The sequence below is a fragment of the Meriones unguiculatus genome (assembly GCF_030254825.1).
Source record: "Meriones unguiculatus strain TT.TT164.6M chromosome X unlocalized genomic scaffold, Bangor_MerUng_6.1 ChrX_unordered_Scaffold_30, whole genome shotgun sequence".
Classification (NCBI taxonomy): Eukaryota; Metazoa; Chordata; class Mammalia; order Rodentia; family Muridae; genus Meriones; species Meriones unguiculatus.
Genome location: NW_026843706.1, coordinates 14,670,524 through 14,958,881, shown reverse-complemented (window position 1 = coordinate 14,958,881; position 288,358 = coordinate 14,670,524). Strand labels below are relative to the sequence as shown.

Here is a 288,358-nt window from a genome sequence, read left to right as displayed (position 1 = left end):
TGGGAGAGTTAATTCTGGGCACAGTGCTCTTTTATCCCCTAAATATTTTAATATATAGTTAAACAAAGACATCCTCTTGCAAAACAAAACAAAACAAGACAGGGGCAAAAATCCCAGGATTTAGTTTACTTGTTTGTGGTTGGATTCTTTTTGCTTTCTCTTTGTTAATTCTTTGAGGGATATGTGTGAAATAATAATACACTACAAGAAGTGAGAAGTATTGCAGCAGGGAACCCTCAGAAACAAACAGTGCCTCTACCCTTTTTACCCCATTGTACTCATCTCCTCTAAGGAAACAACATAATAGTTTTTCTGTGCTCCCCCTTAAACACAAATAAAGATTTGTGCGTTTTTGTAGACTAGTTTTTTTTTTCTTTCATAAAGCATGGCACCTTATAGACATTTTCAGACTTTGCTTTTGCAGTTGAAAACTGTCGTAGCAACCATTCTGTGTCAGTGCATGGAAGTCTTCATCGATCTCTTATGACAGCTGCAGTGTTACTGTGCTAGGTGTGTACCACATATTATTCAAAGCCCCTCCTGGCTCTGAGTTTCTTAGGTTGTTTCCAATAGTTTGTATTTACACCCCTTCAAGAAGCAAGCTGGAATATATGCATTTTCATACTGTTGAAACTGTATCTCCAGAGTCAATTCCTAAAGGTATAATAATAACACAGTACACGTCTATCAAATGTAAAAACAAATGAAGTTTTGATATGTTATCCAATTCCCCTCCAGCAATGCATGAGAATGTCTCCAAAAACCTCATCAACAAAGCATTTGCAATACTTTTTAATTTTTCTAAATCTGATAGGTAGAAGTGATATCTCAGTGTAGTTTAATTAGCATTTTTCTAATTATGAGTAACTTGGAGCATCTTTTCATACGTTCAAGAGCCTTTTTGATATTTTCTGTATGTGCATTATCTGTTAAAGTCTTTTTTTCTTTTTCTATTGATTTTTTTGTTTATATCCTCAATTTTAAGACTTGGGACGATAATTGGGTTTTTATCTGTGATATTTATTACAAGTAATTTTATAAATTTGTTTGTTCTTCTGGATACTTGTTTTCTATGGTATACCAAAGGTTTTTGTTTTCTTGCTTGCCTGCTGTTTTGAGACAAGGTATCGTGATTCTCTTGCCTTCATTTACCCAGTGCTAGAATTCAAGGCATGCACAAGGCTCAGCTGTAAAAGGACTTTTCTGTATTTAGGTATCAGTTTTTTCTGTTATCACCCTTGGACACTGAGTCGCATAAAGCCTTTCCTCACACCCAGGTTAGAGAACTCACAAATTTCTTCCAAATAATAAAATAGGCCAACTTTCATGGTTGATTTATTTTGAGGATTAATATTTTCAAGGTTTATTCATGTTGTATAATTTGTTAGTACTTTACTCTTTTTTAACTTTTATTTTTGTGCATATTTTGGTGCAGATGTATGGTTCACATGTGTACAGCTGTATGTGCATATGAATATGGAAGTTGTTCCTTAGGAGTTTTTTGCCTTTTGAAACAGGGACTCTCACTGCGACCTGGGAGATATGCCAGGGATCTACCTATATTTACCTCCCCAGTGCACTGTGACCATTGTTTTATGTGGTGTTTGAACTGCAAATACATTACCCTTTAGTCCTTTATTTTCCCCAAATATGGATGAAACTCAGTTTGTCTTTTCACTCATCAATTGACAGATATTAGAGTTGTCACATCTTAGCTATTGTGAATAAAACTGTTATGAGCATTCATACACAATCATTCATGCAGATATATAGTTTCATGTCCTTTGGGTATATTCTTAGACGAGGAATGTCAGAATTACACGATAACTTTTTAACACACTGAGGAAATGCCAAACTGTAATCCAAAGTAGTTGTACCATTTTACAATCTTGCCAACAATGCATTCCAATTTTTCCACATCTTTGTCAACACCCACAGTACTTGAGTGAATATAAAGTGTCATTTAACTGTAATTTTGATTTGCATGTTTGTTCACTGATAATGTTGAACATCTTTTATATGTTTATTATACATTTGCATATTTTCTTTGGAGAAGTATTTGTTCAGACTTTGCCCATTTTAAAATTGAGTTATTTGTCTTGTGTTCTTTAATAAATATAAAGGCTCTTGATATATTCAGAGTATTGGAGGCTTACAGTATTACAGTTTTCCATTCTGTGGGTCATTTTTTCACTTCATTATATTGTTAGTAATAAAAGACTTTTTTTCTGCATTTGCGTGTGTGTGTTTGTGTGTGTGTGCACCTGCACATGTGCATATGAGCATGCATGCCACAGCATTTGAGGAGAGTAGAGGACAACTTTCAAAAGTCAGTCCTTTTCTTCCATCCAATGTGTTCTAGGAATAAAACTAGAGGATCAGGCTTGGTAGCAAGTGCCCTTATCTTGTGGGATGAGGAACATAAAAGCTTTATTTAATTTTGATAAAACCTAATTTATTTTGTTTTCCTGTTTTCACTTATACTATTGATATTTTACCTGTGACATAACTAACTAATTGTGAAATTCACAAAAGATTTCATCTTCTGTTTCTTATGGTTTTAGTTTTTACACATAGTTCTATTTTCCATTTCTGATTTAGTTTCATTAAAAATATTGAATTAACAAGCAAAACTGTATATAATTATGTTGTATAATATGATGATTACATATAAATATATAGATTTCATAATGATTACTACAGTCAAATTGACACATCCATTAGCACCTGTGGTTACTGTGTATGTGTGTTGATCATATTTAACAACTGTTCTGTAAGTGTTAAGGCCACTTAGAATTTGTTCTTTTAGCAAGCATTTATTTTTTAATGTTTAAAATTTATGTGCATGGGCATTTTACCTATATGTATGTTCGTGTACCATGTGTGTGCTTGTTGCCCTCAGAGGCCAGAAGAGGATCATGGATATCCTGAGATTAGAATTTCAGAAGGATGTGGATACTAATCAAGCCCAGGTTCCCTAGAAGAGCAGCCAGTGGTATTAACTGATGAGCCATCTCTCTACCCTTAATATATTATTATTTTTAGATAGAATCTCATTATATAAGCCTAGATGGCCTTTTGAGTGCTGGGCATAAAGGCATGTGCCACTACTGGTCTCTTATCAGATCTTTTTTTTTTTTTCAATGCAGTTTATTCAGGAACATTGAACAATCCTCGGACCCCAGGGAAAGCCAGCCCACAGCTTAAATAGCCTCTGGGTAGCCAACCCAGGCGTGCCACGGGGGCAATGCAGATAGGTCCACATACATGGAAGCAAGCCAGATCCTCGGCCTTAGCCAAATATGGAGTTGTTCGTGACAGAGAGCACTCACCATCGGGAAGGTGGAAGGCGGAAACCAGCTCCATCTTTAAGGCATAGCATTCCGCAGCTCTCTACAGTTCCCCCTTTTTGTTTTAGACGCGTCAGGCAAGAGTAGAGGTCTGATCTCTGATATTAGAAATAAATTGGGACTTTGTACAGATGTTCATTTAGGTGTCATCCACCCAAAGAGCATCAGACCCGTCCTATACCTTTTTCTCAGAGGCGGGACCTGGGGCATCAACCCACATGCAATCAGACATGCTCTTCTCTGGGTCCAAAGCGGCTGACCCTGAGTGCAGTGCTTAGCCTCGCATCCTGAGCGTATCATTTTAGCTTTTTATGGTATCCAACCATGCTTGGGGAGAATGTCCTGCTTCAATGGCTGTAAAGGCCTGAATGATCATGGCTGCATCACACTGTTGTGAGACTCTAATCTTGCATATATACCACAGGCAAACCAAGGAGACCAACACCAGAAGGCCTGCTAATACTCCCATGCCCGCCCATTCCTTCAGATGATTCATGGCTGCAGCAATCCATGTTGATAATCCTGTGGCTAGTCCTGCGTCCACTCCGGTAGAATTTACTGTGACAATGGCCACTCTCAGCTGCTCCATCGTAGTATCGAATTCTCCAGTCCAATTACCTAAAATATAGCTCGACAATTGTTTAGACAGATTTGCAGCACAGGAAAAATTCTCACGTTGTATGCTAGTGACACAAAGTCCAGCATACTTTCATTGACAGCCAGGTTGAGCAATTTGCCATAGGGTATCAATTTGCTCCTGCAAGAGGTCAATCCTCTGATTGAACACCATCAAGCTTCCTTTTAGTTGAGCATTAATTCCTTTATGTACAACTAAGGCATGAGCTACATTGGCTAAATGATTATTCAGGGTCTGAGCAGTCTGCCCAGTATGACTCATGGCTAATGCCCTGGTGGTAGCTCCAACAGCCGTCAATGAGATGGTAGTAACAATGGTGGCTGTAGTTCCAAGATCCCTTTTCTGTCTGAAGAGAGTCATAGCGTGAGGGACATCAAGGGCACAGGCACCCAGTGAGGCATGCGAGTAACCAGGGCATACCTAAATTTACTAGCATTCCAGCATTGGGCAAAAAAGCAAGTATCATTACCACAATTACTTGGCTCTATCTGGCTAATAATGAATAAAAATGGGGGATATAGACAAACAGGTGTGGGCTTATAGGAAATATTATGAGAAGCCTTAACCCCCTCGTTGGAACATCCTGCATCAGTTCTAGAACTAGCAGTGGTGGTGTCCGAGGTCTGAGTAGGTTCAGGAGACCATTGCCCCCAGGGGCGAGACGTGCTCCATGCCAATTGACTAACTCCATGTTTTCCTCCAATTTTGAAAGTCATTTAAGGTTCTTAAATTATTTTTTTCCCTTTTTTCTTAAATTTTTCATCAATTACACTTTATTAAGAGAACAATATAGTGATGTTAACTATAGTCATTGAGATGTATGTTAGCTATCCAGAACTGACATAGCTTATAGCTGATAGTTGGTGCACTTTGAATATACTCACTTTTTATAGCTCTTAGCAACCATTCTAATCTTTGCTTCACATGTTCAAGTTCTATGGGGGGCACTACAATCAAATATAGTCAAACCTATATTTCTTTCAGATAGGGGTATAGGAGTTTTACTTTTAATTTTTGAGGAACATTCATATTTTTCCTGTAATGGCTATACCAGTTTACATTATTACTAATAGTTATGAGGAATTCTTTTCTCCATATTTACTCCAATATTAAAAAAAAAAAAAAACATGTACCAGGTAAAGTGATACCTCGTTGTGATTTTGACTTGCATTCCTCTGATGTTCTTGAACCGCATTATATACCCCTGTTGGTCATATATGTGTCTTTGGGAAAATGTATAATAGGGTCTGTTGCCTATTTTGTACACAGTGAAACAAAAAGACAAACACAATTTGTTTTCATGTGGCTATCTAGTTGTCCCACTGTTTGTCAAAATACTATTATTTATGCATTGTGTTGTCTTGGTGTACCTTGTTAAAAATCAACTGACCTGGGTGAGGACAGAGCTCATTATGAAGTGCTTACCTACAATGCATAAGACCTTACATTCAATCCCCAGTACCAAAAGGGTAAAATCAATTGACTATAAATATAAAGTTTATTTCTTGACTCTCAAATTATTCAGTTATGCATTAGTCTCTATGCCAGTATCATATAATATTGAGTTTAGTGTCCCTGTGTTTGGTGTTGGGATAGACATGCTATTTTTGTGAGTTCGTTTTTGATATCATAGAAGATATTTTGGCAGTTTTTTTTTTAATTTTCCATACAATACATTATCTGCAGATGAGGAGAGATGTATTTCATTCTTTCTGATCTGTGTGCCTTATACTCCATTAACTTGCCTTATAATACACCAGCTAGAACTGCAGGTGGTTTATTGGACAGTAGTTATGACAGCAGACATCTTGCCTTGTTACTGTTCTTAGAGTGAAATCAGCCAGTCTTTTATCATAAGATATAATGTTTATAGGGATTTATAGACACTCATTACGAAGTCCTTTTTCATTCATACTGGTGTCAGAATTTTCAAAATGAATGGTGATGGAATTTGTCAAGTGATTTTTCTGTTCCCAATGACACAATCATATGAGTTTTCTTTTTTAATCTGCCTATATTGTAGATAATGTGAATTAATTTCCAAATGGTGAGCCTGCCTTCTAATCTGTGATAAATTATTATAGGCAATGATGTATTATTATTTTATGTATTCCTGAATTTGATTTGTTAATATTTGTTAATTTTTTAAAATTAAGGACATGAAAGATACTGATTTATAATTTTATTTTTTATAGTATGTTCATCTACTTTTGGTATCAGAGTTGTTAAATGAGTTAGAAGATATTCCCATCATTTCTCTTTTTTAAAATGTATGGGTACTTGAGTATGTGTGCTGTGTGCAAGGAGGAGCCCACAGTGGTCAGAGGAGGAAAACATATCCCGTAGAATTGGAGTTAGAGACAATTGTGAGCCTGCATGTAGGTGCTGGGAATTAAACCCAGGGCTTTGACAAGAACAGTAAGCACTATTAAACCCTGTTCCAACTCTTTAGCCCCTCCTGTCATTTCTTTATGCTAGTGATTGTGTAAAAGTGGTACTGATTTTCCTTTAAAATTTTGGTACAATTTTTAGGTGAAATTCTCTAGGTCTGGAGATTTTTTTTTTTTTAGCTATAATTTTATTTACTTAAGATTCAGATTATAAATTAAATTGTCTTATTTATAGTTAGTTAGTCATTTCTATTTATTTATTTCTATTTATATATTTATTTGTGTATATGTGCATATGTATATGTGGAAGAGTGCAGTCATATGCATGCCACAGTGCAAGTGTGGAGGTCAGAGGAGTCTTTCCAAGTCAGCTCTCCCTTTCCTCCTTGTTAAGACAAGGTCTCTTCTGTTGTGCAGGGTTCTCCAGACTAGCTGGCCTGTGAGCTTCTGTCTTCATCTCCCTGAACCATAGGGGTACAATGTACACAGCTGCATCTGGCTTTTTAGGTGGGTTTTGAGATTTGAAATCAAGTTAATCAGGTTTCCGTAGCAAGTGCTTTTATCCACAGATCCATCTCCCTGGTCCTAGTTAATTCTTTAAGGACTACTATATTAATGAAATGTTTCCAGCTGTAGTTTCCCTTTTCTTCTGTTTTGAGTTCTCATGTCATGATAACACCTAGTTTCATAAAAATTGATTGTGAAATGTCTTCTCCTATTCTGTTTTCCAGAAGAAAATTATTTTTTATTGTAGAATTCTCCAATTAAACCATTTAGGTCTGAAGACTTGGGGAGGAGTTTCTCAGGTATGATTCACATTTCTTTAAAAATTATAAAAATATGAAAATGATCTCTTTTGGTAATTTGTTGCATGAAAGGAAATAGTTCATTTCATCTGTTTTTTTTTTCAAATTTATATATTTAGAGTTTTGAATAAGATTCCCTATCTTTTAGTCTTTCTGATATTGGTTATTCACTCTTACTAGAAGTCAGTTTTATTATTCTTTCTAGAAAATTAGCATTTAAAAATTTGAGAATTTTATACGTGCATATAATGTGTTTAGATCAAATCTACCTTATTTCCTCCCTGACCTTCCACCACTTTCCCTTTGAAACTTCATATCTTCTTTTTAAAAATTCACTAAGTTCACTTGGTGCTTCCTGTGTGAACATGGTTGTAGGAGTATCACTTGGAACATCAGTAGCCTTTCAGAGGCTACATCCCAGAGTAAAACTGACTGTCCTTACACAGCAGCCATCAGTTGCCAACAGCCCCTCACCTAGAGATGGTATGACATTACCTTTCCTATACTAGGATTTTTGACTAGCTTTCTTTGGCACTGGGAGAGGGGAGGGAGAAAGGAGGGGAGGGAGAGGGAAGGGAAGAGAAGGGAGAGGGGAGGGAAAGGGAGAGAAGAGGAGAGGAGAGGAGAGCAGGGGACAGAGGAGGGAAGGGGAGAGGAAGGGAGAGGAGGGGAGAGGAGGGGAGAGGAGAGAAGGGAAGAAATATCCCATTTACAATTGAGAATTTCATAGTCTCTTATTCTTTGCATTTTGACCAACTGTGGGTGTCTGTTAATCATCATATGCTCCAGCTGCTACTACTACTACCATCACCACAAAAAGCTTCCCTGATGGATGCTGAGAGATACATTAATCTATGGGCATAAAGATAAGCACCGAGGGGATAATTTATAGCTGTGTCCATCTAGCTGAATAATAATAGTAGCTTTTCCCCTAGGGTCTATGACCTGGCTAGTTAAGAGTTACAGGTAAGGATTCCATCTTATGCAACAAGCCTTAAATCCAATCAGAAAAGTGGTTGGTCACTCCCATGGCATTTGTGCCATTGTTGCACCAGTGGGCATCTCTTACCAGTCCAGTCTTTCTTCTAGACCATAGGGTTCACAACTGTGTAAGACTATTGATTATACATAATACCCTACAGCACTCTGAAAGCTAGCCAGTCTGGATGAAATTTCCAGTAAGGATGAAGCTCTTTTTTTTTTTTTTTTTATCTGTCTCTTCTTCTGTTGTTTCATTTTGGAAGGGTGGAAGAGAGGTGGATGAATAATGTTGATATTCTTGGGTCTGCTTTACAAATACTAGCATTTCCGGTGTGTGGCACCATACCCACTTTTATGTGGTGCTGAAGATGAAACCTAGAGCTTCATGCTTGGCAGCCTACCAACTGAACTACATTTCCATTTCCAGTTCAATTGATTTTTATTTGATCTTTATGTTGCTTTATCTTCTGTAGCTTTGGATTTATTTTGCACTTTTTATGTTATTGCAGGATAAGCTTAAAATGGTTTGTCTTAAGTATTAGTTTGAAAGCATTTCTCTTGTTTAATATATGCATTAGTACTAAACATGTGCCCTTCAACACAGTTTTAAGTATATGCCACATAGTTTTATAAGTTATGTGATCATTTTTAATTCACTTTAGTTCAATACACTTAGAGGTTTATTGTTTAGCAGCTTTATTCATAATAGCCAGAATCTGGAAACAACCCAGATGTCCTTCAATTGAGGAATGGATACAGAAATTGTGGTACATTTAGACAATGGAATACTACTCAGCAATTAAAAACAAGGAAATCATGAAATTTGCAGGCAAATGGTGGGAACTAGGAAAGATCATCCTGAGTGAGGTATCCCAGAAGCAGAAAGACACACATGGTATATATTCACTTATAACTTGATATTAGACATGTAATATAGGATAATCCTACTAAAATCTGTACACCCAAAGAAGCTGAGCAAGAAGGAAGATCCTTACTCAGAAAGGCAAACAGGATAGACATCGGAAGAAGGAGAAAAGAGGGAACAGGACAGAAGCCTACTACAGCCTCTCAAAGACTCTACCCAACAGGTTATTAAAGTAGATGCTGAGACTCATAGCCAAACTTTGGGCAGAGTGCAGGGAATCTTACAAAATAAGGGAGAGAGGCTACATCCAGAGGCTACATCCCAGACCTGGAAGGATCTGGAGAATCCACAAGGAGAGCAACTGAACCAAAAAATCTGGGCCTAAGGGTATTTTCTGAGACTGATACTCCAACCAAGGACCATTCGTGGAGATAACCTAGAACCCCGCACAGAGGTAGCCCATGGCAGCTCAGTCTCCAAATGGGCTTCCTAGTAAGGAGAACAGGGACTGTCTCTGACATGAACTCATGGGCCGGCTCTTTAATCACCTCCCCCTGAGGGGAGCCAGCCTTACCAGGCCACAGGGGAAGACAATGCAGCCAGTCCTGTTGAGACTTGATAGACTAGGGTCAGATGGAAGGGGAAGAGGACCTACCCTATCAGTGGACTGGGGGAGGGACAGACATAGGAGAAGAAGAGGGAGGGAGGGTGGGCTTGAGAGAGATAGAGGGAAGGAGGGACAGCTGGGATACAAAGTGAATAAACTGTAATTAATAAAAAATAAATAAATTTTTAAAACATAAAAATAAATTAATTAAAAAGTAACTTAAATTTTTGTTGTTGTTGTTATGGATTTTCAGTTTGAGTCCATTGTGATTTGTGTGATTTCATTCCTAAAATGTTGTTGATGTGTTTCAGGGATCCAGATATGTTCTATCTTAATGCATGTTCTGTAGACGCGTGAAACAAATGAATAATCTTTTAGTGTGTAGATTGTCCTGTAAGTAACATGTAGATGGTTTTAGCTGATCAAGTATTGCTGATGACCTCATATTTAATTCTGCCTGCTAATTTTTATCTTTTGCTGAAAGTATGGTACTAAAATTTTACCTACGATTGTGGGTTTACTCTTTTTGGCTCATTCTGCTTTTGCTTCATGTTACTCTGAAGTGACTGGGAGCAGCACAACTGTAATCACAGCAGTCATAAAGTTGAGTCAGGAGAATTGTAGGTTTGAGGCTAACCAGGAGTAGATGGTGTGTATTAGTCCCATAGCAAGATTTTTGTCTCAAAAAAAAAAGAACTAAATAAAAACAAAGACTTCCTGTTATTTCAGGTGTACATACTTACCAATAATGTATCTTCCTAGTGAGTTGCCTATTTTATCATTACATACTTAAATAATTATATAATGTCCATCTCTAACATTTTTCCTTGCTCTGGTCTTTTACTGATATTAACAAAGATGCTACTGCTTTTAAAATTAGTATTTGCATGGTACAATTGCCTTTCTTTGTCTTTTAGTTTACTTATGCCTTGTATTTAGAGTATCTTGTTATGCAACATGGCTCTTTTTAAATCATTTGTTAATTTCAGCCTTTTAATTAATGTGTTTCAACCACATAAACACAAAATAACTGTTTATAAGTCCAAACTTTAAAAGAACTAATATATTATTGTTTGTTTATTCTTTATTTTCTATAGTCTCTCTTCCACCCACTTCATTCTCTCTCATTACATTCTCATGATTCACTTAAACATATGTTAGGATTCCATTTGGGTTCATATTCCATTTTTATTAGACTGTATAGTTTTCCCAGTGACTATTACAATGTACATACTGAATTTAACATAGCCTACCATTGATATTTTATGAGTTTAGTAAAATATAGAAGTTTCACTTGCTTTTAAGTCATGTTACCTTCCTTGACTGTTATTGTCTTAACTATTTCCCATATGCACACTAAGCATCAGAAGAAATGGTGTCAGAGGTTTTGCCTCATTCACTGGGTATGATTTATAAAACTCGTGAGAAAGAATAGTTCATTATATTATCACTATTTTTACCTGAATTTCTTCTCTCCTTTGTGAAGTTTCTGGCATTCTTCTGTTATCATTTCCTCTCTGTGTAGAGAACTTCCTTTAAGCATTATTTAGTGATGGAATCATTAGTAACAGTATCTCTCAGTTTTCCTTCATCTGAGAATATCTTGATTTCCCCTTCATTACTTAAGGATATTTTTGCCAGATACATAATTTGAGGTTGACAGTTCTTTTCTTTTAGCACTTGAAAAATGTTGAGATACTTCCTCCTGGCCTCTGTGGTTCCCAAAGAAAAGTACCTCGTCATTTGAATTGGTATGCCTTTGTAAGTAATGTGTTACTTTGTTCAGATGTTCTCAATAGTTTTTTTTCCCCCCTTGGTGTGTGTGGCCTTTTAGTTGCTGGAAGTTTAATTTTAAGCTCTCTTATTTTGGATCTATTCTGTTTGAAATTTTCTTTTATGTTTGAATCTGTATGTTTATTGTTTTGTAAAATTTTTGAATTTTTACTATTATTCTTTAGACTTACAATCTTGCTTTCACCTTTCTCGACTTTGGATGATACAAATACTGGATCTGTTGTGACTGCTCTTGAAGTCCCTGAGCCCTTACTTCTTTCTCCTCTTCATATATTTCCTTTCTCTACTGCTTCTTTTATTAGTCCCTCCCCCTCCCCCCACTTAGGTGACTTTCAGACAGTTGCTCAGTGGGTGGATTCTATGAATATTTATTAGTTTTGTCTTCTTTCATCTCAACTTTGTTGGCCCATTAAGTGGGTTATTTTACCTTTATAATTCTATTTTCATGTCTGTAATTTTCATTTTTTTAATAATTTCAGATTCTTTGCCGTGTTTTTTCTATTTTGTTAGTTTCAAATGTCTTAGTAATTTTTTGTTTAACATGTTAATGATGGTAGTTTTCAAATTCTATTAAATAATTCTAGTACATGAATCATTTTGATATTAAGGCCTACTGATCATTGTTACTCATTCATAGTGGGATGGTTTCTTTCCTGACAGATAATCTTGTAAGAGGATGTAAAACTTCAAAGAAAACACAACCACTTTTTTTTTCAAAAGTGAATAGCTATATCATTTTGCATTCTCACATAATGATGGAGGAGAATTCCTGTTATCCGATATCTTTTCCAGCATTGGATATCTATCATCAGTGTTACAGAAACATGGGAAATCATGGCTGCCTTGCTTTCTCAAGTCCATGGCCCTACATTGTTTCCCAGTTGATTTCTGCTGGGTTATTATTGTTAATTTTCTGTTTATTTCAGGTTTTTATTGTTAATTTTCTATTTATTTCAGGTTTAGTATGCCCCGGTTTTTTTGTTTGTTTGTTTTCTGATTTCCTAAAGGGAAGACATAGAATATCTATTTCATGAATTTTTTTATGTCTACCATATCTTTCTTTGTATTGTCTTCAACCTGCCTTTACTTGGTATTTTATGTCTAGTTTCTGTATCCTTTTAATTTCTTGTTTTTCTTTCAAGTTTTTACTATTGGAAGACTTCATGAATGCATGTAATGTATTTTGATCAAATCTACTCACTATCCCTTCCTTTCCAATGCTCCTTCTACTCTCTTTACATTTCTCTGTCTTCTTCATGTGTTCTTTTTGCAAATCCATTGAATCTACTTAGGGCTACCTATATGTGCTTAGGTCTAGGACCTTCTATTTGAGGATAAGTAGCCTGTAATGAAATTGATAAATCATTTTAGTCATTTGTAAGTGCAATGTGTCCAAGTTTTCTTTTTATCTGTAATAAAAAGGACCTGGGAGAAATGTGGCCATTCTATCTTTGTCTTTTGGCTATTCTTACATGTCTCCACGAGAAATTTAACATGGCATCAAACAGTTCAAGAAATAGATAAAAGTAGGCAGTCATGACAGAATAGGAAGGAAATAAGAAAATGGAAGAGGTCATAAAGACATTTGAAAGGATGAATATGATCAAGGTATGTTGAATGCATGTATGACAATCACCCAATCGAACCCATTATCTTTTATAAAAATTCGTTAATAAAACCTTGTTGAAATTTTTAATTATAACTTGATAATACTTTTAAGTTTTGTTAGAGAGAACTAATATACCTGTGTTGGCAATTCTTATTTTTCACTTGTTCATATCTAGTTCTAAATTTGCCAGGAGAGTTAAACTTTTTCTCATAGAAAACTTCTGTATATTACTTGTCATATTAATTCTTAATGCTAATTTTTACCTGTTGCTTTTGTAAATGGGGTTTTCTTGCTTATTGTATATGTTCTATCCATTGTGTTTGGACACTTAAACTAAACAAGGCATTCTCAAATGTAGATTTCCAGCTTATCGTTTGACAATTGAGGTCAAATTTGAGATCCATTCCACTTGCTCACCTACACAGCTTAGATGATGTATCACATTAACCTCAACATGTGTGTGTGTGTGTGTGTCGGGGGGCTTAGTTTTTTTTCTGGCAACCCCAACCCTTGTTCTACTCAACACTCACCAGCTACTACAGAATTATTTCTGACTTGTTTCTCTGCTTTCTGTTCAGCCACTAATTAGCCACTTCATCCTAACAGCTCTCCAGTATTTAAAAGCTGATGACTACTTTCTCCATTCAGTGGCCTCATTAAGGAGTTTCCAGAGACAGAAAGCTTCATCTTAAGAGACAGCCCATTTTATCTCTAGCCATCTTGAAGTTATCAAGTAAGCCAACTCTGCCTTTCTAAGGTCCCATAATTATTTCCTTCACTGTGATCTGTTTCTCTAGCCTACTGTTTTTTTTCGCTCTATTTTTATGGACTTCTGATGGGATTCTCAAATGTCATGCCCCTGTCAGTGGCTCTGTCAGGTTCCAACACACAAAGATAGAAGACCATATCTCCCTAACATCCAGAGCATTTTCTAATGATGGGTTCACTCTTATCTTTACCACCTCATCTCCTCCTACTCTAAGAAAATGAAATAGGAGGAGGGCAGAGGAAGAAAGGAGGGGGATGAAGTTTGAGAATACAGTAGCTTTCTAAATTTCCATAAGAACATTCCTTATGGAAAGTTCTTCTCTGCTACCTCAGTGGAGAAAAAAAGGGGACAAGAAACACTGACTATTTTTTGAGTAGACACTCAGTAATAATAATTACACATGTGTATTTTCAGTGAGGCCCTAATAATGGATGTTCCTGAGCACTTAGCACAGTTAAAGAGCAGTGATACACATATGCTACCATGGGAACTTCTAGACTAATGGAGGGGACAGCCTAATAAATAAATATATGAGCAATTGTTATAAATGTTAAATGAACTATGTAAAAATTAATTTCTCCTCCATGTAGTGCTAAATGGCATTTTTGCTTTCTAAGGTTCCTGGTTGTAGCCTTTCAGTACAATTATTTCTAAAAACAATAATCCCCATTAGATAGTTCATTTTGAGCCATCTTTGCATCTCTAATTCTGCCTTCTCTTATCAGAATCTCACTCACTCATTAGGGTTCCATTCCTTTGTAATTTTTGGAAAGCTTCCTTTGATCTTCATAGTACTGGCAACTGATTGTTGAACTATTTTTTTTTAAGGTTTTGCTCTGTATCAGAAAGTGCTAAGCAAAACATGAATTACTGGTAAGGTATGCCATCTACATATAGGAGCTCACAGTTGATTCTGGCTTAATCAACAAAGTCTAGCACCACTTGATATTTGTTGTGGACCCTCCTTGCTTAAAAACCTACACACCAGTGGCCAAGCCTAAATAATTTTTTCCGAGGTTGGATAGATAAATGATAGAAAGTTTCCAAATCATGTAATAGCAGCTTTAAGAAAAGGCAACGATACTCATAGCTCAGATGAAACCTGGCAATGAGGTAATGGTCCCGCAAGAAATGAGGGTACCACCATTGAGCAACTAGACCTTTGCTTGGGCTCTGAAGTAGTCAGTTTGGAAGCAGCAAGAGTGTAGAAGGGGCACCAACAGAAGGGCATGGCAGTAAGAACATGGCACATTTAGAGGACTCTGAAGGTAACATTTTGGAACTTTCCCTCAAGACAGTCAAATGATAGCAATGTTTTGGCAAAGGTGTTTTTAGAGTGCAGGACAAATTAGAAACTGTAAAATTGAGGCAAGGAAGGTCTTCTGAAAGGAGGCTATGTGAGAAATCCAGGAGAACATGGGTAAATAAGAGCCAGGACAGTGGACAGTGGATGTAGGCAAATGTGAGAGATGTTTGAGAGGCATGAGAGGCACAGTCAACATATGGCTGTTACTTCAAAGATGGCCTTGATTGATGTTTCACTAGGACAGCAGTGAAACTAGGAGCTAAATTCACAGTGATTTAAAAAAATCTGTGACTTTAATGCTGTTACCCACAGCTGAGGAAGATGTTTAACTCAGAGGCTCAAATGCTGTTATATATTTGTTGTATTTTCTAAAAGATATAGGGCAATCCTAATACACCTGTGAATGATAATTTAGTGGGAACTATACATATGTAATTCTAGTAGAATGAGGTCAATAGTATGAACTCTAATCCAATGTAGACACTGAGACACAGGGAAGAAGACCATGTGGATACAGAAGCACAGATTAACGTTATCCATTTAGCAAGGAACAGCCATGGAACCATGGGTGCCTTAGAGCCTCTAGAAGAAACCAGACTGTTTATGGCTAAAATAGCACCACAGTTACATTAGACATTTATCTGTTAACAAACACCTGCGCTAATTTTATCACTTGGCCACTGAAACATGGATGTCAAGGTGTCTGTGTTATACTTCTTCGGGTATTACACCCAGAAGTAGTGTAGTTTGACCATTTCTAGTTATTTTTTTTTTAATATTTAAGATACTTTTATACCGATTTCTATAATGACTTCATCCCATCAACAACTCTTTGTTTTCTTGATGTTAACCATTGTTATTACAATAAGAGAGTCTCAGTGTCATTCTTATCCTTGCCTTTCCCTGATGGTTAGGATGTGAAACATTGTTGCAAGTGTTTACTGGTTGTTTGTACTTTATCTTTTGAGAATTGTCTATTTATTTTCTTAGCCCACTTAGTGACCTTTATTTTATTTTATTTTATTTTATTTTATTTTATTTTATTTTATTTTATTTTATTTTATTTTATTTTATTTCTTTGGGTTTTAAGCTCTTTATACATTCTACATATTAATCACCTATTAAATTTATAGCTAGTAGAGATTCCCCCATTCTTTAAGCTGTATTTTTATTTTTATTAGAATTTATTGACTTTATTTTGCAGCTGTATCACTCTCCCTCATCCCCTCTCAATCCCGCCATCCCTCCCAATTCTCCTCCCATGACCCTTCCCTAGTCAACTAATAGGGGAGGTCCTTCTCTTAAATCTGACCTTAGCCTATAGGTCTCATCAGGACTGGCTGCATTGTCTTGCTCTATGGCATGGTAAGGCTGCTCCCTCCTGGGGTGATCAAAGAGCCAGCCACTGAGTTCATGTCAGAGACAGGCTCTGTTCCCCATATTAGGGAGCCCATTTGGAGACTGAGCTGCCATGGGCTACATCTGTGCAGGGGTTCTAGGTTATCTCTACGAATGGTCCTTGGTTGGACTATCAGTCTCAGAAAAGACCCCTGGGCCCAGATTTTTTTTGGTTCTCTCATTTTCCTTGGGTAGCTCCAGACTCCTCTAGGTCTTTCTATCTCCCCCTACTTTCATAAGATTCCTTGCATTCTGCTCAAAGATTGGTTATCAATCTCAGCATCTGCTTTAATACCTTGCTGCATAGAGTCTTTCAGAGGTCCTCTGTAGTAGGATCGTGTCCTGTACCTTCTTCAAATGTCTATGCCATTTGCTCTTCTGAATGAGGATCGAACAACTTACCCAGGGTAGTCAGATTTCAGTATAATTATCCTATATTATATGTCAAATATCCATTTATAAGTGAATATATACCATGTGTGTCTTTCTGCTTCTGGGATGCCTCACTCAGGATGATCTTTCCTAGTTCCCACCATTTGCCTGCAAATTTCATGATTTCCTTGTTTTTAATTGCTGAGTAGTATTCCATTGTCTAAATGTACCACAATTTCTGTATCCATTCGTCTGTTGAAGGACATCTGTTGTTTCCAGATCCTGGGTATTATGAATAAAGCTGCTAAGAACATGGTTGAGCAAATGTCCTTGTTGTTTACTTGAACACCTTTTGAATATATGCCTAGGAGTGCTATAGTTGGATCTTGAGATAGCACTATTCCTAATTGTCTGAGAAAGTACAGGAATGATTTACAAAGTGGATGAACAAGTTTACATTCTTACCAGCAATGGAGGAGGGTTCCTCTTTCTCCACATCTTCTCCAGTCTATGTTGTCACTTGAGTTTTTGATCTTAGCCATTCCATAGGTGTAAGATGGAATCTCAGAGTCATTTTGATTTGCATTTCCCCTCTGACTAAGGATGTGAAGCATTTCTTTAAGTGTTTCTCTGCCATTCGATATTTCTCTATTGATAATTATTTGTTAAGCTCTGTACCCAATTTTTAAATTGGATTACCTGATTTGTTGCTGTATAACTTCTTGTGTTCTTTATATATTCTGGATATTAACCCTCTGTCAGATATAAGGTTGGTGAAGATCCTTTCCCAATCTGTAGGCTGTTGTTTTGTTCTGACAATAGTGTCCTTTGCTTTACAGAAGCTTTTCATTTTCATGAGGCCCCATTTATTGTTTGCCCCATTTATTTTTGCCTATGCTGTTGGTGTTCTTTTCAGGATTTTTTCTCCTGTACCAATGAGTTCAAGGCTCTTCCCCACTACTTCTTCTAACAAGATTAATGTGTCTGGTTTTCTGTTGAAGTCTTTGATCCACTTGGACTTTAGTATTGTGCAGAGTGATAAGTATGGATCTATTTGCAGTTTGTTACACTTAGATATCTCGTTCGATCAGCACCATTTGTTGAAGATGCTTTTTTGCTTCTTTGTCAAAAATCAGGTGTCCATAAGTATATGGGTTTATTCCTGGATCTCTTATTCAATTCCATTGATCCACCATTCTGTTTCTAAGCCAGTACCATGCAGTTTTTATTACTGTTGCTCTATAGTACAGCTTGATATCAGGGATACCTCCAGAATTTCTTTTATTGTAGAGAATTGTTATACTGATTCTGGGTTTCTTGTTTTTCCATATAAAGTAGAGAATTTTTCTTTCAAGTCTATAAAGAATTGTGTTGGTAATTTGATGGGAAATTACATTGAATCTGTAGATTGCTTTTGGTAAGATGGCCATTTTACTATATTAATCTTGCCAAGCCATGATCACGAGTGATTTTTTCATTTTCTGATAGCTTCTTCCATTTCTTTCTTTAGCAACTTGAAATTTCTTTCATACAAGTCTTTGACTTTGCTTGGTTAGAGTTACACTTTATGTCCTTTATGGCTATTGTGAAGGGTGTTGTTTTCCTAATTTCTTTGTCAGCCCATTTTTATTTGGTATACATTATGGCTATTGATTGTTTGTTGTTGTTGTTGTTGTTTTAGTTAATTTTATATCAGCCCCTTTGCTGAAGGCATTTATCAGCTCTAAGATTTCCCTGGTAAAATTTTTGGGGTCACTCAGGTATACTATCATATATCTGCAAATAGTGATAGTTTGACTTCTTCCTTTCCAAACTGAACCCCCTTGATCTCCTTTATTTGTCTTATTGCTCAAGCAAGGTCCTCAGGAACTACATAGAAGAGATATGGAGAGACTGGGCAGCCTTGCCTTGTTCCTGATTTCAGTGGGATTGATTTAAGTTTCTCTCTGTTTAGTTTGATGTTGGCTATAGGCTTGTTGTATATTGCATTTACCATGTTTAGGTAAGTGCCTTGCATGCCTGATCTCTCCAAGACTTAATATATTGGATTTTATCAAATGCTTTTTCAGTATCTAAAGAGATTATCATGTGGTTATTGTTTCAGTTTGTTAATATGGTGGATCACATTGATAGGTTTCCATATATTGAACCACCCTTGCATACCTGGGATGAAGCCTACTTAGTCATGGTAGATGATATCTTTGATGTATTCTTGGGATTTGGTTTGCAAGTATTTTATTGAGTATTTTTGCATCTATGTTCATAAGGGAATTTGGCCTGACATTGTCTTTCTTTTTTGGGTCTTTGTGATATTAGATATCAAGATGACTGTGGCTTCATAGAATGAAGTTGGTAATGTTCTCTCTGTTTCTTTTTTGTGTAATAGGTTAAAGGATATTGGTATTATCTCTTTTTTGAGGGTCTGGTAGAAGTTCTGTGCTGAAGCCATCTGGCCCTGGGCTTTTTTTTTTTTTATGGGAGACTTTAGATGACAGCTTCTATTTCCTTATGGGAAATAGGATTATTTAATTGATTTACCTGGTCTTGATTCAGCTTTTGTAAGTGTTATCTATCAAGAAAATTGTTCATTTCATTTAGATTTTCAAATTTTGTGGTGTATAAGCTTTTTAAGTAAGAATTAATGATTGTTTGGATTTCCTTAGTGCTTGTTGTTATGTCTCCCTTTTCATTTATGATTTTGTTAATTTGGATAGTGTCTCTCTGCCTTTCAGTTGGTTTAGCTAGGGGTTTATCTTGTTGATTTACTCAAAGAACCAGCTCTTGGTTTCATTGATTCCTTGAATAGTTTTACTTGTTTCTAATTTATAGAATTCAGCCCTGAGTTTGATTATTTCCAGCCATCTACTTCTCTTGGGTGTGTCTGCTTCCTCTTTTCGTAGGGCTTTCAGGTGAGCTGTTAAGTTACTTGTATGAGATGTTTCAAATTTCTTCTTGAAGTCATTTAGTGCTATGAACTTTCTTCTTAGCACTGCTTTCATTGTGTCCCATAAGTTTAGGTATGTTGTGCCTTCATTTTCATTTGAATTCTAGGAAGTCTTTAATTTTTTTTCTTTATTTCTTCCCTGATCCAGCTGTCATTGAGTACTGTGTTGTTCAGTTTCCATGTGTGTGTAGGCTTTTTGCTATTTCTGTTGTTGCTGAGGTTAAGCTCTAGTCCATGGTATTCAGACAGGAATATTTCAATCTTCTTGTATCTGTTGAGGCTTGCTTTGTGACCCACTATATGGTCTATTTTAGAGAAGGTTCCATGAGGTGCTGAGAAGAAGGTAAATCCTTTTGTGTTTGGGTGAAAGGCTCTGTAGATGTCTGTTAGGTCCATTTGTTTCGTGACTTCTGTTATAGTCATTGTTTCACTGTTTAATTCCTGTTTCGTTGGCCTGTCCTTTGTTGAGAGTGGGGTGTTGAAGTCTCCCACTATTAATGTGTGGGGATCTATGTATGGTTTCATTTTTATTAATGTTTCTTTTACAAGTGTAGGTGCCCTTTTATTTGGGACATAGATGTTCAGAATTGTGATGTCTTATTGGTGGAATTTTTCTTTATTGAGTATGAAGTGATCTTCCCCTTTTGTTTTGATTAATATTGGTTGAAAGTCTATTTTATTAGACATTAGAATGGCTACTCCTGCTTGCTTCTTGGGTCCATTTGCTTGAAAAACCGTTTTCCAGCCCTTTACTCTCAGGTAATGTCTATCTTTGTGACTTAGATGTGTTTCTTTTATGCAGCAGATTATTGGGTTTTGTTTATGCATCCATTCTGTTAGTCTGTGTTTTTTTATTGGAGAGTTGAGTCCACTGATATGGAGAGAGATTAATGATTAATGGCTGTTACATCCTTTGATTTTGCTGTTGGTTGTGGTTTGTGTGAAATTATTTTTTTTCCCTGTGCTTTCCTGAATGTAGTTAGCTTTCTTGGGTTTGGTTTTTTTTTTTTTTTCTAGTATCTTCTGTAACACTGAATTTGTGGGTAGGTATTGTTTAAATTTGTTTTTGTTGTTGAATATTTTGTTTAATCCATCAATGATGACTGAGGGTTTTGCTGGGTATAGTAGCCTGGGCTGACATCTGTGTTTTCCTCCGATCTGCATGACATCTGTCCAGGCCCTTCTGGCTTTCAAAGTCCCTTTTGAGAAGTCAGGTATGATTCTGATGGCTTTGCCATTATATGTTACTTGGCCTTTTTTCCTTGCAGCTTTTAGTATTTTTTTTTTCTTTCTTCTATATACTTACTGATTATTATGTGGCAGGAGTATTTTCTTTTCTGGTCTAATTTATTAGGTGTTCTGTAGGCCTCTTATATGCTTAAAGGCTTCTAATGTAGATAGGTGAAATTTTATTCTATGATTTTGTTGAAAATATTTTCTGGGCTTTGGAGACAGGAATCTTCTTTTTCCTTTATTTCTATTATTCTTAGGTTTTGTCTTGGATTTCTTGGATGATTTGTGTCAGGAATTTTTAATATTTAACATTTTCTTTGATGGATACATCAATTTCTTCCATTGTATCTTCCACACCTGAGATTCTTTCTTCCATCTCTCGTAGTCTGTTGGTTTTGCTTACCCTGTAGTTCTTGTTTTCTTCCCTAAGTCTTTCCTTTCCATGACTTCCTCCATTTGTGTTTTCTTTAATTTTTCCAATTCTATCTTCAGATCTTGAACTGTTTTGTTGATTTCCTTCACCTGTCTGACTGTTTTCCTGTTTGTCCTTCGATTCCTTCACCTGTTTGTTTGAACATTCCTCTGTTTCTTTTATTTCTTTCAGTTACTTAATCATTTTCTCTCTGAAGGCCACAAACTGTTTGGCTGCATCTTCCTATATATCTTTACGGATGACCATAATCTGTTTGACTTTATATTCCTCTTTTTCTTTATGCATGGTGGTAATCTCCTTGACTTTGTTTTCTTCTATTTCTTTACGCATTTTATTTGTTTCCTCCATTTTCCTCTTTATAAGCATAGATTTCAGGTCATTTTCTTAAATTTTACTTATGTTAGGGTGTCCAGAGTTACTTGCCCCTGGATAGCTGGGTTCTGGAGATGCCATATTGCTTTGGCTCTTGTTGGTTGTGCTTTTATGCTGGCCTCTACACATCTGCTTATCTCAGGTGTTGTCTGTTAGTTTCTGGTACCTCCTGGAATTCCGGGGTGGGGAGAATCTCCTGGTAGGAAGATGGTTGTTTCTGAAGGAGGCCTCCTCAGCTTTTTGGGTATGGTCACTGAATTGCCAGTGCTTCTCAGGAATTACCACAGCTTGCTTCAGGTCTATGGACCTGTGTGGTAACTGTGGTCATTGGTCATCAGGAAAGCTCTCCTCCTACCATGAGAAGTCCTGGAAACAGCTGCCCTGCCACTGGGTTTCTTGCTCTGAATTTAGTGAGCTGCTGCTACTATTACACTGTGTTTGCTGGGCACAGCCCTTTTAAAGAACCAGGGAGCCCCGCTGTTTGGTCAGTTTGGCTAGGGAGCCAGGTTGCACCTTGGAGCAGTGTCTGGGGCTGATCCCATGGATCTCAGGCTTCTGGAGGTCTGAAGTTGGAGTTCTGTGCCTCAGTACCCAACTGGTAATCAGTGGCAAATGAGAGCAGCACTCATTGTTGTGGCAGGAGGCTAGAGCCTGGAAGCTGCGAGAACCCAGAAACATTTCTGCAGTCAGGTGTTCTGAGGTGAGACCTGATGTTTCCCCCACTGTGGGGTTTCCTCCCAACAGGGAGACCCAGTCTGTGGTGTTTTGGGGTCCACAGTTCAGTCTGGGATGGTGAGTAGAGCATGCAGGCACAGGTGAGTGGCTGTGCACTGGTGACTTGGTGCCTGGAGGAATTCAAGAACTTTTCCTGGGAACTTTTTTTAGGTGGAGCAGGGGGTTCAGCTGAGTGCCCTGAGATCATATTTGATGGTTCCTTCATCATGGGGTTTCCTCCCAACAGGAAAACTCACTCTCTGGGGCCCTGGGGCCCACTGCTCTGTCTGGGATGGTGAGTTGGGTGCACGGGTGCACAGTGGGACTCTGGGCTAGTAACTGAGTGCCTGCCACAGTTGTGTGGCTCTGGGCTGGCGACCAAGTCCCTGCTGAGACTGGCAGACTCTTCTGGGGTTTAGTTGGGTGACCTGAGAGTGTACCCAATTGCTTCCCACACCATGGGGTTTCCTTTCACCTGGGAAACACAACTGCTGGTGTTTTAGGGCCGAGAGTTCAGTCTGTTGGTCTCTGTGCTGTCACTGCCATCACTGCTCATCAAACACAGTGTTCTCTTGGCGCCTCCATCTTCGATTCCCTCCTTTAAGCTCTATTTTAACTGGACTGTTTATTTTATAGCTTCTGTGAGTTATAATTAAAGTACAGTAATTTACAAATATTTAAAGTAAAATTTGGTTTGATTTGACACTTATACATGATCACTGTTGGCAAGAAATGGAATATATCCCTTAGCCACAAAACTACAAAAGTTTTCTTGTGGTTTCCTGTAATTTCTCATTCTGGCCCATATCCATTTCCAGGCAACCACTGATCTGTAGTTTTTTTATTTTCTAAAATTCTATGTATGCAACTGTAAAACAGAGTTGCTGTGTCAGGCTTTCTTCATTTGTTGTAATGACAGAGACCTGTGCATGTTGTTGAGTGCATATCAGCTACCAAATCCTTTCTATTGCTGAGTGGTATTCTGTTACATAGATTCTACCACAGTTTTCTTATTCATTCATCCTTTGATGGGTATTTGAATTGTCTTTAGTTTCCTCACAATTATAAAATGCAATTACCATCAACATAGGTGATACACACATTCTCTTTAAACATTTTTAGATAAACACTGACTAATAAAATGTTTGTACCATAAGGTATATGCTTAACTTGTTGAGAAATTCCCAAATTGCTTTTCAAAATAAGTGTGTATTATATCCCAAAACTGGTGTGTGGTTTTTATTTTTATTTTTAACAACCCATGGCTTACTTGGAATTGGCTGAGATTCATGGATTTTCACATATATTCTACAGCAAAGTAGACACTGGAGTGGATCCAGAAATAACTTAGGACCTGGTTCTTGGACCTATCTTCTTAAATATGATTTAAGGAGAGGAATAGCTAGGTATAGGAAATAAGATGACTTGGGAATAAGGGAACCTCAGGCACAGTCAGATTGGTATTCTTCAGGGAGGCATGAGAGCTGTGAGTATTTGAAAGAACGGAGAGGCAGCCAAGCACCTAGAAACCTTACTATCAATTGGAAGATTGGAAGACCCTGGGAAATGAATACGCAATTATGTGTGCCAGTGTCTAGACTCCGGAGTTCAACTACAGACTCATGTTATTGCCCAAATCTGGAAAGCCATTGAAATGGAAGAGGAGATCCTTGTCTTTGACCCAGAATAAGTCAGGAGAGTGAAGTTGTGGGGATACCTATTTTTACCCTTAGAGCATTTTCTGCATTCTACAGTTCTTCTTGCCTTTCTTATCATCCCTTAAAAGGATGAGTTGTGGAAAAGCAAATAGGCACACTACTTTGTCAGAGATTTCTTCACCTCACAGAAGAAGCCCTAGGCTAAGAATTATGCTGAGGCTCTCAAGGCTTGGTTGGGAAGGTGCCTAGGGAATGACAGCATGCAGAACCCTGAAGAATATAATACTTGTAGCCAGAAGATATCTTTTTTTCTAGTGCCTGCTCTGCCAGATGTGTCAGTGGCTTCCCCTCCTGGACTTTAATTACCTTCCAAATTCAGAAGGAGACTAAAACTAGTTGGCATCTGAGGTACCTCCAAGGGTCAGAACCTGAGCCCAGATTCAGGACATCATCCTTGCCTTTGTGTTGCAAAAAGATTTCTGGGAAGACATCAGACTTTCCATATCCACATTCCAGAACTTATACCAACAGCATTTAATGGAAATTTTCCTGCTTTGGTAAAGAAAATGCTAAGGAAGAACACTATGAACATGAGACCCACTTCAGCAAACACCCTTGTATACCTATTCTCAGCCTCTCTGTTCCTAAATACCCATTGCTACTGATGTCTATGACTGTACTTGAATGTAGGCTGAGATGGGAAGGAAGAAAAAGGTGTTGGATATTTAGCAAGCCTACACTTTCTTGCCAAGTATGTGTGCTAGGAGCCTTGAGAATCCTGCACAGAGGAGCAGGACTAATGGCTGGCCTTTGTGAATAAGGACACCCTCTTCATTGTCAATGTCCTGCAGCTTCCAGTATCCCTACACACTGCAGTACTTGGTGAGTAGACTTTATTTTTATTGTCACCATATTACAGAAGAGGACACTTAGGCACAGAGAGAGCAAGGGTCTTGCTCTCTACTATAAAGTCACAGAATGGCAAAAGTGGTAGGGGAAAAGAGAATTCTTTCCCAGAAAGAAAAAAAAATCCAAAGTTATAGTTAGGACAGGAAGACACACTACTCTAGGATACATGACACTGAGGAGCCTCCAGTCTGAGGGAAGAATCTTAGTTTCATTTCCCTAGGCTCTAAAAATCAGGTGTTCATGAGCTCACAACTTCTTCATATTCATGCCAGGAAAAGATGGGATGGGTCCCATGGTCCTTGGAAGATCTACTGTTCCAGTATTTTTCCATCAAGATAGTAGTATATTTGTTCTAGAGTTTCTCTGTAGCCAACATTCACCAGGTTTGGGTCCTTTCATCTTGGCCTCAAATGAAGGCCTGGAGTTTCACCAAGGTAGACACAGAGAGAAGAGAACAGCCATTCTGGTATGATTCAGCCCCAACAAACCAGAAGACTGCCCAATTTTCTACTAAGCTGCCCTACAAGAGTGGTTGAGGTCTGACTCAGCATCTCCCCTACCCCTCCCTTACTTTCTCCTTCTACTTCATTTCCATCACTGAAAGCTCCCTCTCAGCCATTTCCCAGGAAGGACTGACTCATGGATCCCAAACTGTTTCACTGGAGGGAAACGTTGGAGTGTTCAGCAGTGATTATAAACCATAGGCATGTCCTCTCTCCAAAAGCGCCCAGGCATCCTAAATAAACAAGTATGCCAACCTTCTGAAAACCAGACGTAGAGCTCTCAGGAGATCCCCTATAATTGGATATAAAAAGGTTCATTATACCTGGAGAGAAAGCAGGGAAGCTGTTGATTCTAAGATCTCTGTGGCATTGGAAATGGCTGTTCCTCAACACTTCCAAAAGAGAAGAGGACCAGTAGTGAGTTGTTCAAAAATTATTGTTGACAGTATTCTTACCCTGTATATCCATGGATGCCATTGGGTTTCTTGTGAAACTTAGAGATCTCTTCTCAGGAAAACACATTTTTAAATACATAAAATGAAATGAGATAATAAAGAATACCAAGTAGATTAAAAGACCTATTGATATATTAACAAAACAAATCTGCAAGATTTAACTTGTGTGCTTCTTAGCACATTAAATATGATCTAGCAGTAGGCCTAATAATTACTGTAATTTCAAGGTAATGATATTTAGAGACTCCTGCTATGACTGTAATGCAAAATAGAAACATCTGCGATTTCTCTTGGTGACAAACTCACAGGTTCCATAAATATTTCTGTAGTTCATTGCCAACATTCATAATTGATGAAATGCTATACTTCAGTTAGAGGTTAGTGAAAATAAAAATGTAATTTTTGCCATTGAAATGAATGAGGTCCTTGAATTCTATCCATGGAATGAAAGATAATAGTGCTTGCTAAGACAGTATTTAAACCCATTTGATTAACTGATGTTTTCCCACCCAGATTCCTCATCTAAGTCAAACCATTGCCTCTAAGAGTTATTTTGATGCTGTGCTTTCTTCTCACCACCAAAGCTCAACAATGCAGTTGTTAGGTTCTGGTGCTATCACTTATGAGCTACATCATTACGGGTAACCAGCAGCCTCTTTCAACATTAGTTTTTCCTCTATAAAATCATGATAACAATACCTAACTCCCAGATTTAATAAAGTCAAACTTGTAAATATTTTAAAAGGTTAGTGGTGATACTGTGACTCAATAAAGAGTTTGTAAATCCAAGAGCAACATGTGTGTGTTGACTGTTATAGCTGCCTTATTCTTTGGTGATTTATCTCTTCACTTCCTCTGTGATCTTGGAGTGGAAGCCATAGGAAGCACACATACTGGAGAGAAACAATGATGCATTTCAACTGGCAGTTACTGAATCCTGAATCCACTTCTACATATTCAGGGTGTTGCAATCTGTTTGACATCTTCTTAGTAGCTAGTAATCGATCACAGTAAGAATATTTACAAAACAGCAATCATTAAGTGCTGCAATAACACTTTCACTCATCTTTTCCTCTCCTGACAAAGTCCCTTGTTAAACATTTACCAAAACATCACTAGGAGAGGATGGCTTGGGCCAGGACTGTGCTGCTTTTATCAAAACATTGGTGAGGCAAAGTATACTGTATAGGGAAGATGTGAAAATGAGATGGTTTTCAGAGAAAAATAAGTGTTTTTTGCAGTCAAAGTTCATTCTATTTGCTCTCTATTGGTTTTTCCATCTACAAAGATTCAGAATATGAAAGAACAGGTTTTCTTGATTAATGCTCTCTGTTCTTGATAATTACCTCCATTTCACCAGTTCTACAAAAGGATCTGTTTTCAGATAAGGAAAAAAAAATCTCTGCTCTCTTATCTGAAGATTGAGGTATATTTTACTCAGGATCCACTATTTCTATGTAACTTACTGCCATGTCAGCTTTTATCTGTGAGATTCTAGTGCATTCTTTCAGGAGAATACTGCAAAGGCACAGAGTGGGGAAGAGAGTTTATGATTATGTAGCCTGACTAGCATTGCTTGAATCTGAATGTTGGCTTAGATGGTGTTTTCAGAACTCATAAGTGGATGTGTATGTTTGCAAATGGAAGCACTAAGTAGCTAGAATTGAAAGACCAGTGTGAGGGAGTAAGTTCTGGGGTGGTGGTTTGCTCAGTCACTGGCATTAGATTGCATGAGCTATTTTCAGATGCATCTAGGCTATCTTGCCAGTCTCCAGTCACTTGGATCTGCTGCTTTCCACTTTCAACTGTTTTTTTCTTTCTTCATCATTTATAAGCATATGTAGTTGCAAGCAAGACAGCTTGTAAGGAACTGTAATCTAGCACAGGATGCCTAATGTATTGTCTTGGACAAGACTGGACAACTTATTGTGTGGGACTATTTTAGGGGTTGCTCTAACACAGGATGTATGCCACTATACTTCTTGTGGCCTTCAGATGCTCCATGGGGATTTTGAGTCACTGCTGAGCTACTGATATAATGTTCTCCCTGCCCATGATCCCATTCTCTTGAATGGTGTTGCTTTTCATGCAGTGTGGGATGCTGCAGAGCATCTTAGCCTTCCCTTGCCAGGGCAGCTAGCCTTTTTAATATGCCATTCACTTGGACTCAGATTCTGGCTGGCTGCACAGCAGCAGGTAGACATAGACTGGCCTCTGTCAAAAATATCTTGATTTGAGAGAAGTGAGGACTCACTCTTCTAAGCCTAACAATTGTTAGCACACCAGGCTGATCAGAGTGGATCTCACATTGCAGAGCTTGAACCTATTCCATACTTCATGCCTAAAAAAGACTTTGAAGAGACACATGGGCCTAAGGTTATACTGAAACATTATTGTCATGATTATCTAAAAACAATACAGAAAGAGGCATGGGACAATTGCCACCATCAAGCAATCTGCTATGTGGTAAAATTCACATCCAGCTACTTAGCTTGTCCAAGATCACCATTTTTTTATTTTCTTAAAAAAAAAAAAGAAAGAAAAAACTCTTCTCCTTGTTGCCTCCTCTTTCTTTCTTCCTCTCTCTCTCTTTCTGTGTGTCTCTGTGTCTCTCCCTGACTCTCACTGTATCTCTCTTTGTCTATGTATCTCTCTGTCTCTATCTCTGTCTCTCTCTTTTTCTCTGACCTCCTTTTGTAATCTTTGATGACCTGGAGCTCATTGCGTACAACAGGCTGGCTTCAAACTCATAGAGATCTGCTTAACTCTGCCCCCAAGTTCTGAGATTAAAGGCATGTGCCATTACACCTGGCACCCTTTCATACAATAAAGCTTGTCTAGTTCAATTCAAATATAATTGATAGCCAAGGTGCCTGTGGCACTCAAATATAAGCCAAATAGTATCCATATGCATGTATTGATGCCTATGGCAATTTTGGACTGCTCCTTTCAATATGTACCTATTTTCCAAGATTGTGAGCTTCATATTTAGGAAAAAAGCTAATGAGCATTTATTAAGTAAGCCATAAAAATGGCTCTTACAATTGACATAGAAATGGTGTGTGCATATTGTTGTCAGAAATAGAGACTCACCTTGAACTTGATACTAGTAAGAATAAGCCTTGGACTGGATGTGTTCATTTACATCATAAATATTCTGGGCCATGGGCCACAGAGAGCATTAAGTATGGTCCTGCTTTATATTGTTTGCTATCTAGAGAAGATGTTGCAGTTAAGAGGAGGACAAAAGCCAGTTCAAGCCATGCTCACCTCTGTATTAAGGGACCAGCAAGGCACTGGAAAGCCAGCTTTTGGACTTCGAGGATAGATATTAACTCATTGGTATATCTAATGACACTTAAGGCCTCTTCTCTCTTGAGCCCAATTGCATTTGCATGGGATCCTGGTACTTCTTCCAAAACAGTCAACCACAAGAAGAAATTTCTGATACACTCATTCATTTGTCAGTGTACGTATAAGAAGTGTGCATCCATCATGAGATATGGGGAGAGAACAGACAAGGAAAAATCTCATGTCACTTTGTATACCATGACACAAGACATTCCACTCACCTAGAAGCTGTGGTCATATAGCCTGATTTCCCTAGTAGGATGGAGGCCTACAAAGAGATGGCCCCAGAGTCTTACCATGCGTCAGCAACTATGCAAAGCACATTCGGAAATAATTCTTTCATGCTTTTTTTTTTCACCACAGCTTGATGGAGCAGAGACTCTTGATAGCATCTGCATTTCACAGATATGAAAACATATAAAGTGTGATTGAATAACTCTTTTCAAGTATTCACATCTAATAGTAGCTTAGATAGCATCAAAATTCAGAAACTTGGTGCTAGAGACCATGCCAGAATGGCATAGTTCAAAGTTATTCCTGTAGGATCAGATTCCAAGTTCAAGGAATGTCCAACAGGCAGAACAAATTGCTCCCTACCAAGCATGAGTACCTTTACCCTAGACAATGATTCTTAACCTCTAGGGTTATATCCCGTTTGTGAGTCACATCAGATATTTACATTATGATTCATAACATTAGAAAAATTACAGTTATGAAGTAACAACAAAAATAATTTTATGGTTGGGGTCACCACAGCATGAGGAACTGTATTAAAGGGTCACAGCATTAGGGATATTTAAAACCACTGCCTTAGAAGAAAATCAAAAGTAGCTACGTGTGCCATCTAGGGCTTCCCAGACTTCTTTAGTCTTTGGGATATGATTTGACTGTTATTTGATACACACACATACACACACACACACACACACAACAAGTCTCTGAGGAGCCAACCTTTTCTCCTTCCAGCATCATGAGCACAGAGAATTCCCAACCTGCCTCTGTCTCCTGAGCCTGGACAGTAGGCTTGCAGAATGATGAAACTTTTGTCTTTCTTTCTTTCTTTCTTTCTTTCTTTCTTTCTTTCTTTCTTTCTTTCTTTCTTTCTTTCTTTCTTTCTTCCTTCCTTCCTTCCTTCCTTCCTTCCTTTCTTTCTTTCTTTCTCTCTCTCTTTCTTTTTCTTTTTTCTTTCTTTTTTTTCCTAGGAACTCTTTTTTTTTCTTTATTAATTGCACTTTATTCACTTTGTATCCCCCCTGTGGTTCTCTCCCTCCTCCTGTCCCAATCCCTCCCTTCCTCCACCCTCTGCATGCATGCCCCTCCCCAAGTCCACTGATAGGGGAGGACTTCTTTTCCTTCCTTCTGATCCTAATCAATTAGGTCTCATCAGGAGTGGCTGCATTGTCTTCTTCTGTGGCCTGGTAATGCTGCTTCCCCCTCAGGGGGAGGTAATTAAAGAGCAGGCCAATCAGTTCATGTCAGAGACAGTCCCTGTTCCTATTACAATGGAACCCACTTGGATACTGAACTGCCATGGGTTACATCTATGCAGGGGTCTTGGGTTATCTCCATGCATAGTCCTTGGTTGGAGTATCAGTCTCAGGAAAGACCCCTGTGCTCAGATTTTTTGATTCTGTTGCTATCCTTGTGGAGTTCCTGTCCTCTCCAGATCTTACTCTTTCCTACTTCTTTCCTAAAATTCCCTGCACTCTGCCCAAAGGCTGCCCATAAGTCTCAGCATCTACATTGATACTCTGCAGGGCAGAGCTTTTCAGAGGTCCTCTGTGTCAGGCTCCTGACTTGTTCCCTCTTTTCTCCTTCTTCTGATGTCCAGCCTCTTTGCCTTTCTGGATAGGAATTGAGCATTTTAGCAAGAGTCCTCTCTCTTGATTAGTTTCTTTAGGTGTACAGATTTTAGTAGGTTTATCCTATATTATATGTCTATATGAGTGAGTATATACCGTGTGCATCTTTCTGCTTCTGGGATAGCTCACTCAGGATGATCTTTTCCAGATCCCACCATTTACCTGCAAATTGCATGATTTCCTTGTTTTTTTTTTTTTTTTTTATTGCTGAGTAATATTCCATTGTGTAGATATACCACAATTTGTGCATCCATTCCTCCACTGAGGAGCATCTGGGCTGTTTCCAGCTTCTGGCTATTACAAATAAGGCTGCTACAAACATAGTTGAGCAAATGTCCTTATTGTGTACTTGAGAATCTTTTGGATATATGCCTAGGAGTGGTATAGCTGGATCTTGAGGAAGCGCTATTCCTAGTTGTCTGAGAAGGCTGGAGAGATGGCTCAACAGTTAAGAGGGCTGGCTCTTCTTCCAAAGGACCCAGGTTTGATTCCTGGTATCTACTTTGCTGCTCACAACTGTCTTCAACCCCAGTTCTAAGGCTCTAACACCCTTAGACAGACACACATTGCAAGCAGAACACCAATGCACATAATTTTGTCTTTCATGCTGAGGTTTTGCATCATTGCCTGTGTGTGCTTTGGGCAACTTTAACCTCTGTAAGGCCAATTATGTCTTTGTCATGCACAAGGTCTCTTTTGGGATTTGGCCTCCAATTTATGTAGAGTGACTTTAACAGAACTATTGATACGCAGAAAAGATGTTAGAAGGGGGTCACTTAGAGACAGTCTGTTAATACATCTAGAGTGCTGCCATCACAGACCGTACTTCAAGATTGCCCTATAGGCAGGTACCTTTGCTTCCAAAGGCATTTCTTTGACCTGTATTTTCCCCTCCTTTCTGTGTCCCAGCTAGCTAATCCTTAAACACTGAAAGTTCCAAGATCAGAAACTGACAGGAAAACTAGGCATTCTGATAGTAATTGGAACAACATTATGTAACTGACTTGTTGGCATTGCAAATCATTACTTTCCACCAAATGTGGGGATAAAATTTAGTAACTTAAAGTATATGATCTAGATCCATATTAAAAATCACGGACTTTCAAGTGTCTCATGAAATACTCTGAAGCTAAAATGGTATTATTGTGGTTGTCCCTATTTTGGTAGAAGGTATAAGCAAACCCTCATTAGAAAAAATGAGTTCACATGTCAGCAAATTGACATCAATGGGATACTTTGCTGTACTCCTAGCTACAAATAATACTGTAGAGGCTTTGCAATTTATGACAAAACGTCAGAACAGAGTATAAGGATAAATCATTTATTTTATTTTTTTGAGTCTGTGGTGTACATACACATTCATGTGTTTTGTTCATCTATGTATCAAGTGTATGTATGTACCTAGGGGCCAGAAGTTGATGGTGGGTGTCTTCTATTTCCATCTTCATTTTTGAGTCAGTCTCTTATCTTGGAACGCACAAATTCAGCTAGACTGACTGGCCAGTATGTTCCAGAATGCTCTTTTGTGAGACATGACCTCACTGTGTAACTTTGGCTGTTCTGGAACTCACTGAGTAGACCAAGCTGTCTTTAAACTCACAGAAATGCACCTCTGACCCACAAGTGCTAGAATTACAAGCATGTGCCACTACATCTGACCCCATAATACTCTTGTGTCTGCCTCTCCAACTCTGGGATTACAAGCAGATGCCACCATGACTGCCTGGCGTTCACAAGGGCTGAGAATACAAACTTGGGTCATGCTTATATGGCGGGATCTTTACCTTCTGCCATCTTCCAAGTCTCAGAAGAAACAATTTAATATCCCTCCACGATCCCATTATTTACTGCAGAGTTACATGTGACACTCTCTCCAATAATCATCTTAGGAACATTCCCATTCCCGGTGTCCCCTTACCTGTTTAATGACTTCTTTCTTACATCCCTCAAGACAGACCTGCCTTCTTGCTTAGCTCCTGTCAGCCACACACCGTTAGTGTTTTCTGGCCATTTCTTTCACTGAATACTGTGTTGGCATATCAAGCTCAACCCAGAGAACTCCACGTGACCTGATGAACTTAGATGGCAACTTTGTGCCATCATTTGATTTCACAGCCATCTTTTTATTCTCTTGCCTTCACCTTATACTTAATCTCAAATACCCCATGTGTCTGTTTATTATGCTAAGGAGAATACTGTAAGTTTTATTCCAATCACAGTACTCCCTCAGTCACACAAGATATCAAAAAGGTGACTTTGAAGGGCTAGAATTATTCACATACCTGTTCCTACATTTCTAATTACTGCTGAGGATCCCATCAGCTCTTTTAACTACTCAAAGATTGTGAGAAATAATCCAGTATGCTGTTTTGATCACTGATGATTCAGTTGGCTCAATTGCCTTGCTTTACACAGTATTTCCTGAATTCCTCCTTTCTGTGGTGAGAGCATTGTACAGTTAGTGCCTTGGAATGATCTTCTACTTACAAGTGACAGAAGGCTGGGATGGATAATACCATTGTGAGAAGGCTACCTGGATACTGACAGAGAGTCACAATGAATGACAGGCCAGCACATTAAGAGAAAGAGAATATTTCCTAACAAGATCCTGGATGTTTAGCACAGAGCATCAAGAAATCATATAGAACTATAAAAAGGATTCATCTAGATCACCAGATGGGCAAGTACTTGTAAATTTCTAGGTGGGGGATTCCTTGAAGAGGATATCTTATGTAGCTATAGTTTGCTTGATGTGGGTTACAGGAAAAATTTTAGATCCTAAAATGTATACTTAAAGGAATGGTGAGTGAGGTCTTAGAAAGGGTATCTAGTCAACAGTGGATTTGATAATGCTAGGGGTCAGAGACTCTGGCTGTGGTTGAATAGCATCCTTCCTTCAGATAAAGCACACAGGCAGGAAGGTAGATCAGAGAAAATCAGGTAAGAGTTTTTGGATCCCAGCAAAGCACTTGGCAGCTTCTGTTGTGAAATTCTCATTTACAGATCAGTTATGTAATTGTGTAACCAATTAAAGGATTCAGTCCAGAGGTCATGGATAATGAATTAATATCCTCTCTCAGAGAAAGAAGTCTAGAGGTGAGTCCTAGGGATCTCTTGTGACCTGTTTCTCTTTTTCTCAATGATCCAAATGAAGATTTAGAAAGCAGTCTTACTAGACTTGTCCCTGACCTAGAGCCAGAAGGCAAGCAACTCCTTGTAGCATGAAAATGAAATCAAAAGCGAACTTGATGGGCTTGGAATTGTCATAGGGAATGTAACAGGAATAAATGGCAAGTCTTATATCTGGGTCCTGGACCAATCTGCCTGAGTGTAATAGGAATAAAGGAAGCTTAGGAATAAAGGGCTCCGAGGTGGCAGTCCTAATGATTTAGTAGTGAGCTGGCACTAGCAGCACCAATGCCACCAATTCAAGCTGTGATGCCAACTGTTGCCTATCAGCCATTCAAATGCAACTACTACTTTTGCAATAGTTAAAATATGGTGCTTAGTTTTAATGTCAGTCATATGCCAAGGTAGATAGATGCCAGAGATACTTAGGAGAGTTTATCTCAATCCTGAGCAGTTCTACCCCTAGGGCTTTTTTAATGAAAGTGTAAGCAGTATGCCACTGCCTACTGAATAGCAAGCCTTGTATTTATTTATTTCTGATTCATCTGAGTACATTGACAAATGCTCCGAGAGCTGGAAAACTTCTTAATGGAAAGCAGAGGTCTCATTTGCCTTCCTAGGTGTGTGGGATAACCCCTATAACTTCCATTGTCCAAGAGTTACTCAGTAGACATACTCTCAAAAAGCAATTTCTTTTCTATATATAAAATTTTATCTGTTCTTTGAGTATTTCATGCATGCACACACGATATTTGGTCATATTCTCCCCAACTCCTTCCCCTAACTCCTCCCAGATTCACCCACACTGTATATCTGCTTCTCCACCCACTTCCCCTACCCATTCCCAACGTCATCCTCTCTTTTTTTCTGTAACTGTCCCAAGTCAAATTTTTGCTGCCCACATACTGATGGATGTAGAGTCCTCCACTAGAGCATGGTTAATGTAACAGTGGTCACACCCTTAAAAAAAACAGAGTCTCCTTCCCAAGAAGCCATCTACTACCCATAGCTCTTTAGGTGAGGAACTTTTGAGACATTTCCCACCTCATGATGGAATTAAAAAGAAGCTTCTTCAATTAATACAAATTTTATTACATAAACCATTAGGAGCTTCGGAAGCATTTTACAATGTAAGCCTTACTGAAACAAGGACTTCGAATTGTACCAAGATGTTTTCTTCTCCACATATTTTTTGGACAACTAAACTCATTCTTTCTCACTATAACAAGAAGAGCAAAGATAAGTACTGTAATCAATAAGATTAAATGAGATGATCGGATGAATGAACTGTATGGTCTCGGCACAGAAATTAATTTTGGGTTCTTCTGAATTCGTAATAAACTATGCACATAGTTGAAGAATGGCAATGGATGGCATTCCACTAGATATTCTGTGACTCGTGTGTTTGAAACATCATAATAACATGCCTTATAAGCTCTAGCTACTTGAACCTTTAAACCCCAGAAATTTGTTTTGACTCCAAAATGGAATTAAATATTTATCCTCAAGAAAATTAAACGAAGAAAGATTATTAAAGTTATAGAAATGGTAGTGGTTTGAGTTTAGAAGAAATACATCCAAGAAAGTAAATACAATATGCAACATTCCTGGGCCTGACTGTGAACACACAGGACACATACTGGCTTTGACTGGTGAGTTGCCCAGAACCTTACCTGCCAGAGTGCTCCTCATGCTTCTGAGCCTAGTTCTGCACATGCAGCTTGTGGATGAATGAATTGTGGATAAATTCAGCTAATGAATTTCTCTGGAAGCTCACTGGCCTGCCCTCTCCACACCCCCTGACCTGGCTCTGAATATCCTTGCACTGGATATAATGAGCTTGTCTCATGAGCTGTGAGTTTAAAGGCAGGAGCAGAGAGTTCAACAAAATTAAAGAGGACAGGAATAAATGCCCAAGTGCTGTCCAAGAAAACACAAACAAATGGCTGAATGAAATGATTACGACAATTCAGGATATGAATACTGAGTTCAGTAAAAAGAGAATATTGAAGAGCACTCAAACAGAGAGACAGGAGAGATCCCTGATGAATACATATACAAAATTTTCAATAAATAAAATATTTACAAGCTGGATTCAGGCATATATCAAGAAAATCAGCTGTCATGGCTTTATTCTGAGAGCAGGGATGGCTCAACATGTATGAGTCAATAAGTGTAATGAGTCATATAAGAGAACATAAAGACAAAAATTATACAACCATCTCAATATATGCAAAAAAGGCTTTCATAAAATTGCCTTCATAATAAAAGTCATAGATAGAGTAGGACTGGAGCAACAAAATAATAGCTATATATAACAAACCTACAGCCAACATTATCTTAAATTGAGAAGATTTAAAGAAATTCCATTAAAATCAAGAACAATACAGAGCTATCCACCCTATACACTATTTTTTAATATATTGTTCAAAGCTTGGTTCAACAATAAGAAGAGAAAAGGAAATTAAGATGCTGGAGAGATGGATCAGTAGTTACAAGCCTTTTTTGCTCTTACAAAGGACCTGGGTTCAGACCATGGAACCCACATAGTGGCTCATAATCATTTTTATCTTCAGTTACAGGGGATCCAACACTCTCTTCTGAATTTTACAGCCACCAGGTAAACATACAATGCCCATACATATATGCAGTAAAATACTCATACACAGAAACAAATATTTTAAAATGTAAATAAGACTTTAAAAGAGGTGGTAACTGTAGTGATAAAAATAGGAAAAGAAGTTAAATTATCCCTGTTTGCAGATGGAATAATATTATACATAAGAGAACCCAAAAATTCTATCAGAAAACTTCTAGAAATGTTCAATACTTTCAGCAATCTTATAGGATACAAAATCAATTTACAAAAATGACTAGTAGGCTTTCTAAATACGAATAACAAACACACTAAGAATGATATCATGGAAACACTCCCATTTACAGTTGCCTCAAGAAATCTGGCAATAAACCTAAGTACTGGACACTTTAATCTCTAAAGAATGAGACTGAGGAAGACTCTAGAAAGTCAAAAGACTCCCCATGCTCTAGAATTAATATTATGAAGATGACAATTCTACCAAAGCAATTTGTGTATTCAGTGAAATCAAAACTAAAAATTCCCACAATATACATAACAAATTCACAAAAATCTTGAAATTCAAATAGAACCATAACATACCATAGATATCCAAAGCAATCCTGAGCAGTAATGGAGGAATTATCATATAAAATTTCAAGCTATATCAATCAAACCAGGAAGGTACTGCTAACAAAAACAGACATACAAACCAAGCGAACAAAATAGAAAAAGCTAAACACTCTTCTTGTATTTGACAAAGAGGCAAAAAACACACACTGGAGAAAAGATAGCATCTTCAAATGGTTCATGGACAACTGGATGTCCACATGTAGAAGGATGAGCTTTAATACCTATCTTAAAGACCTCAGTTTTAAATCTGAAACTGTTAGAAGAAAATACAGGTAGTACTCCACAAGATAGTGATGTTTGAAAGAGCTTTCCAAATAGGAATAATTAAAGCCAACAATTTGTAAATAGGACCCTGTAAAAACCAAAAGCTCTGGAGAGCAAAGAAATTAATTGAGTGAAGGGGAATCCTACATAGTGATTACATATCCTTATATACACAGAGTAGTATAGCTCTACTCTCCAATCAAGAAAGCTTCTTTTTACAGGAGATGAAGAGAAAGCTTCTTTTTACAGGAGATGGAGACCTTGTAGAAATTCTAACATGTCAAAATGCAGAGAACAGCTGACTGTGGTGTACTCAACCACAGATAATGAATCTACAACACAGCACCTACGCCTAAGCATTAGAGAACATTGCAGAAAAGAGGACAGAAAGACTAAGAGCCAAAAGACCTAGATGCTTGATATAAGATAGTGTCTTCTGGTGCTCATTTTGGCAGCACATATACTAAAATTGGAACAATGCAGAAAAGATTAGCACGGCTCTTATGCAAACATGACATGCAAATTTGTGAAGATAGTGTCTTCTGTATATGACAGGGAAGCTGTATCCATGAAATCTCAACTATAGTGTTGCCTAAACTCGACTTGCACAATTACAATGCCAGTTGATATGGCAGTATAGATGTAGAGAATCTCACAAGGTGCCACTTCTAGATGAAGAGCTATAGCCCCTGAGAGAGGAATACTTTGTCTTCTTCAGGGACAAGAAACCTGATAAATTATCCACTCACAAGTGGTCATCTCTCAACAAATACATATGAACTATATGATCTCACCAGGATATCCATGCATATATATGTAACAATAATTAAATCAGAAGTCATAAATTGTGGCTGTCCTAGATGGTGGCAACCAGCACACACTGTATCTGAGAGGCACAGGATCTGAAATGCTGAAATTGGTGAGCAGAGGGGCAGCTGAAGCCAGAACATCTATATTGAAGCTTCCTGGACAAGAGGGGACAACCCATGAGGGGACAGTTTGGATCCAGGTCACCCGTGGACTTCTCTGGGGACTGAGAGTGGCAAATATTCAATGCATTTCCCCTTGCCCAAGGAAGCACAGGTCTCCCAGTTGTGCAGAGGTGGTCAGCAGCGGCCCTTGCCCCCAAAACGGGCCTCCCTGCTCTGCTGAGGTGGCAGTGGTTGCCCAAAGAATGAGCTTTCACTCTTGGTGACTGAAACAGTGCAGGTGGGCCTCCGAGAACTGCTGCTGCAGCAGGGCATCAGCTAGTCCAAGCAGGCGCCTCCTTGCTCTGTGACTGAGACTGCAGAGGCAGCTACCCCAAATACAGGTCTCCCTGCTCAGTGACCAAACAGTGGACACCACTGAGCTGACATATTTCCTACACTCTCAATTGCCCCTTTGGGCCCAAATCTGAGAGTAGAGAACAGAGGGAACCACTGTGCTTTCCAATTAGGCCTGAAAGCGAGTGAGTGCACCTTTAAGTGAGTGCGTGCAAAATCACAGATACAGGGTCTCTCTAGTTAGCAGCCAGACATCAGATCCCTCCAACCACACCCTCACTGTGGGCAACATAAGAAAAAGGGGGACATAACAACAGACATTGAGGAAATGCAAATAATAGTTAGGTCTAACTACAGAAACCTATATGCTCCAAAATTTGAAAATCTAAATGAAATGGACAAATTTCTTGATAGATTCTACTTACCAAAATCAAATCAAGATCAGGTAAATAGATTAAATAGTCCTATATCCCCCAAGGAAATATAAGCAATCATCAAAGGCCTCCCTTCCAATAAAGGCCAGGGCCAGAAGGTTTCAGTGCAGAATTCTACCAGACATTCAAAAAAGAACTAACTCCAATTCTCTTCAAACTATTCCACAAAATAGAAACAGAAGGAACATTACCAAACTCATTATATGAAGCCGCAGTCACCTTGATACCTAAACCACACAAAGATGCAACAAAAAAGAGAACTACAGACTCATCTCTCTTACGAAAATTGACACAAAAATAATCAATAAAATACTTGCAAACCAAATCCAAGAACACATCAAAGATATCATCCACCATGACCAAGTAGACTACATGGGTAGTTCAATGTACAGAAATCCATCAACGTAATCCACCATAGAAACAGAGTAAAGGCGAGAAAAATCACAAGATCATCTCCCAAGATGCCAAAAAAGCATTTGACAGAATCCAACACCCATTCATGTTTAAAGTCTTGGAGAGATCAGGGATACAAGGCACATATCTGAACATAGTAAAGACAGTATTTAGCAAGGCTATAGCCTACATCAAACTAAATGGAGAGAAACATAAATCAATCCCACTGAAGTCAGAGACCAGACAAGGCTGCCCACTCTCTCTATATCTCTTCAACATAGTACTTGAAGTCCTAGCTAGCTAGAGCAATAAGACAACTAAAGGAGACAAATGGGATACAAATCAGTGAGTAAGAAGTCAAAGTATCACTATTTGCAGATGATATGGTAGTACACATGAGTGACCCCAAAATATCAAGCAGAGAACTCCTTCAGCTGATAAACACCACCAGCAAAGTGGATAGATACAAAATTAACTTAAGAAAATCTGAAACCCTCCTGTATACCAAAGACAAAAGGGCCGAGAAAGAAATTAGGGAAACGACATCCTTCACAATAGCCAAAAATAACATAAAGTACCTTGGTGTGACACTAACCAAGCAAATGAAAGAAATACCTGTTTGAAAAAACCTTCAAGTCTCTGAAGAAAGAAATTGAAGATATCAGAAGATGGAAAGATCTCCCGTGCTCATGGATCGGTAAGATTAACATAGTGAAAATAGCCATCCTACCAAAAGCAGTCTACAGAGTCAATGCAATTCCCATACAAATGCCAATACAATTCATTAAAGAACTTGAAAGAAAAATTCTCAACTTCATATGGAAAAAAAAAAAAAAACAACTCAGAATTGCCAAAACTATTCTGTACAACAACGGGTTTTCTAGAGGTATCTGCATCCCTGATCTCAAGCTGTCCTACAGAGCAATAGTAATAAAAATGCATGGTACTGGCATAGAAACAGAATGGTGGATCAGCTAAATCAAATAGAAGGCCCAGAAATAAACCCACATACCTATGGACACTTGATTTTTGACAAAGAAGCAAAAACCATACAATGGAAAAAAGACAGCATCTTCAACAAATGGTGCTGGTCTATCTGGATGTCTACATGTTGAAAAATGCAAATAGATCCATACTTATCACCCTGTGTAAAAATAAAGTCCAAGTGGATCAAAGACCTCAACAGAAAACCAGACACACTAAATCGGTTAGAACAAAAAATGGGGAAGAGCCTAGAACTCATTGGCACTGGAGACAACTTCCTGAACAGAACACCAACAGCACAGGCTCAGCAAAGTTCAGCAAACAATAAATGGGGCCTCATGAAAATGAAAACCTTCTGTAAGGCAAAGGACACTATCGTCAGACCAAAACAACAGCCTACAGATTGAGAAAAGATCTTCACCAACCCTATATCTGACAAAGGGCTAATATCCAGAATATATAAAGAACTCAAGAAGTTAAACAGTAACAAATCAAGTAATCCAATTTAAAAATGGCATATAGAGCTTAACAAATGATTCTCAACAGAGGAATATCGAATGGCAGAGAAACACTTAAAGAAATGCTTCACATCCTTAGTCATCAGGATGTGATGCAAATCAAAACAATTCTGAGCTTCTGTCTTACACCCATCAGAATGGCTAAGGTCAAAAATTCAAGTGAAAAATCCATGCTGGAAAGGATGTGGAGAAAGAGGAACCCTCCTCCATTTCTGGTGGGAATGTAAACTTGTACAACCACTTTGGAAATCAATCTGGCACTTTCTCAGACAATTAGAAGTAGCACTTTCTTGAGATCCAGCAATATCACTCCTAGGCATATATACAAAAGAAGCTGGGAACAACCCAGATGTCCCTCAACAGAAGAATGGATACAGAAATTGTAGTACATTTACACAAAGGAATACTTCTCAGCAATCAAAAACAAGGAAATCATGAAATTTGCAGGCAAATGGTGGGAACTAGAAAAGATTATCCTGAGTCAGGCATCCCAGAAGCTGAAAGACAAACATGGTATATACTCACTTATATGTGTGTTTTAGACATATAATAAAGGATAATCATAATAAAAGCTGTATTCCTGAAGAAGCTTAGCAAGAAGGAGGACCCTGTGTAAAATGATCAATCCTCACTCAGAAAGGCCAATGGGAAGGACATCAGAAGAGGGAGAAAACAGGGAACATAATAGGAGCCTACCACAGAAGGCATCTAAAAGTCTCTACCCAGAAGGGTATCAAAGCAGATTCTGAGACTCATAACCAAACTTTGGGCTGAGTGCAGGGAATCTTAATGAAAGATGGTGGAAATAGAAAGACCTGGAGGAGACAGGAGCTCCACAAGTAGAGCAACAGAACCAAGAAATCTGGGCACAGGGGTATTTTCTGAGACTGATACTCCAAACAAGGACCATGCATGGAGATAATCTACAACCCCTGCTCAGATGTAGCCAATGGCAGCTCTGTCTCCAAGTGGGTTCCCTAGTAATGGGAACAAGGACTGTCTCTGACATGAACTCTGTGTCTGGCGCTTTGATCACCTCCTCTGAGGGAGGAACAGCCTTGCCAGGCCACAGAAGAAAACAATGCAGATAGTCTTGATGAGCCCTCATAGGGTACGGTCAGATGGAAGGGGAGGAGGACCTCCTCTATCAGTGGATTTGGAGATGGGCATGGGAGGAGATGAGGGATGGAGGGAGGCATTGGGAGAGAATAAAGGAGGAGCCTACAGCTGGGATACAAAGTCAATAAACTGTAATTAATTAAAATAAACAAAATAAAATTTAAGAAAATCAGAACTAAATTGCTAGATCCTAGAGCCTGAACTGTACAGATAACAATGTCAGGTTGCAATTTCAAAAAGATTAACATTGAGGGGAAGAGATGCTAAGCTGCTAAAGGCACTTGCTTCCTAGCCCATTGACCTCAGTTCAAGCCTCAAACCCACATGAAGGAAGGAGAGACCCAACTCCTCCAAGTTATCCTGTAATCTCTACACCCATGCCATGGTATGTTTGTGTACACATGCACACAGATAGATAGGTAGATAGGTAGATTCAAAAAAGATAGAAAGGTTGGACACAACTGACAGACCTTTCTAGCATTTCAGGTGTCTCTTCAGAATAGCAAAGCAGACTGAAGATGACTGAGCTTTATGCAAGAAGCCTGAAACAGGACTCTGTTCACTTTCCCCAAGTTTCCTCTTTCTTATGAGCTAGCACACTGACAAACACTGGAGCCAACAGCATGTTTTCCTTCTGACTCAGAAAAGAATGGCTTGATAAAAACAAGATGTTTTATTCGCTCCTGTATTAGCCCTTGGCTTACCGGATGGAGTTGTTTGGGCCCATAGGTCAAGTGAGTTGCATCTACAATCTGCTTAGGACTTGGCAGCTTTTACTTTGCATGAGCTAGATGGCAGTGGTGGAACTTCATGCTTAATAAATCTGTGAACTTGACATAGACCAGGCAATAGAAGTGGAGCAAAATCAGGCTTGTTGTCAACCAGGGTAGTCTACTGAAAGCATTCCTATCAGCTTTCCCTCCCAGCCCTTTCAGGAGCTAAAAGCTGGCTATATGCAAAGCACTGGTCTTGCCTGTTAATCATGCTGTGCAGCCTATAAAACTGCCTTTATCTTCAATGCCTCCTTGTGTTTGCTTTGTTGACTGTCTTCTTGAAGGGAAATAGCTAGGAACCATTTCCAAAATGTATAATAGCATTTCTCTACTTTTGTTCTAAACTGGAGCCAATGTTGTCAACTTGCAATGAAGAAATAATCTTGAGAATTACATTGTTTCCTCAGATTCTATGGATAGCACCCTTAACTGTTTTCTTTCATTTGGGAAATAATATGTAAAAATCCTTGTAAGGATTCATTTCCAAGAATGGAGAGAGTTGATTTCATCGTGACAGCCACTGCAGCACATTTTCTCCCATCAGGCTGGTTTTTAGGGCTAGTATTATGGATTTCCTCTTTATTGAAAATCCATCTAATGGAAGACTTGCTTACTTGGAACTCTTCAGATCTTTTCTTGACTAATAGTTGAGATTTTTTAAATTGTTGCTTAGGTTCTTATAATACATGGTCAGTTTGGGCTGTTTGTTTAGCACCCTTCCACCTTCATCTGTTTTCTTAAGTATCTTCTTTGTTAGACCTAACATTATAATTGAAGAGTAGATACAGAAGAACTATAGAGACACCTCTTTTCAATGTCCAGTGACAATGAACTTCTCTTCCAGCTATGTCCTACTTTCTTTTGGGCTCTGAGAGTGATGAATCATTGGTGATCAATATCCTAATAGGTGCACGGTTCTGCTACTCTGGATTTGCTGTTAGAGGTGATGAGGGGTTGTCACTAGTGTTTGTTTTCATGTGAAGAGAGGGTCCTTAAATTTCCTCATAAACTCTACTGGGAATATGGAATTAGTCTAGGTTTCTATCAGTACACTCTGAAAAGAATTGTGTGCACTTGGTCTGGGAATGACCACAGAGGAAAGATGACCTCTGTAGATGACCACCGAAGAAAGCCAATCACTGATGTAGAAATAGTGCCAGCTGGAAAACATGGTAGGGTCCTCCAGGCTAACCTCATTAGTATACCAAGAGAAAATGAAACTTAAAGAGGTGAACACTTGGCAGGGAGATGTTGCAATCTCTATGAAGCTAACAGGCACTGGACAGCCTGAGAGGTTTTCTTGCAGATTTTTATGTTCAGGGCTTTTCAGGATGAGGAGCCAGGAGTACTGCACCTAGTGTCTGTTTTCAATTAAAACCCAACAACATTGGGTCCTGAGTTGGGATACAGTGAATCTGACTTTTAGAGTCAACACTTATTGCCCATGTGGTTCCAAACAAGTTTTTGTGTTGGTTCCCAATCTGTACAAAAAGAAGTGTTGTGAATTATAGTGTCTGCTTTTTACTTCTGATATTAAGACTTTGAGCTTCTGAGTTTCACTGTAACATTGGGGAGGACAGTGCAAGATAGAGTTTATTCAGTTCAGCTGTGGAAAAGGACTGCCTTCACCTTTTCCTCCCATGAACACAGAACCTCTCTGCCCAAGTAGAGCTTTCAAACTTAAAGGAGGTCAATACTCTTATACATACCTTGTGAAGGGACAGAGCAGAGAGAATCAGCCCCATTTTGCAGGTGAGAAATTCAAGATACCCCCAAAATTCAAGTGACTTGAAGATGAGTGGACCCTAGACCTTTGTCTCCAAGGCCCATGCTCAGTCTACTATCAAGCTTATGTGCTTGTCTCTGCCTATTGTTCTGGCTGGCATCTGGACTCCAGTGTAATGTGTCTATGAAATTTTCAACAGTCAGAGGTGATTGCCTGCTGAAATCTCTACAAAAGCAGGCAATTTCCAAACACTTTCCTTCTTTCTTGTTCAACATTTCTAGTTAATCCTATATGAAAAGTCTAGAAGACATGGTGTTAGAAAATCATTTCTAGGAGAAAAAGAAAAAGACCTTTGGGACCATAGCTGATTGGTAAATATTGGCAAAAAGAATGAATCAGTAGCCAGATACTGTCCCTGTTTCCTTTTTTGATCAGCTGAGAAACTACCTAAGGGCCAACTGAACATCAAGTCCACTTTCATGAGCAGTTAGAAGGATCAGATATTCACCATCACTGAGAGGACTGACCCCAAGCCTGAAGGAGGACTCTTTCCCCAGGTCCTATAGAGAATTCACAGAGATGTCTATGTACATCTACTTGTCTGTGTGTATAATCCAGTTGATTAATGGCTCAGGATATGGAAAAGACCAAAATGGTTTCCCAATACTTTCCAATACAACTAGGACTTGGGTAACCAGCTATGGAAAAGCTTAGATGAACTAAGTGAGTAGACATTTATTGCAATGGGAAAAAGCTCAGACATTGCCAGGCCCTTCAGTTTGTATTACCAGATCTAATCCAAGATCTAATGCATATCAAAACTGTATGGTAGAAAGAGTGTAATGGGAGTCATGTCCAAGGATGCCTTTCATTTTTATAGAAGTGAGTTTTGAAAAATCTCCACTTTGCATTTCCTTGAAGGCTGGAATGTGACAAGGTCAGCATTGTCATCACTGCTTGAATGCTCTCTATTCTTACTCTTCTGAAATTCTAGAAATCTTTTCTCTACTTGCCATGATGAGTGGTCACCATGTTTTGTTTAGTTTTTGAGTCAAGTAAGTTTTCCCAACATGGCCAGCTGGAGAAGCAGCTTGCTGGCAATGAACTTGGAGGTTTGTACAATTTCTGGCTCTTTGAAGCATAATTCTGCACTCTGAGCCCAAAGGGTGGGGCCATGGTGTAATTGTATTTGCCAGGAAGCAAATTTGCTACTGGGCGGCAATTCACACCCTAGGAGTGTGCATTTTTAACTTGGATGGCATGAAGAAATCCTGAAAGACAATGTGGAGACATTGGAGATCCCTGTGAAATAACAGCAGCGTGGCCTAAATCAACAGTGATAGGTGCTTGCTAACATCCTGCTTCAGCTTTGCAAGTGACTCGATGATCACCTAGCCACTGAGTAAGGGTTTCCAGCACTAGTGTCTCAGTAGCTGAAAACCTAAGCAAATACATGGCAGTGTCCAGTTTCAAAAGGAGTCATTCTTGCTTAACATGGAGGCTAAAAACATCTATTTCCTCTAAAAAACTTAGAAGATGTTACTTAATCCTTTCTTTACAAAGGGCAGCTTTCTACAATCCTGAATTGGAGTAAGGAGTGATAACAATTTGAACTTGATAAAAGCAACTTTGTTAGAACGCAATTCACACACCAATGAATTTATGCATTGAAGGTATGTGATTCTGTTTTAGTGTGTTCGCAGAGATGAGCAATTATCCCCACAATTAATTCCAGAATAGTTTCATCATCTTCAGAAGAAACTCAGTACTTGTAAGAAATCTATCCACATTTTTCCAGATTCCCAGCCATAAGCAACCCATAGGATTATGGATTTGCCTGTTCTGGACATTTCATACAAATAAAATTGTAGAGAGCTAGAGAGGTGACTCATCAGTCACTAGCACTTGCTGTTCTAGCAGATCTTTCAGAGCACCGATATATACTTGGAATCATCTGTAACTCTGATTCTATGGTATATGACACCCTTTTCTGGCTTGGTGGGCATCAGACATGCATATGGTGCACATACTTGGTGGTAAAACACAGATAGAAAAACTAAATAAATAAATACATATTTAAAAATAACAAATGGAAGCCAGGTAGTGGTGGTACCTGCTTTTAATCCCAGCACTCAGGAGGCAGAGGCAGGTAGATCTCTGTGAGTTGGAAGCCAGCCTGGTATACAGAGTTAGCTACACAAAGAAACCCTATCTTGAAACCCGGCCCCCCAAATAAAACAAGCAAACAAACCAAACAAATTGTCGTCCCTGAAAACATACACATATAAGTAACATTATATAGACTGGTCAGGTTGTATTATATTTGAAGTGTGTGCATTTGCACATGTGTGCATGCGGGCATGTGTGAGTGAGTGAGTGTGTGTGTGTGTGTGTGTGTGTGTGTGTGTGTGTGTAAAACAACAATTAATATAAAAAGAGGACATGGATTTGAAAGAGAACAAGGAGGAATATATGAGAGGATTTGGAGGGAGGAAAGGTAAGGAGAAATTTTGTAATTATATAGCAAACTCAAAATTTAAACAAACAAATAAATAGAATAGAATAGAGAATGAAAACAAACAAATAGAATTACACATCATAGGGTTCCTTCCTTCGCACAATGCTTCTGAGGTATATCTGTGCAGTGCTTGGCAATCCTGACTTGTCTAATACCAAGTAGTATTCTCTTAGGTAGATACTTGACATTTTTTCTATCCACACACATGATAGTGGGTATTTGGAGCTATTTCACATAGTACCTCTAGAAATGTGTGGGTTCCAGTCTTTGTAGCATTGAGTGGAGTTTCTGTATTGTATGGCTACTCTGCACTAACTACTTCTCATAACAGCTATACTCCTTCACATACCCAGCAGCAGCGTGTGGAGTTTCCAATTTCTTGGTATTAGCTTTAGATCATTGGGGTTCCCCCCCGTTTTGTTGAGACAAAGTTTCATGAATCCTAGGCTGACCTCAAGCTAGCTATGTAGCCAGAGATGACCTTAAGCTTCAGATCATCTTACCACCACCTCCCAAATCCTAGGATTATAGGCATGTGCCACCAAATCTTTTTTATGTAGTGCTGAAGATCAAATCCCACCTAGGACTTTCTGCACAGTGGGCAGGTAGGTACTCTACTAACTAAGCCTCATGCCCAGGTTCACTTGTGTGTATGTTTTTTTTTAATTAAACTTTTCAAAGTAAAAAAGTGACATTTTCAAATATTAATATGTTTATTAGCACAAAACTATAATTATATACCTTGCAGCTCTTGCATAGAGTCAAAACAGCCTCAAGTGTGCAGAACATGTTTAATAAGAGTATACATTGCTAAGATCACTTGTGCTCCAGTACACAATCACTGAAGCTCTTGACCAAGTTAACTAAATTCCTGAGGAAGTTTCAGGGAAGATTGTCATCTAAGCTTGAGTGCACCCTGCAGATCCATCCATTAATAGTTCCTGAGACCCTATTGTAGGCATGAACACTCTAGGGCAGCAGTTCTCAACTTGTGGGTCACAACCCCTCTAGGGTTCAAATGAGCCTTTCATAGGGGTGACCTAAGACAATCAGAAAACACAAATGTTTATATTATGATCCACAACAGTAGAAAATTACAGTTATGAAGTTGCAATGAAAATAATGTTATGGTAGGGAAAACATTGGAACATGAGGAACTGTATCTAAAGGGTTGCAGCATTATGAAGGTTGAGAACCACTGTTTTAAGGATACTGACATATCAAAGACTTCACTCCTGCCTGAATGAGGACCAGGATATCAGACAAATAACTTCCTACTTAGACAAGGGGCTCACAGAGGGAGCCCCTAAATAGCAAGCTCTTTCTGTGCACATCTGACCTCTTCCTGTTCCTCCCTTAGTTCTCTGGGCTAAGATATCCTCTTTGATCTGTACCACAGATTGTTAGTGGAGATAGTGATGAATAATGGTTAACCAATGTCCTGTGGGTCAGGATGGCCTGAGGCTTGTGGCAATAGAAAGGTGGTCTGTTTCTTGGGAGGCATTTTCTTCTGATTCTTAGCTCTTTACTCCTTTCTACCATCCATTTTGCAAGTCTGGAGAAGAGTAATCTCAGCCTTCCAGTCTACCCACAGCCAGCCAGCTATATAGCTCTTCCAGCTCTTTCTTCTCAGCCCTGGCCCAGCTAGTACCCAAGCACAACAATTGTGGTGGTGAAGGTGTAGGCTGCCGTTCAAGACACAAATTCAAGCCTTTGTTCATGAAGCTCCAGTAACTGTCCCCACCCAAACTTGTGCCCTTTGTGTTGGATTTGGAGAACAAAAAAGGGCAGAGCATGACATCAAGAGTAATCAGTCTTTTAAAAGAAGGCCAGCCTTTTGAGATTTTGTCTGGTTTTGATTTTGGTATTGTTTTTACATTTTTTTTCTTTAGAGTTGAATGAGTGGGTAGCTTGCATTATGTCCTTAGGTCTTGTGTTGCTAAATATGAAATGACCAAGTCTCTACCCCCATAGACTGAAAATGCTGAGCCTGTGTTGCTCAGTCTTAATGGCTGCATCTACATTAATGCAGTCTCAATTGTCCTTCTTCATTTGCACAAACTGTCTATTATATGTACCATTTTGACCCTAGTATTTGATCAATATACCAGTTAGAGCCTCAGGTTTGGTTCCTAGAAGACATAAGGAAATGCTGAAGTAGAGACAGTTGTTGTTTTAAATATAAAGGGATATACAAACATCTATAAATTGCTGAAGTAGAGACAGTTGTTGTTTTAAATATAAAGGGATATACAAACATCTATAAATTGCTTGAAGCAAGAATGCCATGGAAGAAATGTCTCAGAGGCAATATGATGAATCAATGTGTCCTGGATCTGGAGGCTGAACTCTTTTTAAGTAACATTCACGTTCTTATTTGGAAATTATTAGATTCACTGTAAAGTGCAAACACATGAGATAGAAGCCCCCCTTACCCCTCACACAGTGTCCCTCAAAGTTACATGTTCCATACCAGCTATACAATGTCAAAATCAAGAAAATGATACCATACAAATACATATGTTCTAAAACCTTATGTTACACACTTTCATTCTCATGTCTCTAGATAAACATCTAGGAGTAAGGTTGCTGGTATTTTCATGCTTTTATCCATAAGAAGCTTTCCAACTTACAGAGCAACTACACCATTTTAAATGCTCACCAGCCATGGATGAGCAGAGTTCTGCTGTACTCTTTTCAGCATGTGGCATTGTCAGTAAATGTTTTCTTTTCTTACATTTTTTAAAATCTTATTTAACTTTATTTTATGTGCATTAGTGTGAAGGTGTCAGCTCCCTTGGAATGGGTGTTACAGACAGTTGTGAGCTGCCATGTGGGTGCTGGGAATTGAACCTGGGTCCTTTGGAAGAGCAGACAGTGCTCTCAACCACTGAGCCATCTCTCCAGCCCCAACTAAATGTTTTCTAAAGGCAGAAATCTCATGTTCATGCAATGTTATCTAGAGCATTCTTAATGTTGTTTGTATCATATAATTTTTATTCTTTACCTGTTACTGTAGTAGAGAACACTGATGGATTGATGAGAAAAATGGAACAATTTTCCTAAGCCGAAATGACCAAATTTCCCTATATTAAAAACTCTGTCATTTTTACTTTTGAAAAAAGAAATCATAATTGTTAAAACCCCTGAAGTGAAAGTTTGAATGGACTGAAATGTGCCTTAGTGGTAGAGCACATAGGAGGTCCTGGCCTCAATTACCCCCCCACACACACACACAGTATGGTAAAAGGAAGGCTCTAGCTTCAGAGAGTGTCAGATGATAACTGATTTTTTCACTGTGATACGGAATTCAGTTTGTGAGCATTTATTGGGACTGTTTTCATCCATGTCTGTCAGGAAGATCAGCTGGTAATTTTCTTCTCTCTGCAGTATTGAAAGAAGACTTATTATCAACTCTATATGAGCATGACCTCATTCATGGAACACTTGCCAGGTTGTTGTATTATCCTGACACCAAAACCACAGACTGTCCAGATAAAAAAAATCACAGGGCAACGTGTTCAGAAAAATTCTAAACAATAGTTTAGCCACTTATAGCTTGCTCTAGGCATATAATGCTGGCTCAGTACTCATGTGTTTAATGTTGTTTTCTCATCTACAGAGTGTAGTAATAATTCCTTTTTCATTCAGTGAAACTTTTAGTTTTCAGGTTAAACAACTTTACTAATTTTCTCAAATCTATCTCTTTCATTAGGCTTTTCTCTTGTTTTTGTTTTCAGCATAATTTTTAATTTTTTACTATTTCCTTTTGCTTGCTTTTGAATTTCTATTTTTTTTCAAAGTGCTTTGAGAGCTGAAGTCATTCCCTCATTCCCAATGTAAGCATTAAGTGCTGTGAATCACTCATGGAACAACATTACTCATATTTCATGAGTTTTGATAAACTATGGTTTCATTTTCATTCATTTCAACATATTTCATTTCTTTCCTTCAAAATTCTGACACAATTTTGAAGCTAGTGCTTTTGTTTCTATATGTTTTGAAATTGTTTATCTTTTTTCCTAATACTGTTTTCTAAGTTGGTTCTATTATAGTCATAAAAACATCATCTATTATTTCAATTCTTGTAAATTTTATAGATCATTTTAGTTCCTTTGAATATCTTATATTTTTTCAGCTCTGCTATTTGTAAGATGTCTTTGTAGTGTATTGAACCTTTTACCATTATATAATGTTACCCATCCCCAATAATTTTCTTTGCTCTAAAGTCTACCTTATTTAATATTACTGAAATAGTCTTTATCTCATTTAAATTGGTGTTTGCATAATTTATTTCCTTTTATAATAGTTTCTTTCTTTTTTGTTGTTGTTTGTTTGTTTGTTTTTGGTTTGTTGAGACAGGTTTCTTTTGGTAACAGTTCTAGCTGCCCTGGACTCACTTTGTAGACCAGGCTGGCCTCCAGCTCACAGAATCTACCTGCCTCTGCCTTCCTGAGTGCTGGGATTACAGGTGTGTGCCATCAAGCCTTGAAGGGTTTTTTTTTTCTTTTATTTAAAGTTTCATGTATATATACAATACATATGATGATATCCGTTCTCCAGTTCCCTCTTCCAACTCCCAAACTTTGTTTTCTCCCAATATGTCTCCATCCAAATGTCATATCTTCTTCTTAACCTTCTCAATTTATTAATGCTGCCAAAGTAGGCATAAGTGTGGTGTCATCCACTTGAGCATAGATAGTATGTCAATGGCCACTTCCTCTAAAAACAGTAATCCTTCCTCCTGTAACAACTATCTACTGCCAATAGCTCCCCAGTATGACATCATTTTGGAGATCACCTGCCCCATCTATGTCATAATCTGGCCTGGGTTGATCTTGTACAAGTCTTCTGCAGGTTACAATTGCTGCTATGAGTTTAAGAGTTTAATAGTCATGTCCTGTCCAGAAGACAGATTTCTATCACCTTTCTCTATCCCCTTCCATGATATTTACTGAGCCTGGGATGAGGGGATTGATATAGATGTACTATGACATAACAAAAATTAAATAAATTAAATTTAAATAAATTAAACTAAAATTAAATAAATACTTTGAAGATTTATAAACAGTAATGATATTGAAGTAGTAAGAAAAAGTTTCTGAACTAAAAAAAAAAAAAGATCCATAGCAAAATTCTACCAGAATTTTAAGGAACTACTCAAATTATCCCATAAAATAGAGAAAAAGAAAGGCTTTCTTTTTTAAAAATAAAAAAAAAAACACCTTTATCTTGATGATACCCAAACCAGATGAAGTCAACACACATAAAAACAAAACAAACAAACAAAAAAACAAATAAAATTACAGACTGATCTTCCTGTTAGACAAAAATGCTAAAATTCCCAATAAAATACTGGCAAACTGAATTCAACATCACATAAATAAGATCACTCATCATGATTAACTTGGATCTGTTTCATCAGTTTAAGGATGGCTCATCATACAATATCCATTAGTGTAAATTAATCACATAAATGAACAAAAGACAGAAACCACATGGTCATCTCAATAGAACAGAAAAATTCTTTGAAAAAAAACAAACTGTGTAATGAGGAGTCATGGAAAGGCTAGAGATTGAGGAAGCATTCTGGAATACAATAAAAGCTATACACAACAAGCCTATAGCTGACATCATGCTCAATGAAGAAAAACTGCTAAAGAGTTCCCACTAAGATCAGGAATAAGGGAAGGGTGTCCACATTCCTACCCTCAATTAATATAATGCTTGAAATCTTGGCTACACTATGACAAGAGAAGAAAATAAAAGGGCTAAAAATTGGAAAAAAAATCAAGGTATCCCTATTTTCAGATCATGATTTTACATATAAAAGACACTAAAGACTCCAAAAATACTCTTAGAAATAATTAATTTGAGCAAAGTGACAAGATATAAAATTGACACACAAAAATAAGCAACCTACCTACATACCAATAACACATAGATTGGAAAAGAAAGGAAAACAATCCCATTCACAACAGCTATCCAAAATAATTTGGAAACAAACCTGAATTTTAAAAAAAATTAAAGGCCTTTATAATAGAAATGTTAAGACATTGAAGATACATTGAAGATGGAAAGGTATCCCATGCTCACAGGTTGGAAGGATTAATATTATGAAAAGACCATCTTTTCAAGAGCAATCTATGAGCTCAGTGCAATCATCTCAAATAGAAATTCTAATACCATTATTCACAGGCAGAAACAGTCCAAAATTTTATGTGGAGGCACAAAAGACCCAGGACAGCCAAAGCAAACCTCAACAATAACAACAAATTGCTGTGGAAGTTATGAACATACCTGATTTCAAATTATTCTACAGAACTGTGGTAATGAAAACAGCATGTTTACAGCACATAGATCAATGAAATAGAGTTGAGGACCTAGATATAAGTCCACAAAACTGCAGCTACCTGATTTATTTTACCAGACATATACATGGGATAAAAAGCATTTTCAAAAAATGATCTGAGAAAACTTAATCTCCACACGCATGTTTTCTATCACTTCACTTTCAATCTCCTCAAATTATTATATTTTAGCAACTTTCTTTAAATACTACATTAATTTATGTTTTTATCCGATTTGCTAATCTCTTAGGTCATTGTTTAATATACTTGTTGATATTAGTGTTGATTCCTACCCACTTATGTAGTTTGAAAATTCCACGAATTCTGTTTCAACTTTTCTTTTCCCTTACTTTTTATGGATTATTTCAGTGATGCTTACAAAAATATTTGATTCAAGTATAGTATTTTATACTTCATCTTTTTGTGGTGATTGCTCCCAGTACTACTGTGTGTGTGTGTGTGTGTGTGTGTGTGTGTGTGTGTAGGCACGCGTGACTTAAAATGTACAACTAGTTTCAACTTTTTACTGCCTTTAATGACATAGAAAAACTTTTCATTTCTTTCTACCATTTTTTACTTCTGTTTATAATGTAATTGTGTTAAATATTTCTTCTACACACATTTAGAACTATATTAGATAATATTATAATTGGTAATTCAACCATCAACTAATTTAGGAAAATTTAATCATGAAGGAAATCTATTTATTTAACCATATTGCTTTTCTCTTTCCATTATTCTTTCTTCTTTGCTAATACTAGCATTTCTTCTTCAACTGTTCTCTGTTGGGAAAACTTCCTTTAATTTTTATCTCAGTAAAGGTGTGTTGTTGATTAATCTCCTTGGTTTTCCTTCATTTAAGAATGCCATGATTCCTTTTCAACATCTGAAACATTTTCACTCAGATTTTTGTGCTTAAGTTCTCAGTGCATTATTTTCTTGTGACTTCTGTCTGTAGCTTCTGAGCAAATTATTTGCCATTTGCAATTGTTTGAATAGGTTTGGCCTGCATGAATTCATGTGTTTAAATGCTTGGCGATAGGGAGTGGCACATTAGGAATTGTGCCCTTACTGGAGGATGTGTGGCCTTGTTAGAGAAAGTGTGTCATTGTGGAAGTGGGACTTGGAGGTCTTAAATGCTCTGGTTGAACTCCCAGCTACTTCTCTAGTACCATGTCTGCTTGCATCCCACCATGCTTCCTGCCATGACAATAATTGACTAAACCTCTGAAACCATAAGCCAGCCCAAATTAAAAGTTGTCCTTTATAAGCCTTGTCTTGGTCATGGTGTCTCTTCACAAAAATAAAATTTTAACTAAGAAAGCACCCTTGAAATTAGTTATCTTCTATAGGTGGAGTGTCATTTTTCTGTCACTCTTACCCAGTCTTTGTCTTTACATTGCAGTAAGTTGGGGCTGTAAAGAGTATAAGAAATCAACTGTTCTTTCTATTCTCTCTTTGGTCCCACTCACTAAAGTTATTTTAGTTACTGTGGTTTCCTGGTTCTAGTATTTCACTTTCCTGAGATTGACTCTGGGTTTTTGTTTGTTTGTATTTTTGTTTGTTTTTTTGTTTAAAGCCTCATTATATCTCTTGGGGGAATCATGTAAATGATTGCAATTTAAAAATTCTAGTCAGGTAATTGCAACATCAGTATCATCTTGGTGACATATCTATTAATATTTTTTCATTTAGTTTTAGATCTTTTGGTCTTGGTACAAGACCTTTTTAAAATTGGGATATTTTTAATATTTTGAAACTAGCTCTTACTTAAATATTTAATTTTGGTTGGCCTGTGAGGAAAGAGGGATAATGTCTTTTTTATACCCAGTAATATAGAAGTCCAAGTTCCTTAGATAGTTTCTTTGATGTAAAGGAGGTTGGAGTCATTGATTCCTACTAGGCAATCTTGAGACATCCAAGACCTCACTAAGCATGTACTGCTATCACTCCAGTAGTACTGGAAGAAGTATCTCATTACTTCCAAGTATAAGTACAGTGGTCTCCCTGCTTGGTCTTTGCTGGTGGAATGAGATGAGACCACAGTGGGTTTTTTTGTTGTTGTTGGTTGTTTTTTGTTTTGTTTTGTTTTGTTTTTTGGGTTTTTTTTTGTTTTTGTTTTTGTTTTTTGTTTTTTGTTTTTTTTCTGTTGGTTAGCTGGATTAAAATGGTTTGTCTTAAGGTTTTCTGTCTCAAAAGTACCTTTCCTGTCCAGTAGATAGAAAAAAACCAAACCTTTGTTGGAGCACTTTTATTTGTGCCCATTGGCATTTGAGGTTGCTGGTTTCTTCTAAATCTATCATAATATTTGAGGCAAAAGAAATTTCAGATAACTCATCAGTGTTACTCATCAGATCCTAAGGTCCCTGGACAATTTATAATCTCTCTACCTTACAGAATCCTCTAATGTTTGTTTTATATAACATGACAAAAATTTTGTTTTCACTCAGTGGGAAAATAAGGGAAAGTGCTTTCTGGCTTTCCTAACATCAAGATTTCCATTCCTAAATACTCCATAGGCAAGGACAGTTACAATGAGAAAAGCTAACCCCATCTTTGAATACCTTAACATAGTTCTTATTTCATGTGTAGCTTGTGGAAAAACAGAAAACACCTTTCCCTGGGTTTACATGCCTGTTCATCCAGCATGGAGGGTGTGCTGGTGTGTAGCGCACTCAGTGTCCTATCAACCAAGGCAGCATCCCTTTTATTCTTTCTTGTGTCAGTCATGATTGGAACTATTGGTCTGCTCAGTTGGCTGCATACTGTTATGGCCAGAGATAGCAGATGCTTTGAAGACTGATTATAGAGGTAAAGAGGCTCTTAAGCCACCACTTTGATTCTATAACCATGGTTTTCACTGTAGGGAACTATAGCTCAGGAAATCGGAGAGCTCTCCCTGAGTCCTACACAAAAGCAAATCTAGACTCACTTTGACCATCTGTATGTCCCATTCTATTTTAGATTCATCAGGTTCCTCCACCCTCTCCTCTAGTCCAGTTTGTTTGTTTCATGGACATGGATGGCCATTTTATCCTGGACAGCTGGCTCATGGAAGCAGTCCTCCTCCCTGGGTGGGGGGGGGCTGACTATGAGGGTGGTATATATATGGTGGGAAGAGACACAGGAAGATGAATTAGGCAGGTCCCACACAAACCTGCCCTCAGAATTGAAAGCTTGTCAATCATGGGGTCAATGGTCTCATCTTCATATCTGAAAGACAGTGTACTTTTTGTCTCCTTAAGCCCTGTGTCTAGGTCGTTCGGAAAACGCCTTGGAGAGTCAAGAATAAAATTGCAGGTCAAACAATGGATGACTGGAAAAGTCGGCTTGTAATCGAGAGCATGCTTCCCCATTTCAACATGGTGGGAAATCGTCAGGAGCCCAGAAAGCTCCAGGAATCGGTAAGAAAATGGGCAATTGGGAATGGGGGGAGGCGAGTGTTGAATGCTTATAATCTTACATTTGAATATGAGATGTGCTGTTGAAATTCTTTGTGCAAGTATGGTTTTGTGGGGCCAACTGAAAAATATAAGGGATTTGAATAAAGAAGATTAGCTGCCCCTGCCCCTGTGGGTTCCTGGGGGGGGGGGGAAGAAATAAGAAATTGGGCATAGAAAGGGATTTTTACTTAACTCTCTGGCCCTGGTAATTTTTCTGAAAGTCATAACACATCTGTGCTTTCCTTTCTAGTAATTCAGCCATCATCCCAGTGTCTGAAACTCAGTTTTAGGGATCCCAGTGTTAGCTCTAAGGGTAAGCATGGTGGTAAGGAGTATGAGAGCCTCTGCTTGCTTAAGTCTGCTAGTCAGTGCCTGCAACATCATCAGTCTACCAAGATTAGGTTAACAGGAGCTGCAGCAAATACAATGGCTCTTATCTCTGGGTATTAGCCCACAGAGGCGTGGTTTGCTTAATCTCTGAAAGTAGTAGAGCAGAGGGGAAATGGTTCCTATAGAGCCATGGATCTGTTTCCTTCCTGCTTATGGAACTGGGGGCCTTGAGCTCTGAGGTAATGTCATTTCACATAACTGGGAGACTTATCTACCCCAGTTCTCAGGGTTCATTTTTAAGAATTTTTTTATATGTACAGGTGTGAGTGATTGAATCATGTTTCTCTCTCTTTTTTTCTTTGTTGTCAATAATGTGTTGAGGATATGCTATTAAGTCAAAAGCATAGCTTTTAAAAAGCTTTTTTTTTTTTAAAAAAAAATTACTTTGGTGATTGTAGTACCACAGCATTGACAGAAATGGGCAGTAAGTCGAGACGGACAGAGACAGATCAATTGGTTGGCCAGTATGACCTGTTTTCCGAATTTCCAACAACCAGTTGAGGCATTTCCAGAAGAGAATCTGCATTCTAACAATCCTTAATATTTCAGACTTCTTTTTGATAGTTAACGTCTGAGTCTGTAAAGGAAAGCATCTACTCTGTCTCCAGAGTCCACAATCAGTTTAGGCTTGAATTTAAATCCTTCCCCCGACTCACTGGGGCCAAATCCTGGGCATAAGTGTGGGTGGGCTACAGGCACATGAGGGAGGCTTCTCTGTTTTTTACTCATTGTCCAGACACCCTCCTAAAAATAAAGTATGTATCCTAAGTAATATTCGGTTTCCATCTGTGTGGGCAATTGTGCATGTCATCTAGGGATCACTGTCCTTAGAGTGGGTCCTTGGAGCAGCTCTGACTGTAAAGCAACCATCATTGCTCATGCCATTTTCTCGCTTGGGTTTTCATGGCAAATGACCTCTAGTATCCTTTATAAGCCTTGTAAAAAATGCACATTCATTGCTTTAGAGTCATACCTTGCACTTCATCAAAATTAGCTCTTCCTCCTCCTCCATGGCACAGCTCATTCTCTGCCCTTGGCGTAGAGTGACCTGGCTATTTTTGAAATGCCAAGCTGACCTAGAAGACCAATGATTTGCCCCAGTTGAAGGGGTCCAAAATATACCCGAGTTTCTGAAAGCAGCTTCCTCAGATGAGCCTTCTCCACAGCTGAAACTGCATCTGTCTTCTTGGAAGGCACATATGGTCTCCAAAAGAGGTAGCATCAAGAGAGAACTCTCTTCCATGTCTGATAAGCAATGCTCTTCCTGTCTGTAAGCATCCAGAGCAGCTCTTGGTGTGATGTTAGAGCAGCTGGGTTCTAGTGGCCAATCAATCCCTGTAGCCTCAGGAAGGTACCTAGTGCTAGACTTTGCTGCAGATACTAAGGATCTAAACAGCAGGGTATTAGAGGCGTAAGAGTCAGACATTGATATTGATATATTAATAGCAACATATCCTGGGTGTTCAACAGAACCCTGCTGTCAAAGGAAGTTACTGCAGGGATTCCAACGATTATGGCAGAAAGCTGTCCTTAGCAATAATTGAGCTTACATTTCCAGGGTGTGGCTTAGCTGGATTCAGATGTTCCCCTTGTTGGCTCTCTTTCTGACGCTTAAATGACATCAAGGGTTAATATTGCTCCCTGGTTCCAAGAAATACAGAGTCTGGAAGCTACTGTTTGGGTGCCACCTGAGAGCTTGAACACAGAAATCTTCTCTGGGAAGTACTTTTATCTAGTTTCTATTTTTGTTAGGTTGAAAACCAAGCTAACAGAATTACCCACATCACATTAAAATCATGAAATAAAATTCTATCAGCCTGAGAGGAGAGATTTATCTCTGGAGAATCAGGATCTCATTTGTAGTCCAAGCTGGCCTGAAATGTGTGGTCCTGTTGCCTTAATCTCCTGAGTGTCAGAATTACAGGCATTTACAACTAACTTTTCAATTGCTCTGGAATTTTCATGTAAACAATTGAGAACTCCTTTGAAGAAAGATTTGAATTTAAATTGATGAATATGTTTAGCCTAAGACCAGGGTTCTACTCTTATACCGGGTGCTAAGTAGTTACCCTGTTCATCCACTGCCATCTAGAAAACTAAATCCAGATGAACCAAGGGCAAGAGCAACCAGCTTGATTTCACAGTTGACTTGGTGTTAGCACTTCACTAAGTATTTGGGGAGCACTGTCCCCAGATTCCCCAAGAAGTCATTACCACAAGGAAACTGAGGCTCAGAAAGCTTAAGCACCTTGACCAAAGTCCTTATAGACCTAATAACAGGCAAATCTCAGAGCCCATTGTCCTGCATCATTCTCTGCTGCCTGTTAGACCTAAAGCTTATTTCAAAACACACAATGTTGAGTGCACAGTACAAAGTAAATTGTAAAAAAATGTAGTGATTCAAGTTCCTTTTCAGCATCATTGTTTATCTAGTACCATGATTATTTAATGACTGCTGTGGCACAGGAAAAATTGTGGGGTTTTTTTTTTCGACAATATTTCACCATCTCTCCAAGGTTAGTGTATGGAGTCAGTATATCCAACATCATGTCCTTTACTTTGAAGTTAAGACTGAACTCCTTTTACAGATCCAGCAGGCTGACTGGAAAGCTCAAAAGCATTGAGTACTCCAGAGCCTTCATGAGGCAAGAGTTCACTGTTCAAGTCATGTCATCTCTGCCTCTTTCTACATCTATTCCATTTCTATAATAATTTCTGTGCAAAATGGAGAAGTTGGCCTGGAGATATACCTCAATGGGCACAGTGCTAGACAAGGATCCAGTTTCAGTCCCATTACTGGCAAAAGAAATAGCATTAACTCTTCTAAGAATAATAAAAATGGGGAAGTTAAAGTCACTAAATGGGCAGTTTGGGGAAGAAGGGAGCATGTATCATCTGTTCATCATCTGTGTTCAGCGCCTCAATGGTATTAAATAACTCTATAGGTTACAATGAGTTGGCATGCCAGTACAGATTATAAGCTTGCCAACTACTCTTTGGCTTAAAGGGGGTATTCTTATCACTTTCTTTATGGACAAAATAATAAGGTCTGAGGAACCTAGTACCTTGTAGAGAATAGCTAGTGAGAGGGTGGGGAGCTATATCAATAGTTCTCATTGAATAGTCCTAAGGGTAGTGTGTTCTGCCCCTACAGAATGATCCAAACCAACCCCAATCTGTCTCCTCACCTCTAATTAAAAGTGGGAAACTGAGTTCTGGAAAGATAGAAGATACTACAACCTCATAAAGAGTATGTGGATATCTGAATCACTCAACTAATACTGCCCCCACTTCCATGTGACCAGTTTCTTTTAAAATGCCCAATAGGAGGCACTATTTTTACCTCCTCTGTGGAATGTAATCAAGGTCAAGATCTGTACCCATCAACTTATTCTTTTCTTTTCAGAAAGAGTACTAAACTCAAGAAGAAGTCTCAGAGCCTCAATGCTGTAGCTAACAGTATCAACCGGAACAAGTTCCCTTCATCTTGCATTTTGAGAACTTGGATATGATTTATAAGGGCCTATCTATGTTTGGCTCCAACCACAATCATAGGGCCCCTTTTATGTGTAAAAGGCTAGATTCTGCGATCCAGGACTTTAGTATTCCTTCATAGGAAGCAAATCTATTCTATGTGGAAGTTTGAGACCAGCAGGAAGGAACCTGGTGTTCCACCCACTTTACTGCTGCCTATGCCTAGATTAGAGACTCCAATATCCACAGGGTCCTCTGCCATCATACTCAGCCCTGTGCTCTCAGAACAGAACATTGGACAAAACAGAATCCCAGATGTCTTTTGTGCTTTCATCCAATGGCATAAATAGGCAAAAAGTGGATAGCATCTTTACTTCACTGTGGTGGTTCCATTTAGGCCTTCACAGTTTTCTGTCCAGCTTGTCAGAAAACCAGGCTACTTTAGAGCTCCATGGGGAAGTAGGGAATTAGAAATTGAAGTGACTCTGAGATCTCAAGGTTCAAAAGTTGGTGTCTTTGCCAGTAGTCGCTACTTCATATAGCTTGTAGGCCTGCTACAGGTGCAAGTGTGGCCCTAAGAGAGAGGATCCTTTGTGTGTGGGCTGCACTGATGAAACTCATGTTGATGCCTGAGAACAGCCTCCACCACTTATTGGGTTCTTAACTTGAGCTTAGGGACCTCAGTTTCCACAATGGTCAATCGGCCTTAAGAAGTGCTCTCTGCCTACATCAGATCTCTGAGTAAGACAGAGTTGTGGACTTGTCCTAAAGTACACAGGCTATGACTGGTCTTGACACCTCTTTAGCAACCAGAGCTTGGAATTGAATCAAAATTATTATTATTTTTCTATCAGAAAGGCAAGGGACAATATGTCCTTGGAGCTCAGTTTGGAATACAGAGGACCCCTAAGGGTGGCTATGGTTTCATTGGCAGCCCCGTTGCACAGAGGAGAGCTGGATTTATAGTGCAACTCTGAGCATTCTGGGTCAAGGCCTGCAGTGTGTATGTGCCTTGCTATTTTGGGGATCCTCCCCATGGAGCACGCAGCTGTTCGCTCTCTTTGCCTGCCCCCCTTCTCCTTCTTCTGCAGCAAGGGCCTTTTCCTGCTAGTGACACCCAACCAGGGAGGGAAGCCAAGCACAGGCTTTGCCTGCCAGGCTTGGCATCTAAGTCCTGGCTGGGTAGCCCAGCTGAGCAAATCAGTGACCTGCAAATCAGCTTGCTAGAAAGGGAAGATGTTCTGTAGGGAGCTCCATTTGGCAGCTGGCTTCCACAGGCATGTGGAATCTTGCTGCCTAAGTCTGAACTGATGCAAGCATACAATGGCTTTCTCTGAATTCCTACCTAGCCCCTCCCTGCAGATTCCATGATATTAGCTGCAAGGTAACAGGTGTCTGGAAATAGAACCACTCCAGGCATGAGAGGCAAAACTGTTGCCTTTCTCCAGAGCATGAGTGAATGGAGAGCCCACCAATGCTCAGACAGAACCAGATTTCTAGGGAATGTGCAGCCCTAGAGGCCATACCTTGGAGATGTGGGCCTATGGCACTTCAAAATGCAGGCAGGCCTGTGCAGATGTAGCCTCTTGCTTTCACTAAACACCCTCAGCCAAAGAACTTGACACCTGTCTTTTTAAGTAAAGATGTGGGTCAGAAGCTACCCTTGAGATACTGTGTTCACATTTCAGAGGGTACCTAGAGCACATGCTTCTCGCGTCTGGGCTACAGAGATTGATTTCTATAGTGAATATAGAAGATTGTACTACACTTTGTAGCCTGCCTGCCTGCCTGCCTGCCTGTCTGCTACTGCTTTCTCTCATCTCTCCCTTCCTTCTCACAGATGGCCATTCCAAAGATTTCAGTGTTAGAAAGGTGGGTATTAACCACAGGTCAGGAAACTTCACCACAGACATATAAGCCCAAGGCCCAGGCTTAGCAGCTCTGTCACTACTTGCCATCCTTTTAACCCTTTGTCCTTCAGTATAGGCTTGCCTTTGTCTGTCTCCTCCTAGTGCCACAGGCTTCATGGCCTCCCAACTCCTCAGGAAGAATTGTTTTCCCATGCCTTGCCTTCCCAAGGCTATTTTCTCCCTTCCTGCCCAGTGCCTCTAGACTTGCAACTGTTGATAAGCACCGTGTACGTTTCAGGTGCTCACTAACACTACTGGGCCAATTACTGCTCATACCTGTTTCTGAGTCATTCACAGAGGCCAGGGGCTTTAGGAGTATAGAGATGATGGGGAAACAATTCTAGCCTTCAGAATCATGTTGTAAGGGTGAAAAAAAATGCATAGCCAACAAAACAGCCTCCAGGTTGGTCAGAGCCACTGGGACAAGGTGACAGTGAAGCCTTGAAGGCCAGAGAGAGATGCTCTGTACAGAATACAAATTGTCCAACTGTGTACAGAGGCTGAGAGAGCAAGGCCCAAGGGAATCCAGGAGGGGATGCTGTTCCATCTTTTCATTGGAATCACAGAGTACTTGCCAAGAGTTATGCAATAAGTGTCATTAGTGCTAGTGAAGCACAGCATTTGGGACTGCTATATAATTTGCAAAGTTCATAAATGGTCACTCAACTCTCATTATGATTGATATAATAAAGCTTTTCTGCTCCCAAAAGGTTGCAGGCACATTGCCTCATGAATGAGAGGCCTACACCATATGGTGTCCTGTGTATAAGGAAGGGGCTCTGGAAATATGGCATTTCCCTGGGGAAAGAGTTCATGCTGTAGGTCAAAGCTTGGTAACCTGTGCACTGGGACTACATGTAGCCCACAGGCTGTCTTGGTAAATAAATTCCTGTTGGCCCCCAGCGGTGCCTAGCCTTGAGAATATGGTTTACCACAAAGTTGCAGTCACAAGGACAACATGGCTTCAAAACTTTCAGCTAGTCACTATATGGGCCTTTCAAGAAGTTTGCAACATATGACTCATGCCTCTGAGCACGTGGTTTATTTTTCTAGAGATCATCATTTTCCCTAATAGTAAGCACTACCTTCAATACCCATTTGAGGTAAAATCAGAGTGCCTCATGCCTGGCCATATGTTCACTCCCTCCCTTTGTCCTAGTTGATCCTAGACCCATGCTCTGGGTCCCATTTTTGCTTTTCCTTCCCATGACATTCATTTCCCCTCCCAGGAGCATTCAGAGAGAGAACTTTCACAAACATTGAGCTGATCTTTCCTCTCCTTCACCTTTCCCCACAATGGCTTCCCACTGCAAACAAAAAGAGCCCAAGCCCCTTCCCGTGGCCTGTGAGGCCCCTTGAGAGAGAGCTCATGGACATTTCCCAGCTCACTGTGTACCAGGTCCACTAGCTGCCTGCTAGTCCCTGAAAAAGGCCAAGATATTTTCCCCCAGGGCCTTCTAGCCTAATGCCCTCCTGCCTGGAGTACTGTGCCCTACAACTGTAACCTGTTTCCTGTATTTGACTTCACTTTAATGAGGAAGTAACCCTCCCCAGCACTCTGTCAAACCACCATATTTCCAATCTTCTGGAGACTTCTCTTGTTCTTATTGCTCATGTGGCTTGAGATCTACCCACTGAAATCCAGCTCCCTCACTCTGGTTCCTTTCTGAAAAACTTGTACTCACTCTGATGGGAGTGTCTGTTCTGGACCCCCAGTCATCCTGCCCTATGCTATTGGAAGCCTTTATCTCTATAGTGGAGAGGGAATCCAGTGCCCTTTCTTTAGCTGCCTCTTTTTCTGGAATAAGCTCCAGGTACTGACGTTCTCTATTGCTAGGATTGCCCATAAGACCCTCAGAAAAACTAAACATGTTCTTCCCTTTCCTCCTCCCTCAAGTCAAGCCTTTAAAATGGAGAGTAATTAACTTGGGCTATGTAAAATAGCTACAGGAAGTAGTTCCCAGACCACCTGCATTCAACCTTTGCTTCTTGAATACATGGCTTCACACAGCAAAGCGTATTACTCCAGCCTCTTGTTAATGACCATGTGGCATGTAAAGAACTTATGTTGCTCTGCCCTTACTTCTGCCCTTACAGCTGACATAAAATTATCTTATTGGCACTATACTGACAAACACAAATCTCCTGTGTTTCTTCCAGTAACTTAGCTCATTTTTTCCCAAAGAGTCAATGTTTAGATTTCTGTTTATAAGACATTCAGGAGCCAGGCATGGTGGCTTAGGCCTGTTAGCACTCAGGTAGGAGGCTGAAGCAAGAGGATCACCAAGAGTTCAAGTGTGAGCCTGGGTTACATAGTGAGTTTCAGGCCATCTAAAGCTATAAAGTGAGAACCAATGTAAACTCTTTCTCATCTCTGTCTCTGTCTTTCTCTCTCTCTCTCTCTCTCTCTCTCTCTCTCTCTCACACACACACACACACACACACACATACACACACCTCTCTGCGCCAGTCAGTGGGCACTCTTTAGCGTGGTACAAGACAGAAAGCGCTTACAAGATCACCATCCTGGGAGCGGTCACTGTCTGCAACACCACCCTCATCAACAGCATTCCTATCATCACCTGCCCCTGACTGCCTCATACCTGCCTCTGCCACCATCAGCTCTACCATCAGCTTCACAGACACCTCTGCTCCAATTAACAGCATTTGTCCTGCTGGAATTGACCCCACCATAACCACTGGACATTTATCCATCATCCTTGCCTTCCTCTTCTACCACATCCAATACTGATGCCATCATGATCATTGTCACCACCTCTATCAATTCTATCACTTCCATCATCTCCACTGAATCATTATCACCCTACTATTCTCTCTCTCTCCCTTTCTCTTGCCTCCTTTTCTGTTCTCTCTGATAGCACACACACACATAAACACACACACACACACACACACACACACACACACATACACACACACATACTTGTGGGGCTATGGGTCACCTTCCATTATATAACCACAGACATTCCCCACATAGTAAAATAAATACATGTTCTAAACTTATTATTTTCATATAACTTATTCTTGTTTATTGTGTCCTTTGGGGTTATGGAACAATAAGTTTGTGGTCAAAACTGAATTAGAATTCATAACAAGACTGCGTAATATCCTCAAATGCAGTCTTAAAAAATACTTTTAAATAAAGTAGCTTTCATTTCATAAAAGGGTACACTGAGGATTTTCTTTCAATGGCAAATTCCTGCTGCATTTTATTATGATTTGGTTTACAAAAGTTAGCCTTGCACACAGCTGTTCAGAAGCATAGCTAACAACTAAAGGAAGATTTCCCTTGAATGGCAAATGTTGCTGAGTAATCCATGTTAACAGCTATTTTAGGACCACCAAGAATGTGTTTGAATTTTTAAGATTGGAAAGAGAGATAATATTTATTCAGTATCTACACCAGCAAGGCACTCTGGTAATTTTATATTTATAAGTTTACAGAATCCTTAAATGTTTGTGTGGTAGACCTACTCTCCCATTTTGCAGGTAGGAAAACACACCGAAGTTTCTGGGCCTCTCTCCAGATCTCTTAGCACGATGCATTGTTGAATTCTAACTAAATGTAATATCTAGAAGTCTTTTTCACAAGGCCATCTATTTTCCTGTAAAGCTTTAATATTTAAAGAATATCTGACAGTTTAGACAGATGCACAGTAAAGCCCCCAAGGCCTCTAAAGCCAGAAAGTGATTGGGCCCAGGAACATCAGCAAATCCGTATGAGCCAAACTCCCTTTGAGTACAACCTGAAGAAGGAACTTCCTTCTCTGAGGCCATCACTATCTACTTTACCCTGTGATGTGTGATTTAGAAAACCCTGGAAGGATAGCAGTCCCTACAAGAAAGTCAAAACACTGTGACCGACACTGAGCCGCAGGTATTTAGTCTCTTGGTGTATAAAGCTGAAATGACCTGCCATTCCCTCAGCGACCCAGAATAAACTGAGCTTAGCTGAGGAAAACTGGCTTACTTCACAGGTGTTCACACATTCACCATCATGGATGACTGGGCTCTTGACTGGACTATACCCCAGAGCCTTGAATGTCACTCACTAACTGCATGACTTTATTAAGTCACTTGGCTGCTCTGAGACTCTTTTTTTTTTTTTTTTTCTGAGACTCTTTTACCCATGTGCAAAAAGTAATATCCTAAGCACAGACCTGCTTAGATGCTAAAATTGTTTTTGGAAGCCATGGACCTTGAACAGAGATTGAGATCTTCACAAAGGCCTGTCATTGTTAACATCAAGATTTGGTTATACTAAGCTAGAGAAGCCCAGCACCTTAAGGATCTGTATAGATCTTTTCTGTTGCTTTAGTGTTCATTTGTAAGTAACATAGATTCCTCAATATTCCAAAAGGTTTTGGTGCCTTGAACCACCAAAGGCAGGATCTGCCTATTCTTGGTCCATCCTACCTCCTGTTTCTCTTCCTCCTCTCCTCTCTGTCTCTGTGATATTAGTCTTTTTGTTTTGCTTTCTGTGTTTTCTGAGACACAGTCTCACTATCTTCTGACCTTGAACTTCTTATGTAGCCCAAGCTAGCGTATAATTTGTGAGACTCATGTTTCTGCTAAGATTACATTAAGTGTACTACCACATCAGGCTCAGATACACCAATTGCTTCTTGTGGCTGGGTTTACTCAGAAAACGTGCAAGAGATGTTTCTCAGGAGGTTAAGTAGAGGAGGAGTACATGGATCTGGGCCATAGTGCTTGACAAATGGAGATGTGGATGATGAGGCACAACCAACTTCTCTAGGACAAGGTCTTCAGAGGGGAAAATATGGTCCAGGGCTAGGATGAGAATGTCACATACATCCAAAGCAAATCACAGTAACACGTGAATTCTTTCATACCTTGCCATAAGAGTCTACGATTTTGCCAAACGTTTCCCAAATTACAGTTTTAGGTCAGAAAGGATACTGGGTCTTGAGAAAGCAGAGCCAGTATTCTGGTTTCTGAGTTTCCTTGGCCTTCTGCCTTTACTAGAAGTTATCACAGAATGCAGGGATCTCTGGATGCCTTTGCTTGGCCTCAAGATGGGAAATACAATGCCTGTATTTGCCTCTGATCCTTGCAGAAGCCACAGACAGTGCTAGAGACAGGGAGCTAGAGCAGATAGGTGTTTCTCTAAAGAAGATACAGAAGTCAGCCAATATAGTTCAGTGGGGCAGTGCTTCCATAGCATGTACGAAGACTATCACAATAAAAAGGCAGAGAGGTTTCTCTTGCTCAGTCTGGAAGCTGATACAGCCCTCCTTACAGTCCTTCCAAATAGCTGCAATGGTAGATGTTTCTAAGAGGACCTAGATTGTAAAACAATACTTTTGGGGTATTCAGAAAGCTAAGCACAGGATTGTCCTATGATAGAGCCATTCCATTTCCCCCAAACCAAAAGTGCACTTAAAATAAAATGTGTACTTAAGTGTTCACAGCAACATTGTTCAAAATCAGCAGGAGGATGAACAAGAGTAGTGTGAAATGCTGTCTTCTCAATATGACATGGCTGTGACACTCATAAGCTTACAGCAGCTGAGGTTTCTGTACAATATTAAGCCAGCCAACTCCAGTTTAGACAGGAAATGAAGTTAGGAGGAAGACTAATTTTAGGGGATATGTGGGAAGTTGGAGGTTGAAGTGAGAGGGTAGATATGATCATATTTCGTTGCATACATATATGGAATTCTCAAAGATAAGGAAAGATTAAAACTTCCCAAAAGACAGAAATGACCCAAATATTTACCATTCAGTGAATAAATAGAAACTAATGTACTGTATCCTTGCAATTCCATATTACTCACCCCTGAACAAATGAAGAATCAATGTATGTCATAACATGATGGACCTAGAAAACATGTTCAGACACAGAAGCCATACATAAAGGCTTTGTTTTGTGTACTTCCATTTCTATGAAACACTGATAATAACTAAGCCTAGAGAGACAGAAAGATGAGTGGTTGCCGCTCAAGTTAGATGAATCCTGAAGGAAGAGCCCCTGCTGTTGCGATCATCCTTTGAGGCCTGAGAGAGATAGAACTCAAGGAATTTTAATTCACAAACAATATAATTTAATACCCACAAGAGGGTCCAGCACATAGAGGCCTGCCCAATCATAACTTAAGAAGAGGGGTGCCTCCATGTTCACCCAGTCACAGCCCAAGTCTTGGAGCTACCCTGCATGGTCCATTGTTTCTCCATAGCTACCCTAACTTAAGACAACCTGGCACTTGATGTTTTGATAGTGGCTGTCAGGTTGATAATGGATCTGTACTGCTTCAGCCTGGCTCTGACAGGTGTCAAAGTGTTTGAAATGCACTAGGAAACTCCCTAAAACCCTACTCAGACTACAAAGTGTCAGTCCAGGGGATTCCTCACCTAATCTCATTCCCAGTCTTACTAGCAGTATTAATAAAGTGTCCATCATTTCCTTAGAGACTATGTATCAGGACACCACACCAATAAGGTGGTACTCTTGAAAAGAAATCTGGTAGACTAGGAGAAAGGGAAAGGGAGACATCTCATACCACCCATCCTACATACACCCATCAGCCAAGTGGGAAGCCTCAGAAGAGGCTTTGTGATATAAAGGTAGGGACAGTTTGCTTGACTAGTCTATGAGTGATGTTCCAGGGGAAGGTGTGGAAAGATGGAGGCAGAGTCTGTCACAGCTCAAGGCAGCACAGAGACATTTAAGCACAATGATGGAATTTGACAACTTACCAGCCTAAGTCTTCTGGCTTGAAATATGTCTAAGAACGTCTTCCACAGATTAAGTGCCTTCTGTCATTTGTCAGTACTGCCCAGGTACATGTTAACTTCATCTTTTGATGCCTCTTTGAAGTACCAAAGCAAAAGGGACATCTTGGTTTCTTGGCTATGCAACCTGACTGCACCACAGTCGCATACTCACCTTATGCAATGGTTGAACAGTCAAAAGGATCCACACAATTCATAACATTCAGCTGAGTCCTGTGATGAAGCACTGTAGAATGGAGGGCACCACAGCAACTAGAGGGGGCTTTTTTGGAAAACACATGTGGAATCACTGTATATAAGCATCTCCCTGCTGCATTGGCCTAGACCGTGTCTGAAGACCACCTGCCTAATTATCTGACCCTAATATTTAAAAAGGAAAATGTCCTGTCCATAAGGTTGGAAGTAGGATCCTATGTTTGCATCTAGTGCTGAGCATGCAGTCTCTGTTGAAGCAGGGAAAGGCAAGGGCAGTAATGAATACCTACCTTTATGTCAAGATTTTTGCTCTAGACCTCCTAGCAACAGATTGTGGTCCTTTCTTAGCACTCAAGGTCACTTGCCTATCCTAACCACCCATGATTCTCTAAAGCTGCTTGTCTTGCAAGCCTGAAAGAGCTGGCAATCTTGTTTGAAAACTTCAGCTTCAGTTTATGGGAACTTTTTTTTTTCAAAACCAACATGCAAATGATACATGCATAGAAATAAATAGTATAAGTGTGGATTTTTACCTGTACCTCTGAATTTATCTAAGTCTTTAATTTCTCCCTTCCTGTAAGCCCTGTCTGGTATGCACAGATGTGCACCTAGATATACACAAAACAATGGATTGCCATACTTCAACTTACCCAATGTTCAGTGAAAGCAGAAGCTATGAAACTGAAGCAGGGCCTTCCCCAGGAAATACAGCTGCTTTTACTTGTCCTTGATGTCTTTGATGGGTTTGCTCACAGTTCAGCCAAGGCATTCTGACTGTTGAAAGCTTTTTACTACTGAGTCCCAAACACAGAGCTGTATAGCCTCCTAACAAAGAGTGGTCTCACTGAAAAGCAAAAGCTCAGAAGAGCCTATGGCTGCCCCTTTTACTAAAATGGCAGCCAAGTTGGGGAACACCCAGGAGACATTCCTGAAGGCTGCCAAAGGGAAACTGCTTCCTCATTAGATATCAACTGTTCACTGCTATGAGCATCAGCAACTACCTGACTGTGAACTTAACATAACAAATCAGATCCAAGCAGTACAAAAGGCCCCTTGATGCCCCAAGGATGTAGCCTGTGATCTGTTTTGTTAATGAATACCCAGACAGAAGTGAGTAGGGATCACTTGTATGGATGCGCTTGATGGGTGCAAACAGATTCTTACTTACGTTACCATTGGAGACCAGGCATAATTAATGCCTACCTTCACAAACTCTTGCAGCCTTATCCCCAATAGTTTCATGCCAGACCAACATATAAAAGCTCTAGGAGCCCTGCCAATGAATTTCAGATTCTCACCTGGCCATAATTCCAGCCTTAAAGTTCCATCTCCTCTCCCATCAACCTCATCCCACCACCATCTGCCTTCCTGCTTGCTTGTATGTATGTGTACACACACACACACACACACACACACACACACACACCACAAATATTTCATTATTGTTAAAACTATTGTGTATTTTATGCCATCATGAAATATCATGTAGGACCCAGCTATTGCTAACCTGGGTTCCCTACAAGAACACAGTTATGTGGATCTATACTATATGAATACCTGTTAATTCATGTCAGACATTTTAAATTTTAGATTATCGGATTTCTTTGGATTCTTTGACAGAACACAAAAAAGACCAAAAAGCAATTTGGAACTTGAGGGACTTGTTTGTGGGTCGCCCCATAAGTGACTAAAGGAGCTGCCAAGTTCACTATGTGCCACAACACTTGGGTTGATCTGTCTATTGGTTCATTCAGCTGCTATTTACTATTTATTTACTTTATTTGCTGTGGGCCAAACACTCAGTGAACTGCTCCCTGAATAGCTTGAGAACCCTTGGGCTTCAGAACATCAACCAGACTCCTGGATATGAAACTGGGCATGGAAAACTGGCTAGGTTTCTTCTTCTACCCAACCATTCCTGCCCAACTTGTAGTATCCAGTCCTCAAATGAATTTGACAAATGAGTCTACTTCCCTTATTTGCATCATGAGCATCTCAGAAAAGTCAAGGATGTGTGCAAGTCCTCTTACTCAAAGGGTAGGTCCTTCTATGAAGATGCTGCAGTACTCTACTGTTAGGATGGATTAAGGTAGACAGAGGGGCAACCAGGTTCTCAGTGGAGGCACCCTTCAACTGGCCTTGACACAGTGTGATAAGCAATACAAGGCAAGCCCTGCCTGCTTCCTGAGGCATAGCCATTGTTATTGGAAGATATTGAATTTCCAGGGCCTTTCCACATCTGCATTGGGAATGTCACAACCCTTGAGGCCCTACATGCATCATATAGTCTGCCTATTTCAGTCAAGAGAGCAGCAACAGGGCCTAAGAATTCTTTCTCATCACTTCTCACATAGTAAAATTGTCCTTGCCATGTACACTACATCTACCTCCTGGACCAATACCATGCAGCCTCTGTTCACCACCTGGGCACTACCCTGGATTAAATTTACATAATTCATTTTTTTATGAGAGGATATGACAATTTGAATAGTTCTAAGTGGTTCTCATATGCAGGAAAGCCTGAGGCACACAACTCTGGGGGGTTTACTTTGATGTTCATTTGGCCATGAAAACCATGACCTTAGCCTGCTGGCAGACTAGGGGCTGCCAGAATCGGCATCCTATCAGTATTCTCATTTGAATACCTCCACCTCCTCCCCCTTTACCTACTGATAGATAACTCTTGGTTATTAACTCTTGGTTATTGACTGAATCTTGGATAAGAATATGAAACAGGAAAACAAAGTGTAGCTTTGCTCCTAAAGACTGCATTTATATACACTTGGCAGCTCTCCCCAGGGTGCTGATCCAACAGTGCGACTTCTTCCTGTTGTTTGATATCTTCCTAACCCAAGGATACATCTGCACAGAGGAATTCCTTACTTAAATAACTTTATACTTGGGCTTTTCATTTATTGCAAATTTTCCTCACTAAAAACAAACAATACAAAAATTCAGAGACTAGAAAAGGAATCACCAGTCATTCCTCAGAGGTGATCGCTCTAAAAAATTAAGTATTTGTTCATCTTAGTTATTTTTGTATGTACATAAGCAGTACTTATGTATGCATGTGGAGAAACAGTGTGGATGTAAACTAAAGGGAATAATGACTACAGTGACTATTCTAAGCGTGAACTTTGCCCTAAACATGTATCTCAGTCAGCACCTTTGCATTTCCATTTCTTCAGCACTGTTGGTTTGTATTTCATCAATATACCCTGATTCATTTAAGCAAGACAGCGAAACAACCTGGAAGGTCAATATTTATTTCATGGTTTATCTTCTTGAAAACTGGGCTATCTGTAGCTAGGTAAAAATTGAAATTGTTCAGCTAGTTCTAGTTGGCACTTGAGTGCCTGCCTTGGCAGGAAGTTCATTTAGTGACTTCAGCATAGTCCCTGAACTCTCCTTTAAGTGCATAAAGAATACCCTTTGTGTGACTTTCAGTCTTGTTTAGTATACAGACAGCATATTGCTTTATTTGAAATGTAACAGGACTGTTTAAATGAGACAGAGCAACAAAGAAACAAAAACCATGCTTCCAAAAATAGACTATATTTTTTTTATGATTTTTGACAAGTACAAGTCTAAACTGAGAGGCCTGTTTTATCTGTGAGCTTCCTAGCATTAACTTTAATGTCAAACCTTTCATTAAATTTGTATTCATTCATATTCTCTCTCTCTCTCTCTCTCTCTCTCTCTCTCTCTCTCTCTTCTTTTTCTCATAAATGCAGGGGACAAGTAAGAGAAGACAGGAAGGAGACAGTTTCCACTTTGCAGGCATGGCTGATGGGGGCTACCCTAATAAAATCAAGAGACCTTGCCTTGAAGATGTCACTCTCTCTACAGGCCAAGGTGCCCACCCTCCTTCTCTCTCTACAGAGCTCCAAATGTCCATGTTAACCATGAATCCCAGCTCTGCAGATCTGGGGGTGGCTGGACAGTCATTACTCCTTGAGAATACTCTTCTGGACAATAATGCTGTAAATAGCAGTGTGATGGCCTCACCATTCGGGGTGTCGTCAACTGCAGACACAGGGCTGAAAGGACATGCTGTTCCTTACTACGAGAAAAACAGCAGTATGCCAGCCCTAGACCAAGAGCTTCAAGATCTACTGGATGAATTAACCAAAATTCAAGAGCCATCTTCAAGTGATCTTGACCTTGAGAAGATTCTTGGGAGCAAGCCCGAAGAGCCTCTGGTTTTACAGCACCCCCAGGCTCCCCTTGGGCCCCCTGCCAAGCTTCCAGTTCAGATGCCACATATGGAAAGCCTTGGACCTAGCAAGGAGTTTGCATCTAGCTGCAGTCAAGTCACTGGCACGTCACTACCAGTCCTGCCCTCCTCCACAGGGATCAACTATTCCATTCCTTCCACCAGTAAGCAGATAGTCTCATCCAGTTCTTCAACGGTACAGGCTCAGGTCAAAAACCAGGTCCAGAACATGCTCCCTGTCACTCTGCCTCCATTATCTGTGCCTCAGTGGCATCATGCCCATCAGCTGAAAGCTCTTGCAGCCAGCAAGCAGGGATCAGCTACAAAACAACAAGGTTCCAGCCGCAGCTGGTCCAGTCTGCCTCATCCAGGTGTCTCTCCACCTTACCTCCCAGTGCCCTCACCTCATCCTCCACCACCATTCAGCCCACAGAACTTCACAGCATCCTGCATGTCATCCAATAGCTTGTCTGGCAGTGCTGTGCAAAACTCGCCCAATGCCTTACTCTCTAGCATGGCTCCCAGCAGCAATGCTGCCCTTAGGCCCACCTTGCCCTATGCTCCAGCGAAGCTCCCAGGTCTGCCTCTCAATCAGCAGCCACAATTCAGCCCCCAGAGCTCCATTCTTGCCAATCTGGTATCCTCTACTGTCAAAAGCCCTCAAGGACACCTGATATCTGCTCTGCCAACCAGCACCCCAGGGCCATCCCCACCCTACCGCCCTGAGAATCTCTCAAGTCCCGGCTTGCCGCAGCAGTCCTTCACTCCACAATACTCTCTGATCAGGAGCCTCACTCCCACCAGCAATCTGCTAAGCCAGCAGCAACATCAGCAACAACAGCAGGCAAATTCCATCTTTAAGCCTATGACCTGCAGCCAGCAACCGAAAACCCTGAGTATGATTATGCAGCAGGGCCTAACAAGTTCCAGTCCAGAAGCACCTGAGCCCTTTACCTTCAGCAACACCAAGCCCTTGTCACACTTTGTTTCTGAGCCAAACCCCCAGAAGATGGCCTCCATGTCTGCCCCCTCCAGGCAGCCATCTCTGTTCCACTACCTGCCTCAGGCAACACCAGCACATGCTCCTTCTGCCACTGCCTCCTCCACTGCCACTGCCACTTTGCAGCTCCAGCATCAGCAGCATCAGCAGCATCAGCAGCATCAGCAGCAGCAGCAGCATCAGCAGCAGCAGCAGCAGCAGCAGCAACAGCAGCAGCAGCAGCAGCAGCAACAACAACAACAACAACAACCTGACCAGTCTTCATTCCTTCTGCAGCAGATAATGCAGCAGCCCCAGCGCTTTCAGCGCATGGTGGCCTCTGATTCCATGCCTGCTCTGCCTGGACAGGTAAGGCCACCTCCTGTCTGGTGGTGCTTCATTGGGAAGTAATTATGTGATATGTTTTATAAACCTGGCTTTGGCCAGAAAATCCAGGCTATTAGCCTCACCAAGGCCACTTGACCCTGGAAAACCTTATGTAAGTCAGCTAGTTGCACATACAGTGTTCATGAGGCCAAAATTAAAGTTCGAGAGAGGGATTGATCAGCTCATCTCCTGAGAGGAAAGCTTCACCCATAATCTGTGCCCAAGGGAAGGAGTCAGACTTCTACAGATGTATGTACTATTTCCCTTGGACTGAGCCAGCCACACACCTAGATACAAATGCTTCCAAGGATGTAAGGAAATCACTTTGAAGCATTTGGTTCTTGTCCCTGCTGGTATTATACTGAGCCTTCTAGAAATGCCCCAGCAACTTCCTGCTGAGCACTCTCAGTATGTTTTTAATCACCATGCTAGATAGTGAGGCAGGTCTTAAAAGGAAAAAAAAAAAAAAAAAGACAGACACCTCTAAAGTAGTTACTGTCATCATCACCATTTTACAAAAGAAGAAACGGAGGCTCAGAAAGTTGGCATGTCTTGCCCAGAGACACACAGTTAGCAAGCCCAGAGCAGGAGATTAAAGCCAGAAAGTCTTACTCCAAAATCTTTCTCTTCTTGAAACTACTTTTGTCTCACATTCCCTCAACACCTACAGTCTTTTGAATCATTAAACACAATTGGTTTTCCTTAGTGGTGTCTATCATAGTTTCCACTTTTCTTTGCTCTGATCCTTACCTGTATTAATTATCTATCACTATGTAACAAATTACATCCAAGTATCAACTCTAAGCCACATGCATATTATTGGCTCACAGGTTCTGTGGGTCAGGAATCGTGGATTAACTGGTTCTTCTGAACGGAGTCTCTCAGAAAGTCACTATCATCTTCAAGTTCCATGGAGAAGGAGCTTCTTCCATGCTCACTAATGGCATTATTCATAGGAAGAGGCTCTTTGTAGGGGCCCCATACACTGTTTATTAGCCAGAGGCTTCACCATCAAGAATCAAGCAACATGGCAGCTGGATTCATTCAAGTGGGTGAGAGACATGCCAGCTAGGGGCAAGGGTGGAGGCAGGGATTGGGAAGAGTCCCAGAAAGCTTTAAGATAGAGTTTGTTATCATCCAGATGTCAGCCATAGGGAATTTCAGGAAAGTGTGGCTACCAGGAAGCAGGGCTCAAAGTCTTCCTGTAGAATACTGTAGTCATGGTGCTTCTTTCCATTCACTGGTCTTTCATATGAGCTGATACGGTTGACCCTTAACAATTGTCCCAGTAAACTGTCCTTTACTCTAAGAAGTGCCTTGCTAGAATGGTGTCCTGATGTTTCCCACTTGTTCAGATGTTCCCAGAGAGCCATATCCTGACTCCACATACTTCTTCAGACACAGAACCTGTGAAGCTCTGCCTTCTACTTCAGTCCATAAGTGGAAGTACTTAGAGTTCTTGGCCTTTGTCCCTGCTGGTTCCCATACCTGACTTTCTCCTCCATTTCTCTCCTAACTTCTGCAACTTTTTCAAGCTCACCTTGTCCTTTCAGGAAGCATTGTCCTGAGTAACCTGGTGCTTCCACTTTCTGCTAGGCCACTCTGTTCTGAAGAGAAGTCAAAGAGCAGATGTTCGTACAGTGTTTGGGCAGAGAAGCACATTTCAGGAAGTGGCCTTCTCTTCAAAGGTGTACATGACAGCTTCCTAGAAATAGACTCTTCACTCAAATCTTGTGGAACCTAACAAAGTACAGTGCCTGATGCCATAGAATTGGCTATCTGATGGGTGCATGCAGCAGAGAGAACTCCTGAATGGGTGGCTGGTGGCTAGGGTGAATGGCATGAAGCCAGACCCAACAGGCAGGACAGGGAAACCACTTGGGGGCTTGAGCCCTTGTCTGAGGCTCAGGAGCACTGTGGTTTGATGTCATTATAGGGCTGTTGCCATCGCTGTGCGTGGACTACTGCGGCTCTCTGGCTGGAGCACCAGCATCAGCAGTGGAACTCTCTCACTAGCACTCATGGACATGTGCCACCATCTAACCTTGTGAGCCACTTTGATTTTTTTCTTATCTTCAATGGGATGTGTTTGTAGTCTAACTGTGTTGCCACAGTGCCAGTCTTAGGGGGTAAATGCTTAATGATTGAGGTCATGAAGATTACTAAGGTGATATTGAAGAAAATGTTTAGGAGAAAGACTTAGCAACCATACCCTCCAAAGATTAGTAGTTCAGAAAAGGCTCCAAAGTCCCCTCACAGAGAGGCTAGCCTCCCCATTGGTACAGCAGCATTCCACTTTGAGTTGTCTTCCCAGCTACATATAGTCCCATAGGCAGGGCATGGTATTTTTCACTCACCTGTCTCTTCTCTTAATCCTCAGAGGTAGGGGATTTTATCATTTCTGGTTAGTATTAGAAAGAGGACAGAGAAATCACCAGCGTGGCCCACAGTCACACAGCAAATCAGACAGCCAAGCATCTGGCTCCAAAGCCTGTGCTCACATACCCAGGAATAAGACACTGCCTCCATAATGTTCTGCTCCTACCTCCCCTTCTTTCCCATTTCCTGGGGAAATAATAGTTGATTGAGGATTAAATGAGATACAACAACTAAAGCTCTTAGAATAAAACCAAGCAAAAATGGATTTCTGTCACTAAGTATTGGACATGTGCCCTCAAATCTATCCTCTGAGGTTTTAAGACATGCTTCTCCAAAGCAAGAGATAGTCAGAATAGAATGGGGACAGCTCTCTCTCCAGCCCTGTCTCTACCATGATGGTGCCAGGAGTTATGTGCCTTGTGTACCTTGTGGATTTTTTTTATTCTGAGGCTCAGTGGAAATGGCAAAGAGTCATGTTTACCTTGTAAGTACCCCATTTCAACTTCTTGAGAATATGTATGCTCCTGCTCCAGCCCTCCTCAGTACTCTGTTCACACAACATTCTTCCAGCCATTCTGAATCAACAGCTCCCCCTTTCTCAGCTTCTCTCCCACAAACTGTAAGGCCTTGAAACAACTTGGTCAGTCTACCTGAAGAGACAAGAAAGAAAGAGGCTAGTGTTTGAAGCAAAATTTGATATCCTTGTGGAAGAAAAGATGGAAACCTCAAAGGTGGGAAGCGCATGATTCTCACCTTAGCAGCAGGGAAACAAACTGCACAGCCAGGCTGAATCTGTAGAAGCAATGATCACCTGATGACATGGCATTCATTAGCCTGTGGCCTTCCCCCTGTATGGTTGTGGTTATTGTGGGAATACTGGAGATGTATGTGAATCTGGAACTCACTTTTTTTTAAGGAATATTTTCTTTTAATGTCAGATGAAAATCAAACAGGTAAGGAAGTAGAAATGCACACTCTAGCTGTTTATAGGGCTCATTGTGTTTCTTAACTTGGGAGATTTCCCTTTACCAGCAGAATAAATAAATTTATATAGACTACCTGTTCCATCTAAGCTACAAGGCAAATGTCATCTCTCCTCAGGAAATCAATTCAGTATGGCAATGCAGTGAGGGCACTGGGTGCACACAAAGTTGAGGTTTCAATCTAAAGAAGTTGTTGATGTGAGCCAGGGCCAGAAGCAAAGTTTTCTAAACCCTCTGAGCCTCAGGCAAAACTACAGAAAGGAGCAGCCCCTATGCCAAAGAGAGCTGAGGAAGAAAAGAGAGACTCTAATAGTGAACACTCGGGACATGAGAAGTGCAATATGGTAGAAATACCAAATATGTCATAACCCTCTCCAGTGGAGAAATGTGAAAATTTGAGTACAGGTAAAAATTTGTTCCCAAATAAAAACTGGACCCAAATTCACAATAGGAAGTTATCCTTTAGAGCTACTTTGACTTCAAATTACAATAAAAGGCAAGGACATGAAATTCTTACTTCTTAGGTGAGGGATTCCCCTGAAAAAAAAAAAAAAAAACACCTTAATTTTCCCATCTTGCCCTTACCCTTACCATATATTAATTCTACAAAATAATAGATGTCATTGTGACATGTTCATACCTGGACATAACATATTTTGATCATATTCACCTACCTCCATGATCTTCACTTAGTTCACCTCCAATACCACTGATGCCTTCCTTTTTCTTAATAATTCTTATACTTTCATGACTGCTTTAAGCTCCTGCATCTGAGAAAAAAAAAAAACAAAAACAAAAACAAAAACGTTGTAATGGTTGTATTTTGGAGTCTTTCACATACCCCTTAACACTGGGGATTACATCACCAGTTACAACTGTTTTCGGGCAAATGGACTTAGTTCATTCTTTCTCACAACTGAAAAATATTCCACTGTTCTTAACACCCTTTTGTTTATCCATTCATATGTTGTTGATCACCTAAGCTAATTCCATATCTTGGTTATTGTGAATAGTGTCATGATAAAAACAAGCATACAGGTATGTCTGTTGCATATTGACTTTAATACTTCAGGGTATAAGCCAGAAATAATATGGCAAAATTACATAGAAATTTTAGGTTTTACTAATGTTTCTGTGGTACTGGGGATTGGACCGAGGGACTCACACGTGTTAAGCAAGTGCTTCACCAGCCTGGAAAGACCTGCTTTTAATTTATAGAGGAACAATTATAATTCTCTAGTGGCTATACTAATTTGCAATCCTACATACAAAATATAACAGTATATCTGTCCCCCGTCTTCACTAACACTTATTTTTTTGTTTATTTGTTTGTTTTCCTGATGACTACAATTCTGACTGAATACAATTCTCAGCGTAGTTTTGATTTGCATTTCCCTGATGGCTAAGCAGACGAAACATCTTTGCATGTATTCATTGGCTATTTGTATCTCATTTGAAAATTGTTCAAATTTGCCTATTATTGATTAGATTATTTCCTCTTTTGTTTAGTTTTTTCACGTATTTTCATATTTTGGTTGTTATTCCTATGTCAGAAAAATAGTTGGCACAGATTTTCTTTCATTCTTCAGTCTGTGTTGTGTAGAAGTTCTTTAATTCAGTGAGACCCAAATTGTCAAGCAGGGCTTGGACTTAGTGCAATTTTACCATCAGCCACTGGAGAAGGGAATTCACATTTACTCACAAAGAAGAAAACAAGTATGTTTAGGAGATGGAAGTGAAGCTATGAAAGTATGTGGCTAATAAGAGGCAGCCTCTAGCCACAGTACCTTCTGCACCTGGGCTCTGCTGCCCCATGCAGATCTATGTGGCTAGTACTGTGATTTCATGAGGAGTAAGGATATGGATGGCAGCCAGTTGGAGTAAGAACAGAAAATCCTGGAATCTGATCCTTGAGGCAGGCTGCGAGGCACAGGGGGAAGAGGACAGCTGCAGTGAAATACACCGAGAAGCACATGATATTTTGACAAATTTTGAGCACAGAGAAAGGGAACTACAGTTCACATAGGAAAAGACTGGATTAATTCCTTGCTAGGATAGCTCTGTTTTATATATTCAACAAGAAATCACATATCCCCTTAGCTTAAGAAGCAGTTGGGTCCCTAGCAACTATGAAGGGACATCGGTATTCTCTGCCCTTCCTGAGACACTGGGGCACAGCATGTGCAAGGGCAGGTTATCGACCCCCCTCCCACCAATAAGCCAGTATCTAAAGGGTAATGCACAGAGCAAGGACTTTGCCTTTGGGTTTCTCATAAGAGCCAAAGGGTTGGACTCAAGGCCAAGTTCATTTCCACACATGGATAGCTGAAGTACTGGAAGCCATGTAAATACTGAATGACAAATGTAACTCTGGGATTACTTCAGTGGAGAAGAGGAAAGGCTAAGGATGTGATGACAACAGCTTGCTGGGGCCACCTGTCACTTGAAAACCATGTCTTCAACCTGGCAAATTGCTCTGAAAGTGTGTACACAAAGGGAAAAGTAAAGGCCAGACCCATCTACCCTCTCCTCCAGGCTGGTCCAGAACCCATATGGATTAAGTACAACACACCCCTCAACTCTCTTTGCCCATCTTTCTCCTTTACCACCTCACATTTCCAGGGCCTTTAAACAGAATATCTGTGGTGCCCAAGATTCCTTTGGGTTTGGACTTCATGTTTAGTAGTGAGCTCTAGATACTGCCTCTCAACACCATGGATTAAATTATTTGCATTCAAACTATGACCTCCCATTGAAAGCAAAAATGATCAATGAGGTTCAAAGAATTCCTTCTGCAATGAAAGCTACATTCACCCATTTTATAATACAGTCAGGAGAGAACTGATACTTTTCCTGTTCTCAGAATCACTCATTAATATTTTTACAGTGAACTTTAACTTACTGAAAGACATCCCCCCCATCAAATCAGATGCACCACTGGTGGACTTTCAAGTTCTCTCACTTGCTTTGCCACCTTTTTTTCTCACTCAGTGGGGAAGGCAGCACTGCCTGACATGTAGACAGGCAAGTTTCCTCACGTTTGTCTTTTACTAATTCTGGTGAGGAGTAACATAGATTTTTGTTTCATAGGATAGTTCTGGTAAAATGCAAGAGCAAAGGGGCAAGCATTGGGCTGCGTAGTGTAAATCAACTGACAACTAAGGAAGGGCCTACATTTTCCAGATGAAGGAGATGGGGAAGGGGGACACACGTGAGATTTCAAAGAGCCACTGATAAGAGCGCAGGCATGACCTGCATGCATCTTCTCTACCAGACATGAACATGTTTCCCTGCACAAGCATTCTTATTTTGTATCTAAGATGGGCGGCAACTGTAAGAGGAGACATGTTAGGTACATTGTAACATACATTTCAAGAGATTGGTCACTGACACATCAGTGTTGAGCAGCTGGGTTTTAAACACTCTGGATTGACAGGAAATGAAACAACAATGCTCAAAACTTAACACTAAGGTTACCAGGAAATCAATGGGTTTTGTTTGTTTGTTTGTTTGTTTGTTTGTTTTTGGTTTTTTGTTTTCTTTGTTTTAGTTTCCTTTTGAATTTCTTAGTAATGATAATGATGCTCCACTTAAAGGTTCCCCCATTTACATATATCAATATCATATATCACAGGAGTATAGAAACCTTGCCTGAGTCTGCTGTACCTTTAGACGATGTCCCTTAGAGCTTGGCAGAGCCCTTAACTTCGATCTACTTTTAAAAAGCTCTGTGTACTCTGACTTGACTGCTTTTGAGCCTGAAAGTAGCAGCAGAATAGACTAAAGTGAGTCCAGAGTACTTGCAGGCTCTAAATTCTCACGTTAAACCAATGATGGATCAAAAGTATTTGAAGGCTGGCTTTCTGACATCCCCCCCACACACACACACCAAGGGAGGAGCAGCCTTGCTAAGCCATAGAGAAGGACATTGCAGCCAGTCCTGAAGAGACCTGATAAGCTAGGCTCAGATGGAAGGGGAGGAGGACCTCCACTATCAGTGGACTTAGAGAGGGGCAGGAAGGAGATGAGGGAAGGAGGGTGGGGTTGGGAGAGAATGAGGAAGGGGGCTACAGATGGGATACAAAGCTAATAAACTGTAACTAATATTAAAAAATAAAAATTTAATTTAAAAAAGAATTTGGAAAAAAAATCCATGCTATGAACACATACATTTTTCGTGCTATTACTTCCTAAAATATCATAATTATTTGCATTGTATTACATATTGTAAGCAATCTAGACATGATTTCAAGTATAAGAGGATGCACATAGGACCTATAGAAATTTAAAATAACAGTTGAGATAGTTGATGCTATGCTACATATGGTTGTGTCGCACAAAACCATGTTTCTGTCCACACAGACTAGATGCACAAGCATGTTTCTCCAAGATTATAATGAAGCTAAGAAGTTCCTATCATCTGGTGATGTCATAGTCATTGAGTCAGAAGGCTGTGGTAATCAAACCAACCTTACTGCCAGTCCAATAAAAGAACACTTGCAAAATATACTTAATGATTCATGTTTATAGTGAGAATAAGTGGCTATGTTACTAGTGCTTTGCATTTCCTATACTTTTGTGTTTGGGTGTACTTATAAAAAGGAAGTTTACTGTAAAACAGTTGCCAAGTTATGCTGGCAATTGCTCATCTATTTTGTTTACTGAGTCTCCTGATTGCATCACGATGCCACAGTAGAGTGATGGACCTGTATGTATCATGTAGATTTGTAAAAGTATACTCATTGGTGTTCTCACAATGATGAAATCACCTGACACATTTCCGTGTCCCTATCATTAAGTGACACATAGCTGTGTCTCAAAACAACAAAACTGAAATGGAAACACTGCAGTTTTAAAACACTTGTTAATCCTCCGTTAATCAAAATCAACCTTTTCCAATGTTATTACTGTGAATTGTTAAAAGAGCATCAAGCTGTCTGCTCATTTTCCTGCTTATGAGCAGAAGTGAGTGTATGTCTACTTATCACTTAGTACAAGTCATATCTTACCGAATACATGTAAATTAATCACACAAGACTGAATTACTGTACATATCCAATCCATAGAAATAAATTTCCCAGTAAATTAAACAGTATGACTACCATTCTCTGGGGATTTTAAAGAAATGACAACACTGGAGGTGCAAAGAAATGACTTAAATTGGAATAGACATTATTGCTGTTTTTGAAGAGGATGAGAAGCCCTACCTGCTTTATCTTTTCTCTGGGTGTCCACAAGTCTGGAAACACCAGAAAGGCTGACAGTTTTCTGGATAATACAGGAGCCAATAGAGGATGCTAGCGACTTGCCATCTAGGATTGACTTTCTATGTGCAAGTTCAAGGCCTTGAAATAGAGTACTGGCTAAGGTTACGGATCTCAACTACAATGAAAACAGGTCCTTATGCCTTGCCACTGGCACATAAAATAAAAAAAACAGGAGCCTCTGATAAATGTTCAAATGACTCATAGAAAGTTGATACACCTGGTTTTGTGCACACAGGACCTTAAGTTTCTACCCTTTGTAGTTTGGTGATGTCCAAATTTTAAGTTATTTGTGTCTTTTCTATGGCCCCATTTAATACTACCCCTCTCAGCCACAGGAAAATATCTTACTTAGCTTTGAATGTGAGAAAAAAAATGTGGCTTTTTAAATAAGTGTAAGAATGTGGGGTATAAAGAATAAACCAGTGACTGAGTTGCATCTGTTAACCTTCACAGAATGTTAAGTTCTTAAGAATATTTGGATCGTTGGTTTGGATAATTGTTGATAGAAGCTCTCAGCCTTCTTGACTTTAGGAGGTTGATGAACTTGGCTGTTTTCATGTTGGGTGGAGGAAATATCTTTGCTAAGTCGTGAGAGGACACTGCCTGCCTACAATGCATCTTTGTGATCTAGTTGTGTTTCTTGTAATTCTACAGCATTTGTGTAATGTCTGAATATGTGTATCTCTCTCTTCAACTTCCAACAAACACAGTGTCATGTTTCCGGTGGTACTTCGCATGGGGTGTTCTGTTGTTGCTGCTATCACTGTTGTTAATGAAGTTTGTAAGGACAAAACAAGACTTTGGCTGCCATTTCACATACCACAGTGACAGTCACACATGATAAGAGAAACCCAGAAGACAGCTAGCTTAGGAATTCAAGCCACTTATTTTATTGTTTGCTTTTTAACAAAGATTTATTCTTACCACTCAAAGGTGACACTAACCCTTCTGGTACAAACTAGCCAGCTGCAGTCTTAGAAGCTGTGAGTGGCCTCCACTCACTCAGGGTATGGATAACTGATGTTTGTTTCTGACTAGCACAAGAACATGATTTAAAGACTATTTGGCATATGTCAAATAGTTCTTTCTTCTTAGGCCTAAAATGCAAATTAGTAAGAACACTTAGCTATGCTGAGCATGGGGACATGTATAATCCTAGCACTGAGGCTGAGGCAGGAGAATCACAAATTCAAGGTCAGTTTAGGTTACATACACCCTCTACCACACACACCAAAAAACAATACTGGCTTGGTTGTATTTGAATAAGCCTTGTGTTAGTCAGCTTTCTGTCACTTTGACAAAATGCCTGAGATAATAACTTTGTAATAAGGAAGGATTTATTCTGACTCACAGTCCTTGGTCCATAGTCTGCTGGACCCCTTGCTTTAGGGCCTGTGCTAAGGCAGAACACCATGGTGGGGATCACATATTTAATCAAACCTTCTCAGTTCATCATGGATGGGAAGCAAAGAAACACAAAAGAGGAGGGGTCCCATGTTTCCAGATAAGGGTCAAGGACACACTCCCAATGATCTAGAGCCTTTCCCTAGGCTCTACTTCCTAACAATTACTTACCTCTGCCATTGCACCACATGCTGGTGATCAGGTTGCTGTCACAAGGGCCCTTGAGAGGCATTCAACATTCAAACAATAGCAAGCTCATACAATAGCATTAAAAATAATAAGATGTTTATTTTTACTACTTGTTGAGTATAGATTCCACATTTTTTGTAGAAAGTTCATCTTTGAGTTTTTGTTTTCATTTATTTTGGTCATTTGACAGCTACATTGCTAGTTGCTTATATTTGCTTTATTTAATTTTTTAAATTTGGAAACATCCTTTTAGGGCAATTCTATTACAAGAAGTTACCTTTCCTTGTCTCCATCCTCATTAAGGGGTCTGAATTCTTTTATTTCTCAATTAATTGCTATATTTAGAACAATATGGATCAAAGAAGTAAGACAGGTTGAAAGGGCAGTCTCTGCCAATGGCTTTAACCATAGCAATTCTCTTTGAATTTGTGGCACTCCATACGAATCTCTTCTGCCTGGCTCTTTCCTCGGCTGCTTGTGGGCAGTGTGATGCTCTCCCCAGCTCAGGAATCATGCCACACTAGAAATGATCAGATTATAACCAAGGATTCAACTGTTAATAAAACAATGTTAATACATTTTAAGTGGTGGCATGGCCTCACGAATTTACAAGTCTCCACAAAGATCCTACTCCAAGCCCTAACTTGGCTTGTGACTTGTTAAACATAGCTAGGGTGATATTTACTATAGAGCTTAGGTTCCTCCTCCATGAACAATGTAACACAAATTACAATATCTTGAAGTCAATAAGATAATTGAGATTCTAGTTTCATATGTTCTCCCTGAGACTTCACAAGCTTTCAGAGATTTGAAGACAACTGAGATCTTTCAACAGAGTTTCCTCCATGAATTCTTTGCCACTCTCCTGGCTGCTTGTCTCTGAACTAAGTGCAGGGCACTAAGGGAAGATCCTCTGAGTGGGTATGGATCCACTGGAACAAACAAAATATACCAGATGTATTTTGGCACAGCAGAGAAGTAGAGATTCCTCCCATTCTTTTCTAGCCACATACTAGGGTAGCATCCACAACCTTCATCTGCTCTGATTATTGTCCTTGTCAATTGCAGCCCATAACACCTTCCCACAGACAGAGATAGAGACAGAGACAGAGAGAGAGAAGCATTTCTCTGTAACTGTTTGTTATTTGTATCTATTTTCTACTCTCCAAGCAGGTAAAATGTTTCATCCAATATTGGACAAAGGAATGAACCTTTGTGATTGCTCTAGAGTCATCAAAAGACTACTCAGGAATATCTTTCATAGGGTTTGGTCAGTTATCCCTGAAATAAAATCTTGACTTTCTAGTATGTTATTGGGCTTTTGAAAGGATTTTCAAATTCAGGGACTTGGTTCCAATAATTGCTCTTAGGAGATAACACTGCCTATTTTCTATAGATAAATTCCAGTTTGGATCAATTATTTTCTTCACAAAACCCCACAGAGTATATATTGGAGTTTGCATCAAAATTGAATATGATCTATAGTCTTAATGTTCTGCTACACTGTTGTTTTTCAAATGTGTATCATATTCTACTGATGCAAATTTAAGACCTTGAGTACTGAATTAGTGATCTCAATGAAGAGCTGGAGATGGCTATGTTTGCTGGAGTGTGCTGGCCATTGCAGCTGTGTTCCACTTCTCTCTTAAAGAGAGAAGAGAAAAGAGAGTGAAGCTCTCTTATTAAGAGAGCTGGCCTACAGATAAAGAAACAAAACTGAAGACTGAGCAAGGTTGCCGAGTCCTTGAGCTTCATCATCAGAAATATGGTGTTCTTGTATACAGTCATACTACCCTGAATGTGCCCTTTCTCATCTGATCTCAGAAGCTAAGCAGAGTTGGTACTTGGATGAGACACATCATAAACTCAGAAATCTGAGGAGCCAGGCTGGGTGGTCTATCAGAATACAATCAACTGCTGGTATCAATCAACCCAGTTTATGGTGATTTAAACAACAAAAATTATAGCTAGCTCTCCCTTGTAGGCATACTGTAGCTGTCAGCAATTCCAGAGGCTGCCAGCTTCTTCCTGCCTTCCATTAAAAGGACTGCTTCTAGTTTCTGTGTCAGAAGAGCAAGAAATTCCTGGGCATGTTGATTAGAAAGGATAATATGCATGCTATAATGCTTTCTGTTAGCAAAACTGAATGTCCCATCTCTAAAATCTCGGGTGGGATCAGATTCCTCCCAAACATTTAGAGGGCACGAAGCTAGTGGATGAGGCCATGTGGATGAGAATGAGTTGAGGTTTCTAGAAAAGGAAGGAGGACACATTGACATTGACAAGGCCATCAACACCCCACATTCCTGCAGTCAGCCTTGGTGGCCCTCCTCATGCATTTACTCCCTCTTGTGATGCTCTCACTTTCCCAACTGCTCAACCCTATGAAACTCCAATTTACCCTTTGGACTCAGTCTCCCCAGTGATGTGCCACCCTCAGAACTGGTTTTCTGTGTGTTTCCTTGTGTTCTAAAGACCCTTAATTTCCAAGTTTATCTGAGTAGAGAAGGAATAAGAATTTGGACAAAAAAAAGGAAAATTATCTGATTTGAAAGGTGAAACTGAAAAGCAACAATAATTGGCCATTGAAACATAACTCCCCATGACAGCGCATGATCTACTGAACAGGATCAAGTATCTCTTGTTTCTCTGAGGTTCAATCTCCTTTTGGGTTGTACTCTAGAGAATTTGTTAATAGTGACTTGGTCCCACATCTAGAATTTCTGATTCCAAAGGACAATGCGGGACCAAGGAATTTATTTGCAGTGTTTTTCCAAGGAATCCTGCTGCCTCTCCTCCAAGGCTCCCACTTTGAAAGCCTATAGGGCCACATATCCAATTTTGATATGTAGAACTCAAGAATTTTGATTAAAAAAAATAAACCTTGTCTTATAACTAGAACATACCAAATTATACCATGTGGTAGAAACATCTTGAAGAACTCCTTAGGGCTCCTATATAAGTACAAATTATACGTACCAACCATACTTTTCAGATCTCTCCCCAGCCTTCCTTCCCAAGCCTTGGATGACTAGCATTTGATTCTCATTTCTAAGAGATCATCCGTTTGAGATACCATGTACAAGTAAGACTGTGGAATATTTGTCATTCTGGGCCTGTCTTCTTTCAGTTAACATATTCTCTGGTTCCATCCACATTGCTTTCATTCTTTTTCTGGCTGAAGAAATTCCATGCAGCTGTGTACCGTATTTTCTTTACCCATTCATATGATGATGGACACTATTGTGAGTGATGCTACAATAACATAGGAGTGCAGATGTCTCTTCTACACAGCTAAGTTCATTTCCTTTGGCTATACATATAGTGAGAAGATAGATGAATGATTCAGTAACTCTACTCTTAATTTTTTCAGAAAAGTCTACATTGTTTTACATTGTCTGTACAAATTAACAACCTTCCCTCACAGCAATGTGCAAGAATTCCAGTTTTTCTACATTCTTGTAGCACTTGTTCTCTTTAGCCTTTTTGATAGCAGTCATTCTGACTGTGGTAAAGTGGTATTTCATTAAGGTTTGGATACAGAATGACTAGTAATATTGAACCATAATACCTGCTGGTCATTCATATTTCATCCTTTGAGACTGGCCTATTTAGATAAATGTTCTATTTGTTTGTTTGGGTTTTTTAATCAAATTTTTTGTTGTTTTGTTTTGTCTCTGTTGAGTTTTTCAAGTTCAATGCCATATCAGATGTAATGTTTTCACATATGCATACTGTTTGATCACGTGCTGTGCTGAATCTGTTTTAAAACTATATGTCTAGCTTTGCCTTTTAACTCCTATACCAAAAAAATCTTTGTCCATTCTAATTTTCTGAATGCCCCTTATGTTTATTCTAATAGTTCCATAATTTCAGGTCTTACATGGGAAAAGCCCTTTATATTTGTTGAGCTGTCCTCTAACTCACTGTGTAGCTAAAAATGACCTTGAAATTCTGCTCCTCCTCCTCCTTTACCTCCCCAGTGCAAAGATTACAAATTTATGACCCCATGCCCAGTTTCTGCATTGCCAGGGATGTAATCCAGGGCTTTCTGAGTGTTAAGCAAGCAATCTACCAATTGAGCTATGTCCCTAGGCCCCACTAAAGACTTTAATACATTTTGAATTAGATTTTTGCAACTCTGGAAACTTGGGGATTTGCCTGCATTTTTTGTAGGTAGATACCCAGTTTTCCCAACACCATTTATTGGAAAGACTGCTTTTTTCCCTGAAGTATATTCTTACCACTTTTCTTGAAAATCACAGATAGATAGATAGATAGATAGATAGATAGATGATAGATAGATAGATAGATGATAGATAGATAGATAGATAGATAGATAGATAGATAGATAGATAAAGGGTTTTAATGATAGTTTCTATTATGTTCTGTTGGTTTATGTGTTTATTGTTATGACAATAACATGCTGCTTTAATTACTGTGACTTTTTAGCTTGTTAACCTCTCCTGCTTTCTTATTTTTGATCAAAATAGCTCTAGCTATTTGTTGGTTTTAGTGTCTCCATACAAACTTTAGAATTATTTTTGCTATTTCTATCAAGAATACCACCTGCACTTTGATAATATCACTTTGTGATATTGACACTTCCAATCTATGAACAAAAGATGTCATTTAATTTGTCTTCTTCAGTTTCTCTCATCGATGTTTAAAATATTTCATGATAGAGGTCTTTCACCTCTTTAGTTAAATTTGTGCATAGGTACCCTTCTTAAATCTACTGAAAACCATATTTGTTTCTTGATTGCTATTTCACACAATTCACCATTAGTATATAACAATGTGGCATTTTTCTATGTTGTTTTTATACTCTTCAATTTTGGTGAATTTATTTAGCATATAAATAGCTTTGGGGGTTTCTATATGTAAGATCACAACATATGAAAACAGTGACATTTGACCTTTTTTTCCAATTTGGATGTGTCCTAAGTAGGATTATTTTGAATAAAATGGTAAGTGTTGCCAGGTATGGTTGTGCATGACTGGAATCTCAGCATTCAAGCAGCAGAAAATTGAGAATGTAATGTCAATTTGTGCTACATAACATGACCCTGACTAACAATAACAATAATAGCAACAAACCACCAAAAGAATAAATGGTGAAAGTAGGCATCCTTACCTTATTGTACAGACCTTAGAAAGAATGTTTTCATGTAAGTTAATGCTAGCTTATCAAGAAAGGCTTTGTGATATTGAGTATGTTTCTTTTCGGGCCAATTTGATCAGTGTTTTTATCATGAAGTAATGTTGGATTCTATCATATGCCTTATTTACATTCATATGGTATTTATACTTTCTCTGTTGCTGTGGTTTACCATGTTTGTTACTTTGCTTATACTGAACTATACTATTAGAAGTTTCATATGATTATGGTCGATAGTCTTCTGAATACACTGTTGAACTCATGTGCTGATGCTTTGTTGAGGATTTTTACATCTGTGTTTATGAAAGGTAATTGGCTTGTAGGTATTTTTTTGTTTGGGGTATTTATCTGGTTTTGGAATTGTGGCATTGATAGCCTCATGTGATGTGTTTAGAAAAATTCCTTCTTCCTCTGTTTTTTGAAATAGCTTAAGAAAACTGGTATTAATTCAACCATGAAATCCTTAGCATTCCTTTGATGGGGCACATTTATATTACTTTTTCAATCTCTCCACTTGCTATTGGTCTGTTCAGATTTTCTATTTTTTCATGATTTTGCATTGGTAAGATATATATGTCTACTAGGAATTTGTCTGTTTTCTAATTTACCAAATTTCTTGCCATATAGTTATTCATAATAATGCCTATTCTGTATTTCTGTGGTGTTTATTGTAACATCTTGTATTTCATTTCTGATTTGATCTGTGTCTCTTAACATACCTAGCAGTCTGTTTTGTCTTCTTTTAAATTATTATTGTTGTCATTGTTATTATTGTGTGTCCATGATGTGAGGAAGTACATGCTACAACACATATATAAGTTAGGTAACACCTTTGTGGAGTGGGTTTTTTCCTTCCATCTTTACTTGTGTTCCAGGGATTGAACTCAGATCACTAGGCTTTCATAGCAATCTCCTTTACCAACTGAGTCATCTCACTGTCTCTCTTTTATCTTTTCAGAGAGCCATTTCTTTGTTTCATTTAGATTTGTTTCATTTAGATTGCATTTTTTTAGTCTCCATTTCTTTGGGGGTTTGTTTTGTTTTGTTTTTAGTTGGTTAGATTTTCATTCTCAGAGTTTTCATTCTTTTTTTCTAAATTTAGGTTCAGTGAATTTTAGCTTTTCTAATTCCTTGGAATGCAGTATTGGAGATCCTTCTCTTTTTGATGTGGGTGTTGATTGTTATAAATTTCCCTCTCGGTAATGCTTTTATTGTATCCTATAGGTTGGATCTTTATTTTTACATGCTTTAAGAAACTTTAAATTTTCTTTTTCAGGGATTAAGAGCACTGTTTTCCCTTCCAGAAAACCTGAATTCCACTTCTAGCACGCACATGGTAGCTCAAAACCATCTGTAACTCCAGTCCCAGGGTATCTTAGGATCTCCTCTAACTCTGTGGGCATTTCATATATGTGGTGCATGGATATACACTCATATATATACTCATTCATATATATATATGATGTATATACATGCGTGTATAACAATAATAATAAGTGGAAAAGTTTTTATTTCTTTTTAGAATCATAGGGTATTCAAAAATAAGTTATTTAATTTCCACATGGTTACAGACTCTAATGTTTCTTTTTTCTTTATTTCTGACATTTTTGCATTGTGATTATAAAAAAATGTATCCAGTATAATTTCAGTTCTTTTAAAATTTGAGTCTTTCTTGTTTTAATGAATGTTGTATTATCTATACTGTTCAATGCTTTATTATTAAATCTATCTTACATAATAGTCTTCACAGAGAAAAATGTGTATTCTGTAGCTATCAGAATGGCATGTTTTACAGATATATATCTGTTAGGTCCATTTGGTCTCAGCTGAAATTTAACTCCGCTATCTATTTCTTGATTCTCCATTTGGATGATCCACCCACTGCTGAAAGCAAAGTACTTAATGTCTCCAATTACTATTGTATTGACGTCTCTCTCTTCCTCCAGGTATATTCAAATTTGAATTACACATTTGTATATTCAGATATTCATGGCATGTGTCCAACAGCTTTCTCTACCAAAATACTGGAGACAACCCAAATGAGGAGAGATTTCAGTCCATAGTGGCTTGGCCCCAATGTTTTGTGCCTAGAATGAACCTGAACATCACAGTGAGAGTGAATGGTGGAACAAATCATCTCATGTTCCTTTGGCTAGAAAACTAAATCTAGACAAATTGAGGCCAAGGCCTTCAAACACCTTCAAGGACAACTCTCTCTCTCTCTCTCTCTCTCTCTCTCTCTCTCTCAATAACCTAGGTTCCTTTAATTATTCCCTACCTCCTAAAGATTCTATTAACATGATGGTCCGGAGACAGCCTTCAACTAATGAGTTTGGGTGCTAATGAGATATTAAAATCCAAACCCCTTAGACACTACCAAATACTTTTCCTTTGTCTCTTTTTACTGTTTTGTATTTTAAATCTATTTCTTTTTGACATAAGAATGGCTACTTTTGTGGAATCCATTTTATGTGAAAATTTTTTATATCATCCCTTCATTTTTAGGATAAGTGTTTTCTTAAAGATAAATTAGTTTATTTTTACCAATATATGATTAGGTCTTTTCCTTTTTATGTGCCTAGTCACTCTAAGTGTTTTAATTTGATAATTTTATTCATTTACATTCAATGTAATTATTGGTATGTAAGATCTTACTATCACTGTAATTTATAGTTATTTTATAATCATATTGTAGCCTAGTTTCCCCATCTCTCGCAGTCTTCCTTTGTGGCTAAGCAAATTATTCCAGTCATGTGTTGGATCTCTCGCTTATAATATTTGAGTTTCTTATTATACATATTTGCCTTGTGGCTACCATGAGGCATATAAAAATCATTTATTTTGTAAATGTTAGCAACTTAGTGTGGTTGTAAAGATGACAACACAATCCAGAGTAAGAGAAAATATTCGAATAAGAACACTCTCTATGTACACTTGCTTTCTCCACATGCTTCAAATCTTTGATACTCCACTTTAAGACTTTGTGTATTGTTCATTTTTAGTATATTAATGTATTTACATTTTTCATTTTTGCTTTATTTATTTATTTATCCTAAGGCTATGAATAATTTATGCACTAATATTACAGAATTAGATAATTATCAATTTCTGTAATTATTTTTCCTTGTGAGTTGGATTCCTTCCCGTGTTGAGTTTTCACCCATTAGTAGCTTTTGCTTTAGTGTTTGCTTGTGTAAAAGGTCTCAGAAAGATCTGCTCTCAGCTTCTGCTTGGAAATGTGTTAATCCCTCCTCTAGAACAGAAAGCTCTACTAGGTATAATATGCTCAGCTAACAGATTTTCTTCCCTTTAGAATTATAAAAATTCCTTCACCATTTGAGACTTTGGTTATAAGATAACAGTAGACAAAGTTGAGGTAAATTTGACAGGAGCTATTTGGCGTTCCTCTACCTGTAATACTTGAATACTTTATATAAGCTGTTTACTCCTTTGCCAATCTCGGGTGATTCTTGAACACCCAAATATTTGCTCTTTTCTTACAGTCCCAAAGTTTTCACAAGATTTCTTCATTCCTTTTCATTATTATATTCTCCAACTGCCTATTTTCAAGTCTTGAAAGATGACTCGACTTTCTACCTTGAAGCTGACTAGTGTTTTCTTAAGTGTTTTTTTTTTATTTTGCTGAGTGTATTTTTCAGCTCAAGAATTAATTTTAATTTTAATTGATCTCATCCTTTGTTAAGTTTCCTTATTAGATTATTACCATCTTTTATTTAATCTCATTGAGTTTCCTTTATACAGCTATTGTAAATGCTCTATCTGAAGCTCTATCCTGTACCAATTACTATCTGATTAGATCTGTACCTTATTTCCAATACTAAATTAAGTTATGCTTTATGCTTGTTTATTGCACATAGCATCACCTTGGCATTGGCACTGATGGATTAGTTATTTATAACAGCTTTGGTTGTTCCTATCTTAAAAGAAATTCTAAGCAGGCTACTTATTTTCTCAAAGCCTGAAGTTATTTCAACTGCTTCAAAACTGGATAACATCCAGGCCCAGATTTGCTGAAAGTCTGCCGTTGGTGTATTGTCAACTTTTTCTTAGTACTATATAGCAATCCACATACTGATTTGTCTCAAGGACATTACTGGTGTTTCTTAAGAAGGAACAGATGAGTGAACTAGAGAGCTGATGCTACTGGTAAAAGTGCTTGTTATCAAACACGACAACCTGAGTTCAGTTACCAGGTCCTGAATGATGAAAGGAGAGAACTGATTCTCACAGGTTTTCCTATGATCTCTGCACATGTGCTGTGGCATGAGCACACCTCCATACACACATATGCATGTACACAAAAGTTATTTGAAAATGTAATATAAAAGAGTGATGAAAGAAAAGGAAAGTACAATGAAAAAAATAGTCTGTCTCGGGAAATTTCTCTCTGGAACCAACATACACCCAAATATGTCTCATGTAGTTATTGGTCTATTACTATACACTAGGATTCTGCCTGGTTCCAGGAAGTCTTGTGGATGGCCCAGGATTTGGGCTATTTATTACATCATGTTGTGTCATACCCCAACTCCACAACATGCTAAGATCATCATAACTCCAAGGAAGAACCAAAAACCACACTTCTGTGATCCATCTATTATTGAGGTAGACACATGTTCCCAGGTGGCTGCTACTCACTATAGTCAATGCTATCTGGAATAGATATCTGGCAGGCTGAGGCCATGCATCTTCTCCTAGCACTGGAGCTATTCCAAAGTCTCTGTCCACAGGCCTTTAGGATCTGCACACTATTAAGTTTCATCAGCCTAACAAAATTTGATGATCAAGTTTAATTCCTAATACCCTGATCTACCTCTAATGAATCAGATGTTGGGCCTTTCTCTGCTGCCTAAGGGTAAGATGGTATTGTGAAAGTAGGGTCCATTGTTCACTTAGGCTAATGGCAACTAGGTTACATCTGAGGCTCACAGTAAAGACCTATGTCATCTTCTGTGGAGGTGATCAGTTCCATACCTCAGATGGAATTATGGTAAACCACAGATCTGCCCCTACTGGGGATACATATCTGTGCCTAGTGCCATGGGTTCAAAAGACCATCTGGAAATGCTGACTTGGAGATAAATATGCTGGCCAAGGTTGGGGAATGGCTGTTATTCAGTATTTTTTGCTGCACACTCTATTGGCTGTCACCAAAGGATTAACTTGGTTGTAGTAGTCCTCAGGTCAATAAATGGTAACTTTACTATAAGCATGCAGGAGTGTCCTCCAGCTTCTCTAGGGAGGACCTAAGAAAACAAATAGCACTATGGAAAGTAGAGGTTGAATGGCAGAGATCAAAGGTTGTGGGGAGGAAAGTGAGACACCAACACTACAAAGGCAATTGGTAAGAATACAACCCTGAGCATAAAGATGGTGGTACAGTGGTTCTCCTAATCCAAGCATACATGATGAACTCCAAAGTGTCAAGTGTGTAAGTTACTAACTCCCAGTGAGAAACAGAGTGACATTGAAAGATCTCAGTGCTGGAGACTGTCTGCTCCTCTCACTCATGGCCTTTGCTTACTCATAGATCCTGCTTTCACTAAGATATCCATAGAACATTCATATCCTAGGTCCGCCTTCTCTGTTTACACTCCTGGCTTTCAAAACAGGGAAAGTGCTTGCTGTTGGAACAAATGAATTATGATAAAATACATTGTTGTGGTCTAGAATGAGTCTAGTCTGCTCTGATACAGGGAAGGGACTTTTCCTGCTATGAGTACCAGTGTCCTCACTGCATTAGTCAGTTTTCTACTGCAGTAACAAATACCTGAACTAATGAAACAAGAAAGACAGACCATTATCACTATTGTGAAGATTCTAGTTCATGGCTATGTGACCCCATTGCTTTGGGCTGAAGCACAGCACAGCATGTCAGGAGATAGGAGAGGGGCCTTTGCACTCGCACCTCATAGCCAGTTGTAAAAAGGAGAGAAAAGAAACAGATATTCCACAGGTCCCTAAAATCTCCCATAACATCCACCTCTGAAAGATCTACCACATTCCAACAGTAGCCAAGATAAAAACTAAGCTTTAGTAAAAAGAACTGAGATTGAGAGCTGGAAGCAACCATTGTTGCTCAGAAGAAGGTGTTCTAGAATTCTAAACCTAATTTAGAACCCAGGTAGCAACAAGTGCTCACTGGGATCTTGCTGACTCTCCCAATCTGGCTTCATCTTGCTTGACTATCTGGAGCAAACAGTATGACTCCTCCTTTGTCTACAGAGAACGATGCCTGAATGGATGAACTAGTACTGTCGTTCACATTAGAAAAGGAAATAGGAGAGGTCTGAAGGAAGAGGCAGAGGCAAAGTCTTCACTGGAAGTAGGGAAAAAAAAGAAGGATTACAGGCAGCAATGACAGAGGAGTCACAGAAAACTAGCCACTTTAGGTGCCTGTGGACATTCCATCAGTTGATTGGTATTGCAGACCAGAACTTAGAGAGCCAGCACCAGGCACATTGCAAAAGTCATGGTCATAGTGTGCAGACTTCAGGTGCACAACTCCGAGTTTCATGCCCCCATCCCACGCCTGCCGCACCTGGAGTAGCTCCAGAAAGACAAATGATTTACAGCAGAAAATAACAAAGTAACTTTGGAAACTCTAAATGATGTGGCTTTCCCTAAACTTGGGTTGTCCCTTTGAAATAGCACTTTACTACTGCCAGGACCCTTGATTTACTGTCAAGGGAATCTGTTGTAGAATGTGTACAGTAGATGTGAATGAAACTGTAAAATAACCACCAACAACTAGGGGAAGAAATAAAACATCGAAAATATCCTAGAAGCTTCCTAAGCACACTCTTTTCTGAGAGAACACACCTAATGTTGGGTCCCCAGAGACAACTCCAGAAGCAACTCTACACTCTGAGGAGTTAGGACCAAACTGTGTTGTCCATCCACATAACCAGCTTCGGTCTAGACTTCCATATATGCTCCTCACACAGGCTTATTCAGTTTGATATTAGGACTCTGTGGGCTTTTTAAATGTGCTTCTGTTGCTTTTTGATTTCAAGAGTGATCTGTTCTTTTGGAACTGAACTTTGAAAATGTGGAAAAGTATTTTTAAAAGCCCACAAACCTCAAGGGATGATAAAATATGTAAATATGAATATATAATAACCCAAAGATAACTCCTACTAGCATACTGGAATAGAGAATTTTGTTTTTTCTTTACAGAAATATATTTCTCATTAGTATAGTGCTATTAACCTGCATATATAACTTTTCCTCCCTTATTGTGAAACCTGGCCTGGCTATGGAAAGGTGTGGAAGATCTATATGCACTAAGTTAAGAAAGAAGTGAAAAGTAGAAAACCTGTATTCATGGATCTACTGGAGACACAAATGGTGACCCTAGTATGTCCCTCCTGATCACAGTCCACCCACCACAAGGGAATCCTCATTCTGTAGCTCAGACTAGTCTCAGACTCATGGCAACCCTCCTTACTCAGACTCCCAAGTGCTAAGAATCACAAACATGTGCCACCATGCTCAGCTAAAAAAAGTCGCAGGACACTTCTAGCTGGGTTCCTCCAGAGGAACGATATCTGGGTGGCTTTCCCAGTACTCCTTTGTCTGCAGCTTCCCTTTAAGGGAAATTAAGAGCTAAGTTCCCACCTCCATGCTGGGATGTGGAGCAACACTGTGGACAGAGTGCTAGGCTTGTAGAAGACATGAGACCAGCAAAGGATCAAGCCCCATCTCTGCCAGGATTGTGGAGAGACACACACCTGGGAAGGCAGAGGCCTGCTCATTACTTCAACACCCTTCAGCTCACACAGTTTCTGTTTGCCGCCTCCCCATCCCACTCAACACCCAGAACCAGAGTGTCTGATTCTCCTGTTCCAGAGCATGCTGAAGATTCCACCACATAGACCAAGTAGCTCTGTTATTTTTCCTTCTGCTGACTTGTGGTTCACCTTCTCTGAAGAGTAGTCAGTCTGCTTTGCTCTGTCTGAGTGGTTTTTCTTTGAGGGGTTTATTTGGTGGTAATGCTGATATTGTTTACAAATGTAGTCTGGCTATGTACCCAAATCGCCCTGGGACCCTCGGTCTAGCAGTCTTCTCACCTCTCTTTTTCTTCTGTACTAGTTATAGTACCTACCTGTCCAGGTCTGCATTTTATATCTTCACTAATTATGGTACTGTTGTCTCCTCTTTTCTCCTTCCTTTTCTGGTGGGAATTTGGTTTTAAAAACAAAATCAAACATAGAAGCTTGCCGTAGTTTCATGGATCTCTGGGAGGGAATGAATTTAGATGCATGCATTAGATTCACTGTTTAAATCCGGAAGTCCCCAAAGGAAATCCTGCCTCTCCCTTCCTTAGTTCTCTGAACTTGACTGTCAATTGGATGGCTCCCCTGGAAGCCCAGGGCTTAGAAGCCATGCTCACTCTGTCCAGCAGGGAGACATGAGGGAGCATGAAATTGGAAAAAGACCTTATTTCATATTGAAGCACAATGATTAGAAGCCTAGATTTAAAAAAAAAAAAAATCAGGCCTTGGCTCAGCCTCCACCTTTCCTCCTTGCTTTCCACAAGTTTTTGAGCAAGCTGCAATCAGGAGAGAAAGAGTTGGCATTCAATTTTGACTCTGGCTGACTGGAAGACTCCTGTGTACTATGTGCATGTTTTCTGCCTCTTATTTAATGGGGAACAGAAACTGCACCACATAGCCTAAAACTGTGATCCAAAGAAAGATATTTGATCTGCCAGAGGTTTCTAGATGTAAGAGCAATCTATTGTTACATGTGAGATACACTTAGAGGATGGTATCCCTTCCTCTGCTTCATGGGGATTTGTGTTTTGATGGGGAGTTGTAGCGTTTTTTAAAGCACCTTCCCCTATCTTGCTGCACCTGACAAATTAAGTAGTTCCAGGCCACTCATGATTGTACTACTGAAATAGGGCAGTCCACAGCATTGAGCCATTTGCTATAGTTGGTTCCATGTACCATCTGCAGGCCTTTCTGCCTGATGAACTACTAAGAGCACTGTAAGCAAATGCTAATGTTTGATGGAGGTCCACTTCTTTGTGTTTTTTTTCTCTTTGTTGTCTGAGAATTTTATACATGTACATTTGAGCACATCTATCCCCATTTCATGACCTCTAATTTCCACCTGCCCCTCAATTATTTTTTTCTTCACAATTTATTCATTATATATCCTGATTGAAGCCCCCTTCCTCAACTCCCCTCAGTCCCACCCTCTTTCCCTTTTCCCTTCATCCCTTTCCACTGAAAGGGGGAGTTCTCCACTATTGTTATCTGCCCATAGTTTAAGTCTCATCAGGACTGCTTGGATCCTCTTCCTCCGTGACCTGGCAAGGCTGCATCATCAGGTGCGAGTGATTAGAGAGCAGTCAACTGAGTTAATGATAGAGGCAGCCCCTGATCCCCTCCCTCAGAGATTCACATGGAGACTGAGCTGCCAATTAACCACATCTGAGCAGGTGGTCTAGGTCCTCTCCATGCGTGGTCTTCCATTGATGCATCAGTCTCTACAGGACCCCCTGGGCTCCGATGTTTTAATTTTGTTGGTTTCCCCTCCATTTCCCTCTAATCCCACCCCTTTCTTCCTTCAAAAGACTCCCTGTGCTCTGCCCAAAGTCTGGCTGTGAGTCTCAGCATCTGCTTCTATCTCCTGTTGGGTGAATCCTTTCAGGGGACCCTATATTGTAGACTCCCATCCTGTTTGCCATTCTGAATATTTAAGTATCCTCCCTAGGGTCCTCCTTAGTGTTTAGCTTTTTTAGGTCTGTAGATGGCTGTCCTATATTATATGGCTAATATCTGCTTATTAGTGAATCACATACTCTTTTTTTTTTTAAACCCAAAAAGTCCACTTGGTATTGCCTCCATGTGTATGCATAGGACTTACATAGGTCTTGTGTATGTACTCACAGCTACTATGAGTTCATTTGTGTGACTCTCCTTTTATGTTTTGAATATTTTGTTTTACTATAGTCATCCTCTGCCTTTACTTTTATAATCTTCCACCTAGAGGTTTAGGGGAAGGAGTTTGATATAGACTTTCCATATAAGTCTCTGTACTCAGAGTCTCTTATTCTCTCTGTTAACCAGTTGTATGTCTCTGGGTTAATCGCCATACATTGCAAGAAGAAGCTTCTCTGATGGGACTTAAGAAATGTACTAATCTATGCAAATAAAAATAAATTAGGGGACTATTTATTCCCAGTTATCACACTAATTAATTTAAGTTCTCCCCCAGGGTCTACAACCTAGCTAACCATGGGGTTTTTGATCAATTATTAACAGCACTAGGATAGTTTAACCTTAAAAGTCCTTAAATCCAATCAGCAAGTATTTGTGCTACACTATAACATTTGTGCCACTATTGGACAAGTTAGTGTGTCTTGCCAGACCACCTGCTATGGGAGCTCACAGCATATACAGCTGAGTGAGATGGCTGATTCCTTTTCTCCTCTAGTAGCATGCATAGCACTTTCCAGCTTATGTATGCTACTCAGTAAGGATGAAGCTTCCAGGTCAGTTCCAGCTTGATTTTTCCAGGTTCTATAACTCAGGTATATAGTGTCTTACAATGGGGTTTTACCATCCACTTCTGATGAGTAACAAAGAGTAATGGGGATTGCCAGTAATGATTGGAAGTCCTTAGGATCTCACGGACCAAAAACTCAAAAAGAAGCAACCCATTCCTGGCATCAAGCCTATGTTATCCATAAGCATCATTTGCCCATGTTTTAGGTAACTCCATTTAAATATATATATATATACATATATATATATGTATATATATACATATGTATGTATGTATGTGTGTATACACTTTACTAATCTTCTATAGCAGTGGGTTTTCATATGATTTATTCAAAGGTCTTTCATGTTAGTTGTCCCTCCCATATCCTCCCTCTACCTTGCCTTCCCATACCCCATCTCACTCAAATGTTTTTGCTCTATTATTTCTTGTTTCTACTTTGCATCACCTGTGTTCTATTCATTGAAAAGCTCTCCTATGACCCCTTACTAGTTTCATAATATCTATAGGTAAATAGAAGTCCATTCCTTAAGTAATTTCATCATTAAACTGTTTTCAGACATTAAGTTACAGAGGATTACTAAGAAACTAAAACAAACAAACAAACAAACAAATCAACAAAAAAACCAAACAAACCTTTCATTCTCTGTGAATAAGCCCAGTGTGTGGCTTTTACAGTCTTATCAAGGAGGAAGGCAAGTTTCAGAACCTGAAAAATATGTGTATATCAGGATTTTTCAAACTCTAATGTTTAAAAACATATTTGTAGTCTTACCTATAATCCAAGCATTATGGAGGTAGAGTCTGGAAGATCAGGAAATCAAGGTCCTCCTCAACTACATAGTGAGTTCAGTAAGTTTGAGGATAGTCTAGAACCCATAAGAACTTGTTTCTATAAAACTTCTATATAATAGTATTCAGAGTTATCAAGGAGCTAAGCAAGTAGGCATGAAGAATTGTGAACTCTTCAAAATCATAGTTCTCCTGTCTCGTCCTGATGAACTTGCTCCAAAGACAAATAGAACTTGATGAGCTCACTGAGCTTGCTAGCTGGGGCAAATATCAGAAGAGCAAAATATGCTTGACCTTGAAAGGGGATTGCTGGCCTATAAATCTTAGATAGATGTGTGTTAATTTTAAAATATTGAAAGCAGCTAGTCCTTTTCTTATTGCCATATTTAAATATGTAGAACTTATTCTTAAAATGGCTGGAACCTCCCCTGGAACCATGCCTGTACTCTTACATGCTACATGTGGATTTGGGAATGAAGCAAACCCATGTCCACATCTTGCTTTGGTACTAAATAGCTGTGTGACTTTGGGCAACTTAGTTAATCTCTCTGGGCCTCCATATCCTTACCTGAAAAGTAAAGGCTGTAATAGCCCCTACCTCATAGACAGCTATTTGTAAGGACAGAGTGAGATCAAATGTTTAAAGCCATTGAGTTAGTTAGTTCCAGGAGCTTAGTAAATGTTCAGTAAATTCACTAGTGTAGTTTTATTGTTATTTCAAATCATATAGTATAGACCATACATCTTTAATAGATCATCTATTGGAAATAGTTCTCCAACATAAGTGCCCACTAAGTGTTTCTTGTAGTGAATTGAATGCATCCAAATGTTTAGCTTTGATTTAGGTAGTGAACATTCCCCTTTCCCCTGGCCTTCTGGGGTGGACAAATTAGACCATTTATAGTTCAAAGATGAAAACAAGAGATCCTGCTTAATACAGAAAAACAGAATGGCTCCCCATCATGTAGCTTGCCCCATCCTCTGAGACATGACAGCTGCTAACTTGTGTGCTTGTCAGTGTGTCAAGGCTCTACTAGCCACCTAGTTGAGTTTTGAAGCCTTTGCTAATGTGGGCATCAAGAAAAGGTTATTTTAATTGCCTTATCTGAAGAAACTGGAGTATGCATTTCACACTTCCAGAATAGGTGAAATCCTTGTTTTGTAAAAAAAAAAAAAAAAAAAGGCAAGGAAGCTCAACCCACTCTAGAACCAGAACTTTAAGGCCCTGCTGGGGTCTGGTACAGTGAGGACTGTAGTTCAGGGAATGGTTGAGAGGAGGCACATGCTTAACTGGTTTTGCACTCACCTCAGCATGTCTACACACTAGTGCCTACAAACTATGGTTAAACTCTGTGTTCTATTGTGAGTGTGGGTTGGGGGTGGGAGGAATCCCAATGTGCCAAGGTCATTGTCAGTGAACCACCTATCTGATTTAGCTTTATTTCTGCTTCTAACAAGACAGTCATTGCTTAAGGAGGGACATCACTCATATGGAATCCTTTTATGGGAATTAAGTATTCCCCCAAACGAACCAAAATACATTAAAAATTTGTTGGTATTCTAGGGAGGAGGACACGTTACATAGTAAGTGAATTTTCTGTGGAGAGAGACTATATATTCTAACTGATCCTCAAAGGAGTCTATGATCCATAGTAAGCTAAAAGCACAAAGATGTTTAGTTTTGCTTCTCCCAGACCAGTTGATGTGTATAACCACAACAGTCAAAGAACCCAATTAGTTTGTCAGGGCAGTGACAAAATCAGTCAGAAGCCTTTTGTGGCTAAACAGCTGATGGATTGTTCAATCGGTTGTTGTAGACTCATGTAGACAAAGCCTGCAAGCTTGGGGAAGCCAGGTCTCCCCGGGTCAGCCTCGGGCGACAGCCCCCATCCCGCCATGCCCGAGGAAGTGAGTCCTTCCTGCCTGGCAGCTCCTTTGCTCATGAGCTGGCCCGAGTCACCTCCTCGTGCAACACCACAGAGGCAGCCCCTTGGGGCAGCTGGGATCCGAAGGCCTGGAGGCAGGTGCCTGCTCCACTACTGCCTAGCTGCGATGCTGCAGGTAAGTCACTTTCCCCTGTGCCTCGCTTTCCTCATATGTCAGCTGGGGCACAACCCCCTGCTCAGCCTGCCTGCCTGCCTCACAGGGATTGGGAGGAACTCAGGAGGTGACAGCTCTGAAAAGTAGGCCCTTTGCAACCCACAGGGATCTGTGCAACTATGAGGGATTTCTACTACCTTCTAGATTACTTTCTTCTTAGCATTCTTTGGCAAAGTGACGAAATCAAGCAAGCAGAGTAGTCCAAGCACCTTAGCCTTACCTCTAAAAAGTTGGAGTTTGCCAGGGCAATCTCTCCCATTGACACCTATCTTCTAGTACCTCATTTGTTTATTTTCCTGCCTGCTTGCCTGACTCTGTGTCCAGACTGTCAGGGTACACCTCCAAATCTCCTACCCCATGTCTGTCTGTCTGATACCTAGGGAGAATTCAGAAAATTCACGGACTCCATATCCTGACCATATTCTCCTATGGGTTCCACACACCATACCATTCTTTGGCCTCACTCAGGACTCCTTCTCCATAAGTGGACAGCTGGGTCACCCTGTTAAAGGGAAGGCAGTCGGGGGAACATGTTTCAGTGTTTATGCCAAGCTTACCAAAGCTATCTGAGTTTAGCTTAACCTCTCTCAATTCTAGAGTCTAAAAGAAATAACTTGGCATGCCTCAGAGTCCCATTAGTGGCCATGAAAGCAAGGTGATAGATACAAGCCTTGGCAGAAGATTTCATTTGAACCATAGAGTTATTGTTCTGAGGCATGAAATATCAATGCCCACAGGATGTCTGCCCTATCTGTAGAAGATGGTCATCAAGCTGAAAGAACCTCCAGATATTCTGGCCTTTAATGGAAATTCTGTTTTAGTATTCACAGCTTTGTTTTCTTTATCCTGTGTGCCCTGGCCTGGAAGAACAAGCCGTGCTTTCCAGTCAAGGGCTATTGATTTCTCTCTCCCTCAGCGTCCCAGCACTGCTTAGCTGCCCCCTCTTCAGTTGAAACCAGAAGAATCTTGTCCAGCCCAAAGCTCCCAGGGATACTGGATGACTCCTCAGGAGACTCCATCCACTATGAATATTGTTTTCACCTGGCCCTGCCCAGTTCTTCCTTGGCCTCAGATGCCACATGAGAAGATTTCTGTTAGCTTGCATAGCAAATTCCTACTACCAATATTACTAATTCTCTGTGCCTGAGGCCAGTGCCATTCCTGCTGGGGTGAAGGCTCAGTGATATCTCTACTTTGAGAGCTAGGTTTACATTCCCTCTCAGTCTCTAGTAACTGCAGCCAGTGGGTCAGGGTGAGCCAGAGGTTTTAGGCACTGCAGAGACAGAAGAAATACAGGTCTCTTCTGTCTAGGGATCATCCCTAGCATTTAAATCAAACACTGCAGGTATCAGCCAGCGCTGAAAACCACCAAGACCAGGTAAGAGGGCCTTCATAGACTTTGGTCAAGGGCAAAGATACCCTTAAGGTACAGATGAGCCACACAAAGCTCTGTCATTTACTTGTGATAACGTTTCTTTTGTGAAGCCCTCAAGGATGCTTTAGAATGCTCTAAGGGTAGCTCCAGCACCGTAAGTGAAGCTGGCATCCATTTATGCAGAGGGACAAGGAATGACCTCAAAGGCCAACACAACCCTGGGTCTTTCCAATAAAGAAATGGTATAGCATATCTGGTAATAGTATGACATGAAGGCGCTGCTCATGCTTGTTGACTGGGTGTCCCGTCACCTTGCAATAGTGCCTTTAAAAGACAACCTAACTCCAATGATTGGCCTGTGTCTTGCCAATAGATAGATATATTCAGTAACAATCTCATGATGAGGGTAGGCTGGCCCTGAGCACAGCAAACATAAATATTTGTAAGCTGACTGCTAAAGGGAATGGTTGAGTTACCCTGTAAGCCTTATCTTCCCATGTAGTCCTCAAGCAGATAGGATTAGGGAACCTCAGGATCATGAGCAGGGGGTAGTTACTTTTCAAGTCTGGCTTCCAATGCCTACAAAAGTAAATGCTATTCCTTGTGGGGTAATAAACAAGCTATGCCAGAGTTCATTAACCTTTGGGACAAATAGCTGAATGCCTTCTCTACCTTAGTAGGCTGGCTTCAGTAGGGAACACACAAATGGCAGAGCCTGTTGCAAGAGCAGGTGGGAAGTGCCTTGTAGGGAAAAAAGCAATGACCTTCTCTCTTTCTCCCTTTCCTTTCCTGTTTCCCCATGCTCCTTTTTATCCCCTCATCTCTCTCCCTCATCTCCCTCTTCCCCCTCTTCTCCCTCCTTCTCTCTCTTCTTTTTCTCTCTTTCCTTCCCCCATTCATCACAGTTTCTTTCCCTTTCCTCCACTCTCTTCATCCCTCTTGACCCTGTTCCCCATTTTTCCCTCCTTCTCTTCCTCTTCCTTTCCTCCCTTCTCCAGTACTCTATTTCCCTAGAAGATCACAGGGTGGGTAACTTTTGTCCAAATGAAGCAAAAACCCAAGGACCTTTTGTGGGACATTTGCCCAGTTCTTGCTGGCTCCAATGACCCTACCTTCATGTTGGAGAATCCTTTTGTACATCTGTTGAGCTGGCCACACCTGGGGCCCACAAGTAACACTCAGATGCTGGCTAGAGCTGATGTATCCATATCTCACTTCTGGCAGGCCCTGTGCTAAGAGCTGTATTAATAGGCAGTGGCAGCATTGGAGAAACCAAGGCCTTTTACCTCTCTCTTAATTGGCACATAAGTCAAGGCACTATCATCCCAGAATCTCCAACTGGTGCTTTCCAGCTTCTTGGGTATCAGTATGAAGCTTCCAGAAAGGCAGGACCTGTTGGTAAATGTGATTTAAGTGGAGCTGGAAAAGGGTGTGACAGAGGAAGAACTGGGGTCTTAGTTACCTGAGACTATCTGCTAGCCCCAGCCCTAGGATTCCTAGCTTAGCCACTGGGAAAGAAATAGTCTTGGGCTCCCATATGGCCTGCTGGTCAGTGTCTTACAACAAGATCTGTATGACAATTACAGCTCTGGAAATTTGACTCATTTAATGACCCTTCCATATGTGCTTAGGAAAAGCCACCAGAACTGCCTGGGCTATCCTTCACAAGAGGAGCTGCAAGTGTGTACTGTAACCAAGCAGCAATTCTCAGCCACCATTTCCTCCTGGTCTCTGAAACCATTTGTCATTTCCTGTTTTCTCCATTTTCCTATGGTTCTAATTGTCAGTGTCAAACGGCAACAACTATTTTCTTGGGGCTTATCTTTGTAGCACATTGATTCAGAACAAAGGATGGGAGCCTCGTCTGCAAAACAAAGGAAGCAGCCTCCTCTGGAGGCCTGGATAGAATGCAGGCGCCTTCAGCCAGGGACAGCAGGACTTTGGTGGGAGAAGTGGGCTTCAGGGCAAACAGCCAGCCCATGGAGGACACTCAGACTCAGGGGTCCTACAGAGCTGGCTGTCAGCAACTGGGCAAGCACAGAGGCCCTGTTAAGCCTTAGCTAGATATCCACCAGCCATTTTGGAGGTTCTAGAATGTATGCTTCCCTGGACAAAGACTTCCCATCACCCAATTTATCCTTGTGAACCTGGCCCAAGTCTACAGTGCTCTCTCTTATCTGGTAGACCAGGTGGGCTAGGATGGCATCCTTTGACTGCTGCCTCAAGTCAGCCTTTCTTTCCATCCCTCTTCCCCTGTGCATTTTTGTTCCCTACTCTGATTTCTGCTGGGTCACACTCTTGTGCCTCTACCCACAAACAACAACATTGTGACTTGAAAAGTAATGACATAAACAGGATGGAATCCAGGTGAGCTGGGACATCAGTGGCCATGCAGGCAGAAGTGAGTAGTGCACTACATCCACAGTTAAAAGGCATTGCACTTGCTAGCCAAGTTGTTGTGGAGAGTCATTTAATCTCTTGAACCTCACATGTCAGTTCAGTAATCTGGGGACTGTAGATCTTTCCTGGTATCCTTAGGAGGAAAAACAGAAGTGAAAGAGCCATCTTTAGAAATGGTCACCCGCCCAGAGAATCTGTAGCCAGATTCAGATAGACTGGCCTGGGCTGGGCCACTCCTCTGGGTTATGACCTCAAGACAGGAAACAGTGGGTGTGAAGTGCTCAGGATGGTAAAACTGATGCACCCCAACCAACTCCCTCTAGACCCAGTGCTTTAATAGGAAGAGGACAGCTCTGTTGGTCAGCTGAGATGGAGCCTCCCTCCCTGCAGTACTGGAGGAGGCAAGAGCTCCACAGGAAGCTGCCTAAGGGCAGAGTAGGAAAGCAAAGCCCAGGCTGGGTAAATCGCTTATGCCATAGTCTTGCCGGTGCCATGTGTTTGTCCTCTCTGCCTTGGCAGGGACTAAGGCCAGGAGCTACTGCCAGGCTTGTGAGCTGGGCACATTCCCAAGCACTGCACACCAGCCCTTCTCATTGCAGAAAAGGGCTTCTAGGAGAATTTTTTGCTGGAGAAACTGTCCATACACAGGCATCCCATACCCTAAGAGCCAATCTTCTGGCATCTCGGGTCACCAGGCCAGCAGGTGACCTAATGGTGTGTGCTTCCTGGCACCTGCCTCTGATGGTTGGCATACTGGCAACAGATTATTTGAGAAGGCAGAGAGAGGTGGAGGTGGTAGCAGGTGGTAAGAGAAGGTGAGTCTTGACCTGTGGCAAGTCAGACCTTCATTCCAGCCACAGTCAGGCCCTGCCAACATGATAGGCTCAGAGAAAGCTGCAGCCACTATGCCTGGTCTCCAGGTTTTATTAGTAGCCTGTTTGCACTTTTCCCCTTGATCCCATGGGCTGATTCCAAACTGAGTGTGTGACCTGAGGCCCAAGTAGGGCTCCTCCCCTTGAACACCCATCGTACTTTGAGATGAATATAGGAAGTTCCACCCCTACTCCATCCTGCATCAGGCCAGAAGGAAGGCAAGTGCCAGTGAGGGTCTGGGTGCTCTGTGTGTGTCTATCTGACCACATGGCCATCCAGGAACATCTGAATAGAACTTCAGTACTTACTCCATAACAGTCCTACAAAAAGTGTGCAGTCACCAACAAATAGCCCAGAATGTGCTCTGCTCTAGCCCTAGCACCCCCAGCTCACCAACCATCCCTTGACTGGGTAATTTGAAGTGTTTATCCCTATTCTCCATTGCTTACAATCTTCTGGATATAGCTACTTTATCACAAGCTCTCAGAGTGACGTGTCCAGATACCTGTTAGAACTGTGAGTATGGTTTGACCAAATTAGAATAGTAAAAGACTGTCTCCTCCTTCCTTCTACATACTCTGCTTCTAATAATGTAGCCTAATGTTATATTTGCTCTCTTGGCAACCATCTCTCACTGCTGACCCATCCTGAGCAGACAAAACTCCAGAATATCTAACCGTTTCTTTCTATACTCTTGCTATTACACTCCGTCTATTCTGCCTCATTCTATGCTGTTGCAGTTGGTCTCCTTAAGCCAGATGCAGACTCTTTTCTGTCTACTTGTGGGATATTACTTGGGAGGGTGGGGCATGCATGTGAGTATGTGTTGATGTGTCCTCTCATGCTTTTGCTGCACTAAAGCTGAGTCCCAGATCCCTACACAGTAATCCAAGGCCAGTATTTCTTGGTATCTGCAATCTAATATGGCCCTTTTCGTCTTCTGTTTAGCAAGAGAAGCAGAGATCAGGTCCTACGGCAATGACCCCTAAACAGAGGAGTGCGTATATTACCGAGCAGATGACTCAATTTCAAGGTAAGCAGAAAAGATCAGTGTGCCCAAAGGAGCCAGGGATGTGGAGTACGGTTCATTTTTGTATACAGTTTCTGCATGTGGTGTTAGAGGGACAGGGCAAGGTCTGAAAATCACATCAGTTGTCCCCAGGATGGGCTTCTAACACTGAGAGCATTCATTTATCTCAGAGCACATTCTATCTCAGTGAGAGGCCTGGTCATAATCGTTCCAGTACCACTTTAATTGAAGAGATTGAGTAGGCTGAGTCTAGTTCCTTAAAGCCCCTGTTCTGTCATTGTTGCTCATTGTTATCTGGAGACAGGGTCTCACTCTGTAGCCCAGGCTGCTCTTAAACTCCAGTTGTCATTGTGCCTCAGTCTCCCAAAAGTACATCACCATCACCCCACTTTTATTGAGTAACAGGCCCCCTTGCCCTGCCCTGTCCCTCTCCTCCAACATACCTGTTCCAATTTATTTCTAATGGGTTTCATGACCATTATCTCTGGAAGGTATGGGAATGAAAATGGAGTTGTAGATACTCTATCACAGTTACTTATTGTATTTGTGTGAGGGGTGCCTCCACAGATAACTAAGGATTCCTAGCCTGTATCACAGCTATCAAATACGGTTGATATTTATTGGCAGTGGTCAGAAAAAACAAGCTCCTACTTCATGAAACTTACAGATGCACCAAGGCAACCTGAGATAAACAATCCTCTAAACCAGTGCAATGATATGTAAGCCTTGGGCCCCAGAGATGCAGGGCTCAGCCACATCTTTATTTCAGCCCCATGTTAACTCCACATCGTTGTTCTTCATTCTTTTGCAAAATACCATGCTCTTTTTGACCTAGTAGCATTCCTCTCTGTGCCCCACTGGCCAGGCACAGAGGTAATGGGCAAGCCTGAGTCAGCAGAAATGGGACTCAGAGGACTATCCTTAGGAGGTTTAGATTATAGCCTAGATGAAACACTTAATCCATGCTATGGAAAGATCCTAGGCATAGTCACAAGTGAAGGGAGGATAAAATCTAATTATAGTGCCAAGCATAAGTTAAAGAAGAGGTCACATAGGCCAGGAATGACACTCCCTACTTGACCTCAAGCAAAGTGCACCACTACCACCTGCCTCAGTCCCCAATCCACAGAACTCTCAGTAAATATGGGTCCTGAGGGCTATCACAATAATAAAGAGAAATGCATCTCCATCCTAAAGTGCTAAGGTTCTCACCTTTCATGATCCTGTTTCTCCACCACACTCATCCCAGGTCTCCAGGTCTGAAGCTTCCAAGTTTTGTGTCTTTAGAAACAACCTCCTCTGTAGTTCAGATCAGAAATATATGAGCCACTGGTCTGAATGCTGATACTGCCTAGGCTGTGGGACTTTGGAGTGAACAGAATACTGCCCTCACTCCTGTGTATCATATTTATCAGGTAGAAAAACTGAAGGAAATTGTGTCCTCTGTTGTCTAAGAGGTTGAGCTTTCTTCCTCAGGCCCTCCCCTACCTCACCCTTTGCTCCACAAAATAGGAACCATCTGTTGAAAAATGGATAGTAGTCACATCCTACCCTCATAGAACCTTCAATACACATGAAGAGGCAAACAAATCAGTTGGCATTTCAAGTACAAAGATTGCTCTTTGTAGAGCAATGGTTTGCAACCTGTGAACTGTGACCCCTTTTGGGGGGGGGGTGTTGGCCTAGCTTTTCACATGGGATTGCATATCATATATCCTGTGTATCAGGTATTTACATTATGATTCTTAAAAGTATTAATGTAATATACAGGAGTGGGGACAGCAAAATTACAGTTATGAAGTAGCAATGAAAATAATTTCATGGGTCGGGGTCAATACAACATGAGGAGCTGTATTAAAGGGCCAACAGCATTTGGAAGGTTAAGAACCATTGTTGTAGAGGATGCTCTGAGCATAAAGACCTTCATTCCAGGCTACAGGCAAAGGAAGGAGGTGAATTGGGAGGGACTCAGAGAGACAGTCAAGGGTAGAAGTGAAGAAAACATTGTGCCTATAGCTTCTGCCCAGTGACCGTAGCCCAAACTGAGGATAACTTTGGAACTAATTTCTATGTTTCTTTCTATGCAGCAGAACAAGAACAAGTCATCTCCAAGTGTAGGCCTAAGATGAGACCCTCATCCAACCAGCATCTGATGCCACCCAACACTGAGCTCCTTCAGGACAAGCTGATTCTAAGAATATTACCACCCACAAGTCACATGGGTGTTTTCTCATCAACTCTGAAGAAGGAGCAAGTCAACACTGGCCTTCCATTTCCCATCTCCCCAGGCTCGGGTCAGGATCCCCTAAATAGTCTTGGCTCTGTCTGTGCCAAAGCCAAGGCCATGCCCTTAGAAGTGCCCCTGCCCAAGCTCTGTATTAGCCCCCTAGACAACCAACCCTTGACTCCCCACCAACTCAGCCTCTCCAGTGTGCCAATGATGTCTTCAGTGTTCAGTAATGCAGTCTGGACAGTAGGAGCTGCAGCTCTAGCCACACCTGTTTCAAAGGAATCACCCCTCAACCAAGTAGATAATAGCATGCTGCAGCATTTTGATAGCAACTTCATCATCTTTGCCAAGGTACCTGTGAATATACCCCCAACAGCGCTAGCATTTTCATCTCAACAGGCTGTGGTCCAGGCCTGTCAGATGGCCCCAGGAGCCAGGTCTGGCCGGAAGGTGCGTGCCTCCCTGGCCAGCCCCAGATTGAGCCTATTGGGCAATCAAAGCCTTGTGCAGAGCCCAGCACAGGGACCTGTGCCTGTGTCAAGCACCAAGTCCCTACAACAGAGCATGGCCAGCTGCTCTCCCATGAGTCCTATTCAGGGACTAGAGCCACCAAGCTATGCAGCTGCTACTGCTGCCACTAGCCAGTCCCCAGGTACATTGTTCAGAATAGACATACCCCCTGAGCCACAGGACAATGTCTTGCCTCAGGCCTGGTCCCCAACAGATGGTGTGATTTCACCATCATCTGCAGGCAGTGAGGTGGATTTCACAGAAGAGTTTCTGGATGAAGACCGGGTGTCCAACTTGTGGCTGATATATGACATTTTGGAACAGCATGCTGCTGCCCAAAATGCCACAACCCAGAATGCTGACCAAGTCACCCAGGGTGCTGAGGAGTTATAAATCAAAGCAGGGTGTTCTAGAAAGACCCATGCTGTCACTCAAAGGAGTGACCTGAATCTGCAGCCAACTTGAAACTGGCCCCAGTCCCCCACACTAGGCTCCTAGTTAAAATCTGAACCCTGACAGTACTGCTTATCCCTCTATCTACCTGACCAATAAAAAGCTGGTGATTTTTCAAGCTACTTGTACATATTTGAAAATTTTGTAAATGGTTTTCCTAATCATAAATGACAGAAGTATTTATACTTGGTTTTGTGGCTTTGTAAATAAAGTGGCGGCTTTGGTTTCAATAGAGTTGTGTTTATTATCCATTGTTCCAAATACGCAGACTGTGTTGTTCGCTCCAGTGATACCTTGCTAAAACAGGTGGCTGAGCCACTGAGATTTTCATGCCATGAGAGATGTGAATGTGACCAAGCAGTGTTGTGCAAACTGACAAATGCCAAATGGAAAGCCACTTGGTCATTAATTTCCACTCCATTACAAACTGTACTACCCAGTGTGACTCTTAATCTCTTGCAAGCCTTTAAGTCCCAGCTAGTTCTTTTCTAATGAGCATTTACAGCAAAAGTCATGGTATGGTTAAGTATCCCACAGAGACACCCATGAAAGGCCAAGAGTGTCCTTTAGGTTTGGTTAAGAATGGTGCAGAGATAGCCTGTGAGCTGAGCACTGTATGAGCTGGCCACCTCAAGGAACTAGAGCGTTCCCTTCCCTTTGTCACCTATGGTGACCTTCAGACACAGAGAAAGCCCCAGCATTAGACAGCTTTGGTGCACCATCACAGAGTGATGCTTTAAAGTTTGCTTTAAATCATGTGACACTCATTTTGATGTAAATCTCTGTGGTTTGGGGGAAAGTCTGTAAACATTAAGAGTTGATTTAGGGTTTGTCTTTAATGGTTTCTATTTGCGATTCTTGTCATGTATATTTAAATGTTTGTTAGAGAAAATCCACATTCACTGTCCTGTAAACTTTTCTCAGTGTCCAGATTTTGTGTAATCACATTTTAATTGCCACCTTGTATTTTGATTCTATATTTGAAACCTGGCATCTGTTTTGGGCCAGTGTTTTTGTTGTTGTTTTTCTTTTTTCCTGTTTGTTTTCCTTTGTTCTGTAATAAACAGCCAGGAGAAAAGTGTCTCTGTGTTTTCATTCCAGTACTTAAAATCCAAAGTTAGCTATAACTTTGGTGCTCCCAGAGGCTTCTTCTATTCTGTGTATCACAAAAATGCTGCAGCAGGGTCAAAATGTGTGTGTGTGTGTGTGTGTGTGTGTGTGTGTATGTGTGTGTGTGTCTGTCTCACTACAAAATCCAGGGGTTCCCTGCCACCATCCTTCTACCCTTGTGGGAGCACATATTTTTCTCCCTGGTCAGATCCTGCTGAAGCCTTACAATATGAGTTAAATGTGCCTCCAAACAGAACTGAGTTCCTTGCTTCATTCACTTGAGATGAGGAGGTGACCTTAGGCAATGAGAGAGATACTGCAGACAACAAACCACAGAGGGCCAATTTCAATTCTTCTTACTGAAAGGGCACCCAAAAATAGACATTGAGTAGAGCTGGCCCTACGATAGTAATATGTCTGACCCCACTGCTCAAGAAGTGGACTTTCACCTCATAGGCAGTCTTAAGACCCCAGCAGTATATACAAACAGCTGTGCACACTTGCAGTGAGCCAAAAGGTCTAAAGTCATTTCCCCTAGTTTGGTTCAGCTTGTACCACACCAAACCGTTCATTTGGAAACATGGAGTCAGAAGAGTTCAGCAAGGGTGCAAAGAGAAGTCAGCATTGCCTCCCCTTTGGATCCAGGACACTAATGGAAAGCGGCCTGACTGAGATCTGCGTTACTAACTGCAGAAGGAACTTGGGCCCCTGAGTTCCCAGTACAACCCTTTTAAAACCTGCTTTCCACAGCAGTGTAATATATGCCTGCCTTTTCCTTCCCCTACTCCTGGACCAGCATCTCCATAGACTTTGCCCAGGTCTATCAGTTCCAGTTTAAACTGGACAGCTGCAAAAGCAACAGACTCCTGTGTGACTTACCCTTGGACCCTCTTCATTGTGGCAAGGGCTGTCTAAAGAACTTCACCTGATTTTTTATTTGTTTGTTTCCTCTAAAGAGGACCGGAATAAGACCTTTGTTTCTTCCACCAGGTTGACAAGGCCTAGTCAGCAGGTAGCAGGAGTTCATAAATGAAACCATATCTTCCTAAAGGTGGTGGGGAGCCAATAAGAGCATTAATCACAAGAGCAGGTACACACAGACACACAGCCCAGCTTAATCAACAGCTGGAACCCAATGTAAATACCCTTAGAAGATGCCCATGCCCAAAACTCAATGCAGTGATTAAGAGCCAAAGTTCCCAGGGATAGAGTAGCCTCCTCATTCAGTAACTGGGTAGAGAACTTTCCAAGAAATAATACTTATCCAAACTCCCTGGCTTTGTTGGCCTCTGGCCTCTGTTAATGCCTGCTGAGCATTCCTTTTAGTTTCAATTAGTCATTATACCCACTCCCTATAAGGATTGTTCTTCTATGTGAAGTTCTCCATTGTCACAGGCATACATGCTCAAAGCCCAGATGGTACTAATTGAGATTTCCAGGGCATTTTTGCTTTATTTAAAAGATTTTTTGAGACTGTCTTACGTGTCTACTGTGTTTACAACACATCCACCTCTCTCTTTGCACTCCTCTAACTCCTCACAATTCCCCTCCCATTTCCTCTCAAATTCATAATCTCTCCTTTAAACTGTATTGTTACATATGTATGCATACATATACAACCTATTAAAGCCACTTGGTTTTTCTCATATATACATGTGTTGGGCCAGGAGCATATGGATTGTCATAAAATATGTCATAGAAATAGAGAAAACTTCTTTATTAAGAAAAAACAAAAAGGTACTCCTGAGAATGGAATTAAGCTAAAGAACTAAGACAGGATATGAGGCCCAAAAGCCCTAATCACTAGGAGTCAGGGTCCTTTAAAATCATTTACATGACGTCTATGTTCTCCCACAATTGTACATTCAATCCCTTACACATAGCCGTGTGGTCAGAAATGCTTCCAGCCCTCCTCTATCATTGACGTTTTTTTTCATTTATTAATCTTGATACCTATTTCTCCTCATGCCCAACTGTCCTGCCACATTATCCATACATTCAGAAGGCCCCAGCTGTCCATCAGACAAGCCATAGCTAGAGCTCTTGGGGCCACTTGCCCACCACTCTCTCTCAGTGTCCCATGGGAAGCACAAGTTGTGTGCCTGAAAGCTCATGGGTGCTCTGCTGGTTGTTATGAAACACAATCCAGTAACAATTGTACATGGTTATTATATGGTACTGTGAGATAGTCCTCAGAACCTGCCAGTCTGAAAGCTAGATTATATGCCCTGTAAACGCTCCCTTCATCCTCTCCCAAGATGCCTCCTTAGCCTGCCCAAGAGCCTCACAGGTCATAGTTGTCTGTCTTTCAGCTCTTCCAGTCCACTAAGATCCAAACTAAAAGTGCTGCTTGACACAGTATGCAGGTCCCATCTCACATCTTCAGAGGGCTAAACTTCCCAAGTCAACTACCCTGGCAAACTCAAGGCTCAGTCAGGCTAGGCTACAAACCAGAGTGGCTCCCTGATCACTTTCTGCCACCTGACCCTCCTGGCCTCATCACACTTTTCCTGTATCACGGACTGCTGCTTCTGAGTGACAAGCCGCTGCTTCTTAGAAATGTGTACCCCTACAGTGCTGCTATCACTGCTCCCTTTCACCTAGCCCACCAGCCTCTCCTCTGTAGGTTCCTCCCAAGGCCACCTGTATAGCACCAATTCTTGTTCTTTACTTCTCTTTCCATGGAGTGCCAGCACTGATGTCCCCTTTCTTCTCACCCCCAACCCAGAACCTCCTGCTCATTTCCTCCTCTCAAGTCTTCTTGTCAAAACAACTTTCTTGTACCTATAAAGCCCAGGCAAGCTGCTTACTCCCCAGTATCAGGAGAGTAGTAGAAGGAGAGTGCCTCCTTCAGCAAAGCTATGATGTCCCCTGGATCCTTGGATCTTTGGATCCTAGGCAAGGGCAATGGACAACTCCTTCTCTAAGTTCCCCAAGGAAATGTTGTCCCTTCCACTGCTTATTCTCAATTTACAAGGATACCTTCATCCTATTCCTATCTTCTGGGAGCACAGCCAGTATCACAGTACCCCAGTAGCTGCTCAGTATCTGAGCATCTCAGCTGAAAAGAGCACAGTGCATCTGCTCACTTCCCTGACTGAATTGACTGGCTCCCCCATTGGTCACTGATATGTTCATGGTTGTGATGAAATAGCTGAGAAAAGCAATTTAAGAAAGGGTTTATGTTGGCTCATGGTTTAAAAGGAGACATGGCCATTTTTAGGGGAAGATGCGTTGATGACAGCATGAGACAGTTGACAACATTTGAAATACATTGTGCATATGTATGAAAATGTCATAATGAAACCCATTAGTATGTATAAATATCATATACTAATAAACCCTTTAAATTTTAATATTTTGTGAATTTTCTACATGAGCACTGTATTTTTCTCATTTCTACACATGTCTGTACCCCTCTCATGCCCTCTCAAATTCTTGACCTCTTCATCTATTATTGTATATATATATATATATTTATATATATACAAGCATAAATGTGCACATCATCTTCTGAGTCCAGTATGTTGCTCATATGTGCATGTGTTTAAGACTGACCACTTGAGACTCTCTCAGGACAATCCTTGTCCCTGGAGAAAACTGATCCACCCTCCCTCAGCAGCCTTTGACTATAGTGCTTAATCTAAGGGTGTTTTGTAAAATTCCTCCCATCCCCTTGGTATATCAATTGTTGTAGTTATTATGTAGGTCTTATTTCAACAACCACGTGGTTGACATTTCATGGATGCAGCATCCCTGTCATGTCTAGAAGACATGATCTAACATATAGCATCTTGATTCTCTGGCACTTACATTTTCTTTCTACTCTTCCATGTTGTCTTCTGACTCTATGGTTTAGGGGTTGCATTGTACTGTACCAACTGAGAATGATTACTTTATGGTCACTAAATCTATGCTTTTTCACCAACTGTGGTTCTCTGTAATAGACTCTGTCTGCTTCAAAGAGAAGTGTTTTGTTTTGTTGTTTTTTTAATGACATAAAAGAACTGTACAAATCCTGGGATATAGTATTAAGAATTCAGTTAGTTGGAAGTTCTATTGGTTTAGGAAAGTATCAGTAGTAGGTTCTCCTCTAGAAGCCATGACCTCTCCAGTCAGAGGAAGTTGGCTAGATTTACAGTACCGGGAATGAATTCCCTCATATTGAATGATTCTTCTTCTAACCTCTTCAGACACTGCACACATGTGGAGCCTATACATGCAGTAAGATAAAAAAAAAAAACTACATAAAATAAAAATAAATATTTAAAAAAAATAGAGAGAGAAATGCCCACATTCAGGGTAGATATTTTTACAATTGTCGAACCTCTCTGGATACACAGTCAGGGACAGATGCAGAGGTTTGTCTCCTAAGTCATGCTCACTCTTCCATGATGTCCTCTGAATCTAAAGTTATCCTAAATTCTACCAACTTGACAATTAAGACCAAGACTTGCATGAAAAGCCTTGAAGGCTGCTGGATTCCTCCCATCAATGTAATCTTGCCTAGTCTAGAATACCCACATCATCCCCACCACCTCAGAATCACACCCTTACACCCCTCCCTTGATTGGAAGTTCTTCCTTGAGAGGACTGGAGGACAGAATATATGAAGTGGTTTACAGCTTCTGAAGAACATGCCCAAAGACCTTCTACCATATCTAAGGAGTAGGTGCTTCTCCCACTAACACTTGCTACTGTCTCCCTCCAGGCACTGAGCCCAAACACATGGTACCTATGAGAAATCCAAAGGAAAGTATGTGAGCCACCACTCTCCCCCTCTCCTTTTTCAACAGGCTCAGAACACTTGCGAGGGAAATGTGTCTGGGGACCATAGCCTGTGTACAATTTCTTATCTGTCATTTGTACTCCAGCCATGAAAATCATGGGATTGGAACACAGGTACAAAAGCATGTTGTTTTGTTGTTGTTTTGTTTGTTTTCCTGGGGTAGGGTCATTCTGATTCAACCAACAAAAATAGTATACCTGCATCAGGCATTATAAAATAGACAGAGATTGAGTCAGTTTGAGGCAGGATCCATCAGTATTATACTAGATAACCAGAACGAGTAGGACACAAGCACACACACACACACACACACACACACACACACACAACGGAATGAGAGTAAAAGTCCTGACTGATCAAACCCAGCATCATGGGACTGGCTATCAGAAAGAGCAGGCCAATACCTCAGGCAGGAATTGCTGATGTTACAGCCTCTGGAAAAGTGGGGTTTTTTTTGTTGTTTTTTTTTTTTTCACAAAAATTATCTGTTTGTTCTAAACTTCTTTCAGTTTACTAGCTGGGACATACCCATGGTTTATAGGATAATCACCTTTGCTTAAATCACCTAATTGCACGTGTTAATCACAACTGCAAAGTATCTTCATTGAAACATATCAGTGTATTTAAGTGAAAAACTGGCTACTAGAAGTTAGCCATCCTGACATGAAACTACCCACAAAAAGATCATTGACACAAATGCATTAACAATAGAAGAATAATCAGTTTTGTTGAGATCAATGAAAAAAATGAGTGAGGGAGAGAGAATGGGAGGAGGAATGAGGGAGAAAGAGAGTCAAAGAAAGAGATGGAGAGACAGAGACAGAGAGACAGAGAGAACATGAATGAGGAATAAGAGTCACACTTTTGTTGGACTGGTTGGAAGTCAGGACCAGTCTCCTTCAGATAAGTTTATTTGAGGGAAAGACTTCAGCTAAGTTGTTTTGGTTTTGAGACAGGGTCTGATGCAGCCCAGGGTTGTCTCAAATTCTATGTAGTGAAGGATGGCCTGGGGCTCATGCCCCACCTCCCAAGTACTAAAATCACAGGCATGAACCACAATGCCAGAGTTTGAGCTGACAGTCCAACACAAACCATGCATTGAGGTATGGCCAGCATATTTTAGGCATAAGAAACAGCAAATTTCAGAAGAAACTGAAAGATCACTGGACAGGAGACCAGTGGGCATCAGGAGAAGAGACAAGAGATGAGTGGAGATGTGAGAAGGCTTAGCTCACCCAGTGCCCCATTCAAGCTGCCTAGAGTCATTCCTGTGGCCACATGGAGAATGGAGTTCAGAGTGATGGGCAAAGACCACTAAGAAAGGCCTCTATCTGTCCAATTCTCCCTGCAGGTTTTTGTAGGCATCTCTAAACCAGGAGTTCAAGATCCTCATAGTTATAGGTTCTCCTCCCAAGTTATGTCATCCTTTTAGTCAGTGCAGGAGGATCAGGAGTTCAAAGCTAGCCTTGAGGCCATCCTCAAGACAAGACCCTGTTTGGCTAGTATTTATTAACTGACATAACGTAGAGTTGTCTGGCAAAGGGGATCCTCATTTGAGAAATTGCTCAGATCAGATTGACCTATGGCCATGTCTGAGAGGAACTGTATGGTTGATGATTGACGGAAGGACCCAGCCCACGGTGGAAGATATGTCTGGGCCTGTATAAGAAAGCTAGCTGAGCACTGGCCAGCAAATGATCCAATGATTAGCATACCTCTATGGTTTCTCCTTAAGTTCCTGCCCCGCCTTCCCTCCATGACAGATTGTGACCTGAAAGTGGGAACTGAATAAACCCTTTTCTTCCCTAAATTGCCTTTGCTCATGCTTTATTGTAGCAACAGGAAAGTGAAATAAAACAAACTATGTCTCAAAAACAGGAAACAAAACTAAAACCAAAAAGACAATGACCCTGGTATAGGAAAAGGAGTCAGGTGAGTAGAAAGCAGTAGACTTGGGGATGAGAAAGATGACACAACAACTGAGTAAGAAAGCTGGGCAAACTGGCTTGTCATCTAAAAACAAGGCAGATCCTCTCCCTCTTTCTGGCATCAGGTAAATTCAGGGGCTTTCAAGGCAGAAATGGAAAAATAACATAGAAAGCACTGTAATAAAACTAGAGTAGAGGGTTTTATAATATCAGGATTGATCAAACTTCATTAATTGTGATATAAATCCAGAATCTGCCATGGGAATATTGCCCACATAAAATTTTAACAACTTGAAAAAAGAAAAGATATACCCTAAAATCAAAAGGTAAATGACAAAATTAGAAAAATGCAACATATGACATAGAATGGTTAGTTTTCTTAAAATTCAAAATAAAATAGTAGGCTGTTGACCAAAAATGGGTACAAAACTTCCATGGGCATTTAATCTTTTTAATTTTAATTTTAATTTTTTATATTAATTGCAGTTTATTCACTTTGTATCTCAGCTGTAACCCCCTCCCTCATTCTCTCCCAATCCCATCCTTCCTCCCTCATCTCCTCCCATGCCCCTCTCCAAATCCACTGATAGGGGAGGTCCTCCCCTTCCATCTGATGCTAGCCTATCAGGTCTCATCAGGACTGGCTGCATTGTCTTCCTCTGTGGCCTGGTAAGGCTGTTCCCCACTCAGAAGGCGGTAATCAAAGAGCCAGCCACTGAGTTCATGTCAGAAACAGTCCTGTTCCCCTTACTTGGATACTGAGTTGCCATGGGCTACATCTGTGCAGGGGTTCTAGGTTTATCTCCATGAATGGTCTTTGGTTGGACTATCAGTCTCAGAAAAGACCCCTGTGCCCAGATTTCTTGGTTTTGTTGCTCTCCTTGTGGAGCTCCTGTCCCCTCAAGGTCTTTCAATCTCCCCCTTCTTTCATAAGATTCCCTGCACTCTGTCCAAAGCTTGGTTATTAGCCTCAGCATCTGTTTTGGTGCCTTGTTGGGTAGAGTCTTTCAGAGATCCTCTGTGGTAGGCTCCTGTCCTGTTACCTGTTTTCTCCCTCTTCCGATATACATTCCCTTTGCCTTTCTGAGTGAGGATTGATCGTTTTAACCAGGGTCCTTCTTCTTGCTTAGCTTCTTTAGTTGAACAGATATGTTTATCCTATATTACATTTCTAATATCCACTTATAAGTGAGTATATACCATGTGTGTCTTTCTGCCTCTGGGATACCTCATTCAGGATGATCTTTTCTAGATCCCACCATTTGCCTGCAAATTTCATGATTTTCTTGTTTTTAATTGCTGAGTAGTATTCCATTGTGTAAATGTACCACAATTTCTGTATCCATTCCTTAGTTGAGGGCATCTGGGTTGTTTCCAGGATCTGGCTATGAAGAATAAAGCTGCTACGAACATGTTTGAGCAAATGTTCTTTTTGTTTTGTTTTGTTTTGTTTTTTTCAATGCAACTTATTCAGGAACCTTGAACAATCATCTGACCCTGGGGAAAGCCAGCCCACAGCTTAAATAGCCTCTGGGTAGCCAACCCCAGAGTGCCACATAGGTAATGCAGATAGGTCCACATACATGGAAGCAAGCCAGATCCTCGGCCTTAGCCAAATGTGGAGTTGTTCGTGACAGAGAGCACTCACCATCGGGAAGGTGGAAGGCGGAAACCAGCTCCACCTTTAAGGCGCGGCATTACGCAGCTCTCTACAGTTCCCCCTTTTTGTTTTAGACGCATCAGGCAAGAGTAGAGGTCTGATCTCTGATAGTAGAAATAAATTGGGACTTTGTACTGATGTTCATTTAGGTGTCATCCACCCAAAGAGCATCAGACCCGTCCTATACCTTTTTCTCAGAGGCGGGACCTGGGGCATCAACCCACATGCAATCAGACAGGCTCTTCTCTGGGTTGAAAGCGGCTGACCCTGAGTGCAGTGCTTAGCCTCGCATCCTGAGCGTAACATTTTAGCTCCCATGCTTGGGGAGACTGTCCTGCTTCAATGGCTGTAAAGGCCTGAATGGTCATGGCTGCATTACTGAGCAAATGTTCTTATCGTGTACTTGAGCATATTTAAGTTATAGGCCTAGGAGTGGTATAGCTGGATCTTGAAGTAGCACTATTTCTAATTGTCTGAGAAAGTGCCAGATTGATTTCCAAAGTGGTTGTACAAGTTTTACATACCCACCAGGAATGGAACAAGGTTCCCCTTTCTCCACATCCTTTCCAGAATGTTTTGGTCTTAGCCATTCTGATGCATGTAAGGTGAAATCTCAGGATTGTTTTGATTTGCATTTCCCTGATGACTAAGGACATTGAGCATTTCTTTTTTTTTTTAATTTTTTATATTTTTACTAATTACAGTTTATTCACATTGTATCCCAGGTGAACTCCCTCCCTCATTCCCTCCTAATTTCACCCTCCCTCCCTCTTCTTCTCCTATGCCCCTCCCCCTGTCCAATGATAGTGGAGGTCCTTCTCCCCTTCCTTTTGACCCTAGTCTATCAGGTCTCATCAGGACTGGCTTCTTTGTCTTCCTCTGTGGACTGGTAAGGCTACTTCTCCTCTTCTGGGGGAGGTGATCAAAGAGCTAGCCATTGAGATCATGTTAGAGATGTTCCCAGTTCCTATTGGACACTGAGCTGCCATGGGCTATTTCTGTGCAGGGGTCCTAAGTTTTCTCCATTTATAGTCCTTGTTTGGAGTATCTGTTTCAGAAAAGACCCATGTGCTCAGATTTTTTGGTTCTGTTGCTCTCCTTAGGGAGCATTGATCATTTCTTTAAGTGTTTCTCTGCCATTCGATATTCCTCTATTGAGAATTCTCCATTTAGCTCTGTACCCCATTTTTTATTTTTTCAAAAAAGAGCCCCAATCATAAACATATAGAGATAGAGAGATTGAGAGAGAGAGAGAGAGAGAGATTAGATATAGGTATAGATGTATGGAGATAGAGTAGATAGATATAGATATGTAAAGATAGATAGATAGATAGATAGATAGATAGATAGATAGATAGAGAGATATGCATATATATGTCAATAAAAAACCATATAAGTAAATTCTGGCCTATTAGTACAATGCAGTGCTACTCATTGATAAAATGATATTCCTTAGCAATGGAAAAATATGAGGAACTGATGCTGAGACAGATTACAGCATCTTCAAATGCAGTATACTTTGGAAGAAGTCACACACAAAAGTAGATCAATTGTATAATTCCATTTAAATAAAGTGCTAGAACAGGTCAATGTAATATATGAAGCAAAATTCTAGAAAAGAATCTTCTGCGCAGGAATGTGGGTTGGATGGAATGAGATTACCCTGTGTTACACAGTGAAGTTCAGGTTAATATAAAGCTACAGAGTGCGATCCAATTTAATAAAAAGTTTGTTAGTGATTCTGAAAAAAAAATCTGGCATGATAGAAAGTGCTGTATTTTTATAAGGATATGAGTTAAACAGGTGCATACATTTTCTCAGAGTGGCTTATGCACAACCAGGACATCTCATTGTTAGTTTCACCTATAATAGAAGTATCTTAAAAACTTTAGCTAACATTCTGCTTGAATGCTTAGAAGTAAAGTATGTGGCTATCTGCCACGTTGAAGCACATTAAATACACATAGACTTGTGGATAGATGAAAAAAAATGGTAGAGACATAGAAGTGTGATAAATAGAATCATGTCTTTATGTAGCATGGGAAAGTTGAGTCTTTGGGAAAGTTGTACATTGGCTCTTAATGTTTAGACTGGCAAAAATGTGTCCACTGGTGTAATGGTGGCATGGATGTTAAAAGACTAACCAGTTGTTTTTTTTTTTTTTTTTTTTTTTTTTTGTCTGTTTGTATATTTTTATCTGCTCCACAAAAGGAAGTCACATCTGCTACTGTTACCAGATGTGGGTCCCAAACCCATGTCTGTCTAGGTCATAGGCCCTAGAAAGAACCTAGTATTACCATTCTGCTAAATGTGCATAGTATTAAACTGACCTCTGCATTTTTAACTTTATACTCATAGATTAGTACATCTCTCCTCAGAGAAGATTTCTTTTGAGGTAGATGGTGATTAATACAGAACTTCTCAACTGGCCACATGTAGAGAAGATGAGACATCTATATCATAACCCTTCCTCCCAAAGTTCAGGGATTATTGTGGAAAAGAGAGTGAAAAGATTGTAAGAGACAGAATTATTGGACATTTGTAGCAAAAATAAAAATGTATTTCCTGAACATGGCAGGGCAGTCATACACATAAACTCACAGCAGCTGTGACTGCGTGTATGTGATCTGGAGAAGATCAAGTCAACTAAAAACCCAGCATGTATGGGAGGGGTTTATGAAGTCCTGCCTCTGGCGGAGAAGCTGTCGCCAACTTATAGCTGCTAAGAAGGCAGAGTCAGTTTTCTTCAGAGATGTAGCCCCCTAAAGGCTACCCATGCTCCAGTAAATGGTCCTCCACCCATGCATTTACTAGCATCACTGCGTGAGCTTGATGGAATTAAAATAAAGAACAAGCTCATAAAGTTGGGCAGGCTAAAATTGACGAGGATAATGAGGAATATACATGTATGAAATTCTCAACAAAAATACTTTCTAAATATTTGAGAAATTTCAACGAAATATAACATGGGAATTTTCAAAACAGCATTCAAGGAGTGTCTAACCCATGGTCCACAGGTGACATTGGTCCAAAATACCTATGAATATGGCCAAACAAAAAAACATAAACTTACTTAAAACAATATGATATTACGGAGAAGGAGGGCTTGGTTCTACAATTCACAAGTATGAACTTTGTAAGTGACAACATAGGATTAAAAATGACAAATTGAACATGCATGGTCCCAAATTTGTGGACCAAGTACCAGAACTCTGATCTTATCCCCCCTTCTCTGCTTAAGCAGGGCAAAGACACGCAGCTTTCAAGGAGCCACATTAGAACTTCGCAGGGGAGTTTCTATTGTGGATTGGGCATCACAACCACCTGTGGAGCTTTGGAAAAATATTCTTGCCCTGGGGTTAATTTCAGACACTTAGGGAGTTTACAATAAGACCCAAAAACTCTACATGTTAAGTTCCAAGACTGAGAACTGGTCTGGCAATTGATATGATAGAAGTCTATTATAGAGAAAACTAGTATGGGTATTCAAAACCATGCATATAAATTGTTGAGTTCAGCACTGTAAGATTTCACCCTAAATCAGAAAACTCAAATATATAAAATAGGACTTGCTAATACCACTCAGCAGAGCAGTACATAGCTGTTCACAAAAGTTCAGGATTTACGATTTGACTGAAGCTACCCAAATAGGATATATGTATCAGCCCCTTCAAGGCTCAAGAAACACTTTGTAAGCAGGAACAAAACGAAGGCAAAAGCCAGAAAATGGGGAGCCATGTTCTGAAACACTGTGTTCTGGACATGGCATGGCCACTGCACCCATGAAGTTACAATAGCAATGTCTGTCAGCACAAGATAGTATATGATTGGGCCCATCAACATTCCATCACAAATGGTGAGAGGCACATGAAGCCCTGTCTCTAGTTGAGGACTTATTGGCAGTAAATGACTGCTGAGGGAAAGAGCATCATTTTTTTTCAGTACTGTAGCTGCAACAAAGTTGCCTTTACTCCAGTAAAAACGCTCCACAGCCAGACATAATTAAATGCACTAAGTTGATTAGAAAAAGGACATGAAAGTATGGAGTGGACCTGTTGGGAAGAAAGGGTCCAGAGGGATTGAGAGAAGGATAACAGCGGGTATTTGGGGTGAATATAATCAAAATACATTATTTACATGTATAAAATTATTTAAAATTATAAAAAAAAATCAAGAAGCAGTGTGTTGAGGCCATTACTTCTAGTTTGTGGCTGAGGAAGGGCATCCCACTTCTACTGCTGTACTTAATGCAGTGAGGAGAGCTCTCCCCTCGGTGGATTTTGTTTATCCCCTAGTTACCCAACCTATCTTAGGAAAGAAATTGAGCTGGGCCTTTGGATTTGGACAGTTTTTCCAAATCCAAAACTATGTAAGGCTTTGACTCAAAGATCCTGTGCCTAGCTACAGCTTCTTTTGCCAGGGCCACTTCCACAGGCACCACCTTCATAGATGCAACCTCCATTGGTACAGGCTAGCCCTGCCAGTGGATTTTTTTTCCACTTCTTTTTTGTACTTCTTAAGGGGATTTTTCTCATTATCTTTCCAAGGCTTTGTCCATGTATAACTGCAGGTGTAGATTGCTCCCATTGTGTTATCTAGGAGTCTGGCAACCAAAGCCAACTCATCTCCAGTTTGTAGAAAACTGAAATCCTCTGATCATGAAAGATGTGAGCTGCATGAAAGCATGCCTTCCTAGAAAAGCAGCATGTCATTTTTGTGCTCTGAGCAGCATTGTTTTGCAGTTGATAAATCAGGTCCTAACACTGAATAATCCAGCCCAGAGTTAGCAACATGAATGTGTGGCCCCTTTAAGACATCCTCCAAATCTCTGGTTGCCCTGCATGCTATCTGTCCAGAGCCTTTCCTCCTGCTTAGCTGTGGCTGCAAAACTCCACTGGGGAAAAAGTGAGCAGACTTGGCCAAATGACTGCAGTGGCCTCTAAGAAGCAGTGCGAGGACACAGTAAGCACGAATTCAGGCCACAATCAAAAGACCCAGCAACCCTAGAGCCTCATGGGACCTGGAGACAGACTGTAAGCCAAGGGGCAACATAGAACAGTCATTAAGCACTAGATCTCTGGCGCCAAAGCCCCTGGGCTCAACCCATGGCTCCACTACTTGTTAGCTATAAGACCTTGTACAGGTCAGTAAACCATTTAGTCTGTCAATGCCTCAGTGTCCCTATCTGCCAAATTGAAAAAAATATGAAAATATCATTTAATAGAGCTATTGTGAAAAGTAAAAAAAAAAATCTTAAATACATTCTTGAAAATTGAAGATTACTAGACAGGACACTGGAGAAATGGCTCAGCAGTGAAGAGTACTTGTTGCTCTTTCAGGGAACCAGTGTTCACCTTTCATTAATTATATGCAGTGGTTCACAACCTCCTAGTAATACAGCTCTGATGCTGTCTTCTGGCATCCATGGGCACCCGAACACATGAACACATTTGGGAGAGAGAGACACACACAGAAACACACAAAGAGACAAAGAGACAGAGACGAGAGAGACACAGAGAGAAACAGAGACAGACAGAAACAGAGACGAGAAAGAGACAGAGAGAGACACAGAGAGATTGATAAATAAATCTTTAAAAGAGCTGCAGATACATTTCAGTTGGTAGAATGCTTGCAAGGCACAAGTTCTGTGTTCTAGCCTAAGCACTGCATAGATGGGGTGTACTGACTATTGTGTGTGACTTTTCCTGGGGAGACTAGTTACAAAGACTACTTATGCCAGAAAGGGAACCAATAATAGACCAATGTAACAATTCTACCACTGTTCAGCTTGGTAAACCAATGAGTTTCTTGGGTTGCTTATAGGACCATAGATTACTAGATAGTAGCTGAATTTTGACAAAGGCCACGCTAGCTTCATCTAGTCAGCTCTCAAAAACTATAACTCTAGATCAGTGATTCTTAATTTTCCCAATGCTTAGGCCCTTTAATACAGTTCCTCATGTTGTGGTGACCCTAACCATAAAATTATTTTCATTACTTTTTCATAATTGTAATTTTGCTACTGTTCTAAATTACAATGCAAATATTTGTGTTTTCCAATGGTCTTAGGCAACCCCTGTAAAAGGGTCATTTAACCCCCAAATGGCCTGCTACTTACAGGTTCAGAACAGTTGCTCTAGCATTCTCTTTATGACTTACAGGCACTTTGTTAAGTTGTAAAGTCTCCTTTTTTAGTCATTAATTACAGCATCTAGAGCCTTCTAGAGAGGTCTTGTGAACCATATCAGTTTGGGTTCCCCAGGACTTGTCAGATTGTTACTTCCATGAGTCTTCTTGAGCCTCTTTCCTCCCTTTAGGATAAATGACTTCTTTAGGAGAAAAATGCCACACAACAGTGACACCTGCCTATAGTCTCTGTACTGGAAAAGTGGCAGTAGGACATTTGAGGTAGGTCAGTGATCCTCCCTGTTCTGTTCTGTAAGCTTCATTACTACCCCAGGAGTTGGGCAGACAGAAAATTTCCCCTGAAGAGAGTATTTGTCAATTCAGAGTCTAAGCTCATGACTTCTCACTTCTGGACATCTGGCAGTGACTAACCTGCAAAGATCCAAAGCATCAGACTGGAACCTTGATCTACAGGGGACATTGAGTCAAGGATAAGGTCCATAAAGGAGAGGCTACTGTGGGTTAAGGAAGGCATCACTGGTCATGTGGCTTAAATTATTTATGTATCCTTGCTGGAAAGGAAAACCAGTTTCCTATACAAAGATAAGATCATGGACCGCTTTTAACCTTGAGGGAACACAAGGAAGGTGGGGCACTAAGTCAATTCTGGGTCACATTGTCTTTCTCAGATACTAGTTAGATCCTTTACAATTTGAGATTATATTTGGAGGAAACAGCAAAAACAAGAATTGACTACCCATCTTACCTTAAGCATCTGGTCATTTGAAAGCTGTCTCCTTAAGTCACCAGCCTACTAATACAAGACTCACCTAGGGCCAAGCAACACTGACAGCATGGCCTTTGCTTTGTCCTAATCCTTTACTCAGTATTGGTCTTCTATGCATAGCATTACTGGTGTTTTCCAAAAGTCTATGCCCATCATGCCTTAGGACAAAGTCCTATGTCTCACTCTATGTATGTATCTTTCCAAAGGGATCTTACTGCTGTCATCAGTTGCATCTTCCTTTTGCATTGAGATGATTCATATTTTGGAAGGCATGTTGTCTTCCCTTGAACAAAATATCTCAGTAAAAATTTATTAATGTGCTTTTCTCATTTACATTTCCTTGTCAGTGATATTTTGTCCACAGTATTCCCAAGGTGTTATTCACCAAAAGGATCCTCAGACAACTTGAATATTAAGATAACCAAAAATAACCCAAAATAATATTTTTTGTATCTGTGACAATAACTTTGAAAGCTATGGCTTAGCTATTCACTGAGATAAGACTAGTCTTTGGTTACTATGATGGTCAGTTTTATGTGTCACCTGGAACAGGCTCATACCACTAGTAATTCCATCAAATACTAGCCCAGGTGTTGTGAATGTGTTTTGTTGCTATGGGTAGGATCTGCAATCTGTTCATTTTAAGTAAAAGAGATTGCTGATCCTCAAGAATGTGTGCCTCAGCCATCAGTTGAGGAGACCTAAGAACAGGGCTGAAAATACAAATGCAGCTCAGTGGTTGAATGTCTTCCTGGAATTCACAGGGCCCTGGTTTGATCTACAGCACCGAGGGAAAAAAAAATCGTAAGAACAAGGACCAAAAATTTTCCCTGAGGAAGAAGAAATTCTATCTAAACACAGAAATGTTAATTGCTGTCTAAGTTCCCTGCCTGCCACCTGCTTTGTAATAATGAACTTGATAAGGCAGTCCTCACAATGACATTGCCATCCATATTATAAATATATGGTACATCTGTTGGTATAATGTTCTTTTGAAATATATACACCTTACCCTTGTTCATTCAAATGCTGATTTCTCCCCCCCCACACACACACTCTGGTTTCAATCCAGATATTGCATTGTGATACTTATTCTAAGCATCACCTATCTCAACTTTGTGTAAACATCCAAAATAAAACAACCAACCACAATGTTGAGCATAGAGAGGAAGGAGTAGGCGGGAGATGGGAGGAGCCAGAGGACAGGAAAAGAGTGGGAGGCAAAAGGGTCGGGGCAGAGCTAGGAGAGCAGAGCTGGAGGACATATCTTGGTACAGACTTGGAGAGATGGACTGGACAAAAAGGAATTATAATGGGTGAATCAAAATGTTAGGAAACTATGAGCGCTTGGAGGTTTAGGATTGAGTAACTATTGCCCAGAATTGTGTTCTAAGTTAATTAAATAAATCCCAGTCTCTGTGTGGTGATTTAGGTATACAGCTGTTTAGAATTAACAGCAAGCTTAATCAGAAGATATATCAATAGTAAATATTAATCTTCACTTACATCATATATCTAATATGCAAACATATACATATGTTAGTATATGTTCATGTGTATCTTCACATGTGTGTGCATGTATGTTGAACTCTCAGCAGCTGTGATTGCCTGCATGAGGCCTGCACAAGATTCATCAATATTCCATAATGGAAAAGGGAGGGGCTCATAAGATCATGTCTCTCCCTGAGGATCTGTAGGCAGTTAATGGTTGTGAGAGATAGTGTAGACACTGAACATGCTTCCATGCTCTGTTAAATAATGCTTCACCCATAATCTTCAAAGTAACCCTAGTGACATTCACTGGGCCAACAAAAAGGAGGAGTATGAAGATAGAAAGGAGACTATGTGAAAAGAGGAAAGGGGGAGGGAGTCCAAGATGGTAGCAAACGTGTGCACCATATCTAATGGACACAGGATGTGAAACTCCGAAACTGGTGAGTGGAGGGGCAGCTGAAGCCAGAACATCGAAATTGGGGCTTCCAGGGCAAGAGTGGACAACCCATGAGCTGAGACAGTTTGGATCCAGGTCACCAGTGGCCGTCTCCAGGGACTGAGTGGTGAGTATTCAACTGCCCTTCAATTTCTCTTGCCTCTAACATGGGCCTCTCTGCTCCACGGAGGCTGCATTGATTGCCCCAAGCAGTAGCCTCCATGCTCAGTGACTGAGACAGCAAAAGCAGCAGCAGTAAGGGCCTCCCAGGTCAGAGGCTGCACCAGGCAGTTGAACGGGCCTCCAGGTCAGCAGCTATGGCAATTCCAAGCAGGAGCCTCTTTGCTCAGTGACTGAGAGAGCAGAGACAGCTGTCCTAAGTATGAGTCTCCCTGCTTGGCAGGAAAACTGATAGATCTCCTACACTCTCATTTGCCCCTACAGGCCCAAATCTGAAAGTAGAGAACAGGGGGAAACTCAGTGCTTTCCTATTAGGCTTGCAAGCTAGTGAGGGTGCATTCAAGTGAGTGCATGCAGAGCCCCAGATCCAGGGTCCCTCCACACTAGCAACCGAACATCTGATCCCTCCCACCCACACCCCCACTGTGGGCAACACAGAGACCCTTCTGCCAGTGTTCTCAACATTGAAGGCCTCTTTCTGTAGATCTCCCAGTGGAGTCCAGGCAAACAATTCCTAGAGCCCAGACAGATCTAAATACCAGGAAGACAGTAAGACAGGACTGTAGGCCACTAAGGTATTCAGTGCACCTGCACATGCAGGTGGAAGGATCTCCAATGCTCATGGATCAGTAGTACTAACATAGTGATAATGGCCATCTTGCCAAAAGCAATCTACAGATGCAATGCAATTCCTATCAAAATACCAACACAATGATTTACAGACCTTGAAAAAGCAATTCTCAATTCCATACAGAAAACCAAAAACAAACAAACAAAAAAAAAAACCCAGCATTTCTAAAACAACCCTGTACAACACAGATTGTCTGGTATCAACAGATTCCTGATATCAAGCTGTACTACAGAGAAATAGTAATAAAAATTGCATGGTACTGGCATAGAAGGAGAATGATGGAATTGAACAGAAGACCCAGAAATAACCCCACAAACCTATGGGTACTTCATTTTTAACAAAGAAGCCAAAACCATACAATGGAAAAAAGACAGCATCTTCAACAAATGGTTCTAGTCTAACTGGATGTCTACATGTAGAAAAAGGCATATAGACCCATATTTATCAGCCTGCACAAAACTAAAGACCACGTGGATAAAAGACCTCAACATAAAACCAGATACACTAAATTTGTTAGAACAAAAAGTGGGAATGAGCCTTGAAAATTCATTGGCACAGGAGACAACTTCCTGAACAGAACACCAACATCACAGGTTCAATAAATGGGAACTCATGAAACTGAAAAGCTTCTGTAAAGCAAATAACACTGTCATCAGAAAAAAATGACAGACAACAGATTGGGAAAGGATCTTCATCAACCTTATCTGTCAGAGGGCTAATATCCAGAATATATACAGAACTCAAGAAATTAAAAAGCAACAAATCAAGTAATCCAATTAAAAATGTGGTACAGAGCTATTCCTGAATAGAGGAATATTGAAAGGCAAAGAAACACTTAAATGTTCAACATCCTTAGTCATCAGGGAAATGGAAATAAAAATGACCCTGAGATTTCAGAGTCATTTCAGAATAGCCAAGATCAAAAACTCAAGCAAAAATACATGCTGGAGAGGTTGTGGAGAAAGGAGAATCCTCCTTCATTGCTGGTGGGAATGTAAACTTGTACAACCACTTTGAAAATCAATCTGGCACTTTCTCAGACAATTAGGAATAGTGATTCCCCAAGATCCAGCTATACCACTCCTAGGCATATATCCAAAAGATGTTGAAGTACACAACAAGGACATTTGCTCAACCATGTTCATAGCAGCTTTATTCACAATAGCCAGAAGCTGGAAACAACCCAGATGTCCCTCAAAAGAAGAATGGATACAGAAATCATGGTACATTTACACAATGGAATACTTTTTGGCAATTAAAAACAAGGAAATAATGAAAATTTCAGGCAAATAGTGGGCACTAGAAAAGATCATCCTGAGTAAGGTATCCCAGAAGCAGAAAGGCACACATGGTATATACTCACTTATAAGTGGATATTAGAAATATAATATAGGATAAACATACTAAAATCTGTACAACTCAACAAGCTAAGCAAGAAGGAGGACCCTGAGTAAGATGATCAATCCTTACTCAGAAAGGCAAAGGAGATGGACAACAGAAGAGGGAGAAGACAGGCAATAGGACAGGAGCCTACCACAGAGGGCCTCTGAAAGACTTTACCCAGCAAGGTATCAAAACAGATGCTGAAACTCATAGACAAACTTTGGGCAGAGTGCAGAGAATCTTATGAAAGAAGGGGGAGATAGAAAGACCTGGAGGGGACAGGAACCCACAAGGAGAGCAACAGAACCAAAAAATCTGAGGAAAGGGTCTTTTCTAAGACTGATAGTCCAACCAAGGACCTTTCGTGGAGATAAACCTAGAACCCCTGCAGCTGAGTCTCCAAGTGAGCTCCCTAGTAATGGGAACAGCGGGCTGTCTCTGACATGAACTCAGTGTCTGGCCCTTTGTTCACCTCCTTCTGAGGGAGGAGGAGCCTTACTAGGCCAAAAAGGAAGGCAATGCAGCCAGTCCTGATGAGACCTCATAGGCTAGGTCAGAAAGAAACAGAGAAGAATCTCCCCTATCAGTGTACTTGGGGAGGGGCATGGGAGGAAATGAGGGTGTGGGGATAAGATTGGAAGGGGATGGGGGAGGTGCCATATCTGGGCTACAAAGTGAACAAACTGTAATCAATGAAAAGTAAAATTAAAAAAATTCAAAAGAGGAAAGGGATCATTGGGAGTGGGAGAAGTACAAAAGAAGGTAATATGGGATTGATATGATCAAAAAGTGTAATGATTAAATCCAGTATTATGTATAATAATATATGCTTTAAAACTTTCAAAATGCAAATGTGGGACTGTAAAAGGACTGTTGAAATCATTCTCCCCTTCTGTGGTTCTCTACCCCAACTCACAGCAGGTGGAAGTCCCTGAAGGGAGTTCACTATTTGTGTCAGGATGGATGAGGCAAGTGGATGGGGAAGAGACTTTGCCAAATTGTCTACTAAACATGCCTTGGTGCTGAAATATGGATGTTATCTGCCTCTCTGTATCCTCAGGTAAAGGAGTTGTACAACTAGCCCCAGAACTTCCATGGCAAAGGCACCTTCAACATCAGCCAGCCACAGTACAATTACAGCAGTATTGGTGTATTGGAGTCCTTGGTGTGAAGCTACCTAATCAGCCAGGAGAGGGCAGACAGAAGATCCTTCTGTAACTTATGCTTCTGCTTGAGATCCCCAAAAGTCAGCTTTCATTTAGTGGGCTGCACAGTAAATCATGACAAAGTAGAGAGGCTGCTTACCAAGTTTCAGTGGACCCCTGGGACAACATACCCCAACTAGACATCACACATGAGCAAATAAAAAAGACCAGTGCCAGGAATAGACTGTTTCTTTTGAATTTTTTCCTAGTGGGGTCCCATAAGAACCCCTAAATGTTACAGGTATCGTAATTGTTTTTGGTTGCCCTCCAGAACTTGACAGTGAGCCCCTAATGTTGAATTCTCTACTTATTTGCCCTAATTCTAGCTGACAGTTCTGAGATTACAATGTGAGAAATTGTCCCTCAACAGAATTGTAGCACAACCATGATGGAAAGCTGCAACTTCAAAAGCACCAGAGATTCCAGGCAGCTTCTAGAATGGCTTCTCCATGAACAAATGGATTCTTTCTTTGCTTCACATTTGTATCAATCAGAATTCTGTGATCCTTCTGGAACCTGCAAGGCTGTGAAAATATGGCATATATATTCCCCAAGTCCATCAGTCTTTTGGTGGATTGGACATTGATATACTTCTCTTTTGAGTTCACCACTATATTTGGAACCATTACCTGAAAGATGGTGTCAGTTTGTGTTCACACTAAAAGTGTCTTTTCCCCCTGAAGTTTCCCTTAATACCAGTCAAGGCATATACTTTGGTCCCTTTGTTGCACAGGGCCCTAGGCTGACTGTTTTAAATAGATGCCTGGTAAACTGCAACTTCAAAAGCTGTGTGCCTTGTCTTCCTCTGTAGACTGGTAAGGCTGCTTCCCCCCCAAGGGGACGTGATCAAAGAGCAGGTCCATCAGTTTATGTATCCTAATGAGGCCTGATAGGCTAGGGTCTGATGGAAGGGGAGGAAGACCTCCCCTATCAGTGGACTGGGGGAGGGACATAGGAGAAGAGGGAGGGTGGGATTAGGAGGGATTGGGGGGCTACAGGTGGGATACAAAGTGAATAAACTGTAATTAATAAAAAAGAGTATTTAAAAAAAGAGTAGTTGCCTAACACACACACACACACTCACAAAAAAAAAAAAGCTGTGTGCCTCTGCCCACATCCAGCCTCTCTGAGAAAGCAAAAGGAGAATCCCACAGAGCCTGACAAAAGGAGCAAGATACTGGTCTATGAGCATAGCAGAATGTCATTAGGAGTAATTTTATTTCTATGTTCTTTTAGTAGAACAGTAGTATTTGTTTTCCCCCTATGTCTATGGTTTTGGGCCACCTGGACAGTGTCAAGTCTGGGTTCCTTCTCATAGAGTAGACTGTAGATAAAAAGGTTTATGGCTGTGTTGATGTTTACTTTTCTTCTATGGTAGCGTGCAGAGTATGTTCCGTGGACACTAGTTAGTAGGGGTGAAGGCTCTAGGTAGGCACCAGTTTCTTTGTGTTGTGTAGGTGTTGTCTCTTCAGTAATAGGGACTTACCATCAGTTTGTAATAGTCTTGGCAATAGCCTTGGTTGTTTGCAGGGTGCCATGGGACCCCTTTGGCCAACAACTCATTTAGATGTAACCTATTCCTAAGGCAGGAGATTTTATTTGGTGGCAAAAGATGTCTAGTGGGGCTTTGTCTACCACTTTATTTGGTGATTCCAATTTAAATTCTACAGTATGAGGTTTTCATCCAATCTCTCAAATGACCATTTCTTTTAGCTGTCACTCTCCATATTCCCTCCTTTACCCACTACTTCCCCGCCCCACTCACCATTTGATCCTCCTGTTCCAGTCCCCCTACCCCACCTACTGATAACTATTCTATTTTCTCTTCCTAGGGGGATCCTTCCATCTTGTCCTAGTTAGGGAGGGTTTCTATTGTTATGATAAATCACCATGATTAAAGCAACTTGTGAAGGAAAGGGTTTATTTGGTTTCATCATAGTTTATCACTGAAGAAATTCAAGATAGGAGCTCAAACAGGGAAGGAACCTGGAATCAGGAGCTGATGCAGAAGCCATGTAGGAATGTTGCTTACTGGCTTAGTTCCCATGGATTTCTCAGCCTCCAACAAAACGCTGGGCCTTCCCCCTTCAATCACTAATCAAGAAAATGCCTTACAGGCTTGCCTACAGCCCAATATTATGAAGGCATTTTGTCAACAGAGGCCCTGTCCTTTCCAATGACTTTAGCCTATGTCAAGTTGACATAAAACTAGCTAGCCAGCATACCTGCCCACCTAGTGGTCCCTTACTCTATACCTAACCTCTGTGATAATACAGATTGTAGCCTATCAAGGACTTATATACATATAAGTGACTACACATCATATTTGTTGTTTTGTGTCTGGGTTACCTCATTGAAGATTATGTTTTTCCAGCTGTATCCATTTTACCTACAAATTTCATTGTTTCTTTGTTTTTTAAACTGCCGAGTAATAATCCATTGTATAAATAAATGTACTACATTTTCTTTATCAATTCGTCCATTGACTAACACCTCTGCTGTTTCCAATTTTGGGCTGTTATGACCAGAGCAGCAAGTAGCAGGATGTGGAGTCCTTTAGGTATATTCCCAAGGGTGGTATAGCTGGATCGTGAGGTAGATCTATTCTTTAAGTGTTTCTTCTTGGCCATTTGAGTTTCCTCTTTTGAGAACTCACTGTTTAGAATTGTACCATATTTTTAATTGGGTTATATTTTTCTTGATATCTAATTTCTTGATTTCTTTTTTGGTTGGTGAAAATCTTTTCCCATTCTGTAGGCTACTGTTTTGCTTAAATGATAGTGTTTCAGTTTCATGAGGTCCCATTTATTAATTGTTGATCTTAGTGCCTCCAGCACTGATGTTCTGTTCTGAAAGGCTTTTCCTGTGCTAATGAGTTCAAGGCAATTCTCTGCTTTCTCTTCTATCATATTCAGTGTATCTGGCCTGTTGAGGTCTTTGATCAATTTGGAGTTGAGTTTTGTCAGTGTTATAAATAACAATCTATTTGGATTCTTCTATATGCAGTCATCCAGTTTGACCAGTACCCTGGGTTGAATATGCTGTCTTGGCTTCTTTTAAAAAAAGATCAGGTGTCCATAGCTGTGTAGATTTATATCTGATTCTTTAGTTTAATTACATTGGTCAACATATATGTTTTTATGCCAATTACATGTTGTTCTCATTACTATAGCTCTGTAGTACAATATAAGTTCAGGAATGGTGATACCTTTGAGAGTTCTTTTATTTTTCATGATTTTTTAAATTATCCTGTGTGTGTGTATGTGTGTGTGTGTGTGTGTTCCCATATGAAGCTAAAAATTGACCTATCAAGATCTTTGAAGAATTGTGTTGGAATTTTGATGGGAATTGTATTGAATCTGTAGATTGCTTTTGGTAGGGTGGCCATTTTCACTATACTTATCCTATCATTCTGATCCATGGGAGCATGGTTCAGAACCATCTGAGCATGGGAATTTTTTCCATCTTCTGATATCTTCTCTGATTTCTTTAATGCCTTAAAATTTTTATTATACAAGTCTTTCACTTGCTTGGTTGGTGTTCCCCCAAGAGATTTTATATGGGAGAGTGCCCTAGTCAGGGTTTTTATTGCTGCAACAAAACACCATGACAAAAAAGTAAGCTGGGAATGAAAGGGTTTATTCCACTTACACTTTCACATCACTATTCATCACTAAGGGAAGCCAGGACAGGAACTCACACAGGGAAGGAATGTGGAGGCAGGAGTTGATACAGAGGCCCTGGAAGTGTGCTTCTTATTGCCTTGCTTGCCATGGCTTTCACAACCTGCTTGCACAGCTCAGGACCACCAGCCCAGGGATGGAACCACCCAAAATGAGCTGGGTCCTCCCCTGTCAGTCACTGATTTTAAAAATGTCTCCATCTTGTGGTGGTTTTAAATAGGTATGACCCCCATAGATTCATGTGTTTAAATGCTTGGCCCGTTGGGGAATGCCACAATTAGGAGCTGTGAGCTTGTTGGTAGAAGTGTGTCACTGTTGGGGCAGGCTTTGAGGTCTCCTATGCTCAAACTCTGCGCGGTATAGAATTCCAGTCTCCTCCTGCCTGCCTTTGGATCAAGATCTAGAACTCTCTGTTCCTCCAGCACCATGTCTGCCTGCACACTGCCATTTCCTTGAAGGGATCCCAGACACCAAGCTGGAAGGTTTGAGTGCCAGTGCTGTTGGTCTCCTAGCAGAAAAGGATGAAGCACAGGGTCCTGAGTAAGAATAAAGCATGATCCGTGTCACAAGATCTCCAGTCCAGCCAGGGGTGCAGGAAAAGATCTTTTTTCTCTGCAATAAGTGTTACTGCTCTTTCAGGTGGCCTGTTTAGCACCAGGCCAGGTGGCATCAGGTTGCTCAGGGAGTGAGGGTGGCTGCTTCAGGAACTCAGGCTTGACCTTACTGAGATGAATTGGGCTGCTGCTTTGTGTGTGTGTGTGTGGGGGGGGATGCGTCCAGCAATGAATTCTTTGGGGAAAAGGGGGCCCTTCTTTCCTCCAATGTTACAGCTCTGAATAAATAGCCAGTCTCAGGCATCCTTTGGTGAAGTAGGGATTTATAAACCTACTGGGGAGGGGTTTTGAGGATGAATGTATTTCATTGGTTAGGACTTAGGATGCTGGTAATGCTCTATTTGGATGGGGAAAGATAAGATGTAACAAGCTTATGTGACTGACAACCTGTAGCCACCTGTGGGTTCAGTCACATGCTCCTGAGGCAGACACAGAAATAGGAGAGGGCTTTGTGCCACACTTCTCATTCTCAAGATGAGATTTTAAATCTCCAATTTGAGAGTTCTGGGGTTTGAGCATACTCCATCTCAGGCAGTTCCGAGCCAGTTCCTTTGGAGGCAAGGTTAACAATGATAATGGACTGAACCTCAGAAACTATAAGCCAGCCCCAATTAAATGTTTGCCTTTATACAAGTTGCCTTGGTCATGGTGTCTCTTCACAGAAATGAAACTCTAGCTAAGATACATGCGGATCTTATGGAGGTTGTCAATTGTGGGTTCTTCTTTTCAGATAACTCTAGCTTGTGTCAAGTTGACATAAGAGTAGTCATCACAAGAGGATATTGTGAAATGTGTTGTTTTTCTGATTTCATTTTCAGTTCGTTTGTCTATGAGCAAGAGTATATATCATGTTGTGAGGGTAAATATGTGACTTAAGTGTTTCTTTTATGATTTTGGGTGCTCTTGTGTTTGGCGCACAAATGTTTAGAATTGTACTATCCTTTTGGTGGATTTTTCATTTGATGAGTATGAAGTGTCTTTCTCTATGTCTTCTGATTAGTTTTGGTTTGCCAGATATTGCAGTGGCTACCCCATCTTGCTTCATAAGTTTATTTGTTTAGAATATTTCTTTTTTTTTCAACTTTTTGTCCTTTTAACCTGAGGTGATATTTATTGTTGATAGAAAGGTATGTTTCTTGTATACAGTAGAAAGATGGATGCTGTTTCCAGATCTATTCTGTTACTCTTTTTTTTATTGAAGTATTGAGACCACTGATGCTCAAAGTTATCATCAATGAACAGTGTTTGTTGATTCCTGTTATTTTGTTGTTATGGTGCGCATTATTTTTCCTCTCTTTTTACTTGATGGGCTAGGATAATTTAATCCTTGTGTTTTCTTGGGTGTGATTAACCTCCTGCAACATAAATTTTCCTTCTAGCACCTTCTATAGAGATGTATTTTGAGTTATATAGTGCTTAATTTTAGTTGTATCGTTGAATTATTTTTTTTTTCTTTTTCTGTCTATTGTGATTGAAAGCTTTGCTGAGTTTGGTAGTCTGTACTGGCATCTGTGGTCTCTTAATTCAGTCTTTTTGGACATTCATGCATCCAAGTAATCCAGAATGTTCTTTTGAGATCAGTGACCCCATAACATTTGCAAACACAGTTTCTTTAAATAAGGTCACACTCACAGGTTCTGAGTAAGTGTATTTTGGGGGAACACGGCCAACATTCAACCAATGACTAAATCCAAATTTCTCTCTCCACTTCTATTCCTATTTCTGCAGAAATCATTGCTTCTCTAGAAAGACCCAAGTGACTTACAAAACTCCACAGGCCCAAGCCTAGCTTCTTCTACTTATCTGCCTAGCTGTTACTGGTGGTTGTTTTGTTTGTTTGTTTGTTTTCCATCTGCATGCCAGGGTCATTTGCACCCAGGACTTTCAAGCATGATGTTTCCTCTACCTAGGATGCTCTTCTATGTCCTCATACCACTGAATTCTTCCTGACATTCATATTTGTTTGACTTAGGTATCTCAAGGGCTTTTTTTAACCAGTTCACCTACTTATTTTCTACCAAATAAATCACACTCATTTTCCATTTGGAAGTTTTATTTATTCTCAGGTAATTGTTCCTTTCCATGCCAGCATATAAAATCCATAAGAGATACATATAATGACACATACCTGTAATCTATGCACTCAGGATTCTGAAGCAGGAATCCTGTGCTGTAACTTCTGTGCTGTGACTTCTGTGCTGTCTTATGCTGTGGTATGACCTACATGCAAACCTTGGCTACAAAATGAGGCCCTGCCTCAATTAATTAATTATAATTTTAAAAAACTCACTGAAGGTAAAGGTTTGTGCTTTTCTTTCTCCATCAATGTTTCCCTACTATGTAAAGATGGTTCCTGGCATATATTACATGCACAGCAATAAACTGAAAGGTGAACAATGAACCAGTGTAAAGATTGGGAATGACTTTAGTCTTTGAGTAAGCACAGATGATATTTCAAGGGTTTGAGGGATTATTTGAAAGACATGGAAATATTTGTAGTGGAGATACCTCTGCAAGCTAATAGCCTCTTCTTCACCTTTCTCAGCAGTTTTCAAGGGGCACAATATTCAGCCTTGTGTGATTATAGCTGTCAGGATCAGGGGAGGCAATTTTCTCAGGATATCTCACAATGCACAATGCATTGTGCCACAATGGCATCTTTCTGAAAGAGGCAGTCCATACTTCTGCTCTAGACATGGCTCAAAAGAGGAGTAATGCCATAATAAAATACAAACATCCCAATTAACAAATGGACAAAGGACTCGATTAGACATTGCTCCAAGGTAGATATGCAAATGTGCTAAGCACTCAAAAATATTCAACACATTACAAAAATGCAAATCAAAACCACAATGAGATACCATCTCACAAACATTTAGAGTAGTAGTTATTGTGAAAGAGAAAGATAAGAGAAAATAGTAAGTGTTGACAAGGATGCAGAAAAAAAATCACAACCCTTGTACTTCCTTGACAGAAATGGAAAATGGTTCATCCACTATAGAAAAAAAAACTTTTAGCAGTTCCTCAATTAAATTAATGTAGAACAACTATACGATCCAGCAGTTTCTCTCTTAGTCATATACACAAAAGAACTGCAAATAGTATCTAAACAAATCTTACACACAAATATTAACACTATTATTATTTACAAAAGAGAAAAGGAGGAAACATCCCAAATATTGATCAACATATGAATGGATAAATACGTAAATTTGTCATATCCATGCATTGAAATATTATCCATCCATAGAGTGGAATGAGGTAGTGATACAAGTATGAATGTGGGTGAATCTTGAAAAAGGTAGACATGAAAGTCCACCCATCATATGATTCCACTTAGATAAAATATCCACAAGAGACAAAGCAATAAAGATTTAAAGCATATTTAGAGTTACCAGTGTTGTGGAGTAGAGGATATAGAATAATGAAAGCTAATGGCTTTGAAATCTTCTTTGGGGAGAGATGAAAGTGGCCTGTACTGAGACAGTAGTGATGGTCATATTAGTGCTGATAATGTCCTAAATGTCACTGAATTGGATACCTTTTAATAGTTAAAATGGTAGACTATGATTATATGTATTTTATCAGGATACTAAAACAAAAATAAGAGGAATATAAAGAATACCTGAGAAAAGGCCCAATCCTGTATTCCCAGGGTCATACAAAGCATTTGAGGCCCAGAACAGACAAGGGCTTCTGCTATGCTCATCAAGATTCTGGTTGACAGGGAGACACAGGCAGGCTTGGGAAATACACAATGATCTACAGTGCACTCACAGTGGGAAAAGGATAGCTGGCCCTCTGTTCCTGGTAGAAATAAAACATCATCTGCAATGGAGAGTCACATTCTTACCCCTGCCACAGGCCACATTCTTTTCTTTCTCTATCACTTTGTTCCAACTACTGCCAACCACCTCTGACAGCTGTGTTACTGAAGATGTACTTGAAGAAGCAGTAGCAAGGGTCTCTCTCATTCCAGAGGGGTCCATTATCTGGGTGAAGTGTTCTCCTATCAAAATAGTCCACAAAGGCTCTTTAACAACCACCCCCAACTCCTGCAGCAGTAACTAGTAAAACTATACTGGCTATATCCCCTGCTTTATGAATTCGGGCAACTTTCATTCCCTCCCTGTGCATTAGAGATTTGTTTAAATCCTCCTTTCCTTCTAGTGGAAACACTTTGCTCAGGTGAGTGCTTCTGTTCCATGGTCTTGGAGCCAAACCTCCTGGGTTCAAGTCTCACTGCTGCTGCCTTATAACTGAAACATCTCCCAGCCACTTATTTCTTCCCACCCTCCATCTAAAGATTGCTAAACTGACTTAATAAGATCAGCTTTACACCTGCACTCGCATGCACATACCCATATAGAGACATGAAATAATTAAAAATATAAAAACAAATCACTTTTAAACTTTTGAGACTGTTTTTTTTAAATATTTTTGATGCTTTGAGAATTTCAAACAATGCATTTTGATTTCACTCACCCAAACTCCTCCTATATTCACCCCACTTCCCAACCTCCATTAACCTCATGTCTTCTTTTGTTTGTTTGCTTTTTACAGTTCATCATCAGCTCCAGTTTGTGCTTACCATATATTCCTGGGTGTAGGACCATCCCCTGGAGAATGTTCAACCTACCAGGGGCCATATCCTTAAAGAAAACTAACTCTTCCTCCCCAAGAAGCTACCAACTGTAAATAGCCCCATCATCCCTGGCCTGTAGCTCTTACAACCTTTCTATCCCTCTTCTATGATAGTCTCTGAGCCTTAGGGAAATGGTGTGACACCACTGACACTTATTCTCTGCATTTTTATCAAATTTATGGATGGATATATATATATATATATATATATATATATATATATATATATATACCTTCAAAAGGTCAATTCCAGAGAGTAGCTTCAAGGATCAAGTGAGATTTCCCACCATAGGGAAAGCAGACAGACCATGCCTGGAACACGGTTAATTCTCAGTGAATGCCATCCATTAGCATCTTATCATGACATGCTTCTGATTGTTCTGGGGTTCACTTAATACCACCAAGATCATTACAAACACTGACAAAACTTCCACCACCTGTGAAGCTGCCATGTCATCACAAATCCTCAAAAGAATGTGACCAACATGAATTTCATTCTTTGCCATGGCAAGATCTAGGGACTAGCACAAGGAGGATGTGGCTGGAACTGTTTTCTTGGCATCTGAACACTTGGCTGGATTCTGTGTTCCTGAGAAGGCTATTTCTTGATACAAAATTGACTATTCTAATCAAGGCACTTCAGTGCTCAAACTGTTAAATATAAATAGGTTAGTGCAGTGTGAATGTGAGGCTGAAAAGAATTAAATGGGAGCATGCTTTCCTAAGAGGAGTCTAAAATAAGTATATAGTTAACATGCAGAAATGGCAATAATAGAAACTCTGGGCTATGACTGACATGATTGTTCCAAATGAGGCTCCACGTGGTCCCCAAAGCAATCCTCCTTCAAGACACAATCTGGAGGCTGCTAACAAATCCATACACCAAGCCAGAATGAAATCTCTCTCAGTTTAGGAAATGCTGCAAGTGGGTGGGGCAGTGAAATGTGGCAAACATGCCAGTGGGAATGGAAACTGGGTATCACTGAAGGCACTCTGGGTTTCTTCAGAAAAGATCATAGGGAGCCTCTGTATGGCAACTCTTAAGTTTCCTACTAGAAGAAAGACTATAGCTAAAGTTAGAACTCTTAGCTCAACACTACTTTGGACTTGACCAAGAAAGAATATGAGAAGGGAGTTTACAGGAAATGGGATATGAGGCCAGTGAAACAGTAGTAAGTAATCCTGAGCAAAGGTGTCCTGGGTGGGTGGCACCATAGGCAATTGTTCAAGGCTTCATTCCCCATGGTATTGTGGGGAAGCAAAGTGAGAGTCTGCATGCACCTTGCTGTGTTCAACTAGCCAGAACTAGTGGCAAAATTTGAAGAGCACCAGTATGTTTTAATAAAGTGTAACTTTCGGCATCCCATAAACTTTAATCAACTTTCTGTCCATTTCTGTTATTGGTTGAATTGTGTCTCCCTAAACATACATGGTGGTGTTCAACTCCCTCCCTTAAATATCTCAGAACATGAATTTATTTGGAAACGGGGTCTTGCAGATAAAATCAGTTAAGTTGGGATAAAGTTGTAGTGGAACAAGGTGGATGCTAAATGTAATATGACTGGCATCTTTCTAAAAAGTAAGGGACACATGGACAATGCTATGTATAGATTACAGTTATACTAACAAAACCGGAAAACTCAAAACACTACCAAAAAGCAAGGGCAGAGGCATGGAACAGATTCTCCTGCCCAGCCCTTTGAGTGAACCTACCCTGCCAACATCTTTATTTCAGAACCCTGTCTTCTAGAACCAGGAGCCAGTACATGTCTGTGGTTAAGCCATCAGGTTGTGGTACTTGGTTGCAGCAGCCAGAGCAGAGTAACATCACCAGTTTCCAGAGTTAGGCTAACACTAATTCTGAGGAACGGGCTATCCCTTACTGTCAGCCAAAGGCGTAAGGTCATGAAGCAGGGAGGCTCGGAAGGCTGACACAGAAGCTGAGATAGCTCTGCAGGAAGGAGACCGTCCTTCTCCAAAAGCAGACACACAGTGTCCACATAACAGTTCTCCCAGGGCAGGGCCTCTCCTCTGCTGCCTTTTTTTGATAAAAACCCAGAGGCTCCTGAACTCCTGTTGTAGTTAACAGGAAGCTGGAGGGAAATTGTGTCTGGCTGGGTACATGCAGTACAGGAGCTGGCCTGCTTTTCCTTTGTAGGGCAGGGGTATAAGGGAGATTAGAGAATATCTATGATCAAAAAACCAACTTCTTCAGCAGGGTCTTCTTGTCCCTGTCATTGTGAAGAGTGAGATGCGAGATGCAGACTTTGAGGGCTTCTTTTTGTCTTCTTTTGTTTGTTTTGTTGCTTGGTACTGGGATTGTACCCAGAACCTTATCCACAATAGGCACGTACCCTATATCACTGATATACATCTCCAGGCCAATGTTGCCCTTTGAATCTTAATACTCTAGCTTAAAACCCCATTTGAAATGTTTATTCTTATATACAATATATCCATGTTTGTTTGAACATAATAAAATAATTTTCATGTTACTTAGCCTTTCCCAAAAATTTAGAGTAAAATTGTCCCTCCAGGAAGACAAGTCAAAAGCTGTAAGGATCCCAGCTTACAGAGGCCTGGTCCCCTACCAGAATGACATTTAACACTAACACATGCTCTCCACCTCCCCTGCTCCAGTGCCTGGAGCATACTGCTCCCAAGGCTGAAGCCACTCTTTACCTCATGCCAACACCCACCTCAGAGCTGACACTGCTTCTTCCAGCTGGGCCCCACGCCAATACTGGCAGGCCCTGTATGAGCTTCCTGCCCATGAGAGGGCTCAAGGCCTTATAAACCTCTGCTAGGAAGCAGCCTAGCCTGCTCCATTCCCCCAATGTCTGGCAATGAGCCCTGTCTCTTACCACTTGGGACACCAAGGCTGTACCTGTGGGACTAGAAACACTGAAAATTTTGGCATGACTTCGCTGTGCTGACCTTGATATTCTATTTTTTTTGTCATTGTTGCATTTGTGTGCATACAGAGGCCACAGGACACACAACGTATTCATTAAAGACATGGTCTCTAGGGCCAGTGAAATGGCTCAACAAGTAAAAGGCACTCACTTTGCAAGCCCAACAACTAGAGTGAAATTCCCAAATCCCATGGTGAAAGGAGAGAACTAACTCATGTAACTTATCTTCTGGCCTCGACACATGCACCATATCATATGTGATCTGTACTTACACACACAACAATAATAGAAAGGTTATCCTTAAAAATGAGTGAGGTAGCCAGGCACTACCAGCGAGGTAGTGTGTGCCTTTAATCCCAGTATTTGGGTGGCAGAGGCAGGCAGATATCTGAGTTCAAGGCCTGGGATACAAAGTGAATTCCAGGACAGCCAGGGCTACAAAGAGAGAGGGGAGGGGAAAGAGAGGAATGCATACATGGATGGATGGATTCATAGATGGATAGATGGATGTGGAATTGGAGCAATAAAGGGCAGGTTGACAAAGAGTCAGGGAAAACTGCAGGAAGAGCAGGCTTACATTCTGAAGGAATCCTTAAGAAGTAGGAGCAACCCACTGAACAATGGTCAGGTGTCAAGCAAAGACCAAGAGCTTCCTGTGCATGGGCCACTCGTGCCCAAGCCTCTTATACATAGCTCACCAGAATCCTTTGAATGGAGGACTCTCACTCATCACCCCACGTATGCTATAGATGAGACAAGTGGGGCTTATGAGAGTCAAAGTAACTTGCTCAGGGCCCAGGCTACTAAGTAAGAAAGTTGCAATTCAAGTACAGGCTGCCAAGTTCACTGAACAGGGTATGGGAATGTGAAAAGGTAAGGCTCCAGTCCCCAAATCCCAGACAGAGCAGTTCTTTTATAACTCATCTATCTATGGGACTTCAGCTAAGTCTTCCCTTAAAAGACGGGTCACTGCTTTGGTACTGCAATACAAACACCCTGCCTCAGGCTTCAGCTAAGATCCTGCCTCTGTTGGTACAATCCCTTAAGCTGGACCTCACTGCCTGTACCCCCAACTAAGGCCCCTCTGGGCATTGAGAAAATTCCTATGTTGCTATGTTTGAAAGGGCCTGGTACTGAGAAAGAGTTCTTGGAGCAAGCACTAATTAGCATGACCCTTGAGTATTATTAATAATCAGATTGAGAGCACCAGTGTGTGCCAAATCTAGAAGGTGAGACAAGGACAGGCAGGCACAGAACGGTGAAGGAGGGAGGGAAGATGGCTCAGGACTACTGTGGGCCCAGATGGGCTGGCCTCCAGCTGCTAATCAGAGCTGCCCACTAGGACAAAGGTTCTGGGACTTTGGGCTGCTTTGGTGTTCACACAGGCACACCTTACTTGCACTAGGCCTTTATAGGCAGGAAACTCTATCCTTCTGTATCACAAGAACCACTCCTACAACTTTTACCACTATCTCCCAAACTGCCCCAATTCTTTCTTCACCCATTCATCCTTCTATCCATCCATCTACCGACATAACCACCCATTTATTTGCATAACAAACATCTGCTGGGCACCTACTCTATATAGGTACTACACTGTAGAACAGAGGCAATGGTTGAGGTCTTTGCCCTCATAGGACAGTTATGATTATTCAGTATCAGAAGAGCTAGGCTAGGCAAATGTCCACCAAGTACCACAAGAAAACAGTTGAATTTTATGGATGTCAGTAAGAAGAAGTTAAAAATCTTGGGAGTTTTCTAATACATGGATCTGCCATATGTTTGATTGTCTTATTATAATGAGTTTATAATTTTCCTTATTAAGTTTACATTTTAACTACTACCAATGGCTTTTCCTGCTACCATCCTTTTGCCCTATTTTCAATTGATACTACTTAAGTCAATTGTACCCATTCATTCCCTTATTCTCCACACCATTCAAAAAATACTGAGTAGCAGCTCTTCTGATCCAGTCACTGAGGCCTCAAAAGACTCAAGGCAGCCCTGGACATCCCAGAACTGACAGTAACAAAACCTCACTGACTATATATTAACAACTGTGCTGTGGCAGAGGAAGCATTGGGGCTGGAGAAGCCCTGGTAAGGAACTACCTGACTTGGCCTGTTGGTTAGAATAGGGACTGGATTTGTGACACACAGGTCCTAATAAAACACAGGAACCTAGGTTTAAGCTAATCAACATGCAGCATTTTCTCTGTCAATAATCCAGGGATGAGCAAGTGAACAAAATGGTTTCATTGAGATCTTTTCTGGCTCTCTCATCTAGTTTAATTAAATGACAAATAATATAGTCACAATGGCTATCTGCAGCCACATTAGTGACACAGAGAGCACCAAGATTCAGATGAACACTGTGAGTGGCAGTAATGCAATAGTTAGGTCTACCATATCTTTTAACTTCCTGTTATTAGTCCATAACTTCTCCCACTAAATTTAATTTTTAAGTAAACATAAGATCTGGGTGGGCTTCCCACATACTTGTGATTTCAGTACTTAAGAAACTAAGGCAGAAAGGTCTCTGCCAAGTTTGAAGGTAGACTGCACTACCTACTCTTTTTACAAAAGGTTGGTGTGGCTACATAAGGGCATTGCAAGCTGACATGATTTACAAAGTTAAAAAAAAAAATGGGGAGGACAGAGAGATTGCTCTTCGGGTATTTGTTGCCAAGCATGATGACCTGAATTCAATTCTTAAAACCCATGTAGTAGAAGGAAAACCAATTGTATATGTACACAATGGTACATACATGCAGGCACACACACATTTTTTAAAAGCTCAAAAAGACTGTTAATATTGGCTCATCATCAATGTGATAGGTTCTGAGTACAGTTCTAAGATGCTGCAAGACCAGGAGCCCTCCTCTAGCCTACCATCAGCAGCATAGAACAAACCAAGAGCAAACCTTCTCTGGCTTTGGGATGTTGACTTGATGTCCCAAGGTCTGGAATCCTGAGCACCTTGTACTTTGTCCCAGAAACCTGTGCTTCCCTGTTCTTTGGATTCCAGGGCCTGGCTTAGCAAGGCCAGTCCATGTTTTCCCAACCAGGCCTTTATTGGAATATTGCCAGGCTCATTTCATGAGGGAGTTAAGGCAACAATGCTGAAGCCAGTGGGAGGAACCAGAGATTCACAAATGCTCTATAAGGAGTGCTCAGATGCTTGCATTTGTTCCAGAAAGCCAATGTAAGACCTAGGAAATCTTTAAGTAGAAGCAGACATGTTTTTATCTGTTCAAGAGAAAGCCTTCTATAACATTTAGAGGTATGAGTGAGAGCTCTGGAAATTATGAATTAGGCTCTACATACTCCTGAAACAACTTTTGGAAACATGACACCCATGTTATTGTGAGCAGCAGCAGCAGCCCAGCTTTGTGAGACTTTAGATTCAAGGCTATCCTGATGATTCTGCCAGCACCTGGTAGGTACATAATGAAGGTGGTCCTGAATAGTTCATAACAAAGGTGGTCCTGGATAGCCTAAGAAAGCAAACCCAGCAAGTAAGCAAGCTGTGTTGATCAAACTGGTATGCTGTGTTCCAATGTGAAGCCCTGAGATCTTCGCTGGGATGAGGGTCGCCCTCTAAAGCCTAGGGTTTTTTTTACAAGTCTTTAGCAGTTTACAGAAGCCTTAGAGAATAGCCAGATGGATCATGAAGGCATAGCTCGTCCAAATATCACCTGTTAGACCAGACCAAGCTTGTGAACAACTCTCCACAGTGCAGACCTAAAGCACAGAGTCCTTTCTGAAGTGACAGAACCCATCTTCCAAAAGACCTGTCAATGGATGCTTTTTACAGCCAGAGTAAGCGGCAACCACACCACACTTTGGCTCAGCATTTCCCCAGAGGTCTCTCAGGGGGCATCCAGATGTGAAAGAACATAGGAATGCCTCATTATATAATTTCTGGAGACTGGCTCAGGATGGATGCAAACAATGGTACCAATGGTACTTATTTTGGTAACTCATCTCAAAGGGGAAAATGCTAATGGAAGGTACTAGAATAGGACACTGGGGTCTGATGTGATCTGAGTGGACACTTGTGTCAAAGTCCAATAATTCCTGACACCAACCTATCTGTGATTTCCTGCCTTTGCCTGAAATTGACCCCTAATGGGAGCTTTCAATCCTGAAGCCTAAATGGATATTAGGTAAAGAGGACTTTCCTTTAAAAGAGAGGTAAATTTACATGGCCTAAAATTAACCATTCAAAGTACATAATTTGTTGGTATTTACTACAAATACAGCACTATGCAACAAACAGTTCTACTTGGTTCTAAAACAGCGCCATCACCCAAAAGGATACCCTGCACCCACCTAGCTGTTACCTAATGCTTCACCCTCCAGACCTTGGCAACCACTAATCCGTTTTCTATATCTATAGATTTCCCTTTATGGATATTTCTTACAAGTGGAGTTATAACGTTACTTTTTATCTTGATTTTTTTTTTGTATCTAGATTTTGTTAAATAAGATACTGTTCTGGGTCCCATCCACTGTCCTACTTTGCTTTTCTATTTCTGTGGGGAAAAAAAAAAACTGACCAAAACCAACCCATGAAGAAAGGGTTTATTTCACTTGTACTTCCACATCATGGTCCATGACTGATAAAAGCCAATACAGGAATTCAAACAAGGAAGATGTGAAGGAATGGAACCAGAGGCCACGAAGAAACAATGCTCACTACCTTGATCTCCATGGCTTGCTTATTTGCTCAGTTTGCTTTCTTATGCTATCTGGGAACACCTGCCCAGGTGTTAAAATGCAGTGGGCTCTCCCACACCAATCATTAATCAGGAAAATGCCCCCCAAAGACCTTCCCACAGGCCAATCTGACAGAGGCATTTTCTCCATTGGGGTTCCCTCTTCCCAGGTGACTATAGCTTGTGTCACATTAAAAAACAAACAAAAACCAAAACAAACCAACACATTTATATTTTTGCAGCAAGTCTTTTTATTGCTGAATAATATTCTGTTGTGTAGAAAGGCATATTTTCTCCATTCATCTGTTTATTAGTCATTTGTGTTGTTTCTATTTCTTGGTTGTAAATAACACTTCTATGGACACTGATATTTTGAACTGAATGTGTGCTTCAATTCTTTGGGGTTTAAATTCTTAGGGGTGGAATTTCTGGGCCATATGGTATTTCTAACTTTTGAGAAAACATTAAAGAGTTGTTGAGAGCTGTCCTTGCAAAATCTGTAAGATGTCTGCTAATGCTTGTGACTGAGGTCAAGGATCAGAGACCCAGGATCTACAGCCTTTAAGCCACTCAATGACCTATCCTAGAAGAACCATAGAAGAAAAGATAGAGGCCTGAGTACCACATGTTCCCAACAAGATTTCCTTTCCCCAGCAGGCAGTGGATGCATTTTGTCACCTCTGAAGCTGTGAGAAATGGATACTAATTGATAGAAACTATGTCTGAAGAGATTCAGCTTCCAGAGTCTGGTCTCCAAATTCAAAGGGGCAATGGGTGTGTGTTTGTGTACCTGGGTGAAGCACTCCCAGGTGAAGGCTCCTATAGAGAGAATCAAACATGGAAAGGCAATGCTTTTAAAGGTGCTAGAAGCCTGAATCACACTGAGACCAAGTGCCCTTATCATGGGTAGATCCTCTGCCTAGGTTTCTTGAAAAAGGCATGCTATGCTGAGCCTGAGACCGCATGGCTGTGTCCTACCATTTGGATGATCCTGATAACCTTTTATCCTTTGAGTCTAGTCTGTGTCTTAGGGCCACTGAGCCAAGACATATAATACATAGCCACTATGAACCGTCACTGTGGCAAGCTGTAGGCTAGGAGCTAAGGATTCATTCAGTGAGAGTATGTTTACTCAGGCTTCAGCTTTGTCAGCATGTGAGGAGGAGCTGCACACTGAAGATAGAACTCAGAGACCTCTAATTTCATGAGCCATCAGAAACATTTAAATTGAAGCCACCATTGAAGAAGGAGGCCCCTTTCCCCAAAAGGAATGACACTCTGTGGCACCACAGTCCAGCTACTTGACTGTGTGCCATCAGTATGGCATATAATATTGAAAGGTGCACAGTGACTGGGATAATTGTGAATTTCTGATAAGGGAAAAGTGTAGAGCCACCATAAAGAACATTTTGGTGGTTGTTCAATAAGATGAAGAATGAGTCATCTGTTGATGTGGTCATTATTTCCTAGGTATATGCCTAAAGCAATTGAAAAATTATGTTCCCACCAGAACTATTGTACCCCTGCTTGAATGTAGCCCATGGCAGCTCAGTATCCAAGTAGGTTTCCTAGCAAGGGGAACAGGGAGTGTCTCTGACATTAACTCAATGGCTGGCTCTTTGACCGCCATCCCCCCCAAGGGAGCAGTAGCCTTGCTAGGCCACAGAGAAGGACAATGCAGCCAGTCCTGAAGAGAACTGATAAGCTAGGGTCAGATGGAAGGGGAAGAGAACCTCCCCTATCAGTGGACTTAGAGAGGGGCAGGGAGGAGATAAGGGAGGGAGAGTGGGATTGGGAGGGAATGAGAGAGGGGGATACAGCTGGAGTACAAGGTAAATAAACTGTAACTAATATAAAAAGTAAAACTTTAATTTAAAAAAAAAAGAAATAAGAACATCACCCTGATGGAAACAATGGTGGGAGTGGATGGAAGAGGCACATACCTGGGAAGAGTTTGTGAAGGGAATGTGAATACAATTAAACATTTACAAAAACCTCAAAGAAATGAGTTTAATTAAAAGGGAGAAAAACTTTAAAAAGAAAAGAAAAGAAAAATTATGTTCGCACCAGAACTATTGCACTGTTCATATCAGTAGCACTAGGCATGAGGTTAAAAAATCCAAATTTCCAACAACTGGTGAATGGACAAAAATGCAGTCTCTCTATATAATAGAATAATATTCAACTAGAAAAGGAAATGAAGCATTGATATATAATCCCAACCTGATTGGCCCTTGAAGACATTATAATAAGCAGAAAAGATCAGACAGAAGACAGCCTATTACATGAATTCATTTATGTGTAATTTCCATAGAAACAGGGGGCAACTTATAGGGTACCAGAAACTGGAGTAGGAAGGAATATGGAGTGCCTTCTTAATGGGTGCACAGTCTCATTTTTTGAAAAGAAAAATGTCTTGGAACTAGATCAAAGTGATAGCTGCACAGATTTGTAAAAGTACCAAATGCCAACACATTATACATTTTAAACAGTTGATTTTGTATTTTGTGAATTTCACTTTAATGAAAAGCAAATGCATCGTTTGAGGGGTCAATTTTAACTCGAGGAGGTCAACAAAGACCTTTACAAGAGAGTGGCATTGAAGCTGAGGCTTGCAAGTAATGAGTGAGGGATGGGAAGAGACAGGAGAAGAGCACTGTGGCTTGATAGGATGCAACAGACTGGGATGCATTTTTTCCAGTCATGTAGGGGAGACAGATGTACTGAAAACAGCAAAATGTCCATTCTAAGAAGGATAGGGAACCCATAAGCAGGTGCTGAACTTTCTCTGAGCCCCAAAGGCAGGGCAGGATCATGTAATCTCTAAACTGGGCCCTGAAGAGTGGGCCAGAATTATCCAAGAAAAGAAAGGGAAGGGAGAAGCCATGAGTGCATAACTCCCAGGGACCATCTTTTCAGTCCTCCCCATTGAATGCATAAGGTAACTGAGGCCCAGAGCAGGAGCAGAGTAACTCTTCTGTCACAAGACTCACAGAAGAGATGCTCAGGTGGGAGAAGTTGTCTGGGCACTGGACTTTGAGAGTGGAGTTTGAAGAGAAGCTTCACTTCTCAATCCTTTTCTCGGAGCTTCAGTTTTCCTATCTTTGAAATGAGAATAGTAACATGGTTTATCACAGTCACCGTGCAAATTAGACGCTGTGTGATGTGGCAATCTCCCATAGGAGTACTGAACTGTGTGTTAGCTATCTCAGTGCTTCCTTCCTTGATGTGCAGCCCAAGCAACATAACTAAGTGAGCTTTTTTTTTTTTTTTCCGGGAACATACAAGTTCTCCAGCAAAACGGTACCTTCTGCAGATGGCCATTATATATCTCACCCAAATAGGATGCAGGAGAGTGGGCACCAAGTACTCACAGGGCAACTGAAGAAAATCAAAGCATATTCAGGTTCAATATTAATGAAGCAAGGCAGAGAGCTGAAACCCAACTCAGTTTTCTTTTGAGTGACATAGAATTCTTGTTTGTCATGCAAAGAAAGCAATAACTAATGCCGTTGTTCTGACGATTCAAAATAGTTTTTGGTGGCATCAGTTTCTCCCACTCTACACCCAAGGTTTATTTCCTTTCAGTCCCCAGCAGCTGGACAAGCTCCAGCCAAGCTTCTCAGAGAAAAGGCAGGAGATAGGTTACATTTGGATTTTTCTTAGATAAACAATGGGTAATCTTATAGTGTGTGTATGGTCCAAAGATTTCATGGAGCATACTTATATTTAAAAACTATTTGCTGTTTAGCAGACACTCAAATTGAACTGGGTATCTTGTATTTGTATTTTCTAACACTAAAAACCAGCCAATGCAGGGATAGTTAGACCAATGCCTGGTCCCACATGTGTGTTACTAGGCAAATCACCAGGGAGAAGGCAAAGCCTGTTTGAGTTCAGCTCTTCTCAGATTGCTAGAAACAGCCATCTTGTGGACAGTGCTTAAACAAGGAGACAGCCAGGCACACAGGATATTCTCAGTGCCGGGCGGGGAAGGCAGCTTGAAAGAATGGAAATACAATTTCCATGTGAGTTCCACATCAGTTCTGAAAGCAATTGGTCTTGGTGGTGGGTACTTCCCAAACCACTGCCCAGATTATTAGCCCCGCATCTATCCCTCAGAACCATCTGAAGCCTTGGAGCTCAGTCCTGCCTAGTTTATGGAATACTCCTAACCAATCATAGCCCACAACAGCAGCTCATTTAACAGGGTTTCCCAGTGTCCACTATGCTTCCCACTGTGCACCATGACAACTGTTGCCATGCCTTCTCTTCCAAAATGGACTCTAGAAGTGTAAGTCAAACAAACTCTTCTTTAAGGTGTTTTTTGCCATGGTGCTCTATCACAGTAAATGAGATGTAATTAATAGAATTGGATAGAAAGGTTTGTTTAGGAACTCTTTCCCTGGGGAGATGTAAACAAACATTCCCTCACTCCTTATGAATCCCCCCAAACATGAGAGGCCTAATAACTCCAAAGCCCCTGAGAGACCCCCAGAAAGCTCCAATCTATTTGGCTAATCTGACTCCGTGACAGACTTCATTTTCAACTTTGTCTAACTAGTCCTGAGTTTCTATTTCTTGGAACATAGAAAAACAATTTCTGGAAAAGCCTCAGCTCACAGGCAGCCAATCAGCTTAAAGTTTAACACATGGGCTTAAGCTAAGTATAATGACTCAGCAAACCTGAGGAAAGTTCCTAAATGTTTAGCCAATCCTAAATCCTTCCTAACTCCGGAGTCACTACTAACCAATCAAATGAAAGGTTACCTCACTCCTTCTGGAAATCTCCCTAATTGCCTTTAAATTGAGCCTGCACTCTCACTTTGTGGTTGCCATTCTAAGGAATGGTGGCCCCTGCAGGCTGGACATTTTCTGCAGAATAAGCATTCCTTGCTTTTTCATATTACCTGAGTTTTAGGTCTTCCCTCAGCGATTTCCAGACTTAACAAAGTACAGTTCCACCAAAATCCAACTTCTTTATTGGGCTTACTCATAGAGTATGGATGAGGAGTTATTTCTAAGAGCATGGGTGACCCCTACGCAGACAACCACACTGCCAAAAAGTCTTACCCCAACATGGAGGATGACTTGCTAATAACAGCACAGATGGTTTTGGTTAACCTTCTCCGGGCTATCTGCTCTAGAATCTCCTGATCATCAGGCACATAAGGGAATAGCTGCACTTTCAGGTGAGGAGCCTGTGTCCTTATCCCTCCCTTTATGAGGAAATACACTCAATGAGCTGGAACTTGAGGGTCACTTGCAAGCAGTCACAGGGGTTCTGATGAGGGGAAATGAGGAGAGTGTTCTACAATAGGTTTTCCACCCAGGTTTCTCGGACCTCAAGAAATAGCAAGTACCTAGGCACTTTAGAACCAGAACATAAAACACTGTGGACATCTGGAAAAAGCAAGGGCCTACTATTGGTGCACAAAAGCAGGAGATATACTAAATGTGGACACCCAGACAGCTACTTTTGCAGAAATAAAGAAGTTGTGAGGCAGCTAGGTGAGGAGGAACTAGCTGTTAGTACAGCCCGCACAGCAGCCATGCCATAGCACCATGGTGATGGAAGGAATGGGCACCTGGCCAAGTAGGAGGTTTTTCTTATCACATTGTTCAGGCATCACCCTAAAGTATGCCCTGCAGTGCTTTGACTTGCAATCACCTCATTTTGTTAGTAGAAGACAAAGTTTCTTCTGGTATGGCCCCACATGGGAATTACAGAAGCTCCTATATGAGGACACCTATACTCAGAAGATGTCCCTAAAAGAATCTGACATCACCCAGTAACAAGTGCTAGGCTTCATTTGGTCACCAGTTAATTTCTTCAACAAACACCTCCTTGGCACTTTCAATTAGTGACATCCTGGTCTGGGCGTAGGTGAGTCTAAGGGTAATGAAACGACCATGTGTGGATGGTGAATGGCCTAGGTCTCCTCACAAGTTATCCTCTCTGGCTCTAGGTATGTAGGATAGGACATGTGCTGAGGAAGCTTGTACTTGCCACAACACAAGGGTAGCCTTTGGCACTAATGGCTGTTCATTAGTCCTGGAAAAAGAGAGAACACCATCATTTGCTGGTAGAAGTCCCCTTAGTTGGTCTGGTTCCCCTGTACTGAAAAGTCCCACCCAGGTTCCTTGAAGTCATTACCTCCCAGGCTCCCACACACCAGCCAAACAAAAGCTCTAAGATCTCCAACGCTGTGCTTTGTTCCAGATGAGTTCCAGGGACAGGGCAGAGAACTGGGACCTTTCCTTCACAACCATGGGCCATTGGGGAGCACTCAAACCCTTCAGTATTTATGTGGCACTGGAAAACCCTAGGCCATTCTTTTGTTGATTCTGTGTCTCACTTCTCCAGCTGGTCACAGAGCTCCTGCTATCTTTGGGGTTACTGAAGTTCTTTCAGTCCTTATGCCTTCCCTCCCTGTCTGGTCCCCAGCACAGGTTCAGTTTCCCTCTGATCCTGTCCATGTGGTGGGGACAACTTGGACTCTAGCCACTTCCCTGGCCCTACCATTGCCCCTGCCCCTGCACCTGTCCCTGCCTCACCTTCCCTGCCTGGTCCAACCCAGTCACTTGCTCCATTTGGCTGTCAGAATAGGTCACAGCTTGCTTCCCTTTTAAGTGAGCACCTTTCTCCTCTCCTTCAGCCAATCTTGTAGTCACCTCTGACAGAGAATGAAATCCTCTCTTGCCAGCTGCTATGCTCTTCCTCCTACTCACTGTCCACCCAGCCTGGCACTACCATGGGAGATGAGGAGCAGGAGCCTCTGAAATGCTAATGGGGGTAGAAAAAGAGATTATTGTGGGAAATATGATAGTATATTGCTCAACTATATACACAACTGATGGTTTATACCCCACGTGTCCACGGAAAGCAGAGAGCAAAGGAGGTTAAGGTCCCTACTGATAAAGCCAGGCTTTCCTTTTACAAATCATCCCCCTTTGAACTTATATAATATGAGGCATTCACTTATGTATTTATATGTGTGTTTGTTCACTAATATATTTCTGGAGATGTAGCTCAGTTATTAGAGTATTAGCCGAGAATGAATGAAGTCCTGGTTTGACCCCTAGCACTGGATAAATTCTGATTATGGTAATGCACACCTGGTATGCCAGAATTCAGGAAGGAAAGCAAGAGTATCAGACATTCAGGGTCATCGTGGCTACATGGCGAGTTCAACATCAGCTGGATTACATAAAATTCTGTCATAAATAAATAAACCACATGAACAATTTTAAAAAGTCAACGTTTTTAATTTCCTCACTCATGTCATGCACATGGTAAAGATTGAGAATTTTTCAGTTCCAGTCCCAGCATTCAAGAAGATTACAGCTCTCTGAGGAGCAAGACATGAAAACCTATAAGTACAGTGGAAACCCATAGTGTTCACTTTTAAACTCTATTTTATTTGGGGTTACTTAAAGTATCTCCCTTCCAATCCCCCAACACTGGGTAGAAGAGAGAAGGTTAAAGAGAGAGGAGGCACAGACCCCTTTACTTCACTGTTTATGATTGATGGGATCTTTTGGGGTATATTTTCCATCAAGCCTCTCCTCCAAGCCTCTGTGCCATGAAGCATCTCCGGCCTCTCCAAACTGTCACACAACCTGTCTCTGGTCTCTCCAAACTGCTGCTCATCACATGCCACATTTTCTCTCTCTGGACTCTCCTATTTATATCCCTCAGAGTCCTGGACTACACCCTTCTCTGTGTTGCAGGAGGCAGGCCATTACAAGCTATTAAAGACAGCCACATTTACCAGTTTCTCTGCGATAAAAAGTGTCATGAATTTCTTAGTTAGCAACTGGTGTCCAACCTATCCTTTGCTCAAGCCTACTGCAGGATGAACCGGTGTGATAAAAGCAGGGAGCTCAAAGGTGCTTAAGACTGGGTGTAGAAATACATTCCTGTAATCCCAGCACTTAGGAGACACAGGAGGATTGTTGAGAGTTTGGGACTGGCCCAGGCTGCACAAAAAAAAAAAAAAAAAAAAAAAAAACTGTCTCAAAAATGAAAAGAAATTTAGCTGGTACTCAACTGGAATCTTCATCCCTTCTGGCTAGTGTTCATAGTGCTGGAAGAAGCTACATATATTACTAGAGGACAAAAAGTACTCATCAGTCTCACTCAGCTGTGAAATCTAGTTATAATAAGATTTTTCCCAGTAAGATATGCCCACCAGTGCAAGAGTGGTATGAATGCTGTGGGAGTAACCAACTACTTTTAAAAGTCGAATTTAAGGCATGCTCTATGAGAACCCACACTTTAGGGGAAACCCTACTATTATTATACTGTTAAATAGATACAACACTAAAACAACTCCTAATTACTTATTGCTGTACCCTCATCAGAGAAATTCTTACAGTAGATGGCAATTAATAAAGAAACTCACAACTAGTCAGTGTGCAGAGAATAAGAGACTGAGAAGTGTTCAGCCCTAAATGGACATCTAAATTACATTCCTCCCTTCAAAGCTCAGGAATGTATATGGAAAGAGTATAAAAGCCAGAGGTGGTAAATAACTTCAGGAAAACAGTGTTCCCATACATAAGGCAGATACACATATGAATTCAATGATTATGACAACATGCACAAGACCTGCAGAAGTTCAAACCAGAGGGAAAAAATCCTAGGCTTTGTCCTGATTAGACCAATAGAGTTACATCCTCAGCCCATTTGTATATCTATATAAAAGTTGAGAGCATTTGAGGACATTTATTAAGGTACAGTGCTCCCCTGCCATAGCTAGCCCTAGGGAGTATGGAGCCTAGGGAGTGTCAATGCCTTGATTTTCTGTAAAAATTGGAGGTCTGGAAAGAAATCTACTAGTTTTAGAAGCAACAACGAATGAAGACAAAAAACAAACAAACAAACAAAAAAACCAAAAACAAAAACAAAAAAACAAGCATCTTCTGGATTTAGGCTGTTATCATGGGGGGGTGGAGGGTTACAAAACACACCTGCAAACAGAAGGCATAATGGGCAAGGAGCAACCCAAAAGGCTCTGCAGTCCAATAGCCATAGGTTAAATATCTGAGCCACTTGAGAGCGGAGGAATGTTGAAAAAAAGTCTTCACACATATCTGCACCTTCATTTCCTCATCACTTAAATGAACAAAATTGTTGCCTGAATTTTGCAGGGCAACTGTAAGTAGCCAATAAAATTGTATGTGGAAATATAAGCTAAGCTAAAGTGTCAAGAAAATGGGCAACCTTAGCAAGACAGGACTAAAAAAGGGCTCCAAGACCAGCAGGGGTAGGATTTGGGATAAGGCACTTTGTTCACTCAGTTACCTGTCTTCATGAGGTTATCAAAAGGGATTCCCTAGCCCTGCAATAGCTCCCATCCTTAGAATGATATAAATCTGCATTGCACTATGGTCCTATAGGCCTGTAGAGACTGTGACCTAAGGAATACAGAATGGACTAGAGGTGGGGAGGTACTGCTTTTATAAATGTTTGTTCGAAGAAGCTGTGCTGCCTAGCCTGGTTTGGTTTAGTTAACATAGGCAGATGACCAGAGGTATTGCTATAATAATTGTAGGTGAAACTCCTTGGCTCTGATAAAGAAAGAGAAGGAGAAAAGAGTAAACATATTCTTCCATTGTCCAGACTTATTCCAATAGCATGCTTACAGCCAACTTCAAACTTGCTGGTCTTGGACTCCTGATCCTTTTACTTCTACCTCCTGAGTGCTGGAATTACAGTTGTAATTACCACCATGCCTGGATAACCAACCCTTTGCTTTGTAAAGTATCTAAACTTCAGATACTTTATTACAACAATTGAAAATGAACTAGAACAGTTAATATATCATCAGGATAGTGTTCATTAAAAAAGATCAGCTTCAAAATGGCTTCCATTGCTACTACTCACTGCTGTTTTCAAGTTGCAGGTATATAGTAGATTAAATAGTTGCTGAATGAATGAACACAATGAACTCTACCTAACCATCTTTTTTTAAACTGTTTATTAATTACACTTTGTTCACTTTGTATCCCCCCCCCCCGTGGTTCCCTCCCTTCTCCCATATCAATCCCTCACTTCCTCCCCCTCTGCACGCATGCCCCTCCCCAAGTCCACTGATAGGGGAGGACTTCTTTTCCTTCCTTCTGATCCTAGTCAATTAGGTCTCATCAGGAGTGACTGCATTGTCTTCTTCTGTGGCCTGGTAATGCCTCAGCAGGAGGTAATTAAAGAGTAGGCCAATCAGTTCATGTCAGAGACAGTCCCTGTTCCTATTACTATGGAACCCACTTGGACCATGAACTACATCTGTGCAGGGGTCCTAGGTTATCTCCATGCATGGTACTTGGTTGGAATAGGAAAGTCTCAAGAAAGACCCCTGTGCTCAGATTTTTTGGTTCTGTTGCTCTCTTGTGGAGTTCCTGTCCTCTCCAGATCTTACTGTTTCCCGCTTCTTTCATAAGATTCCCTGCACTCTGCCCAAAGGTTGCCCATAAGTCTCAGCATCTGCATTGATAGTCTGAAGGGAAGAGCCTTTCAGAGGAAGGAGAAAACAGGGAACAAGTCAGGAGCCTGACACAGAGGACCTCTATCTAACAATCTTGCTAACAATATTGCTTTTATCTAGCTGAGAGAAACTGGTGATAGGTATACTGTCCTGAGTAGTCCCAGAGTACTTCTTTGGGGGTCCTATTCCACCTCAGAGTTCCAGGGAATCACATGCAAAACCTTGTTGTATATCAGAATTTAAGACAAATGAGAGTGATAAGTGTTGGAGACACATCAAACAGAGTACCAAAGCATTGACAGCTACCCTTAAAATTGATTTCATTCAATTAGACAGCATTTTACTTTATCATATAAGTGCTGGCTGAAAGTCAACCCACACATAGATTCTAAAGAGAAAGCAATTATTTCACAAAGTGAGGTTGGGAAAATGGCTTCAAAGTGAGGAAATAACCTCTCAACTCAAAGGATCGCATTGTTTAAATGATACATATTTTGTTTTCTTTGATTTTCCAAAGGCAAGTACAAAACCATTTCAAAAGGCGTTTCTGTAACTGTGAGAAGAGAGGGAGAAAGTACCATTTGTGCCTAACTGTACTCTACTGAAGGGCTGGGTTGTCTGGGTTAACATTTCAAAACAGGTCTTGCTCTACTTCAGCTTGCCAACTGGTAGCAACTCCGCACAACCTTAAGGGTATCCGTTTTCCAGCTATAAATCAGTTCTATGGCATTGCTAAGGGTTGAAATGAATTCTGCAAAAATATACTGAAATCTTAACCACAGTACCTGTGAATTTGACCTTTTAAATAGGTTATTTTCCAATATCCAAATGAATGTAAGTTCATAATCCAATATGACAGGTGCTTTCATAAAAAGAGGTAAATTTAAACCCAGAGTCACACACTCACACGGGACATTACTGTGTGAAGGTAGGGGTCCAGCCCATCATAACATAAAAAGGCTTATGTCAACTACAAGAAGGGGCTTTGGAGGGATGATGGCACTGCTCATAACTGAACTTTTAAATCCAAGCCTCTAGAAGACGAAAACGGATTTATTTCCATATCTTAAGCCACTCAACTTAGGGTGATTTGTTATGGCAGTCCGAGGAAAGTCATGCATCCACCTTCTTTTCCCCTGCACCACTCCTTCCAGTCCCAACCCACCTTGTTCACTGTTCTTCTCCCCACATGCCTTCCTGCACACATCATTGCAACATTTATAGGATACCACAAGTTCCAGTGATAAGTGACAGAATCAGCTTTGCTCTGGTATACCAATAAAGACGTCCTGATGTGGACATAGTCTATGGTCATCATAACTTTATTCTTTGCTGGCTCCAGTTTATAGTGACCCTACCCCCATTCTATTTGCTGATGTCTTTCTTGTTAGTAAAAGACCATCACTGTTACAATGTAATCGTACCTACCATCAGGGGCTTCATTAGTTCATCCTGTGTGCATAGCAGTTGGGTTTGCCAGTCTTGAGCACTTATCACAGCACCTCAACTATGCCTGCTTTGAAGAATGTCCCTTCACTTCTGCCATAGCTCAGGGCTCTGATTATTTGTCATCATTATCTGCATTCTCCTCTTTTTATGGCTTACAGCCTGGGTTGTAATGAGATACTTGGGGTGGCTGTCAATGCTTTGGAACTCTATTTGATGTCTCCCCAACACTTAGCACTCATTAGCAAAGTCTACATCCATTGTGTTTATTCATTACTTGTGTCTTACTGTGTTACAGGTGAAGTGGGTGTCTACTCTCTCAGTAAAGATAAATATGAAGAAATGTCATGTCAATTTGTTTTAGCACTTGTTTTAAGTCCATGTAAATCAGCCCGGCCTTGCTTGTCTTGTCTGAGTCTTAACCCTTCTGTGTCCCTGTAGCACTCAATACTGTGTCTAGAACCTCAAGGTGCCTGACTGTTGAGATGTGTTTAATTTAGCTTAATTGATGAATGTAAAAGATGGGTAGGGTAGCACATACTCATAACCTCAACACTGGAGGCTGAGGCAGGAGAATCAAAAGTTTGAAGCTAGCCTAGGCAAGATTCTGTCTCAACACAATCTCACTCACTGGGTGAACAATACTAAAAGTGAAAAGAATAATATTGTATTTACTTCCCTCCTGAAGGAATACTGTATAATCTTTATACACAAAAACACAGCTAAGGAGATAAACAACTGTAATAGTGGCTTTTTTTAAAACCTAGATGGAGAGGTCATGTGTGCTATCCAACAATAGCTGCAGCATGTGAGGAGTCATTAAAATGCCCATTTCTACCTCTGATCCACATGACTTCAGGCAAAAGCTGGTAGAGAAATGCATGACTCCTCAGGCAGATTGAGCCCCCAGTGGTTTGTGAGAGGCCTGTATTTATATCACTTATTTTGACTGTCATAAACCTCTATGCATGGGTTAGGATAGGGAAGGCTGGCAGCTGATTTTTATCTAAAAGACCAAATAGCATGTCGTCATCTCAAACTTTGTTGCAGATATTAGTGTCTTGATTTTTAACCACTATCTCTTTTACCCAACAGACTATATTCTCTACTTCTCTAAGCTCATCTTTTTTAGATGTTATGGATGAGTGAGATTATGTAGCACTTGTTGTATAGCTTATTTCATTTGACATAATGGCCTCCAGTTCTGTCCATATTTCCACAATGACGGCATTACATATGGTTTTAGGGCTGAACAATATTTTATTAAATATATATATACAGAATCATACTTGGAGGGTTTGGGGGTATTTTTTCTTTTCTTTAGTTTGTGTCACTACAGATTCAACTCAAGGACTCATTCATAATCATTGTCTCTTTTAAAGAGACAGCTAGTCTATTTAAGAGGGAGCTTGAGTCTATAGCTGAGAAGCCATGACTGTAGTCTCAGTGCCACTTATCACAACCCAATTACCTTAAGATTCTCACAGCTTCTCTAAGCTTGCTTTACTCATCATGAAAGGATGGCCACTGTATTTGTTACTTTCCTACTGCTGTGATAAAACACCATCACCAAGGTAATTTATAGAATAAAAAATTTATTCAGCTTTTAATTCCATAGGATAAGAGTCTGTTGTGTGAAAAGTCAGGTTAACCTGGCATGGAGGCTGAGGGCTCACATCTTGAAACACAAGTAGGAAGCAGAGAGAGTGAGCTGAGAATGGGGGAAAGCTTTTGAAACCTTAATTGCCTTGATATATTTCATCCAGAAATGCCACACATCTTAAGTAACTTCAGAACCTATGTTGGGCATTCTCATTTAACCCACAACAACAACCTTACTTATTTTCCCTCTAACGATGTAGCATAGAACACATAAGAAGGAAAAAAAATGTAGCTCAGCTAATAGCACAGGCTATAATTTTAGCTACTTAGGAAGGTGAAGCAGCAAGAACACAATTCAAGACTTGCCTGGCCTACAGATCAGGTTCAAAGCCAGCCTGGTCAAGGTAGTAAGACTATCTCAAAAGGAAAGAGTAGAAAGAAAAGCACGTTTCTAGCATGTGTGCAGCACTACGTTTCTTCTCTTTTGAGGGAGGGGAGATTAGAACTGCTTTGGGAACTTGAAAACGGGATATGTGAGAAAACACTGAAGCACTGTCTCAAAAAACACAGAGAGGAAATAAGTGTGGTACTAGTGTTAGGATAGTCATACAGACCAATGGAACAGGAATGAGACTATAAAAGCCAATTGGTATATTTATCATCATTCAATTTTTTTTACAAAAGTAGAAAAGCACATTATTAATACAGAAGCACATTTTCAACAATTTATTCCAGCATTCAAATATCTATATGCAAAATATGAAGTTAGACTCCCTACCTCTCTCATATAAGACAGAAAAATGAACTCAAAGCAGATTATATATTTACATGTAAGAGCTAAGACTACGTAATTCCTAGGAGAGAACAAATACCATCTTGGATTTGACAATAGCTTTTTAAGTATGGCATTAAAACAGAGATAAAAATAAGAAAATAGATAAATTGAACTTCAGTAAAATGAGGAAATTCTTGTGATTCAACAGAAACCATACAGAAAGTAAAAATATAACCATAGAATGGAGCTGGAGATTTTACAAATAATGTCTAATAATGTACTTGCATTCAATATATATAAATAATTCATACAATTCAATAAGTAAAAGAAAAATTAACCAGGTTAATAAAATGGGTGTTTTACTAGAATTTTTCCAAAATATATGATACAAACAGCTAGTAAGCAAATAAAAACTTGCTTGTGTCTCCATCTAGGCCTACAATGCTTTCAGATTCTGAGACTTATTGCTGAATAAGCTCATCCTTTCTAGATATTTCTGAACTCTGGTTGGCTGGTTCAACTCAAGTGTTCTGGCTCAAACTCCTCTCCAAGCTGACTTATTCAATCTGCCTTCCTTCAGTTTCTCACTGAACTATTCTGCTTGGTCTCAAACTAACTCTACTAATCTATTCTAATATTCTGGCTCCTTCTCACTTTCTGGCTTGTTCTGTCTTCCCCTGTGTCTAGTTTGTTCACTTTTTAACTTGTCTTTGTAAAACTCTCCTGGTAAAAGGGTCTCTGAATTCTATGAGCTGAACTGACAAAAACTCAACTCCACTGCCCTGCCTCTCAATTTCATTGACTCAATAGAACTTCCTGAACAACACTGACTGGAATTCAGAGATCTGCATGCCTCTGTCACCTGAGTATTGGCATTAAAGTTGTGTACAACCATGCCTAGACCTAAGATTTTCTTTACTTGAAAGGTGCGCTATACCAGGCAGGCCTTGAGCTCAGAGATCTGCTTACCTCTGTCTCCTGAGATGAAAGACGTGCCTGTGTTCCAGCCAGATCACACCCACATGAACCTAGAAGGCAGAAAAGCCACGTTCTGAATTAAAGTTCCTCTACACTCAATTGGTAAAGTGCTGGAGGCACTGCTTGAAACTTCTTCAGAATTTTCATGAGGAGCAGAATTCAATGTATAGAACCCATAAACAAAACCAGATGTGGTAATGAACACTTCTAATTCCAGTTCTGAAAAGGCAGGGATATGTAGATCCCTGGGGCTCACTTAATAGCCAGCCTAGACTTTTTGTGACCTTCAGGTCAATGAGAGGACCTGTCTCAAAAAACAAGAGTGCAGAATGCTCAGCTGTAAAGGGAACCTGTAAATCATGCGAATCCTCCCTTACCCCCTGTTCCCAAGTTTAAGAATCATTGCAGAAGAAGGTTTGGAAAGAGTGTAAGAGCAGTGTATGACTACAAGGATACATTATCTTCTGGACACAGCAAAGCAGCTGCACACATGAACTCACAATGGTTAGTACAAAACCTGTGCAAGCCCAAGCCAGACCAAACTCCAGCATGAAGAGGGGAGTTAGGCACACAATCCCACTTCTAGATGTGGAACTATTGGCAATTGTTAGCTGCTGAGAGAGAGGAATAGTTTTTTTCTAGGTGTGTTACACTTGGTAATTTGACCATTCTCCGGTGAGTCTACACATCCAAGAACATCTGGGCAGCATAAAGTGGTCTTGAGTGATTTAAGAAAACAAAGACACAAAGTTGGGTGAGCAGGAAAACAGGGTTTTATCTGGAAAGTGTTTGAGAGTAGATAAATATGATGCAAATATGTATGAAATTGTCAGAGAACTAATTAAAGAAAAGACCAAGGCCCATGTACACCCAATCCCCCTCCACAAACATCTTCACACAAATAAACACACCCACACAAAGGCATACCCACAGGCAAACACATTCAGACATATATAATAGATCAGAGCCAGGTGTGTTAATGCACATCTGTGTTCCTAGCACTATGCAGAGGCAGAAGGATCAGGAGTTTAAGGTTATTCTTAGCTTTATAACAAGTTTATGGCTAGACCAGGATATATGAGATGCTATCTCAAAGAGAATTCAAAAATCTGACAATAACCAGAGAAAATAGAAACAGGAAAAGGGCCAAGATTCTACTGTTCATAAATATGTTGTACCCCTGGTGTCCCACTTGGATAATCATAAGGTTGGCAGGCTTTTTTTGTGTGGATACATGTGTTCTCCAGTGGTCAAAGGTGTGTCTGAAGTGATTCCCTGACAGTGTTGGTGGGAAAGAAATATCTTCATCACATTCTGTCTGCAGTGCTCTCTCAATGGACTCTACCCCAGATTTTTAACTAAAGGTGGGGCCCTCAGGGCATGGTTTCTAGAGAAATCCTGTCCCTTCTTACTACTCTGTTGCATGAAAGGCTTGTTCACTTGAGGGGAGAAGTGGCCTGGGGAAGGGAAGGATCTCCTGCTGCAGTTATCATGAACTTCTGGCAGGAAGCAGTGGGGAAACATTTCTTCTGGAAAGAATGTCCTCTTTTTGTTGTGGTTTCTTTAGTGAGACAGGATCTTGATATGAAGTTTCAAATGTGTCATCCTCCTGCTTCAGCCTGCCAAGTTCTGGGCTTCTAGGTGTGTGTGACTGACATGTGTTTTTGCATCCCTCTTGCTTCCAGTTGTTCTTAGCTACTCCTGGTTCCCGATGGAAGAGTTGCTTTCTTTTTTAACTTTGCTCTATGTTATTTATTGGGATGGAGGTGGAGACCTGCCAGGAAGGCAGGTTGAAATCAGAGGACAACTTACAGGGGCCATTTCTCTCTTTGTAATATGTGTGTTCTAGGGATTGAATTCTTGTAGTCAGACTTTGCAGCTAGCACCCTATCTTGTCAGCCATTTTACTAGCCCTGTTTGTCCTTTGAAGCAATGTCTAACATACCCTAAACTGATCTCAAACTTGCTATGTAGCCACAAATGATTTTGAATTTATGATCTTTTTATCTTCAACTTTGAAGTGCTGGGATTACAAGGGTGCAGCACCATGCCTATTTTATGAGATGCTGGGGATTAGATCTAGGCTTAGTGAATGCTAGGCAAGTATTCTTACAACTAGCTATAAGCCCGGCCTTAGGGCTTTGTTTTAGAACAGAGCTGAAACTTCTTTTCTAGATTAAACCTGACCTTTAAAAGTAGGTTCATATTAGAGACAATAACACAGAGAACATTGTCACTCAGTCTGATTTTTGTTTCCCTTGATCCACCTATTTTGGAAGGCTTATTCCTCTTGTTCTAATTGTGATAAAATATACATGATATAAAATAGGCCACTGTAACCATATTAAGTGGACTATTACTAATCTTAAGCACATTCTCTCTTCTTTTACAGACTGATGTGCAACCCACCTCCATAGTGCTTTTTATAGATTGTGGTCCTTCACAATCCCATCAGTGGGATAGCTGAATTCTAGTTTCTTCTTATCCTTATTAGCAACTGTTATTTCCGTTTTGGTAATTTAAATTTTTTTTTAACTATTTATATGTGGGTGCATGAAAAGAGAACAACTTTTTGGACATGGTTCTCCTTCCACTATGTCGGTTCTGGGGACTGAACTCAGGCTATCAAGCTTGGTTGTAAACACCTACTAAGGCATTTTGTCAGCCCTACATTGTCTTGACTACTGGAGCTATGTAGTAAGTTTTGAAATCAGGAAGATTGTTTTGGATTTTTGGAATCTATTGATGGGTATATGAATCCTATGATGGGATTTTCTATTTCTGCAAAACATGATTTGAATCTTGATAGGGATTACAAAAAATGAATGTATAGATCACTTTGAATAACATTAATATATTAACAGCATTAGACCTTCTGATCCATGCACTTGTGGTATCTTTCACACATTTGTATCTTTACATTTTTCTGTCAATAATAGCATAGTTTTCTTACTGTATAAGGTTTTCCACAAATGTTTTGTTGCTTTATTAGCTTTAACTCAATTTTTTTCAGGTTCAGTGACTGTTCACTGACAAATTTTTAATGTTTTTTTTTCCAGTTTTTATTATGTGTTTGAATGGTATAGTACTCATGTCACCATGAAACAGTAAGATAAAAAGAGAAAGCTCTTTTAATAATCTGTTGGAAGTAAAGCACATTTGACTGTTTGTTCCTCACAGGGCTTACTTTCTCAAAAGAAAATAATGTAAGAAACTGAGATTAAAAATAAAACTCAGCTGGATGAGGTGTTGCATGTCTGTAATCCCTGTACTTGTGAGACTGAGACAAGAAAGATTTCAAATTCAAAGCCAGTGGCAGGCACATATCAAGACCCTGTCTCACAAAACAAAGGGTTGGGGCTATAGCACTAGTGCCCTATAGGCTAGTGTATTTGAGCTGTTGGATTTGATCAACAGCACTGAGGGGAAAAAAAGAAAAACAAAACACCTCTTAGGACTGGAGGCACAAAGAGTAAGAAAATCTTGTGACTTTGGCTTTGATTTGTGTCTGAACTTCAAGACATTTTTTTTAAACTATGTTGCTTTCTTGAATGGACCCCAGAGTCATGTCCTTCACTGCACTTCCCACCCTGCACTGAAAACACCCTACCTAGTAATGTTTCCTGGGAAACAGTGCTGTATCCAAGGATCCGTGGGAACAAAGAAGCTAGATTTGTCTCTGGGTGAATATTTTTACACACCATTACTTGCTTTAAACTTCCATTGAACACCTGGGAAAAGAGAGATTACTGACCAGTCAGGCCCCATTTCAACTGAGTTCTGTGAGAAAAGCAGGAGTGACAGAAAGAACATGAATCAGCAGCACCCTTCCATTGCCCTCATGATATAGTATAGCCTTCCAAAGAATGTAGGGAAAGTTTCCCTTTGCTTTGTTCTTCCAGGCTTCCTCACCCCCATACCATGTTTACCTCAATTTTCTTGAAATACAGCTTACCTACACTGAAATTCACTCATATATGTCATGTTCATAGTTGGAGTTTGGGCAACTGTACACAGTTTCATAATTACCATCACAAATAAGATACAATACATTTCTATTATTCCTTAAACTTTCCTGTTGCTACCTTTGGGGTCAGCTCTCTCCCATTCCTCTGGTTGACTTGTGACCCCAATCAACTGTAAATCTGACTTCTATTAGCATAGTTTTGTCTTTTCCAAGCTGGTATTTAAGGGGTTGAGAGTGTAGCTCAATGGTTGAACACTTCCGTGGTATACTGAGACTAAAAATTTGATCCTCAGTACCATAAAAACAAACTATAATATAAATATAATGGCATAATATCTACTAATTTGTGTAGAGTTTATTTTACTTAAAATGGTATTTTGTGATTTATTCATGTTGTAGCATGTATCATAACTTTCTTCCTTTCTGTTGCTGAGTTATATACCACTGTGTGCATATAGCAACCATTTAACTATTCATTAGTAGTGGGAATTTGAGCATTTGTATTTTCATTAATGTTTTTAGTTAGCATACAAAATAATGGGTTTCAATACATAAACAGGGTCTCAAGTTGTCAAGTCTGGCTTCACACTCCCTGTGTAGCCAATAAATGCTTGGTTTGGAGGCACATGCCTGTAATCTCAGCAGAGTAATACTCTCACTTGACAGATGAAAAGTGGAAGTTTATAGAGCAGTATTTGCACAGATAAACTAGGATTTGAATCCTGGTACCTTGATGCCCAGCTCTCTCTCTCATCTCTCTTTCATGAGCATTCTGGTAGTTAGGAAACACTACCTCTTTGATATATTTTCATTTAACTTAGATATACAAGGATATGACAATCCTTGAACGTGTTCTAGGACTTTTTTTTTCCCAGAGGAAGCAGTTAGTGTTTTGAGAGGTGAAATGGCTTTCCCATAGCCAGCAGCTTGTGTATAAAATTATTGGGATCCAAATCATTTCCTGATTCTGAATGCATCCTGCTAGAGCCCTCTGCTGCTCAGGGATCGTCTTACTCAGTCTTTCTTTGGCTTTGTCTTTCCTTCACAAGGATGTACCTTCCTTTATTCTACCTTCCCCCATACTGGCCCATGAAGGTCAAGGACTTAGAAATGGGAGATGGAAGAACAGGATCTCTTATGAGCCCCTCCTGGCTCTGCTTATACCACTCCTTCAGCTTCAGTGAACATAGTTAACATCCAGAAGGCAGGAGGCACTTAGCACAAGTCTTAGCAATGGTTAGAATATCCAGGATCCAGGTTGGTGGTAGGGTACACAAATAAGTACAGGATGTGAAACTCTGAAAATTTGTTGAAGAAATAGCCTCATGTCATATCTATTGCCCATATGATTCAAGCTGTCAGGCCAGTCACCCCCCCCCCCCCCATCCTGAAAGAAAGTAGGACTTGGTGAATAATACAATTGCTTCACTAAGGGATCAGTGGTAACTCCTCTGTAACACAAAATTTACAACGTTCAAGTTGTTGTCAAATCTGTGTGTTCCTAGGGTCTCCATTACACTGTGGGGCAGGCACAGCCTAGGGGAAAATCTTCTCTACTGTTCCTTTCTAGTTGGTTTACATCCTTCCACAAATGAGGTTGGGCTAGGGCTGGACTCATATGAACTGAGGAAAAAAATCTCTAGTAAAGACCTCCATAGGATAAGTTAGGCTACCACCTGTTTAGCTTCTTCACCCCTTTTTAACCTCATTCTTGGACACTTAAAGTACACTTAATGTATACAAGTCTCCATACAAGCTGCTGCTTTCCCTCCTCCCATCCTTATTCTCCTCTATCCCTTTACCCCAAAGATTGACAGACATTGAGAATCCAGTTATTCCGTAGCCACCAGGGAGTCTCTCCAGCATGCAAATTTAATGAGCGTGCTTTGAAATACAGCACAAACGTGAGCGTAATTCAAAGAACTTCACAGTCTGGGGAGGGGCATGGGCAAAGCAGACATTCAAGCAAATGATGACATCAGTACAATGAAAAGGACTCTGGGGGAAGCTTCTAAGTCTGCCTGGCCCAGAAACAAGTGCTACTTTTCTTTCTGTCCAGAAGTTGGGCCAGTCCAGAAGAAAAGAATAAGCAGAAAGGGCTAGAAGAAAAACATTGAAATATCTTGAGAATAAGAGGATCCCTGTCAACTTGGAGGCAGAGAGAGAAGCAAACTGAGAGAAGTGGCTAAAGAATGAATTGGATTCACAGAGGTAATGTTGATTATCTCAGGAGTTTCTCTCTCTCTCTCTCTCTCTCTCTCTCTCTCTCTCTCTCGCACACACACACACAGAGACACAGACAAACACACAAACACAAACTCTCCTTAATCACTGAGCTCCCAATATCCCATAGTAGATGCTTGAAACTATAAATGGTACCAAGTATGCATTAATATAGACCAGTGGAAAAAGTACAACTCCTGATGCAAGCACAGTAAGAAGCTAATAACAACAGCTAGCAATAAAATAGAATAAAATTATACTACTCTTGGGCTTTTAGGCCATTATTAAATAAAAGAAGGTTGCTTGAGCATATATCCTGAAGTACCACAACAATCAATGCAACAACTAAGACAGCAACCAAGTGACTAATAGGTAGGAAGTATATGGATAGCATGAATGTTCTGGAAAAGAAATGATTCAAATTTCAGCTAGGATGGACCTGAGAAGTGAAATATTTCATCAGTTCAAAATTTAAAACTTATGAATTGTTTATTTTTATAATTTCTATTTAATACTTTTGAACCACAGTTCAAAAGTAAACTGAAACTATGGACAATGAAGCTAAAGATGGAGTGGGGTACTTTATAATGATATTTGAACATATGTTCAAGTATGTGTGCATATATTCAAATTTGTGTGCACACTTGTATGATATTAGGCAAAAGAGTTGCTTTTAGAACCAACAAACAGAAGAAAAAAGATCTCGGTGAAGTAATCCGTTTATCTAAACTTCTCATGTATAATATGCAACACAAAAACCGAGACATCATACACATTCTTATATGAGCCAGATTAAGTGTGTTTATTTGATCAAGCACTGAACAGTCTTTTTAAATTTGCAACCCCTCCCTGCTTTCACTTTCTATTTACTGTTTCAATGGTTATCTGATCCAAAGCTCAGAAAGCAGAAGAAATTTTGATCTGTTTCATTTTACTGCTTCAGTAGTGCTCTTCGGAACGTGCTGACACAGCATCACACACACACACACACACACACACACACACACACCTATATTGTGTCTTATGAGTTGCAGATATCGTACCAGATTCAGTGATATTTTTCAACTTCATGCATTCAGTAATAATAGTTCAACTTCGTGACATCTGCTACAATTTCATTTAGAACAGTTTTCCCTATAGATTTCTCCCTTTTTTAGACGGATATACTGAGTTAGTACGAAAGTACTAGGACTAATCTTCTCCGTGAGACTTCAGCCTAGCACTGATTCCAACTTTCCTACAGGAATGGACCCTGGCATTTTGGTCCTGCCCATTCCCAATACAATACTGCCAACTACAACTCCCAGATGCCTCTATGTTCCGGACCGGTCAAACACAGTTTCCCAGCAGCCTCACCAGTGAAGAACTAAAAGAAGCTACTTAAGTCACCCACCCTCATGTCACGTGTCCAGCTCTTGCCAATCAGAGCTGGGAGGAGGGAATGCAACAGCGGTTGGGGGCCCGGTGGGGCGAGGTGCTCAGGGGCGTGGTGAGCGTGGAGGGGGCGTGGCGAGCGTGGAGGGGCGGAGTGGGGCTCTGGAGCCTAGCAGCCTGGCAACAGCGGTGGCTCCTGGAGCAAGAGGTGGGTGCACGTTCCTGTCTGGCCTGGCAAGGACCCAGGCGTTGCAGGAACCCAGGACAGGAGGGTCTGAAGGAAGAAGTAGGTACTCCTTGGGCCAGCCGGTCACAAAGGGCCTGACTGTCCCCACTGGGGTGGGGGTAGGGTCCGCTGGAGCTCCTTGGCTGTCTCTGCGAGGCAGGGCTGAGGCCTGGGAGTGGTGGGCAGGTGCCTGCCTCTGGCTTCCCTGGTTCTCCTTGTTCTAGGTCTCCATGTGGCGGCTGGCGGAGGTTGGGGCAGGAATGGGGAGGGCTGAGGGTTGTCGAAACCACTGCTGGTACTTTGCTTCCCTGTCTTGGTGTCAACGGTGTCAACGCGCGCGGGACAGCCGCCATAAGGCGACCGCTCCTTGCCCTGGCCCTACTTGTGGGGCGGACACTGGCCTCATCCCTGGTTGCCCGGCCAAGTGGCGGCACCCTGGCACTTGCCAAGAACCCTTTTTCGTCGCTCTTGGCCAGTGTTTTTGTGTTATACATGGGTGTCTAGGATGGTATCTGCTTTTGCAACAGTTGAGAGAAGATCTGAGAAGGAATGGCTAGTTCCTGATGATTGAAAACCAGTCAGAAGTGTGAACAGTTACTAGCAAGCGCTTTTGGCTGGGTTGCCTCCCTTATGTGTCTTTTGTGCTCAGGAAGTGAAAACTAATTTTAGTATTTGCCTAAGCAAAAATAAAGTGAATATCCTGTGAAAAATATATTACGGGGTTGACGCGTTTGAGGTATGAGACAAGCGGGTTGTAGCTAGTTTCTAAACCAGATCTTTCCCAGAGTGGCATCAGAGCATTTGAGAACTGACCTGACTCTCACTTAGTAGTTCAGGTAGTTCATCCTGAATGCAAGAACTGAGGCCCAGAAGAGGTTAATGTGACATGTGTTTCAGGCAACCTAATGACAAACTGATATGACAAGCCAAGTCTCTGGGGGGAGAGGGGGGGTGATGTCTGTCTAGTCTGGGTTCATCTTACTACAGCTCAGTTCTGCTCGTTGTGAAGTATATACCTTAGAGTAAGTAGTGAGCCAGGGCCTGAAGTTTTACTACAGTCTATGCCATTTTGGATTCCCCCTCATCCCCCCAAACCAGTTTACTAGCCAACTGTTAATTTATCACATATACTGGGAAGGATCTGTGTATTTCTCAAATTTGATCTAGCTTTTAGGAGATCCCATACACTGGAGAAGATTCAAACGTGTGGCCATGTCTATAGCAGTGGAACAGGCTCCTGAAGTGTTCAAAAATAACTAATTTTGTGGGATTTTAATTACTCTCATGTGATTAGTCTCCTTAAAGTTCTTATATCTCTCAAGTTGTCAGATGTTCTGTTCATTCACTAAACATTGCCTACAGTGTACCTGCAGTGTCTGGCTTAAGCACCAGGAATACAACAGTGAAACAAACACACCGTTAAGGTACTATGGAGTACCAAGGACCATTCATGGAAATAACCTAGAAGCCCTGCACAGATGTAGCCCATGGCAGTTCAGTATCCAAGTAGGTACCCTAGTAAAGAGAACAGGGACTGTCTCTGACATGAAATAGTGGGTGGCTCTTTGATCACCTTCCCCCGAGGGGAGGGGGCAGCCTTACCAGGCCACAGAGGAAGACAATGCAGCCAGTCCTGATGAGAACTGATAGGGTAGGGTCAGAAGGAAAAGGAGGAGGTCCTCCCCTCTCAGTGGACTTGGGGAGGAGAAGAGAGAGGAAAGGTGGGATTGGGAGAGGATAGGGAGGGGGCTGCAGCTGCGATACAAAGTGAATAAACTGTAATAAAGAAAAAAAGAAAAAATACTTAAGCAACAGCTCAAAAATGTTGGTACAAAACAGAAATTGAATGTTATACATATTGTTTTGTCAATTTGGATAATGAAAGAAACTTATTTGTACAAATATTCATGTCAACTTTACAAAAATGTACATTTAATATAAGAAACAAATATTGATTATGAGTTAAGAATCAAAATTAATCTCAACAAGTTACAAAAAAAGTATATTTTATGTAATCAATATCCATTAAGCAAGGTTTAATAAAAGCACTAAGAAGAAAAAAAGGTACTACTGTGGGGTTGGTATAGTAGGTGTCTGATATAAAGAAAAAAAGCAATGGTGTGTTTATTAGCGGAGGTGAGTTGTAAAGAAATAAACTTTGAAAGTGTGCACTACCAGTAAGACAAGCTGGCACAATTCAAAGAGCCATTGTCATCACTTTGAATTTCTAGTTTTTGATAAGCTGTTACTCCAATTAAAACAAACACATTGAAAATGAAATATATCTGAATCCAAGATATGGAGTCATCTCCTACAAGATCTGCCTCTTAGATAAATTTATCACCACTTCATTTTTTCTTGCATTTCTCCCTTCAGTGCAAATAGTGATTTCCAAAACTTGGGTGATGGTTTTCCCATGAATATCTGTTTCTCTAGTTAGATAGATCACTGTAAACACAGAAGTCTCTAGTGAAGCCAGGATGGCATGATGATTACTAGCCACCGGATGCTGGACTTTCAGCCTGCCTTACACGAGGGTTTCTATTAATGTGTGCAGGCTTGTACTGTGAACCTGTTATCTGGAATGAGTATCTCTGTGTTGCCTGGCTTATGGAGATACTAGTTCACTTTGAAATAGTTCCAGAGTAAAGAAGCACTCAATATCTGAGGAATAAGAGCACTCACTAATAAATGGCATTAATGAGAAGCCACTGTAAAATGGTCTATTCAGTACCACTCCTTTTAATATTCTGTGTGTTCAGTATTTTCAGAATCTTTATACTGTAATATTGCTTCAAAATGACAAGAGTTTTAATAAAATGTATTTGCTAGAACCATTGAAAACACATGGTTCTAGCTTTTATTGAGGGCTCAAAAATAAAGAGAAAGGCAGAGCCTTTTGAAGGCCCCCAAGGTGACATTTTCAACCGTAGCTTAAATGGGTGTCATTCATTTTTCTTTATTCTCTCATTATGTTTATGACCATTTGGAAGTTCTAATTTCCTTATTTACTGGTTTCTAGTAAATTTATTTCTTTTTGGCAGATCTCAGAGGGGCAAGGACAATCATTTGCTTAGAAGGTATGAACTCAGGATTGGGCAGTCTAGAAGCCATAGTGAATATGGGCAAGCTGTTTGCCTCTATGTCTCAGTTTTTGTATCTAATAAATTAAAAAAAATAACAAATGGTTAGTGGGAGGGCTGAGTTATTCCTCTACAATTAGTGCTTCAAAAAGTGTTGTACACATTTCATCCAAGTAAAGTTAGCTGTTGTTGACTTGGTACTGTACAGGAACCCCTTTCTGTTAGGCTATGTTTTGTTGTTTTGATAGAGGACCTCACTATGTATTCCAGTCTGGCTTCAAACTCAGGACAGTCTTTGTGCTTCAGCATCTTGGGATTGCATATGTGTGCCACCACACCTAGCTTTGAACACTTTCTGTGAAGAATGAGAATAGCAATGTTTTAATAAACCATTGGAAACCCAGTAAGGTCAATTTTCTAGACCTTAATAGATCTCTCTGCTTCTCATTGTTGATTCGGGCCTTTAATTGTTAATGGCAGTGGCAGTCTGCAGGTCTTGAAGTACTGAATTCCCTTTGCCATGAGGTGTGAAGGATGGCTTGGAGTCATATCTGGCTTATCACCACAAAAGTTAGGAGGAGCCTTCCAACTCCAACGCTTTGTCATTAAAAGATGATCTTTCATTGGGAATGCGTGCAGTACTTTTTTTCTACACCTAACACCACAGCAGTCTCATTCCTTATAAGAATGTGGAAGCATCTCTGTAGAGAATTGAAACTATACACAAGTGCTTTTTTGGTGTTTCTGGCAGAGGACTAATGTATGGTCTGTTGTTCCTATAAGGTAGTGGGAAACTCCTTGCTTTTGGATTCTAGACACAGGTTGAAGTCTCAGTTTCATTTAACTGTGTAACTCTGGACAAGTTCTATTAACCTTGTTGATGGTGGTTCTTCTCTTTGGAAGATGGAGGTAAAAAAACCTGTCTTGCCAAACTTTCAAAGACCAAGGCGACTCAGATGTGCATTAGAACCCATTATAAATTATGCAGCATTATTATTGTAATAAAGTGTTACATAAGCCATTGCTATTTGGAGAACTGCTGTAGGAGGGCACTTTGCATTCCTGTTCTTGGCTGTCCCCTGCCCTGGACCTGCTGGTGTGGCCACTGCCTCAACTTCCACTTTTGTCATAACGGAAGCATGTAGCATTTTATTCTGATACTCTGATGGACCAAGAACATCAGTATCCCTTTTGAATTTCCACTCCATTCATTCCTAAAACACTAGCACTGTGTAGCCAATAATTAAATATCAGTATCTAGGTAACTCCTGTGTCATGGACTTTAATTCATCTCCAATCCAAGTGTTGTTGGCAACAAGGCTTTTCTTTTCCCATATTTAGACCAGGCCTTGGTTGCTCAGTAGGACTAGAATGGATGCTCATAGTTCCATGTGAGGATAAAAAGCTGTCATGATCTGGTGAAGAGATGGGATTGTTCTACAGATGACTGTCACCCTCTTTATCTGAAAATGACAGGCCCTATTTGTAATTAACAGGGTCTGAGTTCCCTTTACACAAGACTTGGATTTGCTTTTCACTGTCTCAAGATGACTCTACAAGGAACTTTGCTACATCTTGTTTTGCTTTGCTACATCTTTTGTTTTGGTTTCTTGGCTGGACTTGGCAGGTAACTCCTGCATGTTGTAATTTTTTTTTTCATCTAAGAAGGAGGTATAAGATGGTTTATGCAATGTGTATGAAACTTAACCTGGCCCAGAGTGCATAGTAGGCATTTTGTAAACATTTTTGGCTTGAATCAGAGGAGTGGCAACTTAGAATTGTTTGAGAATATTGGTTTGAATCATTCTGCTGTTTGGTACATATAATGTGCTTTACCTGTTAAGAAGTAGAGTCTATGCCTAGCCCTGCTGCCCAGATTCTGATAGTGGATCAATAGAAAAGTCTTAATGTAATGTGGGGAGAGATTTCATGCATTGCTTTGCCATCCTTTCTTCCCAGCTTCTTGATTTTTGGACTTTGTCATGAGTATAGGTTCATTTTTGCTTTGTTTGAAAATATGTTTGAGATAGGAAAGGGATAAAGAAAGTTTAAAAGTAATAATTAAAAATAACAGTAAAATTAATTTGTTTGTAAGACATTCAGCTCTCATCCCACTGTACAAAACTTGACAACATACAGTGGTACCCTTTCTTTAACATGTGATAATGGTTAGATTTTGATGTCACATCCTTAAACTTTTGGTGAGACGGAAGCACTTTGTTTCCTGAGCCTCTTCATGAATACACTGCTACATCAGTCATCCCTTCCTGTTTGTGGGTGTGACTGGAACATAGGTGAGTTATAACGACATTCCTAGCATTGGGTGGCTGTGCTTTAAATTCCCTTTGTTGACCTTTAAATTTTTTTATGGCCCTGAGATTGCTTAGGTGGGGATTTAGAAGAAAAGGAACTTCATTTCAGTGTTGCCAAGAAGTGAGCCCAGCTGTTTTACTCAGCTAAAGATTGATGATATATGGCAGTGACCCCTGTAACTCATAGTGTACCTCCTACTTAGTGCTGTTCAAGGGTAACAACCTGCAGATGTTTGCTTTTGACTCCAGGGAGACCTCAGGAGAGTAGGCCCTTCACAGGTGGCTGTGTGACTAGCAGCAATCATGTAATTTAGGTTTCCTGGTTCTGAGATGCTCCTTGTTCAGGACAGTGTTTGGAGATGTGAGAAAGCATGTGTCCCACCCTCTGTCAAAGAGGCTTGTTGGAAATGTCCTCTGCCTCTGGGCCTCTTGTAATAAGATAGTCTGCTGGCTTTTTAATGAGAAGATGATGGCTTCTTGTTTTTCAGTCTTTCAGTTAATATCAAATGTGAAGTGGAGGCTGAGTCTAACCCTGCCTGTTCCTTTCTTCCTGTTATCAACTCCAATCATTTCTCCAGAGATTCCCATCAGTTCTGTGTCATCAAACAATTTCTCTTTGTTGACAAAGATTGTCTGAATGACCTTAGCCCTCAGCAGCTGCTCCTAAGAGCTTTTAACTGATGCAGAATCTGTATTTTCAGGTATAAATGAAAGACTGAGATGGCTGGTAGAATACCTGGTCACACACTGGCTCCCCAAGCCTTTGAAACAATACTAACCAATATGGTGCTAGAATGAAAAAGTAAACAGGCAAAAGAAATTTTAGCATATGATTTTGTAACCGATTATATGTAAATACTCATTTTTACATATAATTACAATAATAATGAAGCATCGCCCTTTTTTATGCTAGACTTGGAAATCACTTGTGTATTTTGCTTGTAGGACATCTTCATTTCAACTAGCCACATGGTGTATGTTGAAGAGTTGTTTGTGCTAGTTGTTACGGTGTGGAACAGTAGGGCATTGAGAGGTACCTTTTGGCTTTGATTTGCTGTTGATTTCATCAGGTTGGCTTTCAGTGCCCAACCAGCTGCCTCTGTACTAACTTACATTAGTTAGGCTTAATCTTTGCCAAGCCTTTAGCCCATTGCTTTTACATAATGTCAACTTTGAGGGTGAAATTATTAATATAAGTGCCAAGTTTCTTTCTGAAAGGTTAGGTCAACAGCCAGCTTTTAGGCAGCAGCATCGGGTTCTTAACCAGGGTCTTGTGATTTCAGGGTTTACAACTGTGGAATTCACCTGACTATCACTTTGTATCACTGTTATGAAGCCAATGTTGGACATAGGTGTGGTGGCACACACCAGCAATCTCAGCCCTTGGGTTAAAGCAGGAGTTCAGGCTAGCTTGGGCTTTATAGTGAGGTCCTGTTTCCAATAAATACATCAAGGAAGGAAGGAAGAGATGGGGTGGGAGCAGGCAGATAAAACAAACTTGTGGAACACATACTTTTTTGAGGTGTGTGTGTGAAAGGATCTTTTCTCTGGCCTTTCCCAGAGGCTACCACCTCCATAAATAGAAATGCCCTCACCTTAGGAATACTACAGCCTGGTGGTTTACTAGGCTGGCTACTCATTAGAACCACCTGGGACAGTTTAAATACCTGCTGTCTGAGCCCCACCCACAGACCTCCAGGTTTTATTAATCTGGGCTGAGACCTGCATGAGCATTTTTTAAAAGTCCTCTGTGGTTGATTATGCAGCTCCACTGAGAGCACTTACTTTAGGATCTATCATTTCTCCAACTCTATTGTCAGGAGTCACCAGGACTTCCAGGGCCAGCCCAGATTCTGCCTCAGCAGGTGTTGGATGAGACAAAGAATACAATGTAGTCTTCTCATTTCCAGGTTGCTGCTATGCAGGTTGTACCTTATTAGCCAGTAGCACGAAAACGACCTGAGGGTTTTTTTGCAGCAGTGCATGTTCTCTTGCTCTGATCCTGGAGCTTCTGATTCAGCAGGTCTAGGCCAGAGCCCAGGGTTCAGGTTTGAGAAGTTGTATTGTTTACAACATTTCATCATCAAGGATTGAGTTTATCTTCGGTTTCCTGCAGATGTGCTGCTAACACCCATTCTGGGGGTTATAAACAAAAGTTGAATTTTAGCCAGTCCCCTTTGTGTCTTGGTAATGATACACTCACACAGTCCTCTTTGAATTTGTTGATGTGGTAGGCTATTTTAAGAGATTTTCTAGTTAAACTGCAGCGTTAGCTGATTCGTGCAGTTGGGACAGACCCAATGTGCATACACACTTGCTTACTGCTACATTTGATTGGTAGTATTTTAGTGACTACATTTGTCACTGAACTGTGGCTTTAGTTTTTGTCTAGTTTAGTGCCGTGATTGACAATGCTAGCCTTATAAAGTGAGTTGGGATGTTCCCTTTCTCTCATGCTGGAAGTCTCTGTAAGGTTGGCACTCATCACTTCCTTGAATGTTAATAGAACTCTCAGGGCCTAGAAGGTTTTCAGTTCTCTCTATCTGACTATTTACCTATCTTCCCCTTCCGTTTTATGTCATCATCTCAATTAGGCCAAGTAGGCCTCAAGGTCATTATGTAGCAGAGTCTGGTCTTCTTTTTATCATCCTGCCTCTACATTCGAAGTGCTGGGATGACAGGTGTATGCCACCACAGTCAGCTTTGCCTTTTTATTGGTTAGTTTTTCAGTTGTGATAGGACCAACCTGATGATATGAAATTTCTGTTTTTTCAAGTATTTTTATTAAGTTTTGAATGGCTGAAATTGCAAATTATTTTAAGATCAAATCATAGCAAGTTACATTCCAAAATCTCATGCTTCCATTCTTATTTCTGGACAGATATGTCTCTGCTTCCTCTACCACAGTCAGCCTTCTGAGTTCTGTTGCAAGCTTGAGCAACCATGAACAGATATAGATCTTATCTGCCTCCCAGTTTCTTACACATTATGTAGACTTTTGCTTTTTCCACTTAAGATCTAGTCCAGAAATAACTCTTTTTCTCTATTTTGTCCTCTCTTTGTATTTAGCCCATTGTTTGGGTGTTTCAAAACATAGTAATTTCATTATTATTATGTTCTAGCATATTATAATTTCTGTGCTCATCTGTGAGGTTTCTGAAAGTACATTTTTAAAATGTGAAAATACAGTTGCCAGCAATTTTCAGTACTGATTTCTAACTTCACAACCATAGAATGCAGGGTGAATGACAATAGCTCTTTGACACAGGTCTGGCCTTGGTGATTGGCTGCTTTGTTGTGCTCTTTATACTCATCTATGTTGTATATGTCAATCAGCAACTCCTACTTTTTATTACTGAGAAGTATTTCATAGTTCACTGATAAATAATCATTTGAGTTATTCAGTTTGGGTCTGAAATACAACCAAATCATTGTAACTTTGTGTGGGCTCATGTTTTCATTTGCTTTGTGGCAACACAGTGCTTTGGATAGACATTGTTGGTTTTTCTACACAAACAGGTTTTGATTTTTTGTGGTTTTATTTTATTTTATTTTACTTTTGAGACAGGTATCACTGGTTGGCGTGGGACTCACTTTGTAGATAAAGTGGATTTGAACTCACAGAGATCTGTCCATCTCTGCTGAGGGTAGTATTACAAATAGTTTTATTTCCTCCTTCCATGTTATACTTGCCATTTTTCTTGCCTATTGAACTTTGTTAGAATTTCTAGCAATTCTAACTGTGTGTAGTTATTCTCATTGCTTTGAAGCTTTCCATTTTTCACCACTTTTGTATCAGCTGTAAGGTTCCAGAGGTAGCATTCCCACTTTGCTGGACACTTTTCAAAATCATGATTTATTGTTGATTATGTTTGTAGATGCCATGTTTCAGATATGGTCTAAGAAAATAATAAGGATTGCCTAATTGACTCTATTACAACACTCATGTCCATTCCTCAGCTATCACTTCCCAACTTTTATTCTTAGTAAATTTTATTATTAATAGTCTTAATAAATTTACATCTGGAACCTGAGAGTTCTTTTTATCTGAGAAGCAGCCCTTAGTTCTTGTTCAAAGAGCATGCAAGTTCTCAGATCCAATAGGTATCTTTATTTTTGAATTGGAATGTTTTCATCCTGTCATTTCCATTTTGCTAATAGTGATTTTAGTTCCTCTTCATCTTCTTCCCTTTATTAATTTCTTGCTTTTTCCTTGATTTTTTTTTTAACATCCAGGAGATCTTCTCTTCCAGTGAGGTTAAGGTCTGGAAATGTTCAGCCCTTTACTTTGTTCTGTGGCAAGGATGGATGGTGACTTGCATTCATGCCTGGAATAATAGGTAACTGCTCAAATAGGAAGTGACTGCTGTCCATACTCTCTGGGTCACTGTAAGCCATTCTCTTTGTAAGTTTATAGATCTTAATTAAGTCAGTCTCTGGGGATTGCGTTTGGACAGTCTTTTAGTGTGGCAAGCTGCCTGTTGGGCAAGTGACTACTCCCGCTTCTGCTTTTTGCTAGCCTCCAAGACCAGCTACTTAAGATGAATCAGGCCCAGCATTTTCAACAGTTAAGAAATGCCAAACTGCATTTCCTGTGACTCTTGTACAGGAGTGTTGCGAAGCACCTGTTGGCACTTTTGTGCCTGTTCTGGAACTATTCATTGGAACTAACTTCATAAACTAGGGTACATTAAAAAAATATTGCCAGTGATGTCTGTGTTCAAGTGGGAATTTAGCATTTGGCTCTAGGGAATAACTACCATGAGGTACATGTATTAGACAGAGTGGGCACTGGTTTTGTGGGAGCATTGTTTTTGTTTGTTTGTTTGTTTGTTTGTTTAAAATAGCATCTTGTGTAGCTTTAACCTCTGAAGACAATTTTGTTTTGAGCCAGGATCTCACCATATAACCTTATCTGGCCTGGGAATTGCTAGGTAGACAAGGCTGACCTGGAAATCAGCTATCCTCCTCTAAAAGCAACTTGAAAAGACTTTTTTTTTTTCAGGACAGGGCTTCTCTGTGTAGCTTTGGCTGTCCTGGAAGTCACTATGTAGATCAGGCTAGCCTCAAACTCACAAAGATCTGCATGCCTCTACCTCCGTGAGTGCTGGGATTACAGGCGTGCACCACTTCACCTGGCTCAAAAGACAATTAACAACAACAAAAAATACTTGAGACAGAAACAACAGTGCTGGAATGACTGTACATCATTGAAAAATAATTCACTTATCTGCATATGCTCTGAGCCTTTTTAACAGAGCCTCACCACTTCATAGATGCACCTTATAGGGTATTCGTTCTGTTTACTTATGTCCACTAGTAAAACAATATTCTTGTTTAATAAAGACTATTACAATACAAAGTAATACCGTAGCAGACAAATGAGGGGTATATTTTGAGTGCCTCAGAGACATAGATTTGGTGGAGGGAATCTCCATTTCTTTACTCCCCTATAAAGTGAAGATTAGGCTTCTTTCTGGCTGTAACATTTTTGCAATTTTTTGTATGGGTGGAGTCCCCTTCTAATACTTTGTTATTGCCTGCTCAAGCAGAAAACATTATATCCTTATTTTAATTTGATCATCTGTTGATTAAGAGGGCTAGGATGTCTCAGTATGACTCCTCCAGTCTTTTGTGGAGAAGTTGTTCTTGTTGTTCACTTTTGTCAGTGTCATAAAGTAACCAGTATTACTTGACAAATGAGGTTATTGGTGGAAATTAAATGACTTAAAATGGCTGATAGGGTGGCAGTCAGTAAATGAAAACTTTGATGATTGTCCATAAGCAGATGAGTAGCTTTTGCTTTATAATGCATGACCTTTGTTATTATCTTTATTCCCATATGTTCACATTTTCTCATATACCTACTTTGCTGCCATCCAACACATATTTGCCCACTGTCTGCCAATTAACTTCTTGAAGACCTATCTCAATATTTTTGTTGTTGTTATTGGAAGGATATCTTACCTGTGTGAATGTTTTGCCTGCATGCATGACTGAGTGCCACTAATGTGCCTAGTGCCCACAGAGGCCAGAAGAGGGCATCAGATACCCTGAAACTTCAGTTACAGATGTTTGTGAGCCATCATGTGAGAGCCCAGAATCAAATACACACACGTGCATACACACACACACCAGATAGCCATCTCTCTAGCCTCTAAAGTTATTTCTGAGTCTCCCACTGTGGTACCTGGTATATATCTGTTGGCTTCTTTTAAACCCTTTGGAAACAATATTATGTAATTACATATGCTAAATAAAGAATGTCTCAAAAGTAATGACTCTGATTTCACTTCATTATCTTAAGTGTCCATATCAATATTTTAGTGCTAGTTAATTTTATAACTGTTCGTGGAATGCTAGCAGTTGGGAGATCTAAGGGATTCTGACTGTAACCATATGCTGACATGATCATTTTGTAAATAGTTAAATTCTACAGGTGATGTCCTGCCTGTGTGGTATGCTCTCTCCAAAGAAATCTTAACCATTAGCACTTCAGAATGTGACCCTACATGTAAATAGTTCCATTAGAGATATATATAAAGATGAAGATAGATTAGAAGGGAAGCCTCTTCATCTAGCAAGAAGGGTGACATTACACGAGAACACTGTAACCAAGCAGAGATACTCAGGTAGAAGGTCATAATTGAAATGATGATTCCGCAAGTCAATGAATGCCAAGGACTGTAGTCACCACCTGTTGCTAACTAGATGCTTCAAGGACTCATGTCTTAGCTGACAACCTCAGAACTGGGAGAGAATCCCTAGCTGTTAGTCATTCATTTTGTGGTACTTTGTTATAGCAGCCCTAGAAAAGGAATAAATTGTCTGAATGCTTGGACTAGTGTTGACAAGCCAGAGAGTATGGTTAATTTAAAGTTGTAGGTTTGTCTACATTTTCATGTTCTTTCTCAATATAATTGCTTTTTAAACAAATTTGTTGCTAGATCAGAAGAAGTATAGGAAAACCTGGCTCCAAAATGCCATTGCAATTCTTACACGTGTGCCAGGTGGAGGAGAATTTAAGAATTTAAGAATGCTTAGAAGAGCATTATTCATAGTAGTGAAACGTAGAAGCCAATCACATGTCTGTGGAGAGAATGCCTCTTATTATTCAGCATCAGAAATAATGAAAGCAATTATGTTTTTTTTTCCCATATGAAATTGAGAATTGTTCTTTCAAGTTCTGTAAAGAATTATGTTGGTATTTTGATGGGAATTGCATTGAATCTGTAGATTGCTTTTGGCAGGGTGGCCGTTTTCACTATGTTAATACTACTGATCCATGAGCATGAGAGATCTTTCCATCTTCTGAAATCGTCTTCAATTTCTTTCTTCAGAGACTTGAAGTTTTTTTTTTTTTTTCAAATAGGTCTTTCACTTGCTTGGTTAGAGTCACACCAAGGTTATTTGTGGCTATTGTGAAAGGAGTAGTTTCCCTAATTTCTTTCTCAGCCCTTTTGTGTTTCAGGTACAGAGGGCTACTATTTTTTTTTTTTTTTTTTTTTAGTTAATTTTGTATCCAGCCACACTGCTGAACTGGTTGAATTTTTGGGGTCACACATGGATACTATCATCTCATCTGTGAATAGTGATACTTTGATTTCTTCTTTTCTGATTTGCATACCCTTGATCTCCTTTAGTTGTCTTATTGCTCCTGTACATCAATAGCTCATCTGGAGGTATCTCCATCCCTGATATCAAGCTGTACTATAGAGCAATAGTAATAAAAACTGCATGGTACTGGCATAGAAGCAGAATGGTGGATCAATGGAATCAAATCAAAGACCCAGAAATAAACCCACACACCTAAGGATACTTGATTTTTGACAGAGAAGCCAAAACCATACAATGGAAAAAACATAGCATCTTCAACAAATGGTGTTGGTCTAACTGGATATCTACTTGTAGAAAAATACAAATAGATCCATATTTATTGCCCTGCACAAAACTAAAGTCCAAGTGGATCAAAGACCTCAACATAAAACCAGACACACTAAATCTGTTAGAAGAAAAAGTGGGGAAGAACCTTGAACTCATTGGCACAGGAAACAACTTCCTGAACAGAACACCAACAGCACAGTCTCTAAGATCAACAATCAATAAATGGGACCTCATGAAACTGAAAAGATTCTGTAAATCAAAGGACACTGTCATCACAACAAAATGACAGCCTACAGACTGGGAAAGGATCTTCACCAACCCTACATCTGACAGAGGGTTAATATGCAGAATATATACAGAACTCAAGAAATTAGAAAGCAACAAATCAAGTAATCCAATTAAAAATGGGGTACAGAGCTAAACAGAGAATTCTCAATAGAGGAATATCTAATGGCAGAGAAACACTTAAGGAAATGCTTAATGTCCTTAGTCATAAAGGAAATGCAAATCAAAACAACCCTGAGATTTCACCTTACACCCATCAGAATGGCTAAGATCAAAAACTCAAGTGATAACACATGCTGGAGAGTTTGTTGAGAGAGGGGAACCCTACTCATTGCTGGTGTGAATGTAAACTTGTACAACCACTTTGGAAATCAGTCTGGTGCTTTGTCAGGTATAGTGCTACCTCAAGGTCCACCTATACCACTCCTAAGCATATATCCAAAATATGTTCAAGTATATACAGCAAGGATTGTTGCTCAGCCATGTTCGTAGCAGCTTTATTTGTAATAGCCAGAAGCTGGAAACAACCCAGATGTCCCTCAACTGAGAAATGGATACAGAAATATTGTACATTTACACAACGGAATACTACTCAGCAATTAAAAACAAAGAAATCATGAAATTTGCAGGCAAATGGTGGAAACTAGAAAAGATCATCCTGAGTGAGGTATCCCAGAAGCAGAAAGGCACACATAGTATATACTCACTTATAAGTGGATTAAACATATAATATAGGATAAACATGCTAAAAATATATACAGTTAAAGAAGATAAGCAAGAAGGCGGATCCTGGGTCAATCCTCATTCAAAAAGGCAAAAGGGACAGATATCAGAAGAGGGAGAAAACAGGGAACAGGGCAGGAGCCTACCACAGAGGGTCTGTAAAAGACTTTACCCTGCAGGGTATCAAAGCAGATGCTGAGACTCATCAAACTTTGGGCAGAGTGCAGGGAATCTTATGAACAAAGGGGGAGATGAAAGACCTGGAGGGGACAGGAGCTCCACAAAGAGAGCAACAGAACCAAAACTTATGGGCACAGGGGTCTTTTCTGAGACTGATGAATCAACCAAGGACCATGCATGAAGATAATCTAGAACCCCTGCCTAGATGTAGCCCGTGGCAGCTCAGTCTTCAAATGGGCTTCCTAGTAAGGGGCTGTCTTTGCCTTGAACTCAGTGGCTGGTTCTTTCAGCACCTCCTGCAGAGCAGGGAGCTGCCTTACCTTGCCACAGAAGAAGACAATGTAGCCAGTCCTGATGAGATCTGATAGGCTAGGGTCATATGGAAAGGGGGGAAGACCTCCCAGATCAGTGGAGTGGGGGGGCATGGGAGGAGATGAGAGAGAGAAGGTGGGATTTGGAGGGCATGAGGGAGAGGGTTACAGCTGGGATAAATTGTAATAAATTGCAATAAGTGAATAAATTGTAATAAGGAAAAAAATGAATTAAAAAAATAAAAGAAAGTGCTTTGGAAAAAAATAAGTCTTATACTCAGTTTTCCTGAATAACTTCTGTGAATAAATTTTCTCAAAAGTATTAAAAACAGTGGACATATTTTAATATTAAATAAATGAGCAAAGCACAGAGAGACATGTATCTGTGTTTCTGAAGCTCACAGCAACCTGTGTGAGAAAAACAAAGAGCAGTAGATTATGGACTTACTATATTTCTACAAAAGCGCAAAAACATATTAAAATCAGCACAGTCTTTGCCAGTATATGCATATTTATGAGATGATAAAGCTATGCAAGGCAACTAAAAACATACATATTCATCCTAATGCTGATGTCCAAAGTCATGGAGAAATTAAAAGGCAATGTTCTTTAATGTGTGTGGTATGCTCAAAGTGTGCTTGTAAAGGAAAAAAAAAACAGCCCTTGCCTTTAGGAAGGAAGATCTAGAAATGTGACAGAAGGAGGAGACCCAAGAGATCATTGCAGGGTCCAGTACAAGTGTGCAATATGAAATACCAGGAACACATGTGATATATAACAAAGCAAAGTGTGCAGGTGTATGACAAGAGCCTGAGCAAAGCTCTTGATTCTACCTTTAAGTAAAAGCAGCCGTGCAACTGGTTTCAATTTCAGGTTCCACTTGAGGTCCTTTCCTCTCATTTGTTTCTATAAATTGCACACGTGGTCTTAAGGACCTTGCTGTCCTCCCTCCCTGCACCACTAATTGTGGTTGGAAGACTATGCCATTACTACCCAATCCCTGGGCTTTTCTCTTGGGGTCCCTTAGCCTGCAGCTGAGAAGGTTCACTGAATGTAATTAAATGTAACATAAATGTCACTCTCCATTACTGTAATAGTTATAGCTCTTGTTTTTACTACTTAGCAACTGCCATTTGAACTTTTAGCTCAAAAAAATGTATCCTTTTACTTATAAATTTAATATGTAATTTTTAAGAATAGTTCTCACTGCAGAAAATAATTCGACTTTGTTTTGTTGTGGAGCAGATTAGCCAAGTTTGTGAGTATTGGAATTGGCAGGTAGATGAGAACTTGATCTTGCTCCTATTTTAAAACTTTGTTTACTCTCAAGTATTTGACTGTTACAAGATCCATTGGTGATTCTAATGGTCTGCTTTAAATGTTTGCTCTATCACTATGCTGCCATTGTTCATTAAAAAAAAAAAACCTTATAGTTGTTGACTTTTTTTGTACTTTATTTGCCATATCAGTTTCAGTGTATGATATCTAAAGTTACCCTGTTCTATGGCTTACAACTTATGCCACTAAAGCCACTATCCTGAAGATATGTTATTTGTCATGAGAAATCTACCCAAAGTCCATCACTAGCTTCTGGAAAAAAAAAATGATTCAGACTGCCTTTCAGCTGTCTGAATTGATTTCAGCCAAAGAACTTTGCAACATTTAAAGCTATAAAAGTAGATGCATCCTAGAGCTGAATTCTTATAAATGATAAGAATGACTTTCAAAGTGAAAAATTACTTAGCATTTTATACTTTCTAAAGCCCTCATCAAACCAGATAACTTTTAGTTCTGAGATTTTCAGTAAACCAAATAAATTATCTCAGACATATTAGTTATCTCACAAATATGTGTATTTGGACAGTTAGCCACTTGCTGAGATTAGATTATCATGAGATCCATCATCTTCACAAGAGCAGCTGTGACTACTCAACATTGGGCTCAGTGGTTATTGACATTCCTTTAGTGAAAGGTGTGGAGACAGTCATTGGACCCTCACCTGATCACAACCATTTTCTTCTGTACCTCTCAGCTAGCTGTACACAAATGGATCCCTGGCCAGATTGGAGGGGGTTGCTAGAGCATAGAGAATAGAAGGTGAATTGAAGGGGTGACTTCATCCATGCAGCTGTAAGCAAGCCTAATCCACAAGTTGGATTTTTATTGAATTGTACTTTGGTTTGTTGTTGATGCTCTGAAAAGACTGGGTAGACATTTTTTTTTTTTCTTTTTAGTCTTTCCAGGGAAAGAATTTTCCCCTCCATACCTAGTTTGAAGAATGAATTAAGAGTTTATGGAAAGCCTCTACTTGGAAGAGGGAACTGGTATATTTCATCATTTGTGATGGTATCATTTTTATATCCTCTTCACCTTCAGTTATGACAAGTGGTTTCATGCCTGTTTTACAGTGGACTTCACTCCATGCAATATTGCAAGACTACTATTACTAAGTGACAGAAATGGGATTGCAAACTCATTCTTGAGTATAGAATCCTCCTTTTTTTTAGTTTTTTCTTTATTAATTATACTTTATTCACTTTGTATCCCTCCTGCGGTTCCCTCCCTCCTCCCATCCCAATACCTCCCTTCCTCCACCCTCTGCATGCATGCCCCTCCCCAAGTCCACTGATAGGGGAGGACTTCTTTTCCTTCCTTCTGATCCTAGTCAATTAGGTCTCATCAGGAGTGGCTGCAGTGTCTTCTGTGGCCTGGTAATGCTGCTTCCCCCTCCGGGGAGGTAATTAAAGAGCAGGCCAATCAGTTCATGTCTGAGACAGTCCCTGTTCCTATTACAATGGAACCCACTTGGATAGTGGACTGCCATGGGCTACATCTGTGCAGGGGTCTTAGGTTATCTCCATGCATAGTCCTTGGCTGGAGTATGAGTCTCAGGAAAGACCCCTGTGCTCAGATTTTTTGGTTCTGTTGCTCTCCTTGTGGAGTTCCTGTCCTCTCCAGATCTTATTGTTTCCCACTTTTTTCCTAAGATACCCTGCACTCTGCCCAAAGGTTGCCCATAAGTCTCAGCATCTACATTGATAGTCTCCAGGGCAGAGCTTTTCAGAGGTCCTCTGTGTCAGGCTCCTGACTTGTTCCCTCTTTTCTCCTTCTTCTGATGTCCAGCCTCTTTGCCCTACTGGATAGGAATTGAGCATTTTAGCAACAGTCCTCCCTCTTAATTAGTTTCTTTAGGTGTACAGATTTTAGTAGGTTTATCCTATATTATATGTCTATATGAGTGAGTATATACTGTTTGCATCTTTCTGCTTCTGGGATATCTCACTCAGGATGGTCTTTTCCAGATCCCACCATTTACCTGCAAATCTCACGATTTCCTTGTTTTTTATTGCTGAGTAATATTCCATTGTGTAGATATACCACAATTTGTGCATCCATTCCTCCACTGAGGGGTATCTGGGCTGCTACAAACATGGTTGAGCAAATGTCCTTATTGTGTACTTGAGAATCTTTTGGATATATGCCTAGGAGTGGTATAGCTGGATCTTGAGGAAGCACTATTCCTAGTTGTCTGAGAAAGCGCCAGATTGATTTCCAGAGTGGTTGTACAAGTTAACATTCCCACCAGCAGTGGAGGAGGGTTCCCCTTTATCCACAACCTCTCCAGCATGTGTTGTCTCTTGAGTTTTTTGTCTTAGCCATTCTGATGGCTGTAATGTGAAATCTTAGGGTCGTTTTGATTTGCATTTCCCTGATGGCTAATGAGGTTGAGCGTTTCTTTAAGTGTTTCTCTGCTATTTGAAATTCCTCTTCAGAGAATTCTCTCTTTAGCCCTGTACCCCATTTTTTAATTGGATTACTTGATTTTTTTGCTGTTTAATTTCTTTAGTTCTTTATATATACTGGATATTAGCCCTCTGTCATATACACCAACAGCACAGGCTCTAAGAGCAACAATCAATAAATGGGACCTCATAAAACTGAAAAGCTTCTGTAAAGTAAAGGACACTGTCCTCAGAACAAAACGACAGCCTACAGATTGGGAAAGGATCTTCACCAATCCTATATCTGAATCCTCCTTTTCAACCGTGGTGTCACACCATGTCAAAGCCACACATAGTGGCATCTTTGACAAACTGAAAGGTAGAGTTAATAATTTATTTTGTAGTTTAAAAGGACATGGTTGTTATTTGCTTTGGCTGAGGAAAGTTCATTTGGGAAGAATTTAATAGTTTAAAGCAGGAGGGAGCAGCCTGTTTCTGTAAATGAAGTTGTATCAAAATGTGTTGTTCTTGCATCACTGTTTTGTTGCTACATTGCCAAGTTGAGTAGTTGCAACAGAGATTTTTGGCTCACATACTATCTGTCCTTTTACAGGAACAGTTTGCTATCCCTGGTCAAAGGAAAATGGATAAAAGTGAAACAAACTCATACTATTTCTTACCATAGATTATTTTCATATGGGTTGAGGTAGCCCTTCTCTCAAGTATGTGAATGTAGATTATAAATTGATAGTTGCAACGGGCTCAAAATGCCTGGAATGTTGAACACTTCTTTTGTGTCCAACTAGTAGTTTTGTTGAAGACATTATAAAATCTGTTTTTATTTTCTTGTCTTCTAAGTGGCCCCATGGTCAAAATACTTTTCACCTTAGAAGTGTGAATAGTTGGATTTCTTGTAAACTGTGCATTTATTAGCAGATAAAGAATGGTGAATGGTCCTCATTTGGCTTGATGCTTCCTAGGAGTTCAAAAGAAAAGTTCACTAATAAACCCTTTCATTCCCTTTTAGACTAGAGTTAAGGCAGTATGTTGGTATTTCAGAAAGGGGGACTGACTAGAGGAAGGGAGGAAACCAGCAGAGGGAGGGAGGAGGGTGGGGTCAGGGAACAGATGAGAATGAAGTGTATAATGACACACGTGAAGATGCCATGATGAAACTCATTGCTTTGTATGCTGATCTAAAACAATGATATAGAGATACTTCAATGCCTGTTGTACAAGTGTGAATTCAATCCCCTAAACCCATGTTAAAAATAGGGGTGTCGTAGCATATATTGTAATATCAGTACCACATGGTTGTAAGCTATCTCATGTGGGTGCTGGGACCAGAACCCGACTCCTTTGCAAGAGCAGCTAGTGCTCCTAACCACTATACCATCTCTCCTGCTACCCACCTACCACAAGATTTTTTTTCTTAAATAAAAAGGATGACAATTTTATTGCTTGAGGCTTTGGGAAAAATGCTTTGTAAACCAAGTGAGTAGCTGTTTCTATAAATGTCCCCTGGGTATTTGGTCTGTTTAGGGCATCTTTCACAATGCCACATTGCTTTCTGTTGCAGTCATTGTGGGTAAGTACAGTTTTAGTTATTACCATTCAGTATTCAGTAGCCAAGCATTGTCCATGTAATATCTTGCTTTCTCCCTGGTATTTCTAAGGCAAGAGCTGATTTGTAGAATTAATTGTGTGGACCACAGTGAATAATTAGCCTTTCATGGTTAAAATGCTGATAATTATTAACAGATATATAAAGTAGTTCTTCTCTTGAATTAACTCATTTTGTCCAACAGTGATAAAGTAGCAGTACGAGCTCAGAGAAACTGGATAATCTGGCCAAGGTCAGAGAGTTCCTCACTTGCAGAGTTGCACTGGAATGGCACCAGCTCCATAATCTAGCTCCCAATGTTTCTGCAGACTGGGGATCAGCCACCACATTTGACACAAAGGCTCACTGATGATATTTTAAAGCCAGGCTTACTGTGGAACTGACTGTTATCATCAAGGAGGCCCTTGAATTTCTGAGGATTGTATTTGATCCAACTTTTAACAGTAACAGTGTCTGGTATAACTCCCAAAGAGACGTCTTTAGATATAAAGACCATGTTACATGCTACTATGTATATGAAGGACCCGGAGTAGGCAGATCCATAGAGATAGAAAGCAATCTATCTGGCTGCGGAAGGGCTTCAGCATTGGGACTGCAGAGCAATGGCTGATGGGCATGAGGCTTCTCTTTGAAATAATGGAAATGTTTAGAAATTATGATGAGTTTCACAATTTGAAATCAATTCTTTGAGGTTTATTTTTTTGGTGTGCCTCTGGGGATTGAACCCAGATCCTTGAGAATTCTGGGTTACACACTACCATTGGTTTGATGAGACTGTGTGTGTGTGTGTGTGTGTGTGTGTGTGTGTGTGTGTGTGTTTTCAGTCTGATGTAGCTCAGACTGGCCTTGAATCCTCCTGCCTCCACCAAGTGCTGAGATTACAAGGATGTACTACAACCTTTGACTTTGTTTTTTTTTTTTTTTTTCCTTCATAGTTTGTGAATGAACACTGTAAAGGCAGGCAGTGTGACAGTGAGTGGACTATATTGCCTTGTATTTTAAATATCTTTATTGACTTAACAATAGTAACTTTAGTTTGAAAATACTTATCTATTAGGTATTCAAGTATCTTATTACTAAGTCCTAATTTTTTATGTTGCTGAAGAACCTCCCCTGTCCCCTTCTATAATTTTACTTATTCAGAAGAATAATTTCAGGGCAGGTATATCTGATCTGCCCTTTCTAATTTATCTAATTTATTCTGCTATAATATCTAAGAACAATATTTTGTAGTGCATAAACATAAGGTAATAGAAGTTTTGTAAAGCACAATGTAAGATTTTGTCCAATTTTAATTCACTTTGGCAGTTACCCACTGTTTGTTTTTAAAAGTTAAACTTTAATTCCTTTCTAATTAGTCTACTACCCAATTTACTTTTTCTCTTTTTTCTCTCTTGGCACTTTTCCCCCCTTATCTTCCCCTTCTTTTTTTTCCCCCCTTTCTACTTCAGGTTCTCCAGCCTAGTCTCAAACCACTGGACTAAAATGGCCCTTCTACCTCTGCCTCCGTAGTTGCCGGGAGTATGGCATGTGCCATCGGTCTGGGTTAATAGTTCATCTTTAAGCTTCAATGATAGTTCCTAGTTCCAGTGTCATGGGATTTGGTAAATCAGTATTGAAGTAAGCACCATCATAATGTCTTATGATAGTGTGCATTTTCCATACAGTCAGTCATTCACTCACTAGAATGTTAATGCTCTTGTATGCTAGGATACAACAATGAGCCAAATGGATACAAGCTTTGCCCTTATCAAGCTGACCTCTTGTGGGAGCAGCCTGACAGTCTTAATTGTACATTTCCACCTCTTCATCTTGATGTTTTTCTTTCTGACTTTTAGTTTACTTCTTTCAGGCCTTTCTTAAGGATCATGACCCACACTGTAAAGATGCACTAGAATGAGTTGTTATGCTTCATGCTGTGCTTTGTCAGGGAAATGTAGTGCTCATTTTTAAACTGTATTTTATTTGGGATGTTTAGGCCTCTACTTCCCTACTCACCTCCCAACCCTATGTAGGAGAGAGAAGGTTAATGGGAGAGGGGGCCAGACTCCTTGCTTCTCCCAGCTATTTAGGGTTTTCTTGAGGCTGTACTAACCTTCATCAACAGCAGACACAGCAAGTAGTCTCCTCCAAGCCACTGCACTGAAACCTTCTCTCTGTCTATTTGCTCCAACCACCACTCTGTCTCTGGTCTTGCCAAACTGTCACTAACCACACACCACTACCACAAGCCACACTTTCTTTTTCTGGGCTCTTGTATTTATATCCTCAGAGGCCTAGACTATGCCCCTCTCTAGGCTATACACTTTAGGCAGGCCATTACCAGTTGGAAAAGACCATGACCCACATGAGACAGTTAACAGGTGTGGGCAAACTAAAGCCCAAACTAAAATACTACACTTGGGGATTAAAACAACACATATTTACATGACATAAATGAGTTTTTAAAGAAACCAAAACTTCCATTATAGGGAATGCCTGTTCGTGTGTGTGTGTTTATGTTTATGTTTATGTTTATGTTTATGAGGAGATGCTATTCCTCCAGGATAGTCTACCTTGTATTTTGAAGCATGGTGTCTCACTGGTCTAGAGCTCACAAACTAAGCTAGGCTGGCTGGCTAGGAAGTGGGATTTATAATCATATACCATACATGGCTTTTTTAAAAAAAAATGTGGGTTCTGATGACTTCAAGGCAAGCATTTTGTTGCGTGAGGTATCTCTCTAGCCCCATGACTGTTCTTTTAATGGAATGAGTCCAGAAGATTCCATTGATATCCACAGTCACCTTGAATTAGATATGGCTTACCTGCTAGTGATTTCATCCCTGTCTATCCTTAATGTTGATTAGTAAAATAACTGAAACATTTCTTATTTTTCTCTCATTGCTAACATCTTTAGGAGTCTAAATACTTACATTTGAATTGTTTTGTTCAGCCATTGAGATGGCCCAGCAGATAAAGGCACTTGCTTTGCAAGTCAGGTGACTTGAGTTTAATTCCTGGAACTTAGGTAAAGGTGGAAGGAGAGAACTGACTGCACAGAATTGTCCTCAGATTTCCACACATGCACTACAGCATTTATGCCCACACATACACATTTTGTACACAAACAACCATAAATATTTTTTTAAAAAAAGTTTTATGTTTTATTTGAATATGATACTTTTGTCTACTGTTGAATTGAGGAATATTTATTTGCCAGAAATTCACACTTTCACTAGAAAAGTGAATTATTCATAGATAATTTATACAAATTTGATTTCAGTCAGATCTATTTCACATTAAACTCCCTAATATGGAGAAAATAATTCTGCTTGGATGCTTGTAAATTATCTTAAAAATTAAGTGGTGTAGAAATTTCATGCTTGTCATACATTGGTAAACATTAAAGTTTTTTTTGTTTGCTTTCTTTTTTTTTAGATGGCAACTTGAACACTATGAGTAAAATTTCCTAAAATAAGCATGATATATTTTGAGCTAAATATCTTTTAATATTTAGCTCCTGTTTCCTCTTCATTTTATTTTTGCAATTTTTGAGACACAGTCTTTGTACTTAGTGATCCTCCTACTTCAGCCTCCTGTGTGCTAGATTAGAAATATGTGCTCCCACACATCAACCTCAAGAGTCATTATCATTAGCTGTGTATCTGCTGTAGTAGTCTCTTAATATTTAGATAAAACTTTTGAAATGTATCCAATGCCTCTAGTCTCTTTGTACCAAACCTAAAATAAAGACTAAAATAAAGACAGCATTGAACTCCTTTCTTCCTTGGACATTTACTGTCTGTGTTCTGGCTAGCTCTCTATTTTTTATTCTATTGGACCTACAAAGTTAAGTACTGTTTGTTCTCTTGAAATATTTAACTCTTTAATGTCACATTTTTGAAATGCAATGCAAGTTCAGTTAATAGAGGACTTTGTCTTCATTGGTAGTTTCCAGGATGGCTTCTGCATCAAAATCTAAGTATAATTCACACCCCCTGGAGAATGAATCCATTAACATGGTAAGTTGAATTTTTATATCTATCTGTATCTCTACATTTCTCTCTCCATATTTGCATTAGACAGTCATTTGGGTCATATTGAATCATGAATTTCATTATGCTATATGTGTTCATATAGCATAAAGAAATGGAGACATGGAGTTTTAATTATCATCTCACCTTGTTCTGGAAGAGATTTAAATAAACTATGTGTTAAGTGATTTTTGCTTTTGTAAGTGCTTTCCTGAAGCCTTATTCATAACTTATTGTCAGACCTCACATTGAGGTATGAAACAATCCTCTGTCTCAGACAATTCTCTGAAGGAGTTACTGGAAGGTCAGGACTACTAAGCAGGCTACTACACTTCCAAAATACAGTATTCTTTTCAAGCTATGATGATAAGACATACAAAACCCAAACATATACAACTTGAACATAAAATGCTTCAAAGTATCCATGGTAAATTGTTCCATTAGAATGAGATGGTTTTTGTAACATAAATTGAAAGGGAGGGATGAATTCAAAGTAAGTTTTACTTATAGCACTTTGAGGCTTTACTGTGATCTACCAAAAAGGTTATACTACCACATAGTGTATAAAAATGCTCGATCAGAAAGGTGGGTGACTTTTTATTTTTATTTCCTGATTACTGACAACATTGACCTTTTATTTCTTTTTAAAGCTACATTATTGCCCATTCCTGTTGATTTTGTGAAGTAACCATTCGTGTTTTTTGCCTGTTTGCCTGGGGAGGGGAGTGGAAAGATTCTTTTCTTAATGGTTTGTCAGTATTCTTCATTATGTAATAATTAACCTTTTATAATGTACAAATCACTTCGCTTTATTTCAGCCTTTTAATTTTATAGCATTCTATTTTTATTTTGAAATACTGAGATGTAAATTTGGGGTGAGTTGGTTGCTTTGTTTTCAGACGAGGTCAAGCTGTATAGCCCAGGCTGACCTCAAAACTTGTGATCAGTCTGCCAGAGCTTGCCAAAAGCTGGCATTAAAAGTGAGTGCCACCATACCTGGCAAGCCTGAGATTAATGATTAATGCTTTGCCTGCCTGTCACATCTGTCACAGATGAGGCACATGCCTAAGAACACCTCCAAAAGAGGAGATTTACAAAAGAAGGTTAGTGAGGAATTTGCTGAAATGGTTCCTAGAGACCTAACCAGGTCTCTAATAGACTACTCATTCTCTTACATAGAATAAGGTTCCTAATAAAGATGAAAAGTAGGCAAGGTCTTAATAAAATAATAGGTCTGAAAACTTATTCTCTGGAACTGTGATATGATTCTGCAACAATTGCATACAAAAAAGCTATGACAATAGAGCACATTGACTTCATTGATGTTTGATCATTTTACTGAGATATAAATTATTTAAAACATTGGTAACATTATTTAAATTCAGACTAGAAGTTAATACATCCAATAAATCTTACAGCCACGTCAGTCTTTCATTTTTCTAATTTGCTCTTGCTAGGGATTGAAAAGATGGCCTCAGGTAAGCTTGGGAAGAACCAGTGAGCTGTATTCTCATCCCAGATTCTCTTTTCCCAGTTTGAATTTTCTGTTCTAGTTTTCTTCAAAATTAAAATTCTATTTTTTTTCTTTAAAAGGTGTATTTCTGTTTGCTACAATCTGTGCAAAGATGACACCATCACTTCTGATGCCTCTTTCATTTGCAGGTATCTCAAGATGGAGTCAGTCAAGATCTCAGTGAGAATGTTCCTCACCTCCCAGGGGAAAGAGGAATTACTGGTAAGGAGCTTTTGTGGATTTGGGTACAGAACTGGAGAATCAGTACAGCAAGGTTGGGTGGCTTGAGCTCCTCTTGCTCTGTACAAGTTAGAGAGGACAAATAAGCCAGCTTTGTTTAGGAGCCTCAATACCAAGAGAACGCTCTATGCCTTTTCTGATCAAAGAGGTCTTTCAACAGCTTGGTGCTCACAAGGCTAGTGATATCCTTTTCTCTGTCCCAAAGAGAGTGATTTAGGGAGAACAACATAGGTTATCACTTGTAAGTCTCTAAATAGAGGTATACACTGTTCATAATTTAAGGTGATAAGAACAGAATTAGATTAAGTCTTTCGGTCGGTCCATGATGTATGTTTCAAAATTATAATAGCTTAAAGACTCTTATATTGACATATAGGAGGATCCTTTATCAGAAAATGGAAAATACGGTTGTGGTAACATTTAATACAGTGTGTTTTGTTTGTTTTGTTTTTCATTCATGATAAACAAATGGTAAGAGGACAGTATCTTCTTTGTAAGGGTCAGATCATTCTGACTTAAGACTACAGAAGCATCTAATAGCTCTGAGCTAGGTCTTGGCATTCACTTTTCGTGTTAGGGTTGGTCCTTCTTCTCACATGTCAGTATATTTGAAGCTAATACTCAGCATTGTTTCAGGGAACTATTTTATTCATTGAGTAAGATTAAAATTTTTATTTTAAGTGGCTAAATCCTTGTACTAATTAAATGGAGGTGTTAGCAAAGTACTTTTGCAAATTATCCATATACCACAGAACCATAAGAAACTGTTTGGTGTCTATAGACACACAGTCATAATTCTAGTCTTGAAACTGAAACCAGTAATATATGTTCTTTTCAGTTTCTGGATAAGAGCAAAGAAATTTTACTTTTGATGGTCTTCATATATGATGTTTGAGCGCTGAGTATTAGCAGGCAGACCTGAATCTATGTAGTAACTAATTGAACTATATACCTCAGTATATAGTTTTCATTTAGTACCTGTAGAGAAAAAGGATTTCAAAGTCATTTCAAAAGTCGTTAACCTATTCAAGGTTATCCTTGAAAGAGATGAGAAAGATAGTTTTATTATAATCGAATCTTGTGATTTAGTTTCTTCTTACATCGACTTCAACAAATACGTGCTTTACCTTGGCTGTCTATTTTTATCATTGCTCAGATGTTTTCTATAAACAGATTTCTAATGCTGTCATTATAGCAGGGTGTGGTGGTATACTGCTGTAATCCCAGCACTTGGGAGGCTGAGACAGGAGGATCATGAATTGAAGCTTAGCCAGGGATACACAGAGAAGAGACCTTTAAACAACAACAACAATAGCAAGAATTTATGATGCATATGTGGTTGGGGGTTGGCAACTTTAATACCCAGCCTACCAGTTAGTCCTATGCAAACTTTATCCTTCTTTGAAGTAGTTCAAGTAGTATCTTACCATCATAAGATGTTAGCAACAGCAAAACTATTGTTCACTTCTGTGCTCTGGCTCTTGTCTTAGGTGGTGGCAGCACCTAAGCACACAGTGTGCTTAGAGAAGACATGGGCCTACTCATTCCCCACTGCCCCAATTTGGCCTGGCATAGAAACTGTGGAAACTTTGCCAGTGTTTCTTTCAACATTTTTAGTCATTTTTATTGTAGTTAAATATAGCTAAGTAGTTTATATTAAGTTAGTATAGTACATTTGTTGTTTATCTTGGTGTATATTTCCATTATTTTAGGGTACTTTTTTTTTTATCTTACTAGACAAAGAAGTTATTTACATATGTCCTTTCAACGGTCCCATTAAGGGAAGAGTTTACATCACAAATTATCGTCTTTATTTAAGAAGTTTGGAAATGGTAAGTAAATTATAAGATAATAATGATGACCCTAACTATTAAAAATGGTGCTAAACTGTTTCTCTTCTACCTTGCAAGACTGACTGTGGATTTGATTAACATGAGGGCTATATTTGCTTCTCAATTCTTAAGTTTTTGCTTCTGCACAACTGAAATACCATTAACATCTGTTTCTGTAGGCAATAGAAAAAAATATTCAAATAGGTTTTATCCCTCAGAATAGAGAGGAGAGGTGGTTAGGGTAAATTGGTATAGGATAGTGTTTTTTTTTTTAATTAGCAGCATAGATGAGAATGAACAACTTACACATTTTTAACAAGCAACACAGATGCTTCCTATTCACTGCATCAGAATGCCTGGGCCCATGATCCAAGTACACATGAATTGTCTAAAACACCATAGAGTAAGATGTTGATGTGAATCTTTGGTTAAAGCCTAACACTCTAAAGCTATCTAGGTGCCCTTTTATAAAACATTAAGTAGCAGGGTAAAACTGGGATGAGTGACGTGGCTTACTGCTACTTACTTTTTCAACCCGTGGTCATAAAATGTTTGTCACTACATTTCAAGGGATGTTCCCATTGATAAAGCAATGACATAGAATACCATATGACATAGAGATACCAATGACATAGACAAGAGAAAGACAAGAGAAAATGTATAGCTCCTGCGCCTTTCCCAGAAGAACTATGGTAGATGGGTTATGTTACTGTGGCTCACACCAGTGACCAGGGGCAGGTGATTTCATGATTCTTTATACTCCTGGCAAATAAGTTTAAGATACATGGAAGAATCACCTGTAAGCCTTATATGTAGGCAACTATGAAACTGATGGGGGAAATCTAGGGTTGGTTTGTTTGTTTGCTTTTAGCCATCCATTGTTTAGCAGAGTTCTGATGTAGATTAGTTTGTATCTTTGATCTTTTATTATGTTCATTATTATGTCTAAATTCTAAAATGTTAGTTAATATTCCTGTTGTCCTGGATTCTTTTAAGTCCTGTAGCACAGTTCTCATAAGGGTATATACACAAGCAGGCTTAAATGGCCTACCATTGCTCATTTTACCTATATGAGTCAATTCAAACTTAAAGAATAGGCATAAATGAATGTTCTAGTTTTCTAAAACAGAAAGAAAGAGTCTGGAAATTTACAGCAAACTTGGTATCAGTCCTTGGCAATGGATCATTTTAGTGTTTGATGGTTTAAGTATATAGGAAATAAACCATTCAGAGTGTCATTGATGTTATTCTCATGGAATCAAGGAATGGCTCAGTTTCTGGGAAAGATAAGCTAAGTTGTGGCAATATATTCAGATGAGGTTATTACAAACTATCTAATAAAATATTACCGATAGCTGGGAAGGGTGATCACTAACACCTTGCTATACAGGGAGCTTCCTTGTCCATAATATAATGCATGACTGAGATGCAAAAAACAACAAATTAGCCAATGTATAGATGATAGAGTTGGGGTTTGAAATTATTGTAATAATTATTGGCTAGAATATTGGATATAACCAGTGACACAACAAAAGTATATAGATAGCATCTTCTTAAAAGATCAGTTGTACCACTAAAGGATGGAGGTTTGTCTTAAAAGAAATCTATGCTTTTGGAATCTGTAATTGGGTACTACCTGTTTAAAAATAATATACATCTTGTGAATTAACAGAAGTATAATATAATGAATGTCTAGATAAAATTAGACAGTAGTCCTTTCTGTAGTGATGTTATAAAATCCTGATGCCAGCTTTTACAAGAGACATTGAGCTGGGCAGTGGTGATGTATGCCTTTAATTCCAGCACTTGGGAGTCAGAGGCAGACAGTTCTCTGTAAGTTCAAGGCCAGCCTGGTCTACAGAGTGAATTACGGGACAGCCAGGACTGCATAGAGAAACACTTTCTCAAACAACAACAAAAAGAGACATTGATAAAGAGAGTTCAAAGATAACTAGGCGAATGAGGGGACCAGTGTATCAACAATGACTAGAATACATGTTGGTCCTTTTTCCTTCACAACACTATAAAGGAGGCTTTCCTGCTTGTTTGTATGTTTGTTGTTTTGTCACTGTGAGTGAGTGACTCAAGCTAGAGTCATTTGGGAAGAGGAAACTTCAATTTAAGAATTGCCTACATTGGATTGGCCCATAGGCAATTCTATGGGGTGTTTTCTTGATTGCTGATTTGATGTAGGAAGGCCACTGTGGCCTGTATAGGAGAATTACCTGAGCAAGGCAGGGACAGCATAGCAGTAAGCATCATTTTTCCTATGGTCTCTCCTTCAGTTCCTACATCCAGGTTCCTGCCTTGAGTTTCCTACTCTGACTTTCATTCATGATGGACTATCATCTTCAAAGTGAAATAAACCCTTTCCTCACCAGGTTGCTTTTAGTCACGGTGTTTATCACAGCAATAGAAAGTAAGTTAGCACAGGAACCACAATAGAGCTATCTTTGAAGTGCCTTTCTGTAGACCAGTGGTTAGACTTGGTTTGTAGAGTTTCCAGGGGTCTTATAGGGATAGATTGAGATGATTGCTGCTAATATATAAGAATGATCAAAAACTAAAATTAAAGCTGTGTCATAGGCCTTTTTATCTTAAGAGACTCCTGGCTTGTTGGCTAGCCATGCATATCTGGTTTCATTTTATGTTGTCTGTGATAATGACTTGGGGAAAATATTCAAATTGTGATGTTATAATGAGGCTTGTCTATATGCTGTTGGCTTACTTTTTAAAAACTTTTATTTACATTTCTTATATCTTTTTCTCTCTACTCCATCTCAGTCCCTTCCAACACCCCAACACCAGGTGGGAGAGAGAAACAGTTAGTGGGAGAGGGGGCACAATTCTCTTTAGCTGCTTCCTGCTGGTTATGGTCACAGAATTTCTTGGAGCCAGACCAGTCCTCATTTCTGGAGATCTTCAACTTCTTGTTTCACAGCAGCGAGTGGGAGCAGCAAGGGGAAAATAGGAGCAGCATTGTTCTTTCTCTTTGACCTCCACACACTCTGGGCCTTGGCATTTATTCTCTCTCCAGAGTCCTCTGATTTAAACTATCTGAAGCTAGCTAAGAACTCCTTTCAGCGTCCGGACAAAACAAATAGTCTACTGCTTCAGACCATCTGAATCAGTCCCACATCCCACAGCTGGGACCAAAACAAAAACATGTGTTTGTATCTGTAACAATATGGTATGGTTTTGACTACATAAAATAACAATAAAGTTATTTCTAAAGAAGAGTCCATAGGGAACATATATATATGAAAAACTTCAGCTCATGGGATATCCAGGTGTAACATTTTTTTTTGTTCCACTCTTTTTAAAACTCTTATTTATTTGTGGTCCCTTCAAGCTTATCCCTTCCAATCCCCCAACTCCCAACTCTAGGTAGGAGAGAAATGATTAGGGAGAGGGGGTGCTGACCCCTTTACTTCTCCTGGCTGTTTATGCTTAATGGATTCTTTTAGGGCTATACCAATTCTCTCTCAACAGCAAACACAGCAAGCAGTCACCTCCAAGCTGCTGTGTTGAAACTCTTCTCTCAGTCTGTTTGCCCCTAGCCACCACACCATCTGTCTCTGGTCTCTCCAAATTGCCACTGGCTGTCCACTCCATGTCACACTGTCTCTTTCTGAGACAGTGTGACATGGAGTGGACTTCAGAGCACTAGACCATGCTCCTCTCCGTGTTGCATGAGGCAGGCCATTGCCAGCTGTCAAAGGTCATGGCCTGCAAGAGACAGTTATCAGCTATGGACAAACTGAAGCCCAAACTTAGGGTTAAAGCAAAAATATATTTATACAACATAACTGAATTTTTAAAGAAATCAAAACTTCCATATGCCCATACATGGGCTTTGGAGTCTAATATATGCTCAAGCCACATCCAATGGGATAGTCTCCTTTTGCTGCCTGTAGATCAAGATGTAGAACTCTGTCGGCTCTTCCAGGACCATATCTGCCTGCATACTGTCATTCTTCCCATCATGATGATAATGGACTAAGCCTTTGAAACTGTAAGCCAGCCCCAGTTAAATGTTTTCCTTTATAAAAGTTGCCCTTGTAATGGTGTCTTTTCACAGCAATAAAGCCCTAAGATATGTATCAGATATGTCCCTGCAGCTAGTCTTTGTTTTTACTAAGTTATTTATTTACTCTACATCCTAATTACAGTTTCCCCTCTCTCCTCTCCTCCCTCTCACCTCTTCTGTCCCCCATAAACCTCTTATCTTTCTTCTCAGAAAAAGGAGGCCTCCCATGGATATCAACCAGCCTTGACGTAATCAGGTTGCAGTAGAACTGAGCACATCTTCTATTAAGCTAGATAAGGCAGCCCAGTTAGGGGAAAGGGATCCAAGGACAAGCAGTATAGTCAGAGACAGCCTCTGCTTCTCCTTTAGGAGTCCCACATGAAGGCCCAGCTATACAACTGTTACACATGTGCAGAGCGCCTAGGTCCATCTCATTCATAATTTCTGGTTGGTGGTTCAGTCTCTATGAGCCCTTATGGGCCCAGGTTAGTTGATTCGGTAGGTTTCTTATGGTGTCCTTGAATCCTCTGTCTTTTTCAATCTTCCTCATCTTTCACAAGATTCCCCAAGCTCTGCCTGATATTTGGGTGTGGGTCTCTGCATCTGTTTCTATTAGTTGCTGGGTAAAGCCTCTCTGATGACATTTATGCTCAGCTCCTTTTTATTAGTATAATATCATCAATAGCAGCAGGGGTAGGCTCCTTCTCATGGCATGGGCCTCAAGCTGGGCCACTCATTGGTTGGCCCTTTCCTCAAATTCTCCTCTATCTTTCACCCCTGTACATCTTAGAGGCAGGGCAAATTGTGGGTCTAAGATTCTGTGGGTGGGTTGGTGTCCCAATCCCTCTATTGGAAGTCTTGCCTTGTTAACAGGAGCTGGCTAGTTTAGGTCATATCCCCCATTGCTAGGAGTCTCTTGAAACTTAAGTTGATAGTGCTCTTTAAGGGTTATTAGGCTGCTTTTGTGTTTATATGTTCTGTATGCCCACATGTGTGTGGAATTCAAAAGATAACTTTCAGGAGTACATTCTCTCATTCCACTATGGTTTCCCTGGATCAAATTCAGGTCAGCAGGCTTCCACTGAGCTATCACTCCTCCCCCATTACCCTCACACACATAACCATTTTTTATGCCCCAGTTTCTCACATCTTAATTACTGGTAGAGATTCTTTGAGTTTCTACCTGGCAACCCAGACTCATTGCCAAGTTATTCCTCAGTTTCTTCATTAGATGCCATTGGTTCTCTTAAAGGTGCCATTTTTCTTTCAAACTGTCATTCTGAAGGTACCATGTCATCTTGTCTCCTCTGTAATCCAAACATTACCCCCATTATTTCTCTTCTGTGTGCCCTACTTTTATGAGATATCTGTCACTAGCCATTGCCCCTAGGCTACCCCAGTCTCTTTGCTTCCAGTCTTCCTTATTGCATTCCCTTTAGTTCCTCAGGACTCATTTGCTATCTCTTCAGCCCTCTGCCTAGAGACTATTTTTTGAAGGTATCTTAGCTTCTTATGTAAGACCCTGTGCAAGCTGCTCCTGACCGGTCTTTTTGGAGTGCCTCTTTCTTTCTACTGTGGTATATCTATGCCACACTATGGCTCCTGTAATGTACCCTCATCATTCCTAAAGCAACCTTGTGCTTCTTCTCTGGACTTTTCTTTAGGCCATTTTCTCCAACTAAAACATGTTAATTTCTAACCTATCCCTACCGTCACCTTTCTCATCCCTTTAAACATGATTTTGGCATATTTAACATAGACATTTATAAAAGATCCACTGCCCATCTGAAGAAATCCCATCCTTTGTTTCTCCTTTACATCAGGGATAATGGCCATCTTCAAGGGATGTTTCCCATTCCAAGTCCTTCCCACAACCCGCTAGAAACAAACAAACGAACAAAAAAAAAAAAAAAAAAAAAAAAAGAATATAGGAGATGTGTGAGAAACTGAAGAAGTCTTGCAAATGAGCAGATCCCTGCCTGTGACAGAGTTCAGTTCAGGATTTACAACTGCTGGTGCTATGAGAAACATGTTGACTACAAAGTTTTATTTTCTGATAAACCGGAAACAACATGTTTGTTCCTGGATTAAATTCAAGGAGAAATCCCTAGCTTGACTTTTCTCTAAAAGATTGTAACATAGCAATTCATTTCTCTCTTACTTGTCTTAGTACAGGGTGCATTGCCATAATGCCCATGTTTGCCTTCAATCAGTGATTTTCCTGTCTCCTTACCATGCTGGGGTCACATTCCCAACAGTAAATCTGTTCTTATAGCATGACTCAAAGATTCTTGACTCTTGTTCTGTTCAGTGGGTCTTCTGTTGAGCTGTGGTGACAGCATAGCACACTTTGACTTTTACTCTGTAAAGGTGCTTATGTGCAGGCCTAAGCCAATGTAATCTGTCTGCTTTATCTTCCTCCCGAGTTTCCTTCCAACTCAGAGACAGGGTGCAGAAAAGACAGATGAGTAAACTATCTGCATGTCCTTCATATGTAAAATGAATTTCAGACAGAAGCTGGGTACCATGCTGCTTAAGAGCTGGGCACTTTGCTTCCTTTAACACCATCACTAGCTGCCACTAGAATCAGAAGCTCTGGCTACAATAGGGAAAGGATTCAAAGTCTACCTTCCATATTGTTGCCTGGTGAGAAAGCTAAACAACTTCATTATAAGAAAAAGCAAAAACAAAAAATGCTTTGGAAGCTTAGAATCACCATTTTTTCACATGTGTCCAATGATCTTGTAATCCCCTCCGTTTACCTGTCTAATTCTTTTTTGCTTATTTTTTTTTTTTGAGACACTGTAGCCAAGGCTGCTGTGAAACTCACTGACTGTGTAGCCCAGGCTAGCATCAAATTTGCAGCAACTCTCCAGCTGCCTCCTAAGTACCAAGATTATACATGTAAACTACCATGCCTGCCTATGTCTTTTCATTTTCAAGGAAATTATATAGTACTATGTATGGTCTAATAATGTACGATGCTAACTGTAGATTGGGCATCCCATTGCAAAGACCTGAATGTTCTGAGATCCAACATGCTGCTCAAAGATCTTCAGATTTTGGAGCTTTTTAGGTTATAGATATCTAACCAATAAATTCCATATTCCAAATCTAAAATTCATTGAGGTAGGAAACATTTCTGGTATAAGCATTTTGATAAAAGAGACCCAACTGTAGTGGTGTTCTTTTTTTTTTCTTTATTAATTATACTTTATTCACTTTGTATCCCCCCCTGTGGTTCATATCCTTATATTGCTGCTACAAAATGAATCCTATTTTTAGGTTTAAAATCCTCTTGGATTTAGAATATGTATCATATTGCCAAAATGTCTATAAAGCATTTGCCTAGTATGCATGAAAACTTGGGCTTGATTCTCAGCACCACAGCAAACACTTTTTTTTCCTACCACTATTTTTTGCTCCATGTTCCCATGCTAACACCTAGGCCCAAACTGAGGATGTATTGCCCAACTTCTGGTATTCTGCTATGATGTAACAGATTTAACTGACCAAATCCACTTCAGGTTAGGCCTTCAGGCCTCAGAATAATCTGATCATTGCTTTGATATTTCTTTTAATTTCAAATTAATTTTTTATCACATTTCTATGAATCATTTAAGTAACCCACCTTTTTCATGCTTCATACACACCTTTCTCCATTTTTCTTTCTTTCTTCCCTTTCTTTATTTTTGGTAGGGAAGTATTGATACAGGATCCCTTAAAACTCAAGCTAAGAATGACCTTGAATTTTTTTTATGAGACAATTTGTCAGTGTACAATTGTGGCTGACCTGTAACTCTCCATGTAGGCCAGGCTGGCCTTGAATACACAAAGATCTTACTGCCTCTTCCCCCCTCCCTAGTGCTGGAATTAAAGGCATGAATCAATATACCTGACTCAACCTTGAACTTCTGATCCTTTTGCCTCTATCTTTCAAGTGCTGGGGTTACAGATGTGTGTCTGCTATAGTCCATACTCAAGCTGACTTTGTCTTTTGTTCTTTTGAAAAGATGTCAGCCACTCTGAGCTTACATACATCATCCCAACCTGAAGGATACCCAGCATTACGAGCCTTTCCTTCTTTCTTTGACACTGGAAGGGAACTATATATCCACTTTGCCAAAGTTTACACTTCTCCTGGAACCTTTCCTTACTGTTTCTTCTACCTCCTTTGGAGCCTAAGCACCACTCATTTTGAGTGTTATAGTTTTGCTTTTCATTAGTTTTATACAGTCTTCACTGTACATAACTTCTCAAGACTCTTCATTTAAAAAATAGTTATTTATTTATTTATGCATGTGTTTATGAGTGCTTTGCCTCATACATGTAGATATAAGCCTAGTACCCATGGAAGTGAAAAAAAGGGCATCATATCCCCTGGAACTGGAGTCACTGATGGTTGTGAACCATGTGGGTACTGGGAACCTCACCTAGATCTTCTAGAAGAGCAGCCAGTACTCTGGTTAAGAGCACTTAGCTGTCCCTCTAATCCCCCAAATCCCTCATCTTAAAACACCTCCCCTTCTGACCTCCCCTTTTTGGACCACTGCTTCCACTTTGTGACTTTGCCTCTCAAGTTCTAGCTTCTTCTTGCTGCTTAAGCTACATATTCACTGCTCAATCCTAAAGACTTTGGCTGAGTGCTCAACATTCTAACTTCTCTAGAATGGTTAATACTTTCACTGTCCTTTCCTTTTCTCTATGCCTTTGTGACCCTCCACCCACTTCTGCCTTTTACTTTCTGTGCAGTCTAATTTTTTTCTTCGTGTTGCCTCAGTCTGTATTTTAATTGGAGTTTAGTCCTCAGTTCTTTATCAACTGTCAGTTGCTTTCCAGTCCCATAACTTCAAGCCCAGTCTTTCCTTCTTAACTCATAAATGATTTGAAAGCCTGCTATATGTTGAACATGGAGCCACATGCCTGGTAATAGTTGGATACAGAAGATACAGTAGCTCCCTCGTGGAGCTTATAGCTACAATGAGATAGATGGGCATTCTACGCAGAAGCATAGCAAGACTAGGTCATAGGCTGTGAGCAGTGCTGCATGGAAGTGCAGGAGTAGGAGGAACCTGGGAAGTTGTCCAGAGAAAAGGATATTTGACTTGTGGTCTGAAGACTGAATGTGAGTTACAAGGAAGTGGCACATGGATGAGGAGGCCAGAAGAAGCCAAGAGAGTCATGTCTCAGAAGTCTTTAGACCAAAAGGATCATAGACAGGTGATAGTGTGTTAGGTGAGGCAGGTAAGTATGGCAAGGGATGAGAAAACTGAGTAACCTAGGCCTCACTGGCTGCCTTAAAGATTTGGCTGTTTTGTAGACCAAGTATGACCTGAATTTGGAACAGTCCTTATGCTTCAGCCTCCTAGTTGCTAGAATTGTAGTATGCATTATCATGTCTGGCTTTTTGCTTTTAATTATTTTTAATTACCTTTTTACAGTAGTAAGTCATATTTTGAAACATGTCTGCATTGTAGAAGGCTTTATTATGCTGCCTCGCACACTCATTTGTTTGTTTTTGTGTGGGTTTTTTTATTGTTTTTGTTTTTGTATGTGTGTGGGTTTTTTGTTTGTTTGTTTGTTTTCGTTTTTGTAGTGAGAACTCAGCCTGTTCGCTGAGCAATTTTCAAGATTCGAGCTTTTTTTTTTCTTATCAGTTACATTTTATTAAATCTGTATCCCAGCTGTATCCTGATCCCTCATTCCCTCCCAGTCCCACCCTCCCTCCCTCATCTCCACCCTGCCCCTTTCCAAGTCCACTGATAGAGGGGGACCTCCTCCCCATTCATCTGATCCTGTTTTATCAGGTATCTTCAGGACTGGCTGCAAAGTCCTCCTCTGTGGCCTAACAGGACTTCTCCTTCCTTGGGGGGGTGGGGAGGTCAAAGAGCCAGCCATTGAGTTCCTGTTAGAAATAGTCCTTGTTCCCCTTGCTATGGGAAACCAATTGGTTACTGAGCTACCACGGGCTACATCTGAGCAGAGGTTCTAGGTTATATCCATACATGGTCCTTGGTTGAGTGTCAGTCTCAGAAAAGACCCTGTGCCCAGATATATTTGGGCCTTGTGGAGCTCTTATCCTTTCCCCATCATACTAACTCCCCTTCTTTCATATGATTCCCTGAAGCTATAGTGCCCATGCATCTGACTGGACTTTTGCATGCTTTGATCAAGATCTTCTTGTGCACACCTCCAGAGGTTTGAGTTTTCAGCATTCAGTGTTGCAGAGCTTTTGAAAGAGTAAGAAGATTGATAGCTTTCTAGGTGGTGCTGGCTGCTGTGTCACTGCAGCTCATGAAGGGAACAATGTTGGTTTCAAAGGTACTAGAACAGTGACCATTAGAGTGGCCTAGAGGAGTTTTGGGCTGAGTTGGATAGATGTTAGCAGGTCAAAATTGATTTAAGGGATAGATATGGAAGAATGAGTTAAGGGTAATTAAAAAAGGGGTGTGTGTCAAAGATGACAGGGTTTTAGCTGGGTGATATCAGCCACCAACATAGAAAACATGGGAAGAGGCCATTGTTTGGTGTTTCATTCTGCATGTTCTGAACATGAAGTATCTCTATATTTGGCTAGTATTTTCCATATCATCGACTCCAGTAGTGTATCAAAAGTATACTTTCTGCTCGCTTCTCTTCACTCCCATATTCTTTATATCTTTTGACAAGGCCATCATGGTCCATCTGAGATCTGGGCCTAACTCTCAATCATCTTGGATCCCTTCACAGGTTGGTTATCACCTCTGGTTTTCTCCTGTCCCTATCTACTCTTAGATCCCCCTGGCCCTCCACTTGAACTCAAGCACTAGCTTCCATGATATGGAGACTTGGGAGCAGCCCTCTTCTTGCTAGTCCATGGTTCTCAGTATTGCTCCCTGAGTATTCCTGAAATAACAATGGACCCTCTTCATAGAAAATGTTCTGTGGTTATCTCTCAAGTGAACCAGTCCTGCCAGTATTCCTCAGAGAATTCAGGGTGTTGGATCTTAAATCCAGGCTATGTGTGTGTTTATAAAATGCCTGGTTTTTCTTACATATGCAAGTCTAAGATATTTCTGGACAGCTAATCTCCAACTATAGTTATTTCATTCCAATGAAGTTATCACTACAGAACTTTGACAGAGTCCAAACAGTAAGATACTACCTTGCCCTTCTTTGACATCCCATTTCATTTTGTGTGGACTCTTCTGATGGCTCTTGACACATAGCAACCTGATATCTTGCTGTTTTGGTATCCTTGTCTTATCTCCAAGATAGAGCTGAGCCCTAAGATCCAGAAGGGCAACTCTACAACTTAGCTTCACACTCCTCAGTGCCCAGTACAGTTCTCTCTGTTCTCCTTCATAAGAGAGAAGGTGAATACATTATTTTTCCTGGCTTATCATATTTCCTCTCAACTAGTTTAGAGACTTGAAGGAACAGAAACACATGGTTTTTTTAGTTAGAATGAACTTTGAGACTCTTTCAATATTTAATGATATTTATATAGTGATGACTCAAGCTTCCTGAGAGTTGGGCTAATTTTTCCTATTCCTGGATCTTCCTGTTTAGCCTGCTGAGTTATCAGACCTAGAACATGTCGTTCAGCAAGAGCATAGCAAATAGCCTCATTAGACTCTGGGTGCTTTGGGTGAGGAGCTGGCTGGTTCTCCTCATTGCCTAGTTTCTACTTTCTGTTGGACCAGGGTAGTCTGAGATCTAGAAGTCCCTATGTATAACAACTAGAGAACATCAGAGTTCTCTCTCACAGCTGATCCTGGTAGTTCACAACTGTGATCCCAGCACTTGGGAGGTGGAGGCAAGAAGATCACAGTGAGGAGTTTGGTTTTAGTCTTTGATCTACACAGTGGGTTCCAGGCTAGCGTGGGCTGTAAAGCTTGAAGCCCTGTTTTCCGCCTTCCACCTTCCCGATGGTGAGTGCTCTCTGTCACAAACAACTCCACATTTGGCTAAGGCCGAGGATCTGGCTTGCTTCCATGTATGTGGACCTATCTGCATTGCCCCCGTGGCACGCCTGGGTTGGCTACCCAGAGGCTATTTAAGCTGTGGGCTGGCTTTCCCCGGGGTCCGAGGATTGTTCAATGTTCCTAAATAAACTGCATTGGAAAAAAAATGTAACTAATAATAAAAATTTTAAAAAAGATAAAAAAAAATAAGCAAATAAATACTGTCATTTATAAAACTTAAGTTTTTAGTTCTGGGGTTTGGGGAACACATGGGGACCACTTGCCAGAGTTAGATCCTTTCTTTCCATCATGTGGCTTCCTGAGATGAAACTCAAGTATTGTCAATAAGTGTCTTTACCCACTGAGCCATCTTGCAGGTTCTTTTCTCCCTTTTAATCTTTTAATCTTCCTGCCTTCAAAACAAACAAGACAGACCTCTTGCTTCCATGTTGCTATGAGATTGCTATGAGATTACCAGGCTTTTATAAGCATGCAGTGCATATACTTAGGAGTCAGTTGGATACTTAAGAATGCTGTTCACACTCATAAGTCTCAGCATAGTTCAAAAATAATATGCATTGCATGGTGATATGCTTTTTAGATAGACTGTAGTAAGAAGTGAATACATTATAATGTACAATTTTTTTTATATGTTACTAAGTCAGGGTTTTCTCTTTGGGCACTTTGCTTTCAGTCATGTTGCAAAATGGGTAGTATTTAATAGGAATGCATATGACACCTCATTCTGCCTCCTTACAGGTGCAGAGACAAAGATCTGCCAGAACACACTGATCTGCTGTGTGTACAGAGCACAGTCATGGCTTCCAAATGCTAAGCTACACTTTAACATCATCAGAATGATAACAGTAACAACTCCAGTTGTTTTCTGGCTTCCATCAGTGAGCACTTCGCCAGCTACTTTAAATCCATTATCTTAAATCATCACCACTGTACAGATAAGTGTGACCTAGAGATAGCACTAACTTCTCCAAGTTCTCCAGCCAATAAATGTCAGAACTTAGATTTGAGTCACCTTTTTCATGTTAAGAGCTTGTGCTGTTTTTCTGCACATGATAACCAAACTTAAATGTTTTGACTTTTTATTTCCAAATAACTACAAATACACATGATTTTGTACTAATCTTTCAGCTGTCCCCAGTAACTATATCATTTGATCAACCAGAAAGTTGCTTGGAAGCTAGAGAGATGGCTCAGTGGAAAACAGCACTTGCTATGCAAACTTGAGGACCCGAATTTGGATCCCAGAACCCACCCCAGTACCCAAGTAAAAAGCCAAGTGTAGCTGTGCATACAGCTATAACTCCAGAGCTGCATGGAGAGAGAAGCTATATCATAGTTTCTCATATACCTACGTCCAAGTAAAGAAGGGAAAGAGGGTGGGAGTGGGAGAAATGCTCAGCAGAGTATGGTTGACCAGTCCTGGAGTTAACCATATCATAAAGATGATAGTTTTATGAGTGTCTTTTTGTTCATTCCCTGGCATTTGATACCAAGTAACTACCATCAGTAATGAAGACATGAAACTGTGAGAGCACAAGACTATATATAATAATCCTTCATATTTATGCTCTCCTTTCCTCATCTCCTGGCAACTACTTTTCTGTGCTCAATCCCTGTCTTGTCATTTCAAGAACATTAGTCAGGTATGGTAGCACAGGTCTATAACCCCAGCAATGTGTGGATGAGCCAGAAGAACAGAAGCTCAAGGCCAACCTGGACTACAAGCAAACTTCAAACAAAAAGAACAGCACATAAATAGAATCACACAGCATTGTATCTTGAGATTGGCTTTACTTATACTACAAGGTGCCTGTAAAATTTTGGGAGGTAGCACATATATTTAGTTCCATAGTATACATACAACCACAGACTTATAATTTGAATTTCTAGAAAAATCATGACCTAAACATATTTTTTGAAAAAAAAAAATTGGTCAGTGTTTCTTTCTTTTCTTTCCCTCCTTCCCTTCCTTTCTTCCTTCCTTCTTTCCTTCTTTCCTTCCTTCCTTCTTTCCTTCCTAAGGAGAGTATTTTAAAATGAATGGAATGTTTTTCCTTGTATCCCTAAAGGGCATTCTTTTCCTGTCAGTCATCTAAAACACTGTGAAAGTGATTTTAGGTTAATACTCAGCCCCCAGAATGGGACATTTATATCACCTCCCCCCCCCCCGCAAGGCACAGAGAACATCACAGGAGAGAGGCAGAGGGAATATAAGAGTCAAAAGATGTAAAGGAGTGCTGCAAAATGCTGTCTTCTGGACATAGCATAACTATCCTTAACTTACCAGCCTCAGAGGCTATCTGCACAAGACTGAGCCCATCAACATTCCATTGGAACATGGAAGAGCTCATATGGCCCTATCCTTCCCAGAGGAGCTATAGACAGTGATTGCTGGTAGAGGAAGAATCATATTCCTCAATGGTATAGTTGCTAATAAGTTGCTCATGGTCCCATGAATTACCATACATTTATATTCAGGCAAGCAACCCTAACTAAATTCAGAGGTCACACAAAAGGACGTGGAAGTGGAAAAGGGACTTGTTCAAAAGAAATAGTTCTTCAGTGTTAAGGGAGAAGTGAATATGATTAAAGTCTATCTGTGCATGTGTGATTTGTGCACTGTGTGTGTAATTGTGAGAGAATAAATATTAGTGGGTTTGTGACCCTTTGTACCTCCATACATTTGATTTTGAATTTTCTGTTACTTCAGGTGCAGTGTATTTTTGCATGATGTTCATTCCCCTTACCTTATTTTTCCAAATACCATAATTATACTAATAGTTCTAGCCACTTCTTTCCCTATTGAACATCTTCATCTATGTTTTTTTTGTTTTGTTTTGTTTTGTTTTTCCCCTGTTGAATGATTGGTGTAAATTCTTTAGGAATGCAATGATTGGGGCAAAAGATAGGATATTTTTATGGCTTTTCTTGATTACATATTTTCAGTCTTTGGCTTGCCCATCAACCCATGAAAAAGGTGCTTTGGCTCAAGTGAGGAAATAAACTCATGGTGAGAAGGCAGAGAAACAAATACCATAGGAATCTCTCTTAGATGCTTCCTCAGAGGAAGAGGTTACTATTTCTGTATGATCCAGTTGGAAAAGTGAGACTTATAGAGTCAGAGCTACAGCTGTCAGAAGAATTTTGGTAGTTGGGAAAGGTGGATCACTCTCGGAAACAGGAGTGTTTTGAGCAAAGTGCATGGCCCTCGATATAGAGAAAGTGCATGAAGAATAGGTAAGGATCTGTCTTAGCTGGAGGTCAGAACATCATAGGAAAGGACGTATAAAAACCAACTGTGAGTTACTACCCAGGCCCGTGGAGTTATAAGCAATGTCAAATGTTTGAGGATGCATTTTGATGGCATACTTGCTTATTTTAATGCTTGTTCTTTCATGTCTGATCTGTATCCTACATTTATTCTTAAATGGCTAATGTACCAAAGTAAGAAAAAAAATACTTGGAAAGCTTATAATTATTTTTATGTGTTTTTTTATGTTTTCATTATATTAACAGAAATACTGACTTGTGATTTTGTCCATTACAGGATTCTGCTCTAATACTTGATGTTCCTCTGGGTGTGATATCAAGAATTGAAAAAATGGGAGGCGCTACAAGTAGAGGAGAAAATTCCTATGGTCTAGATATTACTTGTAAAGTAAGAGATTTGATACTTTCTTACACAAAGAAAAAGACACATTAGTGTTGAAGAGTAGAAAGTTAATATGGGCTTAAAAAAATCAAAATCATTTCCCGTGGTGGTGGTTCACACCTTTAGTCCCAGCATTGGAAGGCAGAGGCAGGCTCATCTCTGAGTTCAGAATCATCAAAAATGTCTTGTTAATTTAAAGTTGTAGACTTGGGTCTTCCCTTGTGATTTGAGGTTCAAAAAATGCCTGGGGCGAATGTCCCATATAAGGAACCCTGTGGTCAAGAATGAGGCTTTCTCAAAGAAGTGGTCAGCTTCTTAGCTTATTGGGGCAGAAGAAGGGTTTAGAGATAACCACTCTCAAACCTTAGTTTCATTCTACTCCTCCTCAAGTGGTCATAATATCGTGCCTGTCCTGTGGAGCTGACTGATAGTATATGCTTAGCTACCTCTGGCCCCATTGACCATCCTCAAGTGCATCATTTTTCTTTCTTTTGAATAATAGTTGTGTGTTCGCCCAAGTAAAATGACTAAGTTAAAGAGTAAGAGTGTTTTTATGGCTCTTTATGGTACTATATGTCTTCACCTGGTCCTCTTCATACTGTGAAAAGAAAGAGGCATAGAAGAGATTTTGCCCTTTGTCAACAGGATGTTTCTTTACCTATAACAACCATTTTCAGTGGCAGTGGCCTAGTATTTAATTTTGGATGGTAAGTGGGAAAATTAGTTTGTGATAAAGTTTGGTCAGTTGTTATAGCAAACATTTATTGAGCACCTGTGTTCACCCAAGTATATATAGGAACTTCACATTCTATCCTCAGTGCAACACTCCCACAGAGATATGGAATAGATGGAACATTTCAGAAGAATTAGGGAGCTTCGCTGCTTTGCTCCAGTGAATGCCAAAGCTGAACTCCGAATAGGAGGAGGTAACTAACCATTTTGTGAACAGCTGAGTTAAGTTTCTAGTAAGGAAACTTGTTTTCCACGTATGTATCAGTAGACCATTATGCTCAGTTCTAGAAAGAGGTACAAGAAGTTTGGAGGTAATGTGTCCCAGTAGATCTTAAACATATGCGTCAGGATATCCAGAAGGCTTTTTGACTTCTATCCTAAAGCTGATTGTAAGGTATGCTGTAAAGGCCAAGACTGAGAAAGTATCCCATGTGACTGTCAGACATCCTGCATGGGTCATCAAGCTTCTTTTAGAAAAAGGTCCAGATAGCAAATATTTAGACTGTAGAGGGTCACATAAGATATTTGTCGCATATTATCCTATATGTTTTGTAAAATAGTGTTTTTGTAGTGATGCTATAGAAAGGGGCCTGGCTGAAGTTGCTGAGCCTTGACCACCCAAAGCCCATTATTCTGTATGGGTAGGAAAATAAAGCCTTTACAAAGTGACATGCCTTGCCTTGCTGGTACTGAAGAGCAATAAAAGAACCTTTTTAAAAAACCCAAGTCATTTCCTAGTCTCTGGTGCTACAATTTCTAAAAGCCAAAGTTCTATACTTCTGTTTGCAGTGAGAATTCAATACAGTTTTCCTCTCCAGTTTGAAAGAGATAAACGTGAATATGAGCAACCAGAAACCCAAGGAGTACTCTTGCCCTGAGTTTCTCTACTGCTCTCCACTTCAGCTGCTTTTGTTTCTCTTGGAATATAAGTAGTTTTCATGCTCTGTCTGCCATGCCAGCTACTGGCTACTATACGAGGCCTACAAGTATAGAGATTTGCTTTGAAGAAGGGTCTTTGCATTTTGTGGCAAAGGATTCATGGGAAGGAGCATTAATAAAAACACTTAAAGCACTGTACTTAACATTTTGGTGATACTGAAGTGACTGTCTTCCCAGTAAGGTACTTGCTACCTCATTAATATGAAGATTCATATTTAAATATTAATCCTCCAAAATGAATAAGACAATGTACACAAACAACTTAGGAACAGCTTGGCAGGAAAAATTTCTAATATTACATAAATCAATCTTTTAATTGATTTGAACCCAAAATAGATGAGGCCTTAGAGCAATGTTATAAAGCAACATTTTTTGATTTGGGGTTTTATGTCACTAGTTTTGAACCCCTATGTAGCAACGATTGGCTTTGAACTCTTGATCTTTCTGTATTTTATCTCCAACATGCTGAAGCTACAGCCATATGCCACTTACCATAGCCGAGGCACAACCTTCTTATAAAATTACCTCCTAAGAAATACTGATATCACAAAAGGCACACTCCATTTTCTTAGAAGCAGGTGTGGCATTGATATAAGAGAACTCTGCAGCAGTGGAATCACCTTGCCCCAAATAAGAACCAACCTCTACACTTTTGGCTGTTTTAGCTGTGCACATTTGGGTTTTGCTCAGCAGGAGCAACATCCAGGGTGGCCCTTTGTTCCAAAGGACCTTGTGCAGCCACAGGGGTGTTGTGGATATGGGAATCACCAGCCTTCAGGCCCTGTATAACCACTGATAACAATTTTTTAAGTCTTTTTATAAAAAGGCATGGTGTACAATACTGCCAGAGAGTCTTCTTGCTCTTCTCCTCCATTTTTACTTACTTGGCTTAAGGACAGTATAGTTATTAAGGTAGACCATCATGTCCTTTAATAATAATTAATTTATTGATAATCATTGTAGATCCAGCTGGTAAGATTCTAGATGTGGTATCTTACAGGGAGACTCTTATACCACGAGGCTCTTTCCCAGTTAACATTCTCTGATGAGTCGAGCTTGGAGGGGACCAAGTACAACATAACAGTTAGTGTATGTTCCTATTTGTGTTCCAGACCAGGTGATCTGCTGTCTCTGAATGATGTGCCTTGTTCACTTCAGTTTTCTTGTTAACAATTAAGTTTTTTTTTATTGTAATTGCATCTGAATCAGATGGCAGAAAGTGACTTGAGTCACTCACGCTTTAACATGTGAAAAATTTTCCTCTGAGTCACTGGTGGACCACAATTGATTTGGAAACAGTCTTATTTGGAGCAAAGTGGTTAAGAGAATGATGTTGTAGAATTACCAGTGCTCTATGACTGTTAGAAGAAAAGTTCCTCACAGGTCCTTGTGGACTGACAGTTGGTAGCTCTCCAGTGTTAGGCCCAAGGTTGCTTGCAAACCTGTTGGATCTATCTTGTCCCATTGAAATGACTTTTCCTTTTATCTGATTATCATGAACTAACAACTGATATCCCAGTATTTGGCCGGGGGCGGGGTTATGGTATAAATTGGTTTTTGGACTTTTTTAAGTACCATGCTTTTAGTGAGGGCCTGAAGTGTCACTGGGTGGTAGAGTGCTCACCTGGCATGCCCAAATCCCTGGATTCCATCCCCGTGCTATAAAAATGAAAAGGAGCAGAAAAGGAAGAACAAGATCGTGGAGCCAACTGCATTCATAGTGATTGATCTCAGGCCATTCGGTAGTGGTCTTGGAGTCTCCTTCACACTTTACTTGCCTTTTGGATTGTCTTGTATTTAGCAAAGACGTCACTGGACCTTGAGACTGAAGAATTGTGCAGCTTAAATTTATTCCTGGGTTAGAGTGATGGTTCAGCATTTAGCAATGCTTGCTGCTCTTGCAGAGGATGACTTCAGTTCTTAGCACACATATTGGGTACCTATACAACTACCTCTAATTCTGGAGGGTAAGATCTAGTACCCTCTTAGGGACATTGCACTTATTTGTTCACATGTGCATATACACATAAAGTAAAATAAATCCTTTAAACACTATTTTTGATAAACAACAACAACAAAAAAACACCTTTGCAAAACACAATTGTTACAGTATGTAAGGTAGCAGGAGCCGGGTCTGGCTCAATCTTTAGATAGTCCCAGAGTTCCGTGATTGATTGTTTTAATGAAAGACAACCTACAAAACATTCATTCTTAAAAACAAGGTAAAATACTATATTTAATGCAAACAGATATTAGAGGATCCCTTATCATTTAAGCTCACTTTAAAAGTCTTTCTTGCATATTAAAGCAATGTGTATGGAGAGCTGCCATTAAAATCTGGCTTTAATCATTAATTTATAGTTTCTGAAGGTAAAATGATATCTAATATGGAATATATTAATGTGGTTTATATAGAACTATGAAAGTAGAATTGGCTAGTAAAAGTTTATTACTTATATTACTTGTATGAGAACATAAAATGCCAATCATTTAGGAAGAATGTTTGTATTTTAATGACACATTTAACAATATTGAGATTATATTTGATAGCAGATACTCTTTTGAAATGTTATATGACTTAACTACTGTTTAATAATTAAAGCTTTCTGTAAGCAGTGAACGTAGAGGTAGACAGAGAACAGATGGCAAGCAAGGCAAGTCTGGGTGTCTACTTTTCTCTAGGATGTGTTTCCACTGTCTTTTCAGCACTTTGGTTTGGAAACAGCCTTATTTCTGAGGAGAAGTGTGTTGTCTTTACTTTCCTGGCTACAGTAGGACTGTGTCCAGGTCTTCTTAAACTGCACATATCAAGATATCATATAAAAAATATAGCTTTCTTAGAAGTCTAGATAAATCACCCTTGTATGTAAGTGAATTTTCTCCCTTAATTGAAGAGATTTTTTGCTAATTATCATGATATTCCTTGAACACTCAGTTTTGCTTCCTCCTTTGCCTCTAGGATTTGAGAAACCTGAGGTTCGCATTGAAGCAGGAAGGCCACAGCAGAAGAGATATGTTTGAGATCCTCACAAAACATGCCTTTCCTCTGGCACACAATCTGGTAAAGTCCACGGCTTGCCTAAGCATTGGCATGCTCAGAAGTGTATCCTCTGTGAAAACTGCCTGTGAATTGGGCTTCTTTTTCTTGGACTCACTGCTCTGCATTTCCTGGTGTAATACATTTAAAAATTACTTACTCTGTTCCAGAAGGGCCTCACTGCTAGTGTGCATGAACCTGTGAGTTCTTGTGCTTTCCAGCCATGTGGTGCCCTTTAAAACATAGTCTCTGATAGTGTTAGGATAAGATGGCTTAATACAGTACTGTTAAGTTTTCCCTGAATTCATTGCTCTTCACTTTGGTGCTAACAAGCCATGTGAGTCAAGTTTTCTGTGGCACCAGTTAAAAACGGGAACGGATCCACTGATCCTAAAGAATATTTAAACAAGTATACACTTCTCCCTCTCCTCACCTCTGTCTTCCTCTCTCTCTTTCTCTTGTTCTCTCTTCCTTCTCTGTGTCTCCATGAGTGTCTCTGTCTTTCTCTGTGTCTCTGCCTCTGCCCCTCTCTTCACCACGTCTTCCTTTGCTCCCATGTATCTCAGGCTGGTTACAAAGTCTCTATGAAGCCAAGATTACCTTGGACTTCTGATACTCCCATTTCTACCGCACTGGAATTGGTGGCATGTACCACTGTGGCTGGCTTATGTGGCGATTAGTTTGAACTCAGGGCCTTATACATGCCAAATGAGCACTCCACTGACTTGATGTACATTTACCTAGGCTATTCTGAAACTCATGATGCTATTACTGTAACCTCCTTAGTGCATGAATGACAATTGTGTGCCACCAAGTCCAACTTATTTTCTTAATGTCATATCTTCCTGACAATCCTCTTACCTCTATTTTCCTCCTCAACCTTGCTCTCAACAAACGAAGAGGTGAATACCCATTAAGAAAGAGAACAAGAAAAAGAAATGATTCTTAGAAATATATGAGTAGTTTTATTAGTTATAATTTTGAAGCAAGGTCTTATGTAGCTCAGGCTAGCCTAAAACTCACTATGTAGCTGAGGATGACTTTGAACTTCTAATCCTCCTACCTCTACCCCTCCCCCGAGAGTTGGTCTATAGTATCTGGTTTTGTGGCATTGAGGATCAAACAAAGGGCTTCATGCAAGCTAGGGTAGCACTCTCCCAACTGAGCTACCTCCCAAAATGGCTTTGTTGTGTGTAGAAGATAACTAACTATGCTACAGACAGAATAGGGTGTAAGGGTAGAGACCATACCACAAAACTATCTTGTATTTTCTCTCTCTTTTTTTCTTTTAAATTGTGGAAGATGATTATTGTTTTAATACGATATGAGGTTTTTCTCAGTTGTGTTTGTTTTTTTATCCTAGTGAGATAAGACTTTTTTCTGTCTGGATCTCACTGTCATCAGTTCTTTGAGTCACAGGAAACACCCACCTGGTAGAAGGGAGAAGCTATTGGGAGGATCTAATGAGTAATTCATGCTCTTATGTTAAGGGCAGATGGAAATGTGATGTGTTCTGGGAACAATTCTACCAAAAGTTTCCATATTTCTGATCAAACAAGATGTTTAAATTGTTTCTATATAAATATTTTAAACTTTTAGGATGAAAAGTTTATAGGAATAGATTTTTTTAACTAATATGAAAGTGAGAATGAAATGTATAATGTTTTAGTCAGGAAACATGTATCTTGGCTTATGCATGTCTACCTCTGTATTATTAGAAATTTAAGGAGTGGCTCACAAGCATGTTTGAAAAAATTAAGGCCCTCGTCCATTTTCCTTCAAAATCTTGAGCTGTCTCTTTTCTCTGGCATTGTCTGTGTCTTTTAAAGCTTATTCTCTTAGAAAAGTAGTCAAGTGGAAATCCAGCTTTCCTCTTAAACTACTCATCTCTCACTTGAATGCCAAACTTCTGGGAAGAATATTTTAGCCTATTTTCATGAATGTCACTAACTCACTCTCTCATTTACTTACTTGCTTACTCACTTACTCATCCCTCTAGCTCATCCAGAATCAAACTTTATTTCCAGTTCCTTTTTTGAATGTGGTAATGGATGGTGTTCATTGTCAACTTGACAAAATTTGAAATAACCTGGGAACCTCTGGGAATAGGAGGGACTGTTTAGATTAGTGCCCCTGAATGATATTTTAAAATAACAATTTTATAATTTTGAAATTATAATATAATTCTGTCATTTCTCCCCTTTACCTTTGCCTTCCCCCCCAAGTCCTCCTGTGCACCCTCTTGCTTCTCCTCTCTTTCAAGCTCATGCCCCCTTTTTCTTTAATTCTTGTCACACATGTATGTATATGTATATATTTCCAAACACATAAATACAACCTGTTCAGTCCATATAATATTACCTGTTGTATATGATATAAGGGCTGACCACCTGATAAAATTAGGAAACTCTTTCCTGAAAAGACCTTTTCTCCCACTCTCAGCATTTCCTACTTACCCATAGCTTTCTGTCTAGTGTTGAGGTCCTGTGCGCGTTCCTATTTCCATGTTAGCATGGTCATTAGTGTCATCCTTTTTCAGTTATCATTTGGGCAGCCATGTTGATGAAACTTTATAGGTATAGATTCTCTGACATTTTCTGGAGACACAATTTCACAACAATCTCCCTGTTCCTATGGCTCTTATAATCTTTCTGCACCTTCTTTCCAATAAGCCCTGAGCTATAGGTTCAGGAATTGTGTTGTAGATGTATCAGTTGGAACTGGGTACCACATCATCTTTTGTTCTATGCATTTTACCCAGTTGTCCTTTTCTGTAATACATTTGTTGCAAAGACAAGTTTTTTGATAGGGTGTGAAAACTATGTTTACATGTGGGTATAAAGATAAATATTTAGAATGTGGTTATGAATTATTTTTATTTAGGAATTAGAAGTTATATGTTCTCCTCCATGATCCATGACTTCTCTGGCCCTGAGTTGTTGGTTAGGTTTCCAGTTCCAAGCATGATTTCCTTGTTGTTGAACAGGTCTTAAGTCCAACTATAGTGTTTTTGGTTATCACCAAGGTATGTGTGTCATTTTTGCATCCTTAGGATTATTGTGTCATGCTGGTTGTTGTTCTGGTTCATAGGTGTCATACCTGATTAGGATTATTGTTTGCTTCCCTCCCTAGAAAGTTGGTGTGTGTGAAGGATTATCTTGATCAGATTAATTGGGGGAAGGTCCAATCTAAAAGTGGGCAGCACCATTCCCTGAGCTTGGGTCCTTCAGGGCTAGTTGAGTTTAAGCATTCTTTGTTCTCTGTTTTCTGTCTGTGAATGTGATATGACCAGCTGTCTCTAGCTCCTTCTGCTATGACTTCCCTGCAATGATGAACTCTACCTTTTGACTGTGAGCCAAAATAAACCCTTTATCCTTTGAGTTGCTTTTGTCTGGATATTTTATCACAGTGATAGAAACCTAAGAAATACAGAGCTCTTGACCTCTTACTAGCCAAATCTATCATCTGGTTTCTATCTGAATTTGGTTTCATTTCTTCCTACATTCAACAAGATTGAACTCCTTCTTGTATCAGCTATTATGTTCCTGCACCATCTTGACCTTTCCTCTTCAGTCTTTATTGCCCTTGCCTTTTTCCTTCAGTGTCAATGTCTTGTCAGTGTTCCACCCTCAGCCTTCAGTTCTGCTTGTATTACCAGCTTTGCCATGGTGATTTCATTTATTCCCATAAATGGAGCTGTCAGTACTGTGTGCATGGCTTCTATGTCTAGCCCTGACATTGCCCTGGAGTGAGTCTAACCTCCCTAATCCCAAAGAAACCTTTCCAAAGATGTCTATATATTTTACAAGTTCATTGGTACCCCAATCGCTCTGCACTTTTGTTTTCCCCCCCTCTGTGTCCTCCAAGCTTGAGGATTCTGACTTGCTCATGCTCAGTAACTTGAAGTCACCTTTCCACCCGACTTTTCTCCTGACTTTCCTCTCATAAACATATCGGTTACAGCTCCTATAGGTCCTACTTCATACTCAATTGTTTCTCCCCATTTCAATTTGTACTTCCCCATTTAAGCCATATTACCAAACTGATTCCCCCTCTTGTAGTGTCTTACCCTTCTATTTTATCCCTATACAGTGCTGTTGTCCCTTATGCTTTTGTTGTTTTGGATTTAAATATGATTGTGCCTGTGGGCATAGTGGTGCATGACCTTAGCTCAGTACTTAAGAGACAGAAGCAGGTTATTTCTGTGAGTTCAGTGTCACCCTGGTCTACATAGCAAGTTCCAGGTCAACCAGGGCTACATAGGGAGACCCAATTTCAAAAATGTACAATCATGCCACTTCCCCACAAAAAAACCTCATGGATTCTCCATGGGTCATACACTATACCCTAATCATGGAACACTTCCTCTAGCCCTCTGGCTTATGTAGTTTCATAGATTGGACTTTTATAACCTTTGCTTATAGTCTGCTTCTCTCTCTAATGCCTATCCTCCACAGTCATCCTTCAGCATCTTACTCAGTCTAAGTTGCTTTCCCATGCCATGTGTGGGTTCCCTTCAAGAATTCATCTTGTTTTCATTGTTAGGTCCCTTTCTTGGAGTACATACCATAGCTTCCTTATGTGATAATTAGGTTGTAATTTTCTTTACCAGCCCTTCCTGTCCATTATTCTGTGAGCTTATCAGGGCAGGCATCATCTCAGTATAGTGGCTTCTGTACAGGAAGGTTTTGTTTGATTTAGGGAAGTGCTGGCTGAGGATGGAACACAGCTAGGCAGGCAGTCTACCATTCAGCTACATCCCAGCCCACACATAGGGGTGTTATAATGACAAGATTTTAATTAAAGTGTTTCATTAGAAAGTAATGGAAAATTATATGGAAATGAGCAGACTAGATCTTTCTATCAGGACCTAGAATCCTGTGTTAAAGGAAAGTATCCATGCAGAATTTGATTATTTAGTGTTGTGGTACTTGGATATGTTTTTTAATGTCTGTGTTAGAAATCTGTGTTTCTTTTTTCAAGACATCAGTAATGTTATACACTAGGGGAGAATGTAACTACTAAAATTCGTTCTTCATAATCTGTAAATCAGTCACCAAAACAATACAATAAACAGATACACTATTGGCACTGCTTTCCTAAATGGGGGTTATTTCAGAATCCTGTGTAGGGTAGCATTAGGGAACTATCAGAGAAGTTGAAAAACAGTGCAGGATGACTGATACTAGAAGTCCAGTGGAAGTGACATGGCAAATGTGTGTGGCTCCAATATAGGGTGGTTTACATTCAGTTGTGCAAGAGGAATGCAGAGGAATTTAATGAGGTTGGAGGCTCTCAGGAAGGAGATTGGAAAAGCCTGAGTGACACTGGGCCTTAGCAGATGAATTTATTTTCAAATGGGTCAGGAAAATGAAGGAAGTGGGACTTGAGGCTACAGGCAAGACCTGGCTATCAATACATAAGAAGGAAAGGTGACAGCATTTCAAAATGTTTGAGATGGAGTTAGGGTCATCTATGAGATCTAAAAGATCTGACATTGTCTGGTGAAAGCTAATGCTAGTGTGGAGAGCTTGTATCCCAGGAAGTAACAGAGATGTATTCAAATGGAAATGGTGATAGAATGAAGACACCCTCAGCCAGAACAGATGGGAGAACCAAAGACCTGGGCTAGAGAAACACAGGCCCTAAACAAGGACCCAGGTAGGAAGAGGCTCCATAAAATTTGATAGCAATTAGGTCAGAAAGGATGGAGATAGGATATGTTCACTTTGGTTCTCAAATTTGAGTGATGGGAACGATGGCATTCTATTGTGAGAGTTAAGAAGTCAGAAGAGGATTTCCTTTGGTGAAACAGTTGAAAAAGAATGCCAAGGGGAAACCTCCCCTTGCCTTCATATGCCCAGGTTCTATTCCAGTGGCTGGCTTAGCTTGTTGAACATTTATGAGGAGACATAGGTCACTTTGTAGGGGTTGAAAAAGAGGTTAGTTTATAAGAGAAAGAAAAGGGAGGAGAGACAGAAGGAGGGAGAAAGCAAAGAATGTAAGGAGGTAGAAAGGGAAAGAAAGGAAAGTAAGAATAACAGCCATATCCAGAGTTTCAAAGCAGATTCTGAGACTCATAGCCAAACTTTGGACAGAGTGCAGGGAATTTTATGAAAGAAGGGAGAGATAGAAAGACCTGGAGCGGACAGGAGCTCCACAAGGAGAGCAACAGAACCAAAAAAATCTGGACACAGGGGTGTTTTCTGAGACTGATACTCCAACCAAGGACCATTCATGGAGATAACCTAGAACCCTTGCACAGATGTAACCTATGACAGTTCAGTGTCCAAGTGGGTTCCCTAGTAATGGGAACAGGGACTGTCTCTGACATGAACTCAGTGGCTGGTTCTTAGATAACCTCCCCCTCAGGGGGGTGCAGCCTTAACAGGTCACAGAGGAAGACAATGCAGCCACTCTTGATGAGACCTGATAAACTAGGGTCAGAAGGAAGAGTAGGAGGACCTCCCCTATTAGTGGACTGGGGGAGGAGATGAGAGAGGGAGGGTGAGGGTGGGATTGGGAAGAGGGAGGGAGCTACAGGTGGAATACAAAGTGAATAATCTAATTAATAAAAATATAATATAAAAATGTGAGATAGGCGAATGAATGAGAGAAAAAGTTAAAATGCTCACACACACATACCCCTAAAGGGAGGTCCTTTCTAGACCTGGATCATGGAGAAGGAAGAAGGTTAAGGGTTCAAGCCCCCCACTTGTAAGGTGGACTTTAGAAAGGAAAGGGGATGATTTTTACTATGAGACAGGAGGGGAACTAAAGTTTCTTAACTGCCACAGTGGGAATGCGAAAGTGTGCCCAAAAGACTTCCTGGCAGCATAGCCTAAGTATAATTGCATTGAATAATAAAATGGCTCCTGTGTGAAAACACTAGTGTATGAATCTTTGTGAAAATGTCAAAGTAGTGTGGATTATCTCAGTGATTTTTGTTGCTATTTGAAGTCTGAAATAAATTTGCCATTGAATTCATGATGTCTGGAGGCCAGAAGATCTGGCAACGAGGGCAGTCATGGGATAAATGGACTCTGAATGGGTGTTCTTATTTAGACCACCCCTTTGGCTCTCTCTTGCCTTCTGAGCCATTACCGTTTTCACCACTCCATGTGTTCAAGTCAGGATTTAAACTTTGAATTGAACTAGATCTATTATAGCAGCAGAGTCCAACCCAAACCATTAACTTGATTATCTCAGGCCAGTACTGTGTGCATAGCTTTTAGGTGGCATTTTTCTGTTTGAGATGAAATACTTCTTGTTTGATCTTTGCTTTTCAAACACCAGAAATTCTCACAGATTACATGTAGCTCTACACAAGTTTTAGGTAAGTGATATGACTTTGTAAGAAGTGCTGTAATCCTTCTGACACTGTGACTGTTTATCTGAAGGGAGAAACCAGAGTGGTCTCCTGCATGCACAGCATGAAACATTACCAAAAGTAGAGTTGTTAAGACAACAAATCATGGCCAGTGGCAAAGCTCAAGCACTGATGTCCTTGACTGTTTGGTCATTCATTTTGTACTTAAATGTGGCAATCAGAAATAATATAATTTAGCTGGGCCGGGTGGTGCACACCTGTAACCCCAGCACTCAGAGGCAGGTGGATCTCTGTGAGTTCAAGGCCAGCTTTGTCTACGAAGCAAGTCTAGGACAGCCAAGGCTACATGGAGAAACCCTATCTCAAAAAAACAAAATTAATAATAATAATAATAATAATAATAAATTTTAGATGAGACTTTCTTAAAGCATCAGTTCCAACCTATTAGTGAATCATAAATTAGCATGTCTCTTTAAATGGACTAGAATAGAAAGCATGGAGAGCATAACAGAATAGGGGTATAGTTTGCTGAGATGTTTCTTCTGAAGGTGTGTACATGTGAGGGATATGCTGGGTCATGGTCTTACAGTTAACTCCTTATTTATACTCATGCCCAAAAAGTTTGAAAGGTACTGTTTAGATATGAAGCATAGATTCAAGTGCCAGCTCACAGCAGCCACTGATACAGAGATATATGAGGGGATTTGATTGCAGAGCCCCTCCAGTGTGCTATTGCTAACATAGGCCATGAGTTCAGTGACCTCTGTCAGAGTGAGGCTCAGTGCATTTCCTGCATAGAGACTTTGAAAGTCACATAATATTTATGTGCTTCAGTGTTCTCATCTGCAACGGGGATAATAACAGTTCCTACCCCATAGAGTTTTTGTGAGGATTCAATGTAAAGTGCTTCTAACACTGCCTGACACTCAGTAAGTGCCCAATAAATGCCAGCTGTTCTGTTATTAGCCCACCATTTTCCCAGCAGGTGTAAGAAATAAGGATGACTACTACAACTCCCCACAGACTATTAATAAAGGAATTGTGATAGTGTGTGGGAAACTTTAAGCCCTTTAAAAGAAAGAAGCTATATAAAGATTAGTGGTATTATTAACAAACCATGGGTTGTACTTTGATAAAGGAGTCACTGGAAGTCCTCAGAGTATAAAATTCAGAAAGCATCCCAACCACCAGTGTGGAATAGAAGTGATGCTATGGAATGAAAGGAATCTTTCAGAGTGCTTACCATCCTTCTCTTTCCATTTTTTTTTCAGCCCGTGCAGACTTAACTGCTTCTAGGGAAACATGGCTCATTCAGATTTGTGTTTGCACTTCCATTTCTTGGTGACATTCTGGATAAACATTAAGAACCACAGTATTTCGCACTCATTCCTCTGTGAGGTGATGAGCAGTCATGAGGTTGTGGCTTTTGTTCCCATCTGGGAGCATGACACATATGACTTTGTGTCAGGGGTAAAGGGGTAAGCAGAATGACACTGGCTGTCTCAAATTTAAGGAGCAAAGCAACTAACTGGCCTGTCCAGCCTTCACTGTTCTGGGTAGTAGCATATTGGCTCCAATGGGAACAGTGTCTTTAAGAGCACCTCCTTGGTTACTACCTTTGGTTTTCATAGTATCTGTTGCTTATTTCCTCCTGCCTAGCTTTTTCTAAGTAAGCATTTCTATTTTTAACTAACACATAGTAATGTGTATTCTTGTGGGCAGCAGTGGTACATTTCACTTCATATGTACAATGGGTAATATGAGATTTGGTTCTTTTTGCATGGTGGTGGGGGGTCTGGCTTTGAGGAGATCAAACCCTGTCATGGACTATTTACTTGTGTTCACTCCTGCTCAACTCTAAATGTGCTGGCTCAGGAGAATAATTGCATAAGAATTAGTGAATTGAGTTATGCACATACACACTTTTGATTAGTTTGAGATGTATAAATGAGCCTGTGAATAGAGAATCCATGGGGGAGTTTTATTCTCTGCCTTTGTTATTTAGCTCAGAAATGGAGAAATACTCTAAATTGTATTAAAATCTTAAATGAGACAAAGATTTAGAGGGCTCTTTCTTTTTAGGTTGATTTAATAGTATCAACAAATAAAAGGAAATAGTGTTTTGAGATCAGAGTTGAAATAAGAAGTACCAATTATTCATGCTGTGGCTTAGATATGGCTTAAGGACTATAACATATATCTTTGAATTTTCTGTTTCTTTTTTTGCCAATATTTTTTTTCTTGAATAAGCAGTAAAATTAAAGACTTAACCATGTTTTTCAATATTCTGCTTGCCTTCTCAGAGACTTAGCCCTGCATTCTCTTTGATCTCTCACTTCCTCTGCTGTCTCCCTCAAAGCCTTTTACCATGCTTGGTTCTTCTTGGCGCAGTCTAGCTCCTGCAACCAGTGTCTCATCTAGGTAACCCTCACCATTGCTTTCTACTTCAAAAGCACTAAGACCCAATTCTGCCTATACCTCATCAGCATCCACTCCAAAACTCAACGCCATCACTCTAGTGGCCCCTATTTATTCAGAACTATTTTAAAAATGGCACTAAACTTTACACATTACTAAGCCTGGGCTGGGGAAGTGGCTTGGTCAGTGAAGCATGAGAATCTGAGTTCAATCCTCAGAACCTACATTTATAAAACTGGGTGTTGGCATACTTTTTATCTATTTTAATTGGTTCTTATATCTTTACCTCCCTTCCAACCCTTATTCACACCATCACCAGGTAGGAAAGTAAGAAGGCTAGTGGGAAAAGGGTACATAGTTCTCTTTAGCTTCTTCCTGCTGGTTAGGGTCATTGGGTTTCTTGTAGCAAGTCAAATCTTCGTTTCAGAGTATCTCCAACTTCTTCTCTTCAACCCAAAACAACAGCAACCAGAAGTAGCAGTAGCCTTCTTCCTTGGAGTGTCACCCCACCTCTCCCTGGGCGCTGGCATTTATTTCCTCTCAGCGTTCCCAGAATTAAACTGTCTGCAGCTGGCAAAGATCCTGCTTCTCTCAGAGCCTACATGAGGCAAATAGTCTGCTGCTGTGGACAATCTGAACCTACCCCATATCCCCCACCTGCAATTAAAACAAAAACATGCTTACGTAACATATCTGAGTCTTTAAAGATTCCAAAACTCCTACTACAACTGAGCATGGTTATGTACACTTATAATCCTATTGCTGAGGAGGTCAAGGGAGGTAGGAAGATTGCTGGAGCCTGACCTAACTGGTGAATTCCAGGTCAGTTGTTGACTCTGTCTCAAAAAGTAGGGTGGGAGAGAGATGTGGGATTTTTTTCCATGTAGTTGAATGGTTAAGAGCATTTAAGTGACACATCTGACCTTGTATCTGTCCAGGCAAGCAGAGTTAAGGTGACTTGTACTGACTGTCTCAAATTTCAGAAGCAAAGCAACTAATTGCCTTGCCCAGCCTTCACTGTGGCTGGTGAAGTAGCATCGTTGCACTTAAGTGCTCTCAACAAAGACCTGAGTTCAGTCCTCAGTATCAACATCAGATGGCTTTACAACTGCTTCTTACTCTCACTCTGGGAAATCCCATGCTTCTTCTGGCTTCTGTAAGTACTGTGCCCACATATACATCGCCCCAACACATACACATAATTTAAAAAATAAATGAAAAGTTGGATAGCACCTGAGGAACAACACCCAGGGCTGTCCTCTGTCATACATGTGTACACACACACACACACACACATGTGCACATGCACGTGTGCACACGCAGACACTTTTGGGCCTTCCCTTTGACTCCACACCCCTTCCTCTCAAAGAGCATTTAGAAATACATACAAAATGTAACCAGGTATTGGTGGTGCATGCCTTTATTCCCAGCACTCAGGAAGTACAAGCAGGCGAATCTCTGAGTTTGAGACCAGCCTGGTCTATGAAGTGAGTTCCAGGACAGCCAAGGTACACAGAGAAACCCTGTCTTGAAAAACAACAACAATATACATAAATATATAAACCATCTCAGGCAAGGGTACATTTGATTACCAGGATTCAGGCAGTATAATTTCTTTCATTTTATTTTCATTCTAGCCACCTCTGCATTTTATTTGCTGGAGTTTTCTTTCCATTATGTGTTTGGGGTTGTTGTTTTGTTTTATTATGGAACTTGATTTTCATTATGTTTCAGACCTCTTTGTCCAATGTTTATAATGTCTTCCTATTCGCTCACATTTTCCATACCATCTTTTAATTTCTTTAAGCACATTAAGTATAATTTATAGTGTTATCTGATTATTACAGTTCAAATTCTCTGTGGATTTTCTACAAAAGGGTGGTCTTGGAGTATCTTTTCTGATGTATTTTCTCATTACTACCTGGAAACTCTCATTCTTTGGATTATTAGCTATGGAAATACTCTGAGCCTGAGAATGAAAGGGTTCTGAATTTCTTCTGCCAAGTACTTCAAAAAGCTTTAGAAGATTATGAATTTTCTACTTGGATATTTTGGGAACCATTCAGTTTTTCACTCAGGGTACATGCTTGGGTGACCTGCAACTGGAGGGCCTCTAGATAGACAGCGGTTAGAGGGATGTTTTCTTCTTTGTTCAGCACCAGTAATTTCTGCTCAGGTTCTCTTAGAGCCCTAAAGAGGCTATTTTCCACCTATCCCCTACTTATGTGGTAATGTTTTGAAGGCCATACTTTCTTGAAGGAGGTTTTCAATAAGAGTCCATCTTGGGTGGGCACACAGTTTCATTTCCAAAACCCCAATAGACCATGGAAACTAATTAATTAAGTTCTGTGTACCTATTTGTGGCTATTTTGGGACTTTTTATACATTTGTTTCTCTCTCACAGGTTTGTTGGTACATTGAGGGAAAAAAAAAACCTGTTTCTAATATATATATAGTACTCTTTGGTGTGTTTAGCAAAAGTCTCATGACAACATTGTCCAGGCACATCTGACCCATTGCTTGTGTACTGCACATGGCCAAGAATAGCTATAAATGTAGCCCAACATAAAATCATAAGCTTACTTAAGCATGTTATGAAAAATTGGTTTTGAGATTTTGTGGTTTTGTGGCAACTCGGTTGCACAGTTGTCAAGTGTGAACTTTGTAAATGACAAGATTGTTTTGCGATGTCAAAGAGTTGGACATACCAAAATATCACATTTCTAGATAATCTCCCTTTTGGTTTGAAATTTAACGTTCCCAGTAGCTTCTGAGACTTAAGTCTCTCGTTCTTTCTTTTCCTGCTTTTTTTTTCCCCTAAATGTGAGTTTTCTAGAAAAGTCTGCTTTCTTCTCTTGCTTGTTGGGCTATTTTTTCTCTCATGTCCACCAAGATTGCCTTTCTGAGTAGGGTTTATAAATCTATAGCATCATATTTCTCCTTAGAGTCTACATAGCCTTAAGTGCTTGTTTAAGACGACTCTCCCATATTCCCTCAAAATATACCCTCTGTGTGTCTTAGACATACCTGATGTCATCTCCTTCCTCCTCTTGATTCAAACTTCATAGTTCTTTGCTAGTTAGTGGTTACCAAACCTAAACAGTTCTCATTCCCAGCCTGACTTGGTTCATGATTTCATTCCCTCTGTCAGAAGTAGGCTTGGCTAGTTTTCCTACCTCTCTGCCAGTACACATGCCTTCTGCCAGTCTGTGCTGTCCGGATGCAGGCCATCCTGATTGTCTAGTATACTTGCTCTAGAACCTTCTCCCCTCTCTTTTTCTTCCACAGGGTGGCTCCATTTCTGTATTTCTGTTTCCTTTCCTATGCTCCTGAAATCAGACTGAGGTATTTGCTAACGGCCATGTATTGGTCTCTGAATTTTGCTACCATGTAGCCTTTTTATTACTGTTACTGTTGTTATCCTGTCCAAAGTCTTCTTAACCTCAGATATCATCACCATCCCCTACACATGTCTGTCAGGAAGTCACCCTGCTGTTCTCTGAAGCCCATTGTCCTTTCTTGTTGAAATGATCTATAACTGTGCCCTCTTCAATCTCCTGTGGGCAATTTCTGAGTCCTTCCAGACAGTGATATTGTCCTCCTTGTTTTCTCTGCTTAATTCCTTGTTTATAGTGGGTCCTCTATGCTTACTTAAAGATCCAGTGAATATACTAGTGTAAATAGACTTAATAAATAGGAGTCACCATCAACCAGCCCATCAGAGTAGTCTGATATTTACTGACTGTCTCCAAGGACTCCCTAAGGAGCACCATTACCTGAATTGTAGACAAGCAGATGCATATAGTAGAATGGTGCATGAGATCTCCTGGGAAAAGGCTTTCCTCCTAGAAGAGGCTAATACTGAAAGATGAGCACAGGCACCAATGAGATTAGGCCTAAATGAAGGAGTGGTGTGCGATGTGAAGAAGCCAGCCAGACTACCAATGCAAACGTTTATTGCCTAGGACCTTGGTTTATGTATAAGGGCACTAACAATAGATGGTGCTATGCTAAAAGGCAAGTCAAAGTTTATAGAGCCTGCTCCATCATTTTTCTTTTTAAAAGTTATTTGTGTGTGTGTGTGTCAGGGGTGGCTAATTTTTGTAGTACTAGAAAGTGCTATATACATGCTTCTGTAAGAGAAAAGTAATCATCAACCTTCTGCAGCTGTGAGGTATAGTATGAAGTATGAGCTATGAGGTATAGTAATGACTGGTCTGGCAAGACTTGTCCTTTGGGACAGTAGTGGCACAAATGTTATAGGATTAACCAGCCATTTTGTTATTGAATACAAACTCCATTCTACAAGATAGAACCTATACCTGGCACTGTTATTGGGCGAGAAACTAGAAAGGTCATAGGCCCTAGAAGAGAAACTAATACTATATTCTCCTAAATGGACATAGGTATAGCAAAACAACTCCAAATGACTTATTGCTAGACCCATAGGTTAGTACATCTTCCAACCCTCACCAGAGAAGCTTCTTCCTCTTGCAGTAGATAACATTCAACACAAGAACATGCAACTGGTCAATTTTCATAAAACAAAACGTTGTCATATGCTCAGCCCTAAACGGGATGCCTCTACCCTTGCCTCAAACTCAGAAGAGAGGGGGAAAGATTTTAAGAGCCAGAGGTGGTAGATAACTACAAGGATACTATTTCCCAGACATAACAGGAGAGCTGCACTTAGGAACTCTGTGATTTCAATGGCATATAGAAACCTTGCACAAGCTCAAGGCAAACTAAATGCCAGCCTGAAGATTCCATGTGGGCATGAAGTCCCGCTCCTAAATGAGGAGGTCTTGGTATTTCATAGCTGCTGGGTAAGGGAGAGTCTGTCTTTTTTTTTTTTTAGGGTGTGACCACTGGTAGGTGAGCCGATGTTCCAGGGCAAGACCCACACCCAAAAGTGTTTGGTTAACACATATTGGTTGTAATGACTTAAGAAAAAACAAACAAGAAGTTACAGCGGTGGGGAGGTCGGGTGGATCTGGGAGGATTTCAGAGAGGAGAATTCATATGATCAAAATACATTGTATGAAATTCTCAAAGTATTTTTTACTTCCTTAGAATGTAGTACTTCCTAGATTCTTTAAATTTGGGGGTTCTTCAGACTTTCATGAAAATATTTTCTGAAATGAAGAAACCTTGTTTCTTAAGTATAATCTAAAAGGGACAAATAATATCACTGTATATCTTTAAATGGTGTATCAATAGTTTTTTACAAAGGTTAGCAGTTCAGAAGAATATCAGAAATTAAAATTAGGAAAAAAATGGTCCCTCAAATTCCTGTTAAAATAGAGCAGAGTTCTTAAGCATTGAGGCACATACAAGTCAGTACTGGAGAGGCTGACACAGAAGTGCCAAGAACCAAGGCCATCCTGCTCTACATAGAGAGTTTCAGGCATGCCAGGGTTCCAAAGTGAGACCAGGTTTGTCTCAGAAACAAAACAAAACAAAAATAGAAATAAAAAAAGTCAGAAAAGAATCACTTAGTAAGTGGTTTTCTAGAATCTTGAAGTTAGATATTCATAGAAGTAAGTCTATGAGTGTGTTGGCTGTGGGATGGTCCCATCATTTGAAGACATTTCTAAATGTACATAGCATCACAGTTTATTCCCTGGAATACTTGTTTTGCTTTGTTTTTTTCTGGTGCTAAGGATTTGCACCTAGGCTCATATGCATATTAGACAATCAGTCTTACCACTGCACAGTACCCAGGCCCTCAAACACAATTTTCATGAAACTGTCTTCTATTTGAGATGACCTTGAGTCTTCATCAATCTAACACTCAAACATCCAGTTCTGAAGTGACACTTCAGGTCTGTGGGAAGAAGAGGAATGTGATAGAAGAACCCCACTCAGTCAGGAGACATTTGCACATCTTAATAAAATTTTAAAGACCCAGTCTAAAATTAAGACACATGTAGTAAAATACCATAATGAAACCTATTACTTTATATGCTGACTTAAAGCAATTTAAAAAAAAAAATTTATCTACATTCTTTAAGCAAATCTTTATATCGGTGCCATTTTAGAATAATGTCTAAGCAAAAGCTAAATCTGTTGTTATTTTGGAGTTTTCCCCCAAGACACAACAATGCTAAATGTAGCTAAATTAAAATGACAAGTTATATTCTATGTCCAAGCTGTTTTTTTTCCCCCTGGTGCAAAATCAGAGATTTTTTTTTCATCTCAACTTTGTCCTTTAACATTTTTCAAATGTTACATTGTGCTATTTTTAATGTGGAAAATTGTGCACATGCTCTTTTTGTTAGTCTGCACAGCTTAACTAGTAAGTACTGAAACTGATGGAATGCCCAAATATCAATCCAGAGGAAAACTTGGGCACTTGCTAAATTCTGGGCTGGGCCTGGCTTTTCTAATATCTTCTCCCAGTTTTGACATTGTTCTCTTACATAAAATGTTATTGAGAGAAACTTTTTTCCCATTTACTTTCTCTGTAAATCTGTAATTCCATGATTATTACTTTAAATAATAGCCATTGCCCAAATATTTTGACTACAGATTCCTAAGCATTCTGCTCTAGTCTACCTGTACTTCTAGGACCAAGTCAAGAGGGAAGTTAGTTCCTAGAGACCCTAAAGAATATGGTTCACTAGAGGTGAGATGGAATGTGGGTATCTGATATCTAATGGAACCACCAAACATACCCCAGTTCTGAGGCAGAACTCTGGCTGGGGAAGGACCACACCTCAAAAGGAAGCTACAAAGAATTCGCAGGCCAGAAGCTCACCACCAGTTCATGGCAAAACATTTCACTGTTCTGACTTTGGTATCTTAAGGCTGAATTTTGAATCAGTGCTTCAGCAGTCAGGAGAGTAGATGCCATCCTTACCTGGGTATGTGGCAAATCAAAGTGCATGTCTTCCTCACCTACTAGGTGAATAGCACTGCTTGCTTGGTGTTGTGTTCTCTCAGTGAGACTTTCCTTGTAAGATGGAGAGTTAAAAACAGGCCCACCCAAGGTCATGTTTGGGAATGCCAGTTCACTAAAGAAATGTTAAAAACCTCAAAGGTCTACAATGTATTGTCTAGGAGAGAAAATAAAATGCCAGCTGAAAACCTCAAGTCAGGTAACCCATTAACTTCAGGTTAAAATGTTCTTCAGACAGGAACTTGGGTTAGGCTGGTAATAAGTTACCACTTGTGGGGAATTTTATACTGTTAATGATGTACTCATGTATGAATTTTGGTAACTTTGATTTCCTGCTTAATATTTGTTTTGTTTTCTATAATTATCCACCTTCGTATTATGTGACAGTGAGCTTACATTGTAAACTTCTTGCTTCTTTCTCTTATCCAAAATTTTAAGAAAAAAACAAAAGCCTCTAAAAAAAAAAGTCACAGTATGTTCTGCATTAAAAGCTATAAGCATCTGCCGTTCTAGAATGGTTGCTTCACTTGATTCAATCGGTTTATGCAATGCTTTTTAAAACATGTTTTCTTATAATTAAAAACTAATTTGTTGGAATGGTGAAGATAGTGGTTGAAGCCTCTAGTGTTTTCCATTCCGGCCCATACACACATGTTGGTATGTTACTTCCTAAAGAAAAATTTTAGCAATTATGTGATTCAAATTTTTTTACAAAATATTTGAGCTGTGAATCTGGCTCTTAGTCTCAAGAGTAATCTAGGAGCCCTTCCTGTCACCAGTTCTTTGCTTCCTTCTACAGGGGAGACATGCTGTTACCTATACACATGTTAACTACTTTGACAGCTATCGTGGGACACATGTAGGAGCTGCAGGTTGCAAGCACCTGTGACCCAGAAGCAATTTCTTGAGAAAGGCCATCTGATAGATAGCTAACGAAGACATTGTCTTGTTTGCATGCTAATGACAAACGTCATTGCCTGCCTGCCCTTGATTTCTATTTAGTCTAAGGTGCTGAGGAAAATATGTAGATGGTAGTGATTTGGACCATATAGCTTTAATCTTCTGGTAACAATTTCACAATGATTTTCATATAAGATATACAAAGGCATGCTCAAGGTAACAAGTGTTAATATCAGAATTGAGAAATAGTAATGTACCTAGAAAGTGCTATTCCCCTTTTAAAGAACATTCCTACATTTTTATGAGAAAAGAATTTATTTTCTTTTTTAAACTGTTCATATATTATTTATTGTTCTATTTTTTTTCTTCACAATTTATTTATTATATATCCCAATTGAAGCCCCCTCCCTCAGCTCTCCCAGTCCCACCCTCCCTCACTCCCTCATCCCCTTCCCTTAGTCCACTGAAAGGGGGAGTTCTCCACTGTTGCCGTCTGCCCATATCTTGTTAAGTCTCATTGGGACTGTTTGGATCCTCTTCCTCCGTGGCCTGGAAAGGCTGCATCATCAGGGGTGAGTGATCAAAGAGCAGCCAACTGAGTTCATGATAGAGGCAGCCCCTGATCCACTCACTCAGAGATCCACGTGGAGACTGAGCTGTCAATTGGCGACAGCTGAGCAGGAGGTATAAGGCCTCTCCATGAATTGTCCTTAAAGGATGCTCAACATCCTTAGTCATCTGGGAAATGCAAATGAAAACAACTATGAGATTCCATCTTATACTATCAGAATGGCTAAGATCAAAAACTTAAGTGACAATACATGCTGGAGAGGATGTGGAAAAAGGGGAACCCTCCTCCATTGCTGGTGGGTGTATAAACTTGTACAACCACTTTTGAAATCAATCTGATACTTTCTCACAAAACTTGGACTAGCACTACCTCACGATCCAGCTATACCACTCCTGGGCATATACCCAAAAGATGCCCCACTATTTAACAAGGACATTTGTTCAACTATGTTTGTAGCAGCTTCATTTGTAATAACCAGAACCTGGAAACAACCTACTGTCCCTCAATGGAGGAATGGATACAGAAATTTTGGTACATCTACACAATGGAATACTACTCAGCTATTAAAAACAAGAAAATCAGGGCCAGAGAGATGGCTCAGAGGATAAGAGCACTGGCTGCTCTTCCAAAGGTGCTGAGTTCAATTCTCAGAAAAAACAAGAAAATCATGAAATTTTCAGGCAAATGGATGGAACTATGCTGAGTGAGGTAACCCAGAAACAGAAAGACAAGCATTCTATTTTTCATTTACTTTATATCCTTGTTGTAGCCCTATCCCTCCTTCCTTCCCAGTCTTACCCTCTCTCTTTCTTCCTTCCTCCCCCCTTCTCCCCATAAAAGGGAGCTCCCTTTCCATCCACCTCAGTTCACCAAGTGGCATTAGGAGTAAGAGTGTCCTCTTCTCCTGTGGCCTGGGAAGAGAGTCCCACCAGGTACCCTGCTTACAAGGTATGCAGTGATAAAGATAGAGCAGAGATTGATGGAATACCCAACCAATGTCTGGCCTAACCAAAACCCACCCTATCAGAAAGTGCCAACCCCTAACACTATGAACAATACAGGAACCTGACAGAGTTGTTTTTTGTTTTTGTTTTTGTTTTTTTTTTTTTTTGAGAGACTCTACCCAGCAGTGCTTAAAACAGATGCTGAGACTCACAGCCTAACATTGGGTGACACGTAGGAAGTCTTGTGGAAAAGTGAGAGGAAAGGAAAAGGACCTAGAGGTGACAGGAACTCCACAAGAAGATCAACAGAGCCATTCCTACATTTTACTTCTCTAAGAAAAAAGTTATCTAAGCCATTGGTTCAGGAGTAGTATTTACTTTGAAAATGTTTCCATGTTCTTAGATGGTCTTTTGCTTCATAGGAGAGAAACGCAGGGAAGTAAAAATGAAACCACCAAAGTCATGCAGAGGTCAGGAACTTATTACAAGAAGGCAAAAACCGTTTTCTTCCAAAGTCTAACCACACATTCTTAATTATGTGCATCTCAATTTACGTGCCACCTACAACTCTCCCCAGATCATAGCATTCAGATAGAGTGAGTATTTACCCATACCAGGTACTGGTCAGGATGCTTTTTAGTTTTCAGAAATATGGTAGACTTCTTAGTTGGGTGCTAGATCTCTCCTTCTTAGAGAAATTCACCAAGCATATTAGTGCTGTTTTCACCAAAAGGCTGAGGCAAGTATCAGTGTTGGTCTGGGTTCTTGGTCAGTTTCTTAGGTGGTATGTGTCATGGCTAAGGTGTGAGCCACTTGCTAGCCACTATGGAATATAGCACTTGAGTCTGACATTGTCAGACTTGAGAGCCACTGAGAATGGTGCATCCATGGGCAAATTTAGGAAGACAATGGGATCCAGCATGTTGGTGATCAGTTTTTACCCTAATTCTCTTGCGCTTCAAATATAGAAAACAATTTCTGCAAAATAAGACTCTTCCAAATATTCTATGTAATATAGGTGAGGGGACACTGGCATTCAAAATAGTAACAGAAGAAAATAGGGAGCTAGATGCCTATTGAACAATTATCTAGCCACATTTCCAGGGTTTTCAGGAGCTTCAGGGCTTCACTGTGTCATTCAGTCAAAAAAAAAAATTCTGTGTTCTGGATCAAGCCCCATTTCAGTTACTATGTATAAAGAATTTAGAGGTGTCCAGATGGCTAATATTTGTGCGGACCATTAGAAGGACTTCATCTTTTGCCGTGAGCCAAACGGGAAACCGTGGGATGATTGTGGCAGGGGAATTACTTGATCTAACTTAACGTTCTAGTGTTGTTTCTCTGAAACTGGGAGTGATCTAGACTTTCTGTGATAAACTAGGTGAGAGGTCAGAGGAGTAGGCAGGTGGTGGCAAGACTGGCAGTACAGTGCTTTGTTCAGTCACCTAGGAAGAGGGGGCTCTCATTGACTAATCTGAGGAGACAGGAAAGAGCCTGGACTGCTGAGATGGAGCCAAGGATTTGGTTTGTGATGTTAGCCTCAGAGACAATTCTCCTGCCTCATTCATGCCTTTGATATAACTGTGGGGACTGTGGAGTTGACACTTAGATAGCCACTTCCAGAGCAAGGGGTTAGAATGGTCACTAAGGGACAGATGGTATTTGAAGGTAGGAAATTAATCAATAGTGCCTTGAGAGGTCAGAGACCTGTCGTTTCAGAGGCTGGAACATTGATTCAGAATTCACAGAGAACAGTTAATTAAAAGTTTCTTAATATTCTGTCTCTCTTTAAATAGATAAACATGTCATGACACTCTCTTGAGACAGGTGCACTGTTTAATAACCATTCCTTCTCTTTTTAGTGGTCTTCAGCTGCTCAGTTGATAATAATATTTAAAATTCATAGGTACTTTTTAGTGTAGAAATCTGATATGTGTGTTTAAAACATTAAAAATCATTAAAAAAAACAAAGGTGACATTTGTAGCTATAGAAAATTGATGTTTTAAAAGTAATTATTCCTGAATATAGAAGTTAATGTAAGGCTGGTCTGAATTTTCCACAGTTGTTTTTTGTTGTTGTTATAAGTCTCAATTTCAGTTGCAATATCGTTAGCAAATCTATAAAATTTATTTTGTGAAAAATGAAAGTATAAACTGTTAGTAGACTGTTTCTCCACACTGAACTTTAAACTCTTGTTTGTGACCTTTTCTAGCCATTATTTGCATTTGAAAATGAAGAGAAGTTTAATGTGGATGGGTGGACTGTTTATAATCCAGTTGAAGAGTACAGAAGGCAGGTAAGTCAGTAAATGCTCTTGTCTGCTGTGTGTTGAATTGCAGTCAAGCATAAAGACATAATTGGTCATCTTCTCAAAATAAGTAACGGCTTTGCTTACTATGTGTTACTGGCTATGGTACCGTCTGCATTTTGTAAATTCATTCTTTCCCTCTTGTAACTAGCAGGCTCATTCTGTAGCCATATTCATGCTTCATTAAAAGCTGAATGGCCAAGTTCTGCTTCCTCTCCTAGATGAGGAACATTCATTTTGTGGTGTTTATGAAATGAGTCAAATGCTTAAGGTCTAGAAAAGTCAAACTTCTATATATTACTTCGTGTGTGTGTGTGTGTGTGTGTGTGTATGCGTGCATGTGAGTGTGTGTGCACTTAAATATTACTAGTCTTTTGATTTAAGTTATATATGTTCTGAATTACAGATTCGATGAGTTAGAACTTTTCTTATAATTGATGTATAGTATCCACAAAGAGCTTTATTATTCTCTCACATAAATATTTGCTTATATGTTTATTATAATAAAAGCATGAGGTTTGGGCTAGGGAAATGTCTCAATAGGTAAATTGCTTGCAACGTGGGGACCTGATTTGGGATCCCCAGAACCCATGTAAAAAAGCCAAATGTGGCAGCCTACACCTGTAATCCCATCACTTCGAAGAAATACATAAAGATCACAGGGGTTCTCTGGCTAGCCAGTCTAGCTAATCATTAAGCACCAAGTACAGCAAGACCCCTGTTTCAAAGGATGAGATAGAAAACAACACAGGAACCTGACATTAATATTTGGCTTCCATTTGTTCACATACAAGCATAAATGCTTGCATATACACGTGTGTGTATACACACACATACATGCCATACACACCATACATACCTTAACATAGGAAACATCTTCTAGAACTTTTGTAAAGAATGTTACAAGCAAGCATATTATGTAACAAAAGCCACCATTTGACACCTAGTATAACCAGTTTTGTGGTACAGCTAGGAGTTTTGCAATGGAATTTTTCATATTTCTTCTACAGGGCTCCTAAAATAATTTGGAAATGTTATAAAATGAACTTTCGAGAATCAAATTAAGGACAGTTGCTTCATATGAAAACAAGTGAACATAAAGGACAATTCCAGAACCTTAAGCTTGTGAAAAACTTCCTAGCCACTACTTCTACCACCATGACCCTGGTTGACTTTCATTTCCAGTTTTGATCAGTGGTTTGCACATTCATAAGCACATTATACCCTGGGGTTAATTAAAGGGAGGTTGTGCTCTAGAACACATTTATGAGTGATCCTGTGAATCAGCTTTAGACTACTGAGTTTTCAAAGTATGTATACCTCTCATTTTAATGGTTCTATTCTAGACTGACTACTGTAGGCTGGAGATATACCTCAGAGGTTAAGAGCACTGACTGCTCTTCTAAAAGTCCTGAGTCCAATTCCCAGCAACCACTATTGAGATGTGGTGCCCTCTTCTGACACATAGACACAAATGCAGGCAGAATACATGAATGAATGAATGAACGAACTAACTGACTATTGAGATGGAAGAAAGACCATTAGACCATTGTTCATGCTTTAGAAACTTCTCTGACATTATGTATGAAAGAATTTTGTCTTATGTATCTAGTTGATGTTGACAATAGTAGACTTTCCTTTAGTTTAAGCTTCTAGCTCGAAACACAAACATTTCCTTTTTTTTTTAAGAATTGCATGCATAGATGAACTTTTGAAGGTATTTTGTTCTAGACTGCCATTATATTCAATCTTTTTTTCTTGTAACTTTCTGATGGGACTTAAAACTCTCTAATTGGACTCAGCATCAGACTCAACATCTGTTTGGTCGTGGTACATAGGGCCAGACCTAAAGAAAAGGTACAATGTCTGTTCCCAAAGCAAACACTCACCAAGCTCACGTTCATGTGTGTATTTGTGCATTTGTGAGTATGGGGAGAGAATATTCCACCACCTCTGGTTATTGTCCATAGTGCATACAATTTTGTGGGTGAATGGTAGGGCTTCTGTGTCTCCCTATCATACTAGCAGCCTGCTTAAAATACTAATGACTTCACTCCTCACACAACTTACATGATGATCCTGGGTCCTCAGCCTCTTGATTTAAACAACTTGTCGGAGGTGGCGAAATGAGCCTCCCCAGAAGGGTTTCCTTTTCCCTCCCCTCAGGTCTTTTTCTAATGGGCCTAGCCTCTTTACATTTGGGAGCAGACTACATCATTCTCTCTGTTTGGAACAGGGAGAGGAATTTGCTAGCGCTCTTGTTACCCTCAAGTAGATACAGGTTAACTCTGCCCATGGCACTTTTCTTTGGAATGGAGAGGGAGGGGTGCATGTGTAGGTGAACTTGGGCTTATCTGTATAGCCAAAAAGTAAAGAATATGTCTACATGAAATAAAGGGAAATTTCAAATTCCAGAAAACCTATAGTTATGAGAAATAGTTTAGTTGTGGAGACCACCAGTGTTTTGTCCATGTGTTCATGTTGTCTGGATTATTGATTTGACATCCTTATTATAAAAAGGTAGACTGCCAATCACTCTGTGATCAAAGTGGCATGTACACATAATGCTAGAAGGAAGATATTGAAGAGACAAAGTAATTTCATGCAGAGTTATGCTTCCTTTTGTCCTTCAGGGCCTGCCCAATCACCATTGGAGGATAACTTTTATTAATAAGTTCTATGAACTCTGTGACACATACCCTGCTGTTTTGGTGGTTCCCTATCGGGCCTCAGATGATGACCTCAGGAGAGTTGCGACTTTCAGATCCCGAAATCGGATTCCTGTGAGTACCATGTCACATTTCCCTCAGAGAATACCTTTTCTTTCATAAGAACAGTAGACATGTAACTCAGAGGCCCACTCTTTTTCTGGAGTTTCATTTTGATAAGTAATTACCAAGGATCTACTGCAAGCTTGGCACCAGGTGAAATGGGAGAAGAAACAACACCTGTCTTCTAGGAGCTCCGAATCCAGGGTGCAGAAGGAAATCAGGGAAAGAGCTCTAAATGAGAGTAGTAGTAAGAGTGTCACACCTCAACGCAGTGATGTAGGGAAGAAAGGACAGGCTCTTGGCTGCTGTCAGCATTGTGGGTCATGCTAAATGCTGCTTAATCTGTGCTGTAAAGAAAAGACTGGAATGTTAGGGCATGTGTTTGTGTAGTCTTTTCTGCCTATGCTAGGATGTGCTTATCCTCATCCTGTTTGTAAGCTGCTTCAGATTCTTAATGAACTGGAGTCAAGTACAGATTATTCCAGACATTATACTACCATGTCACTGAACCTAGCTCACAAAGTTCCTTTTCAGTCCATGCATACTTATAGTCATGCCATACTTTCTAATAGGTACATGAATTTTATTGACTAAAAACTTAGACATTTTTTTCTTCCTCTGTTAATTTTCAAGAGCTGTCATAATAAGTACATTAAATTTTGCTTTAAGTTAGTAGACTAAAAAAAAAACCAATGTTTGAAGAAATTAGGATTTAATGTCACCTTGCCTTTGACTGCTAAGTATAGACATTCTTTTCCATAAAAGGATTGTTGTTGTTTTTTTTTGGGGGTGGGGGGGAATATTGTCAGCCTATGAGGAGTTGTAAGCTTTAAAATCTCTTGTTTCACTGATTAGTGTATGTTCATCTTTCCCTGAGAAAATTGTACTTGAAAGTGTGTTCTTTAGCTCATTTTGTTAAAATGTGAAGAGTTAGAAGTTCAGTTTTATGGTACAGTTGAACATTTTTTTTTACTAGTAGAGACACAGACTGTACTACTGTGACATTAGACACTTGTCTTCTGGTATGTGCTTTGCCATAGAGGGAGAACTGGGCTAATATTGTATGCATGGGTTTGGTCCACTATCTACTCAGCCTTCATTGAACATCTGTTGTGTTGAAAATAGTGTGTGGGTCTGTGTGTGTGTGTGTCTCTCTCTCTCTCTGTGTATGTGTGTGTGTGGTGGTACTATAAGCCTGATCATATGCTGTTTCCAACATACCTTCTGATCGTGTCACTCTTGACAGTAGATCTCAGCACATTTGCCTAGAAATTGGATATGCCAGTTATATGAAGTATTATGTGGTTCTTTAAAAACAAATGTAAAAATACAAAAACAGTAGGTAAGAAATAATCTCATTTAAGCATTAATCAGGTACACATTATAATAAAATACCACTGGTTAGTGAACTCATGCATATGCTTTCTGCTTCTGTTAATAGATGTATATTCCTTTTCTCAAACAGGCTTGTCTTAATTTTATAGAAGCTGCTAATGGATAAGTGATATGTGATCATTTGAGATATTTAGAAAACACTAGTAAGCAAAACCCAGCCTGCCACCTAGTGAGAAGCAGCAGTACCATGTTGTATATATCCTTCTACTTCATCTGTGCGCTGAACTATCCTTTAATGTGGATCCAAGCTCCTTTTCTCCCCTAGTAATCTATTGCAACTGTACTTTTTCGTAAACAAATCATACAGTATTGTCTGGATGTGCAATACTATAATCTGTTTTCTATTGTTAGTGCTCTAGGTCCTTTTTGACTTTTGCTTTTATGAGCAATGCTATGGGCCAGGGAAGTTGTTCAGTGAATAAAGACTCCTGCTGCTAAACCTGACAGTCTGAATTTCATCCCTGGTACCAACATGATCAAAGAAAAGAAATGATTCCCATAACTTATTCTCTGACCTCTGCACGTGCTCTGTGGCATATGCATGCCCACTCACATATCCCTCCACAAAAGTAAATAAAATTCTAAAAGTAAAAGGTAAATAAATAATGCTATGATGAATATTTTCATTTTTTAAATTTTATTTTCACTGGGGTTTTGTCTGCATGCATGTCTGTGTGAAGGTACCAGATCCTCTGGAACTGAAGTTATAGACAGTTGTGAGCTGCCATGTAGGTGTTGGGAATTTGAACCTGGATCCTTCTGGAAGAGAAATCAGTGTTCTTATCCAGTGAGGCATCTCTTCCAGCCTCTTGTGATAAATATTTTTAGTGACTACATTTTTATTTTATTTTATTGGTTTATTGAGACAGGGTTTTTCTGTGTAGCCCTGGCTGTCCTAGACTTGATTTGTAGACCAGATAGGCCTTTAACTCAAAGAGATTCACCTGTCTCTGCCTCCCAAGTGTTGGGACTGAAGGTGTGCGCCACCATGCTCAGCCATGACTACATTTTTACATACATTTTTAATTATCCATTGCTTCTCAATATTAATTTCAATATCAATAATATAAACTAGATATTTAAAATAAAATACTCTCACTGTTTGTACCCATCTACATCAAATACCATTTTTTAAATGTATCTGGTATCCAGGGAGCTGGAGAGATGGATCAGTGGTTAAGAGTTCAAACTAATCCTGCAGTAGAAAAGGGTTAAATTCTCAGAACCCACATGGTGGCTCAGAATCATCTATAACTTCAATTCAAGGGAATCAAATGCCTTCTTCTGGCCTCTGAGGGAAACAGGCATACATTCAGGCAAAACATACATACACAAAAATAAAAAGGCAGACTCCTCCCCCTAACCCATCAAAAAAAAAAAAATAGAATTTAAGAGGTAATACAGCTTTATAAAGAGTAGCATTTCCTAACATGGCAGTGCAGAGAGAAGAGAAAGATTTTGACCTAATTTAAATGTCAAAGTCTCTTGCATAGGTAGCATTTTGCTTCCTTTAAAGGTGATCTCATGTTTTTCATCACTCTTGAAACACAGCTCATAGGAAGTAGGTGGAATTTCCCAGGGCTTCCTAAGATCTTAGTCTCCTTGGCTTGGGCTGCTATGTGTTGAACTGGTCTCGAGCATGGCACAAGGACTTAAGTATTTGTTCTGAGGACAAATGCACATTCTTATAATAACATGACAATTTCTCACAGCATCATAATAAAACTGTATTGTTAAAATCCATGTTTGTCACTTGTCATCATAGAGGAATAACTTCAGAGTCATCAGAATATTTGATTTTATATTAAGTGAGCCCAAAAAGTTATGTTCTTTCATCCTTGTGTCTGTATTTCATCATTTTTGGAAGTGATTTTGCTGGCTGTGGAGCCTGCCTCCAGAAGCTAATGTAAGCTCACATTTATTGCATATTTTATGGGCATTCTTCCTTTTGTCCTCCCAGCAGTAATCTATGGTCATTATTCTCTCCATCTGATCGGGGCAGGGGCTATGAGTTCAGTGCCTGAGGGTAGCACCACAGGAGAGCTGGTTGCTCTCCGCATTTCCTTCATATTCATAAACATTCACAGTTGACTTTGTAGTGTCACTGTATTTATATATATTTATAGGGCTCAATGTAGTATATCAGTACTACATTATAGGTACTGACCAGATCAAACTAAGTAGCATATTCATCACCTCAGATAGTTATCATTGCTTTATATTGGGAGCACTTGAAATTCTGTCAGCCATTTTGAAGTATCAGTTAAATACTACTGTCCACTATAGTTATCCAGCTGTGGTAAGGAAAATGAGAGTTAGGCCTTCCCCACATTTTCAGAAGCACCTGCAGTATGATGCAGCTGGATGATTTTTTAATATATTATGTTATCAGCTACCACTTATGTGCACACTTTTCCATATGCTTCGAGTGACCTGCGAAACTCAGCATCAATGAGCCAGGCTTGCCAGTCAATTGATAAGTAACTCTCAGAGCAGGCCACATATTCCCTTTTAAGCATTGGGATCCAGATTTTGCAGTGGAGAGTGGTATCTCTCTTGACCACCAAAATCCTTCTTTGTTTCTTTTGTGTCTTCCTCCTCCTATGTTGCATTTTAGAATTGGTACTGTTACGTAAAGGACCTATAGACATAAGTTACCTCCATGGGCAGCACGATTCCTTTGCCCTTCACAGTAAGTTCAAATTGTCTTGATATGATAACACATCCAGCACAAATTGCCAAATTCCAATAATGGCAGACACTTTCTACATCCTTTCAATATTTCAGCTTCGTTCTGTTGATAGCATTAATTTATAGTGTTAATTTTAAAAGAAAGGCTGATAAAACTGAATGCTGTGATTATTTCTGAGCAAGTGTAAGTATTAAATGTGTGTTCTGATACCACACACTGAAATACACAAAGAAGCAAGTATCCTGTTTCAGCAAAGATTTGCTTTGTCATGTTTGTCAGTTTTAGAGATTCTGGAGATTTGCTAGATTAAACTTTCTGAACTAACCATAGGTACTATCATGGATTCATCCAGAAAACAAGATGGTCATTATGCGCTGCAGTCAGCCTCTTGTCGGCATGAGTGGTAAAAAGAACAAGGATGATGAGAGATATCTGGATGTAATCAGGGAAACTAACCGACAAACTTCTAAGCTCACGATTTTTGATGCACGACCCAGTGTAAATGCAGTGGCCAACAAGGTGAGTGTGGTCAATAAGACCTACAGTGTTTGATATGAATGGGTTTTCCATAGTACATCAATCAATATGTGGATTTATTTTGATATTTCATGTAATTAATTTTTTTTAAGTCAAGCTCTCACTGGGCTGTAATCCCAGCACTGGGAAGGTGGAGACAAGAAGAGAGAGAGTTCAATGTCATCCTCAGCTATATAATGAGTTATAGGCCAGCTTGACTTACTTTAGACCCTGTCTTCAGAAAGTAAAAACTGAATGAATGAACAATAGCAAAAGAAACATTAAAACCATTAAAGCCTAGTGTGGTCATATATACCTGTAACACTCATAATCCCAGCACCATGGAGACAGAGGCAGGAAGATCCAGCATAGTTTAAGCCTATAATCTCAGTAAAGGCTGAGGCTGGAGGATTGTCATTAGTAAACAGTGAGACCCTGTCTAAAACAAGCAAAAAATCAAATAAAAGCACAAAACAAGCCAAATTAAGGAAGCCAATCCTTCATTAAAAGGCTTGTCTAGAACCTTATGCAAAAGATAGACTTTGGAGCCCATGTGGCTCTGTGTGGTCACTTTCATTGTGTGAATTGGTGGTAAATCTTCAGGGAATTGTAGGAAGCTGCTTTATTAAAATCTAAAGTTTGTACTTTTATCCGAAGACTTCATCATGCATACCATTTGTACTCATAAATGGTCATTTACGTAAGATAGTTGAAGATATGAATAGGTCTGTGTATGGATTTTGTAATCACAGACATAAAAGCTGAATTTTTGGAAAGCAAATCTTAATTGTCATTTTACCTTTTCAAGCAGAATATGTGAAATATACTTCAAGGTTATTAGAATCATCACTGCAAACCTCAGTGACTATATGATGTTGCCCCCAAAAGCTGCTGTGAAAAAAGAAGCTTGTTTGCCCTCGACTAAATTACCTCAGATTGACAGGCCTCCCTCGCTTTGGGAGCTTTGGGGGAGGAGTTATATTGGTTTGTTTGTTTTGTGGTTTTGGATGGTTGATTGTTTTAGACAGGGTCTCCCTGTTTAATTTAGGCTGCCTTGGAATTCATGGCAATCCTCTAGTCTCAGTCTCCTATATACCAAGTTATAGACTTAAGCTAAGGTGCCTAGTTTCTGCTTTTGTAATTTTTGATTCTCTCATCTTTCCCTGTGTCATTTCCAAATGCTCACAAGTAAGCCTGCCACAAGTTGCTCACTCCCAGATTCTGTCTTTCAGATTTATGCTGTTCAACTGTAGGCTTAAATTTCATCATCTTCAGTGCTTTGCTCATCCCAAGGTCACTTATCTGACATCTTTAATTATTCAGAACCCATCAAAACAACCTGAAAGCAGAGCGAGTCCTTGAGAAGCCATTTCTGAAATGGAATGTATGTGAAGTCTGTCTCCCTAGGGTGTGCCAGACTGTGGATGTGTATACGTCTTAGCTCTTCACCATTTGTACGTGACTCAGCTGTCCTACACTGTTAATCCTAGGCTTTCTGCCCTGGCCTCATGCATGGTTTACACGAGTTATTTGTTAACATAGTTGAGGTTTATGTAGAAATAATTTCAAACTTCTATGTAAAACAGTTATGAAGTTGAATTCGTAGTCAATTAGGAATTATAAGTAAAGCATTAAGGAAATTAAATCTAAATATGTTTTTGGGTTATCCTTACTTTTATATATTTTGAATCCTATTATCCTTCATATATAATTCAAGGTGAAGACATGTATAAAATACAATATTTCCATGTACTGACAGCCTGAAATAGATATGATAGAACATTAAAATATTTAGGAAGAATGTTTTAATATATTAAAGTATGTGAAACGAATACCATAGTGATATTAAACTGTAAAGCCCATTATAGCAACAGAATTTTTTCCTTTTGAATTTAATTTTATTATGAGAATGAAATTTCATGATTTCTTTGTTTTTGTTTTTTTAATTTTTTATTAATTACACTTTATTTACTTTGTATCCCCCCATAGTTCCCTCCCTCCTCCCCTCCCAATCCCTCCCTTCCACCACCTTCTCCATGGATGCCCCTCCCCAAGTCCACTGGTAGGGGAGGTACTCCTCTCCTTCCTTCTGATCTTAGTCTGTTAGGACTCATCAGGAGTGGCTGCATTGTCTTCCTCTGTGGCCTGGTAAGGCTGTTCCCCACCCAGGGGGAAGTGATCAAAGAGCAGGCAATCAGTTCATGTCAGAGACAGTCCTGTTCCCATTACTATGGAACCCACTAGGAGACTGAACTGTCATGGGCTACATCTGTGCAGGGGTTCTGGGTTATTTCCATGCATGATACTTGGTTGGAGTATCAGTCTCAGGGAAGACCCCTATGCTCAGATTTTTGGTTCAGCAACAGAATTATTGAATGTCTTTTTAATGTTACAGAAATAAGCCTCTGTTTCTTGTCCTCTTAAGAATGAAAAGAAGGAAAATATTAAGGAAAACAAAACAAAACGAAATGGAACACCTAAGCCTTAAAGCACTCTGGGTCATTCTTTTAAAACCCCTCCTCCAGCTCTGTCTCCCCACTAATTGTCTATATCCATAGCAACAGGCCCTTCGCCCTTTAGAGCTTTCTAGGTAATTTGGGTTATTCACTTTTATTGAAGGAAGAAAAACCAAAGTGAAAACTTCAAAAGTAACCAGAGATGGAGAATTTGAACTTTGGGAACTCAGTCTATGCTTGACTAATTGATTTTTACCCTCGATAACTTCTGTTCTCCTTGCCCTTAATAATTGTTCCTCCTTTGTGGATATTTAGATGTAATCAGCAGCATCACATCATTTTCAATTAAACAAAACCCAGAGTTGGTAAGATCTAGCACCATACCTCTTCTACTTGGGGGCAGAGCACTGTGATAGATAAAAGTAGGGCTCTGTTAATATCTGGGTTTGCCAGAAACTTTGGCAATGATTAAAACATGTATTTCTTTTCTTTTTTTTTTTTTTACACATCATGCTCAGTTATTATTGAAAGGAACTCCAGTGTCAAGTGTCTCTGAAAGTCCCCCATAATTATGTAAGAGCCACACATGCAGAGGAGTAAGCCTTCTGTCTATGGGAGGGTAAGCATGTCATTGCATTATATATAGGTCTGCAGAGCTAGCTAAAAGTAACCGGGCTCTTATTTCCCAGGTCTGTGCCTGCAGCTTACAGAGTAACTGCCAGGCAGATGCAGAAACTCTGGCTTTCTACAAAATGTGAAGAGTTAGAAAGATAGAAAGGTGATACATTTGTCTGCTGACTTATTAACAGAAAGTTCTTTTTAAATGGCAAGTAAAGGCTGGAGAGATGATTTCGTGGTTAAAAGCAATTATTGCTCTTCCAGAGAAACTGGGTTTGGATCTCAGCATCCACAACTGTCTATAACTACAGCTCCAGGAGATCTGACACCATCTAGCCTCAGCAATCACCTGCATGCACACATTAAAAACAAGACAATGATGAAAATGGGAAAATCGAAAATAAGTATGCTGGCTTACACCTGTGATTTTAGCACTTGGAATGCTGAGGCAACAGGATTGCCATGAGTTTGAGGCAAGCCTATATTATGTAGTAAGTTCTTGCCAGGCCTGTGGTACAATGTGAAACCCTTAAAAAAAGAACACCAACAACAAAGAAATTATTTCTCATGAGCTTATTGCTGATGCTCTGTAAATAAGGTTTGAAAGAAGCAATCATGTCTAAATTCTCCTCTGGCCTGACACAGAGATTTCCAGGTTTGAAGATCAAATAATAGTCTTATTCTACTGCAAGAAGCCTCTATACGTAACTCTGGGAGTAACAGGAACACTTGCTTTGCTCTTTCCACACTGTCTACAAGCTTATCTTCCTAACATTGATATAAACAAAAAGAGGAGGGATGTTGTGAGAATAGCACATTTGCCTTCCACCTCTTCAGTCCCATACAAGTGTTTCCCTGTGTTCCTTCTACAGGCAGTCTAAAGTTAGTATGTCTTCAAAAATCTCAGAACTGTTTCACCTTTTCTTTTCTCTTCTCTTCTCTGCTCTGCTCTGTTATTCTCTTCTCTTTTTCTTTTCTTTTTTTTTTCTTTTCTTTTCCAAGACAGGGTTTCTCTGTGTAGCCTTGGCTGTCCTGGACTCCCTTCGTAGACCAGGCTGGCCACAAACTCACAGAAATACGTTAGCCTCTGCCTCCCTGAGTGCTGGGATTATGGGCATGCACTACCGTGCCTGGCTTGTTTTACTTTTTCTTCAAGGGCCCAAATGTCACATTTCAAAAACCTTTAAACCAAAGGTACACCCAGCCATGTTTATAAAGAAACCCACAATGTCTCTTTACATCACTGTGGAAATGGATACTTTCCACAGTGTTGTGGTGGTGAACTAAAGCAAGTGAACACCGTTAACTACTATTAAGAACAGTATTAAGTGGTTCAAGAGTAGCCTAATTACCTAGTATGTACAAGGCCTTGAGTTCCATATGTGACACCACAGAAAGAACAGGAACAAAGTTTTGTGCTTGATAGAGTAGGCAGTAGCCATCTTGTCCCTCTTAGAACCTTGTGGGCCCACTATGTGCAGCTTTGTCCTTGCTGTTTGTATAGTGGAAAGATGGTCAGGATACAATGGAAAGGGTTTGTATGTTGAAATCAAAGCAGATGTAAATTCTATTTATTACTTGCATCATTTGGGAATGGATAGCATCTGTCTTGTAGCATTCCTGTAAGAGGTAAAATTGCAAAGCACAACATCATAGAGCCTCATCAAAAGGAGTCTTGCCCTTTTTGTTCTGTTACACCCAAAGAGTGAACCATATTTTACAGGAAAGGACATTGGTGTTTCAGCTTTAGTGTCTGGTACCAGATCTTGAGGTGAGAAGAGACTTAAGCTAAGCTGTTGACCTGTGACTGACTCCAAAAACTGTTTTCCCTTAACACCTTATACCCTATGTGAATGTTCACAATGTTAGAGTACCTGCTGCTACATCAGTATGGCTACCCCTTCCCCAAAACAGTACAATAATAACCACAAAATTGATGGAGGAGTAGGACTTTTCAGAACCTGGTTTTGCTTTTTCAGATGTAAAAGAACCAGTAATTACTGAACATTTTGGAGGGAATATCGTCCGATGAATTAAGTTGTCTGCCCCCAACCCAACCTTCCATATTTTTCTCTAGCTCAAAGTATGACTCAGGTTGCTGAGGCTTTGTGTTGGATAGGAAGGTCAAAAATCATGTTAACTATTTAAATTAGTGGGGTTTGGGATAAAGTTTTGAAAATAAGTAAGATGTTTTGGCTAAGTTACAGATAAAATAGATACGAAGTTACAGATCAAATAGATATGTAACTGAATGTAATCTTGTTGTTTCTTAGGCAACAGGAGGAGGATATGAAAGTGATGATGCATATCATAACACGGAACTTTCTTTCTTAGACATTCATAATATTCATGTTATGCGTGAATCTTTAAAAAAAGTGAAAGACATTGTTTATCCCAACATAGAAGAATCTCATTGGTTGTCCAGTTTGGAGTCTACTCACTGGTTAGAACATATCAAGGCAAGTATACTTTATTTGCAGGTAGAGAAGAATATTTTGAAGATGAAATTTATCCTTAAATGTTTAAAAATTACATAATGAAAATGAGACTATACTAAACAATAACACTGTATTTGACAGCATTATGTTTCTTTATATTTGGAGATTTTACATCATCCTATCTGATTTTTAAAGTCTGTAGAGCTGTCTCTTCCAGTCTTGTCAGTAGTAAGTAGTCTCATGTAGGTTTATTTAGGAGTAGCCAGTTTATTATTAAACTGTTACTAGGTATACCCCTCATGGACCTAGACAGAGGTGCAGGTTCTTTGTTGTTTTCATTTTAGCAGCTTATTTCTGACTCATTTTAAAGAATGAGTTTTGCATTTTGATTACATTCAATCATTTGTCCTGATAGAAGCAATAAAAATCCTCTTTTCAAAGTATAAGTACTAGAAACTATGTTATCAGAGTAGCACTTTTCAAAATTCTTCTTTTTGATTTTTTTTAAATTTCAGTTTATTTACTTTATATCCCAAGGGTGTCCCATCCCTCCTCTTCTCCAAGTCCCCTCTTTCCCTCCTTCCCCTTTCTCCCCTCTCTCCCCCCGCCGAAACCCCGCTTCCCCCATATCATCCCTCCTGAGTAATCAAGTCACATCAGGACTGAGCAAATCTTTATCCCCTGAGACCAGGCAAGGCAGTGCTGCCAGGAGGAAGTGATGCAAAAGCAGGTAATAGAGTCCATGTTAGAAAAAGACCCCCTCCACTCGCCAGGTGACCCATATGAAGACCAAGCTGCCCATTGGCCACATATGTGCAAGGGGCATAGGTCCAGATCATGCATGCTCCTTAGTTGATGACTCAGTTTCTGTAAGCCCCCATGGGACTATGATAGTTGTCTCTGCTGCTCTTCTTGCGAGGTTTCTGTCCCCTCTATGTCCTTCCATCTTTCTCCCAACACTTCCACAGGACCCGCAGAGCTCTGCCCCATGTTTGGCTGCAAGTCCCAGCATCCTTCTTGATCTGCTGCTGGCTGGAGCCTCCCAGATGACAGTCAAGTTAGGCTCCTGTCTGCAAGCAAAGCAGAGCATCATTAATAGTGTCAGGGGCTGGCTCTCTACCTTAGGGTAGGTCTCAGGTTGGGCCAATTATTAGATGGGCATTCCCTCAATCTTTGTTCCCACATTATCCCTGTAATTTTTATAGGCAGGGTAATTTTTGAATCAAAGGTTTTGTCAGTGGGTTGTTGTCCCCCACCTTCCACTAATCTTTCCTGGCTAGGAGATGACCACTTCACTCTTCATGTCCCCCTCTGTTAGGAGGTAGTCACTTCAGTCTTCATGTCTTCCCACCCCCCATTACGAGTCTCAGATAGAGTCATACCCATATCCTTCAAGGAGCCTACTCTGTCACAAGCTTCTAGCTTGACAAAGAGATGTCCCCTCTCAGTTTCTCTTGTTTCCAGCCCTCTCCCCTCCCACTTCCATTCTCCCCACATCTGATCCCTATCCCTTTTTTTTCCCTCCCCATTTCATCTCCTGCCCAGTTCCTCTCTTCATCCACTTCTATTTCCCCTTCTGAGTGACATTGCAGCACTCTCCCTTGAGCCCTCCTTGTTACTTAGATTCTTTAGGTCTGTGAATGGTAGTATGGTTATCCTGTACTATAGGTCTAATATCTGCTTATAAGTGAATACATACCAGTGTAACTTTCTGGGTCTGGGTTACCTCACTTAGGATGATCTTTTCTAGTTCCATCAATTTGTCTGCAAATTTCATGATTTCTTTGTTTTTAAATGTACCACAATTTCTGTATCCATTCTTCATTTGAGGGACATCTAGGTTGATTCCAGATTCTGGCTATTACAAATAAACCTGCTATGAACATAGTCAAGCAAATGTCTTTGTTGTATGGTAGAGCACCTTTTAGGTATATGCCTAGGAGTAGTACAGCTGGGTCTTGAGGTAGAACTATTCCCAATTTTCTGAGAAAGCACCAAATTGATTTCCAGAGAGGTTGTACAAATTTGCACTCCCACCAGCCATGAAAGAGTGTTCCCCTTTTCCACAACCTTACCAGCATGTGATGTCACTTGAGTTTTTGGTCTTAGCCATTTTGACTGGTATAAGATGGAATCTTCGAGTCATTTTGATTTGCATTTCTCTGATGGCTAAGGACATTGGGTATTTCTTTTAGTGCTTTTCAGCCATTCTAAATTCCTCTGTTGTGAATTCCTGGTTTAGCTATTACCCCATTTTTCATTGAATTATTTGATTTGTTGATGTTTAATTTCTTAAATTCTTTGTATATTTTGGATACTAGCCCTCTGTTGGATGTAAGATTGGTGAAGATCTTTTCCCAATCTGTAGGCTTCTGTTTTGTTCTATGGACAGTATCCTTTGACTTACAGAAGCTTCTCAGTTTCCTGAGATCCCATTTATTAATTGTTGATTTCAGAGCCTGTGCTATTGGTGTTCTGTTCAGAAAGTTGTTTCCTGTGCCAGTGAGTTCCAGACTTTTCCCCATTTTGTCTTCTAATAGATTTAGAGTCTCTGGTTTTATGTCAAGGTCTCTAATCCACTTGGACTTGCATTTTATGCAGGGTGATAAGTACGGGTCTATTAGCATTTTTCTACATGCAGACATCCAGTTAGACCAGCACCATTTGTTGAAGATGCTTTCTTTTTTCCATTGTATGGTTTTGGCTTCTTTGTCAAAAATCAACTACCTGTAGGAGTGTGGGTATATATCTCTGTCTTCACTTTGGTTCCATTGATCAATCTGTCCATTTCTATGCCAATACCATGCAGTTTTTATTACTATTGCTCTGTAGTATAGCTTGAAATCAGGGGTGTTGATACTGCCAGAAGTTCTTTTATTGTACAGCATTATTTTAACTATCCTGGGATTTTTTTTTCCATATGAATGTAATGATTGCTCTTTCCAAGTCTGTAAAGAATTATGTTAGAATTTTGATGGAAATTGCATTGAATCTATAGATGGCTTTTGGCAGGATGGCCATTTTTACTATGTTAATCCCACTGATCTATGATCATGGGAGATATTTCTGTCTTCTAAAATCTTCAGTTTCTTTCTTCAAAGACTTGATGTTCTTGTCATACAGGTCTTTCACTTGCTTGGTTAGAATTATACCAAAATATTTTATATTATTTATTGCTAGGGTTTTGTTTCCTTAATTTCTTTTTTCAACCCTTTTGTCATTTGTATAAAGGAGGACTGCTGACTTTTTTGAGTTAGTTTTGTATCCAGACACTTTGCTGAAGGTGTTTATAAGCTGTAGGAGTTCTGTGGTAGAATCTTGCAGGTCAGTTGTGCAACCATACAGTTTTCTAAACAAACCTAACTAAAAGTATATTTTAAGCAAGTGAATTATTAAGTTTTGTTGTTCTCTAATGACATTATACTTTCTTACTGGACAGGAATTGTATTTTTTCATAACTTTTATTTTTCTTAATTTATCATCCTCAAAAAAATGAATTAAAAATAACTAATTGTGGCAGTTATGAAAATGTAATATCCTGAATGGAACTTTAGAAAAGAAAGGGGTCATCAAGTTAAGCACTAAGTTAATGTGGTTCAGCAACTAAGAACACTGGCTGCACTTTCAGAGAGCCTAGGTTTAATTTCCAGCACCAACACTGTGGCTCACAACTCTCTGTAACTCCAGCTGCAGGGGATCTGATGTCTCCTTTGCATGCACCAGGCACACACATGGTACAAAGACATATATGCAAGCAAAATACTCATACACATAAAGTAAATAAATATAAAAGCCCTAAGGAAATAGGAATGAAGTATGGACTTTTAAAGCAATAACCTAATGATAAATATTTTAGTAATTAATGCTGTCAGTATAGGTCCCTTAATTGTGCCTAGTACCCCTTGCAACAATGCTGATAAGAAGGGAAACTGGGCTAGTTATTTGAAAGGTGCTGTTGTACCTTCAAAGCTTCTCTGTGTTTCTGAAATCATGCTAAAATTTAAAATACATATTTAAATAAGATAGTTTTAGTGCAGATCATCGTGTTAGAACCTGTGAAGGAGAAAGGGGAAAGATGTATTCCTAGCCCTTAGGAAGATAGATAGATGGGATGGTTGAAGAAATTAAAAGAAAACATTTTATTCTAAGATAGTATGTTTTCAGTTCAAAGTAGGCCTTCATAGCAAAGTCAGCTGAGAAATAAAGCTTGACCTAGTCCTTCCAGAAAGCAGAGGAGTGGGGATTCTATTCTAACCAAGACAGCTTTGGTGAGTGCTGAGAAACTGCTTTTGATTAGTCCAAGTTAACAAGAATGTCATGTTTTGTTTTTGTTTTTGTTTTAATTTGCAATGGTCTTTAAATGATGAAGTTGATAAGACTAAGAAACATTTTTAAGTGGTATTGGTTTAGCAAGTGATCTGGAATTAGCCAGACAGCCAGGACCTTGTCTGTCAAGTGCTAGGGAGAGGTTCCAAGGTTTGGAAACAGTTTAGAAACAGCTCCTGTTCTAGGAGCTGACTGTGTTGTTAAGAGAAGAAAGAATGTGAAGTTAGAAGGTTAAAAATTGCAATGTCAATACAAAAATGAAGGGGCTATTAGATACAAGTTGATTCTTATACAGAGCCTCTGATGTGTGGTTATTTAACTAGATGTAAGATATACAGAAATAAAAACTTCCACAAGGAGGGGAACCCATTTTCCTGAGAAGATGAGGCTTCCGTTTTCAGTTGAAGGCTCAAGAAAAGCATTGTGCTTTCGAGTGGGTACGATCTGACAGGCAGACTCTCAAGTAAAGTAGAACTCAAGATAGAGACTTGGAACTGAGATATGAGCTTGGGAGTCAGTTATTGAGCACTAAACAGGCTGAGTCCTTGAACAAGCCTGAGAGAGGTTCCAGATGACAGGAAGATCCAAAGATTCAGAATGGAGCCAGGTCAGGCTTAGAATCAGCATAGAAGGAGAGTGAGATTCAGTGACGTCACTCCTAAAGACAGAGCTCAAAAGAAGATGTTGGAGTGTCTAGAAGTAGCCCAAGAAAGTTGAAAGTTCTTGAGGATTTTAGAGGGTCAGCATCTATGAGTAGCTGGCAATGATATGGACATTCAGGAAATTCAGGTCATGCATGTAAGTTGTTCTTTCGGAGACGAAATAAGGACTGGGGAGATTTATCAGAGTTAGAGTACTTGACACACAAGTATGAGCGCTGGAATTTGAATCTCCAGAACTCACATAATTGCCATTGTGTGTGGCAACCTACCAGCCTATAAGTCTAGTTTTCTGAAGGGTGAGAAAGCAACTCTTCAGAACAAACTAGCTAGGCATACTAGTCATTGAGGAGTTCTGGGACCAACTGAAAGTCCCTGTCTCAATGAATAAATTAAAAGGAAGAAGATTCCCAATGGCAACCTTGGGCCTACACATACACCTGTGCCCACATACATCTAAATACACACATCCATGCACTGGCTTCTGCACAATGGATGGCCTGCCATACATAGGTTCCCTAACTTTCTTTCATTGGTTCCATATCTTGTTTACCTGTCTCTCCTAAGTTTATGGGAAAATAACAAGCTTTCATAATTTCTATATGTCAGATGGTTCACTTACACTAACTTTTCTTTAAATAAGTTTCAGTCACATTTTTTCGGTAACTTTGAGTTAGTTAAAATAACCACAGTCCATATCTGAGCACAGTGTTAGAATTTGGGGCACGTTATGGAATACATCTTAGAAAATCATCTTTTAGCTCAGCAGCTAAGATTGATCACCATGCAAGCCTGGCCACCAGAATTCAGTCCCCAGAGCACATATTCATGTGGAAAGAGATAAACATGCTCTACACAGTTGTCCTTTGACCTCCACAAATGTATTGTGGCATGCATGCCCACACATACATGAGGTTATGTACAAATATGCACACAATATGTTTTTTAAAATTAACTCAGTGACAAAAATATGCAAGTAACTATTAAGCACTTGAGATACAACCCTCAGAAGATAAAACCTTCGTACAATACTGGAAGAAATGTGGGATGGTATAACAAATTTCCTTAAAAATTTGTTTTTTAAAATAAGCATACAGTTTTGCCTTGAGTATATATGTGCCATATAACCCAGTCCTTTCACTTACAGATGTTTACCTAAGAAGAAAGAAAATAGTAAGTCCTATCAAAAATTAAGGATGCAAAAAGTCCACAGTAGCATGGATTGTAGTGTACAAATACTAGAAACTACCAAATGTCTATCAGCTGAAGAATGGATGAATATCTGTTCACACAACACAGTATTATTTGCCCATTAAAACAACTGAAGGACTGCTAAAAGAAAGAAAAAGAAAAAGAAAAAACTCAGAGCATCTAAAAGTGATGCCGAAAAGAGCAGAGAGATCCTCAGGATCCTGTAGTTACTGGTGTTCTGATTTTTGATATGCATTGACCTGTGAATGCAGGACTTGCACTAGAGTGATATTGGAGCAGTATCAGAGCTCTCTGCTGACTTGCATGTTTTTCTTTACCAGCTTGTACTGACAGGTGCCATTCAAGTTGCAGACAAAGTTTCTTCAGGGAAGAGCTCAGTTCTTGTGCACTGCAGTGATGGATGGGACAGGACTGCTCAGCTGACATCCCTGGCCATGCTGATGCTGGACAGTTTCTATAGGAGTATTGAAGGTTTTGAGATATTGGTACAGAAAGAGTGGATAAGTTTTGGACATAAATTCGCATCTGTAAGTAAATGCTAAAACTGTCCTATTAAATCAGTTGGGATTTTAAGTAATTGTTTTCCGTACTATATATTAAGTTTTTACATGAGATTCTGAGGAGTTGCCAAGAAAGGTGACATCACTTTTAGTCCCAGCACTAAGGAGGCAGAGGCTGGTGGATCCCAGTGAGTTTCAGGCCAGCCTGGTCTGCATAGCAAGTTCCAAGATAGCCAGAGCTACATAGGTCTTGTCTCAAAAAAAAAAAAAAAAAAAAAAAAAAAAAAATCTGAGGAATCTAAATTAAAACCCCTTTATGGTTTCAGAAAATGTGTAAGGCCTTGGGCTAATGGAATTCTTTATAAGACATGTGTTTATCTATATTTATTATTTCTAATAAGACTCAAAAGTAATGTAATAAAGTATGCAGAAAAATAAATAAATTGAGACTTAGGAGGCTAAGAAAGCAAGATTTCAGTTAGTTTCAGCCAAGGCTACTCAGTGAGTTCCAGGCCTAGGCTATAAAGCACAGTTTGTCTCAGAAAATAAAAAAAAAAAAAAAAGGAAGAAATGCTTAAATTAGAATCTCTCAAAAGAAGGAAGATAGGATGATAGTTGTCTCTGGACTAATGTTAAAACTGTCAGGAGCAAACATACTTCACAGAATGGCAGGTTTTTACTTGAGGCTTTTTATTATTCTATGACACACATTTGTTAAAAATCATCAAGAAAAACATTTGCAATCAAATTTTTGGGTACTGTTTCCATATGTCCTTTGAATTAGCATCATTTTAGAAGATTTATTTATTTTTCATGTGTATGGTGGTGGTAGGAGTGATTTGCATGTTTGTTTGTGCACCATGTTCATGCAGTGCCTCTGGAATCCAGAAAAGGGCATCAGATCCCTTAGGTTTGGGGTTATAGCTAGTTAAGCACCCTATGGGTGCTAGGAATTGAATCTGGACGGTCTGCGAGACTAACCAGTGCTCTTAACTGCTGAGCCATATCTCTACTACCCAGCTTCACGGTGATTCTCAGAGGATACATATATCATACTAATAAAAATATTGTTTGGTCACCTTGTAGCCTTCATCCAAATTTCACAAATGATATTTTGTAACATTTTCAAGCAGAATCAGTCACTGTTTAGTAAAGATATGGTAAGGGTTTTGTTTGGGATCTAGCAGAGGAAGGCATTTTAATCGCAGTAACTGTACTTTGGGCATGATTTCAAGACTTGAAACTTCCACAGGGCTTCTTTCCTGAAAGATCTAGTGAAGCCAGGTGCAGTGGTGCAAACCTGTAATCCCAGCACTCAGGGAGGCAGATACAAGCGGATCTCTGTGAGTTCAAGGCCAGCCTGGGCTACAAAGTGAGTCCAGGACAGCCAAGGCTACACGGAGAAACCCTGTCTCAAAAAACAAACAAACAGACAGACAGATATTATCTAGTGAACCTAGAACATACCATGCAGGATAATCCAGTCTCCTCTATCTGTAGCTCTGGGCTCTATATAACATTGCACTCATATGAAATAATTGGTTGATGGTGCTTTCCTAGTTTTCCTTGTTTTATGTTTATTTGCTTTGCTGTGTATGTGTGTGTTAATATTTGCATAATCTCACATGACTGTGTGGATATGTGTACATGTGTATATACATTTATGTGGAGGCCAGAGGTCAGCCTCGGGTGTCATTCCACTGACCTGGGAGTCATTTCCCACTTTGCCCCTTCCCAGTTACTCTGTGTCTCTATCAACCTCTCTGTACAATTGGGCAAAAGCCCAGCATGGCCATTCCAATAGTATTCTGAGGGTGCCATGAGTCTGGATCACTGAAATTTCTTTTAGTAGTCAACAGAGGATTGATGTTGACATAAAGGCACAATGGGACTTTTTGCTTAGGCTAGGTTAACTAGCCAGTGAGCCCCAGGAATCCTCCTGTCTCCACTGCCTCAGCTCTGGTGCCACCACACTAGGGCTGTTTGTTTGTTTTGCCGTTAGGTCTGGGATTTAACTCAGGTCCTCATACTTGCACTTTACTAACAAATATGCCCCCAGCCCTTTTCACCGAATTGTCTTGATTCAGATAGTGGAATAGCTCAGTTGTTAAAAGTACTTCCCACCAGCCCTGATGGCTTGAATTCAATCCTGGGCACTCACTTTCTAGAAGGAGAGAATCAACCCTTGAAAGCTGTCCTCTGACATCCATGCACTTGTTGTGGGAGTCATGCCCATGTGTAGACATACACACATATATACATGGACATTTTAAAATTGCCATTATTATGAAATCATTTGTTGTTGCTCTGTTTTTCCATGGCAACATACATAATTTACTTTGTGAGAAGCTTGGCATTTAGAAGATAGGCTGCTGAGTTACATGTTAACATTTTGTAAGGTATATGCTTTCTCTGCTTTGTACCCATGAATTAAATCATCTTCATCAATACATTTCAGAGAATTGGTCATGGTGATAAAAACTATGCTGATGCTGACCGATCTCCTATTTTTCTTCAGTTTATTGACTGTGTGTGGCAGATGTCAAAACAGGTAAGAATGTATGGGATGAATGTACATTCAATGTTTAAATAGTGTCTTGTATCATCTGAAGTTTGCCTACAGAATAATACAGAGCAGAAATAAAGATGAAATAAGCTTGGCCATGAGTGAATAATGATTGAATCCCAGCAATTGGGACATAGGAACTTATATTTTAATTACTGCTACTTTGTATGTTTAGAATTCTCCATAATAAAGTTTACAAAATTAAATTTTTAACTGGATTATCTGTTCTAATGGATGTTCAGCAGGAATGACAGTGCCCTGGCATTTTTGTGTAAGAATGTCTGCTAACTCTTAATACTTTAAAAAGTAAACTCTTGACTACTTTTTCCTTGTTATTCTTTGACTTGTCACTTCTGTATTAGTCATATATGAAGTACAAACAAACAAACAAAATCACCCTCTCAGATTTGTGCAAATGACAGCCTCTATTAGCCTTCCAGAATTCTACAATGTGGCAGCACTTAGTCACTCTTGTCATCCATCTATGCATCTTTTCTTGCCATAGTGTGTATATGTATTTGTGTGTTTCTTTTAATTCTGAGTGAACAATAATACACCATAAATTTCTACTTTTATGATGCTCTCCATACATTTTTTCTACCTTGCGAGAGTAGACTCAATTTTTCATACCCTCCTTTTTTGTTTGTTTTTATCTAGTTCCCCACAGCTTTTGAGTTCAATGAACACTTTCTGATTACGATTTTGGATCATCTGTATAGCTGTCGATTTGGTACTTTCTTATTCAATTGTGAACTGGCTCGAGAAAGACAGGTGAGCAAAAATAGTAATGTGGGTTGAGAAGAATATGAGTGTTTATGACGCATTGGTTTTTCCCTTGAGGAGTAGGAGTGATTTTTAAAGTATATAAGTTCTCCTTTGTGAAGCTCTATGAAAAACTATGTAAAGAGAATTTTAAGTTTGTTTTTTGAGAATTTAATACAGTATATTTTTTTAATTTTTTCTGTATTAGTATTATTTATTACAGTTTATTCATCTTGTATTCCAACTGTAGCCCCCTCCCTTTTCTCCTCCTGGTCCCACCCTCCATCCCTCTTCTACCTCCTATAATCTTCCCCTAGTTCACTGATAAGGGAGGTCCTCCTCCCCTACTATGTGACCCTAGCCTATCAGGCCTCATTAGGACTGCCTGGATCCCCTTTCTCTGTGGCCTAGTAAAGCCACCTTGCCAGGGTGAGGAAATCAAAGAGCGGGCAACTGAGTTCATGCCATGACTGTCCCTGCTCCCCTTACTAGGGAACTCACATGGAGACTGAGCTGCCCATGGGCTACATCTGAGCAGGGGGTCTAGGTCCTCTCCACGCATGGTCCTTGGTTCATTCATCAACAGAAAAGTCAAGCACCAACTTATTCTGCATTGCTGTTTGGCTAGCCAGGACTGAATTCTGCCTGTGTGTTATCCAGGAAAAGTAGGAAGAGAGGGGAACATGAAGACCTGTTTAGAATAAGCTACCCATCTCTCCTCCATCCTTCTATGGAGCTAAGGACTATGGCAGAGGTTCCCTCTGAGGAGAGGGCAATAATTCTGGCTCACTCTTAAGTATTCTAGAACAAGGTGATTATCCTCTCTCTCTCTCTCTCTCTCTCTCTCTCGCATAAACTGTGAAGGGAATGGAAAACAGTGCATCTTAAAAGCGAAAATGTAGAATTAACATTCAAAACAGAAATTTCACTTTTAGGTTATATTTTTTGAAAGAACTGGGGGAGTGGGGGAGAGCCAGGTGTGGTAGCTCAAACCTGTAATACCAGCATTTGGGAAACTAATACAAGAGGATCACAAGTTTTAGTCCACTTAAGTTCATGCAGAGTTTCAGGGTAGGCTGGCCTACAATATTAAAACCATGTCTCCACAGTCTTACTTCTGTCTCAGCATAAAATGAGTAATGGTTCCGATGCAATGAACAGGAATGGGATAAGATAAATACAATAGGGCAAGTATGTAGAGGTTTTTGCAAGACAGATGAAAGTAGGTAGAGACAAGATTTCAGAAGGAAAAGGTATCCATTTACAGTGAATCAAAAACTATAGCAAAGATGGGGACTTAGAAGGGATGTTTGTAGGGTTAGAAGAGAATAAGGCTGATGGCTACGACTAAGAATAAGGACCATAGAAACAAATGTTCAAACAGATGGAGGAAGAGAGAAGGGCAGTTAAAGTATAGGGAGGAGCAAGGAAGAAAGAAGCCAGGAAAAAGGAAATAAATGTTTTTTTCATGTCCAAATGATATTAATAGCTGTTTTGGTTTACTAGCTTGCCCCCTTACTATATATAAAAACATGTACATAGTCTTAATTAATTCTCTTGATTATCTTTTGTTAGGCTCAACCAGATACCTTGCCTCATTAAATCTCAAGGAAAGTATGCATAAAAAGAAAAAAATAGACCTCATATTGATTTTAAATGTTCTCAAGGAAACTTGTTTTTGCATTTTGCCCTGTCTGTCATTCTGAAGAGTGACTGAAAATTTTAGATTCATGAAATCATTTTCCAGCAGATTTACAATGTAATCACATTCCATACTGTGTGCTTCTTGTTCTGTGAAATGAATCAGAACACTATAACCATTTTATCTCTTCTAAGAAGAAGAAAACTCAAGATGAAGAAAAAGGTCTTCCTAGTCAGTTGTATTGGTTGGCATCTTAACACAGGAAGGAATTCTTGTTAGGGAAGCTACAACCCTAAATAAACTACTCAAAGAAAAATCTATCACCCCATTAAAAAAATGTCTCTAGACAAAATAAATACAAAATTGCAAGCACATTAATGCATAGCATAAAATTAAATTCTGTATATGTGTATTAGACATATAAGAAACATATGAATTTTATGTTTTGACTGGATTCCATCCCTAAGATACCTCATCATATATGTGCAAATATCCCAAAATCAGAATAAAAGTCCTCAAGCCAAAGTACTTTTGGCCCCAAGAATTTTGGGTATGGGATACTCATGTAGAATTTGCAAAGAAACAAAAATCAGGGTGACTTGGGATTCTTCAATGACAATATTACATGGCTGACATTTAAGGAAGAAGCTTCAAGCCAGCTTTCTGCATCTACCAAAACTGACAACTATCTATGAAAGGAGAACAAAGACACACATAGCATCAAGAATGATCTACCTCATGGGCAGGGGAGATAGCTTAATTGGTAAAGTGTTTGCATTACAAGCATGAGGACCTGAGTTCAACTCCCAGAACCCACATAAAACCCTAAGCAAAAGGGAGCACACATGTAATTTCAGCACTATGCACATGGAGGCAGGAGGATTCCTAGCTCTAAGTATCCACTCTAGCCCAATTGGTAAGGTCTAGGGCATTAACAGACCCTGTATTTAAGGAGATGGACAGCAATTCTTAGGATGACATCTCCAGTTGGTGACTGGCCTACACATACATGTGCATGTGCTTCTGCATATACAAACTCACATCTGAAAAGTGAGCTAACTCCCCCATGCACTCTCCATTGGAAGTGGCAGAAATATGCACTTCATGAATAGAAAAAGTAAGACTGCACAGAATTCCCAGAGTGAGAGCTCTAGCATAGGAACAACTGGTATAGATTGAAGCCCCTATGACAGAGACATTGGGGTCATGTGATGTTTTTAATATTCTTTAAAGGCACGTGACACATTTAAAGAGAGCTTGGTGTTAACTTAGTCAATGCCAAGAAAAGTAAGAAGACAGTTGTGAAATCAAGAGAATAATCAATGAGTGCAGGAAAATGAAAGCAGTCACAGGACCGAGACTGGAGAGTGCAGCTGCAAACAGCAGGTGCTTGGTCATCAGAATCAGACTGGTAAATGCTGAGCTAATTAGAGCTAAGCTATAGACTAGGGATGTGTGACAGAAAAAAAAAATTAGAGTCTGTCTGTGGGGCAGGAATAGGAGAAAGAAAGTCATTGTGACCATGCCAATAGTTAACATCTGCAACTGGATAGCTATGTGATAGCAATAAAGACATGCACTCCAAGGATAGGAATACAAGTACCAGATAAACCAATTAAAAACACAAGTTGCCTCAGGCTTTATAAAAGTGTGACAATTCCTCAGGAAATTAAAAACTCTATGATCCACCAAGCCTGCTACTACTGGTTGTATATCCAAAGAAAATTCAAAGCCAGGCCTGGTGTGTCAAGCTTGTGATCCCAACTAATATGGAGACTGAGGTAGGAGGATCATAAATTAAAATACTGTCTGGGCTACAAAGCAAGATCAAGACTGGCCTGGTGGCTTGGTGAGACTTTATTCAATTTTTTTAAAAAATGGAGGCAGGGAAATTACTTAGTGAGTGGGTAAAAGTGTTTACCTCAAAAACCTCATGAACTGGGTTCAATCCTGTTGTAGGGTTATTTTTGCTGCAGTGAAACACCGTGACCAAAGCAGCTTGGGAAGGAAAGGGCTTATTTGGCTTACACTTCCATGTACTTGTCCATCACTGAAGGAAATCATGACAGGAACTCACACAAGGCAGGAACTTGGAGACAGGAGCTGACACACAGGCTATGGAGGGATATTGCTTACTGGATTGCTCTCTGTGGCTTGCTCAGCCTATTTTCTTATAAAACCCAGGACCACCAGCCCCAGGGTGGCCTCACCTAAAGTGGGTGCTATGGAGTGTTTCCCATCATGATAGACCGTATCTCCTCAATTTCATGGTGTTCATGTTCTCAAAAACATTTACAATTTGTGAGGTTATTTTATTTTATACATTTTACCAAATTTTCACTATGAACTATGGAAAAACCAAAGATGAGAAATAGAAAATACAAGAAATAAAAATACCAAGTTACGACTTGACTCTTCCTAGTAATAAATTCAGTGATAAGTCATAACACTATTTGGACCTACTTTATAAAGTTCATTTGTACTTTTCTAATACCAAAATTGGTACTGGATTGTGCTTATTTAGCACATTTTCTGTTTTATATTATATACTATACATAGTTTTAAAAGTCAGTTTCACAGTTCTGGGAAAAAATAATTTCTCATCTCCCCTCACAAACTACGGTTTTGCTTTTTCCAGCTTGTTTGAGGTCTGATGACAAATGCAAATCTTTATATTTGAGGTTAGCATGATTTATTATTTCTTTGAAGTTTTTTTTTTTCCAAGGCAGGGTTCTTCTGTGTAGCCCTGGCTGTGTTGGACTCACTTTGTAGACCAGGCTGGCCTTGAAACCACAGAGATCTACCTGTCTCTGCCTCTGCCTCTTAAGCGCTCAGATTAAAGGCATGTATCACCACCGCCCCCATTTATTATCTTTTCTATAACTAAACAAGATACAGGAATTTCTTCCTGGCTATTATTGTTGGCTTCTTGGTGTTCCTTTTTGAAGTCATTACTAGGAAGAGTCAAATTGTAACTTTGGTGTTTTTATTTGTTTTATTTTCTATTTCTCAGCTTTGGCTTTTCCATAGTTTATAGTGAATTATGATAAAATGTATGTAATAAAAAACAGATTTGTAAACTTTTTTCTGAGAACATGAATAGCAGTTAAAGACTGAAAACTTGATGCATATTTTTTCAAATGTCTGGATGTGGCTGTTATGTGGATTAAATATCTGGATGGTTGGTTACAATAACTGTCCAAATACCTGTTGTCAAGTAGACATAGGTTAAAATTTTGTATTCCTAACAAATAGAAAACAAATCAGAAACTCAGTGGGGTCTCCTTTGAGTAGAATGAAAAAGATGGTGTGGCCCATCTGTTTGTAAATGTTTTGCCTAGCCAGGAATTGTCTTTGTAGATCAGTGAATTGCATTCAGTGGCACAGCATTCTGAATCCTGTCTCCCAGCAGAAGCAGTGGCTCTCAACTTAGGCAGTTATCTATGCAAATATCAGTAAGTGGACACAAGTGCTCAATGATGCTTTTTCTTAGTTATTATGGAGGTTAATATAAATGTGTCATTGGAGCTAATACCAAATTGTATTGCCACAAGCTGCAGTATGGTTTGTGAGTGTGCTTATCTTTCTGCTTTCTCTCTATATAGAAACTTACAGAAAGAACAGTTTCTGTATGGTCGCTAATTAACAGCAATAAAGACAAATTCAAAAACCCTTTCTATACAAAAGAAATCAATCGGGTTTTATATCCAGTTGCCAGTATGCGCCATTTGGAACTGTGGGTGAATTATTACATTCGATGGAATCCCAGAATCAAACAACAAGTAAGTGAAAAAATAACTTTGCTGTACTGAATGGCTCCACCCTAGCTAATATGATGCCCTTTGCTATCCTGGTGGTTTGTTTACATTCTGGAGACAAACAAAATAAAGAAAAATACTTGCTTTTAAACTAACCCTAATTTAAAATAGTTGAGAATTACACATCATTAAAAAAAAAACTATAAATAATTCCCTGACATGGTGGTGTGCTCTTGTAATTCTAGCATTTTTAGCTCAAAGGCAAAAGAATCAGAAGTTCAAAGCCAGCCTCTGCTACATAGTGAATTTAAGGCCAGCATGAGCTATGTGAGACCCTGTCTCAAAAGAAAAAAAAGTTATCTGCACTGACTAGACATACTTACATGATCTTTTCAAAATAAGGAAGCATTTCTACACGATGGTTAAGATGTATATATGAAGTGAGCTGCCATCTATGTGCTTCTTACTGAATATCTATCTAAAATAAAGATACCAGTATGCCAATGGTTAGGAAATTTAGCTAGCCACTTAACAGTCAAAATGGAAGCAGATTTTTGAAGTGAAAATCTTCACATTTTGATAAAGACATTTCCATGGCGATTCCATTATTAAAACTTCACCCCAAAACAGAAGAAAAAGCAGCCTATTTGTAAGAAGAGACATTGCCTCCACTTCTGGCTTTGTTCTGAGCCTTGGAGTGCTGTAGTGGCTCTTGGTAAAATTTTGCTCATTTTTCTATGGTGAGGGCCATTGAATGCCTGCACAGTTTAGCCTTGCTAGAGCCTCAGATGTTATTCTACCAGCAATGGGCTGGGATGGCCAGGCAGGGACCTTCACCTTGGATTTCACTGGCTTCTCTACACATGCCCTGGCTGTGTACCATCCTGTGCCTTATACTCACTGGCAAATTGCCCATTTCAGCCTGGCATTGTCACTTTGAAATCTCTGCTGCTCGAGTGAAAGGCTTTTGTGATGTGGTCCTGTTTGAAATGTGACAACTGCTAGAGCTTGAGAACATTCACCCATTTAGTATGAAATTTACTGAACAGTAGTTCCAGGATTTAGAATATTGGGTAAAAAGTAAATGGGGTTTTTTCATTTTTTTGCAATTAAAAATTTAAGATGAGCATGGGGGCTAACATTTGTCCTCAGCACATTGAAGGCAGAAGCAGGCAGATTTCTGTGAGCTTGATTCCAACTTAGTCTATATAGTGAGTTTCAAGCCAGTCAGGACTAGACAGTGAGACTTTATCTCAAAGAACAACAACAAAAAACAGAACATGTGCGCACACACACATACACACACATACTGTGCACACTGAACAGTGTCTTCTAAAATAAGCCCTTTCTATATTTATCTTTTAGCCATTGGCTGTGAGAAAATATTGACAGTGTCTGTGAAGATTCTACAATATACCTCTCCATGTTTACTTATAGAAATTTTTGCAGTACAAAGAATTTTAAATTATTCATTTCTGACTATAAAAAGTAACAATGATTATGTGACACTATTTGCTTTGGGGACTTTTTGATTGGTTTTTGTTTTGTTTTGCTTATAAGACAAGTTTTAACGGACATAACCATCAGAACATTCTATAAAGTGTAACCTGCCACCCTGCCCCCCGGATTCTCCAAAGGTTTAGCAGAATGGTATCTGGACAAATAGGAATGCTCATTCTTTAGGAGAACCTTTTACATTCAGACATTAGTTGCTCTGTATCATGGCATGTTGGCATCTATTCATAAAACAAAATTATGTTCCCTATGTAGATTTTTCTAACTATAGTGTTCCTACACAAATTGATGTGCCTGGGTACTTTACATTTCTTCTACAAAATGTGGCGTGTTCCAATGTGTCCTGCAATGGGAGTACATAGGTATTAGAAAGAGATGGTCTCTGCCCACAAGACTCTCCAGGCTGGTGGAGGCAGCAGGAATATAAGCTGATGATTGCAGTGCACACGGATGAAGCTGATAATAGAGGTGTGGATTAAGTATGTGAGATATCTTTAAAGATCTGCTTATGTAGAATATCACTTCACAAAGAGATTAAAATCAAATCACATAGGAGTTTCTAAATTATATAATGTAGAACTGAAAGAATGTATTTAACTGCTTAAAAGTTAAGTGGCGGTTATTCATTTGTGTGACCTAGGAAGCATTCAGTTACTGGCTGCCTACAGAATTCACAACACAGTGATATGCTACCTGTGTTGTAAGATAAAAGAACATACAGCCCCTCCCCATAATAAGCTCTTAGCTTTGAAGGCCACGTTACCCTGTTCTTAAAAGCAGACTTTTCTAGTCCTTGCTGTGACATCAACTTACTAACTGAAAGGATAACAACAGGGCCAATAATATATAAACCAGCTGACATGTATGGCATTTAAGTCATTTCTAGTAGAAGGATTAAAAAGCATATGAATGTAAAAATATTTGAGGTTTAAAATGCTTCTATGATGAGCTATCCTGGGGTTTGTATGACATGCTGAGTTGGTACACATTTTATTTCACTGCTTGTAAGTAAACTGTCTTTACATACTATCAGAAATGGACTCCTCTGTTATATTCTTTAAGTGGTTATTGTATATCTCTAGGTTAATGGCTTCTATGTATTTTATACTCATTATGCTTCTCATTTGTAAGTTTCTAATCTCTTTTATTGTTAATACTTTAGAAAACTCATTCTAATTATACATTCATGCCACTGCAAAGTGATTGTTACATCTGATTTCTTTTTCTTGTCTAAGTATATGTGCTGATTTTAGTATTCAAACTGACTATAAAGTTTAATATTCATAAGGAAGATGATTTTTAAATAACCTAAACCATTTGGGAGAATGTCAAGGAAGAACTTGCCCTTCTATGTGTCAAGAATTATGTGATTTAGACATGGACAAGATTGTGCTTGTCTGAATCTTGTCATGGAGGTACTCATGTGGTTTACTTCCCCTGAGGATTTATAGGCAGACTACAGTAGCTAGGGGACAGTGGCTCATGAGTACTCATCTGTTCCCCCAAGAACTTATAGACACTTCACAGCTAGGAGTAGGTACTTGTGAGCAACCCCCAAAGATTAATAGGCAATAAACAGTAGCTGGGGAGTAATAAGTCATGAAGCCCTGCCTCCCTGACCCCAACCCCCATGGAGCTATCTTCAGTTAATGGTTTTGGGGAGGAAAGGAAGATATCTTTTCTGTTTATGTGATATGTTACCCATGTTCCTGTAAACAACTCTAACTAAATTCATCAGGTCACCAGGAAAAAGAGGCATGAAAGTAGGAAGTGAAGACTAATTCGTACATGATAACATATAAAACAAAACTTGATATGACCTGGGAACAGACTAGCATGCCTGTGGAGACTTGATATAATAACAAGATGATATTATTTATTGTGTAAATAATGGTGAGATCATAAATTAAATATCACATATCCATCCAGAACACCTGAGATTCCCCTCCATCTCCTCTTTGTGCTGTCATCTTCATTTAAGCTCAGAACATTACCTCTAGTCACCCTATCGGGAAACCTAGAGTCATCTGAGTCATCTTTGACTCCTTCCTCTCTCTCAACCCACAGTCAGAGAACCCATTTGGCTGTCAAAATATATAGGGCATGGAGAAGGAGGGTGGAAGAGATGGTTCAGTGCTTGAGAACACTTGTTGATATCTTCCAGAGGATGTGGGTTTAATTCCTAGCACTCACATGACAGCTCAAAAGTGGAACTCCAGTCCTAGAGCATGCAAAACCCTCTTATAACCCTTCTGTAGACAGAAGACTTGCACTTGATGCATAGACATACATGCAGAAAAAAAAACCCAATTCACATAAAATTAATACAACATACACACGAATGTTCATGCATGTGCACATAAACACACGCGCACACACACATACACACACATACACCCATGGTGCATATACATACATTTGGAGAAAAACCCCATACACATAAAATTAATACATGTGCATGTATGTGTGTGTTTGCACATGCACACACATACACGGTGCATATATATACACACAGACAAAAACCCCAATATCCATAAAATCAATACAACACACAAACACACTACAGAGTCCCAGCATTTCTCAGTATGCTTCTGCCACCACTTAGGGTGGGCTATGTGATTGCAGTACATGGCTGAATGGACTCCTGGGGCCACCCGTGCTTCCTCTGAATCTGTCTCCAGCACGGCAGACAAAACAGTCCTTTGTAAAGTAGACATCTGACTACAGTACTGCTCCATACTGGCTAGGGAGGTGCTCACCTTAGCCAGACTCAAGGACTAACTCTTTACAGTGGCTTCTGGGGCCTTCTGTGATCCTGTCCTTTTTCTCTTTACCCTGTCTCAAAGAATTCTTCAGCCACACTGGCCTTCGTTCTTCCTTTATCCCTCTCAGCCCTTTCCCCTAAACTCACTTTCTTCGTTAGTGTGCCTCATTCTATAAACCCGAATTAGACTCGCAGTGATAACCCACATGTCCACTACTCTCCTGTTTTGTTCTAGTCTCCTATTGTCTTCTAGTCTAATGTCTAGTCTAATTCTAGTCTAATGTCACAGAATTGTTGTTTACTATTGGTATGTCGCCCCCTACTGGAAGATATACACCATGCACTCAGGCTTTCTTGATCACTGAATGCCTAGAGCAGCACCTGACCCCCATTTGAACACAGAGAAAACTAGGCAGAGGACTAATGAGCAGCATGAAGTGGGTGTTAGTTGCTGTACCAGGCGTTCTTATCCTAACACCACATATGCTTTTTTGAAAGCAGTACAGGTGATGAACAGGGTAAAGAGGTCACTTTGCTAAATCTGCAGCCCTAAACAACCTATGTGCAGTCCTCATAGGAATGTGGAAGTGGAAACATTTGCAGCTATATTAAGCTAATTCACTCTTTGGATGGCACTCGCTCCCTCTCCAAAGGAAATATATGCCCACTATGAATATACAGACACTATGAATGTGACTGTATTAGTTATTTTCTTGTTTCTGTGACAAAAATACCTGACACAAACAACATAAGGAAGAAGGTGTTTATTTTGGTTCACAGTTTAAGAATACAGTCTATCATGTCAGGACAGGCATGATGGCAGGAGCTTAAGGCAGCTGGTCACATTGGGCCCACAGTCAGGAAGGATGAATGCTGATGCCAAGCTCTCTTTCTCCTTTTTATTTAGTCTGTGTCCCACCCCCTATCCCATGGCCTGCTGCTACTCTCATTCAGGGTGAGTCCTCCCTCCTCAGTTTAACCTCTAGAATCTTCCAAAGACATACTGTGTGTCTCCTAGGTGATTGCAAATCCAGTCAAGTTGACATAAAGATCAACAATTGCAGTTCCCTCATTTGGAAAATTGATATTTGCCGTTATAATTTCCTTTGGCCCTAAATTCATTAATAAGCATTCTTCTCAGAGAAAAGAGAAGATTTGCAACACAGGTACAGAGAAGAGAAAAAGACCATGCAAAGGTAGATGTAGAGACCAGCATGAGATTTTCATGGGCCAAGAAGTTAACTAGAGTCATCAGAAACAGGCTTAGAACAAATAAATTAGATTCTTTTCTGGTGCATCCAGAGAATGTGTGGCCCTGGTGACACTTGATACTTTCACCTTGCAGAAACAAGGTGAGTAATTATCTCTTTTAAGCCACCAAAGTTTGTGTTCACTTGTTATGGTGACCACAAGAAATGAAGACATGGTCTTAGGCCTCAAGGTTCAGGCTTGCTGCTGTAGAATCCTGGTAATATCAAGTTGTCTGGTGCTAACAGGGGCCCTTATCAGCCCCTGCCAGCAATGTTGTCTATCACAGCTTTGTTGACACTCACTGTTTAGCTAGACAGTTTAACATGGACTAATGCAGGACATTTCTGGGAACTACTATATGTGCTAAAGGAAGACACTTTTATAGGCTTTCACTTTTATTTCTTAGTGTTTCATAAGTTTCTCAAGATTCCTGGAATGCCATCTCTGATGGCTGTGGAACATGAATCTCCCACAGAGCTCTTTTCTTGTACATCTTGACCTGGGTGATGATTACCTAAGTATATACTTACATAGAGATTCATCAAGCTGAACATTTTAAGATGTGTGCACTCTGTGATTTGTGTTTCAGAATAAAGGTTTACAGAAATGAACATGCTGGGAAGGATCTCATTGTGCCTTTATGCCAACATCAATCCCCTGTTGACTGCTAAAAGAAATTTCAGTGACCCAGACTCATGGAACCCTCAGAACACTACTGGAATGGCCATGTTGAGGTTTTGCCCATTTGTAAAGAGAGGTTGATAGACACACAGTAACTGTTACACAACTGGGAAGGGGCAAAGTGGGAATTGACCCCCAACCCAAAGGTTGTAAATGCTACAGCTCTCAGAGTGTGTTTATTCGGGCAGTAAGCTCATATGGTCTTGCAAAGCAGTGCTAGCACAGACTACCAGGATATATACCACAGTATAGCCCTCAAGTTGATACAAAATTTTAAGCTCCTGATATCTGGTAAGAATGTGGAGCCACAGGAAATGCCAGGCATCACTGGCAGGAGCACTGGGCCATGGCCCCACTTCAAGGACAATTTGACAACATGTGGTGAAGTCAATGAGATTGTACCCTACTCCTCAGAGACCCCATTCCTAGGAAGATCCATCAGCTATGTGCATGAGTACATGTGTAGGAAGACACACATAGACCATCGTATAAACCACTGAGGAGCATGTGCATGGCAGTGTTGACTGATTCATTGCTAAGTGAAACTCAGCAGTGACAAAATTTAGAAAGCACAACAGTGAGCTAGATACCAAACCCTAAATACAAAATGCTATGAGTTATATAGATTTTAACAAAATGTAAAGTAATACACACTGTGCTGTATTTTTGGATACTCGCCTCTAGGAAAAGTGTCACAAGTATGCATCAAAAGGAAAGCCTCATGCTAACTTGTGAAGAATTGTCCTTCAGAATGAAGGAGGGCAGTGGTCTGGGGATGGGCAGCACTGAAATCTGAAGCTGTATCTAGGTTGATAAATGCTTAGATATGACAATGCATGTGTGAGGAAGTGTGTGTAGTTTTTATTTCCCAGTGGTGAATAACCTTAGCTATGTGTTTTCGGACTGTGGCTGTTTTCCCCAATGGTGCAGTGTGTAAGGAAAGTATGTGCATATGTCAGTTCTTAGTAAATGGGATTAATCTCAAGGCAGTGAGCAGATGGCATGACTAGCATAAAATATAACTTGTGTCTATGATTCTTTGTAGCAGCCCAACCCACTGGAGCAGCGTTACATGGAGCTCTTGGCCTTGCATGATGATTATATAAAGAGGCTTGAGGAATTACAGGTCGCCAACTCCACCAAGCTTTGTGATCCCTCCACCTCGCCTTCCAGTCCTTCGGAGATGATGCCTCATGTGCAAACTCACTTCTGAGGGAGTCTCTAGATAAGTGAAATAGTTGACTCTCATTTGGAGCATGTGTACAAGTAAATTGAAAGTATCTGCCTCCATTTAGAACCTGAACTAACATTTTAGACCCTTAAGTATGTGCCTTCTATAATATATATATTACAAGGAATCTACAGTGTCTGTGTGACAATCAAAAGAAAAGAGTCTGGAGGGGGTTCTGGAAAATCCTCACACTTTTCTACAAAGCACTTTTGTGAAGATAAAAGTTAAATTTAATTTACCTCTATATAAATGCTACATGTACAGTATGTATTTTGTGAGCTTAATTGAAACATTATTTTAAATCCAGGAGGGATATATGTTTGTAAAATGGATTTTCATCCAGCTGCTTACAACAGTTGCTTTGGATTATCTAAAATGAATCCAAATGTGAAAGATGGATGTTACTGCCAAAGCCAAATTGCACTCTGCTTCCTTGACAGATTCTAAGAGCAAGGTGTTTAAATAATTGCCAATTTTTATACCACTATAAGTGGTAATATAAGGAAAAAAATATGAGCATTTCACCATTTTGAATTTTTGAAAATAAAAGGTTCTCCCATCATTTTTAGAAGAAGCATATTTTTATATTTAAAAAGCGATGTGGTTTAATTTTTCTCAACATTGTCAGCCTTGCTTTCTAAATTATTCTTTGAGCTTGTCTAACACTGAGTCATACTCAGATTGAGGCAAACCCCATTTATAGCACTGTGTGAGGATTTTGGCTGCCTCCTGCTGCTTGGGTGAATATTTTCGCAAACATGCCTCCAGTCAGTGCAGCTTATCTGCCAAAGTGTTGAGTCACCTTCTTGGATGGATGAGCTATGACTAGAGCATCTTTCTTTAAAATAATGCTCCAGGTGTATATCTTTTTAGTGCATTCTTGAAAGTATTCTGTTTATGTATCTCTGTTTAAATGGTGTTGGATTCCCCTCTCCCATGTGCGTGCATTAAATACTTGTTCTGCACGTTATTACTTGAAGTATTAAGCAATTTGCTTTTTCAGGTTTTTTTTCTTTCTTTTTTTGTAGTGTGAAGTGAGATTTTAAGCGCACAGTTCTATTTGATATCTGAACTAATTTAGTAAATATATTTGTAAAAGCTAAAGCTAGAGTTAAAGCAATTAATGTTTTACAGTGAGTTGTAAAGGATTATTTATAGCTAATATGGCTTTGTTTTCAGTGAATTAAAAGAGATTAAATTTATCTTTGTAAATATTTTATGTCATAGCTTAATGGCCTTCCAAATAAGACATCTTGAACATAATATAATGTATGGATTTTTTTAAGTATAAAAATTATTAGATATCTTTTGCTTTTTGTAATTGCTGTAAATATTTCATAAATTTAAAAAGTGTCACTCTATAAAAATAAAAAAGCTAACACTAATAGTTCAAAAGACCTCGTGAAATTTCATGAAAAAATTTTCATGGCAATAACTATTAAAGACATGCTGTAATAAATATATTAACTAAAACCTAACAGTATTCCCAGGGACATAGCTGTGTCTTCTTTAAGATGTGCATGGTGCCCATGTTATTATTTGCTTACTTGATTTTTCTGGGTGTACTTCACATGTGTTTTTTTTTTTTTTAATCATAGTTGAAACATTTATATTCTTTTTGTTGTTGTTGTTTGTCATGAAGTCTCATATAGCCCAGGTTGGCCTCCAGCTTACTGTGTCCCCAAAGCTGGCTTTGAACTCCTGACCCAACTGCCTCCATCTCACAGTTATGCCCTGCCACAATGAGCTCATTTCCATCTCTGACTGATGAATGGCCAAATGAATGTACTACTGAATGACATATCTTGAGACCTTTAGGAAACTGATGCCAGTTCACCTCATGCATATACATCACTGTAAGAGAGGATAGAAACATTCCACCTAAATAATAATAATAATAATAAAATAAAAAAATGAAAAAAAGAACACACACAGCTTTAAAACAACTAAAAAAAAAAAAAACATTCCACCTTGACAAGGTAGCTGAAATCCTCTCAATGCAAATAAATTTTAAAAAAACTAAGATGGAATCTTCAGTCTCCAGGCTGTCCTCTGTTTAGCAGAGGATGACCTGGACTATTGTTCCTCCTGCCTCTGCTTTCAAAACACTAGGATATGCTACCACACCCACACCCAATTTATATGCAGTGCTAGAGGCTGAATACAGAGCTCCTTGTATTTAGGGGCTCTACTAACTAAGCCACATACCCTAGCTAAGCCATCCCTTCCAGCAAAGAACTTGCTGATAACGTGTATATGATGCATAATCACTCATGGTGCATAAAGAAAACTGGCTGTGAAAACAAATTCCTAGTGCTTAAAATCAGTTTAACTTTACACCATATTTAAAAAAATAATTCTTATTTAGGGATACATGGATGCTAAATTGAAGCAACTCATCATAAAATAAAAGAAAAAAGTAGAAGCTTCTAGGTCCATGAAATATGATGCAGTGTGTGTAGAATTCAAAGAAAACTGGCATGCCTGGATTGCAATATACCCAAGCATGACAGAGAATGACAAAGAAGTAGGTGGGGGCCATGTGTGAAATGTGGCTTCAACAGCACCAGGCTGAGCATGAAGGCTACTGTGTTTGACCCTATGGGGACTAAATCTTATAGGGATGGAAACTGATATAGAGACAAGTGGAGGTACAGATTTCAAAAGAATCAATAGGCTTTGGGTTGAGATATGAGATTAAAGGGTGGGAGTGCAGCTTCAAGTCTCAGAGCTTTTCTAGGTTTACAGAGCAACTCTAGCTCAGTCTAGACTAAGGTTTCTGCTTTTTGCTTCCTTTTCTGCCATAGGTCATGTTAATAGTGAATCAAATCAGGGTAGTGAGATGGTTTTGAGACATGTTGTATTCAATGAAGTATCTTATGCAATGCTAAATTTAAACCTGGGTCTTACAAAAGAATAAAAGCACATGGGAACAAAACCCAAAGACATGGATAGCATTGTCCATGTAATTGGAGAAAAGTGATGAGTGTTAAAATTTGAAGAGGGAGACCGAGGAAGAGGAGAGATGGGGGAAGACCTAATTTCTAGGAACAAGCGGTCTAGTAAACTACAGACATCATTGAAAGCAGTTTCATTGGGGCAGAAGCCAAATACCAGTCCGTTAGAAGGCAAAATTGTGTCAGCACACACCTTAATCCCAGCACTCTGGGGGCATTTGCAGGCAAATTTTAGTTTGAGAGCAGGCTGATCTACAGAGTGAGTTCCAGGACAGTTAAGGCTGCACAGAGAAACCCTGTCTGGGAAAAATGAGGGGCTAGCCCAAGCAACTAGGAAGAACAAGGCTGAAGGATATTCACATGGAAGAACTTGCTTTTGCATCAGGAACCACTTTACCAACACTAAGACTGGAAGAAACTGAGGTAGCCCATATTCTGGACTCAGGCAAGGAGCTATGTACTGAGGACAAAGAAATGGAAAAGAATTAGCATATCTTCTTGTTGTCATTCAACAAGTATCACCTTCCATAAAACTTTCCCCTTATAACTGGCCAGACTGCTTAGTCACACATCTCTTGCTTTCTATTTCAACCCTATCCTCATGTCAGGACCCCAAAGATAGGCTTTGTGGTGTGGGATGCTGGATTTCTTTGTCCCTCTTCCAAGTATGGCCACTTTAAACATCTTACTTCTCTTCATTTCACTATTAATATGGCTCTTTTGTTGGGAATGGGTAACTGAAACTAACTTGTTTCGACTTAAGCTGAGGTCCCTAAGTCTGATAACACTAACACTCTCTTATCGATGTCCTCTGCTCTATGCTACACTAATACCATCTACTCCCCAATCTTGGTATATGCCTTACTCAGCTGATATTGTTTGCTACATGTCTTTCTTCTTCATTGTATGTGAGGTCAGATACTTATTAACTCTGCTTTTTGGCTGTAATGCAGAATAGAATTTCTGACATATGGTTAGCATATATTCACTTGAATATGTGGGTTCATGAGAGGATGATCAGTGAAGTGCAGATAAGTGGAGGCTGCTTTTACTAGAAAGTTTTCTATAAAGAAATGTGAAGTGAAGGATCATTTCTGAGAGATTAGACCAGGAAAATGGGCTCCAGGAAGGAAAAGATGCCATTGGAGAATGAAGTCACCTATGGGAAAAAGTGCTACTGCATAGTAGGGTCAGTTGTCCCTCTTGGTCCTCTTGTGGAGCTTTTGTAACTTCCAAGTCCTTTTCTCTTTCCTCCCACTTTTCCACAAGACTCCCTACACAATGCCCAATGTTTGGCTGTGAGTATCAGCATCTGTTTTGAGGAGCTGCTGTGTAGAGCCTCTCAGAGGAACTCTGACAGGCTCCTGCCTGCAAGTTTAGCAGAGTATCACTCATAGTGTCAGGAGTTGGCACTCTCTGATAGGGTAAGTCTTTGGCTGGGCCAGGCATTAGTTGGACATTCCCTCAGTCTCTACCCTATCTGCTCTATGTTTGTCCCTGCATATCTTGTAGGCAGGGTAAATTTTGAATAGAAGATTTTGTAAGTGGTTGATGTCCCCTTCTGACTTCTAGGAGACTAGTTAGAGGGTGTCCTCTTCCATCTCTGTGGCCTCTGCTAATAGGGGTCTCTGCTTGAGTTCCCCTCATATCCTCCCAGGAGCCTACCCTGACTTAGGTCTTCATCTGGTCACAGAGATATCCCTACCCTCAGTTTCTCTTTTCTCTATAGGCCTTCTGTCCTCTCATCATTGCTCTCCCCAGGTCTGTTCTGCACCCTCTTAAATCCCTATGATCCTCTCCTAACTTGTCCCCTCTCTTCAGACACTACCTCTGTCTATTCTATGTTCCCTTCCAAGTGAGATTTATACATCCTCCCTTCGATCTTCTATGTTACTTTTCTTTGGGTCTGTGCCTCATAGTATGTTATCATGTACTATACATCTAATATCTACTTATAAGTGAATATATACTTTTTCTATGTTATATTTCTTTTTCTGGGTTACCTCACTCAGGATGATCTTTTCTAGTTCCATCCATTTGCCTGCAAATTTCATGATTTCCTTGTTTTTAGTAGCTGAGTAGTATTCCATTGTGTAAATGTACCACAATTTTTGTATCCATTCCTCAGTTGAAGGACATTCTGACTATTATGAACAAAGCTGCTATGAACATAGTTGAGCAAGTGCAGAACCTAAGCCCTATTGTCCCCTGTGCTGAAGAGGGCTGTGTGGCACCAGCCCAGCTATCTACTCTATCTTTATTCCTGCACATCTTGTAGGCAGGTAAATTTTGGGTGGAAGTTTTTGTGGGTGGATTGGTGTTCCCCTCTCTCTCTACTGGGAGACTAGTCTAGTTAGTGGGTATTTAGTCTCTATGGCTTCTGCTACCAGAAGTCTCTGCTTGAGTCCACCTCATATCCTTCTAGGAGCCTACCCTGACTTAGGTCTGCAGCTTATCACAGAGATACCCCCACCCTCAGTTTCTCTTTTCTGTACAGGCCTTCTTTCCGCTTGCCCAGGTCTGTTCTTAGAAAATTGGGAATAACTTTACATCTAGACCCAGATATACATCTCCTTGGTGTGTACCCAAAAGACACTCCACCATACAACAAGGACACTTGCTCAACTATGTTCATAACAGCTCTATTAACAATAGCCTCACTCTCTGTTTCTCTTTTCTCCATAGTCCTTCATCCCCTCTGGCTCTTTTTATTCTTCTCTTATATATTACATCCTGACTACAGTTTCCCCTCTCTCTACCCACTCCAGTCTCCTCACTCATATCCACCCTCTGCTTCCCCTCAGAAAAGAGCAGGTCTCTCAGGTACATTAACCAAACACATCATAACAAGCTACAGTATGACCTGACCAGGCACACACCATAATGTCAAGCTTGTACAAGACAACCCAGTATTGGGAAAAGGGTCCCACATGTAAGCAAAAGAGTCAGGGACAGCCCTCACTACCACTGCCAAGATTCCCACAAGAATGCCAAGCTACTCAGCCATAACATATATTCAGAGGACCTAGGTCAGATCCCTACAGGCTCCCTGATCACCATAATTCTCAATGAGTCCTGGTCAGTTTATTCTGAAGGTCATGTTCTTCTGGTGTGACCCTGGCCTCTCTTGTTCCTCCTGTCTTTCCTTTCCCTCCTCCACAGGACTTCCCGAGCTCCGCTTAATGTTTGCTGGTGGGACTCTGCATCTTTCCCCATCGGTTGCTGGATGAAGTTTCTGTGGTTTCCTTGATGAAGATTCTGCTAGGCTTTGATCCCAGAACACTCTGCAAGCAGGGCAAACTGTAGGTAGTAGGTTTTGTAGCTGGGTTGGTATCCTAATCCCTCCACTTGAGGCCTTGCCTGGTTACAGAAGATGATCAGTTCAGACTCCCTGTCTCCCATTACTAGGAATCTTTGCTAGAGTTACTCTTGTCGACTTTGTGGAGTTTCCATTGCACTAGGTTTCTACTTCACACCTGATATGTCCTCTAATTCCAGTCATTTCTCCCAGTATTTTCTCGTTCCCCTCTCACCTGATCCCTCGTGTTCCCAACCCCACCCACCCCCAGTCTACCAGTAAAATTTATTGTATTTTCCCTTCCCAGGGAGATCCTTCTGCTCCCGTTAAGCCTTCCTTAGCCTCTCTGGATCCATGGATTGTTGCATGATTATTTTTTACTTTATAGCTAATATCCACTTAGGAGTGAGTACATGCCATGTTTGTCTTTCTGTGTCTAGTTTACCTCACTCAGTATGATTTTTTTTTCTAGTTTCATCCGTTTGCTGGCAAATTTCATGGTGTCATTATTTTTAGCAGCTGAGCAATACTCCGTTGTGTAAATGTATCACATTTTCTTTATTCTTCCATTGAGGGACATCTAGGTTGTTTCCAGTTTCTGGCTATTACGAATAAAGCTGCTAGGACCATAGCTGAGCAAGTGTCCTTGTTGTATTGTGGAGCATCCTTTGGGTATATGCCTAGGAATGGTATAATTTGGTCCTGAGGTAGATGGATTCCCAAATTATCTGAGGAACCACCATATTGACTTCCAACATGGCTATACAAGGTTGCATCCCCACCAGCAATTCCCACCTTGCTCCACATCCTCACCAGTGTTAGATGTTACTTGTGTTTTTTTGTTTTAGACATTCTCAGAGGTATAAGATGGAATCTCAAAGTCATTTTGGTTTGCATTTTCCTGATGGCTAAGGACTGAAAGAACAATTCTCAACTTCATATGGAAAAACAAACAAACAAAACAGGATAGCCGAAATAATCCTACACAATAAAAGATCTTCTGGAAGTATTTGCATCTCTGAACTCAAGCTGTACTGCAGAGCAATAGTAATAAAAACCACATGGTGTTGGCATAAAGACAGATAGGTTGATCAATGGCATCTAATTGAAGACCCAGATGTAAATAAACACACCTGTGGACACCTGAGTTCTGATAAGGAAGCTAGAAATATACATTGGAAAAGACAGAATGTTCAACAAATGGTGCTGATCCGATTGGATGTCTACATGTAGAACAATGCAAATAGATCCATTATTTATCACTGTTCACAAAACTCAAGTCCAAGTGGATCAAAGACCTCACCATAAAACAAGGTACACTGAATCTGATAGAAGAGAAAGTGGGGAAGAGCCTGAACTCATTGGAATAGGAGACAACTTATTGAACAGAACACCAACATTTCAGGCTCTAAGATCAACAGTTAATAAATGGGACCTCTTGAAATGGAAAGGCTTCAAAAGGCAAAAGACACTGTCAACAGAAAAAAATTACAGCCTACAGAATGGGAAAAGATCTTCACCAACTCTACATCCAACAGAGAGCTAATATCTAAAATATACAAAGAACGTAAACAACAACAAACCAAATAAATGAATTAAAAATGGGGTACAGATCTAAACAAAGACTTATCAAGTGAGGAATCTCAAATGGCTGAGAAGCACTTAAAGAAATACTCAACACCTTCTGGCTCTTATACTCTTTCTGATTTCTCTTTCTAGGGGAGCCCTGAGCCCTGAGGGGAGAGATTTGATAAAGTTATTCCATTCAGGGCTGAGTGTTTAAAGCTTTATCACTCTCTGTATATTGTCTGGCTGTGGGTCTCTGTATTTGTTCCCATCTGCTACATGAGGAAGCTTCTCTGATGATGGCTGAGCAAGATACTAATCTATAAATGTTGCAGAATGTCATTAGGAGTCATTGCTATGTTTTTGTTGTTTTTAGAATAGTAATGTATGGTATTACCCTAGGTCCCTGGACTATCTAATTTTAGGCTCTTGGTCACCCAAGCAGTGTTGGGTATGGGTTCCATCTTGTGGAATGGACCCTAAGTCAA

The 288,358-nt window shown here is 39.9% G+C and overlaps 2 protein-coding genes and 1 non-coding gene across 13 annotated transcripts in view; all 3 read left to right on the top strand.

Annotated features, from left to right (window-relative positions):
- The window catches only part of Mamld1 (mastermind like domain containing 1), a 128,258-nt gene extending 13,722 nt beyond the window's left edge, over positions 1-114,536 (top strand). For 2 of the 6 annotated variants that reach the window (XM_060376779.1, XM_060376780.1), the window contains 4 exons: positions 57,245-57,403; positions 73,923-75,752; positions 110,181-110,265; positions 112,350-114,536. In XM_060376779.1, coding sequence (XP_060232762.1) covers positions 57,308-57,403; positions 73,923-75,752; positions 110,181-110,265; positions 112,350-113,395 — 3,057 coding nt within the window. In that variant the 5' untranslated portion in view covers positions 57,245-57,307 and the 3' untranslated portion in view covers positions 113,396-114,536. Of the gene's footprint in view, positions 1-57,244; positions 57,404-73,922; positions 75,753-77,706; positions 77,818-104,301; positions 104,546-110,180; positions 110,266-112,349 lie in introns of all 6 variants that reach the window. The other 4 variants (XM_060376782.1, XM_021654555.2, XM_021654556.2 and 1 more) reach the window with 4 other exon arrangements.
- LOC132651527 (U6 spliceosomal RNA) lies at positions 38,359-38,465 on the top strand. Its single transcript, XR_009589145.1, has one exon. It is a non-coding gene; the product is annotated as a U6 spliceosomal RNA (small nuclear RNA).
- Positions 114,537-174,750: 60,214 nt separating the features above from the next.
- On the top strand, positions 174,751-281,532 carry Mtm1 (myotubularin 1). 6 transcript variants are annotated; one of them, XM_060376654.1, is made up of 16 exons: positions 174,751-174,823; positions 198,899-198,969; positions 200,644-200,716; positions 202,472-202,566; positions 218,111-218,221; positions 222,846-222,947; positions 244,201-244,284; positions 246,930-247,079; positions 251,485-251,673; positions 257,018-257,203; positions 263,700-263,906; positions 266,338-266,430; positions 267,103-267,216; positions 272,455-272,631; positions 277,794-277,841; positions 279,864-281,532. In XM_060376654.1, the coding sequence occupies exons 2-16, from the start codon at positions 198,907-198,909 to the stop codon at positions 280,029-280,031; spliced, it is 1,860 nt and encodes a 619-aa protein (XP_060232637.1). In that variant the 5' UTR covers positions 174,751-174,823; positions 198,899-198,906; the 3' UTR covers positions 280,032-281,532. The 6 variants fall into 6 exon arrangements, with proteins under 6 accessions (XP_060232637.1, XP_060232640.1, XP_060232641.1 ...); XM_060376657.1 differs by lacking the exon at positions 279,864-281,532 and adding an exon at positions 278,727-279,854; XM_060376655.1 differs by having other exon boundaries at positions 174,777-174,901.
- Positions 281,533-288,358: the final 6,826 nt, after the last annotated feature.

What these genes read in the sequence shown, in the direction of transcription:
- Mtm1 (XM_060376654.1), top strand. Translation starts at nt 198,907, where the DNA reads ATGGCTTCTGCATCAAAATCTAAGTATAATTCACACCCCCTGGAGAAT. An exon ending in AGGGGAAAGAGGAATTACTG is followed by an intron (nt 200,717 to 202,471) that starts GTAAGGAGCTTT and finishes TTATCTTACTAG; the next exon opens with ACAAAGAAGTTATTTACATA. An exon ending in TGCTGCTACTCTCATTCAGG is followed by an intron (nt 277,842 to 279,863) that starts GTGAGTCCTCCC and finishes GATTCTTTGTAG; the next exon opens with CAGCCCAACCCACTGGAGCA.